The sequence below is a fragment of the Lissotriton helveticus genome, chromosome 6 (assembly GCF_964261635.1).
Source record: "Lissotriton helveticus chromosome 6, aLisHel1.1, whole genome shotgun sequence".
Classification (NCBI taxonomy): Eukaryota; Metazoa; Chordata; class Amphibia; order Caudata; family Salamandridae; genus Lissotriton; species Lissotriton helveticus.
In genome coordinates, this window is record NC_136067.1 from 367,448,792 (window position 1) to 367,737,149 (window position 288,358).

The window sequence follows — 288,358 nt, forward strand, 5'->3', positions numbered from 1 at the left end:
CCTACGGACCACGCACGTAACCTGGGCTTCATCCTAGACTACTCCCTCTCGATGAGCAGACAAGTCAACGCCATCTCGTCATCTAGCTTCAATATCCTACGAATGGTAAAAAAGATTCTTCCGTTGGATACCCACCAAAACAAGAAAGACTATCACCCAGGCACTGGTCACAAGCCGGTTGGATTACAGCAACACCCTCTATGCCGGAACCACAGCCAAACTACAGAAATAGCTCCAACACATCCAAAACGCCTCAGCCAGGCTCATTTTAGACATCCCTCGGCAAGCTCACATTTCCGACCACCTGAAAGACCTCCATTGGCTCCCTGTCAACAAGAGAATAACGTTCCCTCTCCTCACCCACGCACACAATGCCCTCTACAACCTAGGACCCAAATGCCTCAACACGCGTCTATCCTTCTACACCCCCTCCCGCCAACTACGATCGTCAATCAAGCCTTCGCCGCTAACCCGCGCATCCACAGATCCACCATGGGGGGGAAGATCCTTCTCCTACTTAGCTGCTGAAACCTGGAATTCTCTCCCCACCCACCTCCGCCTCACTCTGAACCACCTCTCTTTCAGAAAGCAACTAAATACCTGGATATTCGATTAGTAAATTCACCTCCATCCCTCAAGCGCCTTGAGACCCTCTGGGTGAGTAGTGCGCTATACAAATTTCTGAACTTGAACTAGGCGTTCCTGTGCAGGGGGGGCCTTCTGCGGCTGGGACACCTCCTAAAAGTGGCGGAGTGAAATCCAAAAGATTTCACTCAGTCACTTTTAGGCCCATGCTGCGTCACAACCCTGTGCCTGGCTGAAGCAGGTATAAGGATTGAGGCAGCATTAACTAGATGGGGCCCACAGAGCATTGCAGGAGCTGCGTGGTGCTTGTGACGCTATTCCAGCTATGCATCACTTTGACGGCACCGTTGCGTCACACATCTGTGCTGTTTTTGCACCACGGTGCACGGCTTTGTAAATGAGGCACATCCATGATGTTGGGGCTGTGGCGCACAGTAACTGACGCATCCCTGCAGATTAACAGGAATGCGCCAGTAATTGTAAATGTGCCCCCTTGTATGTGATATGGTGACATTGTAATTGGTACATTTCTGTAATGCATCTATGTGCTGTAGATGGACGTGGTATGTTGGATTACTACTTACCAACTAGGACTGCATTCCCATATTGTCCATCCTGGAAGCGCTGGTTGATGACTGACTGCTGGAAAATATACGAATCATGCACACTCCCTGGGAACTTGGCAATGACATTTGTGAACATTCCACGGTGGTCCACTATTGCATGCACATTCATTGAGTGAGTGTGCTTTCGGTTTCTATATATGTGTGCCCTGTCCGCAGGTGGCACTAATCGGATATGTGTGCAGTCTATTGCACCCAGTACTTGTGGGATTCCAGCTATGGCATAGAAACCCTGCTTGACCAGGAGCTGTTCACGCACAGTATTGGGGAAGTGTAGTTCCTGAGGTATCAGGCTGATTATGCCATCCAACACAATTGGGAGGAATCTTGAAAAGGCTGCCTGGGAGACTCCACCCACTCTGGATGTTGTGGGTTGAAATGTCCCTGAGGCCAGGAAATGCAGCACAGCGAGTAGCTTTGTTTGCGGTGGAATATTGGTTATCCGCTGGGTTGCTGGTGTGAGCCGGTGGCCAATGTGGTTAAGTATATAATCAATAGATGTCCGTTTGAGCCTGTAGTGGGCTATGATATCCTGGGGTTGTAGATCTCCAAGGACAAGTCGTGTGCGCATTGGCCGCCGTCGTCTTTGCCGCTGCCTTGGTGGTGGTCCAGGAGGAGGCGGTGGTGGTGGTGGTGGTGGTGGTGGTGGGGGCTGTGGCCTTTGTCGGACTCCAACCTGTGTGGTAAATAAATAATTAATTACCGGTACTATTTTTCTATACATTAACTAAAACAGATAGCTCAATAATTAAGAGACAGGATCCGTGATATCTGAGTCAGAATGGCTTTAATCGGATGGCTCGAGCCTAAAGACCATGAAGTGGCATGCAATGAAATGGAATGGCAGCTGCAACGTCTCATTAACATTACATAGTATATATAGGAAAACAGTACAATTGCATTGCATACAGTAGGCGTAACAAGTGACAAACGTAAGATAAGAACATATGGGCTTACAAAGAAGGCGTGCACAGGGCGTGCACGTAGACATGTGATGAAAACGTCACAGAAGTGTCATAAATGGGTGGATACATGGAGGGGGGTACCTAGGCAGCTGGAACCTTTAACCTACTGGTGCGCGCAAACGGGCCATGACGTGTAACTAGGGAGAGCTGGGGGCTCTGACTTCTGCACTAAAAGAGGAGACTAAAGTCTGGGATGTCAGGACGACATGTACCTATAGCATATCTGGTATCTCGTGTTTGGAGTACATGTTGATAGAATCTAAAAGTCATCAGAGCAAAGGCTACTTGACACTAAGACTGGTGCATGCATATATTCTACATGTATTGCGTGTGCTATGAATCTTCTATGGATATTAATTCAGTAATTCTCTTACATGGAGACAGGAAGACTAAACTATAGCTGAAGATGTTTATGCGGTTCGTTAGCTTAGGAATGTGAAGCCGGGGAGCTGAACTGATAACTAGAGGCATAACATATTCTTGGCAGACAGGCAGGCAGGCCAGGCCGGGCACCGCGCTGCTTGGCAGAAAGTAAGCGAAGGGTCAGGGATGCGGGAGGGGCTGCATCGCTCCTTGGAGTGGTTTCAGGAGACTGGAGCTTGAATCTGGTGTCCGTGCCCTTTGAGGCCTAGAAACGGGGACAACTCGATGAATTAACGTGCACAATGTAAAACGTGGACAACATAGGCCTAATACTCGTTGCTTTCACGAGGACTGGAAACTGGCATACTAACGTTGTACACAACCATAATTGCGTCTTTATTCGTCAAGGGGGAACATATGCATATCGATCATGCACATATAACATATAATGGGGAACACGTAGGGACACATAACAAGGCAAAATTCAATTTTCCTCACCTGTATGATTACTGCTTCCATGACGTCTGCAGGTCCTCAGCTTTTTGGTGGGTCTGGGCTGGCCTATGTCTCCTTTTATGGAAATTTTTATCTCCAGTTTTGATGTTTTAGAACTGCTTTTAGCAGTTCTTATTTATCTCCTGCTTAAGGGCATTAGCGGGAATTTTTTCCCCTCTAAGCAAGTCCATGCGTTAGTTGTTATTAGTGCGATATCGTTTTAGCGGGAATTTAGGTGTCATTTAGGTGTCATTTAGCGAGGGTACGCCTACCTTGCATATCATTAGCGATATTTTTCGCTTCCGTGTATCGCGATAATTTTTTTGGTTGCTAACGCATGGTAACAGTCGCTAACAGTAGTTAGCGGCCGCTTGGTCATAGCGCGATAGTTTTATCGCCGCAATAGCGGGAAAAATTCCCGCTAAAGCGGCGATAAGGCCCTTGGTAATATACCCCCAAGTTTTATATCTGCTACCAGACCGCTCCAGTCTGTGTGCTGATTCTCTTCCCGGTTACTCCAAGGGCAAATAATCCTCCCAGGCTGCTTCTGCCACTACACAATTCATTGTGGGTAACTGGTGATCCGCAGCCAAGTGAATTAGTCTCCAGAACTGCCGTAAGTTTCTTGCCTCAATTGCCTCATGTAATCTTGACCAACAAGCTTCTTTATATTCTCTTTTTGCCCTTCTAATTAACATAGTATATTCTCTTTTCAGACTTACAAGGTCATTGAATGGATCTTTTTAGTCTTTTGTTGATCAATTCTCAGCCCCTCACTAACGGTTTGAACCACATCCTCGATTTTTCCCACGTACGAATCTAACCCCTGCCCACTTGCTGTGTCTAGATCTAGATTCTGTTGTACCTTTACTAGTCTAGCCATATATTCTTCCGTGAGCCTTGTTGTACGTCGCCTGGGGTTGATAATAGGAGAAATGTCGCTTAGCGACATTTCTCCTATTATTTTGCACTGGAACGCCCTCTTTGCATCTCATTAGAGATGGAAAGGGAAGCGTAGTGAAAAAGGGTGCTAACATGCGATTTTTTTATCTCTGCTTTTTTGGCTTTTAAAGCCAAAAATGCGGAGATAAAGCCCTTGTTAATATGCCCCATAATCTCGTGAAACAACAGTTCAAAAGCTCCAACTGATGACGGCGACCATGGAAGAGAGGCTCGAAGACTATGAAGGGCGCGCAGGTACAAATACCGTGCGCATTTTAGGGGTGCTGGAGCGTGCCGAGGGACCCTCTACAGACCTATTTGTTGAAGAGCTTACTACAAAGCATCTACAGCCTCGTACCCTCGCTAACTATTTCTCTGTGGAGCGTGCCAAACGAGTGCCAGGAGGCCGGCCGCGGCTGGGTGCACCCATTCGTCCTATGCTGGCTAGGATCTTCAACTTTAGAGATGGGACGTCATATTGCAGAGTGCCCACACAGCCCCTCCACTGAAATATGATAATTCCACAATAACCTTCCTTTTTTGGACCTCACAGCCCAGGTCCAGAGGAAGCGCTTCTTTCTGGAGGTCAAAAGGTCAAAAATGTACTTCGTGGTAATGACCTGAAATATGCGATGCTGTTTCCGGCCAAACTCCGGGTAGTGGCAGAAGGAAAAACTTGTTTTTTAAATCCCCTCAAGATGCCTGGGAGTGGTGGAGGGGTGGAGGACAACAGGTAAGGCGGGATCCAACTCCCACTGACAGAAAAGCGACAAAGAGTGGCGGCAACTGAGACATCAGCAAGAAGAGGAATTGCCAGGGGATGCAAACAGATGCAAAGCCGCTAAACCATAGCTGAAACCAAAGCTGCACTGGAGAGATTATGCGATACTATAGGACTACATTTGACACAAGGCATGAATGGAAACTGGGAATGGGTGGATCTGTGCAGCTCAGAACTGCTCACTGTTTACTTAGGGACAAGTTTCAGGAAGGGTCGAAAATCCTGTTGGACTCCAGTGACATAGCTGTAACCTGGTAAAGTTATTGTATGATTGCGATATAGGGTTGTGGCGGGTGAGCAGCCGGCGGAGACATGTGTCCCAACAGTAAGTTATGAGGGATGGGATACACAGGCACTCTGCAGAGTTGGGGGTGGGCAGTTTTTTTTTCTCTTTTTCTTTTCTTTTGCATGCTGTTCCCTGGCCCACTCACGTGCCAGACTCCTATATCCATCTCGGAGGAGACTCGACCGATGCCTCTCCTCCGGGGTATTGCTTCCCATTTCCTCCCCCTCCAAGGTTGCCAACTCCGCCTCAACTCTATCGACTTCTGCGCGGCCTCTTCTTTTCTTCCCGGCGACTAGTGACAACACCTCCCCTCGAACCACGGTCTTATATGCCTCCCAAAGTGTACTACCTGACTCCACAGTTCCGACATTGTTCTGAAAATAATGTTCCGTGGTCCGCACTATCTCCCTTTTGGTGGCGGGGTCTCTCAGGTGCCATGCGCTTATGCGAGCTACCCGACCCACGTCTCTCTGACCCACCTCTATTCTAAGTTAAAGTGGTGAGTGATCGGATATTCCCCTGCCCAGGTGCCTCACTTCTCGAATCTCTGCCAGCTGCGACATCTGTACCAGGATATAATCTATTTGCGAAAGAGAATGATGTGCAGCCGAGGCGTGGGTATAGTATCTTTCCCCTGGATTCCTCAACCGCCACCCGTATGCTAGCCTCGTGGGGCCTCATTTATGAAAAGTGACGCATCGCTGCGTGAAAAAAGGGATGCGTCACTTTTCACTGCGCTCTCCCTGCGACATGATTGATGCGTCATATTTATAATATGACGCATCATGTCGCAAGGAGTTACAGATACGTCAGTATTTCTGACGTATCTGTAGGTGCAAAAGTGACGCATTGCTGGAGTGTGTCACAAAAGTGACGCAACTCCAGCAATGCTTCCTTTCACATGGGGAAAGCCCCATGTGAAAAGGCTTGCGTCAGTCTTACGCCTGCTGTGAGGCAGGCGCAAGATTTTGACGCAACAGCATCCTAAAAGTGACGCGGTGAAATCTCATAGATTTCACTGCATCACTATTACGAGGCGTTTTGCGGGTGAACGCCCCCTCTGCATACATTATACCTGACGCAGGTATAATGTAGCGCAGGGGTTTACAAAGTGACGCATCTGCTTAGATGCGTCACTTTGTAAACAGTGCGCATCGGGAGGCATGTTTTACGCCGCTGATGCGTCACAAAAAGTGACGCATCAGAAGCGCAAAACTCACGCAAGGCCTTATAAATGAGGCCCGTGGTTTCTAAGAAGTCTGACAACCACATCCGTGACGGCGGGAGAACCCGGGCTGGCATCTATCCATCTCGCCATTCACTACAGCATTAAAGTCCCCCACCCACAATCAGTAACCCCACGGGCATTGTCAAAAAGATTCTACACAGGTCACGAGAGGTGTCAGTCTGCAGGGCTGGAGGGACATATAAAGACAAAAAGGTTACAGTTCTCCCTTCCCACAGCCCCAAATCCCTACGTATCTGCCTCTGTTATCCACCCATGTGTCCTGAATAGTCAGCGGGAAGGAGTTCCTCACCAATATCCCCACCCCTCTGGATCCCGTGGTGAACCCGGCATGTGCAACCAATTTATAACCCCCCCTGTGCAGCGCCATACAGCGATTTCCCACCAGGTGAGTCTCCTGCAACAGCACCACCTCCAGAGAGTGTATCCTAATCAACTGGCTGACCATCCCCCTTTTTATCTTGTCCCCCAACCCATTCACATTCCAGCTGAGCGTGGCAATCCCGAACCCCTGCCTACCAGAAGACATAGAATTGGTACATCATTTCCACGTCACCCAATGCCAAAAAAAACCACAACAAAAACCAAACACAATATATTCTGCACATTTTAAATTCACCAATGTAAAAAATCCTCGAATTTTCAAACACCCCTTAACTCTTATCCCACCTAACCCCTCCCTGCACCCCTGCCTGAAGCTTCCGCTCATCCCCAGCTAGCAGTGTGCCTGTCACCCCAATCTACTCTACAACTAACTAAAAGTAGACATAGAGGAGGACCTGGGAATAACCCCCGCTCCTCCCCCCGACCATTCCACAATTCTCAAAAATAGTTAAACCGGATTAGCAGCATCAAAGAAACATTACCCACCCGTCCTACCCCCGCGTTCCGCTCTCAATAAATTAAATCCACACTGGCACAGTAGACAATAGCCGTTGTTCATCTGCCTCCTCTCGGGGTCGTTCCTTAGTCTCAGTGGCGTGTGTACTGTCTAACCAAACTGCTGCCACTTCAAGATTGTCAAAAAACCACGACTTCCCATTATGCTCCACTCAAAGACGGGCCGGAAACATCATGCCATACCTCATACCCTTGTCATGTATTCTCCTCTTCACCGACAGAAAACCTTGTCTCTGTTTTTGCACAGCTTGTGTAAAGTCTGGGAAAAAGGAGAGGGTCGCATTCTCGAAGCGCAAAGGAGGTCCCACTCGAGCCGGATATATGACGTTACAACGCATACTTTTACCACGCCTACCATTACCACGCATTTTTTACAACGCATGATCCATTACAACGCATACCATTACAACGCATGTATTTACAACGCAGGTACCTTTACAACGCATACCATTACAACGTAAGTATTGGTAAGTATATAATATTTTTTTAAATGTAATTTAATTAAAATTAATTTAATGTAATTTAATTTAATTTAATTAATTTAATTTAATTTGATTTATTTTAATTTAATTTAATTAATGTAATTTAATTTAATAAATTTAATTTAATGTAATTTAAATTTAATTATATTTAATTTTTACCCTATACCCCTTTACCCAAAACTGACCCTAAACCCTAAAAATACCCCTTTACCCAAAAACCCAAAACTGACCCTAAACCCTAAAAATACCCCTTTACCCAAAAACCCAAAACTGACCCTGAACCCTAAAAATATCTCTGTACCCCAAAAACCCAAAACTGACCCTGAACCCTAAAAATACCCCTTTACCCAAAAACTGAAAACTGACCCTGAACCCTAAAAATACCCCTTTACCCAAAAACTGAAAACTGACCCTGAATCCTAAAAATACCCCTTTACCCAAAAACTGAAAACTGACCCTAAACCCTAAAAATACCCCTTTACCCAAAAACTGAAAACTGACCCTGAACCCTAAAAATACCCCTTTACTCAAAAACTGAAAACTGACCCTGAACCCTAAAAATACCCCTTTACCCAAAAACTGAAAACTGACCCTGAACCCTAAAAATACCCCTTTACCCAAAAACTGAAAACTGACCCTGAACCCTAAAAATACCCCTTTACCCAAAAACTGAAAACTGACCCTGAACCCTAAAAATACCCCTTTACCCAAAAACCCAAACTTATATTATTTTTAATAAAATGATATACTTACCAATACTTACGTTGTAATGGTATGCGTTGTAAAGGTACCTGCGTTGTAAATACATGCGTTGTAATGGTATGCGTTGTAATGGATCCTGCGTTGTAAAAGTTGCGTGGTAATGGTAGGTCGTTGTAAAAGTTGCGTTGTCAAGGTTGTATACCACTCGAGCCACCTGGAGTATGACATCTCTGTCGCGGAGGTTGAGGACCCTGGCTATCACAGGGCGGGGGGGTGCCCCTGGTCTGGTCCGTCCCCTCAGGACCCTATGCACTCTTTCGACCGTGAAAAAGATGCTGAGTCCCTTCGGTTTGAGATGATTAAGTACCACATTTTTGACAAACAGGTCTGGCGTTTGTCTCTCCGACTTTTCAGGCACTCCCAATATGCGAACGTTATTCCGCTGTGCCCTACCTTCGAACTCATCCAGCTTACGGTCTGCGAGAGTTCTCGAAGCCTTAAGTTCCTGCACCTCTTGCTGCAGTTGGTTGACGTCGTCAATTAAACTGGTTGTTTTAACCTCCAAGGACTTTACTTTCTCACTCGTCTTCGTGAGATCCGCTCTTATCAGCCCCACCTCTATGGTGACAGTTTCCAGCTAAGTATCCAAGGTTTCCAATTTCTGGCCCAGGGATGTTTGAACTCCTGTAATCGCTGCCATGAGATCCGTCAGTGTTGGCTCTACCACTCCTGGAGTGTCTTCTTCACCTCCCACTTGCGACCTTTTGGCTTCCACTGGGGATCCCCTAGGCAAGGTGTATCGATCTAGTCTGTTGGACTGGACATTTCTGGACCCTTTAGTGTTTCAGGACAGAGCTCTGTCTTGGTCCGTTTTAGTCGCCCTTTTGCCACTTCTCTACCACTGATGCCTCCACCATGGCTGGTCCAACTCAGAGCATCCTCCTCACCACGTCTCCTTGTGGCAGATCCTTCAGTTTTCCCGTCGGGCCACCCAGAATCAATCTGCCCACCACTGGACGTTCCTGTAGCACAGCCGGTGGGGGCAGCGCCCAACCCTCTGGGGCCGCTGCTATCTGGTCAATTTCAACCCCTGGATCGTTGCTTTCTTTCAGGCCCAGCTTGACCAACAAATTGACTCCGACAGAATGATGGGGGGTCCGCGGACCTTGATGGTTCTTCTGGCGCCTCCCGGCTTGACTGGTGTCACTCCCACATCCCCTAGTGCGCCCCCACCACCAGTGGACTTGTCTTTGCTGGCTTTACCACATGAGAGGTGCCCAAAGTTGCTCCTGGCTTTGGGCAATCCCCCTGGGGTGACACACTAGCATCCCCGTCACCGAGTGGCTCCCTTCACGCCAGGACGAGACGGCCAACAGTACTTTCTAGCCTCCACCAGGCGATACAATCAATTGCGGGCCTTCCTGTCTCCGGGGATCGGCACCCCTCGTCTTTCTAGCCAATTTAGCCTCACCGATGCTCTATCTCCGCCTATACCACTCCTCGGCCTTTTGGGTTACACTTTGGCATGAGGCCACCTCCCCCACGCATTTGCTATTTGGCCAGTGCTGTCTGGGGCCTCAGCGCCCTCGGCGGGTGCTTCCTTACCGATCAGAACGGTCCGGGTCATCTGCTCCTCCCGGCCCCGTTGTTTACTCACTGCAGAGCGGATCACGGACTACGCGAGGCCCCGGTCTGAACGCCGGACCGGGCCTAGAACTGCCGGACGACGCAGCTCCATCCCAGAGCCTCGGAGGAGGCTCGTTCTTCCGCCTACTGGCACCGCTTCACTTCATGCGCAAGGAGGTGCGACCGTGGGATCAGGATCGTTGCCAGGATATTGCGGCGGGAGAGAGATTGGCGGAGCCGACCCCCTAAGCGGCCATCTTGGTCGCTGGCTTGGCTCCTCCTGGGGGTGGGCAGGTTTAAGTCCACAATGGGGGGTGGGAGAACTAGTTTTTCTGGTTGGGTTAGCAGAGTTACTAGATACACAAAATGGTTTGCAGTAGAGGCAATGCAAGGGACATGTCTCAAGAAATTACAGCTGCAGAACAGGATGTCAAGCGAAGGGCCCTGAAGGTAAAAGTAAAGTGACTTCCTGACAGGGTGTCCTTAGAAACACTCCCTCGAGAGGCTTGGGCAGATATCAATTAACGGCCACTTAGGCTATACCAGGGGCTCAAGAGGAGGTGGTATCCTGCTCTGCAAATGAGTTCCATTTACGATAAAAAACGTCACACGTGATTCACGGGGGTGCTCTGTAACACTGTCAGGACACTGGGAGGGTCGACTTTTACACATTATTTTCCTCTATATTTCTCCAAAATTTCATACCTCTACTCTCGCCGACCTAGGTTCACACATTATCAGTTTGCCAAAGGGGGAACTACTTATTGGTGGCGACTGTAACCCTGCCATTAATGGAAATATAGGTTGCTGGCCAGCCAGACAGTATGATGCCTCAGAGGAGACCTTAGCCCGTCAAAATACCTTCCACTCGGGGACCCATGGAAGTTTATCCCATATAGATCATGTTTGGTGTGGCAGGACAACTCCCGCTGTTTGGTGAAGTGGTCCACCTCCCCAGAGCATCTCCGATCATTCTCCACATAGTGCAATCTATGGGGGAGAAACAATACTAAAGAGCAGCCGATGACGATTAACCCCCTGGTACCAACAAGTGCCATCCATTAGAGCAGGCTTAATGAAAGCAACAAAAAACTACTTTGAAGAAAATAAGGAGTCGGTGGACTCAACCCAAACATTAGGATAGGACTACAAGGCAGTTATCAGGGGACAAGGAGTCTCCTTAATATCTGGCCACAAAAAGGAAAGGCAGAAACAGCTGATAGAGATAGAAGAAATCCAAAAGCTAGAATCGGTGATGCATCAGTCAGTCTCCCCAGACATACAACATAGATTACAAATCAATCAGAGAGTGTACAGAGATATTGCAGAAGAGGCAGCTAAAATTCAGAACCGCTCATCTCAACATCGAATTTATAAGGTGGGAAATAGAGCGGGTAAATTGCTGGCTTGGCTAGGAAAGAAGGTAACGGCCTGCAGATGGGTGTGCGAGAATACCCCAGATACTGGCACACCACTTAGAGATAGGCAAGAAATAGCAGACGCCTTTGAGGCATATTATGAACAATTGTATACACCATCACGATTGACCTCTCATGCCGATCCCCATGAATTATTGAATACCCTGGGTCTGCCGTCCCTTGGGACAGAGGACATGGAGAGCCTAGAGTTAGACCTGACTGAGAATGAAATAGTGCAAGCAATAGGGGCTTTGAAGACAGGTAAAGCAACGGGCCAAAACGGTCTACTGATTGAATGTTATGATGTAAATGCGTCTACAACTGCCCCATACCTATTGCGAATGTTCAAAGAAAGCGGTAAAAAGGGAAAACTGCCTGGTGATCAAGGGTTGGCTAATCCTAATAAACAAAAGCAAAAATCCGCCAGAAAGTGGTGCGTCCTACAGACCGATATCTCTGCTGAATGCAGAAGTTAGGATCTTAGCGAAAATCCTAGTGACACGCTTGGATCTATTACTGCACAAGTTGGTCCATCCTGATGAATCAGTATTTATGCCAGGAAGAAATACCACACTCAACCTCCGGCGCCATCATGGTGTGTTGGGAAGAGCTAACACTATCATGGAAGAAGCAATTGTAATGTCCCTAGTTGCTAAAATGGCGTTTGAAATGATAGAATGGCCCTTTTTATTTGCGGTTTTAGAGAAATTTGAGTTTGGATACGTTTTTTTGGCGTTGGTTAGACTACTATATTCGGACCCCCTAGCACAGGTCATAGTCAATGGAGGTAGATATAAAGTCTTTCACCTGCATAGAAGGACGAGGCAAGGTTGTCCCCTCTCCCCATTGATCTTTGCCCTAGTCTTGGAGCCATTGGCGGTGTGGATAAGAGGCGGCCCGCTGATCAGGGGATTAAAATGGTCGGAAGACTGGGAGGATAGAATCTCCCTCTATGCTGATGACATTCTCCTTTATCTGTCAAGCCCCTGGTACAGGTCGGTTCTATATGTTATCTGGGAACCATGCCCTCGGCTTTCCAGATCCGGTACGGTGCAAATTACTATGGAGGGATTTCGATACGTGGGGGTCTATGTTACCAAAGACCCAGCGGTCTTCTATGACTGCAATGTGGATGCTCCTTAGCAGCGGCTGCGGGAGGATGTAAGGCGCTAGAGGACTCTGCCCTTGTCGTTATTGGGTAGAGCTACCCCATATAAAATGATGGAACTTCCCGTTTTGTTTATATTCTACAAAATGCACCCTATTTGGTACCCCAAGATACTTCCACCCTGTTGAGGCGGAGATACAGATGTTCCTCTCGGGCGGGAGAACCTCGCAAATAGCACAAAATAAGCTGATCAAGGGCTGGTATGATGGCGGGATCACCCTCCCGGCACTCCAATACTACTGTTGGGCAGCACAGTTGATAGTGGTTAATAGATGGGTTCATCTGGAGCAGACTGAAATGTGTATAGAGTGGATAGGCACAACATGAGACCAGGAGTTTTCCTCAGGGCCCTCTATGGCGGGAGACAAAACTCACTGGTATACATCCCAACATCGACAACGGCTGTGGGATTCTCTACGAATGGGACTTTTGGTGCATCAACCAGGCTTTGAAAAATGGGATTGCATAAAACTTTCCAGGGTGGGAGACCTGTGGGCGGGACGGAAGATTACGCCCTTTGGTGATCCCCAGAGGGAAGATGAGTTATCCTCAATGGAAATTTTCTGTTGCCTTCAGATACTACATCTATCAAGAGCAATCCCAATTGGTACAGTTCTCCCGGGCTCCGCCCGTTAGAGGATAGACTCCTTGATGACTACCATAAAGATATGGCAATATCATTGACATACCGGAAAATGCTTTACAATTCACCCAATACCTTATAGAAAGTCCATGCAAAGTTGGAGGTGACTGTGGGAACCCTCACTGACAAAGAGTGGCAGGAGACGCTTGCATCTCCCTCAGAGTTGGCCATACGCTCCCGATTCAAATTAGTCCAATGAAAAAATTTGCACCCAACATGTTACACTAGCATCAATGTGGTTAAAATTGGTAAATTGAATCATCACAATGTCTGAGACACTGGTGACAGACAAGTACGTTCCTACACTTATGGTGGGACTGCCCGAGGATACTAGAATATTGGGAAAAGATTACTACATGTATGCTTATGGGTAAACAGACAAAATATCGACTAAAAAATATCGAATGGACATATCGAGTCCAAAATATAGGCTGGACAAAATATCGAATGGACAGAATATAGACATCAAAAATATTGTTTTGAAGGTAAGTAATGTAATATCGAATTTTAAAATATAGATACTTAAAATATCGAAGTACATAATATAGGTTAATAAAAATATCGAAAATTTAATATCGAATTTTTTATAGTGTATTTTATGTGTTAAAAGTGTTTATTTATGTTATGTAATTTAATTAATGAATTTAATGTTATTTAAATTTTGCGTAATTTAATTCTGTAGCGGGTTGTGGGTTTATAGGGGAATAGGGTGGGAAGTAATTTAATTAGAAATAACTAAATATGTAAATTTATTTATTGGTATTTGTTTACAATTAATTGTTAATTAATTTTTATTTTGTAATTAATTAAATGTTAATTGCCAATTAATTTTATTTAATTGATTAATTGATAATTATGTTAATTTAACTAATTTATTTTCTGTAGCGGGTTGTGGGTTTATAGGGGAATAGGGTGGTAAGTAATTAAATTATAACTAATTACATATGTTCATTTTTTAGGGTATTTATTAGATTTTAATTGTTAAGTAACTTTTTAATTACTAATTAATTAATTGTTAATTTGTAATTAATTAGTATTAATAGATAACTAATTGTAATCATTAATTTAAATTAGTATTTGTAATTAATTAATTATTATATTAAACTACATTTGTAATTACTTTTTATAGATATTAATATATACATTTTTGAAATAATATATGAAGTATCTACTTTCCCTACTGTTGCACTCTCCGGAGTGGGAATAGTAATTTTTACCCCTACGCTATCCAACCCTTTCCCTACTGTTGCACTCTCTGGAGTGGGAATAGTAATTTTTACCCCTACGCTATCTAACCCTTTCCCTACTGTTGCACTCTCTGGAGTGGGAATAGTAATTTTTATCCCTACGCTATCCAACGCTTTCCCTACTGTTGCACTCTCTGGAGTGGGAATATTAATTTTTATCCCTACGCTATCCATCGCTTTCCCTGTTGTTGCACTCTCTGGAGTGGGAATAGTAATTTTTACCCCTACGCTATCCAACCCTTTCCCTACTGTTGCACTCTCTGGAGTGGGAATAGTAATTTTTACCTCTACGCTATACTTCACCTTACCTACTGTTGCACTTTCTGGAGTGTGAATAGTAATTTTTACCCCTACGCTATCCAACGCTTTCCCTACTGTTGCACTCTTTGGAGTGGGAATAGTAATTTTTACCCCTACGCTATCCAACGCTTTCCCTACTGTTGCACTCTCTGGAGTGGGAATAGTAATTTTTACCCCTACGCTATCCAACGCTTTCCCTACTGTTGCACTCTCTGGAGTGGGAATAGTAATTTTAACTCTATGCTATCTAACGCCTTACCTACTGTTGCACTTTCTGGAGTGGGAATAGTAATTTTTACCCCTACGCTATCCAACGCTTTCTCTACTGTTGCACTCTTTGGAGTGGGAATAGTCATTTTTACCCCTACGCTATCCAACGCTTTCCCTATTGTTGCCCTCTCTGGAGTGGGAATAGTAATTTTTACCCCTACGCTATCCAACCCTTTCTCTACTGTTGCACTCTCTGGAGTGGGAATAGTAATTTTTACCCCTATGCTATCCAACGCTTTCCCTACTGTTGCACTCTCTGGAGTGGGAATAGTAATTTTTATCCCTACGCTATCCATCGCTTTCCCTACTGTTGCACTCTCTGGAGTGGGAATAGTAATTTTTACCCCTACGCTATCCAACGCTTTCCCTACTGTTGCACTCTCTGGAGTGGGAATAGTAATTTTTACACTTCCGCTATCATAAGGTAATAATATTGGATATTTTTTAATTATATTATGTTACTATATATATATGTTTTAACAAATATGATTGTAATTATTTGTTTTACTTTAATTAATTATTTAATTATTATAAGGTAATTTAAGTATTCTTAAGTATATTTTAGTAATTAATTTTTTTAAATATTAATTTAATTTAACATTGTTTTTAATAAAGTCGATATTTTTATAAACTATATTTTTGTAAACGATATTTTTTACTCAATATTTTTGTACTTACCTGTTTGTAGATACAAAGTCGATATTCTGTCTGTCGATATTTTTGGTAGTCGATATTATGTCCCTCGATATTATGTCAGTGATCCATGCTTATGGTGTGTGGAGGACAGATGGAGATGTCGCCACAGTGGTGTTTATTAAACATCTGGGAGAAATCGAACCTAGTAGCGGGAGAAAGAATCTGGGTCACACTAGGCTCAACAATGGCTAAGCGCAATATTGTGAGGAAATGGAGGGCAGATTCTGCACCTGCATTTAGAGATTGGAAAACCGACATGGATTGGTGTATGCATGCTGAGAGGGTGGTATATGAGGGTAGAGGCTGCCTGTAACAATGGACACAGAAATGGGGGAAATGGAATACATCTAGGGGGCTGCTCTGTCTGCCTGTCAATACCAATTCCCCATTTGAAGAGGATTAAGAGCACAACACTGTGAGAATAAGTGGTGTAATTCCATCAATGGGAAAGGAGGTGAGTTATACGATATACTGCCATTGCTGATAGTCCTGTTGTATAAATGTTGTGCTACCTAATAACATGTACCGATTGATTACTTGATTTAGTATTTTGTATATGGTCTGATTTGTAGTAAATGCAACAATAAAAATAATAATATAAAAAAAGGTCCAATCTACTAAGATTGGCATATTGAGCTTTGCCTCCTTGAAGCTGGCGCTAACTTAGAGAAGTGTTTTTATGTCTCTAAAAATTCACACTTTGCATGTGTGCTGCACTGTGCAGCAGACATTTAATTTGTGTCTATGCATAGGATTTTGAACTGAAAGTGTATGCTTCTAGTACAAATCCTAAGCTAGACATCAAATGCACACCTCTTTGCGCCATGCAAAGATTATGCATGACACTAGGCAGCTTGTTTGTGCACCAGTTCAAGGAATGACAGCAGCAGCGTGCAATTCTTAATAAATATGGCTCTGCACTGCAGTTTTCCTTTTGTATGATGCTGTAACTTTGGTTGCTGCTCTGCTTTGTGAAAAAAATAGTTTGCCCCTTAGTAAATAATTTTAGGGAAAACAGTTTGGAATGTATACATGTGACACATTCACAAGACAGGGCATAAGAAGAATTTTTAAAAAAACAAGGTACAAGAAAACAGAATCACGTGCAAGGGAGCGAATGTGGAAGGTGAAGGAGTACATGCCTTCAAACAGTTGTGCCCTTGGTGGCTCTGACAAGTAGCTCACATGTGAACCCAAAGTCATTCATCTGTTTTGCACTTGGATGTTTCAGAGGCTCCCTCTTGATGTACGGTATTGCCAAAGCTGTACCTTATTGTTGGACTAATCACAAAGCTGTACAAACTTTGGCTACAGGTTTTTGAGTTTTAAAAGGAGTCTTTAAAGATTAGTGACGACTTTAGATTTTTTTATCTCCAGGTACATTAAATTCTAGGGGACAATCAGCAATGCTACCTTGGTTTGAGGCAGAGTTAAAGCTGCATCCTTTCTCATGCTAGGCTCCTGAATCCCTACATGAAGATAGCATGTTACTCTCCGTAGATGGCCACCCATCTCATCCCAAAGGTCTAACATATGTTTTCAAAGGATTTTGACTCTGTCAGGAAAGCTGAGGCTAGAGGACCAGCTGCAATTTCAGAACACACTTTGCAGTTCCTCCTAGTCCCAGATGCCTGATTTAAGTTTGACTGTTTAGCATCGATGACTACAATGTAGGAGGCTAGGGTCTGAAGAAAAGTCAACATAAACCTCCAATCTTTCTCACAGAAGTGACAGAACTCTACCCTTGTTGACAACAAAGTGGTGTATAAATTACCCCAGGCTTTGGAGTGAATATTTGTCTTTTACTGCTCTTAACCTAAAGAGTTAAGCTTTCATTTTCTTTCCCTTTTTTAAAAACATACTTTATTGATTTTTCCGATTGTTTCTAGCATTTACATTCCAAACATTATTATAATACTTTTTTTCTCCAATTTTGATGTTCATGTTACATTGCATTTAATTACGTATATTATATTATCAGTTACTGGATTGTTGCATATGTTGTTTGTCTTTCAAGTATTCCATGCATTTTGTGGTTACATTATTGCCTAAAGCTTAAATGTAAACATTAACTGATAACCTACCCTTCCCCCCACCCACTTCCCACTAAAAATCTGGCAAGCATTTGTCCGTATGTGGGTATTTGCGTACCAAACTATCGAGTATAATGATTATTAAACAGTGTTGTTTGTATGCCCTTGTTGTCCTTCACCACAGATTGCGTCTCTGTATATTACAGCTATGCTACAGCCTTCTAGTCTTTTGGGGTGCTAGTTGTAGGGTCAGGTTCTATGCCTTTGAAAGCTTCTAACATCATATCCCACTCCATGGATATCTGGTTTTACTGCAGCCCCCAACGCTCTTCTCTACCAATTGCGGCACTTTCTGCCCCTCCCCAACGCAACATTTCGCTGTGCCAGGCATACATTGTTGGGGGTTTTGCTGACTTCCATCTCATGGTTATGGACCGCTTGGCCAGGATGAGGGCAAGGTCCAGGAATCAGAGCTGAACTTTCTGTGGAGCCGAGCGCCTTCGGATGCCTATTAGGCATTCCGCTATTGAATCTGAAATGTGTAGATGTGTAGCTGTTGCTATGCTGCTTCGAACCTCCCCCCAGAACCCTCTCAAGCACGGACAGTCCCATAACATGTGGGCGATGTCTGCTTCGATTAATTGACATCAGGGGCAATGGTGTTGCATATTCGGGAACATCCGCTGTAGGCGGCGTTGAGTCAAGTAAGCCCTGTGTACCACCATGCATTGTATAAATTAGAATTTTGCGTTTCGGGTTACTTTTTTAGGATATTCCAGGATGCCAGCCCATTCTTTGTCAGATATTACCTGCCCCGTGTCCTCAACCCATTTTGTCTGTAGGTCGTCAAGGGCCACCGCCGCATGCGTCCTGACACCCACATAAAGCCATTTAATGAGAGGGTGCCCCTGTCCCATGTAATATAGAGATTTAACTAGTTCATGTGTCGGGGTTACTCTTTTTTGGGGTGCCCATTGTTTTCTCACATATTTTAGTATTGATGCATGCAACAAATATAAGTGGTTGGGCTCCCCAGTGTCCAGTATAAAATTCTCATGGTCCATTAAAATGTTGTTATTAAATAGTGCTCCTATCATGTCCACCCCTTCATCGGTCCAGGCCCTAATCCTGCGTCTTGTTAGCAGACCGCTAGGTAAGGGAATCCCTAATAGCGGGATGTTGCCTGCATACTGAGCACAACTAGATGTATATTGCAGCGCCTTCTTCCAGCACGTCAGCAGATGCAGCGCTTCTGGGGGGAGTTTTCTCTTTGGCAGTAATAACGTGTGATGGGTTTCCTGACTAATATCTTGTAGGGTGTATCCTATCTCTTGTAGGTTTCGGCCTGCAGTCCAATAGGTCAGCCACTGTAGTTGGCGCGCGTAGCAATACACCCGGAAATCCGGCACTCAGAGCTCCCTTTTGTGTGTCTCTAGCTGCAATTTCTTGAGGCTTACCCATCTTCTTCTGCCCCCCATATTAGTTCTAGGAGTACGGTGTCCAAAGCCTGGAAGGAAAATAATATAAAAGCCGGGGGAGGACTACCATTTTTGATATGGCCACTCAACCCATTACTGAGAGGGGCAGTGTAGTCCAGAAGAGAACTTTAGATCGTATCGCCCTGTTTAGATTGCCCTTGAGCATGTCCACATGGGACCGATATATGTGTATTCCTAAATATTTTAATGTACAGTGCGCTGCAGACGAGTATTGCCCAAATCTAATCTCCTCAGGGCGGGCACGGTCTCTTAAGAAGAAGGAGGTCAATTTTGTATCGTTGATTGCAAGGCCCGATATGTGTTTGAACCTTGAAAAAATAATTGGGAGCGGGGCTAGCTCTCCTAGCAGGTCCTGTACGTAGATGATTTTGGCATCTGAGTAGGCAGATATTAAGTGTGTTGAGTTACCTAGTGTTATCCCCAGGTGCGTAGGCTCCTGGAGCAGACGGAGGGCCAGTGGTTCCAGCACTAATACAAAAAATATTGGGGACAGGGGGCATCCTTGATGCATGCCTCTATATACCGGGTACTCTGGCGCTATGTGTCCGCCTGACTATCGCTGTGGGGGCTTCATATAGCAAGCACACCCTTTACAGGTACTCAGGAGGTAGACCAAACTTTCCTATAGCTTTAAACATGTATTCCCACGTGAGTGTATCGAACACCTGCCACATGTGTATTGAGATGCAGACGGCCTTTTCTTAATGTTATGGGGTAGTTGCCATTATGTTATGCAGTCGCCTGATGTTTACATACATACTGCGTGCTGGGATGAAACCACATTGGTCTATATGTATGAGTTTGTTGAAATAGGGAAGAAGCCTGCTCACTAATATCTTGCTTAATATTTTGTACTCTGTCGCCAAAAGCGATAGTGGGCGGAACCCTGACATGTCTGTCGAAGCCCTTCCCGGTTTGGGAAGCCAAACTACTAATGCTTGTGTGGAAATAGCAGGGAGGTGACCCAATTCTAAGGAACTGTTGTACAGTTCATCAAGCAGCAGAATTAGGGTCTCAGAGTAAGTATCGAAGAATTTCACCGGGAGGCCGTCCAGTCCCAGCGCTTTGTTGCATGTGTGCCCCTTTATAGCTGCTTTTATTTCAGCACTCGTAATGGGGCCTGTCAAGGCTTTCTGTGCGTCTGTGGTGAACTGGGGACATGGCAGGTCCACTAAGAATGCATCAGTGAGCATAGTGTCTATTGGTGGTGGATTGCTGTAAAGTGTGGCGTAGTATGTACAAAAGGCGTCATTTATGTCCTGTTATGTGTGTGCCACGTCTTCCCCCTGCGTGATCATTTTGCTTATTAAGGTAGTCGGTGGGGCTTTCCTCAATATCTTAGCTAGGAGTATCCCCGGTTTGTCTACCTCTGTGTGCTTTAGCTGGGTGTATGCCCTATAATCAATTATCCTGAGGGTCTCGCAATTCTGCATGCTTTATATGCACCTCCTACAGGGGGTCCTGCTTCATGGGATCCCTCGCTGCCTCCTGCTCAATCCCATTCAGTTTGCTCTCTACGTCTTTCAGGCTTTCGAGTATCTCTTGCTTTGGCCCCACTGTGGCGCTAATCGCAGAGCCCCTTATAAGTGCTTTAAGCACATCCCATTCTACTAAGATCGAAGACGCAGTATTGCCATATTCTAAAACATAATTGGTGATGGTGGTGGCCAGGGCGGGGCGAAATGCAGTGTCCTCTAGTAGTTGGGGCCAGAGGTTCCATGTGGGAACCGGAGTGGGGATTCTGCCCCAGGTTATGGAAATCTCTAGTGGATTGTGATCTGAGAATGTTTTTGCTAAGTATGTGGTACTCGTCACTTGCGTGGCTATGGCTGGGGAGCATAGAAATCTGTCAATTCTCGTGTGCAATTGATGTGCCGGGGAAAAGAAGGAGTATTTCCTGTTCCCCTGGTTCCTCAATCTCCACACATCGCTTAGCGACCATCAATCCACCGCCGCTTGCTTCACACTCCCCTCTCCATGTAGAGGGGAATGTGATCGGTGAAGCATTATGTCCATGACCGTTTTGCAGTGCCCCCCATGATCCACGGGTATGCCTCCCAGTCCACTAACAGCGCATTTAATCCCATGAAGAATTTGTCTTGGTCAAAGTATGGGGCATATAGGCTCCCCAGTATGATATGTTAGCCATCGAGTATCCCATGGAGAAGTATGTATCTGCCCTGTGTGTGTCCACTCGCCTTTATAGCACCACGAACGGGACCCCATGTCTGATCCAGATCACTACCCCCCTAAGGAGGGCGGAATAATTGGTAGAGAATATCTGCCCTTTCCATTTCCTGTGCATCTTTACCTCTTCTGTCTCTGTGAGGTGTGATTCCTGCACAAACACTATTTGCGCCTTACGCCTTACCAATTGTGTGTGGACTCTGCTTCTGCACTGAACCTAGGCCCTTCACGTTCCAGGTGATTAAGTTATAGGAGCCGCGCATGTGCAATCAATAGCGTCGATGTTGGTGTGTGTGTCTGTAGTGAAAAACAAAGGCGTCAGTTTAGAACATGTCATCAGTCGAGTGCCATTGCCCCCCCCCCCCAATTCTTTTTGAAGTATAAATACAAGGTCCTGCCAGCAAACTAATAACACGACTTTGAGAACTCTGTAACAATTACATGGTGTATACACTTTTTGGGGGTCATTGCCTGCACCTACCATCGTGTGTTGTCTTCGTGTACGAGTTCTGCTCAGCAGAGCCTGGATTTTCTTGCCCTTGATATTCAGTTTCCTTAGCTGGATTTAACTTGACAGTTTAGCATCGGTGAGCACCATGTGGGAGGCTAGGGTCTGGAAAAAGTCAACACAAACCTCCAATCTTTCTCACTGAAGTGAAAGAACCCAACATGTGTTGTTGCTTACACAGTGGTGTATACATTACCCCAAACCGTGGAGAGAATAATTGTCTTTTATTGGTCTTAAACTACAGGGTTAAGCTTGGATTTTATTTGACCTTGATATGCAGTTTCATTAGCTGGATTTATAATCAATCAATCAATCAATCAATCAATCAATCAGGAGTTTGTAAAGCACAGCTACTCACCTGTGAGGGTTTCAAGGCCCTGACCTGAATGGCAGAAATGATTTCTCTGAACTCCACAGAATATCCGTGTTGAATCCTGCTAGATGGATTTGATGAGCCACCTGTACCACCTGGGGCATTCTTGAAATGGAGAGAACAAGAGGCTAAGTCAATTATTGAGGATCCCCTGTCTGGTTGCAGAAGCACCCTACTTTTGTCATACTAGACTTATGTCTCTTGGTTTTATGTGGGTACAGTGCCTGCTTTCAACTGGATTTTAGTGTTTGATGTTGGAAGACACTAGAATTATCATAGAATACTCCCCGCACACACTCCCAGCTCAGTGCCCAAATTGAGTGTTATCAAATGCTTTCACCATCTTGGTTTTGCCCTAACCCACTGCATTGTTGGCCTTTTTGTAGCATGGTAATCAGGAGCTACTGCAAAAGTAGGTAGATGAGCACATCAGAACTTTTACCCCATTGGTTAGGAATGGGCAAGGAATTACCCAGTTCACTAGTTTATGTTAGGCATAAATGTGAAATCTTTAGGCACCCATTTCAGAACCCTTTCTGGACCTGCAAAAGATATGGGGCCCGATTCACAGAATGAATTTAAGACTAAATCCTAAACTTACTACTATTTGGTATTCACAGAATGCACTTACTACTTTCGGGATTCACAGAGTGAACTTACTACTTTCGGGATTCACAGAATAAATGTACTACTTTCGGTATTCACAGAATTGATTTAAGACTACTAACTCTAAGTCCGAACTCGGGCCGGAAATTCCGGCCCGGAGGCGGAGCTTCCGGCTTGGGGGCGGAGCTTCTGGGCCAGAGGCGGAGCTTCAGGCCCGGAGTCGGAGCTTGCGGCCCAGAGGTGGAGATTTCAGCCATGGCTAAAATCCCCAGCTCCGAGCCGGAAGCTCCGCCTCTAAGCCGCAAGCTCTGCCTCCGGGCCAGAAGCTCCGCCCCCACGCCGGAAGCTCCGCCTCCGGGCCGGAATTTCCGGCCCGAGTTCGGACTTAGAGTTAGTAGTCTTAAATCAATTCTGTGAATACCGAAAGTAGTAAGTTTATTCTGTGAATCCCAAAAGTAGTACGTTTCCTCTGTGAATCCCGAAACTAGTAAGTGCATTCTGTGAATACCAAATAGTAGTAAGTTTAGGATTTAGTCTTAAGTTCATTCTGTGAATTGGGCCCATGAAGAGGATTGGACCTGCTGTCTGTGATCTTAGAGGACCTTGGATTGACTGGATTTACTCCCTCTTGTATCAAGGACAAAGAAGTGAACGCCAAGTGGACTCAGTTGGCCGATCTCCTGTGTGGCCAAAGGGAGACATCGAGCTGCAAGAGCCCTTTTCTTGGAAGTACCCAGCTGACCAGAACCAAATTTACCTGGCCCCGACCCTGATGTTGTCCTGTGGCTGACACCCTGTGAGTCTCTAAATGACTCCCCTGAAATTCTTGGGGGCTTTAGAAGAGTACTCCTGTGGTTGATAGGCATTTAAAAGACTAAGGGCCTCATTTAAAAAGGAATTGGTGCAGGACAGCACTGCAATTCTTCTTGCTATGCTATGCTGCCCTACCCCAACATGAAAGGGCAGCAATGCACCGCATTTATGAAATACAGTGCATTCCTGTCCTTTCCCCTTTTGGTGGCACACAATTTGCTGCCTAGTGCCAATCTATGCACACTTGCACCATGATGCAAAGGTGCTTTGTGGCAGGCAGGATTATTTTTGTGCAGGAAGGGGCACCTTCCTGCACAAAAACAGTCCAGAGAGGTGTTTTCCTTGTTCTATGTGTGCTGCAGAATGCAGCATCTGTGGAGAGAGGAAAATATAAGGAAAAATTAAAAATGTCTCCTTGTTACACCATGTCTAGGAAGGTGTTAGGTGTTGGCACTGCCCTAGGTTTATGTGATTTTATAAATCTGGGCCAATGTTAAAATCCATGGGTGGTGCGTGGGAACACACTGCAATGCCCATGGAATACCTCCTTTACCCAGAGTAAGGCAACGCAGCGACTTGCACTGCCTTACTTTATCCCATATTTGTGAGGCCATGCAAAGCCGCGCAGAGTGGCTTTGTGTTGCCTCAGATATGATAGAGTGGCCTGCCCCACCGGAGCATCAAGAAAGTGATGCTCCAGCGGCGCAGGCCTCTTGTAAATAATGTACATGCTTTAGGCCAAATATTGGTGTTAGGATCTAGGGAACTTAGGGCCATATTATCAAGCCTGGGCGATAAAATGATCGCCCCTTTATCGTCAGGAAACTGCCGCTAAAGTGGCGATAATGGGCTTGATAATAGGCTCTATGGAATTCCAATCGAAGCTCATGTTAGATGTGAAGGACATCTAACATGAGCTTCGATTGGAATTCCATAGAGCCTATTATCAAGCCCATTATCGCCACTTTAGCTGCAGTTTTCTGTCGATAAAGCGGCGATAATTTTATCGCCCAGGCTTGATAATATGGCCCTTAGGGGCATATTACCAACGATTAGCGATATTTATCGCTAACGAGGCTTAGCAACAAATTTTTTAACGCTAAGCATCGCCGGAAATTATCGCAGAGATAACTTGCTATTAGCAAGGTTTATCTCAGAAGTGATAAAAATCCTCGCGCTAACTGCCAAATGAGAGATTATCGCTGGAAAACCAACGATAATCTCTCGAAGTTTGGCGTTAGCTTGATAATAGGGGCTCACAAACTTAGCCATGATATCCACCTTCCATAGGATATCATGGCTAAGTCAGAAAAATACCAGGTGTAAAAAAAGCAGCGCTAACCGTGGTTAGCGCTGCTTTTTTTTATCACTAACAGGGTTAGCGAAATCCTTGATAATAGGAGAAATGTCGCTTAACAACATTTCCCCTATTATTTTTCTCTGGAACGCCCCCTTTGCATCGCATTAGAGATACAAGGGGAAGCGTAGAGAAAAAGGGTGCTAACATGCGAATTTGCGTGTTACCACCCCGTTGCTGATAGGGAGATAATTTTATCTCCGCTTTCTTGGCTTTTAAAGCCAAAAAAGCGGAGATAAATCCCTTGATAATATGCCCCTTAATTTTTACATTTAGTTAAGGGAGGCGAGGAACATAGGGGCATATTATCAAGAGGGTTTATCTCCGCTTTTATGGTTTTTAAAGCCAAGAAAGCGGAGATAAAATGATCTCTCTATTACCTAGCTGTCGCTAACACCAGTTAGTGACAGCTAGTAGGAGATAGCGACCATCTTGAGCCCCGCTTTGCATGTCAGAGAAATGTATCACTAATGACATGCAAAGTGGGCGTGCCAAGATGTTAGCGACTGGAAACAGTCGCTAACATCGCTATCTCCTATTACCAACTTTTGGAGATATTCGCGCTAACAACATTTCTCCTATTATTTTTCTCTGGAACACCCCCTTTGCATCTCATTAGAGATACAAGGGGAAGCGTAGAGAAAAAGGGTGCTAACATGCGAATTTGCGTGTTAGGACCCTGTTGCTGATAGGGAGATAATTTTATCTCCGCTTTCTTGGCTTTTAAAGCCAAAAAAGCGGAGATAAATCCCTTGATAATATGCCCCTTAATTTTTACATTTAGTAAAGGGAGGCGAGGAACATAGGGGCATATTATCAAGAGGGTTTATCTCCGCTTTTTTGGCTTTAAAAGCCAAGAAAGCGGAGATAAAATGATCTCCCTATTACCTAGCTGTCGCTAACACCAGTTAGCGACAGCTAGTAGGAGATAGCGACCATCTTGGGCCCCGCTTTGCATGTCAGAGAAATTTATCACTAATGACATGCAAAGTGGGCGTGCCAAGATGTTAGCGACTGGAAACAGTCGCTAACATCGCTATCTCCTATTACCAACTTTTGGAAATATTCGCGCTAAGCGCGAATATCTCCAAAAGCTAACACCTGCCCTGAGCAGTTCTTAGCCATGTTATCCAATGGGAGGTGAATAACATGGCTAAGAGCATTCGCTCGGTAATGCATGAATATGTCTGACTTTACAGCGATATTCATGCATTTCGGCCGATTATAAAAATCGCCGCAATACGCAATAAAAATAATGCCGCTAAGCCAACATGGCGATCATTATCGCTAGTTGTTGGTAATATGCCCCATAATGTGGATGAAAATAAGATGATAAAACTTTGATTAGCAATAAGTGCAGAGGCTTATTGTCTGCTTCACAAATAATAATATTTTTTATAAAAAAAGGCTAATAACATTTATTATGAATCACGGCTTGCACCTACAGTACAAGGACATTCAACTAAGAAGGGAGATCTTTATTTGTTCTATTTAATTGAACCTGCTTCAGTTCATCTGATGGCCAGTATTTAATGTTTGAGATTATATATATATTCAATCAATTTTTTTTTAAACAGGCAGGATTTTAATCAATGTATGATCATTCTTGCCAATGATGTATTATTGTATGACATCTTTAACAGTGTTAGTGCATCACTACTGATAGTATATGAATCGACCGGGCGAGCCCCACAGCGACATCTATTGGCAGCCTCCGGTACTGCATCACTTCGGTAGACATGTCCATCGGCATAAATGTCCGATGCTGGTGCTGGAAACCAGGGGCCTCATTTATGAAAAGTGACGCATCGCTGCGTGAAAACAGCGTTGCGTCACTTTTCATTGTGCCCTCCTTGCGACACCAATGATGCGTCATATTTACAGAATGACGCATCATTGCGCAAGGAGTTACAGATAGGTCAGTATTTCTGACGTATCTGTATGGCGCAAAAGTGACGCATTGCTGTAGTGTGTCACAAAAGTGACGGAACTCCAGCAATGCGTCCTTTCACATGGGGCAAGCCCCATGTGAAAGGGCCTGCGTCAGTCTTACGCCTGCTGTGAGGCAGGCGTAAGATATTGACGCATTTGCATCCTAGAAGTGGCGCAGTGAAATCTTATAGATTTTACTGCGTCACTTCTATGACCTTTTCTTGCATCAGAACGCCCCCTTTGCATACATTATACCTGGCGCAGGTATAATGTAGCGCAGGGGTTTACAAAGTGACGCATCTACCTAGATGCGTCACTTTGTAAATATGGTGCAACAAGGCACATTATTTACGCTGCTGGTGCATCACAAAAAGTGATGCATCGGCGGCGTAACAGCAGGCACTAACCTAGAGAAGTGTTTTTATTTCTCTACAAAATCACTCTTTGTATGAGTACTGTACTGTGCAGCACATATTTAATTAGTGTCTGCATAGAATTTTGAACTGGAAGTGTATGCTTCTAGTACAAATCCTAAGCTAGACATTACACGCTCACCCCTTTGCGCCATGGTGCAACGGTTATGCATGACATTAGGTAGCTTGTTTGGGCACCCATTCAAGGAATGACATCAGCAGCATTCAGGGGCTTATTTATGAGCCCTTGCATCACTTTTGCGCCGCCGGTGCGTCACTTTTTCTGACACACCAGCGGCGCAAAAAATGTGCCTTGTTGCACCATATTTTTAAAGTGACGCATCTAGGTAGATGCGTCACTTTGTAAACCCCTGCGCCACATTATACCTGCGCCAGGTATAATGTATGCAGGAGGAGAGTTCCGACGGAAGTACGGGTCATAGAAGTGTCGCAGTGAAATCTATAAGTGACTTCTTTCATACTGTAAATATGACGCAACATTGGTGTCGCAAGGAGGGCGCAATGAAAAGTGACGTATCGCTGTTTTGTCGCAACAATGCATCACTTTTCATAAATGAGCCCTCAATTGTTTTAACAAATATGGCTCTGCACTGCATTTTTCCCCATGATTGATGCTATAAAATTGGTTTCTGCTTTGCTTTGTGCCATAATTAATGTTTGTCCCTGAGTAAATAATTTTCACTGACAAAAGCAGTTTGGAATGTATACATGTGCCATATTCACAAAACAGGGCATAAGAGGAATAGGAAAAAAATCCAAGATACAAAAAAACAGAATCACCTGCATGGATGCGGAATGTGAACAATAGGTGCAAAAAGTTGGGTCCTTGGTGGCTCTGACAAGGAGCTTACATGTGAATCCAAAGTCATTCATCTGTTTTGCAATTAGATGTTTCAGGGGCTCCCTCTTGATGTCTATTATATCCATAGTTTTACCTTATTGTTGGACTCAATCGCAAAGCTGTACCAACTTTTGCTACCAGATTTTGAGTTTTAAAAGGAGTCCTTAAGAATAAGTGATGACTTCTTTTTGATGTTTTTTATCTCATAGTACATTAAATTCTCGGGGACAACCAAAAGCCTTGGTTTAAGGCAGAGTTAATGCTGCATGCTTTTCTCCTGCTCTGCATCCCAAAAGTCTAACATATGTGTTAGAAGGACCCTGGCTTGATGTCAGGAAAGCTGAAGCTAGAGGCGCAGGTGCCAATTCAGGAGTTACTTTGCAGCTCCTCCTTGGCCTAGATGTCTGATTTATTTTTGACAGTTTAGCATCAATGACTATACTGTGAGAGGCTAGGGTCTAAAACAAGTCAATACAAACCTCCAGTCTTTCTCACTGAAGGAAAATACTGATAGGTTTCAGTTTTCGATGCCCCGCCCACTGTATATATTATGTTTATGAGTTAGCATGATGTGTCTAACCAATATGCAGTCACAGTTTAAAATCCATGTGCTGAAACCCACCGAGCTATTTTTGTAATGTGCAAGCTTCAGTTGGATAGAATTGTTTCTGTAATGTGTAAGCTTTTGTCTTATTATTGCCTTCTAAGTTAGAAAACCTGATGTGGTACATTACCTTTTCCCTTGGTTAAGTTCCCATTATTGATATTTCTGTATACTTTCCTATAAGAGAGAGAAGCTTGTCTATGGCAGACAGACTTCTGATGCTGACATTTGCTCTGCAGTTCCAATGTCTCATGGTACAGTTTTCCCCCCCTCCCTTATGAGCAGAAAATCCTTATTTCAGCATTTCTTGCCTTGAGTTAGTTTTGCAGAAAATGTTTCCATGCCCTGGCAGAGCAAAGCTTCGGCTCTGTGTCCTTGAGGGGAGATAACAGGGTTGCCTTCGCAGGCGCAGATGCCTCATGTATGAGTTCATTGTTCACCATTTCGCTAGTTCTGTAATTTTCCAGGCTGGGCGTGTCTTTACCCTGCCATGTTATGTTATAATGTATTATCATGATAGGATGAGTCAGTCCTCTCGATGCATTCTCTGGAGTGCAGACCTGACAGGGCCCATCTATAGATGAACATTTGTATCCTAATAAATATATCTCTAATCCTTCTCCACTGCCTGGCTGGCTTATTATATGAGAATGATAGATGAGTGAGGTAAGTCGCTCAGGTGGATTTGAGCCACGCTTATCAGATGGCGCCCGAATAGGGACTCCGTGATAAGGATCTTTCTCACCCGTAAGTGGGTAGCAGAAGGCCGGGGACCCTCTGGTCAGCACGGTGGGCCCGGGTACCCATTTTGATGCCGAGCTTGGTTCTCGCAGCGCTGCCCCACCCTGCTGATCGGGAGAGGTCCCGGTTCATGATCCTGCACCGGAGTCCAGAAGGCGGAACCTTGGAGCTGACCGTGTTGGTCCCAGCAGCCGGCGGTGGAGAACGGTGGATGTCGGTTCTGCGAGCAGAAGGTGAGTGGTCCGACTGTTGATTGAGGGAGCTGGGATGCTCCATGAGACCGGTGTGTCTCTGAGACCGGTGTGCCTCTGGTGATTGGTGGAGCCGGTGTCCTCCTGGGGCTAGTGTGCTCCGGGGAACTCAGAGTGCAAGTGGCGCTCTGACAGACTATTGGTGATGAGGGTTTCGGGTGGATGTCTGTTTTAGAGCATCCGACCGGGTAGTACTGAGACTGGAGTGTGGCTCACCACGGTTAAATACTGGGAAAGGACCCAAACCCCTAGTGTGAGTGGTTTGATGGAAGAGTCCCAGATCTTCCGGGGTAAAGTGCGCAACGATCTGCAGTGCCGCCCGGGTGGCGGATGTGTCCTCCAACCTCAGAACAGTTAGTGTACTGTTCGGTCTGCGGTAGGGTCCAGGTTCCCCAGGACTTGGTCGACGGGCCTTGTCCCATTATGGTAACACGTGTTTGGCAGGGATTCAATGCATAGGGCGTGTGTGGTTGTGTGTGGAGATAGTTGTTTGGTTCTTTTGTGCCTGGGTATGTGTGGGTTCTTTGGCGGTATCTGATTGAGTGAGTTTGGTGGTGTTTGATTGAGTGTGCAAGATGCCGTGTTTCAGTAAGTTGCGATGTTTTAGGTGTTGCTGCAGTTCAACTGATGTCAGATTGGCCAAGAGCCAACCCGCTCCTGTAGAAGACTCTTGATTTTGTTTAATATTTCTGATGCAGTTAAGATAGATCACTTGCAAGAGAGATCGTTTGCTAGGCACTGCTGTCAGAGCATGTTTGATTCCCTAAGGTTGTGGCAGAAAGAGGAAATTTTAGTTTTAAAAGAAGACAAAATGTGTACACTTAAAGTTGCTTTTAGTGGCTCAGTGAGCCAATGTGAGCAGTGATTAAGAGGATGGGGTATGTATTTCATGTAACATGTTTTATTTTGTTATAATTGGTTTGGGTTGAGAGCAGTCTGTGGGCTGCCTTTTGTTTGTGTAAATGTTTGTTTGAATGAAGTGAGTGCATCTTGTTGCATAAGTTAGATTGTCTGGTCCTTGTGAGCTATCTGAGATGGTTGTGGCTGACTATCAGTGTGTTTTTCGTGTAGTTTAAAAGTGCATGCAGGGCTGTGCTCTATGGAAAAGAATTTGGTTTCTTCCATTCCCTCAATTTGTGAACAGTAGAAGATGGAGAAAAAGGGATTTGATTACCAGTAATCAGAATGTATATTAATAGAATGTAGGAAGAAGTGTAAAGTTAGAAAGAAGAGAAAAAAAAGAAAGAGAAATGTATTGCCAAAATAGTGTTAATTATTGAATGTTAGAAAGAGTTAGGAAGGCTTATTGGCTTTGTCAGCGCCAGACCGATGAGCGTGAGGCAGATTTGACCTTGGTGGTGAATGCAAGGGGAGGCGGAAGGCTGGCTAGCAGCCCAGAATTCTTAGCTCTTGGAAGGAGAGTGAAATGCAGTTGTTTAGTTAGTTTTAAAAATGACTTGTTGAATGAATGTGTTTCAGTCCACAATCAAATAAAAAAGGTTGTAGAACTCCGAGTTGGTAAGGTTTAGAATAACAGTGTGTGCATTTTTATTCAGTTTTGGAAGATTATGTAGGATGGAAACATAGATGCTTGCCGCCGTAGAGCAGGACAGGTGTGACCTTGGTGTTATCAGCACCATTCCAATGGGTTCGCAGAGCACCGAGAGCGAGAGAAGAGTACAGGCAGAAGATTAAGGGGGGGCTAGGAGACTCTGCTCCTGGCACAGACAGCAGAGATACACAGTTGGAGCCAGCATCAGCAAGTCTGCATAATTATGAGTTCTGCTCTTTCCAGCAGACTGTTGCTGGTTCACATTAAAGTATAATGCAGTTGTTCAGAACACATGTGATTTAGAATTAGGAACAAAATTATGAATAACTTTCAACAGGTTATTCCATTTGGACATAGAGAATTACACTTTAACATGGCCTAGTCTGAGAAAAGAAGGATTGTTTTGAGAAAAATTAATTTACTAAATATGTTAGTGAGTGTTACTCCTATTGTTTGGATGGTATTCAGTAAGTGAGTGATTTGTGTGCAGTTCAATGGCAAAAAGAAAAGAGAGATCTATTGGTTGTCTGTTGTGTCCATTTTTGTTGTTGATTTTTTTGTTTCATTGTTGGACCATGTCATAGTATAACATTTTTCTAGTTCAATAATACTTGAGTTGGGGGGTCCCTGATTGGCATACTGATTAGTGTCTTTGCTAGTGGATACCAGTGGAGAGTACTGATGATGCGAGGGCAGGTAAAAATATTGATCGTGTTGCTCATAGGAGCGGCCTGGTGGGAATGTATATATGTGTGTAATGTCTATATGTGTGTAACAGTATTTGTATGCAGTTTGTCCATGGGACATCATTACAGTGGGCCCAGTGCCCCACCCGCTGAGTGTGCAAATGTCTGCTAGTGTGCACTGGAGTATTTAGTATGTTCTGGAGGTGAGAATATGGCGCCCTTTTGTTTACAGTTAAGAAATGGCATTGGTTATAAGAGGGCTCATTTACACAGCGAAAGATAACTGTGCAGAAATATTTGGTATTTTAATAACAAGAATAAAAATTTTACGCAAATATGGAAATTCCTGGCTCATGACAAGTGAATGATGTGAACGTAAATGTATATCTTTTTCCCTTTTTGATGCTGCATTAAATGCCATTACCAGATTGTCATGTGATTTTCAATGCTGCTAAATGTGTTATATTCATGGCTGACGGTTAAAGAGGTTAGAACTGGTTCTTATCTAAGACAGCAGACAGGGTTTTCGGAACGGAAAGTGAACGGTGAATTGGTATGAATGAGCTCCAAGCATAGGTTTTACGGTAAGTATTTGTGGAAGGTATTTTTACTAAGTGGTTGCTTTTTTTGTTTGTCCAATATTTTCTGTGTTGTTTCTTTTGTGTGTGTTTTGATTTGTTTCATTTCAGTGCAATGGGAAATAGTTTTTATCTGTGTGTTACGGTGAGTATTGATGCAGCTTTGTGCTAGACAGATTAAGTGTGCACTGACACCGCATGATGCATGATATGCATGAGAAAAAATATAGTCCTTTGAGTAACTAATATTGTGTTTTCCTTTTGTGGCCTTTGTGCTGTTGTGTGTTTTATGTTTTCTTTGGCTTCTTGTGCATTGCTTGCTCTGTTCTGCGTGGATGGTATGCTGATTATTCTTAAGCCTGACAAATTACGTAGGCCAGCATGCTGGGTTTTGGGCCACAGGCTCACTGTGCATGAAATGCATGGCATCGTATTGTGTGTCACAGCTCATTTGCATGTGTTACTGCGATTTGTCTATGCTTTCTGTGCTTAGCACAGCAAGTATACCTACTGCCTTGGTATGCTTGTTTTTATTTTATGTATGTTTCTGTATTGTATTGTTTTGACAATTCTATTATTGATACTAGAACAAGCTCATCTATGGGGAATTTGTTCTGGTCCCTAAATTTCACAGACAACACTTCAGCAGTGTATGTCTATTTGGTTAAAAGGGGTATGGAGGGAAAAACACGAGAGTTCTACGGTGTACTCATGGTGTTGTGTCACAAGTCTGACCATTACCTAAGTAATTTTTGTTCATTTATAGATTTTCCTTTTGCTGCCATTTCCCTAATGAATGTCGCATAGTGCCTAGTTATGGGGGACTTCAGCTGTGTCCCAGTTCCATTTCCTTTTCCTTACTACTTTTCCTTAGATACGTTGTATTAGGTATTAATAGGAATGAAACGGAAAAACCTGTGGTTTCTGTGAAGGGCTCTATTCGATTTAAGAGTCCTATTCGGAAAATACCACTCTCTGCACGGGACCCAGTAGTGTGTGGGACCTCAAGAAAATAGCTGCTCCAAGCAATATGTGGGGAGACTATATCTCTAACACCATCCCAAGTGAAAATAGTTATACAATTTAAAAAAAAAAATATTTAAACATATACAGGTAAACACACCAGAAAAATTGGGAAATGTTAACAAAATTTATTAAAATACCTCCCACTAGGGGTTACATTCTAGATAAAAAGATAAAAATACGGAAAGTCAAAGTACAAAAGGTCGACGCAGCGTTTCGGTGTGGACTTCAAATGTTTACACCTTCTTCAGGACACTTTGACAGTTTCTTAAGTCATCTGTTAGTATACTCTTTTCAATATTGAGATATACTTCACACTCAATAGAAGACGTCTGTGCCTTGACTTTTGTTCAATGGCCTGTATTTGGTTCAAGTACACTTTGGAAAACTCTGGAGGGGCCACCGTATCTTTGCGGATAGTTATAGAAGATAACTTTACATTGTAATCATCATTCGGATCAAGCAGCTCTTTTCATTAGCGCTTTGTTCTTCGGTTTTTATAAATAAAACCGGTGTCTTAAGAATCGGCCTCCCTGCTCCTCCGAGTTCCGCGTCATCCGGATAGGTATTAATAGGCGCACATATCATTTTATGGCAATGACATTTCTACATGTGCTAAAAGATGTTCTAGCCCTCTCAAAAGTGCTATGTATCCCCTAGAATTTTGTTTATGCTCAGGGCTACACCCAGTGGTTGATGGTATTGACCGAAGTGAAATATGTTTCAGATTTCCTTCTGTCAAAATGGGGTAGGAGGCTAGCTCCCCGCTAGCTCTCATATAAATTAAAACTAGGTAACATGTGTATTGCTCCCTCCTGTCCTGCTTTGATCTAAAAGGGGAATTAGATGTGGGTAGTTTTGTTCTGCAAGTGTTGGGTAAACTGAGAGTTTTTATTAGAGAAATATTTTAATTGGATAGGGATGAAAGGAAGGGAACAGCCCAATCAATCAATCAATCATAACACTTGTATAGCGCGCTTCTCACCCGGGAGGGTCCCAAGGCGCTTGGGGGAAGGGGTCCGCTACTGCTCGAACAGCCAGGTCTTGAGTTGTCTCCTGATTAGTGTTTCCTTATTTGACCTTTGAAGGGAACAATAGGTCGGTACTTTTGTGTCACATTCTTAGGTAACAACATCATTATTGTGCAGCACTAAGTAAAGGTGCACAAGTTTCTTATCAATTAGCCGGTAAAGTTCAGCTGAAATTCCCTATTAGAGCTGGTGAACAGGTTTTCCCCTAAATAAAATGTTACATGGTCTAAATAGTGAGAAAGGTGAAAAGATGCTTGTGTGATCCTCAGCACAAATATTTTTAGAAATGAAAGATTTGTAGAAGTTAGTTTCCTGCTGCCTCTACAATATGTGAGCATGGTCATGAGCAAAAATATAGTTGTTTTGAGTAAAGAAAAAGAATATTAGAAGTGTTTGAAGTTTTGCACAACAGTGAAGGTTCATAAAGTAGACGCTGTGTGCTCGCTATAGGAAGAGCGGTTTGAACTTCCCTTTTTGCTGTTTCTCAAGTGTAAATGGGGGAATACAACATGTCTGTTTTGTTTTATTTTTTCTCTTCTCTTAGAATTCAATAAATGCATACGTCCATCTACAGGTAATACAGCGAAAAGTCAGATATGTAATGTATTACCTATTGTCAGTGCACAAATTTATTGATAGGTACGATGTGTTCACCTTCAAATTGACATGGGTAGAGAATATGAAAGCACAGAATAGACCTCATTTGGTTTCTTTGAATTTGAATTTTATTCATATGCCTTGTCTAAAGATCTTTGTTCTGTTCATCAATAGAAATGTGTCACACCGCCGGAGCCAGAGGGGACCCAAGCATCGGATCCAACTTCAAGTGCAAGTCAAGTCCCGTCGTCAGAAGATACCAATGGAAGTTTAGCTTGGAGCCAAGGTACCACTGAAGCTGCTGTAGGTGTGTGATTCCTGGGTAAGAAAATGGCAGGCCTGACCGAGATGGAGGACTCACTCTTCGCTTTTGCGCCAGTTCTCCAGTGGTTGGTTTCTCAGAAATACTTGAGAGGGGCAGTTCTGTCTGTGCAAAAGGCTGCCGCCAGTTCTCCAGTGGTTATGCTTCAGGTTTCCCTGTTCCCCATCTGTTTTGGAATCTACAGTTTTGTCTGCTAAGGTACCTGGTCACACTTCATACAATCTATGGCCTCGACAGAAGAGCGGTGCACCAGGAGAAGAAAAGTAGGAGGTAGGGAGAGACTTTAGTCTTAGGGTACAGATACAGTGCTCTTAGTATCTGTTAGATTCATATCTGGTGTACTGAGCGAGACACTGGACAGAATTTGTAGAGGGCACTACCTGGATTGGTGGTTGCTAAAATTCTGCAAGAAAGACTTTGCATCATTGGCCAAGATTGTTTTCCATTTGAGTTGCTAGCAAGTGCAGCTCCAACGCAGATGATTTTTGAATTTTTGATGGATAATACGAGCCTGCCTGTGAGGCTCAGACGGACACAGGGAGAAGACTCCCCTCTGGCTGGCCGTGTTACAGATTGTTTCCTTTAGTTTAATTTGGACATTTTAGCTAGAAAAATGAGTGTTTTTGAATGTTCCTATACCCAAGGAGGAGCAGCCTGTGCAGCTCCTTGTCCAGATGTCCCTGATCATTTGGTTCTCCTGGTCTACAAATTTAATATTGTGTTTGTTTGTATCCTAATTGTTGCTTTCATATTTCTCTTTAGAGAATTTGTTTCTTGTTGCTTGACGCATACCTTCATGAGTATTATTTCAACGCCACCTGAGAATGTCCTAGATCCTCACCAAGAGGAGCACTGGGAAGGTCATTAGGATGATGTAGTATTCAAATGTTGCACCTGACACATGTTATTTATAGAACAGCAAAATTATTTCTCCCTGATAGTGACAGTTTGATATTATTTGCATTAATTCCCGCTCATGACTTAAAATGTGATGTAAGTAGTCCGATCATGACATAGTGTTATAGAGAAATGGTACCCTGAGAACATATGTTTAGATTAGTCAAAAGCGAGGGTGCCCCACACCCAGAGAATAATTATTGTCTTAGTAGGTATTGCAGGGGTTGTTCTTTTACTTGTTGCCTCTGCATTTCCTGCCCTATAGTATGCTGCACTACGACACTGACAACGTGAGGGAAAGTTTTCTACAGTTGAACTCTTCCTTGGCCTATAGACATCCTCCTGCGACAAATAGTAGTGGTCATTCTCTGGTACCCCTGGCAGTTGTTGGCCCTTCACCTTTTTCCTGTATTATGGGGTGGGATTCGTTATTTGGATTATTTACTTCCCCCTGTTCATGTAGCACCCTCGGACTATCATAAGACTCCTCGACGGTTTGCTGTAATGCCTGGGCAGCGTAAAAGGAGGGCTCCCCAAGTTGAAGACGTAGATCAGACGGATACTGGTCGGAATATTTTGATGGGGGTTGTAGGAATTGTGGGTGTATTACTGACTTGAGGCCTATGTGTTTATTGCCTTCCACCACAATATACTGGTTGATGCTGATTGATGATGATATTTTTGACTAGTGTAGCGCTCTGTCCCTTAGCACGTTATGTAAAGACTCTCCTTTTGGTTACTACAAGCTGCACTCATGTTAGCCACATCGTGCTAAAAGGAGGTTCTGATAGGTTTCAGTTTTCGATGCCCCGCCCACTGTATATATTATGTTTATGAGTTAGCATGATGTGTCTAACCAATATGCAGTCACAGTTTAAAATCCATGTGCTGAAACCCACCGAGCTATTTTTGTAATGTGCAAGCTTCAGTTGGATAGAATTGTTTCTGTAATGTGTAAGCTTTTGTCTTATTATTGCCTTCTAAGTTAGAAGACCTGATGTGGTACATTACCTTTTCCCTTGGTTAGGTTCCCATTATTGATATTTCTGTATACTTTCCTATAAGAGAGAGAAGCTTGTCTATGGCAGACAGACTTCTGATGCTGACATTTGCTCTGCAGTTCCAATGTCTCATGGTACAGTTTTTCCTCCCTCCCTTATGAGCAGAAAATCCTTATTTCAGCATTTCTTGCCTTGAGTTAGTTTTGCAAAAAATGTTTCCATGCCCTGGCAGAGCAAAGCTTAGGCTCTGTGTCCTTGAGGGGAGATAACAGGGTTGCCTTCGCAGGCGCAGATGCCTCATGTATGAGTTCATTGTTCACCATTTCGCTAGTTCTGTAATTTTCCAGGCTGGGCGTGTCTTTACCCTGCCATGTTATGTTATAATGTATTATCATGATAGGATGAGTCAGTCCTCTCGATGCATTCTCTGGAGTGCAGACCTGACAGGGCCCATCTATAGATGAACATTTGTATCCTAATAAATATATCTCTAATCCTTCTCCACTGCCTGGCTGGCTTATTATATGAGAATGATAGATGAGTGAGGTAAGTCGCTCAGGTGGATTTGAGCCACGCTTATCAATACCTCTACCCTTGTAGTTGCCTACAAAATGGTGTAAAAATTACCACAAACCTTGCAGTGAATAATTTTATTTTATTTGTCTTAACCTACAGGGTTAAGCTTGGATAGTCTTGACCTTGATAGGCAGTTTCCTTAGCTGAATTTATAAGTAGCTGAACTGATAGGTAATTAGTACAACAATTGAACCTACAGCCGACTCTAAGCTGAGCACATCAATCATATAGTCCCATAGAGAGTTGAGTCCTGTGCCAGCCAACCACGGGACCTGCTGCAGCTCGGTCCTACTGGAAATCTAGAGACGAAGTTCAATACATAAGTGGAGGCAGCACCAGGGATGAAGTCACAAACTGGTCACTTTATTTCAAAAGTTCTTTATTGATCTTCATAAAAACACTGGGCAACAGCCAACGCTTTTCGTTCCTGTAAAAGGAACTTCCTCAGGGCAAAAAATGTGTAGTCTTGTAGGATGGACCCAGAGATATGGCCTTGGACGTGATAATCCTGATCTTATTTTGTATCACAAAGTCCAAGATCTCTATAGTATCTGTACATGGGTGCAGTTCAATAATCTCTTACGCAGGCAAATTCTTCAGGCTCACCAGAACCCAGCCTGTGTCAAAATACCATAAACTAGGAACTATATCTAAGTATGGTAGTCCCGCAGTGTTTGTGGCCACTTCAAGTCAAGACCAAAGTTAGATTGCGACAAATTTAAAAGTAGTAATCGACAGGAGGAACAGGTAAAGATACAGTAGTCCACACCATACAGGTAGTTTTTACTGTGGGTCCTTTATTTTGGTTTGTGGCGTCCGTGACTTTGCGCAGGAGGACATAAGGAGTCCTACGTCTGAGATGTATCATGATCTCTTTTGGATATAAAATGAAGAACCCACATTAAAAACTACCTGTATGGTGTGAATCTAACTTTGGCCGTGACTTGAAGTGGCCACATACACTGCGGGACTACCATACTTAGATATAGTTCCCTTACTACAATTCCATCTTCTGACTTCTGTTCTTCGAAATTTATGGTATTTTGACACTGGCTGGGTTCTGGTGAGCCTGAAGAATTTGCCTGCGTAAGAGATTATTGAACTGCGCCCATGTACAGATACTATAGAGATCTTGGACTTTGCGATAGAAAATAGGATCGGGATTATCACGTCCAAGGCCATAACTCTGGGTCCATCCTACAAGTCTACACATTTTTTGGTCTGAGGAAGTTCCTTTTACAGGAACAAAACGCGTTGGCTGTTGTCCAGTGTTTTTATGAAGATCAATAAAGAACTTTTGAAATAAATTGACCAGTTTGTGACTTCATCCCTGGTGCTGCCTCCACTTATGTATTGATAGGTAATTAGTATAAGCCTCCGCCAGCTTGCAGCCTGTGCTCAGCTTTGCTTAGGTTTTAAATGCCTTCATGAGTAAACATAGGCTGACCTGAGTGGGAGAGATGATTCCTCTGAACTCCACAGAATATCAATATCAAATCCTGCTTCATGGGTTTGATGAGCCACCTGTACCACCTGGGGCACTCTTGAAAGGGAGAGAACAGGATGTCAAGGCAATTTTTGTGGATCCCCTGTCTGCAGAAGCACCATGTTTTTGTCCTGCTAGATGTCTGTCTCTGGTTTTGGTGTGGGTACCGTGCCTGCTTCTAACTGTATTTTATTGTTAGATGTGTGAAGACACCAGAATTATCATAGTATACTCCCCACACACACACTCCCAGCTCTCACTGCCCAAGTTGAGTGTTATCAAAGACTTTCACCATCTAGGTTTTGTCCTGACACACTGCATTGTTGGCCTCTTTGCAGGATGGTAATCTGGAACGACTGCAAAAGTAGATGGATCAGCACATGGGAACTTTTACCCCATTGATTAGAAATATGGTGCATTCCTGTCCTTTTCCCATGCAATGGCACACAATTTGATGCCTTACGCCAACGTAGGCACCCTTGCACCATGGTGCAAAGGTCCTTTGTTGCAGGCAGGATTGTTTTTATGCAGGAAGGTGCACGTTCCTGCACAAAAATAATCCAGAGAGGCATTTTCCTTGTTCTATATGTGCTGTAGAATGCAGAGCTAATGGAAAGAGGAAAGAATGAGGAGAATTTAAAACATTCTTCTGTTCGAGGCATGTGGGCTGCTAAATTCATATCTATTGCATAGATCGCCGCCTAGTGTTGGGTCCGGATGATTGCACATTGTTGTCCTGGAAGAGTCTTCGAAGTATCACGAGATAGGTGGCTCCTCCCCTGGACTACAGTACGCATGGGCATCGACTCCATCCCCAGATTGTTTTTTTCCGCCATTGGGTTCGGATGTGATTTCGACGTCTCCTGGTCGGAATCGAAAAAACTACTTCTTTAAGGCCAAAAGGCCTTCGTTACCTCGTCGGTATTGTTCGCGTTCGGTCTCGTGTTTCATCCGACTCTACGAGTCGGTCTTCTAACGAGTCGCTTAACTCTTCGGACATCGAGGCCCTGTCGTCGCAGCAAGACCCCGACGATACTACGATGGAACGGAGCCCGTTCAAATTCTGCCCTGTGTGTGGTTCGAAGTACCCACACATCGACGTGCATCCAGTTTGTAACAAATGCCTCTCGCCGGACCACAACGAGGCCAACTGTATGGCCTGTTCGAAGTTCAGGTCGAAGAAGACGCTCAAGCTTCGGCGCGCGGCGCGCCTTGAGGCCCGGCAAGCGGCTCCGGCACCGGTCGACATCTTTGACGACCCCAAGGCAGACGGCCCAAGCCATCATCTGCAGATTTCACCACCATCGACGGAGGTCGAGGCCGAATCCGGAGATCCCGTTGAGGACCAGGACCTACAGAAAAACGTCGAGGAGGTAGGGGACGTCGAAGAAGTTTATGGGGCCGCGGAAGATAGCTCGGAGGAAGAGCTATGCCCCAAAAGTAACATGACTCAGGCTCAGGTCACGGGATCGCCACTCGGCCTTACCCACGACCCTGCACCGCAATCCCCGGCCCCGCCTTCTGGCCCGGCTACGGACACACCAGCGGAGCCGCCATTGCGCATATCGAAACCGAAACCGAAACCTTCGGATTCGACAACAACAAAGATGGCCGACGTACCATCGAAACTGAAGACGCCCGCTACGTCATCGATGCCGTCGACTTCAGTGGCTCAGAAGCCGAAGAAGGCTGTCCAGCCGGCTCCGCTACATACGGTAGCCAAGGAGCCGAGCTCGAAGAAGGTCGTTGAACACGTGTCGAGCACGGTGGCTCAATCGAAGTCCAGGAAGACTGTCGACCCGCCATCGGACGCGACTACGGCGCCAACAGGCAGACGCCCGGTTGAAGCGCAGTCGACAAAGGGCCCCGAGCCGAAGTCCGGAGGCCCTACGCAACAGCACAAGGCTGCCGGTCCAAAGCCAACGGCATCGGCGCCTAAGCCTTGGAAGGAGGCCCGGACCGTTGGGGTCGAAGATGCGTCTGAGTCTCCGACACGCACGGACACCTCGTCGACGCTGGGGTCCTCCCATGGTGACGGACACAGGTCATCGGACGGCCCGACTAAACCCTCCGCTTCATTCACTAAACAAGTCACCGACTCCCTCAAAAGAATTCGGGAGAAGAGTTTGCCGTCGACGACTCACACGCCGTCGGTTCCAAAATTAGTGGAAGCACCGAGGAAGACTTCAACGCCGATCCTTTTGTCACTCTGCCGCCGAAGGTGGCACCGAAGGCCTTTACACCCCGGTCGGTGCCAAAGGACACTGAAGCTTCGGAACAAACGATGTTAAGTGAACGTTTGGGTCGACAACTAGCGTCAGATGAGCAATCTGAGCAGTATATCGACGCCGACACGGGAAAATTGACGCTCTATAAGCGAAAAATTACTTCCCAACCATTGGAATCGTATGTGATACCTCTGAAAAAGAAAAAGCCAGCACAGGACTTTCCTGCCCTTGTTGAACCTCTTCATCCACAACCAAGGAGGAGCCCAACACCTTCACCCAATGCTTCAGGGGGAGATGAAGGTGACCAGGATGACCAGTACAACTTCCCAGATAACGATGACCCTGATGAGCAGCAGGACTCATGGGTGGACACTGGTGACCAGGGAGGCCAACAAGTGGTACAGGACCCACAGGTTTATGGTGTAAGGACATCCCCAACTGAAGACTCAGCGGCATTTAATGCCTTAATTGAACGGGCGGCTGCTAATCATAAGGTGGACATGCATGCATTCAGGCAACATAGACAGCTCGCTCTTATCAGCTTTGGCGTTCTATCTGCAGCACTACCTCATTTGCAGCTCTGGACTTTTTTAAATATCCCGTTTTGTCATTTACTTTGCTACCTGCTTTTGACTTTTTCCCCTGTTTTTAAATCGCCGGTTACGCACACTCCCACTGCTGCCCTCTCACCCGCACTCTAATTGAAGGTAACTCACCGCACTTTGCGGGTCCTGCGGCCCCGTCTTGTTGGCGGCCATCTTAGGTGTGTGGGGATAGTCTGCGCGTTATAGTCCTCTTTCTAGGAGGCGAGGCGAGCATAAATTCAGGCAACATAGACAGCTCGCTCTTATCAGCTTTGGCGTTCTACCTGCAGCACTACTTCATTTGCAGCTCTGGACTTTTTTAAATATCCCATTTTGTCATTTACTTTGCTACCTGCTTTTGACTTTTTCCCCTGTTTTTAAATCGCCGGTTACACACACTCCCACTGCTGCCCTCTCACCCGCACTCTAATTGAAGGTAACTCACCGCACTTTGCGGGTCCTGCGGCCCCGTCTCGTTGTCGGCCATCTTAGGTGTGTGGGGATAGTCTGCGCGTTATAGTCCTCTTTCTAGGAGGCGAGGCGAGCATAAATTTCAGCCATGCTTACGCGCAGCGGTGACGCGCTGCGTGGACGCCAGACTGACGCCGGAGTTACGCCAGAGTTCAGCCCGTCTGCGCCCGTCCGCGCTGAGGACGGGCTGCATGACGGGTTGGACCTGGCCCTTACTCCAGCTCCACTCGTTGAGGTAATTAGGCAATACTCCTCATTAGAACTTCTGTCTTTTAGACCTTCAGCGCGGAATTGTTTTCACCGCTTCACTCCTGAGGAGATATTGATATCCCATCGTTATAGGACGTGCACTGCTTCCTTTCAATTCCCCCTTGCTGGTCTTAATAGACCTCATCCCTCTTTTAGACAGTCTATCACCCCCCCTAGAACTGGCTTTCTTATTAATGCGCGTTCGCTCATTAAACACAATTTGGCCTTCCACGATTTTGTGGAGGAGAGACGGCCGGACTGGGTTTTTATTACGGAGACCTGGGCCTCTGACTCTTCCGGCCATGATCTACTGCTGGCCATCCCTGAGGGCTATTCTCTTCATAGGTAGGACAGACCAGTGCGTAGAGGAGGAGGAATTGCCATTCTTTTTAAATCTTCTCTTCCTTGCACTGTTAAACCGATAACTATGCCTCAAGATCGTTTTGAAGCGCTATACTTCTGTATTATGTGTGCTCCATCGGTTTCTTTCACGGGGATATTGATCTATAGGCCGCCTGGCTCTAGAGCCAGTTTCTCTGCCGATGTATTGAGAATTCTCGAACCCTATTTTGGAAAGCCTTGTCTTACCATATTGGGTGACCTAAATTTCCATCTTGACGAGGATAACTCAAAGGACACTCTGTCATTGGTTGAATCACTCGGAGCCTGTAATCTCGTCCAGCTTGTGAACAGTCCCACACACAAGGCGGGTCATATCCTCGATGGTGTATTTTCCAGTGATCCGATACTCTCCACTGGTCCCCCTGTGCCGTTGGTTTGGACTGACCATCTTGCAGTACCGCTGGAACTTGCTCTTCCTGTCTCTTGCCCTTCTAAACAGGCTACTACTCCATTTACTCTCAGAAGGAATTTCAGAAACATCACGGATGAGGCTCTTGCTCCTCTTGTCTTAGTTCCCGAGTCCTCCCCCCTAAAAGACGCGGATGAGGCAGCTCAGGATCTTATGGATTCCATCACTATTGCAGTGGAAAAGCTTGCCCCCGCATCTCTGCGTTATGTAGCCCGGCGGAAGCCTACGGCTCCGTGGTTCTCTGACCAGTTGAGATCCCTAAGGCAGGGCAGTAGGAGTAGTGAGAGAAGATGGAGGAAATCCTGGGACCCTAAGGATCGGGAGGCCCATAAGCTCGCTCTGCGGGAGTATAAACAGAAAGTGGTATCGGAAAAGCAGGAGTACTTTTCCAACCTTACTAGCTCTCTCACTTCATCTAGGGAGCTCTTTAAAATCGCTGACTCGCTATGCTCCCTTCAACTACCAGATCCTGTTGTTAGTTCTCAGGATCTCTGCAATGACATCTCAGACTTCTTTCACAACAAAATTCTCGACATTCATGTTTCTTTAGAAGTCCAACGCTATTCCCTGGATGTGAATATCCCTCCTGCAGTAATGAATTTGGATTATTGGGATGTAGCTCCTTCCAGATCACTTACGGAATTTCCATCATTGTCCCTGGAGGGACTGTACCTCCTACTTGATAGGACCATATCCTCTTCTCCAATGGACCCTCTACCTCTCAAAAAAACTTAAAGAGTGTAGAAGTAGTCTTCTTCCTCCTTTGTTGGAGGTTATGAATAAGGCTATCGTCCAGGGTTCTTTTCCATTGGTATGGAAGAAGGCTATTGTGAAGCCTCTTCTTAAAAAACCATCACTCAACCCTGGCCTTCTTAAAAATTTCAGGCCTATTTCCCTACTTCCTGCCCCAGCAAAAATATTGGAAGCACACCTTGATCTCCATCTGTCTTCCTTTTTGGATGCCTCTGGATACCTTGATGACACCCAGCACGGATTCAGGAAACACCACAGCACGGAGTCCGCTCTCACTCTTGTGGTCGATAACATCCGACGCAAAGTGGACTCTGGCCAAACTACAGTTCTGGTCCTGTTGGACCTCACGGCCGCGTTCGATACCCTGTCTCCCGCTATCTTAACATCTCGCCTTAGGGAGGCAGGTGTTACTGGGCCGGCCTTGAGTCTCCTTAATTCCTTTCTCCTTGATAGGGAACAGAGAGTGATGCTCGGAAACTACCTCTCCCCTGCCAAGTCATTGCAATGTGGGGTGCCACAGGGGTCGGCATTAAGTCCGACGCTGTTTAACATCTATGTGGCCCCCCTTGCTAGACTAGTGAGATCGCAGGGGATGGAGGTGGTATCCTACGCCGATGACACCCAGATCATGGTGTCACTGGCCCATTCCTCTGTCAAGACATCCGCCTTCAGCTTCAGGTCATGCATGCAGCATGTGGCAGATTGGATGATCATCAACTCCCTTAAGCTGAACGGCGATAAGACAGAGGTATTGGTCTTTGGGAAGGACCAAGATATTTGGTCGAGTGAGTGGTGGCCCTCTTCTCTTGGCACCTGCCCCACCCCCTCCCAATCAGCCAGAAATCTCGGAGTGGTATTTGACACCTCACTCTCGATGTCTCTACAAGTGAACCGAACTGTGGCCACTTGCTGGGGTGTGATTAGGATACTCAATAGAATCCGTAGCTATCTCTCCCTTCAGGCGCGCAAACAGATTGCAGTCGCTCTTGTTGGCTCCAGGTTAGATTATTGCAACTCTCTTTACATAGAGACCAACAAGGGCCTTATACATCGACTGCAAATCGTGCAGAATGCTGCAGCGCGCTTTGTTTTGGCTCTTCCTAAAACATCATCTGCAACGATGGCGAGGAGAGATCTCCACTGGCTCCCTGTTCAGCACAGAATCCTTTTTAAAATTTTGTGTCTGACATATAGAGCACTCGCGGATAGTTCAGAGGGTGCTATCAGCTCCTTACTCACCCGTTATTCTCCAACAAGATGTCTCCGTTCTGCGGGACTATTCCAACTTGTTGTTCCCCGATTCAGGCTGACCAGATGGGGAGCTAGAGCTTTTTCCGTTGTTGCCCCTCAGCTCTGGAATGCAACTCCAATTGAGATTAAAACCCTACCCTCAATTGATTTGTTCAAAAAGGCCTTAAAAACGTGGTGCTTTTTACTATCAAGCCGCACACCTCCTCATCCTAAACGACTGGTGGTATAGCAATGGCGAAGACCCAGCCTACGCCCTGGAACGTGCCTTGATGGGCGACAACTCGCTCCACGCCATCCTCTATTCACCCCGGTTGCGTCGATCTCTACCGAGGGTTACGCAACTTGTCTTTGCGGTGTGGCGGCAGGCCCTGCGACGCATGGGCTGGTGGGGCAGACTGACCGCGGAGACGCCCTTGTGGCGTAACGGCTTGTTACCGGAACTGTCTAAGCTATCAGGTTTTGATGGCTGGGACGCTATTGGTATTTCACAATTAGGCCAAGTGATGTCTGGCACAGCCCTCAAATCCTTTCAGGCCCTTAGCGCCGAGTTTGACATGCCCCAATCTCAATTTTTTCGATATTTGCAATTCCGGCATGCGCTGCTGCCCAGTCTCACCGGCATTGACTCCCTTCCTGACTTCAGCCCGATTGAAGCTAAGGTATTCATGGGCGATCTGGGAGACAAAAAAGTTTCACGCATTTACCAGACAATGGTCATCCATTGCTCCTCCACCCTCCTTCCACTGAAGGCGGCCTGGGAGGTGGACGTGGGTCAGCTGGATGAGGATGATTGGCGTGAGGCCTTGGAATCCCCGAGGGGTGCGGCCATTGCCGTCCGATTCCGTTTAATCCAATTCAAAATCCTGCACAGAGCCTACTATACCCGCGAGCGTTTGTGGAAGGCGAGGCTGATAGAGTCCCCGGACTGTCTGAGATGCGGGCTGGAGAGGGGTACGTTGATCCACACGTTGTGGTCGTGTCCTAGATTGGTTGGCTTCTGGAGAGGTGTATGGGACTGCTTGTCGGAAGTGTTGGGATGGACCCTCCCTCGTACCCACCGTCTGGGGCTGCTACATATTCTAGAGGGGGTTGGTGGCAATGTGTACAAGAGACACCTGCTCCTCCTGGGGCTGGTGGTGGCCAAGAGAGACCTAGCCCGAGTATGGAAGGATGTGAGACCCCCCCCCCTGTGTGCGTGGAAGGCTGGCATGGACTTCTGCATGGGTCTGGAACGACCGATCTTTGAGGCCCGAGGGTGCCCCCGTAAGCACTTTAAGATATGGAAGAGATGGGCGGACTACAGGGACCTGTTGCTAGACCCCCCAGTGGAACCAGAGGAGGATCTTTAACTCCCTGTGGCCGGACGGCCCCGTTCCCCCCCCCCACGCACACACTTACCACTTTGAGAATTTTCATCGACACCGTCCATGCACACATGCATAGGGTTAGGGTGGGATCCAGGGGAGGGATCCGGGAGTTGGGGATGAGTGGATAATTTAGTGTTAAAGACAGAGATGATCGTTTATTATGACCTTGTGCTGCAATGATTGTTGACTGAATACTCAATTCTATTTTCTTGATTGTATCGGAATGTCTGATGGTACCTTCCCGATTGTGGGGGTCCGTCTTATTACATATGCTCATCTTTGTCAATAAACTTGTTGTGAAAAAAAAAAAACGTGGTGCTTTTCCAGAGCATACTAATGATGGATTGCTTTGGTGTTGCTATCAGCTGGTATATATGAACTATATATGAAGTAGGCGCCTTGACGCGTATTGGGCTAAGTTTGCGCAGGATAAGACTCCTTTCAATTCATGCCGACCCGGTGGAAGAAGACTTTTTGTTTGACACTTTCTCTGCCGCAGAAAAGACTGTTAAAACACTTCCAATGCTAAAAGGGGTCCTAAAGCATGCCACTGACATCTTCAAGGAACCCACAAGGGCAAGGGTGGTCAACCCACGTATAGAAAAAAAATACAGACCGGCACCTGGGGACCCAGCATATATACGGGGCCAGTTGCCTCTGGACTCTTTGGTGGTCACCAATGCCCGCAAGAGGGCGAACTCGCAGACGACGGGTGAAGCTCCTCCCCCAGACAAAGAGTCGAAAGTGCTGGAGGCATCGGGGAAAAGGGTGGCTGCACAGGCAGCCAATATCTGGCGCATATCGAACACACAGGCCCGCTTGGCACGATATGATAGGGCGCATTACGACACCCTAGAGCAGCTCCTACAACACCTTCCAGATTAGTTTAAGGAGGCAGCTGAGATGCTAATACAGGAGGGCAAGCTTATTTCAAACGCTGCAATCAAGTGTGCGCTTGACGTTGCAGATACAGCGGCTAGAGCGATTAACACTAGCGTGATGTTAAGGCGTCAAGCATGGCTTCGCATCTCAGGGTTCAAGCCTGACATACAAACAACTATACTCAACCAGCCCGTTAATCCCGACAGACTGTTTGGCCCAGACGTTGACACCACCCTCGAGAAGATCAAAAAGGACAATGAGACAGCTAAATCCATGGGGGCGCTTCAGTCTCAGCAATTCAGAGGGAGCACTTTTCGTCGCTCAAGTACCCGTGGTGTTAACAGAGGACACTTGGCACAGCAGACGCAATTCACTAAAGGTGGCGCGCAGTCTTCGTACCCCAAGCAGGGTAGGGGGGGGTTACAGAGGAAACAGTGCCAAGGGCAGGGGCAGAGGCAACAACAACTCCCGTTCCTCTGCCGCCAACAAACAGTGACTCTCTGTCACTGCCCCCCGACCATCCAACACCTGTCGGGGGGAGACTCCAGCAGTTCCTGCCAGTCTGGACGTCCATCACCACAGACAGGTGGGTGAGGAAACTTATCCAGTACGGTTATTGTTTGGAGTTGATGTCCACTCCACCCAACATACCCCCAAGACAACGTCCTATGTCAGCAGAGCACTTGCACTTATTGCAGCAAGAAGTTCTTGTGATGCTGCAAAAAGGCGCAATAGAGCTCGTACCAGTGGAGGAGGAAGGAACAGGGGTTTATTCCCTGTACTTCCTCATCCCAAAAAAGGACGGATCCCTCAGACCCATTCTGGATCTACGCCCCCTCAACCTGTATATCCTCTCAGAACATTTTCATATGCTAACACTGCAGCAAATTCTCCCACTGTTGAACCAAGGGGACTTCCTAGCAACCTTGGACCTCAAGGATGCTTATTTTCACATACCACTCCACCCCTCCCACAGAAAGTACCTCAGGTTCACCATCCAAAACAGGCATTATCAGTTCAAAGTCCTACCCTTCGGAGTGACCACTGCCCCCAGAGTGTTCACCAAGTGTCAGGCGACATTAGCGGCGCACCTCAGGAGACAGAACATACATGTCTACCCTTACCTAGACGACTGGCTCGTTCAAGCAAAGTCGGAACGGCAGTGCGCCGCAGACATGTCCCACACCATTCACCTCCTTCGCAGTCTGGGGTTCTCGCTGAACTACCCCAAGTCGCACCTTCAGCCGGCCCATGTGCGGCAATACCTGGGCGCGACGATCAATACCCTGACTGCTATGGCGCAGCCAAACTCGGTGAGGATCGACAACATTCAGTCGCTCATCCAACGGTTCAGACCACAACACTCACTACCAGCGAGAGTGTTCATGCAGTTGATAGGCATGATGGCCTCCTGCATCTCCATAGTCCCGCACGCAAGGTTGCATATGCGTCCGCTCCAAGAATGCTTGGCGAATCAGTGGAAACAGGCTCAAGGACAACTGACAGACCTAGTGTTGGTGACCGGTCGGGCATACAACTCTCTGCATTGGTGGACTCCACACAACCTTTGCAAGGGCCGACCGTTCCAAGAGCCTGTGCCGCAAATCATCATGACGACGGACGCCTCTCTCCAGGGATGGGGAGCTCATGTGCTCCACTACACGGTGCAGGGACTGTGGTCGACGCAGCAACAGAGGATGCACATCAACTACCTAGAGTTGCTGGCAATCTTCATGGCGCTCAAATCCTTCAAAGTACATCTGTGCAACAAAGTCGTGTTGATCCGGACGGACAACATGACAGCCATGTACTACATCCAGAAACAGGGAGGTACGCACTCTCCACAGCTGTCTCATCTGGCTCAGAGCATGTGGAAGTGGGCCATTCAGAGGAACATCTTCCTCATGGCGGAACACCTCCCGGGCAAGGACAATCAGATGGCGGATCTGCTCAGCAGGTACAGCCATCAAATGCACGAGTGGGAGATACATCCATCAGTACTCCGCCCGTACTTCCAGCAGTGGGGTCATCCAGAGATTGACCTGTTTGCCACAAGGGAAAACGCAAAATGCCAAAACTTTGCCGCCAGGTTCCCTCACCCACAGTCGCAGGGCAATGCGATATGGATGAACTGGTCAGGCAGATTTGCGTACGCTTTTCCCCCAGCACCTCTCATACCGCTGGTGGCAAGAAAGCTAAAGCAACACTCGATGACGCTCATCCTGGTTGCTCCAACGTGGGCACGCCAACCATGGTACACCACGTTTCTAGAACTTTCCGTGATACCGCATCAAAGGCTGCATCTCACACCCAGGCTCTTGACGCAGAACCATGGCGACATTCAGCATCCAGATCCGCAACAGCTCAATCTGGCGATCTGGCTCCTGAGGTCTTAGAGTTTGGCTACCTCAACCTGCCTCCTGAATGCATGGACATTATCAGGGAGGCCAGGAAGCCCACTACAAGAGCTTGCTATGCTGCAAAGTGGAAGCGGTTTGTCATTTACTGTACAGAACATCACATTAACCCGCTAGATGCATCCATTCCTAACATCATCTGCTATTTGTTACATCTTTACAAATGCAATCTAGCTTACGCTTCCATTCGGATACACTTATCTGCCATAGCGGCTTATCTCCAGAACAGGCAGCATCTCTCTGTTTTCAGGGTGCCTGCCATTAAAGCCTTCCTGGAGGGACTGAAGCGAGTCATTCCTCCCAGAACACCACCAGCTCCTGTGTGGAACCTCAATGTGGTTCTCACTAGACTGATGGGCCCACCTTTTGAGCCTCTACATTCATGTGAGATTCAGTTCTTAACATGGAAAGTGGCTTTTCTCATTGCTATTACATCTCTCAGGCGTGTTAGTGAGCTGCAGGCGCTCACAATTCAAGAGCCATTTATACAGATTCATTCAAACAGGGTGGTGCTCCGCACTAACCCCAAGTTCCTTCAAAAGGTGGTGTCACAGTTTCATGTCAATCAAACTATTGAACTGCCCGCATTCTTTCAGAACCCACAGACTGTAGCAGAGAGAATGCTCCATACATTGGACGTAAAAAGGGCATTGATGTACTACATTGACAGAACACAACCATTTAGAAAGACACAGCAACTTTTTGTTGCCTTTTCAGCCCAGCACAAAGGCAACCCTATTTCCAAAGCAGGAATAGCCAGGTGGATCGTTAAATGTATTCAGATCTGTTATCAAAAAGCTAAACGTACTTTAACGGTCCCCCCAAGAGCACACTCCACACGCAAGTTGGGAGCCTCCATGGCTTTCCTAGGGAACATTCCTTTGGAAGACATTTGTAGAGCAGCCACATGGTCTACACCACACACGTTTACCAAGCATTACTGTGTAGATTTGCACTCCAAACAGCAGGCAGCTGTTGGACAGGCTGTTCTCAAAACTCTTTTTCAGACTTCTGCAGCTGGCATGGGCGGCCGCCGTTAATTGAGGGACTGCTATGTATTCTATGCAATAGATATGAATTTAGCAGCCCACATGCCTCGAACTGAATATGCTACTTACCAGTATGCATCTGTTCTTGGCATGTAGGGCTGCTAACTTTCATATCGCCCGCCCTCCTCCCCGGTGCCCGTAGCAGCTGCAGATATTTTCTTGCATTCACTCATTAGCATGGACATCATTTACACTATTTCACTCCATCTCTGCCACAATGGCTAAAAACAATCTGGGGATGGAGTCGATGCCCATGCGCACTGTAGTCCAGGGGAGGAGCCACCTATCTCGTGATACTTCGAAGACTCTTCCAGGACAACAATGTGCAATCATCCGGACCCAACACTAGGCGGCGATCTATGCAATAGATATGAATGTTAGCAGCCCTACATGCCAAGAACAGATGCATACTGGTAAGTAGCATATTCATTGTTATTTTTGCTCTGGGGAGGTGTTCGGTTTTGGTGCGGCCCCAGGTTTAAGTGATTTTGTAAATCTGGGGCAGAGTTAAAATCCATGGGTGTTGCATGACAACACCCACCACAGTGCCCATGGAGTGCCTCCTTGATGCAGACTAAGGCAACGCAGCGCTTCGCACTACCGTGCCTTATTTCACATCTGTGAGGCCATGCAAAAGAGCGCAGAGTGGCTTTGCGTTGCCTCGTAGATATGATTGGGAGGCCTGCGCCACCAAAGCATCAAAAAAATTGACAATCTGGCAGCATGGGCCTCTTGTAAATAAGTCCCTAAGTCAGGGGGTGAAATCCTTAAGCAGGATGAACCTGGTTGGTATACTTGTCGCATGCTCTATTGCGGTCAGCCTGAAATTGTGCCTGAATCCCTTTCTTCTGCAACTTTAGACTATCATTGATGCTTTGTGGTTTTTGGTGTTATTTTCCCTTTTAAGAAAATGCCTCATTTTTTATGGTCACCCCCACGTTTTTCGACTGATGCTGCATGTTTGTTGACTTTGAGGGGCATATTTACAAGCCTGTGTCCACCGCTGCGTCACTTTTTGTGATGCACCGCCGGTGCAGTGTGGTGCTCCATATTTACAAGGACTTTCAAAGGCACCCTGCGTGGCTTTTCGTGTCCTTGTATAAATACGGCCCCTTTTCACACAACACTTTGCGTGAAAAGGGCATCCCATGGGTGTTTGTGTTCTCACGCAACACCATGGATTCTGCCGCATTCCCAGATTTACAATGTTTCATATACCTTAGAATGCTTCAGAATCCTACACCTCCCTTGGAAATACTTTTATTTCTCCTCATTTATTCCCCTTTCTCTGCGTGTTGCATTTTGCAGCACACATATAAAGAGGAAAACACCTCTTTTGATTGGTTTTATGCAGGAAAGTGTCCCTTGCTGCACGCAAACAATCATCCTCACAACGCAGGAAGCTTTGTACCATGGTGCAAGGGTGCCTGCGTTGTCGCATGGCAGCCTATCGTGCGCAAGCGCAGGTGAGGGCTCGGGGATATGTCATATTGTTGTAAATATGATGTATCCCTTTGCTCGAAAGTAATGCAGCGTGGCACAGTCAAATGGCCAGCAGCACCGCGCTGCGTTACTTCGTTGTAAATATATCCTTGAGAGTCCACTGAGGCCTGCTATCCAGACCCTAGTGCCAGTGCTGTTAACCTAAAATGTATATGGAATTGGCTTTACCCAATTGGAAATGGCTAACTTACCTGTAAATCCCTCCTCCATTCCATAACTGTAGACTGGTAGAGCAGTTGTGCATGATTAGCCTGACTTTTACATTTGCAGAAATAGGAAAGCCACCACTTCCCCATGACATGTATGTAAGTCACCCATCTGACTGGCCTACCGAGCCCTAAAGGCAGGGTGTGACATATGACACAGGCAGAACATATAGTTTACATTTCCTGACAGTAAAACACGAAAACTACTGTTTTTTACTGTGGAAAGACTTGGTCGCCCAATTGGCGAGTACAGGGTTACCTGCTGACCCCTCAGCTGTACAAACTACTCCTGAATGGTGCGACCAAACAAAATGGGCACTCCAAAGGTATCAAAAACCTAAGTGCATTAAGCCTGACTTTTATCTCTAGTCAAAATCAATGTAACTTGTTGCAGCTTTAGCAAAGCCGGAACTTTGTTTCCTTTAAAAGTCCTGTCCCTTTCCAAGCACATATGGAGCATGCCCCACGAGACTTCTTTCTGCCATCTTGGAGAGGCGTGCCAACCTCTCTCAGGAAGGAGATCCATGAGAGAGAGCAGGCCAGGGAGGTGTTACCTCCCTCCTATAGGAAGCCACTTAGCTGTAGGCCCCTAAAGGCTGGCTTCAAAAGTGAAGCCGACTTTGAAGTGCAGATGTGGGATACCAGGGGAAGTGCTGCCCCATTGTTGAGGTAGGCAGGCTAGCGCAAGGAGCAGAGAGAAGAAACCATTTGCCAAACCGGTTTCCCTAGTGGTGTGTGTCCTTGGGGTAGTCACACCCCGTCAGTGCGTTAGGGAGGCCTGTACACCAGGAGAGGGGTCTCGCCATTTTGGTAGTGGGCAGAGTTGTGCATTGGGAGATAGCCAGATGTCATGCTCGGCAGGAGGTAGTCACCAGGTGGGGGGAGACCTGGTAGCCCATTGACTACCAACCACATCCTGCTCTGATGGCACTTTCTAAGCTTAAAGAGGGCAGCCCCGGCACCAAGAACTCAGATCTCGACTGAGTTGGAAGAAGGTCTGAAAGATGTGTGCCCTGCTGCCATGAGGGACCAACAGAGAGAGACTGCACTGCTGAAGACTGCACCTGGTGACTAACAAAGAGAGGGAATATTCCTGCCTTGTCCTGCTCAAAGAAATTTGTCTCTAGAGTCATGTCAAGCAAACAAACTCCAAGGGTCAGCCAACTTGCCTCCTTTTTGCAGCACAGGGACACAACAGCTAAAGAAGCCTGCTGGGGTAAGTTGGCAGCCCAAAGTCTTCAAACCGCTACCACAGCCGCCGTGCAGCACAAAGTACCAAGAGCCACAGCACAGAGCTGCACCCAAGTTTGCTGAACCTGAGAGTACTGTTGGAGAGTTGCTGGGTCCCTCAGAAGGAGAGTTATCGACTCAGGAAGGATTGACCTGTGACTGCAACAACAGGTGACTGGTAGTCCAGTTGTGAATGATCATTGCCTGGACTAAAGAGAACTTTATGAGACGTTTACCCTGCAAACAGGACCCCTTCTCCTTCTTTGTGGCTCCCCAACAGTAAGTTATGAGGGATAGGATACACATGCACTCTGCCGATTTGGGGTTGGGGTGCGGGCAGTTTTAAGTCCACAATGCAGGGAAGGGGGTGGGGGACAGCCGGACTGGCCATAGCGGGCACCGGGCAATCCCCCGGTGCGCCGCAAGGGTGGGGGCCGGTTTTTGGCCCCTGGGGGCCAGTTTTGTTATAGGGCCGGTTATGCAGCATAGCTGCAAAATCGCCCGAAAACCGGCACTGGCAAAGAGCTCGGTGCACCTCCAACCTCCCCCCGAGTGGGGAGGGGGGGCCAGCCGAGCACTTTGCCAGGGCCAGTTGTGGTTCTCAGTCCGGCCCTGGTGGGAGAACTAGTTTTCTGGTTGGGTTAGCAGAGCTTCTAGATACACAAAGTGGTTTGTAGTAGTGGCAATGCAAGGTACATGTCTCAAGAAATGAACAGCTGTAGAACAGGATATCGAGCGAAGGGCCCTGAAGGTAAAAGTAAAGTGACCTCCTGACAGGGTGGATTTAGAAGCACTCACTCGAGAGGCTTGGGCAGATACACAATACCATGACCAGAGATAAACCCGCTTGTAACTTCAAACTTCTATCATGGAATGCCAATGGCCTAGAAGATGAAATGAAAAGAGGGGAGGTATTGCAATATCTGAAACGTCAAGTACCTGACGTATTATTGCTACAAGAAACACTCATACAGGGAGACTCATACTGTGTGCTCAATAGATGGGACTATCAATAAGCGGCCCAATCAGGCTACACCAGGGGCTCAAGAGCAGGTGGTATCCTGCTCCGCAAGTCATTTCCATTTATGATACAGAAAGTCACACGTGATTCACGGGGGTGCTCTGTAACACTGTTGGGACACTGGGAGGATCGACTTTTACACATTATTTCCGTCTATATTTCTCCAAGATTACATACCTCTACTCTCGCCGACCTAGGTTCACACATTATCAGTTTACCAAAGGGAGACCTACTTATTGGTGGCGACTGTAACGCTCCCATTATTGGAGATATAGGTCGCTGGTCAGCCAGACAGTACGATGCCTCAGAAAAGGCCTTCGCTGAATTCTTCTCAACCATGGGCCTTGTTGATTTGTGGCGAATGCGCAACCCCTTTGCCCGTCAGTATACCGTCCACTCAGGGTCCCATGGAAGTTTATCCCTTATAGATTATATGTTTAGTGTGGCTGGACAATTCCCGGTGTTCGGTGAGGGGTTCCTCCTCCCCAGAGGCATCTCCAATCATTCTCCACTTAGTGCAATCTATGGGGGAGCAACAGTACTTAAGAGCAGCCAGTTGACAACAAACCCCTGGTACCTACAAGTGCCATCCATTAGAGCAGGCTTAACGAAAGCAACAAAAAACAACTTTGAGGAATATAAGGAGTTGGTGGACCTAGCTCAAACATTATGGTAGGCCTACAAGGCAGTTATCAGGGGCCCAGGAGTCTCCTTAATATCCGGCCACAAAAAGGAAAGGCAGAAACAGCTGATAGAGATAGAAGAAGAAATTCAGAAGCTAGAATCGGAGATGCAGCAGTCAGTCTCCCCAGACATACAACAGAGAGAAGAAATCAAGCAGAGAGTGTACAGAGATATTGCCGAAGAGGCAGCTAAAAAGCAGAACTGCGCGTCTCAAAATCGAATTTATGAGATGGGAGATAGAGCGGGGAAAGTGCTGGCATGGCTAGAAAAGAAGGAAACGGCCTCCAGATGGGTGTGCGAGATCACCCCAAATTCTGGCACACCACTTAGAGATGGGCATGAAATAGCAGACGCCTTTGCAGCATATTATGAACAATTGTATACAAGATCATGATTGACCTCTCTTGCCGATTCCCATGAACTATTGACTACCCTGGGTCTGCCGTCCCTCGGGAAGGAGGACAGAGAGAGCCTAGAATTAGACCTGATTGAGAGTGAAATAGTGCAAGAAATAGGGGCTTTGACAACCGGTAAAGCAATGGGCCCAATCGGCCTACTGATTGAATTATATAAACTAAATGCGTCTAAAACTGCCCCATACCTATTGCGAAAGTACCAAGAAAGTGATAACAAGAGAAAACTACCTGGTGATGAACGGTTGGTTAATATAGTCTTAATACACAAAACTGGAATACTGCCAGAAAGTTGTGCGTTCTACAGACCGATATCTCTGCTGAATGCAGAAGTTAAGATCTTAGCGAAAATCCTGGTGACGTGCTTGGCTCCATTACTGCACAAGTTGGTCCATCCTGATCAATCAGGATTTATACCAGCAAGAAGAACCACACTCAACCTCCGGTGCTTCATAGGGCCTCATTTATGAGGCCTTGCGTCAGTTTTGCGCTTCCGATGCGTCACTTTTTGTGACGCATCGGCAGCGTAAAACATGCCTCCTGTTGCGCACTATTTACTAAGTGACGCATCTAAGCAGATGCGTCACTTTGTAAACCCCTGCGCTACATTATACCTGCGTCAGGTATAATGTATGCAAAAAGCCTCGTAATAGTGACGCAGTGAAATCTATGAGATTTCACTGCGTCACTTTTAGGACGCTGTTGCGTCAAAATCTTGCGCCTGCCTCACAGCAGACGTAAGACTGACGCAAGCCCTTTCACATGGGGCTTTCCCCATGTGAAAGGACACCTTGCTGGAGTTACGTCACTTTTGTGACACACCCCAGCAATGCGTGACTTTTGCGCTTACAGATACGTCAGAAATACTGACGTATCTGTAGCTCCTTGCGACATGATGCGTCATACTGTAAATATGACGCATCAATCATGTTGCAAGGAGTGCGCACTGAGAAGTGATGCATCGCTGCTTTCACGCAGCGATGCGTCATTTCTCATAAATGAGGCCCAGGGTGTGTTGGGAAGAGCTAACACTATCAGGGACGAAGCAGCCATAATGTCCCTAGACGCTAAAATGGCATTTGATATGATAGAATGGGCCTTTTTCTTTGTGGGTTTAGAGAAATGTGGGTTTGGAGAAGTTTCTTTGGAGTTGGTTAGACTTCTATATTTGGAGCCTCGAGCACCCGTCATAGTCAACGGAGGTATATCTAAAGTCTTCCACTTGTATAGAGGGATGAAGCAAGGTTGTCCCCTCTCCCCATTGATCTTTGCCCTAGTCTTAGAGCCATTGGCGGTGTGGATAAGAGGCGACCCGCTAATCAGGGGATTAAAATGGCCGGAAGACTGGGAGGATAGAATCTCGCTCTATGCTGATGACATTCTCCTTTATCTGGAAATCCCCTATTCTTCTCTGCATAGGGTGCTCCATATTTTTACTCTATTTCAAAAGTACTCAGGATATACAATAAACTGGGACAAGTCGGTTCTGCATGTTATCTGGAAAAACCACGCAACATTGACAACAATTAAAATCTGACATATGGCGTTAGCATCTTTGGGATGGAAAGGCAGGATTACTCTAGCCACATGGCTGTGGTATACACTACGATTGGGACTTTTGGTGCATCAATCACGCTTTGATAAATGGGATAGCATAGGACTCTCCAGGGTGGGATTCCTGTGGGTGGGAGAGAAGATTAAACCCTTTGCAGACTTTTGGAGGGAATAGGAGTTATCCTCAATGGAAATTTTCTGTTACCTTCAGATACAACATGCACTGTCAAGAGCAATCCCAATTGGTACAGTTCTCCCCGACTCCTCCCCGTTGGAGGATAGACTCATTGACAACTACCTTAAAGATAAAGCAATATCATTGACATACTGGAAATTGCTTTACAATTCACCCGCTACCTTAGAGAAAGTCCGGACAAAGTGGAAGGAGAATGTGGGAACCGTCACTGATGAAGAGTGGCAGGAGGCGCTTGCATCCCCCCGAGAGGTAGCCATACACTCCAGATTCAAATTTGTCCAATTAACACATTTTCTCCAAAGATATAACACTAGCATCACACTGGTTAAAATGGGTAAAATGTAATCATCACAATGTCTGAGACACTGTGGACAGACAGGTACGTTCCTACACTTATGGTGGGAATGCCAGAGGGTACTAGAATATTGGGAAAAGATTGTATTTTATTGTGTTGTGGACTTATATAGCCCGCTATCACCCGAAGGGTATCCTAGCGCTCCGATTACCCTGCTGACGCAAACTTGGCTGCAACATTAGGAGCTGAAAGGACTGGAACAGTAACTGGGTTCAACTAGTCCCTAGGAAAGAGCCATTGTAGGAAGGTGGATACCTGACTATGGTTACCCCAGATTTCTTTGCCGTGTGTTTAGCTGGTTTTCGACTTAGTTGGCCTGAGATCCTGCTAATCAGGGCCCCAGGCTATCTGCTCTCTCTATAAAATGGACTGCATGTACCTTAGGTACATACCTAATTGGATATTGGGTCACTCTTATGAGTCCCTGTACAGTGTACCATAGGTACCCAGGGCATCTGTGCACCCAAGGCCTACCAGGGGCTGCAGCATATCTTTTGCCACCCCTGGCTGGCCATCCAAACTGACACAACTGGCTGATCACTCAGCTGGGGCAAGGTCGTGTAATCACCCCTTGCTTAGGTGTAGTATTCCTATACCTACCATTATATATAGACACATATAAGTCACTCCTATGGCAGGCCTTAATAATCCTGAAGGCAGCGTACTTGGTTTGATGTGAGATGGTGCTCTAGCATGAGCTGAGCCTGTCTGCAGCTTTCGGAACCATGTCCTTATAGCTGTTATATGATATAGCCATACCATATACTCTTAAGTGCATTATGAACCTCGCGGTTAAATGCTATCTTTGGTTTGGCTTTATCAAAACATGTCGTGTAAGGTGTCATACGCTTTGGAATACTACCCCCTCGCCAGTTGTGGCGACGGGGGTAGCATTCCACCCTTCTAGAGGTAGAAGACATGTTGTTCCTACTAATCCCGGGTAAAGTTAACCAGAGCCTCAGCATCACAAAATGGATGCTGCTGCCACAGACACATGTCTGAGCTCCTGCTGCTGGGAGTCCTTCCAGCGAGGGAGGCTTGGACAATAGGTTTCCTGTCTTAGGAGGTGCTAGCACCACCCCAGACAGGCTATAGTGTATTGGGGCAGGGAGGGCTGAATGAAATGAGACATGCCTGGGGCACACAAGGTGTCCAATGCATAGTCCAGTTCAAACCGGTGCTGGGGCACTCCAGCCCCAGCTCTGGTGCGAAACTGGACAAAGGGAAAGGGGTGTAACCACCCACTTACTGGGTCCCATCCATAGGAGGAACCTAGCAGGTAATCCAGCCCCTAAATTTGGTATATAGGTAGGAGCTGAGTCCCAAGACTTTAGATTTTATCCTGACTGAAACTCTGATACGAAACTCTGGACCTTCAACATCCTACTCGACGTAGAAGACTGAAGAATCTCACTTGTGGTCAAGGAGTGACCCCCCTGCACAAGCAGGCACCATCAAGCGATCAACAGTTTGCTTTGTCGACGCTCCCGCCGGAGCCGGAGCACAGAGCCTGACAAGACCCGGAATTCCAGACTTCCAACAGCACGATCCACAGTCACAGCAGAGCTGAGACCCGTGGAGGCGACGAGAGATGTGGGACCGGCCATCTTGGAAAGCAAGTGAATTGCTTTCCGTGCAACTTCTGAGGCACCCTCGAAGTTGTGCATTGGGCATTGAGAAGCCCTAACCCCGAGCACCAACTGCACCGAAGATCAGCCCTCCACACTCCACGAGTTCTGCGTGCGGCCCTTCTGCATTTTCCTGCTCGACTCGTCTGTCCGGTCACTTGCCCATTGGCTAGTGGCCTCTGTGACGATGAAACCTTTGATTTACAATGCTGGTGTGGTTGCTCCAGACTGGCCCCTGCTCCCCTGAAAAGGAGCAGCCCAGCAGACCTTGCTGGTCTGATTAAGAAGCCATCTTCCTTTTCTGCGTGGGTTGCCTTTGCCAAGGATTGTTGACTCTAATCCAGAAGCCGACACCGCCGACAGCGAGATCCTTCATGGGACAGTCCGTGCCGAGCTCCTGGTCATCGTCGACACCTCCTGGTCCACGTGGCTGCAGAGACAAGCTTCACGACATCACCTGATTTATTCGCGACATTGCCTGGTTCCTTCCTGGTTCCATCCTGGTCACTGGCTAGTGACCCAGACTCTGTCCCCTCTGCTTTCAGGTACTCTTCATCCTCGATCCGCCCTTGTATCCACCTGGACACTTCTCTCCTGGTCGCCTGCAGCATCTTTCTCCAAGGCTCCATAGGAATCAGCGACGAAACCCGACACACTTTGACACCTATGCACCCGCTTCCTGTGGGTGAGGTAACGCAAGTATTTCGGTACTCCTGTGGGTATTGATTATCCTAGTGTCCTAGTTTCAAGTAGCTTTTCCCTAGTCCATCCGGAAGTGTCCTAAAAGAACTAGTTTCCATTTCTTTCGTTTCCATTCTAACTCCATGGTAACTTGCGTGCGTGTAAAGACACTGCACGCGCATCCCGTGGGCCTCCTGCTCTCTATTCATTGGTAGTACAGTGTAGCCCCAGCGATTCTCCAGGCCTAGGCCTTTCCTTTGTTCGTGATGTGGTTCTTATACCACTATTTTAGTATATGGTTCGAAGTGCCCCTAGGGCATTACTGTATTTTGTGCAACTTATTGTATTTTAATTAAGTATCTTGTATTGTGCTGGTGCCTCTGACCTCATAAAGATTTCAGAGGATTGTGTTAGAAATAAATACATATATATTTTGATATACAACCTGTGTGGTGTCCTTTCACTTGGTATTAAAGGGGTTACATATGATAAAACAGCTGGCTTCACATGCCCTCTTGAGTTTAGCCTAAGACTGCTTTGTCCATGCTACCACTAGGATAGCTGGTCTATAAGGTTGACTTTACAACCATCACCATAAGGGTTGTTTGGACTGGTGCAAGGTGCTCACTAGAATAGTGAACATCATATACCAGGCCAACTTCTCACAGCCATGTTTTAACTTATTTCTAAAATTCTGTAAATTCTCTGTTTTTCTGAGGTCAAACGGTAATTTATTCCATAGACGTGAGGCTAGAGCGAAATGATTTGCCCCCCAAATCTGGCTGTACACACCAGTTTTGCAGTAGATGAGCGAAGATTTCTAGTTGGAGTATACCAAGTGAATTTGCTCTGCAGTGGTTTAGGTCCAACTTCATGTAGTGCCCAATGAACAATACAGAGTGCTTTGAATTGCACTCTGTGCAGAATTGGTAGCCAATGTAGATCCTTCAAAGCTAGAGATGCCGAGGACCTGCACTGTCTTTTTAATGCCAGCTTGGCTGCAATTGTCTGAATTCTCTGAAACCTTTTAATCAGATACATTGGTGCTCCAAGTAGCAAGGCATTGCGGTAATCCAGCCTTCTGAAGATGACACTCCTCACCACCTGTGACCTAGCAGAAGAAGGCAATAGCGGTAGTATTTTCCATAAAGGTCTGATCAAGGATACACAGGTACCAACTATTCTGTTTACTTGTGAGTCTAGCTGTAGACTACTATCAAATACTACCCCCAGATTACGCACAGACTTAGATAGAGTCAGTGGGTTGTCTGTCGGAGTAGGCCAGAAGTCAGCTGGGAGCGAGCTGGAAATTTTGCTCACTGTGCAGTGTACAATTTCAGTTTTATCTCTATTAAATTGTAGTGAATAGTCCCTGAGCCATTTTGTTGTTCTTAACATACACTCATTGAATATTTCTATTGATACTGCTTGAGATCCTTCTAATGAAAAGACAAGCTACGTATCATCCGCATAATTCACTACTTCAATTCCAAAGGATTTAATACTAGAGATAAGCGGGTACAGGTGTATATTGAATAAAATCGGGCTGATTGCTGATCCCTGGGGAACTCCATGCTGTATGGAGTGATTTCTTGATACAAAAGGTGGAATGGTTACTGTCTGCTGTCTATCTGACAGGTATGACTGAAACCAATTGACCACCATGCCATCAACTCCAAATTCTATGAGCCTTTTCTGTAAAATGTGATGATCAACTGTATCAAAAGCAGCCGACTTATTGAGTAACACCAATATGACCTCTTTGCCGGTATCAGCACGCATTCTTAGTTCATCTAGGACTTTGACCAGGGCTGTCTCAGTGCCATCTCTAGGCCCAACCCGAATTGAAACATATCTAATAGATATTTTTCTTCTAAAAATTGCGATAGGGCTTTGCTAACTAGTCGGTCCAGAATCTTTACTGGGTAAGGAAACAAAGAGATAGGTCTATAGTTTGATGTGCAAAGAGGATCAAGTGTATCTTTTTTCAATAAGGGGCTCACCATAGCCTTCTTCCAACAACCAGGGACCATACCGCTAATGAGTGACTGGCAGCAAATTTGATAGAGCAGAGGAATAAGCTCTATATTAAATTCTTTCCATATCCTATGCGAAAGTGGGTTAAATGGAGATCCTGAGGAGACACTTAATGCTATTTTATTGAACTCTTCCTCAGTGGTGATAGTAAACTGATCCAATATTGCCTGTTTGGCTTTATCTACTCCCTCTTCCTGCATCCATTTCGTCGCTACTATTGATGATCCATTTCTATTGTCCAACTTTGTTCCTTTATTAGGATCAAGGCCATCAATGATTTTGTTAATTTTCTCCTCGAAGAACACTGCAAGGTCATCACAAAGTCCTTTCGTAGCTACAATCTTGTTTTTCACACATGCGTGTTTGGATAAATCCTTCACTATGTTGAATATGGCTTTAATTCTGTTGGGTGCCTGTAAGATAGTTTTCTCATAGTATTCGGCTTTAGCCTTAGTAATTGCTCCTTTATATGAATTCAATGCTATTTTCAAGGCTATTCTGTCACTTTCCTTATTGCATTTCCTCCATTTCCTCTCTTCCTGCTTACATTTTTTCCTTTGTGCCTTTAATTCCACATTATACCATGGGGCTGATGGTTTATCCCTGTTTTTTAGTTTTTTCACTGGGACCAGTTGGTCAAGCGTGTAATTAATCTGGTCACAGAGATTAGGGTAATTTTCTTCCACAGATTTACTAGTATCGAAATGGCTGTTTTCAGAGCGTAACAAGAGTTGTTTAATTTTCAGCAATTTAGCCCAATCCCTTCCCTGTCGGGTATCACTCGAATGAGAGATTCTATTACTCGTTTTAGGAGGTATTAGCAGGAATTGAACTAAAAAATGATCAGTCCAACACAGCAGTAATATTTCTCCCATCTCTACCTCTGTGTGCTTTGCGAATATTAGATCTAATACATGTCCTCCCTGATATGTTGGTTGTTTCACCAGTTGATGCATATTAATATTCTCACATTCTTGCAGTAGTTCTTTCAAGGCCAAGCCAGAATTCCCATTTCCCAGAGATTACAATCACCCAAAATAATAATTCTGAAATGGGTAAGTGACATATTGTATATAAAGTCCATTAGAGCTTGGTATTGAGGGCTCAGTCCTCCAGCGGGTCTATAGCACACCATTCCAGAAAACAGTTGTCCCTTGGCATCTTTAAGGGTGAATCCTAACATTTCAATGCCCTCCACTTCGTCAATAGTTAAGGGGCAAAGTTCAACTTCTCTATATATTACTCCCACCCCTCCTCCTCTTCCACTAAGTCTAGGTTTATGGAACACTTTGTATCTCGGGGGGCAAGCTAGCCCCAGTTCGACTTCTGAGTCAGATCATTTCCATGTTTCTGTTAAGAATAGAACATCCAAATCATGGTCCTCCAGCAACATATATATTTCCTGAGGATGTTTTATTAGAGATCTAACATTGATTAGGCCACATTTGAGGCTGTCTGATGACATAGTGGTCCGGGGGCCTACTTTCTCTCAATTCCTCATCTCTGTGTCCCACGCCACCTTGCTTACCTATAGTAAGAAGTTGCTCCCTCGTGCGCGGTCGGTACGCAGACAATCGCAGACGGGCTTGCCTTTTGTGCGCCAGCTGCACCTGCTTGCATTCCCTCTCCTTAAATAGGGAGGAGCGTTTTGGGGGAAGTCAACTAGAACGCTGACCAAGATGGCGTCTGCTCGGTGACCTGCTCTAACAAGGGGAGTACACTAGCTCACCTTGGCTAGTTAAAGTGTGAGTGCAGGCTTAGAGTATGTGTGCAGCAGTGAAAAAATTCTACCACAGTTAAATTTCAGAACACTGTAATTTTTAGAAACACTTAAAAAGTTAACATTACACAATTACAGTTTCAATATGTGCATAAGCAGCGTTGCTGAATCGTGCTTTCGCTCTCCAGGCGGCAGTCAAGACGCCCAGCGGGTAGATTACTACATGTATACTTATGGTGTGTGGAGGACAGATGGAGATGTCGCCCCAGTGGTGTTTCTTAAATATCTAGGAGAAAACCGACCTAGCAGCAGGAGAAAGAACCTGACGGCATATTATCAACAACTAGCGATATTTATCGCTAAATAAGCTTAGCGACATTTTTTTTATCGCCACGCATCGCCGGATTGTATCGCAGATATAACGTGCTATTAGCAACGTTTATCTCCAAAGCGATAAAATATCCGGCGATTGCGGCGAAATGCATGAATATCGCTGGTAATTTAGCGATATTCAGGCAGTATCGCTAATAGGGACTTAACCTGAATATCCACCTCCCATTGGATATACAGGCTAAGAAGTAGTCTGAGCAGGCATTAGGATTTGGCAATATTCGCGCTTAGCGCAAATATTTTAATTGCTACGCCTGCGTTGATAATAGCGATAGCGATGTTAGCGACTGCTTTCAGTCGCTAACAGGTTGGGTACGTCCACTGTGCATGTCATTAGCGATAAATATCGCTGACATGCAAAGCGGGCCCCAAATCGCTCGCTATCACCTAAAAGCTGTCGCTAACTGATGTTAGCGACAGTTTGCTAATAGGGCGATGAAATTATCGCCGCTTTGTGGCCGAAAACTGAGGCAAAAGTGGCGATAATTTCATTTTGCCTGCTTTGGTAATATGCCCCCTGGTTCACAATAGGCTTTACAGCGGCTAAGCCTAATATTGAGAGGAAATGGAGGGCAGATTCTACACCTGCATTTGGAGATTAGAAAACATACATGGATTGTTTGTTGTATGCAGGCTAAGAGGGCGGTATATGAAGGTAGAGGCTGCCCACAACAATGGACAAATATGAGGGAAAAGGAATACAGCTAGCAGGCTGCTCTGTCCCCCTGTCAATACCAATTCCCCAATTGAAGAGGATTAAGAGCACAACACAGTGAGAATAAGTGGTGTAATTCGATTAATGGGAAGAGAGGTGAATTATACGATATACTGCCAATGCTGATAGTCCTGTTGTATAAATGTCTAATATGTACCGATAGATTACTTAATTTAGTATTTTGTATATGGCCTGATTTGTAGTAAATGCAACAAACAAAGACTAATAATAATAAAAAAGTCCATTCTAAGATTGGCATATTGATCTTTGCCTCCTTGAAGCAGACGCTAAATAAGAGAAGTGTTTTTATTTCTCTAAACATTCACACTTTGTATGTGTGCTGCACTGTATAGCAAACCACTAATGTGTGCCTATGCATCGCATTTTGAACTGGAAGCATATGCTTCTAGTACATATCCTAAGTTAGACATCGCACGTGCAACCCTTGGAGCCATGGTGCAACGGTTATGCATGACACTAGGCAGCTTGTTTGTGCACCAGTTCAAGGAATGACAGCAGCAGCATGCAACTTTTAATAAATATGGCTCTGGACTGCATTTTTCCCCTTGTGTGATGCCTGAACATTGGTTACTGCTCTGCTTTGTGCAAAAAAAATAGATTGCCCCATAGTAAAAAAAAATTACAGAGAAAAACTGTTTGGAATGTATACATGTGACACATTCACAAGGCAAGGCATAAGAAGAATTAAAAAAAGGCCAAGATACAAGAAAACAGAATCATGTGCAAGGGAGCTAATGTTCAATGTGAAGGAGTACAATAGCTTCAAAAAGCTGGGACCTTAGTGGGTCTGACAAGTAGCTTAAATATGAATCCAAAGTCATTCATCTGTTTTGCACTTAGATGTTTTAGAGGCTCCCTCTTGATGTACGGTATTGCCAAAGCTTTACCTTATTGTTGGACTAATCACAAAGCTGTACCAACTTTGGCTACAGGTTTTTGAGTTTTAAAAGGAGTCTTTAAAGATTAGTGATGACTTTTGATTTTTTATCTCCAGGTACATTAAATTCTAGGGGACAATCAGCAATGCTACCTTGGTTTGAGGCAGAGTTGAAGCTGCATCCTTTCTCATGCTAGGCTCCTGAATCCCTACCTGAAGATAGCATGTTACTCTCCTTAGATGGCCCCTCATCTCATCCCAAAGGGTTAACATATGTTTTCAAAACATTTTGACTCTGTCAGGAAAGTTTAAGCTAGAGGACCAGTAGCAGTTTTTCTGAACACACTTTGCAGCTCCTCCTGGGCCCAGATGTCTGATTTAGTGTTGACAGTTTAGTATCAGTGACCACCATGTGGGAGGCTAGGGTCTGAGAAAAAGTCAACACAATCCTCCAATCTTTCTCACTGAAGTGAAAGAACCCAACATTTGTTGTTGCTTGCAAAGTGATGTATAAATCACCCCAAACCTTGGAGTGAATAATTGTCTTTTATTGCTCTTAAACTACAGGGTTAAGGTTGGATTTTCTAGACCTTGATATGGAGATTACTTAGCTGGATTTAAAATCAATCAGTCAATCAGGAGTTTGTAAAGTATGACTACTCACCCGTGAAGAAGTAAAAAAAAACAACAACAAAAAAAAACAAATGGGGGAAGGGAGAGGGAGAAGTGGATTCTGTCTCCCCTTACAATATTCATAAACAAAAGGAATCCACTAAGTGGGGTTTGGTTGTCACTGCAACGGTGAGGAGCAACCAGTGTTGTTTAAATACCCCTCACACACCAACAGGCCCCTTGGTGTCATGCTTCATCATCGGGGTCTTCGCAAACCTCTACGGGATGCGGCGTGCTACGACTCACGACTACGTAGGAGCACTATCTGTGAACTATGTGCTGGTGTGTCTGAGGGTAAATGATGTGAGTAGTGGGGTGAAAGTGAAAAATTAAAATAAAAAGATACCTGGCACGTAAGTACTGGAAAAATTTTTTATTTGTCTTCGGCTGGTATCGTTAAAAGTGCTAGAGTGGTTGTTTTTTACTGATTAGGGTAAAACAACCATATTAGTGCGTCGACATGTTTCGGAGTAGAAAACTCCTTCTTCAGGACGAGGATGTGCACTAATTATCCCCACCTTACTCACATGTATGTAGATATAAAAGTGTGCTCTACAAAAATAATCTTAGGTGAAAATGTACCTATCTGTTTTAAAGGTCATAAAGTCTGTTGCGCCCAATTGGCGAAGAACTGAACCTGTGAATAAAGAAAGGTCAGATAAACCATGGTGTAATATACATATTCAGGAAACACTGTGTAAATACACAGGAGGGTAACAAGGAGCAAAAATGGAGGTCCAGGAACCCTAAAAAGAAAAAGAAAATAACGAACAACACATAGACTGGGACACACATTAATGGTCTCTGGAAATGCCATGAGATAGAAAAATAAGACATAGATGTATATAGCTTACTTATAGTCATGGGCCAGATTGCCTCATGAGCCAGATACGTGGTATGGGGGTCCGTTCCGCCCGGCGTGGCAACCTGTGAGGTATTCAAGGGACCGAGTTAAAGCATTATGAGCCCTCGATCCTAGCAAAGGTTTTCAGGCCAGTAAAAAACTCCCATACACACAAAACACTCACGGTTACTTCCAGGGCTGTTTGGCTCTCTTCCCCTCCACGCGGCTCCGACGAATGGTCGGCTAGGTCAGAGTTGAGCCCTTTTATAGTGTTCCCCTGTCCCTAATTGACCACTTATTGAAAACGGAAAAGGCCCACACAAGGGCCTAACCCTCCGATTCTAATCCGCTTCTGCGCTGAATGGGTAGGGCGTTCCCATGGTGGTGCGCATGTGCGAAGGGGTAATGATACTCGCCGGTGCCTGCGCATGGCGGTAGTGTCTCTGTTAACCTTTCGCAGACAGATTGTTGGTCATAAGCGCATGCGTGGGGAAAGCTGACTAGTCACTCGCGCATGCCTATGGATCATGTCTTACATCGCAGAGTGTCATATGGAAAACCTCTGTTTTTGGCATATTTCTAAGTAAAAAGTAGGTGCGGGCGGGGGGTAGGGCATGAATTGACAGCTTTTTTGGCAGGAATAGATAATGGCTATATCATAATAACCATAGTTAGAAATTACAGAATTGGACTACCATACAGCATTAGGGGCACCTTAACTACATGGTGTCTGGGGGCTCCCTTTTAACGTAATTGGCTCCATGGGATGGAGTCATTCAGCCCCGTGACATCAGAGCCCAAACGAAACACCCATCTCTGTTCTTTTTCAAACAGGCCTCTTTCTGAAGGCAGTTGTTCAATTACTGTCCAATGTATATCATTTACACAGTGTTGCGCCTCAAGGAAATGTGATGCCATTTTTGTTGTTTGTTTTTTACATCTCACATTGCTCTTGTGTTCATTGATTCTGGTTTTTACAGCCCGTGTCGTCATTCCCACGTACTCTTTTCCACAAGGGCATGTGATGAGATACACCACATTGCGGCTGTTACAATTCGTGACAGCACGTTGTTCCCACTTGGTGCCATTTTTGAATTCGAGACTCAGGCTTTTCTCAGTGAGGTGGCAAATGTTACAATTACCACACGGGTAATGCCCATGCAGACCTTGCAGCCTAGTCTGTTGTATTACATTGGTTTGGGGTCTTGTATGAACCAAGATATCTTTCAGGTTTCTTCCTCTCCTATGGGCGAAGATGGGTTTTTCTAAGACTAGATTCCCACTTGTCAGGATGCGCCAATGTTTATTAACCAGCTTGGAGATCTGGTTTGAGACAGGGCTGTATGTCGTGACACAGACTGTTCTGTTTTCTGTTTCTTCTTTTGGGGGATTATCTTCCAAGAGAGCTTCCCGGTTATTATTGCGGGCTCTTTTCATAGCCTGGTTTATGATTTTGTTTGGATATTTCCTTTGTTGTAATTTCTTACTCAGATCAAGTGCTTGGGTTTTGTACTTCCCCACATCGCTGCAATTGCGGCGCAGGCGTAGGAACTGCCCATATGGTAAGTTCTCTCTTAGGTGACGTGGGTGAAAACTGTCGAACCTAAGGAGGCAGTTCCTAGCTGTAGGTTTAAAGTGTGTCTCGGTTTTTAATTGGCCTGCTTCATGGTAAATATTTAGGTCTAGAAAAACCATTGATTCATTTCTTAGTGCCTCTTCATGTCTGCGGGTGCCAATTAGTTTACAAATCGGTTTCACCCACATCAATCTAGGGGCCACATAGAGGGGACAGAAAAAGAGAACATGACTTATAGTCTCTTGTTCATCCCTGCACCTAAGGCATTTATCATAGTCGTTGTCTCCTGCCCATTTAGCTGTAAATGACCTTGTTGGAAGGGAGCCTACTCTAAGTTGGAAATAGAGTTTACGGTCATACTGCTTTTCTATGGCATCGCAATATGGTTCCAGCTTAGGATGGGACTTGAATTCCAGAAAGCGACCAGTAAGATGTAGAGAAAGACCCTTCGTACATGTTTTTGAATTAACCATCTCCCAAAATTTCGCCTTCATAATTTTTTGGGAAGGAAATATAGCATTTGCAGGGTCATCCCAGAGTTCCCTCATTCCCAGGCTAAATAACAACGACTTTATGGCCTTTAGCCAGTGTATTTTGTGGGAGGAATCTTTGGCTATTATTTCCTTTAGACCCCCCGCATAATGCTGGAGTTCTTCTGTGGTCCATATCCCACGCCACTACAAAAGCGGGCGTAGGGAAGCAAGGTCTTGGATGGGTTTTTTCCCAAGATCCCACATTAAGGGTGTCAGCGGGGTACTTAGTGGAACGCTAGTAGCTTTTCTCAGGAATTTATTTTCTGCTAGCATCAAATTTCTTAGGTTTTCAAACCACCAAAGTTCAGCTCCGTAAAGAGCCGAACTTAGCACCTTCTTTCCGTATATTTCTAATAATGGGCTAGAAGGATAATTGCCTGTTGGTGATGTTTAAGCACTGCTAGATCTAATTGGCTAGTCCATCCCAGGTCTTTCTGGAGGGTAACCCCCAGATAAGTAAAGGCGTCAACCTGCTCTAGCGGGGATTTGTTCATATATATCCTCCCTCTAAAAGGTTTGGCAGACCCAAGGGGCTTACGTTCAGTAAGGACCATGAACTTCGTTTTTGCTATATTTATTTCCAGGCCCCGGCCCAAGCAAAAGTCTTCAAAGCGCTTTAAGGCACCCTGAAGCCCACTTGGAGTTTTTGAAATTATCAGGGTGTCGTCCGCGAACATAAGGATCGGGACTCGCTCACCAGACATCGCAGGGGCATCAGTCGGGACCATGGAGAGGAAACTCGCCACCCTGTTCACAAAGAGCGAGAACAAGGTAGGCGCCATAACGCAGCCTTGCCTCACTCCACGCTCAACAGGGAAAGGTTCCGTAACCTCTCCCTGGCGCCCCCACCGAACCCGAGCGAACGTATCCTCATGTAAGCGAACGACCAAACTCAACAACTCAGGGGCCATCCCTAGCTCTTCCAAAACTTGCCACAGTTTGCTACGGGGAACTAGGTCAAAAGCCGCCCTTAAATCTACAAAAACGGCATATAGAGTACCTTTATCCAAGACCATAGTACGCCAGTATAGGATAATGAAGCGGAAGACCTGATCTATGGTACTGGTCTTGGGCCGAAAGCCAGCCTGGAGGTGACTCAAGATGTTATCATCATCCATCCAGGTCTAGATTTTCCCTAATACTAGCCGGCCCATGATTTTTTGGATGGAGTCAATCAGGCTAATAGGCCTATAATTGCCCGCTAACGACTTGGCCCCTTTTTTATAAACCGGCACTATTTCGGCACCTTTCCACGAGTGGGGAACTTCCATCCCTTGGGCAATAGCGTTTGCGAAGTACATGATGTAAAACTGCCATCTATTTTTATTGTTTAGGAATAGGTCGGCGGGGACACAATCCATGCCCGGAGCACGGCCCTCAGCCACTAGATCTAGCGCTCTGTCAACAACTCCCACAGTGAAGACGGCTTCATTGTAGAAAATGTGGACATAAGTCCCCTCACTATTGCCAGCTTCATTACTAGCATATTGTGGCTTAAAGTAGTCAACCCATGAGCTTTGGGCAACGTTATTTTGAGGGTTCTCACGTTGCCCACCCCTGTCCCATTTAAAAAGATTCCAAAAAATGTTCGGGTTCTTGGACTCACATGCAGCTTTAAGGTCCTGCCACCTACTCTCTTCCCAGGCTTTTTTAGCAGTGAACTGTTTACACCTATAATTAGCTCTAGCCGCCTTTATTTTACTACAATCTTTTGTTCTAAGTGCTTGGGACAACTCCCCCTGGCTTGTCGTCAGGAGGCATCATACCAACTCTCCACTTTTTGATTTTGCGCTCTTTTACCTTGACAAGGTTTGCAAAAGTAAGTTTTTAATTTGGAAAAGAAGCTATCATGAGCATCCATAAAAGGTTTATACAAAGGCCCATGCGTTGTATCTACCTCCATAGTTGCTAACACACCTTCCAGACCTATCAATGTCAGTGATGATGTTCTGATGCTCTACAACCTGACACCACTTGAAGGTGGCCCTCATCATTTGTTAATACTAGGTCAGGTTGAGTGGGTCTTCTGGACATTTCGTCCACCTTATTTAAGCCCAGATTGAACACCGTGGCAATGGGATTATGGTCGCTCTCGACACGGGCCACTACCTCCATATCTAGAAGAGTGTACCACAGCTTGAGGGGAACAAGTAAGTAATCAATTGTGCTTGTCCTAACCCCATTATCGAATGTTTTCTTGCCCATCCTATCCGACAGTGTTCGGCCATTGGCAGCCCTCAACTGGTGCCCCATACAGAGGCCCTTCAGTTGAATTGCAGCCTCTGTCCATTTTCTTATAGGGTTAGTATCTAATTGGGGGATTCCCCATCTACAATCCTCTTCATCTGTTAGGTGCATATCATCGATGTCAAGTCACTTTTTGTGGATCCCGAGTGGTTGCAGAAGCACCCTGCTTTTGTCATCCTAGACTTCTGTCTCTTAGTTTTATGTGGGTACAGTGCCTGCTTCAACTGGATTTTAGCATTCGATGTGTGAATACACAAGAATTATCACAGTATACTCCCCACACTCACTCCCGGCTCTGAGTGCCCAAGTTGAGTGTTATCAAAGACTTTTACCATCTTGGTTTTGCCCTGACACACTGCATTGTTGGCCTCTTTGTAGTATGTTAATCAAGAACTACTGCAAAAGATGTGAAATCTCTAGGAACCCTTTCAGAACCTGCGGAAGATCAGAAGAGGATTGGACCTGCTGTCTATGACCTTAGATGACCTCGGACTCACTGGATTTACTACCTCTTGTATCAAGGACAAAGAAGTGAACTCCAAGTGGATTCAGTTGGCTGATCTCCTGTGCGGCCTAAGGGAGACATTGAGCTGCAAGAGCCCTTTTCTTGGAAGCACCCAGCTGACCAGAGCAAACTTTACCTGGCCTCAACCCCGATGTTGGCCTGTGGCTGACACCCGTGAGTCTCTAAAGGACTCCCCTGAAATTCTTGGGGGCTTTAAAAGAGTACTCCTGTGGTTGCTATGCATTTGAAAGACTGAGGGCCTAATTTATAAAGGAATTGGTGCAGGGCAGCACCGCAATTCTTCTTGCTGCGCTATGCTGCTCTACCCCAATGTGAAAGGGCATCAATGCATCGTATTTATGAAATGCGGTGCATTACTGTCCTTTCCCCCTTTGCTGGCACACAATTTGCTGCCTAGTGCTAACGTAGACACACTTGCACCATGATGCAAAGGTGCTTTGTGGGAGGCAGGATTGTTTTTGTTCAGGAATGGGCACCTTCTTGCACAAAAACAATCCAGACGGGTGTGTTCCTCGTTCTATGTGTGCTGCAGAATGCAGCATCTGTGGAGAGAGGAAAGAATAAGGAGAAATTAAACATTTCTCCTTGTTACATCTGCTCCAGGGAGACGTTAGGTTTTGGCACTACCGTAGGTTTATGTGATTTTACAAGTCTGGGCCAGTGTTAAAATCCGTGTGTGTTGCGTGGAACACACTGCAGTGCCCATAGAATACCTCCTTGATGCAGAGTAAGGCAACGCAGCGCTTTGCACTGCCTTGTTTACCCCATATCTGTGAGGGAATGCAAAGCCACGCAGGGTGGCTTTGGTTCGCCTCATAGATATGATAGAGTGGCCTGCCCCACCGGATCATCAAGAAAGTGATGCTCCGGCGGCGCAGGCTTCTTGTAAAAAATATACCTGGCAAAACTAGGAGTGCTTTGGGCTAAGTATTGGTATTAGGAACTAGAAAACGTAACTTTTACTTTGAGTAAAGGGAGTCAAAGAGCATAATGTGGATGAAAACAAGACTCTACCTAGTTCTATACCTGAGAAAACTTTAATTAGGAGTAGCTGCACAGGCGTATTGTCTGTTCCACAAGTAATAATATTTTTTGTAAAAAAGGCTAATAACATTTATTGTGAATCACGGCTGGCACCTACAGTACAAGGATATTAAACTAAGAAAGGAGCTCTTTATTTGTCGTATTTAATTGAGCCTGCTTCAGTTCATCTGTTGGCCAGTATCTAATTTTCTAGATTATATTTATTCACACAAAAAAATTTAAACAACAAGGATTTGAATCAGTGTGTATAGATTCCTGCCAATGAATAATGCATTACTGTATTACATTTTCAACAGTGTTAGTGCATCACTACTAGCAGTCTAATGATTGACCTGGCGAGCCCCACAGGGACATCTAGTAGCAGCCTGCGGTACTGCATCCCTCTGGCAGAACGGAACAGGGTAAACCCTGGGACAGGAAGTCCCCGAGCACAAATATGGTTCACACTTCCGCCGCTTCTGACTCGGAAGTTAAATCGACGATAGTTTTCGGAAACAAACCACCCGGAAGTGCACCATTGCTAAGGGGGGAGGGCACGCGTCTTATCGACAGAAAGGTATTGATCAGCTTCCTTGTTCGATACCTGCCCCCGAGAATGTGGGTGATTTTTATACATCTATGCAAGATCTAGTTACGGTTGATTAGAGTGCTAAGCTGAGGGCGCATTCAATTAGCAGGAAGCAGCAGATCCGGTTTCGTGGAAGCTTTACAGGCTTAGGTCATACGACATGAGACCCTCTGGAAGCTCTGCGAGCACGAACCCTGGGTCATTTCTGTTCCGTCCTACCACATGAGGCAAAGTAGAAACAAACAAATGTTTAGAATTGGACAGAAGCCTCGTACAAAACAAAATGCAACGTGGATGCAAAGGGGTGAAGTACCGCAGGCTGTCCCAAGGTGTCCCTGCGGAGCCCTACAGGGACGTCTAGTGACGGCCTGTGTACCTGCACCTTCACTGCTGACGTTGGAATACAATAGTGCACGATTCATTCCCGAGCTGTCAAAGCCTGATTGCAGTATTTTTTATTTTGTGGGTTATCTTTCATACATTATATAGTGAAGGGAGGGAAAGGCGCCAGTTCATTGTCTAGTTTCAGGTTTTTTTTGTTGCAGATTTATACAGCGGGAACTTGACCCGATGGTATTGGAGCACTTTTCATGAGCACCAGTTACGTTACACATTCATTTTTTGGTAATCAGGGCAGATTTACAAGCCCCTTGCGTCATTTTTGCACTGCGGCTGCGTAAAAATGCGGCCCATTTACAATATGACACATCTAGGGAGATGCGCCACGTTGTAAAGCCCTGCATCACATTATACCTGTGTCAGGTATAATGTATGTAGGGTGGGCGTTGCCACGCAAAAAAGCCTCGTAGAAGTGACGTATTGAAATCTACAAGATTTGACGGAGCCACTTCTGGGATGCCACTGCGTCAAAACCTTACGCCTGCTTTGCGTAAGGAGTGACGCAGCACAATAGGAATAAGCATTCCTGAGCATTGCTGGAGTTGCGTAATGCTTGCGACAAGACTCCAGCAATGCGTGACCTTTGTGCCAACAGATGTGTGGCGCATCTGTCACTCCATGCGCCATGGTGCAGCGCATTGTAGATGTGACACATCCATGGTGGCACAAAGGTTTTTTGCGCGACGCAAGTAACCTGACGCATTTCTGCTATAATGCAGAGATGCATCAGTTTCTTGTAAATCTTCCCTTAAGATTTGCCCAGAATCACAGGATGCTGAGCTGACGGTGAGGCTCGAACCCGGTTCCCCAGCTCCAAAGTCGGCAGCTCCAGCTGTAAGACTACATCCTCTCCCCCAGGTTTGTACTCTGTCAACGTATTCTGCGCTGGTCAATGCAGGCCTTTACTGTTCTGCAACTTTCCCTGTCTTTTCGTGCTTTTCTGCTAGCAGGATTCAAAACTGTAGCTCACCACTTAATTTTGAAAACCCCAAGATTTTTATAGTGCAATCACACACTCCCCAATGGTTGATGCTACCCAGCATGGAAGAGGAAGGGAGTTTCATTTTTTAAGCTATCGATGTTTCATTGTGTACAAATGTTATATTTCCGTCTCTTCCTGTTTTTATTTCATCTGTGGTTACTAGTCTTGTATTTGTCAAATACTTTCTGCGTTAATGTTTTATTTCTAATAATTCTACTGCAAGGTATAGCCTCATTTAAAATTAAAAGCGATTGTAAGGCAGGCTTTGACTGATATGGCCTTTGGTGCATCAGGCTAAATTACACTAGAAAAATAATCTGGGCACTAAAGTAAAACATGCAGGGGTAGATTTACCAAGATTGTGCAGAGTTACACAAGTGGTGCAAAATATCCACTTTGTAGAGCAAAAGTTATTTTGCACTTTTCTCATGCAAATGGTGCTGCTCGCTGCTTTGCTTCCAGGAGACTTTTTGTGGATGTAACTTGGGCAGACATTGAAAACACCCATTCTTTTTGAGAAAAAGTCCAGTCTACCTAGATTGGCATATTTAGCTTTGCCTCCTTAAAGTAGGCGCTAACTTAGAGAAGTGTTTTTACTTCTCTAAAAACTCACTCCTCATGTGTACTGCACTATACAGCAGACATGTAATTCGTGTCTGTGCATAGGATTTTGAACCGGAAGCGTATGCTTCTAGTACAAATCCTAAGCTAGACATTACGCGCACACCCCTTTGCAGCATGGCGCAAAGGCTATGCATGAAACTAGGCAGCTTGTTTGTGCATCAGTTCAAGGAATGACAGCAGCAGCATGCAATCTTTAATAAATAAGGCTCTGCACTGCATTTTACTCCTAGAGTGATGCTGTAACAATGGTTTCTGCGATGCTTTGTGCAAAAAATTAATGTTGGTTCCTTAGTAAATAATTTTGACAGACAAAAGCAGTTTGTAATGTAAACATGTGACACGTTCACAAAACATGACATACGGAGAGTTATTTTGCAGCTCCTCCTGGGCCTAGATGTCTGATTTAATTTTTACAGTTTAGCATCGGTGACCACCATGTCAGAGGCTAGGGTCTGAAAAAAGTCAACACAAACCTTGGCTGATCTCCTGTATGGCCAAAGGGATACATCGAACTGCAAGAGCCCTTTTCTTGGAAGTACCCAGCTGACCAGTGCCAACTTTACCAGGCCTCCACCCTGCTATTTCTGCCTGATACCCTGTGAGTATCTAAATGACTCCCCTGAAATTCTAGGGGGCGTTAGAAGAGTACTCCTGTGGTTAATAGGCATTTAAAAGACTAAGGGGCAGATTTATGAAGGCCTTGCGCCGCCGGTGCGTCACTTTATTTGACGCAACGGCGGCGCAAACAATGCGCCCTATTTACAACGTGACGCATCTAGGAGATGCGTCACGTTGTAAAGCCCTGCGCCATCAGGAGGCGTTCCGGCGCAGGGTGGGCGTTCCGGGGCAGGTGCGCCTCGCAAAAGTGGCTGAGTGAAATCTATAAGATTTCACTCAGTCACTTTCAGGACAATGCTGCGTCAAAAGCCTGCGCCTGCTTGAAGCAGGCGTAGGTCTTGACGCAGCATTGTGGAGATGGGGCACCCCCGAGCCTTGCTGGAGCTGTGTCGCGCTTGCGACGCAGCTCCTGCAATGCGCCACCTTTTCGGCACAGATGCGTCACGCATCTGTGCCGTTTTTGCCCCATGGTGCGCCGCATTGTAAATGCGGCGCACCATGGGTGGCGGAGCAGCGGCGCAGGATGACTGGCGCATCCCTGGGGATGCACCAGTCATCATAAATCTGCCCCCATCGGCCTCATTTACAAAGGAATTGATGCAGGGCTGGAATTCTTCTTGCTGCGCTATATTGCCATACCCCAATGTGAAAGGGCAGGAACGCACCGTATTTATGAAATACGGTGCATTCCTGTCCTTTCTTCTTTGCTGGCACACAAGTTGCCGCCTAGTGCAAACGTAGGCACTCTTGCACTATGATGCTGAGGTGCTTTGTTGCAGGCAGGATTGTTTTTGTGCAGGAAGGGGCACCTTCCTGAATAAAAACAATCCATAGAGGTGTTTTACTCATAGTGGGGATATTCATGCCATTCGTCCACCACCCCCCCACCCCCCACAAAGACACTTTACACGAACTTGGTGTTCACTGCGTAGCTTTTATTACTTGTCAATAACACCATCTTTATTTGTTATTAAACCTCCAACTTTTACCAATTTTTTAACCATCAAAATACCATTACTGAACCTCAGGAGGCGCAGTATCCATCTGCGCCACAGGTTACCATGTATTTACAATTCGTCAGCTCTAGATCCACTCGAGGCGTGTTGTACCAGCAGGACACAACCCAACCTCTTACCACTTAATACCATTACTGAACATAAGGAGGCGCAGTATCCATCGGCGCCAAAGGTTACCATGTATTTACAATTCGTCAACTCTAGATCCACTCGAGGTGTGTTGTACCAGCAGGACACAACCCAACCCCTTACCACTTCGTCCATTTGAGATACCATGTTGCTTCATCCAAGCAGCACCGGCTACTAGGGTAGGGCCGGAGAGTCCAGGACCACCAGCAGGACGGCCCCCTCTCTCGCAAGCCCAGAGCCCCAATGACTGCCTCCCTATTGCAAGGTCAGGCAGTTTCCGCATAAAGAAGTCCCCTGGCCTTTTCCTCTTGTCCGGGACCCCGCCACAGGGCAAGTAGCCCACTGGCGCTCTTGCCCTCCCCCCTGAGCTGCACCACCTTCCATTTGTGATGCTCTGGGCTATACTTTTGATGCAACTCCATAGCCCCCCCGTATAGTTTGGACAAACGGCTCCAATCCTGCCCTGGACAGCTGCAATCCCTCTGCCCAATACAAATTTGAGTTTAATGCCTGCAGCATACCATGCCTACTGGGATGAATTTGGAAACCCCGCTATAGTTTCCTACCTCTCGATTCAGTTCTCTGCGACGTGTTCGCCGCAGCTAAAGACACTCCATCACCCCCAGACTCTAGTAGCGAACACCTCTGACCGTAAGATAATGGTGTCTGGCAATACTATTTTGACCGATGAGAAAGTAGAGAACAGGGCCTTCTTCATCCTCTCCTGCCACCCGGGACCATATTTCCCCCCCGAGTGAATAACCAACACATCTGGAATGGGCATACCATCGTCCAGCGCACCCTGCAAATGGTCTGCAACATCCTCCATACGATGCCCATCAATACCTAACCAATTATGGTTGACTCTCGTGGCCCTTTGCATTCCCAATTCTCCGGGCTCTGTGTATACCGAATCTCCACACCAGCATACCTGCGTCTTCTTACTGGACACCACTGCATATAAGCCCCCAGACAAAAGACAGAAGAGGGCATAATTATCAAACCGCCGAAACCCCTGTTCCTAACTACACCAGCTGTAGTCTGAAATAGCGCTTTATCTTAGCTGGACCCAGGCGGCTTTCTCTAACGGGTCCATTTTTTACCTCCTTACTCTGGGATCTGTTACCTCTTGATCCAGCAAAGAAGGCAATTGCCGACCACTGCCTCCTAACTAGGGCCAACGACCGCCCATTCTCTTTCTGATGAACTATGAACCATAGCACCCCTTGTGTTGTGAATTCCACTGTGCCCCCATCTTTCCGCCCCACTTCTATGTATACCTGCCATGCCTTCTCATACATCCACCTAGTCTTGGGCGCAACAGACGCCGCTAAGAGTTCGGGAGCAATGGGGCACCAAACTCCCATAAGCATTCCGGGAAGACCGTCATCTGAACGCGGCCATCGCGCTCTGACTTCTGTCAACTTAACGAGACAAAACCTCAACATCTGCATTATCCACACCTAGTACATGTTTTCCCCGTCTGCCCCCAAACTCAAGCAACAGGGGCAACTAATTCATTTATATGGTCCGGCGGTTAACCCTCCCACGGGCACCCGCCCCTTCATAACGGAACCCTCACCAAACATGTACCATAAGATAATACTGCAAAACGCCAACCGAAGCAACGCTATAAAGTTTAGGTGTACAAGTACGAAACTTGTGGTCACAAGCCAATGGGCAATAGTGTGAGCAGCAGCCCTGGATGATTGCCCCGCTGATCGTCTGTATTCAGCGCTTGCACTGGCTAAAGTACAGTCGTCTTAACCGAATATTTCCCCGAGTTAAAGCACGATTTTCAGACCGGCACATCTCGGAAACAAACACCCAGCTTGTACTCATCATCGCGGTGGATGCCGAAAACAATCCACACGTTAACACTTCAAAGTGTTTCTCCCATTAGTAACGGCGAGCCGCGCTTCCCGCTAAGCAACAGCACTTCCAATAGACACGCCCGTCACTTCCCTGGTACTTCAAAAGGGCTTCTCAGAACACACGCCCACATGCTTCCAGCCGCAGACTTTTCCACCGCGCTAACCTGTATTGAAAAAAGCCCCTAAGTACACTGTCATTAATTGATGCCAATGACATCCTAATGATGTCCCGCAAGCTTCCCAACTACGCGTGAGGCCCCCTCACCTTTGCGAGTCGCCGACAACGCCGCCGGGCCCAGGTGGCCACCCCATGCCAACTGTTCCTGCTGCGCCTTTCCGGCTACTCCACGAGGCGAGAGGACAAAGAGGGCTACTCCCTTGATTCAGGCTATTTTATCACCTAAGAGGAGGGACCGCCAATGCCCCTCCTTCTTTAGTCGCATTTCAGGCGTGTCCCTCCCCTTGCCCACTTTCAAGGAAACAAAACTGTTCTCTCGGCACTGAAATCCCACTAAAGGCACCCCTCCCCTAGACGCGGGGGGTGCCTCTCATTCGATGGGCCCGATTCACAGAACTAACTTAAGACAAAATCCTAAACTTACTACCATTTTGGTATTCACCGAAGGCACTTACTCATTTTGGTATTCACAGAAAGCACTTACTCATTTCGGTATTCACAGAAGTTAGGAGTCCTAACTTTAGGACTCTTAAATGCCTTCTGTGAATACCGAAAGTCTTAAAGTTAGGATTTTTCTCAATTTAGTAGTAGTAAAGTTAGGACTTCTAACTTTAGGACTCCTAAATGCATTCTGTGAATACTGAAAGTCTTAAAATTAGGAATTTTCTCAATTTAGTAGTAGTAAAGTTAGGGCTCCTAACTTTTGGACTCCTAAATGCCTTCTGTGAATACCGAAAGTCTTAAAATAAGGGTTTTTCTCAGTTTACTAGTAGTAAAGTTAGAACTGCTTACTTTAGAACTCCTAAATGCCTGCTGTGAATACCGAAAGTCTTAAAATTAGGATTTTTCTCAATTTAGTAGTAGTAAAGTTAGGACTCCTAACTTTTGGACTCCTAAATGCCTTCTGTGAATACCGAAAGTCTTAAAATAAGGGTTTTTCTCAGCTTAGTAGTAGTAAAGTTAGGACTCCTTACTTTAGAACTCCTAAATGCCTGCTGTGAATACCGAAAGTCTTAAAATTAGGATTTTTCTCAATTTAGTAGTAGTAAAGTTAGGACTCCTAACTTTCGGACTGCTAAATGCTTTCTGTGGATACTGAAAGTCTTAAAATTAGGATTTTTCTCAACTTTACTAATACTAAACTGAGAAAAATCCTAATTTTAAGACTTTTGGTATTCACAGAAGGCATTTAGGAGTCCTAAAGTTAGGAGTCCTAACTTCTGTGAATACCGAAATGAGTAAGTGTCTTCTGTGAATACCAAAATGGTAGTAAGTTTAGGATTTTGTCTTAAGTTAGTTCTGTGAATCGGGCCCAAGGTGTTCTGCAGAATGAAGCATCTGTGGAAAGAGAAAATAATGAGGAGAAATTAAAACATTTCTTCTTGTTACACCTGCTCTAGTGAGGCGTTAGCTTTTGGTTCATGTGATTTTGTAAATCTGGGCCAGTGTTAAAATCCATGGGTGTTTCGTGGGACCACACTGCAATTCCCATGGCATGCCTCCTTGACGCAGAGTAAGGCAACGCAGCGCTTTGCCATGCCTGGCTTTACCCCATATGTGTGAGGCCATGCAAAGCCATGCAGGTTGGCATTGCGTCGCCTCATAGATATGATACAGTGGCCTGCGCCACCGGAGCATCAAGAAAGTGATGCCATAGGCACAGGCCTCTTGTAAATAATGTACTTGCTTTGGGCTAAATATTGGTATTGGGAACTAGAGAACTTAACTTCTACATTTGGTAAAGGGAGGCAAGGAGCATAAAGTGGATGAAAAGAAGACACTAGTTCTATAATTGAGACAACTTTGATTAGCAATAACTGCAGTGGTCTATTGTCTGTTCCACAAATAATAATAATTTTGTAAAAAAAAAATGCTCTACCATTTATTATGACTCGTGGCTGGCACCTACAGTACAACGACATTAAACCAAGAAGGGGGCTCTTTATTTGTTCTATTTAATTGAGCTGCTTCCGTTCATCTGTTGGCCAGTATCTGATGTTCTAGATTATATATATTCACGCAAAAATATGTACACAAGCAGGATTTGAATCAGTGTATGATCATTCTTGCCAATAATGCATTATTGTATGACATCTTCAACAGCGTTCGGGCATCACTACTGGCAGTATATTGTTTTACCTGGTGAGCCCCAGAGGACATCTATTGGCAGCCTGCGGTACTGTATCACTTCGGTAGATGGGTGACAGGTTCCCCTCCCCCCAAAGACAGGAAGTCCCCACGCACACACATGGTTTACACTTCCGCCACTTCTGACTCGGAAGTTAATTCAACGCTACTTTTAGGAAACCAACCACCCGGAAGTGCACCATTGCAACGTGTGGAGGGCACGCCTCATATCATATCTCCAAAAAGTTATTGAACTTGGGGGCATATTACCAACAACTAACGATAATTATCGCTATGTTGGCTTAGCGACAAAAATTTTATCGCCGTGTTGCGGCGATTGTTATCGCTTAGGAGCCTTGCTATTATCAAGGTTTATCTCCTAAGCGATAAAAATCGGCCGAAATGCATGAATATCGCTGTAAAGTCAGCGATATTCATGCATTACCGAGGTAATGCTCTTAGCCATGTTATCCACCTCCCATTGGATAACATGGCTAAGAACTGCTCAGGGCAGGTGTTAGCTTTTGGAGATATTCGCGCTCAGCGCGAATATCTCCAAAAGTTGGTAATAGGAGATAGCGATGTTAGCGACTGTTTCCAGTCGCTGACATCTTGGCACGCCCACTTTGCATGTCATTAGTGATAAATATCTCTGACATGCAAAGCGGGGCCCAAGATGGTCGCTATCTCCTACTAGCTGTCGCTAACTGGTGTTAGCGTCAGCTAGGTAATAGGGAGATAATTTTATCTCCGCTTTCTTGGCTTTTAAAGCCAAAAAAGCGGAGATAAATCCCTTGATAATATGCCCCAATATTTTTTAATTAAACTGAAGCCCCGGAGAAAACAAATGCAATGTGGATGCAAATTGGTGAAGTACCAGAGGCTGTCGCTCGGTGTCCCTGCGGAGCCCTATAGGGACATCTAGTGACGGCCTGTGGAACTGCACCTTCACTACTGACGATGGAATACCAGAGTGAACGATTCATTCGTGAGCTGTCAGAGCCTGATAGTTTGCAGTATTTTTCTTTTGTGGGTTATCTTTGAAACATTATATAGGGAGGGAAAGGCACCAGTTCTTTGTAAAGTTTTAGGGGGCATATTACCAACAAGTAGCGATATTTATCGCTAAATAGGCTTAGTGACGATTTTTTTATCGCTGAGCATCGCCGGAATTTATCGATGAGATAACGTGCTATTAGCAACGTTTATCTCCTAAGCGATACATTTTCCGGCGATAGCGGCGAAATGCGTGATAATCGCTGAGAATACAGCGATATTCACGCATTAGCGACGAAATGCTCTTAGCCATGTTATCCATCTCCCATTTGATAACATGGCTAAGAACTGGTCTGGGCAGGTGTTAGTATTTGGAGATATTCGCGCTTAGCACAAATATTTCCATCGCTACGCCTGCCTTCCTAACAGGCGATAGCGATGTTAGCGACTGTTTTCAGTCGCTAACAGTTTGGGTACGCCCACTTTGCATGTCATTAGCGATAAATATCGCTAACATGCAAAGCGGGCCCCAAACCGCTTGCTAGCACCTAAAAGCTTTCGCTAACTGCTTTTAGCAAAAGCTTGCTAATAGGGCGATAGAATTATCGCCGCTTAGCGGCCGAAAACGGCCGCTAAAGCGGCGAAAATTCCCTATCGCCACCCTTGATAATATGGCCCTAGGTTTGTAGTCTGTCAATATATTCTGTACTGGTCTGTGCAGACCCTTCTGTTCCGCAACTTTTCCTGTATTTTTCGTGTTTTTGTGCTAGCAGGATTCACACTCTCCCTGTTGTTGATGCTTCCCAGCCTGGAGAAGGAAGGGAGTTTCATTTATTTTAAAGTTCCAAAAGATACGTTTATTGAGCATACAAGGGAAAAGAAAACATCACAACATTACATATAGAAAAAAATCAGAAAACACAAAGGAGAAAAATAATAATGATAACACCATGCAAAGCATATTGGTCAAAGAAAAACTTGGAGATAACACGAATCAAAGCTAAAATACAGGGCTGGCAACAACAATTAATACAAGGCTAGAACATATTAGGCAAAAGGAGATATGGCAATATATGGAAAATTCGGAGTTTCATTTTTTAAAGCTATCGATATTTCATTGTGTATAGATGTTATCTTTCTGTTGTTTTTATTTCATCTGTGGCTGCTAGGCTTGTATTTGTCAGATACTGTCTGTGTTAATGTTTTATTTTTAATGATTAGCCTGCAAGGTATAGCCTCTTTTAAAATTAAAGGTGATTGTAAAGAAGGCTTTGACTGATATGGCCTTTGGTGCATCAGACAAAATTACACTTACGGGCACATGCATCAACGATAATTGCATTCACAAACGGTGCGAATTGCAATTTTCGTCCGTTTGCGAATGCAATTATCAAAAGTGGAATGCATCATGTATTTCGCAATTTTAGGAATGGCAATCATGTTGCGATTTCTAAAACTGCGATTACATTTCAGAAATCTCAATTTCAGATTTCTGAAATGCAATGCATGATCATTTTTAAATTGCGAATTAGTAATTTGGAAGGGGTAAATTAGCATGAGGTTGAACCTCGTGCTAATTTACAGAAAACCTTCAAACATGCACAAAAATGCATATTTGAAAGTTGCATGTTACATACACACATGTCCTTGGGACATGTGTGTGTGTGTAAATTGCACTTAAGTTTAATTTCAGGGGTGCAGGGAGGGATTCTTTGGACCCCCCCTGCACCCTTGAAATTGCATTTTCAATTTGCGATTCGCAAATTGAAAATCGCAAATTGTAAATGCCTCCCCATTGATTCCTATGGGCCTTTTGGCCCATAGAAATCAATGGGAAGGGTTTTCCTTAATTGCGATTCGCAAATTGTGAATCGCAACTAAGGAAAATTACCGAATCGCAAAAAAAAAAGCGAATTATTCATGCATTGCCGTTTGCGAATCCTTAATTGCGATTACTTAATTCTCGCAATTAAGGATTCGCAAACGGCAACATTGATGCATGTGGCCGTAAGACACATCTGTACACTGAAGTAAAATATGCGGGGGTAGATTTACCAAGACTGTGCAAAGTTACACAAGTGGTGCAAAGTATCTACTTTGCAGAGCAAAAGTTATTTTGAAATGTAAAGGTGCCCTTTTCTCATGCAAATGGTGCTGCTCGCTTCCTTTGCAGGGGGCTTTATAAGAATGTAACTTGGGCAGACATTGCAAACACCTATACTTTTTGACAAAAAGTCCAATCTACGAAGATTTCACATATTGGGCTTTGCCTCCTTGAAGCACGCACTAACATAGAAGAGTGTTTCTAAAAATTCAATCTTTGTATGTGTACTGCACTGTATAGCAGACATTTAATTTGTGTCTTTGCATAGAAGTTTGAACTGGAAGCATATTTATTTATTATTTTTAGAGTTTTATATAGTGCGAACCGGACCTGAGAGATCGGGTATCAGATCGATTTACATGAGCACCTGTTTCGTTACAGATTAACACATTCATGTTTTTTTTGTTAGGCCCGGGGAGATAAAGTGATTTGCCCAGAATCACAGGATGTTGAGCATCGTTGCTAAGACTCGAACCTGGTTACCCAGGACCAAGGTAGACCGCTCTAGCCATAAGGCTACATCCTCTCCCGTATGCTTCTAACACAAATCCTAAGCTAGATATCACATGAACACCCCTTTGCGCCATGGTGCAAAGGCTATTCATGACACTCGTCAGCTAGTTTTGGCACCGGTTCAAGTAATGACAGCAGAAGCAGCATGCAATTTTTAATAAATATGGCTCTGCACTGCATGTTTCCCCTTGAGTGATGCTGTAACATTGGTTTCTGCTTTGCTTTGTGCCAAAATTAATGTTTGTAGCTCAGTAAATAAGTTTCACAGAATCGATCCAGTTCCTTGTTGACCTATCGCGCATCTCGTGCAAAATAGTACAAGGATTCATTCAACCACACTTGATCCCTGCTGAATTCAACCCTTGGCCCAGCACTTTCTGATTCATTTGGCTGTGCCTCGCGGCTTCATAATATGCCTACTATTGGATCTACAGATCCTGCCACTTTCCGGGCACGACGCAATTCGTTCCTTCATGTCTGGATTCGTTTCCACAGACTTCTGCCCTTACTGGCCATTTCGCCGATTCTGATTCTACCTGCTCACACTTGTCCTGATGATGATCTCACACTCATGAGATCAAAACGATGTTGATCCTTACAACCAAAACTCCATTACTGTCACTAATTAATTTGGAGTTTTGCATATTATTTGTTGTCAATGCGATGTAAACACCCCTCACTTCACGCACTTTTTCACTCGTGTGAGCACCTGAACTATTACCAGATTTATACTATGATACTCCGTTTATGCTGTTAATAAATGTGAGTTCATACTAAAAACCCTGTGTCCCTCCATATATTGCATAACCAGTCCTACCGGACTACTTTACTTTGTTGAAACCTGACTAACGCTATTTAAAATACTGTGGGCCCGATTCACAGAACTAACTTAAGACAAAATCCTAAACTTACTACTTTTGGTATTCACAGAATTTAGGATTTTGTCTTAAAACAACCTTAAGACAGACTTAAGACAGACTTAAGACAAAATCCTAACTTAAGTCTGTCTTAAGTCTGTCTTAAGTTTGTCTTAAGACAAACTTAAGACAAAATCCTAACTTCTGTGAATACCAAAAGTAGTAAGTTTAGGATTTTGTCTTAAGTTAGTTCTGTGAATCGGGCCCTTAGTGGCCTAGGGCACACACGGACTCTAGTGGCCTCATCTTGATCTTTGTTTTGTAAAATACATTTACAAAACAGGGCATAAGTTGAATTTGGAAAACTCCAAGATACAAGAAAACAGAATCACGTGCAAGGATGCAAATGTGGAATGTGAAGGAGTACAATAGCTGCAGAAAGTTGGGTCCATGGTGGCTCCGACAAGAAGCTTACATGTGAATCCAAAGTAATTTGTCTGTTTTGCAATTAGATGTTTTAGGGGCTCCCTCTTGGTGTACGTTATTGCCATAGCTTTACCTTATTGTTGGACTCAATCGCAAAGCTGTACCAACTTTTGCTACAGGATTTGGAGTTTTAAAAGGATTCTTTATGGAGCATTGATAACTTGTTTTTGATTTTTTTTAAATCTCCTGGTACAGTAAATTCTAGGGGACAATTAGCAATGCCGCCTTGGTTTGAGACAGAGTTAAAGCTGCATGCTTTTCTCATGCTAGGTTCCTGAAGCCATGAATGAAGATAGCACGTTACTCTCATTAGATGACCACTTTCACATACCCAAAAGGCTAACAGATGTGTTTGAAGGACCCTGACTTGATAGGAAAGCTGAAGCTAGGCACACAGGTGCTAATTCAGGAGTTACTTTGCAGCTCCTACTGGGCCTAGATGTCTGATTTAATTTTGACAGTTTAACACGAGTGACTACACTGTGAGAGGCTAGGTTCTGAAACAAGTCAACACAAACCTCCAGTCTTTCTCACTGAAGGGAAATAACTCTACCCTTGTAGTTGCCTACAAAGTGGTGTACAAATTACCACAAACCTTGGAGTGAACAATTGTCTTTTATTGGTCTTAACCTACAGTGTTAAGGTTGGATTCTTTTGACCTTGATAGGCAGTTTACTTAGATGGATTTATAAGCAGCTGAACTGATAGTTAATTAGTAAAAGCCTCCGCCAGCTTGCAAGCTGTGCTCAGCTTTGAATATGTTTTAGGCTTCATGAGCAAACAGTAGGCTGACCTGAATGGCAGAGATAATTCCTCTGAACCCCACAGAATATCAATGTCAAATCCTGCTGGACGGGTTTGATGAGCCACCTGTACCACCTGGGGCACTCTTGAAAGGGAGCGAACAGGATGTCAAGACAACTCTTGTGGATACCCTATCTGATTGCAGAAACACCATGCTTTTGTCCTGCTAGATGTCTGTCTCTGGTTTTGGTGTGGGTACAGTGCCTGCTTCAAACTGGATTTTAATGTTAGATGTGGGAAGACACTAGAATTATCATAGTATACTCCACACACAAACACTCCCAGCTCTCACTGCCCAAGTTGAGTGTTCTCAAAGCCTTTCACCATCTTGGTTTTGCCCTGACACACTGAATTGTTAGCCTCTTTGCAGTATGGTAATCAGAAACTAATGCATAAGTAGGTAGATCAGCACATGGGAACTTTTACCCCATTGGTTACGAATGGGCAAGGAATTACCCCATCCACTAGCTCCTGTCAGGCATAAATGTGGCATCTCTAGGCTTCCATTTCAGAACCCTTTCTGGACCTGGGGAAGATCAATAGAGGACTGGACCTGCTGTCTGTGACCTGAGAAGACCTCGGAAGTACTGGATCTGCGCCCTCTTGTATCAAGGACAAAGTAGTGAACTTCAAGTGGAACAGTTGGCTGATCTCCTGTGTTGCCACAGGGAGACATTGAACTGCAAGAGGCCTTTTCTTGGAAGTACCCAGCTGACCTGTGCTAACATTACCTGGCATCGACCCTGCTCTTTACCTCTGCCTGATACCCTGTGAGTCTCTACGTGCCTCCCTGAGATTCTGGGGAGCTTTACAAGTTTACTCCTGTGGTTGATAGGCATTTAAAAGACTAACAGCCTCATTGATGAGCAATTGGTGCAGGGGAACACCGCAAGTCTTCTTGCTGCGCTACCCTAATGGCATAGGGCAGGAATGCACCGTATTTATGAAATATGGTGCATTCCTGTCCTTTCCCCATGCGCTGGTACACAATTTGCTGCCTTGCGCCTACGTAGGCACCTTTGCACCATAGTGCAAGGGTCCTTTGTTGCAGGCAGTGTAGAAAATAGAAACCTTCTCAGGGGTCCCACTGATACTTGGTCCTTTTAAACCAACAAAGAAGAAATTGGCACAGAAGCTGAAATATAAAAAGAACATCTTTATTAACCTCAAATGAGGGAGACTACATCACACAGAAGTCTTAGCAACTGAATGAGGCAGTCTGAGGAGTACAGAAAACTGGCCTTATATATGCTTAGGGTTACATAGTCCGCATAAGACCAAGGGGCAGTCCTGGCACATGTAAGCATGCAAAAATGACTAATATGGGCATGCAAGATCAGCTTGCTCAACAAAGTGGGAGGAGCTAACAGTTGCTAATTCTGGTGAACACATCCTGACATTTACACACTAGAAACAGTTGCAAGGACATCTGCAAGCTCAACTGAGCATGTGCGAAGGTGGAAGATGCTAAATATAGTTCGTTTCTAGGCAGATTACAAGAGCAGTCAACACTGAGGGAGGACAGAGCACATGGCGAGCACGTGGCAGCACATGGCAAACAAGATGGCTGCCAGAAATACAAAATGGCTTTCAGCTCATGCTAACAAATCCCTCCAATATTTGACAGATAGTCCTTTTAGCATGAGCTAAAGACATTCCTATGATTCAGTAGGAACATAGAAAATATTTGCACATTAATTTTCATAAATTTATCAATATCCTTATTCATTGCTAGGTGGGCATTTTTCATTCTAAACATTCCATTAAGCGGGTACATGTAAGGTATAAGCAGGAATACAAAGAGAACGAAGCATTGGGTCATAATTAACATACAGACAGTAGGAGAAAGTATTGACCACTATCACAAACAGAATTATCATTTTTCCTATTCCTAAGCAAAAGCAAATCCTAAAATCATCTAGTAAACATTTTCAGGGCTCCTATGCACTTCAGTGACTATTCATTTTAATTTCAGAATAGCTAACAACACATATCTAATAAGAACATTTTCCAATTGACTTTTACATTTTCCTTTTATGAGGGCTAGAACATCAATCATATCTGGGACCAGGAGGACCACACAGGGCCATAGGAATTAGGACGAAGAGCTGCAAAGGGCTGCTCCTCCTTAAAAATGGGACGACTAAAGGGTTACATTATTGACAAGAAAAAGAAGAAGTCCTTGAGGAAATTGAAGCCGCTGTACAACCAAGCCAGAGAGGGAAGTCTTCTCCCTGTGTCCGTTTGAGCCTCACAGGCAGGCTCTTGTTGTTTCCACGGTGGAGCTGCACAGCTCGCAAATCAAAAATCACAGCCCAGTTTCAAGGAAAAAGTCTCTTCTTTCAGGATAGGGCAGTCAACCACCAGACAAATGCTCTTAGCGATCCTGTGGAAAAAGGGCAAGCAGGTCAGATCGATAACCCCATTTCAAGGTTTGTCCGGCGATAGCCGCCTCTCACTCAACTCAAGGTTACCAAATGAAGAGGCAGGCGCTGGAGACTGGAAGGCAGGAAACAGGAGTTTATTCCGACGGAGCAGAACACGTCAAATCAGACAACAGGGTATCTTCTCGAGGTGCTCTAACCGCATCTCTGAGGCCTGGCCTCTTATACACAAGTTTATGGCTCTATTACATTTATGACATCCGTGGTATTGCTTTGAAGTACGAAAAAGGCATCTTTGGAATCCCCGGTTCAGGCCCGTTCTCACACATATCTACAGTAGGGGTCCCCACCCAAATCTCAGCATGATGGCTATCGCGCAGCTGGACATTCCGCTGGGAACAGGAATGCGGGCGATCGGTCGGATCTAGGGGTGTGAAGGCATTGATTAATCCCCGCTCCTATGATGTGAGGCGAGGTCCTATTGTAGGGGGCAATAAACTGCATCTAGGTGATGGCCTGGGTTCAGGCCGGACAATCGGGCAGGGAGGAAGAGGTTATCAAAAGGGCCTGTTCTATGAATGAGATGAAAGAGTGCGGGGGATTCAGCACGGGATGTGGCTCGGAGGAAGGGTCGCGCTGGAGGTGCGTTTATGGCCCAGCCAGGAGAGACCGGAGGCTGTCAAAAAAAAATGGCTGCTGCTGCAAGTGTGCGTGAGTCTAAAAGGGGACAAGATGGCGCCGATAATGTTGACATCGCAAACCAGATTTTAACAGTCCTCCCTTTTCAACATATCTAGCCATTTTGTCTAGTCGATATCGATCTTCATTAAATCCTTAACCTCGACATCGTACAATGCTCTCATGCGTTCCTTGTCAAAGTCCAGAGTCTTTGGGCAGATACAGTTTGCACATAGTGAGCACAAAGGCGGCAGGCATTGAATTCCTAGGCAGAACCCACATAACACAACAATGGGTATCAGTATAATTGTAAACAACCTCCACCCCCAGTTCTTTACAGTACTCCAGAACCATCCGCCAAGCGACCATTTTTCTTGATCCTGGTGGACTTCTGAGGAAAGTCTGTGGAGATGTTCAATGGCTCTGTACACTGAGGGTGAATTGTCCGGTATATAGGTGCAGCAGCTAGACCCTATGATGCGGCATGCCCCTCCACGATCTGCTAGAACCACATCTAGAACAAGGCGGTTCTGAAGGGCCACCAAGCGGACCGCTTGAAGCTCGGCCGTGTTATTTGTGAGGATGCCAGCTGTAATGTTCATGGTTGTTTCAACTGCCTGGGTCAAATGTCGGATGGCACGGCTGTTTGCCATTGGACCCCAGAGTGGAACAAGTCCCTTCATTGCGTCCAGGAACTGTGCTCCGGCAGAGTCGGCTTGTTCAATGTCTCTCTCTCTCGTTTTTGTCGGTGGTGGTTTTCAGATGCCACTTAGGTCGGAGGAAGGATGAAGGCAATGTAGCAGGTACCTCCCCAGCCTTTTGGGAGCCAGGTGTAGGCTTTCGTACCGCAGACAAAGTACATGTTTGGAGAAGTGACAAAAGAGGGTGGGTCAGTAGTGTCCAAGGTTCTGGTGATGTTGCAGGCACTGTGACCTACAAATTGTGTCCCGAGGCCTTCGATGCATACAAGGCCCGAGACATTGACAACAGATAGGGCCACAGTCAGGGTGGCTGCTGTTCGTTTCCGGAGGTAGGAGAAGGTAGGTCTGGCCGGATTGTTGAACACCTGCATTTCGACGCGTTCTTTGGCTGGGATGTCCAAGTGAACAGAGGTGTTGGACGTCCGTGGGCAAAAGGGTGCAGCCGCTTTTTTTGTTTTGTTCAGCCAGACCCCTTGATAAAAGTGTGACATGGTTTTGCTGGAGATTGTCTTATCTCTGTAGCTCTCTTGCAGGAGAATCAACCAGGCGAGGCAGGAGCCATGAACAGAGAATGGTGAGGGGATGAAAGGGATGGAATGTCCAGTGGCATGCGGAAGCAACCCGCAGATCCAGCAGTTGGTGGCATTGGCGGCAAGGTTGTGCTGGTGAAAAAGTTGTACAAAGGAGTTATTCCAGTACTCCTTACGTCTTTCTCGGAGTTGAGGTGAGAGAGAGATCAGGTGGTGTTCCTTCACGGTGACAGGTAGTACAGTGGCTAGAAGTGTCTCATGTGCTGGTGAGCTTTCTTCCAAGATCCAGAGGGTGGTCATGAGGAGGAGGCAGAAGAGAAGGGTAACAAAGAAGGCAATAGTCTTTGAACTGTGCATTTTGTCAGTCTTTGGGTTTCTGTAGTGGGTCTTTGGATATCCGGTCGCTTCCACCATCTTCAAGTCGGGTGCTTCCATCATCTTCGTATCGGGCGCTTCCATCATCTTCAAGGGGGCTCGGTAGTGGGCAGAACCACAAACTTCGTTTGGCTTCTCTCCTTGCGACCTTAGTAGCGTTAGGCCACCGCTCTGAGAATATAAACTTAGTCAGTAGTCTATTTAGCCGAAGCTCCCCCCTTTCGTCGCAGGTTGTACCCTTCTCTGGATGGCACAGTGGGGTCGGGATATGTTGCCAGTTCAAGCGCGTCTGTTTCCGGGTAGCAGCTCAGGGGTGGTCGATCTTTGTTCAGGAGCTCTTCTTGCGTGGTCACGCCTTCGGTTGTTGTCAGATTCGACGAGATCTTCTTGCAGTGGTGTGCGTGCAGCCAATTGCGCTTTCCCTCCACTCGAAGAGCTGTTCGGGTGGTGATCAAAACTTGCCAGGGGCCCGCCCAGCGGGGTTCCAGACTCTTCTCCCGCTGGAAGTTCCGAATTAGGACGAAATCTCCAGGCTGGATGGTATGTCCGGGGCCCCTGGAAGCATCGGGGATGGCCTGCAGCACCTGATGATGAATAACAGACAGCGTTTTAGTTAGGTTATACAGATAGTCAGACATTAGGACGTCCGGGACGTCGTGAATAGATGTCGGTTTGGGTGCAGACCAGATACTCATGGGTCGGCCAAAAACGACCTCGTAAGGGGTCAAGTGGTGTTTGGTGGGGGTGGAACGCATTGACAGCAATGCCAGGGGAAGAGCGTCTGGCCATTTTAGTCCTGTGGTAGCCACTATTTTTGCCAGTTTTAGTTTCAATGTGGCGTTGTGTCGCTCGACCAGTCCAGCAGATTGGGGGTGAAAAACTGCGTGGAATTTCTGTCGTACCCCCAGCCTCTTCAGGATAAGCTGGATAACCTTGGCTACGAAATGGGGGCCATTGTCACTCCATAAAATAGGACAAAGGCCGTAGCGAGGGAAGAAGTCTTTCAGTAGTACTTTTGCAGTGGCAATGGCAGTGTTGTCACGCGTCGGGTAGGCTTCCACCCATTTACTAAAAGCGCATACAACAACAAGTACATACTTCAGTCCTTGACATCTCTCTAACTGGATATAGTCCATCTGTAGGACTTCAAATGAATGGTTGGGGACCCCAAACACTCCCCGGGGTACGACAGTTCCTTTCCCAGGGTTGTGTTGCAGGCAGACTAGACATTGCTGGACTAATCGTTTGGCTGAGTCTGCAATTCTATCGTTATGCCAAACTCGGGAGACAAGTTCGGTCATAGGGGCAGATCCTATGTGTGCAGGGGAATGAGCCATAGTCAGTATGGGGATCAGATACGAGTTGGGTAGCAACCATTTGTTCGTGTCTTTTGTCCGCCAGCAGCCTTCATCGTCTTTTAATCCCACCCGTGCCCATTCAGTCAATTCGTGTGGTGAGCTGGCCATTTGGATGTCCCTAATAGTTTCCCTAGCGTCCGTCCATTTTTCTGCTTGTGACCTAGTCACGTACATGTGAGTCGTCGTCCTATTCTTAGCTGTGTTTCGGGCAGTGATGTCGGCCAGTGCATTTCCCTGTCCAATGATGTCTGTCACCTTTTTGTGTGCTTGGCATTTGATTACGGCAAGTCGTTTGGGGAGGAGAACCGCTTCAGTCAGAGCGGAGACTAGATCTCCGTGCAGGATGGGCGTGCCATGAGATGTCAGAAATCCCCTCTCCTTCCATAAGAGCCCAAAATGATGAACCACCCCGAAGGCATACTGGCTGTCCGTGTAAATGTTTGCTGTCGTCCCCTTTGCGAGGATACATGCTCGTGTGAGGGCAATCAGTTCTGCCGCCTGTGCGGATCGTTGCGTGATGCGGGCGGTTTCAACTACAGTTCGGGCTGTGGTAACTGCATAGGCAGCTGAGGTGGTGCCGTCGGGGAGTTTAATGCAAGAGCCGTCTACCCATAGCTCTCCGTCGGGGTTTGGGAAGGCAGTGTCTCGGAGGTCAACTCTACTCCTAGTCTGTTCGTCCGTGAGGGTCACACAGTCATGTATAGGGGGGACATTTGGGTCATTTTCGGGCAGAGGCAACAAGGTGGCTGGGTTCAGCGTGGTGCATCTTTTCAGCGTGATGTGGGGTGCAAGCAGAGTCAGTTCGTATCCAGTCAGTCGTGCGCTAGTCAGGTGTTGCGTCTTAATCTGGTTCAGGAAGGTGTCAACAGCATGGGGCACTAATACCGTGAGGGAATTCGAGAGTACGATCCCCTCACTTTGTCGGATAGAGACAGCAGCGGCAGCTACGGCTCAAAGGCAGGCAGGCAAGGCTCTCGCTACGGGATCAAGAGTGGCAGAGAAATAGGCACATGGTCGTTGCTTGGGGCCGATGGTTTGAGTCATGACAGACAAAGCGCATCCCTCCCTTTCGTGAGTGTAGAGAGAGAAGGGTTTGGTATATTCGGGGGTTCCTAGGACTGGTGCAGAACAAAGGGCGTCTCGAAGTTCTTTGAAGGAGGATTGGCATTCGGGGGGCCAAGGGAGGGGGAAGGGGACATCTTTAGCTAGTAGAGAAAGCAGTGGCTTTACAATGAGGCTGAAGTTTGGCAACCACTGCCGGCAGAAGGAGGTGAGGCCTACCAGGGAGCGGACTTGTTTCTGGGTCTTTGGGACAGGGGTTTCTAGAATGGCCTGAATTCGATCGGGTGTAAGCTTTCTCCCGTCTTTGGACAAGAGGTGGCCTAGGTAGGTGACCTGGGGTTGGCAGAATTGCAACTTCTTCTTGGAGACCTTGTGGCCATTTTCCGCAAGGAAGTGCAGGAGTTGGACAGTGGTAGTGACTGCAAGTGGAGTGGTGTCGGCCGCCAAAAGGATATCATCGACGTATTGTATCAACACCACTCCATCCGGCAGCTGAACGGCGTCCAGCTGTCTCTTGAGGGCCTGGCTATAGATGCTGGGACTTTCTGTGTAACCTTGGGGAGCTCTACAAAATCTATATGAGCGGGATTTTAACGTGAAGCCAAAAAGGTAGCGGCTGTCTGGGTGGATGGGGATGGAGAAGAATGCATTCTTGAGATCGATTACAGTGAAGGTGGTGGCTGTGGAAGGAATCAGGGTCAGAATGGTGGTGATATCCGAGACTACGGGGTACTGAGGTACAACCACTTTGTTGACCTCTCGAAGGTCGATGATGAAGCGGTACGCTTTCTCATCTCCCTCACCCTGCTTCTTTACAATGGGTAGGATAGGGCTGTTGCAAATATTGCTGACTACTTCCTCTACCACTCCTGCCTCTACCAAGGACTGAATTATCTTTACCAATGCCTTCTCACCTTCGGGCGGTATCCGATACTGTGGGAGTTTTGGGAGTATCGCATCTTGGCGAACAGTTATGTGCACAGGGTCAATCATCATGCGTCCTACGTCAGCGTCAGTTTTGGCCCACAGATACAGAGGTAGAGAGTCGAGTAAGGATGAGTCAGCGTCAGAGATGGAGAACATGTGTCGTAAGGGATAAGGTCTGAGCAGAGTCGGGTTATCATACAGAATGACTCGAACTCCGTCCTGTGAACACCTAATAGTAGCTCGGAAATGCTTCAGTAAGTCAAGTCCCATAATGGCATCGGGGGTGTTGGAGGAAAGCAGAAAAGTCGTGTCAGTGGGGTTACTGTCCAAGTCGAAGGAGATCGGCGTGGACAAGGGATTAGTGGAGGGCGTTCCATCAAAACCTATTGATGTTATGTGTGAGCCAGACAAGGGTGCCCTTGGAATCAGTCGTTTAGATAACGCACTACGTGTCGCGCCAGTGTCTACCAGGAATGGAGACTTCGTATCTAGGACCTTAGCGGTGACATAAGGACCTTGCTGATCAACATAGAGCTCGACTGGATCCCTCCCTTGCCCTTGGCAGTCCTATGCGAAGTCGCGGGCATCGTCACAGTCAGCCTGCTGGCATTGGTTCTGTCGGGGGCGGTCAAAAGTGTTCGGTCTGCCTGGTCTGTTATTGCTAGCGTCGTTTGTGTGCCCTCGTCCCTGTCCTCTATTTTTCGGCCCATCCGCTACGTCTTTTGTGTCTCTATTTTTGTACATTTCTAACAGGACCGGACACTGGGACTTCCAATGCCCAAATCCCTTGCAGAACGCACACTGGTTGTCGTCAATGTCTGTCCGTCCAGCATAGGGCGCGTGGGTACGGTCTTTAGGGGGTGGATTTCTAGGGGCAGTCGACTGGTAGTGTCCTTTGTACGGTTCCCTACCTATCGTCGCTCCTTGCAATTGGGCGATCATTACTCGTTCTTTCAAGTCCTTTTTCTTTCTCTCAGTCGCTTTGTCGTTCTCATTCTTTTGTCGTTCTTAGTATTGAGCCATCTGAAGGATAGCCGCGGGTTTGGAGACAGCCCAACTACTTTCACTAGTCTGCAGTTTCTGCGAGACTTCTGGAGTCAGGCCCTTTACGTAATTCTGGACGAATAAGTGATGTCCGGTTGCAGAGGTCATGTCCTGGCCGCTGTAATCGGAGAACACCGTTTCGAACCTGGAAAAGTATTCTGATACGTCTTCCTGGGGTTTCTGGCAGCAGGCCGTTACTATCGACCAGTCCACCTTCTTTTCTGGGACTATGGTTTTGAGTTTTTGTACGATTTTGTCTGGCAGGTCTAGAATTGATTTCAAAGGTTTCTGTCCGGGCTCTCGTTGCTTGTCTATGCCATCGAGTTGTAACCAGGTATGTCCGAACAGCTCAAGGTGGTCGACTTTCCAGATTAGCTTCCACACATCAGCTGGTAGACATAGCCCGAAAAACAAGTCGATGTCCGCTAGGGTCATAATCGTCGACCCCAAGGCGGTACCTAATTCTGTGTAGAAGGCAGTGGGGTTCTTTCGTAGATCAGGCAAGGACTTTCGAAAAGTCAGGATGTCTTGCCGATCCCAGGGTTGGTAGACCCAGTTGTACATTACCCTCCCCCTCGCATCTTGGTGGTTAATATCGTCGTGTGTTCCCTGTCCTCGTGAGGGGACCCAATAAGGAGCTGCTTCTCTTATCGGCATCATGGTGTTAGTTCCCTCGGTTTGAGGTACAGTCGCTACAGGGGTCGTGGTGCTAGCTTCTAATCTTTGTTCAGTGAGGTGGCGGGAGACTTCAAGCGTGCGCATGAAGAGATCCGTCAGATCACACTCACCTTCGTCTCCAATGTCGACTTTCCTATACAGAGTCGTTAGGCTTTCAGGACCTTTGGCTTGGTACCGATCTTCATAAGCATTAAGGGTGTGGTAACAGAAATGTGTAACAAAGTGTTGTTTGTGGTTATTGGCATACGAATTGCATATATCTGTTACGTAATCTTCGCTTTCTTTCCGTTCCACTAACGTCTTTACGATTTTATCAATCCCTGCTCGTTCATTCTTACTCAATCGATTTAATCTAGCGCAGTCTTTCTTCTCAGTGTCGGGGTCATCTACTGTTGCTGCTTGCGCTGCGCTGAGTACAAGGGGATCGGCCGGCGCGGAGGCCGTGAGGACCGAGGCTCTGGTACTGCTCTCATCTGTGCTTGGGGGTTGCGTGCGTTGCACTAGGGGTTGGGAAGGGGCGTATGGAGGGGGCATGTAGATGATCGGGGGACCTAGTAGTAGATCATCGTTCGCTCGCTGCTTCGAAGGTAGCTCAGGGTAAAGCGTGGCGGGCGTTCTAACGGGACATTGGCTTGATGTTTCAGATTCTTATTTTAGTTTCGCTTCCTCTCTTTCTTTTATTTCTTCTTTCAACTTGTTCGCGGCTAAATGAGCTGCTTTTCGTAATTCTTTTTCTAGTCTGACTTCATTTCTTTTCTTTCGCTGTTCTGTTTCTTTGCGCCACATGCCAAAACTATCAAGCATAGTGGGCGTTGTTTTATGGGTACGAAGGGCTGTTTCCAGCACGCTTATTTTAGTATCATCGAAGGATCCTATCAGTGGCCACTGACTTTCCTGATCCTTTTTAGTATATTTATGCCATAACTTACTATAAGCTACGGCGACTAGTCCATACTTTAAAAACATATCCTTATTAGGGGTGCCTTCCAGAGGAGCCGGATGATCCACCACTAATAAGCGGTCCGGGCTGAACCAACTACTGAACAATGGGGAGAAGATAGGCATGACGGGTTACAATGGGGACAAAAGTCTGCACTACCTATCCTTCACTACTTTGCGAAGACTAGGCAGAATATTTCTATTCTACAGTATTCGCAAATAGGGAATACCCAAAGAGAGAACTAATTCCAAACAGTCAATGTTCGGACAAACAATCAATCAATCAAATGAGGAATAAAATAGGCGCGACGGGTTACAACGGGGGCAAAAGCCTGCGCTACCTACCCTTCACTATCTGCAAAGAGAGAGGGAAATTCCTGTTCCTCCCTGTTTGTAGGCAGAGAAGATCCTTTCAGAGAACCAATTTCGAACAGTTAATGCTCGAACAAACAATCAATCAATGGAGAGGGAAGTAGGCGCGACGGGTTACAACGGGGGCAAAAGCCTGCGCTACCTACCCTTCACTATCTGCAAAGGGAGAATACTCCTATCCTTCCCCGTTTGTAGACAGAGAATCTCTCAGAACGAAACAATCAAATGCGTAATACTAGTATTTTCCAAGACAATCAAACAATCAATTCGCAATTCGTCGTGTTACACGACCTTACCCGGACCGCATGGACAGTTTCTCGTCTTCCGCTTCCAGCGCCTGATCGTCCTCTATTCTCCGTAATTGCTGTGGCACTCCTGATGGTTCCCAGCCAGGACCGTAGATCACTCGAGAGAGGTCTGTTCGGAACTGGTGAAGTTCGGATGATCGGCTGCCAGACGAGGGTCTATCGGGCAGGAGCTCTTTCCCGATCGTTGCAGTCGTTCACACTGTCGTTGGGACCTCTCCCATTGGATCCACGTGTCGCTGATGGGCCCCATGTTTGGGACGCCAATTGTGGAAAAAGGGCAAGCAGGTCAGATCGATTACCCCTTTTCAAGGTTGGCCCGGCGATAGCGGCCTCTCACTCAACTCAAGGTTACCAAATGAAGAGGCAGGCGCTGGAGACTGGAAGGCAGGAAACAGGAGTTTATTCCGACGGAGCAGAACACGTCAAATCAGACAACAGGGTATCTTCTCGAGGTGCTCTAACCGCATCTCTGAGGCCTGGCCTCTTATACACAAGTTTATGGCTCTATTACATTTATGACATCCGTGGTATTGCTTTGAAGTACGAAAAAGGCATCTTTGGAATCCCCGGTTCAGGCCCGTTCTCACACATATCTACAGTAGGGGTCCCCACCCAAATCTCAGCATGATGGCTATCGCGCAGCTGGACATTCCGCTGGGAACAGGAATGCGGGCGATCGGTCGGATCTAGGGGTGTGAAGGCATTGATTAATCCCCGCTCCTTTGATGTGAGGCGAGGTCCTATTGTAGGGGGCAATAAACTGCATCTGTTGGGCTAGGTGATGGCCTGGGATCAGGCCGGACAATCGGGCAGGGAGGAAGAGGTTATCAAAAGGGCCTGTTCTATGAATGAGATGAAAGAGTGCGGGGGATTCAGCACAGGATGTGGCTCGGAGGCAGGGTCGCGCTGGAGGTGCGTTTATGGCCCAGCCAGGAGAGACCGGAGGCTGTAAAAAAAATGGCTGCTGCTGCAAGTGTGCGTGAGTCTAAAAGGGGACAAGATGGCGCCGATAATGTTGACATCGCAAACCAGATTTTAACAATCCTGTCCAGTGTCTCAGGCAGTGCACCAGTTTTCTTCACTTCAATCTAACAGGCCCCAGAGACACAGCACCTGTACCCTAAACTCAAGTCCTTCCCTAACTCCTGTATTGCTCTGCTGGCGCACTGCTCATTCGTTGGGGCCACACATTGCATCCAGTGTGCTCAGTTATCTCTTGACCAACAAACAAAGGAGCAAACTTGCATTCCCTTTAGGACCAGGATTCAGAGGCCTTATGCTAGGATCTCTGAAGCAACCCTTGTTTCAAAAGGGGTCGCCTCAAGCAAAGCCTCCTCACCATTCTGGTCGGTCTGTGACTTTCAGCTGTGCATGATCCACGATTTCTCCTTTCTGATTTGTGACCCCGTCTTTCGCCCAAGACAGTGGCAGGGGTACACACTTGATCACAGGGCTGTGCTGGTTACCTTCACTTTGACTTCAAGCTGGACTGGTGCTGACGCTGACTCCCCAGGCTGAATCGGATGTCCGGGCCCCTCTTGCAATGGTTGTAAGGCAGCAAATATCTATGGGGGACAGAACAAAAAGTCTTTAGACAAGGCACAGAAACAGTCTATCAACAGAGAGGATAGTGTCAAAATACTTCCTAGTCTTGGGACTCCCCATATATTAGCAAGGCACCCAAGAACCACTTTCATCTATCTATGTGAGAGTAAAAAAAAACAACAGCCTGGACCTATTGGCAAGTATAAAAGGAACTCTTTGGTGAACTGATAAGAGTAATACATCACTAAAACCCAAGCAGCCAAAGAAGTCTGTATTCATTTACTAAATTGTGAGGAAAAGAGAAAAACAACACAGACATACACTAAATCCTTACATTGGTGTATTCCTGTGTACTAATCTGAAAACCCTAAAAAAAAGGAAATGTTCTACACTTTTGCTCATAAACTTTACATTACTTGTACAGGACTGCAGACACTTCTAAAATGATTCTTCTTAATGAAAGCACCTACATTGTACGCTTAGGACCATGCTCTCATGTTATAGGAGCAGCAGAAAAATCTAAAACTGCTAATTTAACAGAAGTTTCTTATCTATAATACAACATTTCCTTCAAAACATTTTTTTTGCTAAGAATCACATTGGCATCTTCCCTGCGTTCTACTTTTCATGATCCAAACTATGAAACATCAGCTCTAATAAGGACTGTCAGTTTATTTACAAAGACTAGCTAATAAACAACTAGCAATGCCCTTGCAAAACTATGTAGCATGGAATAACATACAATAATGGTGTTATCACCTAAGAATTTTAGAACAAAAACTACCCACATCTAGTTCCCCTTAAAGGTCAAATAAGGGAACAACAATCTAGACTACTGATCCTGTCATAATTTCATCAAACAGAATGGGCAGTAACATAACATATATATTTATTAATTTTATTAATGCTAACAATGTTTAACACAGTATTACTGAATAGCCAATTAAGTGTCTCATTGCTATTTCACAGACAATTTAGACAGGCTAAAAAAAATGAGAAAAGGAGAGAGCAAAATACATTTTACCTAGCCTTAATTTGTAGAGAAGCCAGCCTCCTTACCCCATTTTGACAGTAAGAAACCTGAAACAGGTTTCACTTCTGTCAACACTATCAACCCCTATTTGTAGCAACTGGCCATAAACAAAGTTATAGGAGGTACATAACACTTTTGAGGAGAACTAAAAAAACATGAATACCCAAACCCCAATCCTTTTAGCAAATGTACAAGTGAACCATGAGGGCGAATTAATTTAACCTAAATCCCATTGGCTCAGCCCTAGTAAGCACCAAACTAAAAGCATTAGTGCTGTATAGATGGTCAAGCTCACAGATACAATTGTATTGTGGTATATTCATATAAGTGCATAAAAACTTGCTTTTGCCAACAAAAACTAAGCACAACTCCTTTTTTCCCTGCGATGCCATATTGTCTTTCAAAAAGTTTCAAATGTCAAAATGTCAAAGCAGACCTTGCTCTGGTAGCCCTGCCAGGCTTCTAAATGTAGAACTGACTTTTAACTCTTTCTAGCTGTCCTATTCTGTGTGTAAATTTTCCATGCAGCTTTCCCTATTCAAAGTCACCCTGAAAACAGAAGGCTGACCCATTCACCTGTTTGTCTGTTTAATAACTTCTACTTTTTTTTAATACATATTTTCAATTATACGCAGTGTGCAGTAGACTTATCTAACAATATTGAAGTCAGCTATTTGTATTATACCTAAATGTATGCATTTACTGAAGCCTAACGCACTTTAAAAACAGCTTTGAATGGAAAAAATGCTGTTTAAATAGTTAATTTTGCCCAATTTTTTCATAATTAATATTTTTTTTATTTTTTATAAAACCAATCATTTTGATAATTCCACATAGGAAAAGCAAGCTGCATTCCTTGCCTATCATATTTAGACGCATTCATTCATAAGCCTAAGCACAGAAGCCTAACTTGAAACATGAAACATTTTGCGCCACTTTTTTTAAAAGGACAGTCATTATTTAAAATCAGAACCACGGATATGCTTATGTGAAAAGGCTTTAGAAAAGGAAATCCTTACTTTAAATTTTTTCCTGTTATCCAAAATAATGAACCTGATTTTTCTAACTTTTTAAAACAGCAGTCTGAAATGCAGGGTTTTACACCATGTTTCCACTTTGCTGCGTCAACAGCCTTGTCTCTCTGTGGCCTACAATCAAAACAACAGCTGCTGCTAAGCGGCAGTTAAAACACAGCTGTTGGAAAGCTTTTTTCAGTGTTGAAATGAAAGCATGGTACTGTCTATTTAAAACTGAGGCATTTCTAGTTCTAAAATGTGTGTGTAGTTCAGCAACATCCAATTTACTCAGATGATGTGTTTGCCTGATTATATCTAACACAATGTATCTAAGGAAATGTTGTAACATTTTATAATTATTTATTTATTGCAAAACACACAATTTCGTTATTTATTTTTTTTAGGCCTATTTTTTCCTATTCAATGTGAATTCTAATTTTATCTTTTAAGCATTGGCAGTTTGTACATGTGCATAGTAGCTTGCTCTTATCAATTTAATAGTAACATGCAGTTATTTAGCATATCATATGGTTCATTGCAGGATTTTTATTTAATTTTTATTTAATAATAATTAAATGACATTTTGCATAACAGACTGATGACAGCAAGAAAACACAAACACATACACTGAGCTCATTCCAGATATATACAGAAGGGGTCATACACTCAGAATCACATAATACAGTACGCTTACGGCTAGCAATCCTTTAACAAAGAGCGCAATCGCTATTTACTTACAGAAGTATTACTAATGTGAAAACCACAAACCACATAGACATTTAAACACACATTTAACCCACTGATCAACACTTAAGACAGAAACAAAGGACAGCCCGCAGACTGTTCTTAAACTAAACCATTTGTAAATACTAGTTGTAAGTCATATTTACAGGAAGTGCTTCTCAATAGTATTCCAAAAGACTGCAAAAAAAAAAGCCCAACAAACTGTTTTATTTCCAAGAAGCCAAAATACACTCAATTCACTAGCTTTGTCTGGCAGAACACCAAAAAATCGCTCTGCAGATCTCCATTTATAAACGTGCGCAGAAAAAGGATCCTTGTTTGTATTATGTCCATATTTGAATTCCATGGGGCTACAGAATCACCAAGGAAGAAATATGTTTTTATACCTAAGCCTATCTAGCTATTCCCTCAGGGGAGCCGGCTAATTTAATTCACATCTCACTATGGTACCTCCAAAAAGCAACACATTCTTCGATGTGTGCTTGAAACAGGCATGCCAAAAATATTGCAGAATATGCGATTATTAAAATCAAAGTAGCTCTTAAGATACTCTTCGTACGTTGCGCCGTTCAAACAAATTCAAATAGAGAAAAATCTCCTCATTACCTGCCTACATAAATTGCAATTTAGATATTACATACATACTAATCAAAAGTTGGCCAACTCAAATCTAAGCCACAGTAAGTGTTACTAAACTACCTTACCAATCCAAGGCATCAAAACCAACAGCAAGTGCGCAGAACGACTCTTACCAAACAAATGGTTGTCCAAATTCTAACTGCCAAGTTCTGAATGACCTAACCGTCTTTTTAGAATACTCACGCCAAAAAGGTTCTCAGTCAGGAGTGACATCATGTGGAGGATCAAAATCAGGAAGATCAGAAATATACTGGGCTGCAGAGACAGAGAGGGCCAGATTCATCAAGCGAAATGCGCTCGCAAAAGGGCCAGATTCTGAGAATCTGGCCCTTTGCGAGTGCAATTTTTGCATTTGGGATTCATCATCCCAAAAGCAAAAATTGCTAATAAAGAATTCGCAAATTTGCGAGGATTAGCATTTAAGGAATCTCTATTAGAGAATCCTTAAATGCTATTCATGAAACATTTAAAAATTGCGAATCCTCAATTTAGGACCGCTATTTACCACGAAGTCAAACCTCGTGGTAAATAGCGAAAACTTAGAATAATGCATTTAAATGCATTTTTCTAAGTTGCATGTTACACACACACACACACATGTCCTTTGGACATGTGTGTGCACAACATCAGTGTAAATTCACATTTCAGGGGTGCTACAGGGTGTCCTTTGGACACCCCTGCACCCTTGAAATCGCATCCTTATTTGCGATTAGCAAATTGCTAATCGCAAATAAGGAATAACTCCCCATGCATTCCTATGGGCCTGTAGGCCCATAGGAATGCATGGGGAGTTATTCCTTATTTGCGATTAGCAATTTGCTAATCGCAAATAAGGAACATGTAGGAATCGCAATATTTTTTGCAATTCCTACATGAATCCCGTTTTGCAAGTCCTTAATAGCGATTCCTTATGAATCGCTATTAAAGACTCGCAAAACGGGACTTTGATGAATCTAGCAGAGAATCCCCAGAATCTCCGTGCACAGAGTACTTCCTTAGTAGAGTCCTGTCCTGTCCTCAGTAGATTTCTGTCTCCTGACAAGATCACTCCGTAGATAGCCACTTCTCTGATGAGGTCCACGTTGGACCGCCATTTGTAGAAAATAGAAACCTTCTCAGGGGTCCCACTGATACTTGGTCCTTTTAAACCAACAAAGAAGACATTGGCACAGAAGCTGAAATATAAAAAGAACATCTTTATTAACCTCAAATGAGGGAGACTACGTCACAGAGAAGTCTTAGCAACTGAATGAGGCAGTCTGAGAAGTACAGAAAACAGAGGCCTTATATATGCTTAGCGTTACATAGTCAGCATAAGACCAAGAGGCAGTCCTGGCACATGTAAGCATGCAAAAATGACTAATATGGGCATGCAAGATCTGCTTGCTCAACAAAGTGGGAGGAGCTAACAGTTGCTAATTCTGGTGAACACATCCTGACATTTACAGACTACAAACAGTTGCAAGGACATCTGCAAGCTCAACTGAGCATGTGCGAAGGTGGAAGATGCTAAATATAGTTTGTTTCTAGGCAGATTACAAGAGCAGTCAACACTGAGGGAGGACAGAGCACATGGCGAGCACGTGGCAGCACATGGCAAACAAGTTGGCTGCCAGAAATACAAAATGGCTTTCAGCTCATGCTAACAAATCCCTCCAATATTTAACAGCTGGATTGTTTTTATGCAGGAAGGTGCACCTTCCTGCACAAATATTTTCCTTGTTCTATGTGTGCTGCAGAATGCAGACGTCATGGAAAGAGGAAAAAATTAGGAGAAAGTAAAACATTTCTCCTTGTTATGCCTGCTCGGGGGAGGAGTTTGGTTTTGGTGCCGCTCGCAGCAGTTTCTGCCGGGACTTTGTGGTTGTTGCCTGATTGACGGGACTGCGAGGACCAGCAGCCCGTGCCTGGTTCCACCTGTGTCCTATTCCCGCCCTTTGCTGCCACTTTAAAAACTGCTCGCGGCCCCCGCTCCGTGGGCGCCGCTCGCAGCAGTTTCTGCCAGGACTTTGTGGTTGTTGCCTGATTGACGGGACTGTGAGGACCAGCAGCCGTGCCTGGTTCCACCTGTGTCCTCTTCCCGCCCTTTGCTGCCACTTTAGAAACTGCTCGCGGCAGTTTCTGCCGGGACTTTGTGGTTGTTGCCTGATTGACGGGACTGCGAGGGCCAGCAGCCTGTGCCTGGTTCCACCTGTATCCTCTTCCCGCCGTTTGCTGCCACTTTAAAAACTGCTCGCGGCCCCCACTCCACGGGCGCCGCTCGCAGCAGTTTCTGCCGGGACTTTGTGGTTGTTGCCTGATTGACGGGACTGCGAGGGCCAGCAGCCCGTGCCTGGTTCCACCTGTGTCCTCTTCCCGCCCTTTGCTGCCACTAACTGCTCGCGGCCCCCGCTCCGTGGGCACCGCTCGCAGCAGTTTCTGCCGGGACGTTGTGGTTGTTGCCTGATTGACGGGACTGCGTGGACCAGTAGCCCGTGCCTGGTTTTCACCGGTGTCCTCTTCTCGCCCTTTAACGAAGGGTATTTATTTGTGCACACCTGCCGCTTCACCAGGATGCGCGCGGGCATGCGCCGGCCGAAGCCCGTGCCAAGGGCGGGCCCGTTTAAGCCCGTTGTAGCCCGGAGGAGGCCGGACCTGGCCATCTCTCTTTCATCCCGCCTGGCCCACCCCGAGGTGGAGCAGGCTCTCTGTAAGTCCTCACTTCTTATTGTATCTGCTGCAAGGGAAATGCCTGGGCGGGAAAGTAGGAACAAGGCACTGACTTCGGGTGGCTTTGTAGCGGAGACTCTTGACAATTTTATCATCAGAGCCAACTCATTGCTGGAAAACGAAATAACCTTGATGGAGCGCCGCCTCTCCCAAGACATTGCTACACCAAAGAGATCTTCGCTGGATCACATAGCGAACGCACGTACACCGGACTAAAGAGCGAACTTGATGGCAACCGAAGCCCCTGAAGCATGTGAGAATTTACAAAGCACTGAGTCTACACAGGCTTTGGGTACCTTGGCTTTATCTGGTGAAACACTGCTATCACCTATAGCAGAGACAAATCCTGTTTCTGTGACCTGGTGTTGGTGATTTTAGGCCTCTGCGCACTTTTTCACTGTGGTACAGTGTAAAGTGCGTGAGCTCTCTGTGTGTGTGGTGAGTGACCTGCCCTCCCATAGGAATGAATGGGGAATATGTATGCCCATGGTAGTTCCTGATGTGTGGGGAGTGCAGGGTCGAGTTTGGTATGTGCGAACTCGTGAGATTGAATGCTGCGTAATGATGTATGCGGCATGATTGTGCCTAGTGTAGAAGTGCCACTTTTAGAAGTTGGCATATTTGTGTAATTTGTGTCTGGCGTGTGATTGGATGAGGCTGGCTGGTGAGCCTGGCTCCAAGAGTCTGGGAGGGTCTGCCCAGGTGGTGAATGGGGTGTTTAGCATGCTGATGTGAGGGGAGGAGTGAGCCTGGGACTGCTTGTGGATTGACCGTCTGGTTTGAGGGTCCTGAGTGAGGCTGGGTTTTCCCCACACAATGCTTGCTCCACCCCCTGGGGTGCGTCTGATGTCCCTAGCCTGGCCAGTGAAAGGAATTCCCTATAACCAGTTCTAGCTGGTTCTCACACTGCCTGCACCCAGCTAGACAAAGGATTTCTCAGTATTAAAAGGGGCTGTGTCCCCTTCCAAAATGTTCTTGTTTCCTACTTGAATCTGCCAGGGGCGTGCTGCTGCTTGGGCCCAGGGGAAAGCTTGCCTCCCTGGGCCCTGCCCAGCCCCTGGATGGACTTGGACACCTGAAGGACTTTCCTTTTTCCTGGGGCGCTGCTTGCTCCATATTTTTGCTGTCCAGGACTTTTGGGGACCCCTTTGCCTGGCTCTCCTGCCCCCTTCACTCATGGGTGCTGCTTTATTGCTTATAGCGCTGGGAGAGCGCTTTATCTGGTCCCATAGCACTTGAGAGCGCTTTTTGCTGTAGTGCGAGCGTGTCGCCGCCACTAATTTTGCGTGAGGATTGGCAGGTGCCTACCCTGCGACTTTGCCCGTATTTATTTAGTTATTTACGAGTGCCCACCTCGCTTCTATGTTTATTTTGATTATCGAGGGTGCTCACCCCTCTTTGTGTGCCCTCGAGTGGAATCACCGCCGCAGCCCTCGCGCCGCGACCAGGAAGTCAGGCACCGTAGTGCCTGATGTGGGGCGGGACTTCCGGTTCTCGGAGGAAGTCCCGCCTGCTGCCGCGCTCTAATTGGCCAGTGCGGTCAGGAAAGGAGAGGAAGCGTGGAGCGCCGGTGCGGGGCTCGCGTGAGTGAGGGAGCCCCGAGAGAAGAAGAGAAGCCGAGAGATAGCGTGGCCGGGGCTCGAGTGAAGAGCCCTGTGTGCGGGCAGAGCCCCGGCCTGCGGCCCGTTTGCAGAGGAGTCCGCCCGCAGCTGCTGGTAAAGAGGAGCAGAGGCCGTGACTAGAGGAGAAGCGTAGCTCCCCAGCGCGAGGGAGAGCCCCGCTACCAGCCTCCTGCAATGCCCCAGTGAGTCCCGTGTCTGCTAAGGTCCCGGTGAGTGCGGGGACAGGGTCTTTTTATTTAGAGCGGCCCCGGTTGACAGCGGGCCGCTCCGACAACCTGGGGCATTGGTATGTAAGAGCCCGTGAGAGGCTCTGAGGGCATAGTTGCTCCTGAGAGCCCTGAGAGGCTCCATGCCCGCAATATTGTTAAGAGCCAGAGAGGCTCCGGGGCATTGTTTGTTTTGAGCCCTGCAAGGCTCCAACGGCGGGCCATTTTGTGTTTAGAGCCACGGAGGCTCTAGGGGGCACGTTGTCGTTTTAGAGCCTGAGAGGCTCACAGTTGTTTCCGAGTCCCCCGTGAGGGACTCCAACGTTCCGGGCATTGTGTTTAAGCCCCGAGAGGCTCCCGCCCATATTTGATTTACGAGCGCAGCGAGGCTCGAGGTGCCATTGTTTTTAGAGCCCTGAGAGGCTCCCTGCCCACATGGATGTTTAGATCCCCGTGAGGCTCTTGGGGGACACAAGTGGTTTCAGAGCCTGTGTGGCTCCCACAGTTGGCACAGTTCTGTTCTAGGGTCAGTGAGGACCCTGTCGCAGTTTTGATTCCCAGCTGCCCAGCAATTAGTGGGCAGCTGCACCGTTTAGGCGCTTGGGATTGTCCTCAGCTGTCCAGCAATTTGTGGGCAGCTGCCATGTTTAGGCCCCTGACTTTTGGACACAGGGCGTCCTAGCGCCAACAAGGCCAGTTGGCCTAGGGACTGCCACAGGTGGTGGCTTATGTAAGTTTTTGCGCAATTGTGTGGGTTTATTGCACCTCTGAATGTTTTAGGCATTGTGTTTTTGCACTATTGAGTTGTGTCCTGGCACCTCTGAATGTTTTATGCATCATGTGTCTTCCTTGTCTTTGCACCTCTGAATGTGTTTTTGATGCATCATGTGCCTTGTTCTCACACAGTTGAATGTATTTTTATGCATCATGTGTTTTCTTTCCTTACACCTCTGAATGTTTTAGGCATCATGTGTTTTTCCTTCCCTGCACCTCTGAATGTGTTTTGATGCATCATGTGTAATGTGTTCTTGCTGATACCCCTAAATGTATTTTATTCTTAGGTGGTTGTTCTTTCCAGTACAGGTGGTCCTAGTGAGGTCCTGGTCCCCTGCGTGACATTCTCCTAAGGTGGTTAGGGTTGCGTAGGTGGTACTTACCTGTTACCAGTAGTTACTGGTTGTGTGCTATACTTGCTAATTTGTGTTACAGTGATTTTATATCCTATTTTCTATGATCTACAAAGTGCTATTTCTAAAAGTGTTGATTCTGACAGTGGCCCATGTGGCCCTGTCCTGTACATAATCCCTTGTGAATATTGCCCGTGCCAGTTGGCACAATGTACATGTGTGATTTCTATATGATGTGTTTTGACAATACAAAAGTTATTTTTATATAACCTTGTGTGGAGTTCCTTTTGTGGTGTGCCTAGGGTGTTGTTGCTGTTGTGTGCTGGCGCAAATGCTTTACACATTGCCTCCGAGTTTAGCCTTACTGCTCGTGCCAAGCTACCAAGGGGGTGAGCAGGGGTTATCTTGGCGTGTGACTCCCTTTCTTTGACTAGAATGGTGGTTTCTGCTTGGCTTTGGCGTCAGCCTTAGCCTACCAGAAATCCCAGTTCTAACAATCTTGGTAGTTGATAGTCCAGAAAGGCCCAATACCCGGCAGTTACGGGGGAATCGCGAGGGGGCGGTACCCAAGAGGAAGCGTGGTGCCCAAACATTTGGTGGGAGGAAGTCAAAGCATGCCAAACACTCCAACAACTCTGAAGCAAGGTCATGGAGGTTCCTATAGTATACAATGCACCAGTTACCACTTCAATACCAACCTCACCCACACCAATCTTACGCGAGGAAAACACTAGGACGACAACACCTATAAGGGAGGATCTATCCACCAAAAAAGGGTTGCTCTCCTGAGGTCTCTACTTAACCCACTGGAAACTAGACTCTCTCAGATAGAGCTAAGGCTAACAAAAATCGAAAAAGCAACCACAGCTACCGCAGATTGCTTAAAAACCAACAAAGTTATGCTGGGTGATGGGCAGACTAAAAAGGCCCTGGGGGGGAGTCTTGCTACAAAATCCTATTCCACCATCATCTCAGGCCCATGTATCGGTGATCACCCCTAAATGGAACCCACCTCCCGTTCTTCTTGATAATGCCCCAAAAATGGCCAAAAAGGTCAAGCCCAATGAGCCACTCGAACCCCAAGTGGGGAGCGTCCCAACCAAGAAAATCAGAATCGAACTACCCCCAGACTCAAGTCCCTATGTAGTGGTCCTATCTGGGGTTCCTGAGTTAAATGATCCGGCTAGGGAATCCTTTATGTCATTAAAAAATAAAGTTGCTGACTGGCTGAACAAACACAGACCGCTCCCAGGCCACATTAGTTGCGAGATTCTGATGGTTCGTAGGGTGTCCTGGGTGGGTCACAGGCCAAAAAACATCAACGGCGACAGCATTTTGGTCAATTTTAGGGACCCAAGGACTGTAGCCCACTTATGCGACTGGTTGTATTGTGATTCCGGGACAGCCATACAGTCACTCCCACTATCTTACTTTTACCCGCTTGGTCATTCGTGCTATAACCCAGGGACGGAAACAGATTGGGTGAGAGTGGAAGCTAGAGGGGTGGGTAGGACAAACAGGGACAGGTCAGGTCAGCCCCATATATCTACCCAATTTCCGACTCATAATCGGTATAGCTGCTTGGATATTTGGGACCCCGGCAAGTAGCTGGAGCCAGCAACTTAGTGATTGTATCCAGTGGGAGTTCTATAAGCAACCAAGGAGACAGGACTGTGGGTAGTAGTTTGGAAATTATTAAGTCCACAGTCCCGCAGGTCCGCCTATTTTCCCCCACTACAGGCCTGACCAATCCGGGTCTAGACCCAAACTCGTCAGCTAACCTACAAGGTTCTTCAACTGGTGTAAGACTAAATGAAACAGGCCCCAGGGCTGTGGTAGGCTGTACTTCCGGTAGTGGTAACCTAGGCACACTATCGATATTGTCTTGGAATGTAGCAGGTCTGCCCAACAAAATGGATTGCCCGGAGTGGGGATCCTTCATAGATAAAAATGATGTATGTCTCTTTCAAGAGACTTGGGCCAGAGAGGAACAACTAAGTGGGGGTTTTGCATCATTTAACGTGCTGGCACGCTGGGGGGGGGAAGGGACGTCCGTCGGGGGGTCTTACTATCTGGGTGGGTTCCCACCTGGGATGTAGGGCTAAGACTTTGAACACTCACTCCGATGATGTCCAAAGTGTAGTTCTAGGATGGCCTAACGCCTTTAAGCTTGCTCTGGTCAATGTATATTCTCGACCAGTTAGCATAACTAGTGATTCGAGAACCATTGAGGAGCTGTCCCTTTTTTTAAACACCGTCACTAGTGACACTCATCTTCTGGTAGGGGGGATCTGAATTGTCACTTTGAGCCACTAGCAGGCTTGAGGGATGGCGCCTCCATGGAAGAAGATGACTACTGGTCTATACCATCGACCCAGGCGCCCTCGCCAAGGTCATGGTCTCCCCTAGCCATTCAGATTACGGCACTAACTCTTAATCATTCAATTAGGGCCTGCAATGGTCGCATGCCTTCGGACATGCCATCCAAGTGCACATTTAACAAGCCTGGACAAGAGTCACGGCTGGATTATATACTAGTTGAAACAAGACTTTGGCCTAGGGTCATTGACCTAAGGGTTACCGCACGAGCCGAGAGCGATCACAACGCTCTAATTCTGGAACTGACCCCCCCCCCGGTCCTACCAAAGATAACACGATCGGCTCTGCGGACCCTGATACTAGGATCATTCTATCTAATGATAGACACAGAGTCAGGTGGGATAAACTAGTAGCACACCCAGAAGATGTTTGCAAATTATACTCACGGATAGTGCCCGTATTTGAAGAGGTCTGTGTTTTAATCACACAACCTTCTCCCCCAGACCTCCATACTAAATTCCAGGTACTTTATACTGATTTAGCCAGCACCTTAGCTGAGGTATTTAACCCCCGTGTGACCAAACGGAACAGAAGGGCTCACACAAGTTCATGGTATAACGCCGCCTGTAGAAAGGCTAAAGCAGAGCTAGTACAGGCTTTGAAGCAGAATAATAACAAATTACAAATTCAAGCCAGGAGAACAGAATACAAATGGCTGATTAAGTGTGCAAAGGCAGAGTGGAATCATGATAAGTGGACCAACTTAACTGCTGCCCTCGCTGCTAGAGACTCCCGGAAATTTTGGTCTATTGTCAATACAGGTTCTGGAGAGCCAGTATCGGCCATTGAACCAAACATAGCAGCCGAAGTGTGGGAAGATCACTTCCGCGCTTTGTACTCAGCGGAGGATGGTATGGTAGCCGGGGGAATAGAATTGATGCTGTTACCATCTACCCCGCAGCTTGAGGTGGTTGATTTTAAAACGGAGGAGGTTTGCAATGCAATAGCCAAACTTACGGTTGGAAAAAGCCCCGGGCTTGGACAAACTCCCGGGAGACCTCTTCAAACACGAACCAAAGATATGGGGCCCATATTTTCAGACCATGTTTAATGCAGTCCTGAGAGGAATGGCGGTACCCTGTACTTGGCTGGGCGCAGAGATAGTCCCTATCTTCAAGAAGGGTTCTACTCTGCTCCCAGCCAACTACAGTCCCCTCAGCCTCATTGATGTGCATCAGAAGATCTTTGCGAGGTTAATTTTAGATCACCTACAGGACTGGATAGAGGTCCATTCAATTCTTAGTCCATATCAGGCAGGGTTCAGGAAAAATACATCTACCATGGACCAAATTTTTCGTCTGACCGTATTATTTTGGAAAACGGTCAGGATAGAGGGTGGCAGCCTCTACATGGTGTTCGTGGACCTACGCGCTGCCGTTGATTTGGTCCCATGGGCGAAACTATGGTCTGTGCTCCTTGAGCTAGGTATACCACCTCAACTTTTGAACATGCTGATGAGGCTTCACGAGGCGAATTTCGCTCGGGTTAGGTGTGGGAAGAATGGAGCACTCTCATCCAGATTCCCTGTTGACAGGGGGGTAAGGCTGGGTGCGTTTTGGCACCTACCCTGTTCTGCCTCTATGTCAACGGGGTAATCGCCCATTTAAACGGTGTGCTGAACACTGATGCCCCAAAGCTGGCAGGTAGCAGGGTGCCTGCGATTATGTTCGCAGACGACACCCTCTTGCTGTCTAAGTCTCCAATGGGGATACAGCGCGTATTGGACGGATTCGAGGCATTTTGTGGTGGACGGGGCTTGGAGATTAATGCCCTCCAAACCAAATTCATGATCTTCAACCCCCCCGCCACCACTCGCTCGAACCCCAGCATAGGTACAACTAGCTTTTCAAATATCTGGGGGTAACCATAAACGAGAGCATGACGTGGGCCCCCAGCAAATTAAGTCCCAACTGAAACTGGCCCAACTTGCAGGGGGTATCCTCAAGCTCGCCAATACGTCGACTATTAAACCTATCGGCCCACCCTTGGAGATTTATAAAACGCAAGCAAGGGGGGGCGGTCATGTACGGCGGCGAACTCTGGGGCTACTCATGTAGGACTGATATCAGCAAAACAGAAAATACATTCCTAAGACAATTGCTGGCCCTACCACTTAGTACTCCTCTCCTACCCCTGAGGTTTGACTTGGGTCTGAGACCGATAGATGAGGAATTAGGTCTCAAACCCTTAAGGTTCTGGCGCAGGCTCTGGACAACACCCGAGCTGCCAAATTATAGGCTGGAACTCATAGAAATACTGGAGCATATTACCAACGATTAGCGATATTTATCGCTAACGATGCTTAGCAACAAATTGTTTAACACTAAGCATCGCCGGAAATTATCGCAGAGATAACTTGCTATTAGCAAGGTTTATCTCAGAAGTGATAAAAATCCTCGCGCTAATTGCGAAATGAGAGATTATTGCTCGAAAACCAACGATAATCTCTCGAAGTTTGGCGTTAGCTTGATGATAGGGGCTCACAAACTTAGCCATGATATCCACCTTCCATAGGATATCATGGCTAAGTCAGGAAAATACCAGGTGTAAAAAAAGCAGTGCTAACCGCGGTTAGCGCAGCTTATTTTATCACTAACAGGGTTAGCGAAATCCTTGATAATAGGAGAAATGTCGCTTAACAACATTTCTCCTATTATTTTTCTCTGGAACGCCCCCTTTGCATCTCATTAGAGATGCAAGGGGAAGCGTAGAGAAAAAGGGTGCTATCATGCGAATTTGCGTGTTAGCACCCTGTTGCTGATAGGTAGATCATTTTATCTCCTCTTTCTTGGATTTAAAGCCAAAAAAGAGGAGATAAATCCCTTGATAATATGCCCCTCTAAGTTTACCCAATGCAGGGAAAATTCCATGGCTCATGTATATTAGGAATTAATGTGGGAGGTTGGGAGTACCTGCGCTGTGGTCTGATCCCGAGTCTGGCTGTAACGGGGTCTCACGCAAGCACCTATCGAGACTGTTTTATGACAGCAAACTCACTGCCGTCCTTCATAATTCTCAAGCTGGCACCCATACCGACTCTTTCCTAAGGGTCAAAGATTTTTATCACTTTGAGTGTATTTTGGATGACATTTACCCTATTTTAGCTAGGAAACTGTGGGGTATATTACCAACAACTAGCGATAACTTTTGTCTCTAACTTGTTTAGAGACAAAAATTATCGACGCACATCGGCGATTTTTATCGCAGATAAACCTTGCTATTAGCAAGGTTTATCGCAAATGCGATAAAAAACTCCCGCAATGCATGAATATCGCTGAAAAGTCAGCGATATTCATGCATTATCGAGCAAATGCTCTTAGCCATGTTATCCACCTCCCATTGGATAACATGGCTAAGAACTGCTCAGGGCAGGTGTTAGCTTTTGGAGATATTCGCGCTTAGCGCAAATATCTCCAAAAGTTGGTAATAGGAGATAGCGATGTTAGCGACTGTTTCCAGTCGCTAACATCTTGGCACGCCCACTTTGCATGTCATTAGTGATAAATATCACTGACATGCAAAGCGGGGCCCAAGATGGTCGCTATCTCCTATTAGCTGTCGCTAACTGGTGTTAGCGACAGCTTGGTAATAGGGAGATTATTTTATCTCCGCTTTCTTGGCTTTTAAAGCCAAAAAGCGGAGATAAACCCCCTTGATAATATGCCCCTGTATCTACAATGGAGATATGGTACTCTACCGATAAGAGCCTTTACTAGTAGATGGTCCTCATCCTCTCCAAAAAACTGCCCTGGTTGTAACTGTGACTTAGAAAATGATCTACACTCTACACGTTCTCTTCTTTTGTCCGGCATACTGTAAGACCAGGAGGTATTGGCTCAAAACTCTGTGCAAAAACTTGGGTTTTGCACATTGTATGCAAGCTTATAGAATACTTAAAACAGAGCTAACCAGACCCATTGTATTTGCCGTATCACAATTTTTGGCAGTTAGGTGGCATAAGCGTAGGCTTTTAATTACCACCGCACAAATTGTGTATAGTAGCTAACTGTAATTAATAGTTTTAAATGAATTAAGGAACATATTGCAAGTTTTATGTTTTTATGGTACAATCTTTATGGTCTATTTTTAAAAAAAAATCTTGTCCCAGCACTGCTATTAATTTATTATGTATGTAAAATACATTTATGTGTCATCCATGTACATTGTATTTCAAACATGTCTTGATCTTCTTTTATGGCTAAAATGCCGAAATAAAGATTTATAAATGAAATGGTTTTTGTGCGGCCCCAAGAATAAGTGATTTTGTAAATCTGGGGCAGCGTCAAAATCCATGGGTGTTGCGTGAGAACACCCACCACAGTGCCCATGGAGTGCCTCCTTGATGCAAACTAAGGCAACGCAGCACTTAGCACTGCTTTGCCTTATTTCATATCTGTGAGGCCATGCAAAAGAGCGCAGAGTGGCTTTGCGTTGCCTCGTAGATATGATTGTGAGGCCTGCGCCACCAGAGCATAAAACAAAGGGGCATATTATCAAGGGATTTATCTCCGCTTTTTTGGCTTTAAAAGCTAAGAAAGCGGAGATAAAATTATCTCCCTATTACCTAGCTGTCCCTAACACCAGTTAGCGACAGCTAGTAGGAGATAGCGACCATCTTGGGCCCCGCTTTGCATGTCAGAGAAATTTATCACTAATGACATGCAAAGTGGGCGTGCCAAGATTTTAGCGACTGGAAACAGTCGCTAACATCGCTATCTCCTATTACCAACTTTTGGAGATATTCGCACTAAGTGCGATTATCTCCAAAAGCTAACACCTGCCCAGAGCAGTTCTTAGCCATGTTATCCAATGGGAGGTGGATAACATGGCTAAGAGCATTTGCTCGGTAATGCATGAATATCGCTGACTTTTCAGCGATTTTCATGCATTTCGGCCGATTTTTATCGCTTAGGAGATAAACCTTGATAATATCAAGGCTCCTAAGCGATAAAAATCGTCGCTACACGGCGATAAAATTATAGCCGCTAAGCCAACCTAGCGATAATTATCGCTAGTTGTTGGTAATATGCCCCAAAGTGACACTTCTGGCAGCACAGGCCTCTTGTAAATAAGCCCCGAAGTCATGAGGTAAAATTCTTAACCAAGATGAATCTGGTTCGTGTACCTGACTCGTGCTCCTTTGCGGTCAGCCTGAAATTGTGCCAGGATCCCTGTTTACTGCCAATTCAGACTATCATTGGTGCTTTGTGCTTTTTGGTGTTAATTTCCCTTCTAAGGAAATGCCTCCTCTTATATGGTCACCCCTAAGTTTTTCTATTGATACTGCAGGTTTTTTTACTTTGAGGGGCATATTTACAAGCGCTTTGTTCCACCGCTGCATCACTGTTTGGGAGCACAGAGCTGCACCCAACTTTGCTGAACCTGAGAGTGCTTTTGGAGAGCTGCTGGGACCCTCAGAAGGAGAGAGGTCGACTCAGGAAGGATTGACCTGTGAGTGCGACAATGGGCGACTGGTAGTCTAGTTGTGAATGGTCATTGCCCAGACTCGAGAGGACTGTGTGAGACTTTTACCCTGCAAACATGACCCCTTGTCCTTCTTCGTGGCTCCCCAACAATAATTTATGAGGGATGGGATACACAGGCACTCTGCAGAGTTGGGGGTTGGCCAGTTTTAAGTCCACAATGCAGAGAGAGGGGGTGGGGGAACTAGTTTTTCTGGTTGGATTTGCAGAGTTTCTAGATGCACAAAATGGTTTGTAGTAGTGGCAATGCAAGGTACATGTCTCAATAAATTAACAGCTGCAGAACAGGATGTCGAGCGAAGGGCCCTGAAGGTAAAAGTAAAGCGACCTCCGAAAGGGTGTCCTTAGAAACACTCACTCGAGAGGCTTGGACAGATACACAATACCATAATCCGAGATAAACCCTCTTGTAACTTCAAAATTCTATCATGGAATGCCAGCGGCCTAGGAGATGAAATTAAAAGAGTGGTGGTATTGCAATATCTGAAACGTCAAGTACCTGATGTAGTAATGCTTCAAGAAAACACATACAGGGGGACTCTTACTGTGCGCTCAATAGATGGAGCTTTCAATTAGCAGCCCATTCAGGCTACACCAGGGGCTCAAGAGGAGTTGGTATCCTGCAGCCGCGGCCTGTGGAGGGAGTTGCGGTGGAGCAGGCAGGCGGGGCGGGGGAGGGGCAGGGTGGGTGGTGATAAATAACGGAATCTGGAGGATTGCAGGTAAGTAAACAATTAAATTAATAAAACGAATTTCGTAGCGCACCCTGCATCGCATTTTGCGATGCAGTGCACGATATGGAGGAAATTGTGTCCATAGTCATCAGTGGGGAGACGGTGGCAGGAGTTGGGGGACCGGACACTGCTCAACATGACCTAACACAACAGCATCAGGGTAGCGACCAGGGACGGGGGGATGGGAGAGATGGGCACATTGGCACATATGCACAACTAAGTAGAGCATATCTGCAGACAAACCATGCCCCAGACCCCCAACTCCCACCACGAAACCAATGTATCCAAGTATGTAACATCTCAGCACTGTATAAGCACAGAAGTCAAAGGCACACTGCATGAAAGGTAGAAGGGGCAGCAAAATCAGAGCTGCAGGGGCGACTCCCCCAAAATGCAGCACACACACATAACATGCAGAGCACATCAACATTGATAACGATGTGGTACAAACTGCAACACGTCCACAATAGAACAGAGGACACCACTGTTGCTGCTTGTGTGTAGAAACTGACCAGTCACATTTGGCATTGCAGGGAAAGGTGAGTTGTTAATGTACAAGTACAAACACATATCCGTGATGTTGTCAAAATGTCGACTGTCCCCATCAAATAGGCAGCTCCTCCCAAACAGCCACAATGTACACTGTCATGCAGTCTGTATGTAAACATGTACACAGCGACAACAAACATGTGAACACAATGTTAAACTTCATCTCCCCTTCACATTGCAGATTGAAAACCAACACCTCCTGCAGAGCAGGCCGAACCTCTCTTCTCTGATGACGAAGAGGACCACCACACCTACGACACCAACGCCCTCCAAGAGTTCATTGACAGCCTCCACACCCCACCTCCAGGAGCAGGGCAGCCCCGCTACATCGATGAGACCCCACCCCCTGCACAGACCACACAGCAGTCAGCACCCACCACCATGGCTGCCTCCAAGGACCCCCACAAAGAACACATGGCCTTCCAATGCCGTGTGTTGGGGTGCCAGGAGAAGCTGGCTGAAAAGGTGCAGTGGGGTTTGACCGCATGGCAGCCAAACTAGATGCTATAGGTGGGTGTCTAAGTCCCATCAGGGACCACTCACAGTCCCTAACGGACACCCATAGTCCGCTCCATGCTCTCCAACGGACCATGGCTGACATCGCTGAAGTCTTGACTCTGGACAGTTGTTCCTGTCTCAGTCAGAGTGGCCCTAACGATGGGAGTTGGGAAACATGTGAAGGATAATGGAGACCATGGAGCGGACATAGGCGGAAAGAGCGGCTGCCACGGCTGCACGCCAGAGAGAGGTAGCTGGGTTCCTCAGTGACCCCAATACCATCCTCATGGCATTGCTGCCACAAGGCCTGGCGCTGATGCATGCTGTTGCTACCACTACATCCACATCTCCGCCACCTGAAGTGTCAGGGCTACACAGTGCAGCAGAAATTCCTCCTCCGGACCCTGAGGTGTCACTGCCACACAGTGCTGGAGACAGAACACCAACACCCACACGTGAGGCACATGAAACAGCAGTGGACGAAGATGCAGATAAGCCTGCCTTCGTGGTAAGAAGGACGAAGTAGCACTTATCTCCGCCATATGGCCGGTTTCTGCTTGGTTCTGCCCTCTGCATCATCACCTTCCACTGTCCCCCGATACACTCTGCGACACTCACCTTGGACCTCGAAATGGTCTGCCATATTCTGTTTGATCGCCAAAGACACAACATTCAGATTGCGGACTGAACTCTTCCTCTTCCTTTGCACTTGTCATTACCTGAAGGACTCTGGCAGGCCCTCCACGGGCCAACATTGTAAAGTGGGGTTTGCATGGCCCTGTACTGCTCCAGCTGCAACACTCCACTGAATGTGCGCTAAACATTCATATTCACACAGATGTGTTATGTCTATGATCTTTCAAGTGTGGATGAATGTAGGGTCAATGATGCTCCCTTATGTCCATGTTGCTCATGTCGTTGGACTTGGGTCACAGGATGACACTTTGCCGAATGTGGTCAGGGTGGCGCCAACACAACAACAGAGACACACGCATTATTTACTTCCTTGTCCAGCCTAGGATGGAACCATGCCCAGAGCCCTGGGGTCATTGTCCACAGCCTTACGCTGGACTGGCATACGCCAGGCCAGCCCACTCCACTTACAGGGGGGACAACAAAGCTACATGTCCCAGGTCTTCCCTGTAGTGATCTGCTGATCATAGGTTTAGTTGTAAGCATGCCACAGCCACCCCCTCATGGCTGGTTTACACCCACAAATGAAGAGGGTTGGAAGCGCACTCCCTATTCTAATTAATCACAACAGGTCAAACAGATTTGAAAATAATTTTGGCAATGGTGCCACAGCGTAGCACTTGCTGTCTATCAAGTGCTGAATAACATGAAATAAAGAGAACTACCAAGGAAGGGAGGATACGCTGCGCACTGTGCATGTATAGTCTGTGAGGACTCTCTACTCAAATCATAAAAATAATACAATACGCATTACATATGCAACAAACGTTTCATCAGTTATTCCTTTGAATATTTAATGTCAGATAACTCTTCAATTATTTTAACAATTGCTTAATACATGCTGATATGTCATTTTGCTGAAGCAAAACATAAATCTCTGGTCCATTGAAATCATGAAACCCATTGATTGCTGCTAAACAGTAAAATACATTCTTCCATCAATGAAAATAATAGCGTAACATTTTATGCAATGCCTGATGCATTTTGGGACAGTGACGTTCCTTCCTCAGGTGCAATCTGTAAAAACAAAAAAACGACTGTTCAAGGTTAACAGTAAAAATACTGACAACGTACAACTAAATGCTTAATGCTGTAAATGGTGACCAATCCTTCGGCGGCTCATAACATGCTATTGTGTCCAAATCACCAGTTGTATTATTGCGTGTACTATATAATCCACAGTGTGCTGAGTGATGTTCGCTCTCCCTCTCTTTCTGTCTTCCTCTCTCTCTCTCTCATTCCCTCTCTTTCTCTCTCTGTATCTCTCGCTCTCTCTTTCGCTCCCTCTCTGCCTTTGATGAGCGCATGTCACACCTTCATATCTGGATTTTTGTCTTGCAGGCTGTGACCTACAGATTGTCCCAAGGAGACCCGCCATGAGTCTTCAAAATTGCAGTTTATTTGAATTAAATGTTTTGTTTGGTAATTCAAAGGTGAATGTGTGATTCTTCTTTTTGTGACAACACATGCATGTTACTTGTATTTGTGCGACATCAGGAGAATTGTTTTGTTTATGGTTTTGTGAAGTTGATGAAACATATCTTTGTCCGGGGGGGTGGGTCCTGGTGGTGGTGGTGGAGGGTTTTGTGGCCCTCTTGGGTGTCCGAGCTGCATGATTGTTGGCTCCGTGGCATCAGTTGTTCTATAGGTGTGGCTCTGGGCTGGGCTCCCTTTTCTGGTGCAGGTTGTCGTCCGACTTTACACCAGGTCAGAGCAGGTGTTACATTTCTGCTGCTAAAGCGCCTTATCACCCTTTTTTGGGTTCTTATCCCCGATCTGGCTGGTCATTGTGAATTTTGCAGAGTGGTGTTGTCGTGGCTGTTTGCATGGGAATGCCTACTCTGCATCTCATTAGCGATAGTTGCCGGGGTAATCTGTGACGATGTTTTTTGTGGATGCTATCACAGGTAAACTGGTGATATGGGCTGTTAGCACCAGCTTGTGAATGGAGCGATAAATTTATCGCCACTGTGGCTGCGATAAAGTGCTGATAACTCGGCGATAAGTCCTTGAGAATATGCCCCATTATTTCCCTCTATATTTCTCCAAGATTACATACCTCCAATCTCGCTGACCTAGGTTCATACATCATTAGTTTGCCACAGGGGGAACTACTTATTGGTGGCAACTTTTACGCTGCCATTAATGGAGATAAAGGTCGCTGGCCAGCCAGACAGTATGATGCCTCAGGAAAGGCCTTATCTGAGTTCTTGTCGGCCATGGGCCTTTTTGATGTGTGGCGAATGTGCCACCCCCTATCCTGTCAGTATACCTTCCACCCAAGGGGCCATGGAATTTTATCCCATATAGATTATATGTTTGGTGTGGCGGGACTACTCTCGCTGTTCGGTGATGTAGTCCACCTCCCCAGAGGCATTTCCGTTCATTCGCCACTTAGTGAAATCTATGGGGGAGCAACAGTACTTGAGAGCAGCCGGATGACGATTAACCCCTGGTACCTACAAGTGCCACTGATTAGAGCAGGCTTAACGAAAGCAACAACAAACTACTTTGCAGAAAATAAGGAGTCGGTGGACTCAGCCCAAACATTATGGTAGGTCTACTAGGTCGTTATCAGGGGCCCAGGAATCTCCTTACTATCTGGCCACAAAACGGAAAGGCAGAAACAGCTGATGGAGATTGAAGAAGAAATCTAGAAGCTAGAATCAGAGATGCAGCAGTGGGTCTCCCCAGACATACAACATGGGTTACAAATGAGGCAGGGAGTGTACAGAGATATTGCCAAAGAGGCAGCTAAAATGCAGAACCGCAAATCTCAACATTGAATTCATGAGGTGGGAAATAGAGCGGGTACATTGCTGGCATGGCTAGAAAAGAAGGAAACTGCCTCCATATGGGTTTGGGAGATCACTGTCATACCACTTAGATGTGGGCAAGAAATAGCAGACGCCTTTGCAGCATATCATGAACAATTGTATACCCCATCGCTATTGACCTCTCATGCCGATGCCCATGAACTATTGTCTACCCTGGATCTGCCGTCCCTCGGGACAGAGTACAGGGAGATCCTAGAATTAGACCTGACTAAGAGTGAAATAGTGCAAGCAATAGGGGCTTTGAGAACCGGTAAAGCATTGGGCCCAAACGGCCTACTGATTGAATTATATGAACTAAATGTGTCTAAAACTGCCCTCTACCTATTGCGAATGTACCAAGAAAGCGTTAAAAAGGGAAAACTGCCTGGTGAACGGTCGGCTGATATAGTCGTAATACACAAAACTGGAAAACTGCCAGAAATGTGTGCATCCTACAGACCGATATCTCTGCTGAATGCAGAAGTTAAGATCTTTTTTAAAAAAAAATTTTTTTTATTGTGTAAGACATTTATTATACACAAAGAAAAGTTACACTGCGTCATGCCAACAACCCGGAGGCAGGCCGCGATGCTTACAGATGGTATTCAATGGCGGGTATATTTCAAGGAATCTTGCAGCATAACGGGCAATGCATCATCAGGAGATGCCTGTAAACAGTCTAAGGTATGCAGACATACAGTGCAACAACAACAAGGCAAATAGTCTTACATTTTTTAGGGTGCCGCAGACAGGCAATATCACCCAAACACATGACGTCGCCCCATCAGATTGACGAGCGCGACAGCCGTGGCTCAGTTAAACATCAGCTCAGCATAGACTCGTCCGCGGACACCTTTTCTCCCAAACCCCCACAACAACCCGAGGGAAACAACAAACCTGGTGCATAGCGGAAGCAGAAACACATATCACATCAGGCAGATGCAGGGCTGTGAGTACTAGGGTCAGGCAGCTTAATAAGGATGTCAACATGTAACAGGGGCAGTGGCGGGAGTATCCCATGTATCCCCCGCAGGGCGGGCGGGGGGGGACAGGCAGGACGGTGGGTCGCGCGATCAATGAAGGGGACATATTGCTAGGTCGGGTGAGCACTTGGTAGATACCAGCAAGGGCAGGAGTAGGGCGTTCCACAGCCCCGAGGCACATCCGCCCAGGCAGTAAGTAATCCACTGGAGAAAGGGTGTACACGGTGGAAGGCCCTCAACCCATGTCATCAGAAACGCCCACGTCAGGGGAGTCCTCGGAGGTAGCAGATCCCGCCCGCTCCCTGGCCCACTGAAGGAACGGCTCCCAAATGTCTTTAGGTCTGGAAGCGGTGGGCATTGACTCCCAGTAATGCGTGAGCTGCGTCTGGCCATAAGTCACGTCCTTAATCCACGCCATAAACGCAGGCAAGGTCCTGCGGCCCCAGTTTATCGCCACCTGGCGTTTTGCGTAAAGGAGCAGTAACGCGTGCAGTTTCCGGTCACCAGGCTCGGTGTCTCTTACATAACCCAACAGGCCCTTGAGCGGAGTAGGCTCGTCAGTCCTGTGTAGAATTTGGTTAATGGCCGTGAAGATGGCCGACCAGTACTCATTTAATTTAGGGCAGTCCCATGCCACATGCAGGAAGGACGCATCCGCCCCACCACATTTCCAGCACGATGCATCCGTCCGGATGCCCATGCGATGTAGCAGTATCGGCGTGCGGTAGTACCGGTGCAGGAACTTAAAATGGACCAGTCTTAACCTATAATTTGGAGACAGTGCCGTGAGTTGTGCACAGCAGTAGTCCCACATGTCATCAGTGAGGGGGTCGTCCAGGTCTGCAGACCAAGCTTGTCTGGCCGCAGGCACAGTGATCGGGGCTTGCTCTTGCATACAATTGTACAGTCTAGAGACCAGTTTCGTGTGGGACGGTCTTGACAGTAGATTTTGGAGTGCATCGAGTTGTGGCGGCTCCTCTGGGAACTGGGGCCACAGCTTCTTACATGACTCCCGGAGGGAGTGGTGTAACAGTGCGTCCGAGAAGGAGTCAGATTGGCCGTCTTCGCGCGCTCCCAACTCAGCGAACGTCCCATCGGGATAGAGATCAGCAAAGGTTGTTACGCGTTTCCCGCGGATCATGATGGTGTCACCCCTAGTACATAGGCAAGGCAGCATCGGGTTGCTTCGTAATGGGATTGCCGGCGCATAGAGCAGGGTAAGCTTCGCCCGGTTCCGCAACTCGCGCCAAGACCAGCGGATCATTTCCGCTGTGTCTATGTCCCTCGACGGGCGTGTAACCTTGCCATATAGCGCCACCTGAAGAGGCGACGGGGCGACAGCGGCCAGCTCCACCGCCACGTGTGGCTGGTAAGGGGTGGGGAAGGCCCAGAAATGTAGAAATTGCGCCTGCGCGCATAGCGAGTATAGCTTCAGATCAGGCGCCCCAAGGCCCCCCTGCCGTAGCGGGAGCGTGAGCAGGGCCCAAGAGGATCTCGCCTGACCCCCGGCCCACACCAGATTCAAAAGTAGTGATCTCACGCGCGCATGGAAATGAGCAGTCATGGGTAGCGGAACATTGACAAACAGATATAAAAATTTGGGGAGTACCACCATTTTCGCCAAGGCTATCCGCGCAACCAGGGAGAGAGGGAGCCTGTTCCAGATCTCTACCTTTCTCTCGAGCCAGTCAACAGCTCTCCCGAAGTTCAGGGACCATAGTTCCTGCGTGTCTCGACTCACCCAGATTCCCAGGTATTTCACCGCATCAGTTTCCCACCTCAGGGGATAGTCCGATGGAGGTTGTTTAGTGGCGTCAGTTAGGGGGAATGCAACGGACTTGGACCAATTGATAGATACTCCAGCCAGACCTTCAAAGCGCACGAATTCTCGGAGCAATGGGTTCATGTTGTCAGCAGGGTCTATAACGTAAAGAGTAACATCGTCTGCGTATAAGGAGATCAGCAGACTGCGGGAGCTGAATCCGATCCCTCTCGCCGTGTGGTGCTGACGAACTCTGGCCGCCAGCGGCTCCATGGCAATAGCGAAAAGGAGAGGAGATAGTGGGCACCCCTGCCTGGTCCCCCTTGAGATGTTAAAGGGCTCGGACACAAGACCGTTCACACTCACTCGAGCCCTGGGTGCATCATACAGTAGTTTTATAAGCGTGATGAAGTTATGGCTAAACCCCATCCTACCCAGGATTTTAAACAAGTAGGGCCACTCCAAGGAGTCAAAGGCTTTGGTGGCGTCGAGGAACACCACCGCAGCTTGAACGGAAGGGTGGAGATAGTGCAAGATGGAAAAAAGAGTTCTGAGGTTGTGGGAAGTTGCGCGGCCAGGAATAAACCCGGACTGGTCAGGGAGAGCTATAATGGGCAATAACGGTTGGAGCTTGTCTGCGATGATCTTAGCAAAGATCTTAGCGTCCACATTTATGAGGGAGAGGGGACGATAGGAGTCAAGTACCATGCCGTCTTTGTCGGGCTTCAGGAGGGTGATAATCAGGGCTTCTCGCATCGAGTCCGGGAGGGAGTTCAGTTCGAGGGCTTCAACAAACAGCGAATGCAGCCTCGGGGCCAACTCCTCCGCATATGTCTTGTAAAATGAAGTTGTCAGGCCGTCTGGGCCGGGCGCTTTGTTTGCCGGCATGCTCTTGATGACCTGAGCTATGTCCTGAACAGTAACGGGGAGGTCCATGTATTGTCTGTGGTGATCATTGAACCAAACAAGGGCAATAGAATCAAGAAAACCGTCCAGGGAATCAGGGGCGACTGTCTGTCTAGTCGTGTAGAGGGATGCATAAAAATCAGGGAAGGCTTTTAGAACTGCCTCCAGGCCCACAACCAGGGTACCCGCGCTATCGTGTATAGTGTGAATGTGGTGTGTTTGTGACCGAGGGACGATCAGCCTGGCCAAAGTTCTGCTCGGCCTGTCCCCCTCCCCGTATCTGCGGGCTTCAGCTTGTTTCCCCAGAAATTTTATTTCTCGTTGTGCCTCCTCATTAAATATGAGCAGTTTGGCTTTAAGACGGCTAGCCAGCTCCAACGTCGGGCCCTGACAGAAGGCCAGGTCCAACTCCCTCAGCTCTCGCTCCAACTGGGACAGTGAACGGCGTATGGTGTGTAGCACCCCTGCCTGTCTAGCTATACATTGGCCCCGTATCACCGCCATGAAGGCGCCCCACACAATAGCCTCTGAGGAGGCCGACCCTTCGTTATCCTCAAAGTACTTCACAATGTCCGTTCTTATTTCCTCTGTAAACACCAGGTCTGTAAGGGCATGAGGGGGTAAGCGCCAGGAAAACGCCCTAGTCGTGATGCCAGGAATCCTCAGCTCCAGTGCGCAGGGGGCGTGGTCCGATAGTGACCTAGCTTGGATATCAACACTCTCCACCCACGTCGCCACCTCAGGTGATACCAGCCAAAAGTCCAGTCTTGACCAAGCAGCATGATGGCATGTGATACAAGTCCCCGTTCTATCTCCAGGATGTCTAACCCTCCACACATCAGACAGCAACCCCTCATCCATCACATCAATTATTGCCTGTCTTGCTCTAGCATGTGTGGGCCTGGCTACACCTTTTCTGTCTAGCTCATCATTCAACACAACATTAAAGTCCCCTCCGATCACAATCGAGTGACAATCTAACAGTGTAATTTGTGCCCAGACATCGCGAAAGAAGTCCGGGTCATCCACGTTCGGACCATATATAGCAGCCAGAACCAGCGGCTTACCCTGTAATGTTCCATGCAAAATGACATAGCGGCCCTCCTTATCAAGCACACACTTGTGTTCCTTCCAATCCAGCCCCCTACGCACAAGGACAGCCACTCCCCTAGCATAATTAGAATAAATGGCAGAGTACACCTGTGACCATCTAGAGTGCCTCAGTCTGGGCGACGGAGTCGCGTTTATGTGAGTTTCCTGCAAGAAACATATGTCCACATTGTGTCTGGCCAGTGTACCGTGCATCAACCTAGCTTTTTTGTAGTCCCCAAGGCCTCGAATGTTCCAGGTCCACAGCTTAACCCCCCCCATGCCAGCAACTCAGCCGAAGTATCTGGACTCCCACCACCCGCACCCCCAACGTCGTATGAAAGCCCGCACACCACACACACAACAGCTCTCTGCGTAATATATGAGCAAAATTGTATTCCATTTCGCACCAGTTCAAAACAAGAAACCAAACACCCAACCATCCCCTCCACCCCCCACCCATGCCAACCCCCCAATCAGGTTGCGATAAAACCCTTTTCGTGCTAAGACCAGCACTACAGTTAAATAGAAACAAGAACAACGGGAGGTACCCCATGGGGGCGAGGTGCTCCCGGCTTACACCCCCGAATACTCGGGGTGGCTGCACAGTCAAGGATCTTCGCAGCACTCGAGAGGTAGCCTGTCTCATGAAGGTGCTATAAACAGAGCACTATATGAAATAGCAGCGACACAGACCTGGGTCTCCACTCAATGTCCAGATCGTTCCCCAGGTAGGGCAAACAGGCCAGGCCACTGGCAGCGAATTCCTCCGGCACCCAACTCACGTGAAACAGCCAGGGCCGCCCATATAGGCAACAAAGAGGGGGCCGCCCGGCCAGCTAGTTTCGATGCAGTCAATCATTGTCGCTCATCTGGCCTGCGCCCTCCTCCAGTCTAGGCGACTTGCGGCGAGCACCAGGGCCACAAACGTGCTTGGCGAACTTCAGAGCAGATTTTGCGTCCGTGAAGAAGTGCGCGGCCTGCTCGTGTAGTACTTTCAATTTGGCCGGGTATAATAAGGAGTGCGGAACTCCGGCTTGCATCAGTAGTTTCTTGGCCGGCATAAACTCCTTCCTGGCCGCCTGGACAAGAGGAGTGAAATCAGGGTAGAATGAGAGATGGTTGCCTTTGTGGGTGATCTTGCCTTTCTCCCGGGCCAGCCTCAGAATGCGGTCCCGATCCTGATAATTTAGCAGTTTGGCCAGAATGGACCGAGGAGGGGCGCCCGTCGGTGGCTTCTTGCCCAGGGTCCTATGTGCCCTCTCAACCGTGAACACCTGGGAGAGGTCGGGGTCAAATAGCTCGTGTAGGAGATCAGTTACAAATACCTCCATCCTCCCAGTGTTGTCCGTCTCCGGAATGCCAGTGATCCGAATGTTGGATCTACGGGACCGAGCCTCCAAATCATCTGTCTTGGCACGCATGTATTCCAGTTCGCGCTCAATGTTAGTGATATGTTGCTTAGTTTGTTGTTGGAACTCGCTGCATTCCGATTGCCTGTTCTCCAGGCAGTCTAAACGCTTCTCATGCGTATCCACCTTGGACTTTACCGCCTCCAGCTGCGCGGACATGGCATCCAATTTTGAGTCAATACTCTTGAGGCTAGATCGGACCTCCATTATTAAGGCGCCAAAATCAATGTCAGGTGTAGGACTGTTGGAAGGGGGCGACGCGGCCCCCTGGTCCGCCGGAGACTGTTTGGCCTTCTGTTTTTGCTCGAAAGTGAGCTTGGGTTGCTTCGCATCTCTATTGCCTCCCATCATGGACTCGCAGATTTACCCCCTTGTTTGGCGCGCTTTTCACCCCCTCCTGCGCTCCGCGAAGCCCGCCACCAAGGACAGCCCGGCCCAAAGCAAGTTGTGTCAAAGGGAATCTGGGGGGGTACGCTAGTGTTCAGTTCCAGCGATCTCAAGCAGCATGTCCCAGTGAATGTTTCAGCTCGAGCCAGTGACGCTCAGGACTGGGGCAGATGGCAAATCCCACACCGAGAGTCACAAACAAAGCGCCCCGTCCAATCCAGGCTCGCTTCCCCCCAGTCTTCCCTGCAGCTTGTCGCAGGTTGTACTCACCAGGGGCGCGGCGCCTCCCCGCGTGGCCAGCAAGTCTCAGCGGTACAGGGATTCCTCAAGCAGGATCTAGTCCCTTACCGACCCTGTCGAGTGTCCGGGCGGCGGCGCCCCGCACCGCGCCGCTACACCAAGATGGCGGACGCACCACCAGGTCAGCGCCGACCCGTCGCAGGAGGCGCCACTCAGGTCTGAATTTGCTCCACACTCACTCTGCAGGGCTCGGCCTCCGCCTCCTCAGTCCAGCAATCCTCAGCGGAGTTCTAGCAAGTGGCGCGGGGGTTCGTTCAGTGCGCTCGCAATCCAGCCATACAGGCCCGATAATCCTCGGGGTCCGGTGAGCAGCAGCCGCCGCCCTGGGCTCCACGGCAGTGGGCGGGTGCGGGCAGTCGGGTCCTCGGCGCCAGATCTCTTGCGCCAGGCGCCCGTTTTCTCCAGAAGTGCGATCGAGTGTGCCTCAGGTCATTTAACGCTCAGTCATCCGTGAGTCAGGGTCTCTCGGTAGCGTTAGACAGGATTATGGTAGGATTTTCAGTGTGCAGCCGGCAGAGCTCGCTCACAGAGCGGCCATTTCGCTGCTCGGTCAGCCACGCCCCCCAGAAGTTAAGATCTTAGCAAAAATCCTAGTGGCACACTTGGTTCCATTACTGCAGACGTTGGTCCGTCCTGATCAATCAGGATTTATGCCAGGAGGAAATACCACCCTAATTCTTTGGCACCTTCATGGTGTGTTTGGAAGAGCTAACACTATCAGGGAAGAAGCAAGCGTAATGTCCCCAGATGTTAAAATGGCATTTGATATGATAGAATGTCGCTTTTTATTTGCGGGTTTAGAGAAATTTGTGCGTGAGGACGTTTTTTGGGCATTGGTTAGACTTCTATAGTCGGAGCCCCTAGCAAAGGTCATAGACAATGGAGGTAGATCTAAAGCCTTCCACTTACATAGAGGGACGAGTTAAGATTGTCCCCTCTCCCCATTGATCTTTGCCCTAGTCTTGGAGGCATTGGCGGTGTGGATAAGAGGCGACCAGCTGACCAGGGGATTAAAATGGATGGAAGACTGGGAGGATAGAATATCCCTCTATGCTGATGACATTCTCCTTTATCTGGCAAGCCCCTATTCTTCTCCACATAGGGTGCTGCATATTTTTACTTTATTTAAAAAATACTCCGGATATACAATAAATTGGGACAAGTCGGTTCAGTATGTTATCTGGGGACCACACCCTCGGCTTCTCAGATCCTGTACGATGCAAATTACTACGGAGGGATTTCGAAACTTGGGGGTCTATGTTACCAAAGACCTGGTGGTCTTCTATGACCGCAATCTGGACCCACCTTTGCGGCAGTTGCGGGAAGAAGTAAGGTACTGGAGGACCATGCCCTTGTCATTATTGGGTAAAGCTTCTCTATATAAAATTATGCCACTCCCCCGCTTTGTTTATATTCCACAAAATACACCGTATTTGGTACCTCCAAGATACTTTTGCGCTGTTGAGGCAGAGATACAGATGTTTCTCTGGGACGGGAGAACCCCGCAAATAGCACAAAATAAGCTGATCAACGGCTGGTATGACGGTGTGACCGCCCTCCCGGCACTCCAATACTACTATTAGGCAGTACAGTTAATAGTGGTTAATCAATGGGTTCCTCTGGAGCAGACTGAACCTGCGTATAGACTGGATAGGCACAACATGAGACCAGGAGGTTTCCTCAGGGCCCTCTATGGCGGGAGACAAAACTCACCGGCATACAACTCAACATTGACAACGATTAAAATCTGGCATATACTGTTAGCATCTTTGGGATTGAAAGGCAGCATTACTGTACCCACACGGCAGTGGGATTCACTACGATTGGGACTCTTGGTGCATCAACTAGGCTTTGGTAAATTGGATTGTGTAGGACTCCTCAGGGTGGGAGACCTGTGGGTGGGAAGGAAGATTAAGCTCTTTGCAGACCTCCTGAGGGAATATGAGTTATCCTCAATGGACATTTTCCATTACCTTTAGATAAGACATGCATTATCAAGAGCAATCTCAATTGGTACAGTTCTCCCGGACTCCTCCCCATTGGAGGACTACTTGATGACTACCTTAAAGTAAGCCAGTATCATTGACATACCGGAAATTGCTTTACAATTCACCCGCTACCTTAGAGAAAGTCCGGGCAAAGTGAGAGGAGAATGTGGGAACCCTAACCGATGAAGAGTGGCAGGAGGCGCTTGCATCCCCCCGGGAAGTAGCCATACACTCTTGATTCAAATTTGAACAAATTTGCACCGAACATATTACACTAGCATCACACTGGTTAAAATGGCTAAAACTGAATCAACACAATGTCTGAGACATTGTGGACAGACAGGTACGTTCCTACACTTATGGTGAGACTGCCCGAGAATACTATAATGTTGGGAAAAGATTACTACATGTATGCTTATTGTGTGAGGAGGACAGATGGAGATGTTGCCCCAGTGGTGTTTATTAAACATCTGGGAGAAAACAGACCTAGCAGCGGAAGAAAGAACCTGGGTCACACAAGGCTTTACAGTGGTTAAGCACAATATTGCGAGGACATAGAGGGCAGATTCTGCACCTGCACTTGGAGATTGAAAACCCTACATGGATTGGTGTATGAAGACTGAGAGGGTGGTATATGAAGGCAGTGGTTGCCCACAACAATGGACAAAAATATGGGGGAAAGGAATACAGTTGGGGGCTGCTCTGTCGCCAGTCAATACCAATTCCTCACTTGAAGAGGATTAAGAGCACAAAACAGTGAGAATAAGTAACAGATCAATAGGAAGGGAGGTGAATTATACGATATGCGGCCAATGCTAACAGATCTGTTGAATAAATGTTGTGCTACCTATTAACATGTACTAATTGATTACTTGATTTTGTATTTTGTATATGGCCTGATTTGTCGTAAATGACACAACAAAAAGATTAATAAAAAATAAAAAGTCCAATCTATTAAGATTGGCATATTGAGCTTTTCATCCTTGAAGCAGGCGCTAAATTAGAGAAGTGTTTTTATTTCTCTAAACATTCACACTTTGTATGTGTGCTGCACTGTACAGCAGACATCTAATTTGTGTCTATGCATAGGATTTTGAACTGAAAGCGCATGCTTCTAGTACAAATCCTAAGCTAGACATTGCACGCTCACCCCTTTGCGCCATGGTGCAGCGGTTATGCATGACACTAGGCAGCTTGTTTGTGCACCAGTTCAAGGAATGACAGCAGCAGCATGCAATTTTTAATAAATATGGCTCTGCACTGCATTTTTCCCCTTGTGTGGTGCCTGAACATTGGCTACTGCTCTGCTTTGTGCAAATAAATTGTTTGCCCCATAGTAAAAAAACAATTAGAGGGAAAAACTGTTTGGAATGTATACATGTGACACATTCACAAGGCAGGGCATGAGAAGGATTAAAAAAGGCCAAGGTACAAGAAAAAAGAATCACGTGCAAGGGAGCTAATGTGGAATGTGAAGGACTACAATAGCTTCAGAAAGTTGGGTCCTTGGTGGGTCTGATAAGTAGCTTAAATGTGAATCCAAAGTCATTCATCTGTTTTGCACTTGGATGTTTCAGAGGCTCCCTCTTGATGTACGGTATTGCCAAAGCTTTACCTTATTGTTGGACTAATCTCAAAGCTGTACAAACTTAGGCTACAGGTTTTTGAGTTTTAAAAGGAGTCTTTAAGGATTAGTGATGACTTCTTTTGATTTGTTTATCTCCAGGTACACTGCATTCTAGGGGACAATCAGCAATGCTACCTTGGTTTGAGGCAGCTTTAAAGCTGCATTATTTTCTCATGCTAGGCTCCTGAAGCCCTGCATGAAGATAGCACAGTACTCTTTTTAGATGGCCACTCATCTCATTCCATTCCAACTCATCTCATTCTAACATATGTTTTCAAATGATTTTGACTCTGTCAGGAAAGCTGAAGCTAGAGGACCAGCAGCAATTTCAGAACACACTTTGCAGTTCCTCCTAGTCCCAGATGTCTGATTTAATGTTGACAGTTTAGCATCAGTGACCACCATGTGTGAGGCTAGGGTCTGAAAAAAGTCAATACAATCCTCCAATCTTTCTCACTGAAGTGAAAGAACCCAACATTTGCTGTTGCTTTCAAAGTGATGTATAAATCACCCAAAACCTTGGAGTGAATAATTGTCTTTTATTGCTCTTAAACTACAGGGTTAAGGTTGGATTTTCTTGACCTTGATATGGGGTTTCCTTAGCTGGATTCATAATCAATCAGTCAATCAGGAGTTAGTAAAGCATGGCTACTCACCTATGAGGGTCTCAAGGAGTTGAACTGAAAGTTAATTAACTTGAGCCTCTGCCAGCTTTCAGCCTGTGCTCAGTTTGACTAGGTGTTAAATGGCTTCCATGAGCAAACAGTAGGCTGTCTGAATGGCAGAGTTGATTCCTCTGAACTCCACAGAATATCCATGTCAAATCCTGCTCGACGGGTTTGATGAGCCACCTGTACCACCTGGGGCATTCTTGAAAGGGAGAGAACAGGATGTCAAGTCAATTCTTGTGGATCCCGTCTGGTTGAAGAAGCACCCTGCTTTTGTCATCCTTGACTTCTGTCTCTTGGATTTATGTGGGTACAGTGCCTGCTTCAAACTGGATTTTAGTGTTCGATGTGTGAAGACACTAGAATTATCATAGTATACTCCACACGCTCACTTCCAGCACCCAAGTTGAGCGTTATTTAAGACTTTTACCATCTTGGTTTTGCCCTGACCCACTGCATTTTTGGCCTCTTTGTAGTACGGTAGTCAGGAGCTGCTGCAAAAGTAGGGAGATCAGCACATGGGAAATTTTACCCCATTGGTTAGGAATGGGCAAGGAATTACCCCATCCAGTAGCTTGTGTCAGGCATAACTCTGAAATCTCTAGGCACCCATTTCAGAACCCTTTCTGGACCTGCGAAAGATCAGCAGAGGATTGGACCTGCTGTCTGTGACGTGAGAGGACCTCGGACTGACTGGATTTACTCCCTCTTGTATCAAGGACAAAGAAGTGAACTCCGAGTGGACTCAGTTGGCTGATCTCCCGTGTGGCCAAAGGCATCGAGCTGCAAGAGGCCTTTTCTTGGAAGTACCCAGCTGACCAGAGCAAACTTTACCTGGCCTGGACCCTGAAGTTGGCCTGTGGCTGAAACCCTGTGAGTCTTTAAATGACTCCCCTGAAATTCTTGGGGGCTTTAGAAGAGTACTCCTGTGGTTGCTAGGCATTTAAAAGACTAAGGGCCTCATTTATAAAGGGATTGGTGCAGGGCAGTACCGCAATTCTTCTTGCTGCGCTATTCTGCCCTACCCCAATGTGAAAGGGCATCAATGCACCGTATTTATGAAATACGGTGCATTCCTGTCCTTTCCCCCTTTGCTGCCTAGTGCCAACGTAGGCACACTTGCACCATGATGCAAAGGTGCTTCGTGGCAGGCAGGATTGATTTGTGCAGGAAGGGGTACCTTCCTGCACAAAAACAATCCAGAGAGGTGTTTTCCTCGGATCTATGACATAATATCGACAGACAGAATATAGACATACAAAAATATCGAAGCAAAAATATCGACATCAAAAATATCGAAGTTCTATCTACATAAAGGTAAGTAAAAAATATCGGAAAAAAATATCGTAGTACAAAAATATCGAAGTAAATATCGTTTTTTTAAATGTATTAATAATAATGTAAAAATAATATAAAAATACATATAATTTAACAAATTATAGATATAAACATTAAAACATATATAAAAAATAATAACTAATACATATACATTCAAAATAAATTCAAAACTCCACATATAAATTAATATATATACCTATTCTACATATTGCATCAGAAGTGAAAACGTTGGATAGCGTAGCGAAAAAAATGACTATTCCCACTCCAGAGGGTGCAACAGTAGGGAAAGCGCTGGATAGTGTAGGGGTAAAAATTACTATTCCCACACCAGAGGGTGCAATAGTAGGGAAAGCGTTGGATAGCGTAGGGGAAAAAATTACTATACCCACTCCAAAGGGTGCAACAGTAGGGAAAGCATTGGATAGCGTAGGGGTAAAAATGACTATTCCCACTCCAGAGGGTGCAACAGTAGGGAAAGCGCTGGATAGCGTAGGGGTAAAAATTACTATTCCCACTCCATAGGGTGCAACAGTAGTGAAAGCGTTGGATAGCGTAGCGGAAAAAATTACTATTCGCACTCCAAAGGGTGCAACAGTCGGGAAAGCGTTGGATAGCGTAGGGGTAAAAATTACTATTCCCACTCCAGAGGGTGCAACAGTAGGGAAAGCGTTGGATAGCGTAGGGGAAAAAAATACTATTCCCACTCCAAAGGGTGCAAAGGTAGGGAAAGCGTTGGATAGCGTAGGGGTAAAAAGTACTATTCCCACTCCAGAGGGTGCAACGGTAGGGAAAGCGTTGGATAGCGTAGGGGTAAAAATTACTATTCCCACTCCAAAGGGTGCAACAGTAGGGAAAGCGTTGGATTGCGTAGGGGTAATAATTACTATTCCCACTCCAGAGGGTGCAACAGTAGGGAAAGCGTTGGATATCATAGGGGTAAAAATTACTATTCCCACTCCAGAGGGTGCAATAGTAGCAAAAGCGCAGGATAGCATAAGTGTTATATTAACAAACTTATCAATTAGATATTTTTTTTAACAAAATAAAAGATATAATATTTTATTTACAAAAATATATTACTTAATACCAAATATGTATAATTAATATTTACTTAAATAACAAAAAATTACTTCCCACGCTACTCCCCCTTTAACACACAAAACACTAAACATAAAAAAACCACAATTAATATAAATATCAATTAATCAATTATTAACACTTAATATTATTAAATTGATGTAATTATAAATTAACTAATTGACAAATTTTAATGACCAATTAATAATTAACAATTAATAATTAATAAACCAGATATTTACAAGAATAAACAAAACTTATTAATACATTATTTATAATTAATATTATACAATATTTAAAAAAACTAATTACCAATTAATTAATTAACAATTAATTAATAATAAATATCAATAAATAAATACAATTTCTTTAATTAATTTAATTTAATTATTTCACACCCAATTCCCCTATAAACACACAACCCACTACACCTAAATAAATTGCATAAAAAATGTAATTATCATTTAATCACTTAATAATAATTAGTTACCAATTAATTATTAATTAACAATAGCAAAAAAAAATATTACTACATTAACTCTAATTAAATTAATTAACTAATTAATAATAGTTAATTACCAATTAATTATTAATTAACAATTCATTATTAATCAAAAATATTTTTTTTAAACATAATAATTAATTAGTTATAATTAAATTACTTCCCACCCTATTCCCCTATAAACCCACAACCCGCTCGGATACTAAAATGCAAAATGTAAACAAAATTACTAATTTCTAAACATACATTAAAAACATGTTTAACAAACATATAAAATACATAATAAAATACATAACACTAAACAAAATTTCGATATTAGTAACATAAATACCTTAATATCGATATACTGTCCATCGATATTATTGCGCATCGATATTCTATACCATCGAAATTAAAACATCGATATTATTGTATATCAATATTTTAATTTCGATATTTTGTCTCCCTACCGTTTTCCTCATTCTATGTGTTCTGCAGAATGAAGCATCTGTGGAGAGAGGAAAGAATGAGGAGAAATTTAATATTTCTCCTTGTTACACCTGCCTTAGGGAGGCATTAGGTTTTGGCACTGCCCTAGGTTTATGTGATTTTATTAATCTGGGCCAGTGTTAAAATCCATGCATGTTGGGTTGGAACACATTGCAATGCCCATGGAATACCTACTTGATGAAGAGTAAGGCAACGCAGCGCTTTGCAGTGCCTTGTTTTACACCATATCTGTGAGGGAATGCAAAGCCGCGCAGGGTGGCTTTGCGTCGCCTCATAGATATGATAGAGTGGCCTGCCCCACCGGAGCATCAAGAAAGTGATGCTCCAGCTGCGCAGGCCTCATGTAAATAATGTACCTGCTTTGGGCCAAATATTGGTATTAGGGACTAGAGAACTCAACTTTTACATTTAGTAAAGGGAGGCGAGGAGTATAATGTGGATGAAAATAAGACGATACCTAGTTCTATACCTGAGAAAACTTTAATTAGCAGTAACTGCAGAGGCTTATTGTCTATTCCACAAGTAATAATATTTTTTGTGAAAAAGGCTAATAACATTTATTGTGAATCACGGTTGGCACCTACAGTACAAGGACATTAAACTAAGAAGAGATCTCTTCATGTGTTCTATTTAATTTAACCTGCTTCAGTTCATCTGTTGGCCAGTATCTAATGTTCTAGATTAAATATATATATATATATATATATATATATATATATATATATATATATATATATATATATATATATATATATATATATATATATATATGCACACAATTTTTTTTTAACAACAAGGATTTGAGTCAGTGTGTATTAATTCTTTCCAATGATTAATGCATTACTGCATAATATTTTCAACAGTGTTAGTGCATCACTACTGGAAGTATATTGATTGACCTAGCAGGCTCAACAGGGACATCTATTAGCAGCCTGCGGTATTGCATCCCTCTGGCAGAACTGAACAGGTTAAACCCCGGGACAGGAAGTCCCCGCGCAGAACCATGGTTCACACTTCCGCCACTCCTGACTCGGAAGTTAAATCGACGCTACTTTTCGGAAACAAACCACCCGGAATCGCACCATTGCTATGGGGGGAGGGCACGCTTCAAATCACCAGAAAGTTATCGGCCAGCTTGTTGGCCCAATATCTGCCCTTGAGAATTTGGGCATTTAATTAACAGAACAGTTTGTACGGTCGCAAGAAGCAGCAGAACTGGAGACCCCTCTCAAAGCTCTGCGAGCACGGACACTGGGTCATTTCTGTTCTGTCCTACGACATGAGGCAAAGTAGAAACAAACAAATGTTTCGAATTGAAAAGAAGCCTCGTAGAAAACAAAATGCTATGTGGAGGCAAATGGGTGAAGTACCGCAGGCTGTCCCAAGGTGTCCCTGCGGAGCCCTACGGGGACATCTAGTGACGGCCTGTGGAACTGCACCTTCACTGCTGGCATGGAATATAATAGTGGACACATTCATTTGCGAGCTGTCAAAGCAGTATTTTTCTTTTGTGTTATCTTTCATACATTGTAAAGGTAAGGAAAGGAAAGGAAAGGCCCAGCTCTTTGTAGAGTTTCAGGTCTGTACTCTGTCAATATATTCTGCGCTGTTCTGTTCAGACTCTTACTGTTCCGCATTTTCCCCTGTCTTTTTGTGTTTTACTGCGTGCAGGATTCAAAACTAGCTCACCACTTAATTTTGAAAATCCCGAGAAATTACCCTCTCCCCATTAGTGATGCTTCCCAGCGTGGAGAAGGAAGGGAGGGGCATATTACCAACAAGTAGCGAAAATGATCGCTAAATAGGCTTAGCGACGATTTTTTTATCGCTGCCTATCGCTGGATATGTTAACGGAGAAAACATGCTATTAGCAACGTTTTTCTCCATTGTGCTAAAATATCTAGTGATAGCGGCAAAATGCGTGAGTATCGCTGAGAATACAGCGATAGCTGAGAATACAGCGATATCCACGCATTAGCGACAAAATGCTCCTAGCCATGTTATCCACCTCCCATTGGATAACATGGCTAAGAACTGGTCTGAGCAGGCGTTCATTTTTGGCAATAGCGGGAATATTTCCATCGCTACGCCTGCCTTGCTAATAGGCGATAGCGACGTTAGCGACTGCTTTCAGTCGCTAACAGGTTGGGTATGCCCACTTTGCATGTCATTAGCAATAAATATCGCTAACATGCAAAGCGGGCCCCAAACTGCTCGCTATCGCCTAAAAGCTGTCGCTAACATCAGTTAGCGACAGCTTGCTAATAGAGCGATAGAATTATCGCCGCTTAGCAGCCGAAAATGGCCGCTAAACCGGCGATAATTGCCTATCGCCACCCTTGGTAATATGCCCCACAGTTAGGGGGCTGCTCTGTCACCTGCGAATACCAATTCCTCACTTGAAGAGGATTAAGAGCACAACACAGTGAGAATAAGTAGTCTAATTCGATCAATGGGAAGGGAGGTGAATTATACGATATACGGCCAATGCTAACAGATCTGTTGAATAAAGGTTGTGCTACCTATTAACATGTACTAATTGATTACTTGATTTTGTATTTTGTATATGGCCTGATTTGTTGTAAATGGCACAACAAAAAGATTAATTAAAAAAGTCCAATCTATTAAGATTGGCATATTGAGCTTTTCCTCCTTGAAGCAGGTGCTAAATTAGAGAAGTGTTTTTGTTTCTCTAACCATTCACATTTTGTCTGTGTGCTGCACTGTACAGCAGACATCTAATTTGTGTCTATGCATAGGATTTTGAACTGAAAGCGCATGCTTCTAGTACAAATCCTAAGCTAGACATTGCACGCTCACCCCTTTGCGCCATGGTGCAACGGTTATGCATGCCACTAGGCAGCTTGTTTGTGCACCAGTTCAAGGAATGACAGCAGCAGCATGCACTTTTTAATAAATATGGCTCTGCACTGCATTTTCCCCTTGTGTGATGCCTGAACATTGGTTACAGCTCTGCTTTGTGCAAATATATAGTTTGCCCCATAGTAAAAAACAAATTACAGGGAAAAACTGTTTGGAATGTATACATGTGACACATTCACAAGGCAGGGCATGAGAAGGATTAAAAAGGCCAAGGTACAAGAAAACAAAATCATGTGCAAAGGATCTAATGTGGAATGTGAAGGACTACAATAGCTTAAAAAAGTTGGGACCTTGGTGGGTCTGATAAGTAGCTTAAATGTGAATCCAAAGTCATTCATTTGTTTTGCACTTGGATGTTTCAGAGGCTCCGTCTTGATGTACGGTATTGCCAAAGCTTTACCTTATTGTTGGACTAATCTCAAAGCTGTACAAACTTAGGCTACAGGTTTTTGAATTTTAAAAGGAGTCTTTAAGGATTAGTGATGACTTCTTTTGATTTGTTTATCTCCAGGAACACTACGGGGCATATTACCAACCAATAGAGAGAATTTTTGTCTCTAACTTGTTTAGAGACAAAACTTATCGCCGCAAATCGTCGATTTTTATCGCAGATAAACCTTGCTATTAGCAAGGTTTATCGCAAATGCGATAAAAAACGGCCGCAATGCATGAATATCGCTGAAAAGTCAGCGATATTCATGCATTATCGAGCAAATGCTCTTAGCCATGTTATCCACCTCCCATTGGATAACATGGCTAAGAACTGCTCCTGGGCAGGTGTTAGCTTTTGGAGATATTCGCGCTTAGCGCGAATATCTCCAAAAATTGGTAATAGGAGATAGCGATGTTAGCAACTGTTTCCAGTCGCTAACATCTTGGCACGCCCACTTTGCATGTCATTAGTGATAAATATCACTGACATGCAAAGCGGGGCCCAAGATGGTCACTATCTCCTATTAGCTGTCGCTAACTGGTGTTAGCGACAGCTTGGTAATAGGGAGATAATTTTATCTCCGCTTTCTTGGCTTTTAAAGCCAAAATGCGGAGATAAAGCCCCTTGATAATATGCCCCTACATTCTAGGGGACAATCAGCAATGCTACCTTGGTTTGAGGCAGATTTAAAGCTGCATTATTTTCCTAGCTAGACTCCTGAAGCCCTGAATGAAGATAGCACAGTACTCTCTTTAGATGGCCACTCATCTAAATCCTTTCCAACTCATCTGATTCTAACGTATGTTTTCAAATGATTTTGACTCTGTCAGGAAAGCTGAAGCTAGAGGACTAGCAGCAATTTCAGAACACACTTTGCAGCTCCTCCTGGGACCAGATGTCTGATTTAATGTTGACAGTTTAGCATCAGTGACCACCATGTCTGAGGCTAGGGTCTGAAAAAAGTCAGCACAATCCTCCAATCTTTTTCACTGAAGTGAAAGAACCCAACATTTGTTGTTGCTTTCAAAGTGATGTATAAATCACCCAAAACCTTGGAGTGAATAATTGCCTTTTATTGCTCTTAAACTACAGGGTTAAGGTTGGATTTTCTTGACCTTGATATGGAGTTTGCTTAGCTGGATTTATAATCAATCAGTCAATTAGGAGTTAGTAAAGCATGACTACTCACTCATGAGGGTCTCAAGGCGTTGAACTGAAAGTTAATTAACTTGAGCCTCTGCCAGCTTTCAGCCTGTGCTCAGTTTGACTAGGTGTTAAATGGCTTCCATGAGCAAACAGTAGGCTGACCTGAATGGCAGAGTTGATTCCTCTGAACTCCACAGAATATCCATGTCAAATCCTGCTCGACAGGTTTGATGAGCTACCTGTACCACCTGGGGCTTTCTTGAAAGGGAGAGAACAGGATGCCAAGTCAATTCTTGTGGATCCCGTCTGGTTGAAGAAGAACCCTGCTTTTGTCATCCATGACTCTTGTTTCTTGGTTTTATGTGGGTACAGTGCCTTTTCAAACTGGATTTTAGTGTTCGATGTGTGAAGACACTAGAATTATCATAGTATACTCCACACACTCACTTCTAGCACCCGAGTTGAGCGTTATTTAAGACTTTTACCATCTTGGTTTTGCCCTGACACACTGCATTGTTGGCCTCTTTGTAGTACGGTAGTCAGGAGCTACTGCAAAAGTAGGTAGATCAGCACATGGGAAATTTTACCCCATTGGTTAGGAATGGGCAAGGAATTACCCCATCCACTATCTCTTAGGTCTTAAAACTGTGGGGCGCGCCCCCCTGGGGGGCGCCGCATCCCTTCAGGGGGGCGCGCACTTCACACCACACTGTTGCTTCCAGGAACAAGACGTGCATCTCAGCCCGGGCTGCTACAGCTGCTGGGGGCTCGGCTGAGAGTGTCAAGAGTCACAGGTCTTTAAAGGCCAGAGGCAGGCACGACGATTTCGGAGAGGGGGGGGCTAAGTTTTATGGTCATGGAGATGCGGGGGCACTAAAGGCTGGAAAACAACAAAGCCTTATTAACAAGTAAATGGTCTTTTAAAGACCTGTGAAGTACTGAGGTTGGCAGCTCCAAAATTGTCTGTGTGTGTGCCCGGGAAGCTGCCTCAGCCCGGGCTGACACACACACACACACACACACACACACTCACACACAACAGGTGGGGGGGAAGAGGCATGCTGAAGCCTTTTGAGCCCATGGGCGTTGTGCGCCTGGTAAAGACCATGTGGCTTAATTACAAGCCCCTTGCCCCACTTTTGCGTCACTTTCAACATGGAAAAAGTGACTCAAAAATGGCACAAGGGGCTTGTAAATCTGCCCCCATGTGCATATTTACATGCCCTTGTAAACTGATTAAAGAGGTGGTTTGTTTTCTGCTTCCAGTACTCCCTGTGCCCCCACTCTGCCTATTCCTTACATTTTACTTTTTACTGCCTTAATGTGATTATGCATTTCATGAAAGGGAATATAAAGTAGGGTTACCAAAATAAAAATGCCAGCCATGTGCTGTTTAAAGAGCCTGCAAAGGCCTTGTCTTGACACTAAATAGGGTTATAAATAAAATAGTATGTATTCCTTTGTAATGTGACTTTCAATCTTTGTTCCCTTTAATTATGTCATAGATCATTCAGGTAGCCTTAGAACACAATTAAAAATGTTTTCTATGTATTTTTGCTGTTCCAAGTGTGCACCGATCAGTGCTGAAAATAGGCTTTAGGGGACTGCTTACTTTTGTACCTTCTGGGACATCCATATAATGAGCTAGCCACCCTAATCATAAGACTGGAAGTTTATTGCAGGATGAACACAATATTTATTTCCCCCACCCTCGATCCCTGGACCTTGCCATAAAAGCAATAGTTTCTTATATCTGAAACCCTATGCCAAGCCTCAATAACATGCTGAGTAACTTCAACTGTGTCTGCGGTTGCACCCTGCATTCAGACAACTCACTCCTCATTCTCGTCCTTCACTTTCACACTCGCCCTGCACTCACTGGGATCACAATGTACTCACACTGATCTCTATGCACTCAACCCACCCTCTCACCCTGTACTCAGAGTGACCACACTGCACTTCTGCCACTCACCATGAACTTACACCGTTCTCCCTCCACTTACCCTGCGGTCACATGAGCACACCGCACACTCTGCACTCACAGTGGTCACTCTGCACTCACAAAAGTCTTGCGCTGTTAACCATGTACCTCACCCTGCAGTCACACGAGCACACTACTCACCCTGCTCATGCGACACTTCACTCACCTGTCCCTCTCATGGGTGCGATCAGTGTTAGGGCCAGCCCTAGCTGGGAGTCTTAGCCCCCCCCTGAAGTTCTGTCTAGTTGCGCCCCATGTTGCTTCCCACGTCGGAAGTACGTTTCACTGCAAGGAGTTTACAACGGTTACATCCTTCCTGAAGATTCCATTCTCTGGCAGGAAAGAGTGAAGAGCTTTTTGTATTATTTTTTTAAAGCCTTGCTCCTTTCCCCTTCGTCCCAATACTAGTGGGAACGTTGGATATTTCAAAGAGGAGTGGATTTGGCATTAATGCCATAGGTGCTGCCTTGGGTTCTGGGGACCCAGGTTCAAGTCCTGGGTTCGGCTCAACATCGTGTCGGTAAAATCACTTAATTTACCAGTGACTTACGAAAAATTAATTTGACCTTGATTAAAGTTGCTGGTGCTTGTTTGACATGTTCCAATCCCTAGAGCTGAGCCCACAAGTCAAATATAACAAATATTGTGAAGTGTGCCTCCATCTGTCCTCGCTTCTTTCGTACACCAAATTAAAAAAAATTCTTGTGCAACTATTTCTGAAGCTTTGGAAGGCGATCTTTTTTATAAACCAACTATGCTAACAAATTGACTCTTGATGCTACTAGAAAATAAAGATGTATATATCCTCTTGAATCACTTATATCACATGTGTACGATGTAAATGTCCCCTAGGCTTCTTGGAAAACTGTGGCTGGCCTCCTACTGATATGGCAACACCTGGCCATTCTCCACATAATCATGTATTTATCAATTGTGTCAGAAAGCATATTTTTGGGAATTTCTTTTTCTGATATCTTGTTTAGGGGCAAGGATGTGGCACAACAGCGGGAGCTGATGACTGTAGAGCTGGGAAACCAGGTACAATTCTTGATGTCTGCTCAACATTCTGTGATTCTGGGCAAATCACGTAATCTCCCTGTACTTACAAAAAATGAATGTGTGCTTCTGTAATGTAAAAGATGCTCCTGTAAAGCGCTCCAATACCTTTATGTCATGTTCACCCTATATGAAACTACAAAAAATATATTGCAAAATGTTGTGAGCACTCCCGTTTCCAGGCACTACTCAAGACTGGAAGTGGAGCACAACCTAAGGATGGCAGAAGCAAGAATACGTCCACCCATTGTCTCTGTGGAGAAAAACAAGCACTCCAACACCTGTGTTTTGGGAGTTTTTTTGCAGATCTATCTTAAATGTGGTATTTTATGTAAAAAATAAAGCACCAATGTAATTTATTGTGCTAATTTGTTTCTTGGAGACTTTTCATTTTAACTTTAGGATAAGCACATGCACTTCAAAAGCTTCAGTTTACTAAACACTCTTACTTTATTTAATATTATTTGCCCTATACAACCTGGGCTCTGCAGGAGGGATTGGCCATCAATGATGCAGAGTACCAGCTTCCAGAACTTTTAAGTCAGGTGGTAGTGGCGGTGGGGGGGCTTGACGCGTAAAAAGGTTTAGATGGGGGTGCTCGGCCGACTAAAGTTTGAAGACCTCTGCATTAGCTTGTGTCAGGCATAAATCTGAAATCTCTAGGCACCCATTGCAGAACCCTTTCTGGACCTGCGAAAGATCAGCAGAGGATTGGACCTGCTGTCTGTGACATGAGAGGACCTCGGACAGACTGGATTTACTCCCTCTTGTATCAAGGACAAAGAAGTGAACTCCGAGTGGACTCAGTTGGCTGATCTCCTGTGTGGCCAAAGGCATCGAGCTGCAAGAGGCCTTTCTTGGAAGTACCCAGCTGACCAGAGCAAACTTTACCTGGCCTCGACCCTGAAGTTGGCCTGTGGCTGAAACCCTGTGAGTCTCTAAATGACTCCCCTGAAATTCTTGGGGGCTTTAGAAGAGTACTCCTGTGGTTGCTAGGCATTTAAAAGACTAAGGGCCTCATTTATAAAGGAATTGGTGCAGGGCAGTACCGCAATTCTTCTTGCTGCGCTATTCTGCCCTACCCCAATGTGAAAGGGCATCAATGCACCGTATTTATGAAATACGGTGCATTCCTGTCCTTTCCCTCCTTGCTGCCTAGTGCCAACGTAGGCACACTTGCACCATGATGCAAAGGTGCTTCGTGGCAGGCAGGATTGATTTGTGCAGGAAGGAGTACCTTCCCGCACAAAAACAATCCAGAGAGGTGTTTTCTTCGGATCTATGACATAATATCGACAGACAGAATATAGACATACAAAAATATCGAAGCAAAAATATCGATATCAAAAATATCGAAGTTCTGTCTACATAGAGGTATGTACAAAAATAGTGGGAAAAAAATATCGTAGTACAAAAATATCCAAGTAAAAAATATCGTTTTTTTAAATGTATTAATAATAATGTAAAAATAATTTTAAAATACATATAATTTAACAAATTATAGATATAAACATTAAAACATATTTAAAAAATAATAACTAATACATATACATTTAAAATAAATTAAAAACTCTACATATAAATTAATATATATACTTACTCTACATATTGCATCAGTAGTGAAAGCGTTGGATAGCGTAGGGGAAAAAATTACTATTCCCACTCCAGAGGGTGCAACAGTAGGGAAAGCGCTGGATAGCATAGGGGTACAAATTACTATTCCCACTCCAGAGGGTGCAACAGTAGGGAAAGCGCTGGATAGCGTAGGGGAAAAAATTACTATTCCCACTCCAAAGGGTGCAAGAGTAGGGAAAGCGTTGGATAGCATGGGGGTAAATATTACTATTCCCACTCCTGAGGGTGCAACAGTAGGGAAAGCGCTGGATAGCGTAGGAGTAAAAATTACTATTCCCACTCCCTAGGGTTCAACAGTAGTGAAAGCGTTGGATAGCGTAGGGGAAAAAATTACTATTCCCACTCCAGAGGGTGCATCAGTAGGGAAAGCGTTGGATAGCGTAGGGGAAACAAAATACTATTACCACTCCACAGGGTGCAAGAGTAGGGAAAGCGTTGGATAGCGTAGGGGTAAAAATTACTATTCCCACTCCAGAGAGTGCAACAGTAGAGAAAGCTTTGGATAGCGTAGGGGAAAAAAATACTGGGGCATATTGCCAAGAATAAGCGATAATTATCGCTAAGCTTGGTTAGAGGCAATCATTTTATCGCCGGGCTTCGCCTATTTTTATCGCTTAGAAACCTTGCAATTATCAAGGTTTATCTCCTAAGCGATAAAAATCACCCAAAATGCATAATTATCGCTGTAAAGTCCGCGATATTCATGCATTACCGAGCAAATGCTCTTAGCCATGTTATCCACCTACCATGGGATAACATGGCTAAGAACTGCTCTGGGCAGGCGTTAGCTTTTGGAGATAATCGCGCTTAGCGCGATTATTTCCAAAAGTAGGTAATAGGCGATAGCGATGTTAGCGACTGTTTCCAGTCACTAACATCTTGGCACGCCCACTTTGCATGTCATTAGCGATAAATATCGCTGGCATGCAAAGTGGGCCCCAAGATGATCGCTATCTCCTACTAGCTGTCGCTAACTGGTGTTAGCGACAGCTAGGTAATAGGGCGATAAAATTATCGCAGCTTTAGCAGGAAAAATTCCCGCTAAAGCGACGATAAGACCCTTGGTAATATGCCCCACTATTCCCGCTCCAAAGGGTGCAAGAGTAGGGAAAGCGTTGGATAGCGTAAGGGTAAAAATTACTATTCCCACTCCAGAGGGTGCAATGGTAGGGAGAGCGTTGGATAGCGTATGGTTAAAAATTACTATTCCCACTCCAAAGGGTGCAACAGTAGGGAAAGCGTTGGATAGCGTAGGGGAAAAAATACTATTCCCACTCCAAAGGGTGCAAGAGTAGGGAAAGCGTTGGATAGCGTAGGGGTAAAAATTACTATTCCCACTCCAGAGGGTGCAACGGTAGGGAAAGCGTTGGATAGCGTAGGGGTAAAAATTACTATTGCCACTCCAGAGGGTGCAACAGTAGGGAAATCGTTGGATATCGTAGGGGTAAAAATTACTATTCCCACTCCAGAGGGTGCAATAGTAGCAAAAGCGCAGGATAGCATAAGCGTTATATTAACAAACTTATCAATTAGATATCTGTTTTTTAACAAAATAAAAGATGTCATATTTTATTTACAAAAATATATTACTTAATACCAAATATTTATAATTAATATTTACTTAAATAACAAAAAATTACTTCCCACGCTACTCCCCCTTTAACACACAACACACTAAACATAAAAAAAACACAATATAAATATCAATTAATCAATTAATAACACTTAATATTATTAAATTGATGTAATTATAAATTAACTAATTGACAAATATTAATTACCAATTAATAATTAATTACCAATTAATAATTAATTAACCAGATATTTACAAGAATAAACAAAACTTATTAATACATTATTTATAATTAATATTATACAATATTTTAACAAACGAATTACCAAGTAATTAATTAACAATTAATTAATAATAAATATCAATTAATAAATGCAATTTCTTTAATTAATTTAATTTAATTATTTCACACCCTATTCCCCTATAAACACACAACCCACTACACCTAAATAAATCACATAAAAAATGTAATTATCATTTAATCACTTAATAATAATTAATTACCAATTAATTATTAATTAACAATAGCAAAAAATAAAAAAATATCACTACATTAACTCTAATTAATTTAATTAACTAATTAATAATAGTTAATTACCAATTAGTTATTAATTAACAATTCATTATTAATCAAAAATATTTTAAAAAACATAATAATTAATTAATTATAATTAAATTACTTCCCACCCTATTCCCCTATAAACCCAAAACCCGCTCTGATACTAAAACGCAAAATGTAAACAAAATTACAAATTTCTAAACATACATTAAAAACATGTTTAACAAATATATAAAATACATAATAAAATACATAACACTAAACAAAATTTCGATATTAGTAACATAAATACCTTAAAATCGATATACTGTCCATCGATATTATTGCACATCGATATTCTGTACCATCGAAATTAAAACATCGATATTATTGTATATCGATATTTTAATTTCGATATTTTGTCTCCCTACCGTTTTCCTCATTCTATGTGTTCTGCAGAATGAAGCATCTGTGGAAAGAGGAAAGAATGAGGAGAAATTTAATATTTCTCCTTGTTACACCTGCCTTAGGGAGGCATTAGGTTTTGGCACTGCCCTAGGTTTATGTTATTTTATTAATCTGGGCCAGTGTAAACATCCATGCATGTTGCGTGGGAACACATTGCAATGCCCATGGAATACCTACTTGATGAAGAGTAAGGCAACGCAGCGCTTTGCAGTGCCTTGTTTTACACCACATCTGTGAGGGAATGCAAAGCCGCGCAGGGTGGCTTTGCGTCGCCTCATAGATATGATAGAGTGGCCTGCCCCACCGGAGCATCAAGAAAGTGATGCTCCAGCTGCCCAGGCCTCATGTAAATAATGTACCTGCTTTGGGCCAAATATTGGTATTAGGGACTAGAGAACTCAACTTTTACATTTAGTAAAGGGAGGCGAGGAGTATAATGTGGATGAAAATAAGACGATACCTAGTTCTATACCTGAGAAAACTTTAATTAGCAGTAACTGCAGAGGCTTTTTGTCTATTCCACAAGTAATAATATTTTTTGTAAAAAAGGCTAATAACATTTATTGTGAATCACGGTTGGCACCTACAGTACAAGGACATTAAACTAAGAAGAGATCTCTTTATTTAATTTAACCTGCTTCAGTTCATCTGTTGGCCAGTATCTAATGTTCTAGATTAAATATATATATATATATATATATGCACACGATTTTTTTTTTAAGAACAAGGATTTGAGTCAGTGTGTATTAATTCTTACCAATGATTAAACAGTGTTAGTGCATCACTACTGGAAGTATATTGATTGACCTAGCAGGCTCAACAGGGACATCTATTAGCAGCCTGCGGTACTGCATCCCTCTGGCAGAACTGAACTGGTTAAACCCCGGGACAGGAAGTCCCCGCGCAGAACCATGGTTCACACTTCCGCCACTCCTGACTCGGAAGTTAAATCGACGCCACTTTTCGGAAACAAACCACCCGGAACTGCACCATTGCTATGGGGGGAGGGCACGCTTCAAATCACCAGAAAGGTATCGGCCAGCTTGTTGGCCCAATATCTGCCCTTGAGAATTTGGACATTTAATTAACAGAACAGTTTGTACGGTCGCAAGAAGCAGCAGAACTGGAGACCCCTCTCAAAGCTCTGCGAGCACGGACACTGGGTCATTTCTGTTCTGTCCTACGACATGAGGCAAAGTAGAAAGCAAAAATGACAATTGTGAGCCAACAAAATACAAGAGGTAGCAAACAGTGCATTACAAAAGTGACAATCGTGAATAAATAAATAAATGTTTAGAATTGAAAAGAAGCCTCGTAGAAAACAAAATGCTACGTGGAGGCAAATGGGTGCAGTACCGCAGGCTGTCCCAAGGTGTCCCTGCGGAGCCCACGGGGACATCTAGTGACGGCCTGTGTACCTGCACCTTCACTGCTGGCATGGAATATAATAGTGGACACATTCATTTGCGAGCTGTCAAAGCAGTTTTTTTCTTTTGTGTTATCTTTCATACATTATAAAGGAAAGGAAAGGCCCAGCTCTTTGTAGAGTTTCAGGTCTGTACTCTGTCAATATATTCTGCGCTGTTCTGTTCAGACTCTTACTGTTCCGCATTTTTCCCTGTCTTTTTGTGTTTTACTGCGTGCAGGATTCAAAACTAGCTCACCACTTAATTTTGAAAATCCCGAGAAATTACCCTCTCCCCATTAGTGATGCTTCCCAGCGTGGAGAAGGAAGGGAGGGGCATATTACCAACAAGTAGCGATAATTATCGCTAAATAGGCTTAGCGACGATTTTTTTATCGCTGCCTATCGCTGGATATGTTAACGGAGAAAACATGCTATTAGCAACGTTTTTCTCCATTGTGCTAAAATATCTAGCGATAGCGGCGAAATGCGTGAGTATCGCTGAGAATACAGCGATATTCACGTATTAGCGACAAAATGCTCCTAGCCATGCTATCCACCTCCCATTGGATAAAATGGCTAAGAACTGGTCTGAGCAGGAGTTGTTTTTTGGCGATAGCGGGAATATTTCCATCGCTACGCCTGCCTTGCTAATAGGTGATAGCGACGTTAGCGACTGCTTTCAGTCGCTAACAGGTTGGGTATGCCCACTTTGCATGTCATTAGCAATAAATATCGCTAACATGCAAAGCGGGCCCCAAACTCCTCGCTATCGCCTAAAAGCTGTCGCTAACATCAGTTAGCGACAGCTTGCTAATAGAGCGATAGCATTATCGCCGCTTAGCAGCCGAAAACGGCCGCTAAACCGGCGATAATTGCCTATCGCCACCCTTGGTAATATGCCCCACAGTTAGGGGGCTGCTCTGTCGCCTGCCAATACCAATTCCTCACTTGAAGAGGATTAAGAGCACAACACAATGAGAATAAGTAGTGTAATTCGATCAATGGGAAGGGAGGTGAATTATACGATATACGGCCAATGCTAACAGATCTGTTGAATAAATGTTGTGCTACCTATTAACACGTACTAATTGATTACTTGATTTTGTATTTTGTATATGGCCTGATTTGTTGTAAATGGCACAACAAAAAGATTAATGCTGTCGCTAACATCAGTTAGTGACAGCTTGCTAATAGAGCGATAGAATTATTGCCGCTTAGCAGCCGAAAACGGCCGCTAAACAGGCGATAATTGCCTATCGCCACCCTTGGTAATATACCCCACAGTTAGGGGGCTGCTCTGTCGCCTGCCAATACCAATTCCTCACTTGAAGAGGATTAAGAGCACAACACAGTGAGAATAAGTAGTGTAATTCGATCAATGGGAAGGGAGGTGAATGAGAAATTTCCTAGTTCACACAAAGGAAAGTTTCAATTCTATTAAGGACGCGGAGGCGGGGATTTTGCTTGTCCTTTCTCCATTTTATTGGACAGCACGTTATAAGAGTAAAGAAAAAACATATACATCATCCATGAAACTACCCTAACCAACATGGCCGTGGTAGTCATGGAAACACAGTAACCAATCATAGTCCATACGACAGCATAAAGGTATCCCACGTCGGTAGTCCTTCCTCATTCGTTGCTGCCGCTGGAAAGAAGTCCTCTACCCTCTATTCCGTTTTCTGATCGGAACCTAGGGAAGAGAAATAAGAATAATATCTCGTCCAGAACAATGTTTTTTTTTAAATATTTTTTTTTATTTTAACAGTAAGACAAGAGTAGGCATTACAGATATCAGGTGTCAAACGGTAAAATGCAGAACAGGGACAGGCGGGGGAAATATTCATACAAAAACCATCGTAAGGAACACTTGGCCCATCACGATTACGCACATTAGAAAGGAGAAATAAACAGTCTATTATACGATCCAAAACAATCCCACCCGCGCGACCCCGTCCTCAATGATACAGGATAATTAAAACCAGTGTAGACACCCGGACAATAAAGGATCCGTGGAGAGTAAACAGCCCACCTCTCATAGAAAGGAAAAAGGAAGACAAAAGGGCCATAGAACAAAACAAAGGCAAAATAAAAAAAACCCTCCCCTAACCCCCCACCCTGCAATGGCTACAGCCTAACCCCACTGACAGCGTGCCTGTCGCCCAAGAACTACCCTAAAAGAAGGGGAAAAGAGAGAAAGTGGAGGAGGAGAAAGCAAACACACTCCCGGTCTCCGGTACCCCCCTGCCAACAGCGACCTCCCCGAGATGTGGTAAAACCAATAGTCAGCAAAATATACGAACCAATTGGGGGGAGTATAGTCAATAACCACCCAACTCCCGTCACAGTATAGGCACCACCCCGGCATTGCATAAAACTATTATATGAGATCTAAACGATCAAGTTCAGCCCTGGCCAGTACGATCTTTCTTGAGTCTTCTTCACTCGAGCCGCCATCTTGATGGAAAAGGCAAAGCGTTCATAAAAGTTCATGTCAGTGCAGTAGGATCGAATACCGGATAAAAGTTCACGAATCGAACGAGGAAAGGTGTCCAAGAACAGCGAGTATCTCGAACAGTCACTGAGGAACTTGTTACCACACAGAAGACCGTCCATACATGTGTTAAGTGGCAGCAGAATCGAGCAGGAGACGCTGGCGATAAGCACTGGCTGGCTCGTTGTTGACTGGGGACCGCCAAGGCTCATTAAATCCGGGATCTGCACGGGGACCTCGATTTCAAACGTTCGGTGCACCGCTGGTACCACAGCTAGCTGGAAACTTAACGCAGAGTCGTCCTCCGGTTCCAGGATACCGTTCACTCTCACAATCAGTGTCCGGAACACAGCGATGGTATGCGAATGGAGCGCCCCAATGGCGGCCATAACGGCCTGCAGCGATGGCGTGCCTTCCGTCCGCTCCATCCCCTCTCAGTAGGCGACAGAGCAGGACTTGAACCCCAGAGGCCGGTTACTCCGGGGTAACAGGCCACACAAATCTGATGTTGAACAGTGGGCGCTCCTCGTCTAGCAGAACACACCTTTGCCGATAGCGAGGGCCCCAGCCCGTCGACCCCGGGAGGGCAGCAAGGTCTTCGGGCACCGGACCCCCACCCCGGCAGCCGGCGTGACACGCTGGTGTGTCCTCGGTGTAGGTCATGCACAGGATCGTCACCAAAAATCAACAATGCACGGCACACTTCGGGAGACCGGGCTCAGTCCAGGTCTCACGGCCGATGTTGATCAATTCCAACCCGGATAGGCTAGAAATCGAGGCCCTGGCTTCCACACGGTGTTAGGCCGAGAATGGAAACACGGCGTATCTTCGTCAGCCGATGAGGTAGAAAACTCGGGATTGCGCCATGAGAAGCAGAAAAACTTCATGAACAAGTAAATCTGGTGTAAGTTCAGGATGAAAGGCAGGATATTCGAGCTGCTGGCGGAGGTCAGCGGAGCCGGGAGCTTACGCGGCCATCTTGATTGCTAGCGTAGCTCCTCCTCCGTCCAGAACAATGTTGAAAAGAATCTAACACATTGTAATGGGAATGATCAAAGACAATTGCAGTAAAACAAGATATTTCAAGTAGAAACACATCAACCAATGTACATCAATACATATGAAAAAGAATTACTTCCTTTGTATGAAGAAACAACACAGGAATCCAGAAGTCAGGGAGGGAAGGCTAGATAAAGCCGGGTGGGAAAATCCTCGCCTCCGCGTCCTTAATAGAATTGAAACTTTCCTTTGTGTGAACTAGGAAATTTCTCATTCTATGTCAGGAAGCGGAGGCGAGGATTTTGCTTGTTTAAAGCTTACTCACCACCAAAGAAGTCGCCTCATGGATTGGCTTAAAATAAAACTTTTTAAAAGTTGAATCTGAAGACCAATCCGCTGCATTCATAATATCTTCCAATCTGCCCCCAACTTGGACAGCTTTGGAAGCCATAGCACCTCTAGTGGAATGAGCACCGAAATTTGTAATGTTAATACCAGCCTCAGACATAATCCACCTGACCCATCTAGCAATGGTGGGAGAAGAAACTGCTTTGAAAGGTTTCTTTATTGCAATTAGCAACTGTCGTTCGCCCGGAGGGCGGAATTCCAAAGTGACATTCTCATAAGTTTTGAGGCAACGAACAACACTTAGGGGCAGATTTATGAGGCACTTGCGCCACGTTTACGCCGCTGTTGCGTCACGCAAGGCGGCGTAAACGTGGCGCATCCCTACGAACGATTTACAACGTGACGCATCTAGGCATATGCGTCACGTTGTAAAGCCCTGCGCCGCTTGTGGGCGTTCCGGCGCAGGGTGGGCGTTCCGGGGCAGGTGCGCCTCGCAAAAGTGGCTGAGTGAAATCTATAAGATTTCACTCAGTCACTTTCAGGCCAATGCTGCGTCAAAAGCCTGCGCCTGCTTGAAGCAGGCGTAGGTCTTGACGCAGCATTGTGGAGATGGGGCACCCCCGAGCCTTGCTGGAGCTGCGCCGCGCTTGCGACGCAACTCCAGCAATGCGTCACCTTTACGGCACAGATGCGTCACGCATCTGTGCCGTTTTTGCCCCATGGTGCGCCGCATCATAAATGCGGCGCACCATGGGTGGCGGAGCTGTGGCGCACTGTGGCGCATGTTAACTGGCGCATCCCTGGGGATGCGCCAGTTAACATAAATCTGCCCCATAGTTTAGGTGAATCCAGAAAAGCTGGATAAGATACTGACCTCGTATTGCACTTAGTTCTTCTGGAGACGGTAAAAGTAACTCCTTCAGGAGTAAAGACTCATCGGAAGCTCTTTTGCAAGAGATAAGACAGAGCAGAATAGCTAATTTAGCCGAAAGTTCCTTTCGCGAAAGATACTCGTTATCCTGCCAGGATAGAAGGAATCGTAAAACCACATTCACATCCCAAAGACCGGAATAACGAGGTTCCGGGGGACTAGACAGACGGATACCCTTGAGGAGCTTGCAAACCCAAGGATGCTCTCCCCCCGGAGAGCCATCCACCAGGGCATGACCCGCAGAAATTGCTGATCTGAAAGAATTGATAGTACAGTAAGCAAGTTTATCGTGAAAAAGTTTAGCAAGGAAGTTTATTACCTCTGTTACAGAAGAGCCCACGGGATCCAGGTGTTTTGCCACACACCAACAAACCCATCTGTTCCAGGCAGATCGATATCGTTTAGTGGTACTAGGGGCCCAGGCTCGCTGAATGAGGAGTTCAGCGTCTGTCGAAAGTGAGTCGTTAGACCAACGTCCCCTGAAATCCTCCAGGCCATGAGACGTAGATGGCCTTGGAGAACCAGAGGATGTGGATGACCCAATGGATCCGTCAGAATGAGGTCGAATATCGGCAGACGAAGAGGTCTGTCCCAAGACAATTCTAGAAGAGACGGGAACCAACATTGAGCTTTCCAAATCGGGGTGATCAATATTAGAGAGGCCCTTTGTCTGCGGACCTGGGCTGCTACCCTCTGAATGAACAGGAACGGTGGAAAAGCATAAGCTGGAAACCGGGACCAATCCTGCAGGAAGGCATCCACTGCTTCCGCTCCCGGGTCCGGTTTCCAGCTGTAAAAACTTGGAAGTTGGGTGTTTCATCTGGATGCAAACAAGTCCATCTGTGGAAGACCCCAAAAATCCGAGATCATTTGAAACACAGAATGATCCAGTTTCCAATCGCTGGCATCCTGAAAATTCCTGGACTGCCAGTCCGCCACCGCATTCATCTCACCAGGAAGATACTCCGCCATGACAGAAATCTGGCGTAACAGGCAATAGTTCCAGAAATCCTTCACGAGATCCACTAGGACTTTGGAGTGGGTGCCGCCTAGGTGATTGATGTACCTGACTGCAGTCGTGTTGTCCATCCGAAGAAGGACACAACAAGAGACTCTGGTCGTTGTGAATGAGCGTATGGCGAACGAACCCGCAAGGAGTTCCAAACAAGTGATGTGGAGGTGAAGCTCTTCCTCCGTCCACCTGCCACCCACCGATAGGGATCCGCAACGGGCTCCCCATCCCTGGCGGCTGGCATCCGATTCGATCACCAGATTATTATTTAAAAATGTTATATAGCGCACAGTTACCCTAGGGCATCCCAGCGCTTATCCAGACACCATCAGATAGTAAAAAAACGGCAAGGTAGATGCACTCAAGCAGGGAACAGGTAGGTCTTGAGGAATTTGCGGAACCGCAGAGTACAAGACTCGGCGCGAAGTTTAAAAGGGAGCGAGTTCCACAGCTTCGCCGTGTTAACTGAGAATCTTCTCCCGCCGGTATGAGACCTTTTAATTCTAGGGACTAAAAGAAGGTGTTTTTGGTCAGAGCGCAATGATCTGCTCGCTTTGTATGGGACCGCTAAATTCTTTAGTATAGGGGGGCCTTTCCCCAAAAGAATTTTGTGGGCTGTACAGAGTGCCTTGAATGTAACTCTCTCCCGCACTGGGAGCCAGTGCAGCGCCTTTAGAGCAGGTCTCGCTGATTGCGTCCTGGGAACGTCCATGAGCAATCTTGCCGCTGCATTTTGGACCTGCTGGAGTTTCTTAAAAGTGGATTCAGGAGCGCCCAGAAAGATGGCGGTACTATAGTCCAATCTGGATGTTATAAGGCCCTGAATCAGCAGCTTCCTAGATGTTACAGGTAGAAGGGGAAACATTTTACGGGCCGACCGTAACAGTGCGAAGCACACTCCTGCAATTTTCTTTGCTTGGGTCCGGAGTGACAAGTCTTGCTCTAGCCAGACTCCCAAGCTCTTGATCACCTCTTTGGGGTCCGGAAGGTCTCCCATACAGCTCGGCCAGCTGGTCAAAGGGAGAGAAGGAGTTTTACTCCCTAACAGCATTATTTCCGTCTTCGAGCCGTTCAGTTTGAGGGCTGATTCTTCCATCCAGGTGTGAATGTCCGACAGGCAAGAGTGCAGTATGTCCGGATTCTCTGCCAATTGGGATAGAGAAACCACCAACTGCGTGTCATCCGCGTAACTGACGATCTTGATGTCATACGGTGACACTATATCCTCCAAGGGGGCCATATATACATTAAACAATGTCGGGCTGAGAGAAGAGCCCTGTGGCACTCCACATTGGAGGGGGATCGAATTAGATCGCTCCCCGCCTACCCAGACCTGGTATGTTCGTCCGGTGAGAAATGATCTCACCCACTGCAGGGCAACCCCAGACACCCCTACCTCAGCCAGCCGCTGAATCAACACCTGATGGTTCACGGTGTCAAACGCCGCACTGAGGTCCAGGAGGATCACTGCCACTGACCCTCCTGAGTCCAGAATGCGTCTGGATTCATCAACGACCGCCAAGAGGGCAGTGTCGGTGCCCTGACCTGGACGAAAACCGGTCTGCGAGACTCGAAGCAATCCGTTGGACTCCAAGAAGCCTGACAGTTGTTGGTTAACCAGCCTTTCAGCAATTTTGCTTATACCCGGCAACAGAGAAATGGGCCTAAAGTTCGACAGGTCTAAAGGATCCAAATTGGGCTTTTTTAAAAGCGCCTTAACAACAGCTGTTTTCCAAGTCGGTGGTACCAAGCCCTGGGCAAAGGAGGCGTTCAATAGATCTGTCACGGGAGCAACAATGGAAGCAGCTGCTAGTTTAAGGAACTTCATAGGAACCGGGTCCATAGGGGAACCACTTTTCAGGGATGCCAAAGCTTTGGAAACTTCGGTCACTGACACTGGGCCGAACAATTCGAGGTGAGGGACTGTCTCACTAGCCTGTGTTCCTCTGTTCAGATTCCCCTTATCCTGAATCAGCATGGGCTGGGGTAAGGTATTTAAAAACCTCACAATTTTTGAGTGGAAGAACTCAGCTAGCTCCGTACATTTCTGTTTGTTATAAATAACTGCCTGCACGGGAACTTTGAGAAGCTCTTTAACCACTTTAAAACTCTCTCTAGAGGAGCTAGCGGCGGATTTTATACGCTCTTCAAAAAATTGGGCTTTTGCCTGTCGAAGAGCGGACTTATAGCCCCTCATGGCGGCGCGATATTCCTCTCTGCTGGATATCTCCCATTTCTTCCTCCACAACCTCTCAAGCTTTTTGCATCCCTTCCTGAGGGCACGAAGCTCGACAGAGTACCATGGAGCAGATCCTACTCTTTTCTCCCTCTTTTGTACTCTCTTTTTCGGTATGAGGGCATCTAAAGAGGCGGACAGCCAATGATTGATGCTGGCATCGCTCTTAATTGGATCCGACTCACAGGGAAGAGGCATGTCCTTCAACTTGGAGGACCAGTCATTGATCGATAGTCTGGACCAGGGTCTGTCCACCAGGAAAGCCTGCTTAGCACCTGTGGGCCGTGAATCAACTTGCCAGAGTGCCAATACCAAGAAGTGGTCAGACCACGGGAGGGGAAGAGCAGGCCTAGCCGTAAAACGGGGGATGTTAGCGAACAATGGGTCAAGAAGATGACCCTTTTCGTGCGTGGCCCCGGAATTAATTAAGACCAACTCGCAAGCTTTCAAGTCACCTTGAAGATCCTGGGCTACTAGATCAGTGGGATCGTTAAAATGAAGGTTGAGATCTCCCAACACCGTAAAGTTGGCCGTAGATGAGGCCAAGATCGTCACTGACTCCATGAGGGAGCTCACAAAGTTACCCAAACCGCCCGGGGGCCGGTAAATCAGTAAACCCGATATCGAGGCTGTGGGGGATATTCGTAAGGCAAAATGACAGCTCTCACAGTCCAAGATTGATCCATTCTGAGCCCTACATCCAAAAGAGTCCCTATATAAAATAGCGAGGCCACCCCCTCGCCCCTCAGGTCTATCCAGATGGTAGACAAGATAACCCGGCGGAAGGGCTTGCACAATGTCAGCGTCGGAACTGGGACTTATCCACGTTTCCGTCAGAAACAAGATATCTAAATCTGAATCTTGTAAAAGTAGGTTAACTTCAGCTGAGTGTCGTGGGAGAGATCTACAGTTCAATAAGCCTACCGCCAAGGAGTTCTTACCTTTGTCAGAAGGTGAGGTCGCGCTCAGCTTAGCGACTGATGGAATGGGCCCTATATAGGCAGGTTCAGGGCCGCTGATCTTCATATGGCGCAGAGCTATAAGTTCGCCTCGGTCGTATGTCCGCCTCTCAGCAAGGATTTTAGGCAGAGTGCCAGACCCCAGGCCCGTCTGGGCCCGGACGGGCACAGACGGGCACAGACGGGCTGGACTCTGGCGTGACTCCGGCGCTGAGACGGCGCTTCCGCTGCGCGTCACCGCTGCGCGTCTCCATCGAAGCTTTAAGTAGGGACTGCGCCTCGTGTGGATAAACACTAAAGCGCTCCCGAGAATGGCGCCTGTAGAGCATCCCGAATCTACCCCCAAGATGGCGGCGGTGGTGTCAAACTGCCTAAGGACCCGCGAAAAGCGCGGTGAGGGACACAGTTTAATATGCAGGTAAGTGCTATTCTAAGGAGAGCCTCTTAAAAACAGGGCATAAGAAAGTAAATGCAAAAAATAAATAGTGACAAAAACGGGAGATTGTTTTTAAAATAAGCGCGATAAATCAGCACGAAATGCCAGCTAAAACAGACTGTACTCTACGCCACAGTGCATAGAGTAGTAGCGCGAACCGCAACACAGTGCACAAACCTTTGTCCAGGGGCGGCCAGCAAGCACCACTCTCCTTAAGTAGGGACCGCGCCTCGTGTGGATAAACACTAAAGCGCTCCCGAGAATGGCGCCTGTAGAGCGTCCCGAATCTACCCCCAAGATGGCGGCGGTGGTGTCAAACTGCCTAAGGACCCGCGAAAAGCGCGGTGAGGGACACAGTTTAATATGCAGGTAAGTGCTATTCTAAGGAGAGCCTCTTAAAAACAGGGCATAAGAAAGTAAATGCAAAAAATAAATAGTGACAAAAACGGGAGATTGTTTTTAAAATAAGCGCGATAAATCAGCACGAAATGCCAGCTAAACAGACTGTACTCTACGCGACAGTGCATAGAGTAGTAGCGCGAACCGCAACACAGTGCACAAACCTTTGTCCAGATCCGGACGGGAACCGAAAATCGTTTTCCCGTTCCAAGCATCCATGTGATCCAACCACCATAGGAGTTCCGAACGGGCTTCCATGGGCAAAGAAATTAGTTCCGAATACGTGAGACCTTTGCGGAGATGAAACGCCTTTAGTCTCTGGAGAGCCCTGTAGTGAAGCGGGCCTGGAAAAATGGCCTGGATCGATGAGGACAGTAAACCTACAATCCTGGCCAAAAGACGGAGAGAAATCCGGTCTCGACGAAGGACCTTGCGAATCTCCTTCTTGATCTTGGTGATTTTCTGAGAAGGAAGATGTAACGTCGCATCCGTCGTTCGTATCAGGAAACCCAGAAAAGTCATTTCCTGCTGAGGGACCAAATCTGATTTCTGGGCGTTGATGACAAATCCCAGAGATTGAAGCATAGATATGGTCACCTGAAGGTGTTGGAGGAGAAGATCCTTGGACTGATTCATAAGAAGAATGTCGTCCAAGTAAATTATTAGACGAAATCCCATGGTGCGAAGATGTTCCACCACGGGTCGTAGGAGTTTGGTAAAGCACCATGGTGCTGAGGAAAGACCAAAGGGGAGAGTACGAAATTCGTAGATCTGATCCCTCCAGAGAAACTGGAGGAATCGACAATGGGGAGGGTAAATTGGAACTGAAAGATAGGCATCCTTCAGGTCCAAACGTACCAACCAATCGTTCTGTAGAAGGAGATCCCTCAAAAGATGGATGCCTTCAATCTTGAAATGTCTGTAAATTAGCCACTCGTTGAATGAGCGAAGATTGATGACTGGTCGGAAGCCCTTGTCCTTTTTCTCGACCAGAAAGATATTGCTGAGGAACCCATTTGGATGAAGAGACGAAGGTATAATGGCGCCTTTTTGCAGCATAGCTTGTACCTCTAAGTCTATGAGGTCCTGTTCTGCGATTGAAAAAACCAGAGGACGAGGACGTGTTAGTTGAACGGGTGAACCGTAAAACTCTATGTGGAATCCCCAAACAGTTTGTAGAACCCAAGGATCTGATGTGAGGACCGACCAGGCTTGAAGAAACATAGCAATCCTTCCCCCCAGATGAGTAGGAGCCATGATGGAAACACTTACCGTTGAACCCTTTGGAGTTGAACTGGTTGCCACCACATCCTCGGCCTTGTCCTCTGCCTCCACGGGACGGATAGAAGGAACCTTGGCGTCCGTCATTCCATCCATTGTTCCTTCTTTGCTGAGCCCTATTGGGACCTTGTTGGAACTGGCTGCCGGAAGAGCGACCCCTGCCTCTGCCGGCCCCGCCAAAAACCTTCTTCGGGAACATCTTTTTCATTGAAGCTTGAGCCTTATCTAAGGCGGAAAAAGTTGCCACAAACTTTCCAAGTTCCTTGACGAAAGGATCACCAAATAAGGTACCTTGTGCTACTGAACCCGCCTCAGAAGAGGATAATTCACCAAGTTTGGGATCGATTTTTAACAAGAGTGACCGCCGACGCTCAGCAGAAAGAGCACAGTTGGCATTGCCAAGGAGGCAGACAGCCCTCTGCGCCCAACCCGCTACGTCCTCAACAGGGAGTGGCATACCAGACTCCTTGGAGCGTTGGGCAAGTTCAATGATCTTTGGGGACCAACAACATCCAATAACTTGTCCTGACAAGCTTTCCAGGACCTATCTATCCCTTTCTTAGGGTCTTTGACATACTTAGCGAAAAAAGTGCACAATTTTGGGTCAATCTCAGGAGTGGCCGCCACCCTATTAGGAAGGGACGGTCGGGGACACTCCGAGCGTAGGCGCAAACGCACATCCTGAGAGAGTGGCTGTCTAAGTTTAGCAGCTACATAGTCAGCTGTAGATTTTTCTGGAATCCACTCCGAAGAGCGGGGTCTGTAAATGGTGGTAGGATCAAACATGTCATGGGGAACCTGGTCACCCTCACCACAATCCGAGACATTAGATTTAGGGCGCCAAGACCTACTAATATCTGACATATCCTCAGAGGATCCATCCTCATCATCATTAAAATAGTCATCCTCGTCTTCTACTCCCTCTAGGGGAAACCCTTCCTCCGGGTCAAGGTCCTGGGTGGAAGAACCACCAATATCTCCGGGTGAGTCATCCCCCCGGAAGGGTGCGCTTCTAAGCGTGCGCACACTCTTATGGAAAGCGTCTGAAAGCTTGCTGAAGCCTTCCAGGTGCCCCGCGTCACGCTTTTTGGCCGTGCGTGGAGGAATAGAAATTACCCCACTGTCCCCCAAAACCCCTGTACCAGATTTAAAAACATGGGCGGACAGTTTATTGACACTGTCCTGCAGAGGGGCCAGAGCCTGGGCAATCGCTGTAGACAGGAGTCTGTCCACCTCAGCAGGAGGTGGCAATAAGGGCTGAAGAGGCTGTTCAGCATTGACAGCTGCAAGGTTTTGTTCCTGACGAGACTGCATTTGCGCAGAAGACTGGGTACCCATACACAAAAAACACCCCAACTAAATATAAGGGGATGTTTACCCACGCAGGTACCCAAAAGGTTATAGAAATGAAAGAGAAACTGAAGAGATTCCCAATAAAAAATGATTGACTGACTGTGTAAATAATTTAATAAATAATTGAATAAATAACAGTCACAACCTAGGTCTTGCCGCTTAATAGGCAGCGTCCGTGTGGGGAAACGAGGCTAGGATACTTAAATTGAAGCGCAAAGCCTCTTCGCGTGCTTCGCCACAAGCGCGGTGAAAGCGCTGTGGAGAAAGCCGGTCTGTGTCTGAGGAGACGACACACGACCGCGCACGCGCGAAAACAAGACGCTCGGGCCTGAAGCCTACCGCGTCACAAGAGCAGCTCGAAGAGCAAATATATAAGAAATACAGCGAAAACAAGCTGTCACAATAAATTTGTTAAACTGCCACTCCACAAGAATAAGTGAAGGGAAAAAAACGGAGACTTATCTTGACGAGGCAGCAATGGAGAAAGAGGAAGGACTACCGACGTGGGTTACCTTTATGCTGTCGTATGGACTATGATTGGTTACTGTGTTTCCATGACTACCGCGGCCATGTTGGTTAGGGTAGTTTCATGGATGATGTATATGTTTTTTCTTTACTCTTATAACGTGCTGTCCAATAAAATGGAGAAAGGACAAGCAAAATCCTCGCCTCCGCTTCCTGACATAGAATTATACGATATACGGCCAATGCTAACAGATCTGTTGAATAAATGTTGTGCTACCTATTAACATGTACTAATTGATTACTTGATTTTGTATTTTGTATATGGCCTGATTTGTTGTAAATGGCACAACAAAAAGATTAATAAAAAAAAAAGTCCAATCTATTAAGATTGGCATATTGAGCTTTTCCTCCTTGAAGCAGGTGCTAAATTAGAGAAGTGTTTTTATTTCTCTAACCATTCACATTTTGTCTGTGTGCTGCACTGTACAGCAGACATCTAATTTGTGTCTATGCATAGGATTTTGAACTGAAAGCGCATGCTTCTAGTACAAATCCTAAGCTAGACATTGCACGCTCACCCCTTTGCGCCATGGTGCAGCGGTTATGCATGCCACTAGGCAGCTTGTTTGTGCACCAGTTCAAGGAATGACAGCGGCAGCATGCACTTTTTAATAAATATGGCTCTGCACTGCATTTTTCCCCTTGTGTGATGCCTGAACATTGGTTACTGCTCTGCTTTGTGCAAATATATAGTTTGCCCCATAGTAAAAAACAAATTACAGGGAAAAACTGTTTGGAATGTATACATGTGACACATTCACAAGGCAGGGCATGAGAAGGATTAAAAAAGGCCAAGGTTCAAGAAAACAGAATCATGTGCAAGGGAGCTAATGTGGAATGTGAAGGACTACAATAGCTTCAAAAAGTTGGGTCCTTGGTGGGTCTGATAAGTAGCTTAAATGTGAATCCAAAGTCATTCATCTGTTTTGCACTTGGATGTTTCAGAGGCTCCCTCTTGATGTACGGTATTGCCAAAGCTTTACCTTATTGTTGGACTAATCTCAAAGCTGTACAAACTTAGGCTATAGGTTTTTGAGTTTTAAAAGGAGTCTTTAAGGATTAGTGATGACTTCTTTTGATTTGTTTATCTCCAGGTACACTACATTCTAGGGGACAATCAGCAATGCTAGCTTGGTTTGAGGCAGATTTAAAGCTGCATTATTTTCTCATGCTAGGCTCCTGAAGCCGTGAATGAAGATAGCACAGTACTCTCTTTAGATGGCCACTCATCTAATTCCTTTCCAACTCATCTCATTCTAACGTATGTTTTCAAATGATTTTGACTCTGTCAGGAAAGCTGAAGCTAGAGGACCAGCAGCAATTTCAGAACACACTTTGCAGCTCCTCCTAGTCCCAGATGTCTGATTTAATGTTGACAGTTTAGCATCAGTGACCACCATGTGTGAGGCTAGGGTCTGAAAAAAGTCAATACAATCCTCCAATCTTTCTCACTGAAGTGAAAGAACCCAACATTTGTTAATGCTTGCAAAGTGATGTATAAATCACCCCAAACCTTGGAGTGAATAATTGTCTTTTATTGCTCTTAAACTACAGGGTTAAGGTTGGATTTTCTTGACCTTGATATGGAGTTTCCTTAGCTGGATTTATAATCAATCGGTCAATCAGGAGTTAGTAAAGCATGGCTACTCACCCATGAGGGTCTCAAGGCATTGAACTGAAAGTTAATTAACTTGAGGTTCTGCCAGCTTTCAGCCTGTGCTCAGTTAACTAGGTGTTAAATGGCTTCCATGAGCAAAGAGTAGGCTGACCTGAATGGCAGAGTTGATTCCTCTGAACTCCACAGAATATCCATGTCAAATCCTGCTCGACAGGTTTGATGAGCCACCTGTACCACCTGGGGCATTCTTGAAAGGGAGAGAACAGGATGCCAAGTCAATTCTTGTGGATCCCGTCTGGTTGAAGAAGCACTCTGCTTTTGTCATCCTTGACTTCTGTCTCTTGGTTTTATATGGGTACAGTGCCTGCTTCAAACTGGATTTTAGTGTTCGATGTGTGAAGACACTAGAATTATCATAGTATACTCCACACACTCACTTCCAGCACCCAAGTTGAGCGTTATTTAAGACTTTTACCATCTTGGTTTTTCCCTGACCCACTGCATTGTTGGCCTCTTTGTAGTACGGTAGTCAGGTGCTACTGCAAAAGTAGGTAGATCAGCACATGGGAAATTTTACCCCATTGGTTAGGAATGGGTACGGAATTACCCCATCCACTAGCTTGTGTCAAGCATAAATCTGAAATCTCTAGGTACCCATTTCAGAACCCTTTCTGGACCTGCGGAAGATCAGCAGAGGATTGGACCTGCTGTCTGTGACGTGAGAGGACCTTGGACTGACTGGATTTACTCCCTCTTGTATCAAGGACAAAGAAGTGAACTCCGAGTGGACTCAGTTGGCTGATCTCCTGTGTGGCCAAAGGCATCGAGCTGCAAGAGGCCTTTCTTGGAAGTACCCAGCTGACCAGAGCAAACTTTACCTGGCCTCGACCCTGAAGTTGGCCTGTGGCTGAAACCCTGTGAGTCTCTAAATGACTCCCCTGAAATTCTTGGGGGCTTTAGAAGAGTACTCCTGTGGTTGCTAGGCATTTAAAAGACTAAGGGCCTCATTTATAAAGGAATTGGTGCAGGGCAGTACCGCAATTCTTCTTGCTGCGCTATTCTGCCCTACCCCAATGTGAAAGGGCATCAATGCACCGTATTTATGAAATATGGTGCATTCCTGTCCTTTCCCCCTTTGCTGCCTAGTGCCAACGTAGGCACACTTGCACCATGATGCAAAGGTGCTTCGTGGCAGGCAGGATTGATTTGTGCAGGAAGGGGTACCTTCCTGCACATAAACAATCCAGAGAGGTGTTTTCGTCGGATCTATGACATAATATCGACAGACAGAATATAGACATACAAAAATATCGAAGCAAAAATATCGACATCAAAAATATCGAAGTTCTATCTACATAAAGGTAAGTAAAAAAATATCGGAAAAAAAATATCGAAGTGAAAAATATCGTTTTTTTAAATGTATTAATAATAATGTAAAAATAATTAAAAAATACATATAATTTAACAAATTATAGATATAAACATTAAAACATATTTAAAAAATAATAACTAATACATATACATTTAAAATAAATTAAAAACTCTACATATAAATTCCAGTAACAGCTGCTGTGCATTACAGTCCGTGACTGCACGGAGGAGTTTCAGGACACTGTTTCTGTTATTTCCAGGCTCGAAAGGAAAAGGGACTTTTACGGTTGAGGCGTATTGGGGGCCAGAGGTGAGAGACTTTTCTTCAGGGATTGCGCTTTCCAGAGCACAAGAACCCCGTTCCCAATTGAATCCAGGACCCAATGAAGGACACTTGCACCAGGTCTATGTCATGTTCCCAGTTTGCTGTGAGAGGAGCATTCTGGGTACTGTAGTTTGCCGACGCAGCTACAGGGGATTGTACGGACTTAACCCGGTGCACCTGGATTGTCCACTGATGACAGAACGAGGGGAGGTATTTAAAGTGCTCTGGCGAAAAAAGCAATATCGAAGCAGGCATCTGAGGAAGACATTATGTTGAAACGCGTCATGCCAAATGCTTTTTTGCTTTTTTGAATTAAAGCCCTCACCTGGAAACCCCGCTGTGTCTCTCCAGTTCTATTTATTCTTGGAACCTTCGTGGCATAAAGTGCGTGCTGTGTCCTGGGTGCGCTAGGAGGAGACCCGCCTCGCAAAGTGGAAGGAGTTACAGGGACAGCTTCGGCATCTGTTTTCCGTCCAAGGTATTGGAACCTTCAACCCACCGTATCCCTTTCCAGTAACAGCTGCTGTGCATTACAGTCCGTGACTGCACGGAGGAGTTTCAGGACACTGTTTCTGTTATTTCCAGGCTCGAAAGGAAAAGGGACTTTTACGGTTGAGGCGTATTGGGGGCCAGAGGTGAGAGACTTTTCTTCAGGGATTGCGCTTTCCAGAGCACAAGAACCCCGTTCCCAATTGAATCCAGGACCCAATGAAGGACACTTGAACCAGGTCTATGTCATGTTCCCAGTTTGCTGTGAGAGGAGCCTTCTGGGTACTGTAGTTTGCCGACGCAGCTACAGGGGATTGTACGGACTTAACCCGGTGCACCTGGATTGTCCACTGATGACAGAACGAGGGGAGGTATTTAAAGTGCTCTGGCGAAAAAAGCAATATCGAAGCAGGCATCTGAGGAAGACATTATGTTGAAACGCGTCATGCCAAATGCTTTTTTGCTTTTTTGAATTAAAGCCCTCACCTGGAAACCCCGCTGTGTCTCTCCAGTTCTATTTATTCTTGGAACCTTCGTGGCATAAAGTGCGTGCTGTGTCCTGGGTGCGCTAGGAGGAGACCCGCCTCGCAAAGTGGAAGGAGTTACAGGGACAGCTTCGGCATCTGTTTTCCGTCCAAGGTATTGGAACCTTCAACCCACCGTATCCCTTTCCAGTAACAGCTGCTGTGCATTACAGTCCGTGACTGCACGGAGGAGTTTCAGGACACTGTTTCTGTTATTTCCAGGCTCGAAAGGAAAAGGGACTTTTACGGTTGAGGCGTATTGGGGGCCAGAGGTGAGAGACTTTTCTTCAGGGATTGCGCTTTCCAGAGCACAAGAACCCCGTTCCCAATTGAATCCAGGACCCAATGAAGGACACTTGCACCAGGTCTATGTCATGTTCCCAGTTTGCTGTGAGAGGAGCATTCTGGGTACTGTAGTTTGCCGACGCAGCTACAGGGGATTGTACGGACTTAACCCGGTGCACCTGGATTGTCCACTGATGACAGAACCAGGGGAGGTATTTAAAGTGCTCTGGCGAAAAAAGCAATATCGAAGCAGGCATCTGAGGAAGACATTATGTTGAAACGCGTCATGCCAAATGCTTTTTTGAATTAAAGCCCTCACCTGGAAACCCCGCTGTGTCTCTCCAGTTCTATTTATTCTTGGAACCTTCGTGGCATATAAATTAATATATATACTTACTCAACATATTGCATCAGTAGCGAAAGCGTTGGATAGCGTAGGGGAAAAAATTACTATTCCCACTCCAGAGGGTGCAACAGTAGGGAAAGCGCTGGATAGCGTAGGGGTAAAAATTACTATTCCCACTCCAGAGGGTGCAACAGTAGGAAAAGCGTTGGATAGCGTAGGGTAAAAAATTACTATTCCCACTCCAAAGGGTGCAACAGTAGGGAAAGCGTTGGATAGCATAGGGGTAAAAATTACTATTCCCACTCCAGAGGGTGCAACAGTAGGGAAAGCGCTGGATAGCGTAGGGGTAAAAATTACTATTCCGACTCCAAAGGGTGCAAGAGTAGGGAAAGTGTAGGGGTAAAAATTACTATTCCCACTCCAGAGGGTGCAACGCTAGGGAAAGCGTTGGATAGCGTAGGGGTTAAAATTACTATTCCCTCTCCAAAGGGTGCAACAGTAGGGAAAGCGTTGGATAGCGTAGGGGTAAAAATTACTATTCCAACTCCAGAGGGTGCAACAGTAGGGAAAGCGTTGGATATCGTAGGGGTAAAAATTACTATTCCCACTCCAAAGGGTGCAACAGTAGGGAAAGCGTTTGATAGCGTAGGGGTAAAAATTACTATTCCCACTCCAGAGGATGCAATAGTAGCAAAAGCGCAGGATAGCATAAGTGTTATATTAACAAACTTATCAATTGGATATTTTTTTTAACAAAATAAAAGATTAAATATTTTATTTACAAAAATATATGACTTAATACCAAATATTTATAATTAATATTTACTTAAATAACAAAAAATTACTTCCCACGCCACTCCCCCTTTAACACACAACACGCTACACATACAAAAACACAATTAATATAAATATCAATTAATCAATTAATAACACTTAATATTATGAAATTGATGTAATTATAAATTAACTATTTGACAAATATTATTTACCAATTAATAATTAATTAACAATTAATAATTAATATACAAGATATTTACAAGAATAAACAAAATGTATTAATAAATTATTTATCATTAATATGATACAATAATTAAAAAAAACGAATTACCAATTAATGAATTAACAATAAATTAATAATAAATACCAATAAATAAATATAATCTCTTTAATTTAATTTATTTATTTCACACCCTATTCCCCTATAAACACACAACCCACTACACATAAATAAATCACATAAAAAAATGTAATTATCATTTAATCACTTAATAATAATTAATGTCCAATTAATTATTAATTAACAATAACAGAAAATAAAAAAATATTACTACATTAACTCTAATTTAATTAACTAATTATTAATAGTTAATTACCAACTAATTATTAATTAACAATTAATTATTAATCAAAAATATTTAAAAAACATAATAATTAATTATTTATAATTAAATTACTTCCCACCCTATTCGCCTATAAACCCACAACCCGCTCCGATACTAAAACGCAAAATGTAAACAAAATTACTAATTTCTAAACATACATTAAAAACATGTTTAACAAACATATAAAATACATAATAAAATACATAACACTAAACAAAATTTCGATATTAGTAACATAAATACCTTAAAATCGATATACTGTCCATCGATATTATTGCACATCGATATTCTATACCATCGAAATTAAAACATCGATATTATTGTATATCGATATTTTAATTTCGATATTTTGTCTCCCTACCGTTTCCCTCATTCTATGTGTTCTGCAGAATAAAGCATCTGTGGAGAGAGGAAAGAATGAGGAGAAATGTAATATTTCTCCTTGTAACACCTGCCTTAGGGAGGCATTAGGTTTTGGCACTGCCCTAGGTTTATGTGATTTTATTAATCTGGGCCAGTGTTAAAATCCATGCATGTTGCATGGGAACACATTGCAATGCCCATGGAATACCTACTTGACGAAGAGTAAAGCAACGCAGCGCTTTGCACTGCCTTGCTTTACACCATATCTGTGAGGGAATGCAGGGTGGCTTTGTGTCGCCTCATAGATATGATAGAGTGGCCTGAGCATTAAGAAAGTGATGCTCCAGCTGCGCAGGCCTCATGTTAATAATGTACCTGCTTTGGGCCAAATATTGGTATTAGGGACTAGAGAACTCAACTTTTACATTTAGTAAAGGGAGGCGAGGAGCATAATGTGGATGAAAATAAGACGATACCCAGTTCTATACCTGAGAAAACTTTAATTAGCAGTAACTGCAGAGACTTATTGTCTATTCCACAAGTAATAATATTTTTTGTAAAAAAGGCTAATAACATTTATTGTGAATCACGGTTGGCACCTACAGTACAAGGACATTAAACTAAGAAGAGAGCTCTTTATTTGTTCTATTTAATTTAACCTGCTTCAGTTCATCTGTTGGCCAGTATCTAATGTTCTAGATTATATATATATTTATATGCACACAATTTTTTGTTAACAACAAGGATTTGAGTCAGTGTGTATTAATTCTTTCCAATGATTAATGCATTACTGTATAACATTTTCAACAGTGTTAGTGCATCACTACTGGAATTATATTGATTGACCTAGCAGGCTCAACAGGGACATCTATTAGCAGCCTGCGGTACTGCATCTCTCTGGCAGAACTGAACAGGTTAAACCCCGGGACAGGAAGTCCCCGCGCAGAACCATGGTTCACACTTCCGCCACTCCTGACTCTGAAGTTAAATTGACGCTACTTTTCGGAAACAAACCACCCGGAAGTGCACCATTGCTATGGGGGGAGGGCACGCTTCAAATCACCAGAAAGTTATCGGCCAGCTTGTTGGCCCAATATCTGCCCTTGAGAATTTGGGCATTTAATTAACAGAACAGTTTGTACGGTCGCAAGAAGCAGCAGAACTTTGGGGCATATTACCAAGCAATAGCGATAATTATCGCTATTGCTTGGTTAGAGACAAAATTTTACCGCTGAGCTGCGGCGATTTTTATCGCAGATAAACCTTGGTATTACCAAGGTTTATCGCAAATGCGATAAAAAACGGCCGCAATGCATGAATATCGCTGAAAAGTCAGCGATATTCATGCATTACCGAGCTTAATGCTCTTAGCCATGTTATCCACCTACCATTGGATAACATGGCTAAGATCTGCTCAGGGCAGGTGTTAGCTTTTGGAGATATTCGCGCTTAGCGCGAATATCTCCAGAAGTTGGTAATAGGAGATAGCGATGTTAGCGACTGTTTCCAGTCGCTAACATCTTGGCACGCCCAATATGCATGTCATTAGTGATAAATATCACTGACATGCAAAGTGGGGCCCAAGATGGTCGCTATCTCCTACTAGCTGCCGCTAACTGGTGTTAGCGACAGCTAAGTAATAGGGAGATAATTTTATCTCCGCTTTCTTGGCTTTTAAAGCCAAAGAAGCGGAGATAAACCCCCTTGATAATATGCCCCTGGTTTCGTGGAAACATTACAGGTTTGAGACCCCTCTCAAAGCTCTGCTAGCACGGACACTGGGTCATTTCTGTTCTGTCCTACGACATGAGGCAAAGTAGAAACAAACAAATGTTTAGAATTGAAAAGAAGCCTCGTAGAAAACAAAATGCTACGTGGAGGCAAATGGGTGAAGTACCGCAGGCTGTCCCAAGGTGTCCCTGCGGAGCCCTACGGGGACATCTAGTGACGGCCTGTGGAACTGCACCTTCACTGCTGGCATGGAATATAATAGTGGACACATTCATTTGCGAGCTGTAAAAGCAGTATTTTTCTTTTGTGTTATCTTTCATACATTATAAAGGTAAGGAAAGGAAAGGAAAGGCCCAGCTCTTTGTAGAGTTTCAGGTCTGTACTATGTCAATATATTCTGCGCTGTTCTGTTCAGACTCTTACTGTTCCACATTTTCCCCTGTCTTTTCGTGTTTTACTGCGTGCAGGATTCAAAACTAGCTCACCACTTAATTTTGAAAATCCAGAGAAATGACCCTCTCCCCATTAGTGATGCTTCCCAGCGTGGAGAAGGAAGGGAGGGGCATATTACCAACAAGTAGCGATAATTATAGCTAAATAGGCTTAGCAACGTTTTTTTTATTGCTGCCTATCGCTGGATATGTTAACGGAGAAAACATGCTATTAGCAACGTTTTTCTCCATCGTGCTAAAATATCTAGCGATAGCGGCGAAATGCTTCGTGGCAGGCAGGATTGATACCTTCCTGCACAAAAACAATCCAGAGAGGTGTTTTCCTCGGATTTATGACATAATATCGACAGACAGAATATAGACATACAAAAATATCGAAGCAAAAATATCGATATCAAAAATATCGAAGTTCTATCTACATATAGGTATGTACAAACATAGCGGAAAAAAAAATATCGTAGTACAAAAATATCCAAGTAAAAAATATTGGGGCATATTATCAAGGATAGGCGATTAATTATCGCCGCTTTTATCGGCAGGAAACTGCCGATAAAGCGGCGAAAAAGGCCTTGATAATATGCTCTATGAATTCCAATCGAAGCCCATGTTAGATGTGTTCACATCTAACATGGGCTTCGATTGGAATTCATAGAGCATATTATCAAGGCCATTATCGCCGCTTTATCGGCAGTTTTCAGCCGATAAAAGCGGCGATAATGTATCGCCTGTCCTTGATAATATGCCCCATTGTTTTTTTAAATGTATTAATAATAATGTAATTTTTTTTAAAAAATACATATAATTTAACAAATTATAGATATAAACATTAAAACATATTTAAAAAATAATAACTAATACATATACATTTAAAATAAATTAAAAACTCTACATATACATTAATATATATCCTTACTCTGCATATTGCATCAGTAGTGAAAGCGTTGGATCGCGTAGTGGAAAAGATTACTATTCCCACTCCAGAGGGTGCAACAGTAGGGAAAGCACTGGATAGCGTAGGGGTAAATATAGGGGAAAAAATTACTATTCCCACTCCAAAGGGTGCAAGAGTAGGGAAAGCGTTGGATAGCGTATGGGTAAAAATTACTATTCCCACTCCAGAGGGTGCAACAGTAGGGAAAGCGCTGGATAGCGTAGGGGTGAAAATTACTATTCCCACTCCCTAGGGTTCAACAGAAGTGAAAGCGTTGGATAGCGTAGGGGAAAAAATTTCTATTTCCACTCCAGAGGGTGCAACAGTAGGGAAAGCGTTGGATAGCGTAGGGGAAACCAAATACTATTACCACTCCAAAGGGTGCAAGAGTAGGGAAAGCGTTGGATAGCGTAGGGGTAAAAATTACTATTCCCACTCCACAGGGTGCAACAGTAGGGAAAGCGTTGGATAGCGTAGCTTGATTAGAGGCAATAATTTTATCGCCGTGCTTCGCCTATTTTTATCGCTTAGAAACCTTGCAATTATCAAGGTTTATCTCCTAAGCCATAAAAATTAACCGAAATGCATGAATATCGCTGTAAAGTCAGCGATATTCATGCATTACCGAGCAAATGCTCTTAGCCATGTTATCCATGTTATCCACCTACCATGGGATAACATGGCTAAGAACTGCTCTGGGCAGACGTTAGCTTTTGGAGATAATCGCGCTCAGCGCGATTATTTCCAAAACTATGTAATAGGAGATAGCGATGTTAGCGACTGTTTCCATTCGCTAACACCTTGGCACGCCCACTTTGCATGTCATTAGCGATAAATATCGTTGACATGCAAAGTGTGCCCCAAGATGATTGCTGTCTCCTACTAGCTGCCGCTAACTGGTGTTAGCGACAGCTAGGTAACAGGGCGATAAAATTATCGCCGCTGTAGAGGGAAAAATTCCCGCTAAAGCGGCGATAAGACCCTTGGTAATATGCCCCGCTATTCCCACTCCAAAGGGTGTAAGAGTAGGGAAAGCGTTTGGATAGCGTAGGGGTAAAAATTACTATTCCCACTCCAGAGGGTGCAACAGTAGGGAAAACATTGGATAGCGTAGGGGTAAAAATTACTATACCCACTCCAAAGGGTGCAACAGTAGGGAAAGCGTTGGATAGCGTAGGGGAAAAAAATACTATTCCCACTCCAAAGGGTGCAAGAGTAGGGAAAGCGTTGGATAGTGTAGGGGTAAAAATTACTATTCAAACTCCAGAGGGTGCAACGGTGGGGAAAGCATTGGATAGCGTAGGGGTAAAAATTACTATTCCCATTTCAAAGGGTGCAACAGTAGGGAAAGCGTTGGATATCGTAGGGGTAAAAATTACTATTCCCACTCCAGAGGGTGCAATAGTAGCAAAAGCGCAGGATAGCATAAGCGTTATATTAACAAACTTATCAATTAGATATTTTTTTTAACAAAATAAAAGATGTAATATTTTATTTACAAAAATATATTACTTAATACCAAATATTTATAATTAATATTTACTTAAATAACAAAAAATTACTTCCCACGCTACTCCCCCTAACACACAACACACTAAACATAAAAAACCACAATTAATATAAATATCAATTAATCAATTAATAACACTTAATATTATTAAATTGATGTAATTATAAATTAACTAATTGACAAATATTAATTACCAAATAATTAATTAACAATTAATAATTAATTAACAAGATATTTACAAGAATAAACAAAACTTATTAATACATTATTTATAATTAATATTATACAATATTTTAAAAAACTAATTACCAATTAATTAATTAACAATTAATTAATAATAAATACCAATAAATAAATACAATTTCTTTAATTAATTTAATTTAATTATTTCACACCCTATTCCCCTATAAACACACAACCGACTACACCTAAATAAATCACATAAAAAATGTAATTATCATTTAATCACTTAATAATAATTAATTACCAATTAATTATTAATTAACAATAGCAAAAAATAAAAAAATATTACTACATTAACTCTAATTAATTTAATTAACTAATTAATAATAGCTAATGACCAATTAATTATCAATTAACAATTCATTATTAATCAAAAATATTTAAAAAAATAATAATAATTAATTAATTATAATTAAATTACTTCCCACCCTATTCCCCTATAAACCCACAACCCGCTCTGATACTAAAACGCAAAATGTAAACAAAATTACTAATTTCTAAACATACATTAAAAACATGTTTAACAAACATATAAAATACATAATAAAATACATAACACTAAACAAAATTTCGATATTAGTAACATAAATACCTTAAAATCGATATACTGTCCATCGATATTATTGCACATCGATATTCTATACCATCGAATTTAAAACATCGATATTATTGTATATCGATATTTTAAATTTCGATATTTCGTCTCCCTACCGTTTTCCTCATTCTATGTGTTCTGCAGAATGAAGCATCTGTGGAGAGAGGAAAGAATGAGGAGAAATTTAATATTTCTCCTTGTTACACCTGCCTTAGGGAGGCATTAGGTTTTGGCACTGCCCTAGGTTTATGTGATTTTATTAATCTGGGCCAGTGTTAAAATCCATGCATGTTGCGTGGGAACACATTGCAATCTCCATGGAATACCTACTTGATGAAGAGTAAGGCAACGCAGCGCTTTGCAGTGCCTTGTTTTACACCATATCTGTGAGGGAATGCAAAGCCGCGCAGGGTGGCTTTGCGTCGCCTCATAGATATGATAGAGTGGCCTGCCCCACCGGAGCATCAAGAAAGTGATGCTCCAGCTGCGCAGGCCTCATGTAAATAATGTACCTGCTTTGGGCCAAATATTGGTATTAGGGACTAGAGAAGTCAACTTTTACATTTAGTAAAGAGAGGCGAGGAGTATAATGTGGATGAAAATAAGACGATACCTAGTTCTATACCTGAGAAAACTTTAATTAGCAGTAACTGCAGAGGCTTATTGTCTATTCCACAAGTAATAATATTTTTTGTGAAAAAGGCTAATAACATTTATTGTGAATCACGGTTGGCACCTACAGTACAAGGACATTAAACTAAGAAGAGATCTCTTCATGTGTTCTATTTAATTTAACCTGCTTCAGTTCATCTGTTGGCCAGTATCTAATGTTCTAGATTAAATATATATATATATATATATATATATATATATATATATATATATGCACACAATTTTTTTTTAACAACAAGGATTTGAGTCAGTGTGTATTAATTCTTACCAATGATTAATGCATTACTGTATAACATTTTCAACAGTGTTAGTGCATCACTCCTGGAAGTATATTGATTGACCTAGCAGGCTCAACAGGGACATCTATTAGCAGCCTGTGGTACTGCATCTCTCTGGCAGAACTGAACAGGTTAAACCCCGGGACAGGAAGTCCCCGCGCAGAACCATGGTTCACACTTCCGCCACTCCTGACTCGGAAGTTAAATCGACGCTACTTTTCAGAAACAAACCACCCGGAACTGCACCATTGCTATGGGGGGAGGGCACGCTTCAAATCACCAGAAAGTTATCGGTCAGCTTGTTGGCCCAATATCTGCCCTTGAGAATGAGAAATTTCCTAGTTCACACAAAGGAAAGTTTCAATTCTATTAAGGACGCGGAGGCGAGGATTTTGCTAGTCATTTCTCCATTTTATTGGACAGCAAGTTAAAAGATAAAGAAAAAACATAAACCATGAACTACCCTAACCAACATGGCAGCCGTAGTCATGGTGATACAGTAACTAATCAGAGTCCATAACAACAGCATAAAGGAATCCCACGTCGGTAGTCCTTCCTCTTTTGCTGCTGCCGGTGGAAAGAAGTCCTCTACCCTCTAGTCCGTTTTCTGATCGGAGCCTAGGGAAGAGAAAAAATAATAATATCTCGTCCAGAACAATGCTGAAAAATCTAACACATTGCAATGGAAAAAGAGCAAAGATAATTGCAATAAAAGCAGGATATATGCAGAAAAACATATCACTCAAATGTACACATCAATACATATGAAAAATAATACTTCCCTCATATGAAGAACAATAGCTTGGAATGCATAGGTACGGGAGGGAAGGCTGAATAAGCCAGTGTGGGAAAATCCTCACCTCCGCGTCCTTAATAGAATTGAAACTTTCCTTTGTGTGAACTAGGAAATTTCTCATTCTATGTCAGGAAGCGGAGGCGAGGATTTTGCTTGTTTAAAGCTTACTCACCACCAAAGATGTCGCCTCATGGATTGGCTTAAAATAAAACTTTTTAAAAGTTGAATCTGAAGACCAATCCGTTGCATTCATAATATCTTCCAATCTGCACCCCAACCTGGACGGCCTTGGAAGCCATAGCGCCTCTTGTGGAGTGAGCGCCAAAGTTTGAAATGTTAATACCAGCCTCTGACATAATCCACCGAACCCATCTGGCAATGGTGGGAGAAGAAACCACTTTGAAAGGGTTCTTAATCGCAATTAGTAATTGTCTTTCGCCCGGGGGGCGGAATTCCAAAGTTACATCCTCATAAGTTTTGAGGCAACGATCAACACAAAGTTTAGGTGAATCCGGAAAGGCTGGATAAGATACTGACCTGGTATTACACTTGGTTCGTCTAGAGACGGTAAAAGTAACACCTTCAGGGGTAAAAACTCTGGCAGAAACATCAAGAGCGCGAACATCGGAAGCCCTTTTGCAAGAGATGAGACAGAGGAAAATAGCCAATTTAGCCGAAAGCTCCTTGCGTGAAAGGTATTCGTTTTATCCTGCCAGGAAAGAAGAAATCGTAAAATCACATTCACATCCCAAAGACCAGAATAACGCGGTTCAGGAGGACGTGACAGGCGAAAACCCTTGAGAAGTTTGCAAACCCAAGGATGCTCTCCCACAGGAGAACCATCCACAAGGGCATGACCCGCAGAAATTGCTGATCTGAAAGAATTGATGGTACAGTAAGCAAGTTTGTCCTGAAAAAGCTTTGCAAGGAAGTTAATTACTTCTGTCACAGGTGAGCCCACGGGATCCAAGTGTTTTGCCACACACCAACGAACCCATCTGTTCCAGGCAGATCGGTATCGTTTGGTGGTACTAGGGGCCCAGGCTCGCTGAATGAGGAGTTCAGCGTCTTTCGAAAGTGAGTCGTTAGACCATCGTCTCCTGAAATCCTCCAGGCCATGAGACGTAGATGGCCTTGGAGAACCAGAGGGTGTGGATGACCCAATGGATCTGTCAGAATGAGGTCGGATCTGGGGAGCCGAATAGGTCTTTCCCAAGATAATTCCAGAAGAGATGGGAACCAGCATTGAGCCTTCCATATAGGAGTGATCAAGATTAGAGAGGCTTGTTGTCTGCGGACCTGGGCTGCTACCCTTTGAATGAATAGGAACGGGGGAAATGCGTAAGCTGGAAACCGGGACCAATCCTGTAGGAAGGCATCTACTGCTTCCGCATCCGGGTCCGGTTTCCAGCTGTAGAACCGGGGAAGTTGGGCGTTCCACCTGGACGCAAACAAGTCCATCTGAGGAAGGCCCCAAAAATCTGAGATCATCTGAAAGACAGCAGGATCCAGTTCCCAATCGCTGGCATCCCGAAAATTCCTGGATTGCCAATCCGCCACAGAGTTCATTTAGCCTGGAAGATACTCTGCCATGACCGAAATCTGGCGAAGAAGACAATAGTTCCAGAAGTCTTTCGCTAGGTCCGCCAGGACTTTGGAGTGGGTGCCGCCCAGGCGATTGATATACCTGACCGCAGTGGTGTTGTCCATCCGAAGGAGGACACAACAAGAGACTTTGATACCAACACCCCCAGGCCCTAGTCCTCCTTGATCTATCCGCCGCCTTTGACACGGTTGACCACTCCATTCTTCTGTCCCGTGTCAAGGCGGCGGGTATAGGGGGACAGGCCCATGCCTGGATAGGATCCTTCCTGGAGGGGCGCACACAGGCAGTTCATCTGGCCGAATTTTCTGCCTCGCCTAGCAGGGTGACATGTGGGGTTCCCCAGGGCTCCTCTCTCTCCCCCCTTTTATTTAATCTTTATATTTTCCCCCTCATTTTTGCACTCCAACAGATGGAGGTCACAGTTTACAACTATGCTGATGACCTCCAGCTTATTTTAAATTTTTCTCCTTCCTCACTCGGTGTCTCCAGCTTCCAGTCGGTCTTACTGTTTATCCGGGCCTGGATGAATGCAAACCATCTTAAACTCAACCCGGATAAAACAGAGTTGATCCTGACTGGAGGCAGCAGCAACCCTTGGTCACCTACCTTTTGGCCCAACTCCCTTGGACCCCCCCTTCCCCTTCTAATGCAGTTAAGACCCTTGGTATCACACTCAACCATCATCTGACACTTCACACCCACATAAGTTCCGTTGTCTCTTCTTGTTTTTTTTCTTTACGTATCATTAGAAAAGTATCCCGGTTTTTTTCCACTTCCGCACTTAAACTGATTGTCATGGCCATGATCTTATCTAAGATCGATTACGGGAACATCATCTACAACGGTGCTCCCGCCTACGCACTCCAACGTCTCCAGATGGTGCAGAACCAGGCAGCCCGACTGGTGTATGGCCTTCCAAAATTCCATCACTCTACCCCTCTTCTGATGGCTCTCCATTGGCTCCCAATCAAACAAATAGCTCTCTTTAAACTCGGTTGTCTTACTTTCCAAGCTCGGGCAGGCACTGCCCCAGCGTTAATCAATTCTGCTATTACTAACTACTCCCCCGCCAGAGACTTACGCTCCTCTTCTAAGTCTCTGCTACTCATCCCCCGGTTCAGAAAAAAACAATCTGGTGGCCAGAAATTCTCGGTACTGGCACCAACTTTCTGGAACTCCCTTCCCCCCCCTCTCAGATCCTCTCCCTCATATATGGAGTTTCGTAAAGCTCTTAAGACTTTTTTGTTTGAGCAAGCTCTCAATTCTTAGACCTTTCTTTCCCTCAGTTTGAAATCCTATAGCGCCAAGAAACTGCTCAGTGTATGTGCGCTCTATAAATAACTCAAAATTCAAATTCAAAATTCAAATTTGTTCGTTGTGAACAAGCGAATGGCGAACGAACCCGCAAGGAGTTCCAAGCAATTGATGTGGAGATGAAGTTCCTTCTCCGTCCATCTGCCTCCCACCGAAAGGGAGCCGCACCGGGCTCCCCATCCTTGGCAGCTGGCATCTGACTCGATCACAAGATCCGGACGGGAGCCGAAAATCGCCTTCCCGTTCCACGCATCCATGTGATCCAACCACCAAAGGAGCTCCGATCTGGCTTCCGTGGACAAAGAAATGAGTTCCGAGTAAGTGAGGCCTTTGCGGAGATGAAACGCTTTGAGTCTTTGGAGAGCTCTGTAATGAAGCGGGCCTGGAAAAATGGCCTGGATCGACGAGGACAGTAAGCCTACTATCCTGGCCAGGAGACGGAGAGAAATCCGGTCTCGACGGAGGACCTTGCGAATCTCCTTCTTGATCTTGGTGATCTTTTGAGAAGGGAGATGTAACGTTGCATCCGTTGTCCTTATCAGAAAACCCAGAAAAGTAATCTCTTGTTGAGGGATTAACTCTGACTTCTGGGCGTGGATGATGAACCCCAGAGATTGAAGAGTAGTTATGGTCACTTGAAGTTGACGGAGGAGAAGATCCTTGGATTGATTCATCAAAAGAATGTCGTCCAAGTAAATTATCAGACGAAATCCCATGGTACGAAGATGTTCCACCACGGGACGTAGGAGTTTGGTAAAGCACCAAGGTGCTGAGGAAAGACCGAAGGGGAGAGTACGAAATTCGTAGATCTGATCTCTCCAAAGGAACTGGAGGAAGCGGCAATGAGGAGGGTAAATCGGAACTGAAAGATATGCATACTTCAGATCCAAACGTACCAACCAATCGTTCTGCAGAAGGAGGTCTCTCAAAAGATGGATGCCCTCCATCTTGAAGTGTCTGTAGATCAGCCATTCGTTGAACGAACGAAGATTGATGACTGGCCTGAACCCTTTGTCTTTTTTCTCGACCAGAAAGATGTTGCTGAGAAAGCCGTTTGGATGAAGAGAAGAAAGGGAGATAGTGCCTTTTTGCAGCATAGCTCGAACTTCTAGGTCTATAAGTTCCTGGTCTGCGAGAGAAAAAAACAATGGTCGAGGACGTGAGAGTTGAACGGGGGAGCCGTAAAACTCTATGTGAAAGCCTTGAACAGTTTGTAGAACCCAAGGGTCTGACGTGAGATGCAACCAGGCCTGAAGAAATAAGGCAATCCTTCCCCCCAGGCGTACTGGAGAAATGATGGAGAAACTCACCGTTGAATCCTTTGGTGTTGAACTGATTGCCTCCACGTCCTCTGCCCTGGCCTCTGCCTCCGCGGGAAGGATTGAAGGAACCTTGACGTCCGTCGTGCCATCCATTGTTCCTTTTGGACTGACCTCTATTGGGGCCTTGTTGGAACTGACGGCCGGAAGAGCGACCCCTGCCTCTGCCGACCCCGCCAAAAACCTTTTTAGGGAACATTTTCTTCATTGAAGCTTGGGCCTTGTCTAAGGCAGAAAAGGTAGCCACAAATTTGCCAAGTTCTTTCACGAAAGGGTCACCAAACAAGGTACCCTGCGCTACTGAACCTGCTTCCGAAGAGGATAACTCACCCAGTTTAGGATCAATTTTTAGTAAAAGAGACCTGCGACGCTCCGCAGAGAGAGCACAGTTGGCATTGCCAAGGAGACAAATTGCCCTCTGTGCCCAACCTGCCACGTCATCAACTGGTAGTGGCATACCCGACTCTTTGGAGCGTTGGGCAAGTTCAATGATTTTAGTCAGAGGACCGACAACATCTAACAGCTTGTCTTGACAAGCCTTCCAGGACCTGTCAATTCCTTTCTTAGGGTCCTTAACATATTTCGCGAAAAAAGTGCACAACTTTGGATCTATTTCCGGAGTGGCTGCCACTCTATTGGGAAGAGAAGGGCGAGGACACTCAGAGCGTAAGCGAAGCCTGACATCCTGAGAGAGAGGCTGTCTAAGTTTAGCGGCCACATAGTCAGCCGTAGATTTCTCGGGGACCCACTCTGAGGAACGGGGTCTATAAATAGAGTTAGGGTCAAACATATCCGGGGCAACAAGGTCCCCCTCACCATACTCAGAGACATTAGATTTAGGGCGCCAAGACCTACTAATGTCAGACATATCCTCAGAAGATGCATCGTCATCTTCATCATCATAGTCCTCCTCGTCATCTACTCCCTCTTGGGGAACCCCTTCCTCCGGGTCAAGGTCTTGGGTGGAAGTACCACCAATATTCCCGGGTGAGTCGTCCCTCCGGAAGGGTGCGCTTCTTAGCGTGCGCGCACTCTTATGAAAGACTTCAGCAAGTCTACTGAAGCCTTCCAGGTGCCCCGCGTCACGCTTTTTGGCCGTGCGTGAAGGTACAGAAAGTACTCCACTGGGCCCAGCCCCACTGTCTCCACAAACACCTGAGCCAGTTTTAAAAACATGGGCAGACAGTTTATTGACACTATCCTGTAGAGGTGCCAGAGCCTGGGCGATAGCCGAAGATAAGAGTCTGTCCACCTCTACAGGAGGGCGCAATAAGGGCTGATGAGGCTGCTTAGAATCTACAGGCATACCATCTTGTTCTTGACGAGTCTGCATTAGTGCAGATGACTGGGCACCCATACAATGAAATACGCCCCAGGCTATATAAAAGGGGTGGTTCCCCACACAGGTACCCACAGCCAACACCAGAATAAAAGGCAAGAACTAAATGCCAATAAAGTGACGGACAAGAAAAAACCAGAATTTTAATAAATATTATAGAAAAGTCAGTCACTCGATAATCCTGCCACAACAAGCAGCGTCAGTGTGGGGAACGAGGCAAACTTAATAAATAATGAAGCGCTTTGCCTCAGCGCGTGATCTCCACAAGCGCAGGGAAGCGCTGAAGAGAAAAGCCGGTCAGCGTCTTAAGAGACGACGCCACAGACCGCGCACGCGCGCAACAGAGACGCTCGAGCGGAATGCCTACCGCGTCTGACAGACAATGAAACACAGCCTACAAAGCAGGACAATATCGCCAATATAAATAAGGCAAAAATACGCTGTCAACAATATTAAATAACACTGCCGACGCCACAAGAATAAGTTGAGGTGGAAAAAACGGGACTTATCTTGACGCGGCAGCAATGGAGAAAGAGGAAGGACTACCGACGTGGGATTCCTTTATGCTGTTGTTATGGACTCTGATTGGTTACTGTATCACCATGACTACCGCTGACATGTTGGTTAGGGTAGTTCATGGTTTATGTTTTTTCTTTATCTTTTAACTTGCTGTCCAATAAAATGGAGAAGCAAAATCCTCGCCTCCGCTTCCTGACATAGAATTTGGGCATTTAATTAACAGAACAGTTTGTACAGTCGCAAGAAGCAGCAGAACTGGAGACCCCTCTCAAAGCTCTGCGAGCACGGACACTGGGTCATTTCTGTTCTGTCCTACGACATGAGGCAAAGTAGAAAGCAAAAATGACAATTGTGAGCCAACAAAATACAAGAGGTAGCAAACAGTGCATTACAAAAGTGACAATCGTGAATAAATAAATAAATGTTTAGAATTGAAAAGAAGCCTCGTTGAAAACAAAATGCTACGTGGAGGCATATGGGTGAAGTACCGCAGGCTGTCCCAAGGTGTCCCTGCGGAGCCCTACGGGGACATCTAGTGACGGCCTGTGGAACTGCACCTTCACTGCTGGCATGGAATATAATAGTGGAAACATTCATTTGCGAGCTGTCAAAGCAGTTTTTTTCTTTTGTGTTATCTTTCATACATTATAAAGTAAAGAAAAAGGCCCAGCTCTTTGTAGAGTTTCAGGTCTGTACTCTGTCAATATATTCTGCGCTGTTCTGTTCAGACTCTTACTGTTCTGCATTTTCCCCTGTCTTTTCGTGTTTTACTGCGTGCAGGATTCAAAACTAGCTCACCACTTAATTTTGAAAATCCCGAGAAATTACCCTTTCCCCATTAGTGATGCTTCCCAGCGTGGAGAAGGAAGGGATGGGCATATTACCAACAAGTAGCGATAATTATCGCTAAATAGGCTTAGCGATGATTTTTTTATCGCTGCCTATCGCTGGATATGTTAATGGAGAAAACATGCTATTAGCAACGTTTTTCTCCATTGTGCTAAAATATCTAGCGATAGCGGCGAAATGCGTGAGTATCGCTGAGAATACAGCGATATTCATGTATTAGCGACAAAATGCTCCTAGCCATGTTATCCACCTCCCATTGGATAACATGGCTAAGAACTGGTCTGAGAAGGCGTTGTTTTTTGGCATTAGCGGGAATATTTCCATCGCTATGCCTGCCTTGCTAATAGGCGATAGCGACGTTAGCGACTGCTTTCAGTCGCTAACAGGTTGGGTATGCCCACTTTACATGTCATTAGCAATAAATATCGCTAACATGCAAAGCGGGCCCCAAACTGCTCGCTATCGCCTAAAAGCTGTCGCTAACATCAGTTAGCGACAGCTTGCTAATAGAGCGATAGAATTATCGCCGCTTAGCAGCCGAAAACGGCCACTAAACCGGCAATAATTGCCTATCGCCACCCTTGGTAATATGCCCCACAGTTAGGGGGCTGCTCTGTCGCCTGCCAATACCAATTCATTACTTGAAGAGGATTAAGAGCACAACACAGTGAGAATAAGTAGTGTAATTCGATCAATGGGAAGGAAGGTGAATTATACGATATACGGCCAATGCTAACAGATCTGTTGAATAAATGTTGTGCTACCTATTAACATGTACTAATTGATTACTTGATTTTGTATTTTGTATATGGCCTGATTTGTTGTAAATGGCACAACAAAAAGATTAATAAAAAAAAAAGTCCAATCTATTAAGATTGGCATATTGAGCTTTTCCTCCTTGAAGCAGGTGCTAAATTAGAGAAGTGTTTTTATTTCTCTAACCATTCACATTTTGTATGTGTGCTGCACTGTACAGCAGACATCTAATTTGTGTCTATGCATAGGATTTTGAAATGAAAGCGCATGCTTCTAGTACAAATCCTAAGCTAGACATTACACGCTCACCCCTTTGCGCCATGGTGCAACGGTTATGCATGCCACTAGGCAGCTTGTTTGTGCACCAGTTCAAGGAATGACAGCAGCAGCATGCACTTTTTAATAAATATGGCTCTGCACTGCATTTTTCCCCTTGTGTGATGCCTGAACATTGGTTACTGCTCTGCTTTGTGCAAATAAATAGTTTTCCCCATAGTAAAAAACAAATTACAGGGAAAACTGTTTGGAATGTATACATGTGACACATTCACAAGGCAGGGCATGAGAAGGATTAAAAAGGCCAAGGTACAAGAAAACAGAATCATGTGCAAGGGAGCTAATGTGGAATGTGAAGGACTACAATAGCTTCAAAAAGTTGGGTCCTTGGTGGGTCTGATAAGTAGCTTAAATGTGAATCCAAAGTCATTCATCTGTTTTGCATTTAGATGTTTCAGAGGCTCCCTCTTGATGTACGGTATTGCCAAAGCTTTACCTTATTGTTGGACTAATCTCAAAGCTGTACAAACTTAGGCTACAGGTTTTTGAGTTTTAAAAGGAGTCTTTAAGGATTAGTGATGACTTCTTTTGATTTGTTTATCTCCAGGAACACTACATTCTAGGGGACAATCAGCAATGCTACCTTGGTTTGAGGCAGATTTAAAGCTGCATTATTTTCTCATGCTAGACTCCTGAAGCCCTGAATGAAGATAGCACAGTACTCTCTTTAGATGGCCACTCATCTCATTCCTTTCCAACTCATCTCATTCTAAAGTATGTTTTCAAATGATTTTGACTCTGTCAGGAAAGCTGAAGCTAGAGGACTAGCAGCAATTTCAGAACACACTTTGCAGCTCCTCCTAGTCCCAGATGTCTGATTTAATGTTGACAGTTTAGCATCAGTGACCACCATGTGTGAGGCTAGGGTCTGAAAAAAGTCAATACAATCCTCCAATCTTTCTCACTGAAGTGAAAGAACCCAACATTTGTTGTTGCTTGCAAAGTGATGTATAAATCACCCAAAACCTTGGAGTGAATAATTGCCTTTTATTGCTCTTAAACTACAGGGTTAAGGTTGGATTTTCTTGACCTTGATATGGAGTTTCCTTAGCTGGATTTATAATCAATCAGTCAATTAGGAGTTAGTAAAGCATGGCTACTCACCCATGAGGGTCTCAAGGCGTTGAACTGAAAGTTAATTAACTTGAGCCTCTGCCAGCTTTCAGCCTGTGCTCAGTTTGACTAGGTGTTAAATGGCTTCCATGAGCAAACAGTAGGCTGACCTGAATGGCAGAGTTGATTCCTCTGAACTCCACAGAATATCCATGTCAAATCCTGCTCGACAGGTTTGATGAGCTACCTGTACCACCTGGGGCATTCTTGAAAGGGAGAGAACAGGATGCCAAGTCAATTCTTGTGGATCCCGTCTGGTTGAAGAAGCACCCTGCTTTTGTCATCCTTGACTCTTGTCTCTTGGGGGCATATTACCAACCAGTAGAGATAATTTTTGTCTCTAACTTGTTTAGAGACAAAAATTATCGCCGCAAATCGGCGATTTTTATCGCAGATAAACCTTGCTATTAGCAAGGTTTATCGCAAATGCGATAAAAAACGGCCGCAATGCATGAATATCGCTGAAAAGTCAGCGATATTCATGCATTATCGAGCAAATGCTCTTAGCCATGTTATCCACCTCCCATTGGATAACATGGCTAAGAACTGCTCAGGGCAAGTGTTAGCTTTTGGAGATATTCGCGCTTAGCGCGAATATCTCCAAAAGTTGGTAATAGGAGATAGCGATGTTAGCGACTGTTTTCAGTCGCTAACATCTTGGCACGCCCACTTTGCATGTCATTAGTGATAAATATCACTGACATGCAAAGCGGGGCCCAAGATGGTCACTATCTCCTATTAGCTGTCGCTAACTGGTGTTAGCGACAGCTTGGTAATAGGGAGATAATTTTATCTCTGCTTTCTTGGCTTTTAAAGCCAAAAAAGCGGAGATAAAGCCCCTTGATAATATGCCCCTTGGTTTTATGTGGGTAAAGTGCCTTTTCAAACTGGATTTTAATTTTCGATGTGTGAAGACACTAGGGGGCATATTATCAAGGGGTTTTATCTCCGCTTTTTTGGCTTTAAAAGCCAAGAAAGCGGAGATAAAATTATCTCCCTATTACCAAGCTGTCACTAACACCAGTTAGCGACAGCTAATAGGAGATAGCGATAGGAGATAGGAGATTCATGCATTGCGGCCGTTTTTTATCGCATTTGCGATAAACCTTGCTAATAGCAAGGTTTATCTGCGATAAAAATCGCCGATTTGCGGCGATAATTTTTGTCTCTAAACAAGTTAGAGACAAAAATTATCGCTAGTTGTTGGTAATATGCCCCTAGAATTATCATAGTATACTCCACACACTCACTTCTAGGGTAAACAACCTTTACAACTAAACTTTTACAACGCACTACCATTACAACGCGGTCATTACAACGCAAACCATTACAACGCATTGCGCTGGGGGGTGCTCTAGGATAGGGAATAAGTTTAATTTACTATCCAACACCTTCCCTAGTGTCCACGGGGACTGGAGTTGGAATAGTAAATTAAACTATTCACTATCCAACACCCAAAAGCACTATGCTTTGTAATGGATTGCGATGTAAAAACCGCGTTGTAAAGGCAGGCGTTGTAATAGCCTGCGTTGTAACGTCATACATCCCTCTTTGTAGTACGGTAGTCAGGAGCTACTGCAAAAGTAGGTAGATCAGCACATGGGAAATGTTACCCCATTGGTTAGGAATGGGCAAGGAATTACCCCATCCACTAGCTCTTAGGTCTTAAAACTGTAGGGCACTGGGGGGGGCGCCGCATCCCTTCGGGGGGCGCGCACTTCACACCACACTGTTGCTTCCAGGAACAAGACGTGCCTCTCAGCCCGGGCTGCTGCAGCTGCTGGGGGCTCGGCTGAGAGTGTCAAGAGTCACAGGTCTTTAAAGGCCAGAGGCAGGCACGACGATTTCGGAGAGGGGGGGGGCTAAGTTTTATGGTCATGGAGATGCGGCGGCTCTAAAGGCTGGAAAACAACAAAGCCTTATTAACGCGTAAATGGTCTTTTAAAGACCTGTGAAGTACTGAGGTTGGCAGCTCCAAAAGTGGAGAAGCGTGGCTCAATGGTTAGAGCGGCAGACCCTGATGCAGAGGTCTGGCCCGGGACCAGGGTTCAATTCCCGCTTCGGCGGCTCTTGGACTCAATTTCCCCGGACCTGATAATTCTCGCCTCGGTGCCTAGTCTAATCATGGGTCCCACTCTGTGACTCTGGGCAATAGCTTGCTTAATCTCCACAACGGCCCCCGCAGCGCTGTGGATGCCTGGCTTCACCTTGGGGGTGCCCAGGAGTGGACATTTCACAGGAAAACCAGGATGGGTTCCACAGCAGTATGAATACAGCGCTACGAGGCCTCCGGGTAGAAGTGCGCTATATAAATACAATACATTTACATTTACATTTACATTTACAAAACTGTCTGTGTGTGTGCCCGGGAAGCTGCCTCAGCCCGGGCTGACACACACACACACACACATACGACAGGTGGGGGGGGGGAAGAGGCATGCTGAAGCCTTTTGAGCCCATGGGCGTTGTGCGCCTGGTAAAGACCATGTGGCTTATTTACAAGCCCCTTGCCCCACTTTTGCGTCACTTTCAACATGGAAAAAGTGACGCAAAAATGGCACAAGGGGCTTGTAAATCTGCCCCCATGTGCATATTTACATGCCCTTGTAAACTGATTAAAGAGGTGGTTTGTTTTCTGCTTCCAGTACTCCCTGTGCCCCCACTCTGCCTATTCCTTACATTTTACTTTTTACTGCCTTAATGTGAGAATGCATTTCATGAAAGGGAATATAAAGTAGGGTTACCAAAATAAAAATGCCAGCCATGTGCTGTTTAAAGAGCCTGCAAAGGCCTTGTCTTGACACTAAATAGTGTTATAAATAAAATAGTATGTATTCCTTTGTAATGTGACTTTCAATCTTTGTTCCCTTTAATTATGTCATAGATCAATCAATGTTTTCTATGTATTTTTGCTGTTCCAAGTGTGCACCGATCAGTGCTGAAAATAGGCTTTAGGGGACTGCTTACTTTTGTACCTTCTGGGACATCCATATAATGAGCTAGCCACCCTAATCATAAGACTGGAAGTTTATTGCAGGATGAACACAATATTTATTTCCCCCACCCTCGATCCCTGGACCTTGCCATAAAAGCAATAGTTTCTTATATCTGAAACCCTATGCCAAGCCTCAATAACATGCTGATTAACTTCAACTGTGTCTGCGGTTGCACCCTGCATTCAGACAACTCACTCCTCATTCTCGTCCTTCACTTTCACACTCGCCCTGCACTCACTGGGATCACAATGTACTCACACTGATCTCTATGCACTCAACCCACCCTCTCACCCTGTACTCACAGTGACCACACTGCACTTCTGCCACTCACCATGAACTTACACCGTTCTCCCTCCACTTACCCTGCGGTCACATGAGCACACCGCACACTCTGCACTCACATTGATCACTCTGCACTCACAAAACTCTTGCGCTGTTAACCATGTACCTCACCCTGCAGTCACACGAGCACACTACTCACCCTGCTCATACGACACTTCACTCACCTGTCCCTCTCATGGGTGCGATCAGTGTTAGGGCCAGCCCTAGCTGGGAGTCTTAGCCCCCCCTGAAGTTCTGTCTAGTTGCGCCCCATGTTGCTTCCCACGTCGGAAGTACGTTTCACTGCAAGGAGTTTACAACGGTTACATCCTTCCTGAAGATTCCATTCTCTGGCAGGAAAGAGTGAAGAGCTTTTTGTATTATTTTGTTTAAGCCTTGCTCCTTTCCCCTTCGTCCCAATACTAGTGAGAACGTTGGATATTTCAAAGAGGAGTGGATTTGGCATTAATGCCATAGGTGCTGCCTTGGGTTCTGGGGACCCAGGTTCAAGTCCTGGGTTCGGCTCAACATCGTGTGGGTAAAATCACTTAATTTACCAGTGACTTACGAAAAATGAATTTGACCTTGATTAAAGTCGCTGGTGCTTGTTTGACATGTTCCAATCCCTAGAGCTGAGTCCATAAGTCAAATATAACAAATATTGTGAAGTGTGCCTACCATCTGTCCTCGCTTCTTTCGTACACCAAATTAAAAAAAATTCTTGTGCAACTATTTCTGAAGCTTTGGAAGGCGATCTTTTTTATAAGCCAACTATGCTAACAAATTGACTCTTGATGCTACTAGAAAATAAAGATGTATATATCCTCTTGAATCACTTATATCACATGTGTATGATGTCCCCTAGGCTTCCTGGAAAACTGTGGCTGGCCTCCTACTGACATGGCAACACCTGGCCATTCTCCACATAATCATGTATTTATCAATTGTGTCAGAAAGCATATTTTGTGGAATTTCTTTTTCTGATATCTTGTTTAGGGGCAAGGATGTGGCACAACAGCTGGAGCTGATGACTGTAGAGCTGGGAAACCAGGTTCAATTCTTGATGTCTGCTCAACATTCTGTGATTCTAGGCAAATCACGTAATCTCCCTGTACTTACAAAAAATGAATGTGTGCTTCTGTAATGTAAAAGATGCTCTTGTAAAGCGCTCCAATACCTTTAGGTCATGTTCACCCTATATGAAACTACAAAAAATATATTGCAAAATGTTGTGAGCACTCCCGTTTCCAGGCACTGCTCAAGACTGGAAGTGGAGCACAACCTAAGGATGGCAGAAGCAAGAATACGTCCACACATTGTCTCTGTGGAGAAAAACAAGCACTCCAACGCCTGTGTTTTGGGAGTTTTTTTGCAGATCTATCTTAAATTTGGTGTTTTATGTAAAAAATAAAGCACCAATGTAATTTTTTGTTCTAATTTGTTTCTTGGAGACTTTTCATTTTAACTTTAGGATAAGCACATGCACTTCAAAAGCTTCAGTTTACTAAATACTCTTACTTTATTTAATATTATTTGCCCTATACAACCTGGGCTCTGCAGGAGGGAATGGCCATCAATGATGCAGAGTACCAGCTCCCAGAACTTTTAAGTCAGGTTGTAGTGGCGGTGGGGGGGCTCGACGCGTACAAAGGTTTAGATGGGGGTGCTCGGCCGACTAAAGTTTGAAGACCTCTGCATTAGCTTGTGTCAGGCATAAATCTGAAATCTCTAGGCACCCATTTCAGAACCCTTTCTGGACCTGCGAAAGATCAGCAGAGGATTGGATCTGCTGTCTGTGACGTGAGAGGACCTCGGACTGACTGGATTTACTCCCTCTTGTATCAAGGACAAAGAAGTGAACTCCGGGTGGACTCAGTTGGCTGATCTCCTGTGTGGCCAAAGGCATCGAGCTGCAAGAGGCCTTTTCTTGGAAGTACCCAGCTGACCAGAGCAAACTTTACCTGGCCTCGACCCTGAAGTTGGCCTGTGGCTGAAACCCTGTGAGTCTCTAAATGACTCCCCTGAAATTCTTGGGGGCTTTAGAAGAGTACTCCTGTGGTTGCTAGGCATTTAAAAGACTAAGGGCCTCATTTATAAAGGAATTGGTGCAGGGCAGTACCGCAATTCTTCTTGCTGCGCTATTCTGCCCTACCCCAATGTGAAAGGGCATCAATGCACCGTATTTATGAAATACGGTGCATTCCTGTCCTTTCCCTCCTTGCTGCCTAGTGCCAACGTAGGCACACTTGCACCATGATGCAAAGGTGCTTCGTGGCAGGCAGGATTGATTTGTGCAGGAAGGAGTACCTTCCTGCACAAAAACAATCCAGAGAGGTGTTTTCCTCGGATCTATGACATAATATCGACAGACAGAATATAGACATACAAAAATATCGAAGCAAAAATATCGATATCAAAAATATCGAAGTTCTATCTACATAAATGTATGTACAAAAATAGCGGAAAAAAAATATCGTAGTACAAAAATATCCAAGCAAAAAATATCGGGGCAAATTTATGAATGCCTTGCGCCGCCGGTGCGTCACTTTTTCCCATGTTAAAAATGACGCACCGGCGGCGCAAGGCCTTCATAAATCTGCCCCATCGTTTTTTTAAATGTATTAATAATAATGTAAAAATAATTTTAAAATACATATAATTTAACAAATTATAGATATAAACATTAAAACATATTTAAAAAATAATAACTAATACATATACATTTAAAAAAAATTTTAAACTCTACATATAAATTAATATGTATACTTACTCTACATAGTGCATCAGTAGTGAAAGCGTTGGATAGCGTAGGGGAAAAAAATTACTATTCCCACTCCAGAGGGTGCAACAGTAGGGAAAGCGCTGGATAGCCTAGGGGTAAAAATTACTATTCCCACTCCCTAGGGTTCAACAGTAGTGAAAGCGTTGGATAGCGTAGGGGAAAAAATTACTATTCCCACTCCAGAGGGTGCAACAGTAGGGAAAGCGTTGAATAGCGTAGGGGAAACAAAATACTATTACCACTCCAAAGGGTGCAAGATCAGGGAAAGCGTTGGATAGCGTAGGGGTAAAAATTACTATTCCCACTCCAGAGGGTGCAACAGTAGGGAAAGCGTAGGGGAAAAAATACTGGGGCATATTACCAAGAATAAGCGATAATTATCGCTAAGCTTGGTTAGAGGCAATAATTTTATCGCCGTGCTTCACCTATTTTTATCGCTTAGAAACCTTGCAATTATCAAGGTTTATCTCCTAAGCAATAAAAATCTGCCGAAATGCATGAATATCGCTGTAAAGTCAGCGAAATTCATGCATTACCGAGCAAATGCTCTTAGCCATGTTATCCACCTACCATGGGATAACATGGCTAAGAACTGCTCTGGGCAGGCGTTAGCTTTTGGAGATAATCGCGATTATTTCCAAAAGTAGGTAATAGGAGATAGCGATGTTAGCGATTGTTTCCAGTCGCTAACATCTTGGCACGCCCACTTTGCATGTCATTAGCGATAAATATCGCTGACATGCAAAGTGGGCCCCAAGATGATCGCTATCTCCTCCTAACTGTCGCTAACTGGTGTTAGCGACAGCTAGGTAATAGGGCGATTAAATTATCGCCGCTTTAGCGGGAAAAGTCCCCGCTAAAGCGGCGATAAGAAACTTGGTAATATGCCCCACTATTGCCACTCCAAAGGGTGCAAGAGTAGGGAAAGCGTTGGATAGCATAGGGGTAAAAATTACTATTCCCACTCCAGAGGGTGTAACGGTAGGGAAAGCGTTGGATAGCGTAGGGGTAAAAATTACTATTCCCACTCCAAAGGGTGCAACAGTAGGGAAAGCGTTGGATAGCGTACGGGAAAAAAATACTATTCCCACTCCAAAGGGTGCAAGAGTAGGGAAAGCGTTGGAGAGCGTAGGGGTAAAAATTACTATTCCCACTCCAGAGGGTGCAACGGTAGGGAAAGCGTTGGATAGCGTAGGGGTAAACATTACTATTCCCACTCCAAAGGGTGCAACAGTAGGGAAAGCGTTGGATATCGTAGGGGTAAAAATTACTATTCCCACTCCAGAGGGTGCATTAGTAGCAAAAGCGCAGGATAGCATAAGCGTTATATTAACAAACTTATCAATTAGATATTTTTTTTAACAAAATAAAAGATGTAATATTTTATTTACAAAAATATATTACTTAATACCAAATATTTATAATTAATATTTACTTAAATAACAAAAAATTACTGCCCACGCTACTCCCCCTTTAACACACAACACACTAAACATAAAAAAACTATTAATATAAATATCAATTAATCAATTAATAACACTTAGGAGCTCCTGCTCGCCGACTCCAGCGGCCGCTCCCCCCGGCCACGCCCACTGCAACTGGCCACGCCCATCTGAGCCTCATTAGGAGCTGAGTGCTAGCTCAAGCACAACTGGACTGGATAAACTCCCCTGCCTTCCGCGGGAGTAATAGACATGAGTAAACCCTCATTTTTAAAAACCATATCTTTTCTCTTACAGCGCTCGCTCGCGCTTCCCTGGCCCCGCCCATCGCAATAGGCCACGCCCACCTGAGCTTTTTTAAGGAGCTGACTGCTAGCTCAAGTCCAATTGGACTGGACAAACTCCCCTGCCTTCCGCGGGAGTAATAGACTTGGTAAACCCTCTTTTTTAAATAAATAATATCTTTTTCTCTCACAGCGCCGTTCGCGCTTCTCTGGCCACGCCCACCGCAATAGGCCACGCCCACCCGAGCTTTTTTAAGGAGCTGACTGCTAGCTCAAGTCCAATTGGACTGGACAAACTCCCCTGCCTTCCGCGGGAGTAATAGACTTGGTAAACCCTCTTTTTTAAATAAATAATATCTTTTTCTCTCACAGCGCCGTTCGCGCTTCTCTGGCCACGCCCACCGCAATAGGCCACGCCCACCTGAGCTTTTTAAGGAGCTGACTGCTAGCTCACTGGAATTGGATCGGATAACTCCCCTGCCTTCCGCGGGAGCTATAGACCTGAGCTATCCCTCATTTTAAAAATTAATCTTCACCTTTACAGCGCTCGCTCGCGCTTATTTTAATTTTAGCCTACCTGCCCTCAGGGACTCTCCCTGCGTCTGTCAGCGCCGCGCAGCCCAAGGTGACGCTGCAGCGGCCATAGGAGCTCCTGCTCGCCGACTCCAGCGGCCGCTCCACCCGGCCACGCCCACTGCAACTGGCCACGCCTCCTACCATCGCCATAAAGCATGTGCTTCTTTCGTACGCGCAGCGGACGGGCGCAGCGGGCGCGCCGTTTGCGCGCCGAAGGCAAGCCCGTCTGCGCCCGTCCGCGCCCAGACGGGCCCAGGGCCCCGAAACGCTACCCATTCTTTGGCATACTCCCCCGCTGCACTTAGAAATCTCCAGCTGCCCCCCTGCGCTCTTCTATCCACTACCTGGGACCGCTTGGCATCTCTTGGCATTGCGGCCGACCTGGTTTCCCCTAGACTCACCCGTGCACCTGAGTTGCTCCCTGTGCCGCCGGAAACTTGCATCCGCATATTGTATCTTAACACCCGCTCTCTCCCCCAACATCACGCTGATATTTTTCTTCTGCTGACCGCGGAAAACCCTGACATCTTACTGCTCACCGAGACCTGGCTATCCGACCTATCCCTTCCTGATATCCTGGCTGCACTACCCCCTAACTATTATCTGCTGAACGCCAACCGGCCTCACGGCCGCCGGGGCGGAGGGGTCGCAGCAATCATCCGCAAAGATCTTCCTCTCATTACGTCTTCATCTCTATGCCTCCCCGATGTTGAAAATTTAGTAATTAGCCTGCCAACTGAAGTGGGGGCTTTGACCCTTATCGTCTTATACCGCCCTCCTATCCCGATGCCATTATTCCCCGTCACTCTCTGCGAGCAGCTCGCTGCCCTCATGACTTCCTCAGCCCGCGTTGCCATATACGGCGACTTCAACTACTGGTTCAACCATGCTGCCGCCGGTCCCCATGCTACCGAATTGTTTGAGGCACTTTCTAGCCTCAACCTGACGCAGCATGTTACCTCCCCCACCCACACTGGGGGCAACATCCTGGACCACATATGGACTCAAGGTATCTCATTTCTCGGTCCGACTGTCTCCCCCTGTGTCTGGTCAGACCACTCTCTGATCGAGTCATCCATCCTCATAAAGGGCCTGATCAGGCCCCCCTCCCGGCCTGGAGGGTCCGCCCGGAACTGGAAAACTCTGGACTCGCCCGCCTTTCTCTCCTTACTTGCCAAGACCCAGCCTCCATTCCCCGAGTCCTTGGATATCAACACCATTGATGCTAACATCTCACACTGGTTAACAACGGCCAGTGACACTTTTGCTCCCCTCACCTGCTTCTCCCGCACCCATCTTAACAAATCCCACAAATGGTACAATTCCACCTTAAAGCAGCAACATCTGGAGCTGCGCCAATTGGAGCGCAGATGGCGGCGCCACTACCTCGGCCCCGACAGGGAAGCCTATGTGTCTGCGCGCAAAGCCTACAAAGCTGCAATTATCACCACTAAAACCTCTTTCATCTCCAATAGGATCTTAACAGCTCCCAACAGATCCAAGGAGATATTCAAAGTCCTTGGCGAATTGACATCGGACGCCAGGACACTTTCGATTCCACCTCCCTCCTTGGAATCTTGCACTGCCTTAAACTCCTTCTTTACTGATAAAATCATTGCCATCAAGAATTCCATTCCCCACTCACTTCCGCCCGCCACATCAGTTCCTCTCCCTGTTAATACATCTACCTTTTCTCAGTTTCCTGCGCTCGACCCGGAATCACTCACTAGACTGTCCACCCGCGTGAAATCTGGATCTCCCAAGGACTGCTGTCCCCCTTTCGTGCTCCGCGACATCTGTCATGCCCTCCCACACTGTATCCTTCCCCTGCTCAACTCTTCTCTCATCTCAGGCTCAGTCCCCAGCTCATTTAAAGAGGCTACACTGGTGCCCCTCTTAAAAAAGCCTGGCGCCGATTCAGCAGTCCTGGCCAATTATCGCCCCATCTCCCTCCTACCTTTCTTTTCCAAAATCCTTGAGGCTCATGTCACGACCTGCCTCTCACACTTTATCGAGGAATCCAACTACCTTGCACCCAACCAGGCCGGGTTCAGACCAGCCCACTCCACCGAGGCCGTGATCCTCGCTGTGCTGGATAATCTCAGGCGCAGCGAGGACAAAGGACATCCCCAGGCTCTGGTCTTACTCGATCTATCGGCGGCTTTCGACACGGTGGACCATAACATCTTAATCCACTGTGTCGAATCCGCCGGAATCTGTGGGGCGGCTCTGTCTTGGATCAAATCCTTCCTCGAGGAGAGGTCCCAGGCAGTAAGCATGGGTCCCTTCTGTGCCTCTAGTGTCCCCTCGTCCTGCGGAGTCCCTCAAGGATCATCTTTGTCTCCCCTCCTTTTTAATTTGTACCTTCAACCCCTCCTTCACTCCCTGGGTAAATGGGATATCACCGTGTTTAATTACGCGGATGATTTACAACTTATTTTTCCCCTCACTTCCCCTGACGCTGTCACCAATTTTCAGACTGCCATGACACACATCCAGCTTTGGATGAACCAAAATCAGCTCAAGCTCAATCCAGGCAAGACTGAGCTCCTCCTCCCGGGGAGAAGTGCACAGTTTTGGGGCCCTCAGTACTGGCCGATTGAGCTTGGAACACCACCTTCTCCTGCTGGATGTGTTAAGAGTCTCGGAATTCTGATCGACTCTGGACTCACCCTCAAGGCACAGGTGAGCGCAGTAACATCTTCCTGTATGTTTCAACTTTACAGGATCCGGAAAGTCGCTCACCTCCTTTCACCTGAAGCCTTGCTGCAAGTCCTAATAGCCCTGGTGATGTCCCGGCTGGACTTTTCGAACTCAATCTACCACGGTCTCCCTCAATCTCTGCTATCGAGGTTGCAGATCGTCCAAAACCAGGCCGCCCGGTTGGTCTTCAAAATCCCCAAATGGCAGTCGGCCCAACCTTTATTACGCCATCTTCATTGGTTACCAGTGAACGAAAGAATTACGTTCAAGGTCCACTGTCTGATCTTTAAAGCTCTCACTGGCCCTGCCCCTGCTTTCCTTAAATCTCTTATCACTCCCTATTGCCCTCCCCGCACCCTGAGGTCTACCCATCTCTCGCTTCTTGTTGTTCCCCGTTTCAAACTCGCAAGATCTGGTGGCCGCAGCTTTTCCTGCTTAGCCCCCAAGCTGTGGAACTCCCTCCCTCTCGCACTCAAGTCATCTTGTTCCCTCCTTTCTTTCAGGAAATCCTTAAAAACAATACTCTTCCCTCATTAAAATCTCCTCTCCCCTCCTTCTTCCCTTCTTTTCCAATCCAATCAGCGCCAGGAAACCTCCGGTGACAGTGCGCTTAAGAAATCCATAATAACATAACATAACATAACATAACATAACTTAATATTATTAAATTGATGTAATTATAAATTAACGAATTGACAAATATTAATTACAAATTAATAATTAATTAACAATAATAATTAATTAACAAGATATTTACAAGAATAAACAAAACTTATTAATACATTATTTATAATTAATATTATACAATATTTTAAAAAACTAATTACCAATTAATTAATTAACAATTAATTAGTAATAAATACCAATAAATAAATACAATTTCTTTAATTAATTTAATTTAATTATTTCACACCCTATTCCCCTATAAACACACAACCCACTACACCTAAATAAATCACATAAAAAATGTAATTATCATTTAATCACTTAATAATAATTAATTACCAATTAATTATTAATTAACAATAGCAAAAAATAAAAAATTATTACTACATTAACTCTAATTAATTTAATTAACTAATTAATAATAGTTAATTACCAATTAATTATTAATTAACAATTCATTATTAATCACAAATATTTAAAAAAAAACATAATAATTAATTAATTATAATTAAATTACTTCCCACCCTATTCCCTTATAAACCCACAACCCGCTCTGATACTAAAACGCAAAATGTAAACAAAATTACTAATTTCTAAACATACATTAAAAACATGTATATCAAACATATAAAATACATTATAAAATACATAACACTAAACAAAATTTCGATATTAGTAACATAAATACCTTAAAATCGATATACTGTCCATCGATATTATTGCACATCGATATTCTATACCATCGAAATTAAAACAGCGATATTATTGTATATCGATATTTTAATTTCGATATTTGGTCTCCCTACCGTTTTCCTCATTCTATGTGTTCTGCAGAATGAAGCATCTGTGGAGAGAGGAAAGAATGAGGAGAAATTTAATATTTCTCCTTGTTACACCTGCCTTAGGGAGGCATTAGGTTTTGGCACTGCCCTAGGTTTATGTGATTTTATTAATCTGGGCCAGTGTTAAAATCCATGCATGTTGCGTGGGAACACATTGCAATGCCCATGGAATACCTCCTTGATGAAGAGTAAGGCAATGCAGCGCTTTGCAGTGCCTTGTTTTACACCATATCTGTGAGGGAATGCAAAGCCGCGCAGGGTGGCTTTGCGTCGCCTCATAGATATGATAGAGTGGCCTGCCCCACCGGAGCATCAAGAAAGTGATGCTCCAGCTGCGCAGGCCTCATGTAAATAATGTACCTGCTTTGGGCCAAATATTGGTATTAGGGACTAGAGAACTCAACTTTTACATTTAGTAAAGGGAGGCGAGGAGTATAATGTGAATGAAAATAAGACGATACCTAGTTCTATACCTGAGAAAACTTTAATTAGCAGTAACTGCAGAGGCTTATTGTCTATTCCACAAGTAATAATATTTTTTGTAAAAAAGGCTAATAACATTTATTGTGAATCACGGTTGGCACCTACAGTACAAGGACATTAAACTAAGAAGAGATCTCTTTAGTTGTTCTATTTAATTTACCTGCTTCAGTATCTAATGTTCTAGATTAAATATATATATATATGCACACGATTTTTTTTTTTAACAACAAGGATTTGAGTCAGTGTGTATTAATTCTTACCAATGATTAATGCATTACTGCATAATATTTTCAACAGTGTTAGTGCATCACTACTGGAAGTATATTGATTGACCTAGCAGGCTCAACAGGGACATCTATTAGCAGGCTGCGGTACTGCATCCCTCTGGCAGAACTGAACAGGTTAAACCCCGGGACAGGAAGTCCCCGCGCAGAACCATGGTTCACACTTCCGCCACTCCTGACTCGGAAGTTAAATCGATGCTACTTTTCGGAATCAAACCACCCGGAACTGCACCATTGCTATGGGGGGAGGGCACGCTTCAAATCACCAGAAAGTTATCGGCCAGCTTGTTGGCCCAATATCTGCCCTTGAGAATTTACCCGAAGGTTTCAGAGCGCTTCACAATAGGAACAGAACTGATACATGAGAACATTACAAGTGAACAAAATACAAAAGCAAACGTTACATTAAATGAAGCAAAAATGACAATTGTGAGCCAACAAAATACAAGAGGTAGCAAACAGTGCATTACAAAAGTGACAATCGTGAATAAATAAATAAATGTTTCGAATTGAAAAGAAGCCTCGTTGAAAACAAAATGCTATGTGGAGGCAAATGGGTGAAGTACCTCAGGCTGTCCCAAGGTGTCCCTGCGGAGCCCTACGGGGACATCTAGTGACGGCCTGTGGAACTGCACCTTCACTGCTGGCATGGAATATAATAGTGGACACATTCATTTGAGAGCTGTCAAAGCAGTCTTTTTCTTTTGTATTATCTTTCATACATTATTAAGGTAAGGAAAGGAAAGGCCCAGCTCTTTGTAGAGTTTCAGGTCTGTACTCTGTCAATAAATTCTGCGCTGGTCTGTTCAGACTCTTACTGTTCCGCATTTTTCCCTGTCTTTTCGTGTTTTACTGCGTGCAGGATTCAAAATTTGCAAACATTCGTGACAAGAATTTTCAATTCTATTAAGGACTAGGAGGCGAGGATTATGCTTTCTCATTTCTTTAATGAAATGCTCAGCAGCCAATAAAAAACAATGAAAAACTACATTTCCCATGAACACTAGGGAATGACCATAGAGACTATCCTATAAAAGGTCCAAACATTAGTCCTTCTTCCTCTTTCTTTGTGGAAACAGTTCCATATCGAAAAACAATCCCAAGTAAATCAACAAAAACAGTTCCAAACACGCTGCAGAAATCCAAAGGGTCTGGAAGCAGAAGAGCGAGGAACACTGGGTCCGTGAACCAGGAAACACAGGAGACTCTTGAAGAAGAGGAGCAACCTCATTTCGGGTCCGAACCTGAAAAGACACATAGCCGTAATATCCAAATAGTTTGAGGAAAAAGTCAAAGCAATCCAGGGGGGGGAAAGAACAAGGATAAACAGACCTGCCTCAGTAGGCAAGCAGTATACAGTACATAACAATGCCAATAAATCAGAACAAAAGGGTGGGATAATCCTCGCCTCCTAGTCCTTAATAGAATTGAAAATTCTTGTCACGAATGTTTGTAAATTTTGAATTCTATGTCAGGACAGGAGGCTCCGATTATGCTTTTTCAAAGCTGATCCACCACAACAGAGGCAACATTAATAATAGGTTTATAATAAAACGTCTTGAAAACAGAATCTGAAGACCAATCTGCAGCTTTCATAATATCAAATAGAGTGACACCCATGGAAAAAGCCTTAGAGGCCATCGCCCCTCTTGCAGAATGTGCACCAAAAACAGATACATCGATGCCCGCCTCGGACATCAGCCAACGCACCCAGCGAGCCAGAGTAGCTGGGGTAACAGGGCGAAATGGCTTCTGTAGGGCTATCAACAACTGACCTTGCATGTCTGTACGGAAAGCAGCAGTACTCACCTCATAATCTTTCAGACACTGGACAACACAAAGATTGGGATGATCAGGAAAAGAAGGATACGTAATGGAGGAAGTATTAGACTTAGTCCTCCTAGAGAGAATGAACGTAACACCCTCAGGGGTGAAACTACGGCCCGCAAGATCCAAAGCGCGGATATCAGAAACGCGGTTGCACGAAACAAGACACAATAACATGGTCAATTTCGCAGACAACTGCTTACGAGATAACATGAGATTAGAGGGCCAAGCCTCCAAAAAACGCAGAACAATAGAAACATCCCATAAAGAGACATATTTAGGAGTGGGAGGTTTCGCAAGACGAATCCCTTTAAGCAATTTGGAAATGAAGGGATGCTCACCAGCGGGCTTGCCATCAATTCGAACGTGGCCAGCTGAAATAGCGGAACGAAAACTATTGACCGTCCGATAGGCCAGACCTGAGGTGGCCAGGGATGTCAAGAAGTTAATGATCAGACTGACATCCGCTGAAACGGGATCAACTTCCTGTTGAACACACCAATCACACCAGCGCTTCCACGCTCCTTTATATCGTTTGTGAGTATTGGGAGACCAGGCGTCACTAATGAATTTGGCAGCGTCGCTAGAAATGCCCGGGATCGTCCAACGATCCCCGAGATGCGCCATGCCAGTAACTGGAGAGAGCCGGACAGAATGAGGGGATGTGGATCTCCGAGAGGATCCAGCAACAGATTCCACTTCAGGGGAAGAAGGAGCGGAGGTTCGCAACACATCTCTAGGAGAACCGGGAACCACGCCTGAGCCCTCCACAGAGGAGCAATCAGAATCAGCTCCGCACGAAACCGCTTGGTGTAAGCCAGCACCCTGGGAAGCATCATGAATGGGGGAAACGCATAACAGAGAGTCGATGGCCACTGTTGAAGAAAAGCATCCGTGGCCAGAGCCAAGGGATCCGGTCTCCAACTGTAAAACCGGGGAAGTTGCGCGTTGAGGCGAGAGGCAAACAGATCCAGGTGACACTGGCCCCACTGCCGGAGAATGGCACGGAAGACTCGAGGATGAAGCCTCCAGTCGCTGAAATCCCGAAGATGTCTGGAGTGCCAATCCGCAACCTGATTGTTGCGACCCGGAAGATACTCTGCAATAACCGTGATCTTCCGTTACAGACAAAAATGCCAAAAATCCTTGGCTATCTCCGCCAACACCTTGGACCGAGTCCCGCCCAGCTTGTTGACATAGCGGACTGCGGACACGTTGTCCATCCGGAGAAGAATGCAACAACTCGCCTGAAGGGGAGAGAAACACCTGATCGCAAAGGAACCCGCTAGGAGTTCCAGACAATTTATGTGGAGAGACAACTCCTGGGGGGACCAACGGCCCCCCGTCGAGATAGACCCGCAACGGGCTCCCCAACCCCACTGACTGGCATCGGATTCGACCACCAGCTCCGGAGACGAACCGAACAGGGCTCGACCGTTCCAGGCCTCCATGTGGTCCAGCCACCACTGCATCTCCCACCGCACTTCCTCCGAAAGAGGAATCTGATCCGAATAGCGGAGGCCTTTCCGGAGATGTTGAATCTTCAGGCGTTGCATCGCCCTGTAATGTAGAGGACCCGGAAAGATCGCCTGAATGGAGGACGCTAGCAGACCTACCACACGTGCTAACGACCTCAATGACACAGTCTGTCTGGAAATAACAGACGTCAACTCCCTCTTGATGTAGCGCAGCTTCTGGCTGGGCAAGAGAAGTTGGCAAGACACCGAGTCGATCAGAAAGCCCAGAAAATCTATAGATTGAGTGGGGACCAAAACTGATTTCGGAATGTTGACCAGAAAACCTAGAGACTGCAAGAGTTCGATGGATCACTCCAGATGTTGCAGAAGTCTGAGAGGACAATCTGCCATAAGGAGAATGTCGTCCAGATATATGATCAATCTGACTCCCCGCGACCGTAGATGTTCTACAACTGGTCTCAGTAGTTTCGTAAAGCACCATGGTGCTGACGAAAGGCCGAACGGGAGGACCTGATACTCGAACCAACGGCCCTGCCACCGGAATTGGAGAAATCGACGATGGGGTTTGTAAATCGGGATTGACAGATAGGCGTCCTTCAGGTCCAGTCGGGCCATCCAATCTCCCTCCCGAAGGAGATCCCGCAAAAGATGGATGCCCTCCATCTTGAAGTGTCTGTACACTACCCCGCTGTTGAAGTCTTTCAGGTTGAGAACCAGGCGAGACCCGCCTCCTTTCTTCTCGACCAGAAAGACTGAGCTGACAAAACCGTTCGGATGGCGGTCGGTAGGAACGATCGCTCCTTTTTGTAGGAGAACGTTGATTTCCTCTGAAAGGCAAGTTTGTGCGTGATGGGAAAAAAGCAAAGGAGGGGTAAGACGGGTCTGACGCAATGGGTGATAGAACTCTATTTTGAAACCCTGAACGGTTTCTAGCACCCATGCATCGTTGGAGATCATACGCCAATTGTTCAGGAAAAATTGCACTCTGCCCCCCAACATCACATCGCAAGCTGGAATTAGGCTCACCTGCAGCGCCGGAATCTTGGTAATGGCCTTGTTGTCCACCTGATCGACCTTTGCCGTATTGTCCCTTTCCTTTGCGGGATGGGTAGAAATTTGCACGAGTGGAGTATCCCGTGTTATATTGTCCACCACGCTGCTGTGAGGTTCCTCTCTGGGACTGCTGCTGCGACCCACGGCCGAACGAGCGTCCCTGTTGACGTCCGGCCTTGGCAAAAACCGGACGCATGGCCCGGCGCAAGGATGCCTGCGCCTTGTCAATTCCACTGAAAGCGGATACGAATTTAGTCAGTTCTTTTAAAAACGGTTGACCAAATAAGAGGCCCTGCGCCTCTGGACCTGATTCCGAAGTCGCCAATTCCGCCAATTTGGGATCTAACTTGAGCAAAATGGATCGACGCCGTTCCGCAGAAACGGCGCAATTTACATTCCCCAGTTGGCAGATAGCCCTCTGCGCCCACTCAATGAGCTCATCTGGGTTCACGAGAGCCGAAGCGGCCTTAGCGTTAAAGCCTAAATCCAGAATTTTGGAAAGGGGACCAAGCATGTCCAGTAACTTATCCTGGCAAGACCTCCAGGAACGGTCCAGGCCCTTCTTAGGGTCCTTTGAATATTTCTTGAGGTAGGTGACCATCATCGGGTCCACCTCCGGAGTTTCGGCTAGGTGATTAGCAAGGTCAGGTCTCGGGCATTCTGAACGGAGCCTGGCCCGAGCCGACGCCTCAAAAGGCTGGCGAATATGTGCCTCAATATAAGCGGCCACAGCCGGAGCGGGCAACCACGATGACGAGTGTGGATGGACAATGTCCTCCGGCTCAAAATTGAGCAGGGAAGGACGGTCAGGGGCGTCAACAAAATGCTCCTTGCGGAGACGTTTCTTGGGAGGCGGAGAGTCCTGATCAGAAGAGGCCTGAGCCTGATCGGACTCCTCCGCACAACGTGACGCTGAAGATTTGGACGTGTCAGTAGCCAAAGTCTTCGCTAGCCTCTGAAAGTCAGACTTATGAGGATTATGAGGCGATTTGTTGGACTTCTGGGAAGGAGGCAACCAACCTTGCTGCATCGCATACTGGTTTAAATGGCGCTTTAGGGGATTGATAGCACGAACAAGCGCCTTATTAACAGAAAACTGCACACCTTTATCCAATTCCTCCACCAGATTATATTCAAGAGTGTCATCCTCTTCATCATTATAGAAACAGTCATCATCTGCGTCATAATAGTCTGCCATTGCACTAGAGTGCAGATATTCAGTGCCCACAAGATGACTTGCACAGATATGGAGTATCAAGGATACAATTAAGGGGGAGTGACCACCCCAAAGCAGGCCAATTTGAGGTAAACCTCAAGAATAAACAAATTAAATGTGGAGGGAGACAAGCCTGCCGTCAAAAAATCACTCTAGGCAGAGCCTATGCACATACATTCACTACCAAAGCACTTTCCTGTGCTCCGGCGTCGAAACGGGGTCGAGAGGTCAGGGCTGTGTGCGTGAGCGCTGACAAAGCGGTCCTTCACTCGACCGGCGTGAGGAGAAACAGAGCCTGAAGCCGGAAATAATGCAGCGCGCATGCGCGACGCTGCTGCCACTGAACAAACACCGGCTCGAGAGCGCTCGTGCTCTCCTTGTGAGCCGACGACCCCTGCTCCCGCTCCACTACAGCAACCGGGCACAAGCGGCCAGGCGCAGGGAGGCGAACACACGCTCCCAAGAAGACACGCCGCAAACGGACGAAAGAAAACACCGGCACACACAACAAGGCGGAGCCGGAGTGCCCAAACATACACAAGCACCGCGCACGACCAAACAAAGCAGCGCAATACCAGGCAAGTGCATGTATAACTCAGTACAAACAGTAATATCAGCAAATGTAACAGAAGAAAAGTTAAAGAGACTTAACTGGCTGCGGAGCAGCAAAGAAAGAGGAAGAAGGACTAATGTTTGGACCTTTTATAGGATAGTCTCTATGGTCATTCCCTAGTGTTCATGGGAAATGTAGTTTTTCATTGTTTTTTATTGGCTGCTGAGCATTTCATTAAAGAAATGAGAAAGCATAATCGGAGCCTCCTGTCCTGACATAGAATTCAAAACTAGCTCAAAACTTAATTTTGAAAACCCCGAGAAATTACCCTCTCTCCATTAGTGATGCTTCTACCGTGTAGAGCAACAGTTATTTTGCACTCTAAAGGTGCCCTTTTCTCATGCAAATGGTGATACTCACTGCTTTGCTTCCAGGGGGCTCAACGTGGCAGCCCTGTCAAGTGTCACACATCCGGTGTGACACTAACGCATTTTAAGTTACATTACCGCATTACCGCATGTGAAAGGATTGTCACGCAAATCAGCGTATTTAAAAGCGGAGTATATTACCAGTATTCGAGGCTGTCACTGTCAAGTCTGAGTGACTATCAAGCCTGACTAAAACTGAGAGTCTGAGGCAGCGAGCAGCTTTAGTACAATGTATCCTGGGTGAATCTAACTGTCACGGCTCGGCTCTTACTGACAGGCTGATGTCATTGCGGGGGGACGTCACTGCGGAAGCGCGCGCAGTTTATTTTGGGCGCTCGATGTGGCTGGGATAGTTTGCGGGCTGCGCAGCATGTTCACCGTTAAAGGGAGCACTGCTTATAATTACGGCACCGTCCGCAAGTTTGCACCGGCTCGGGCACCAGTGCAATTGTTATTACCGCTCCCCCCCCCATCGAATTATGCAATATCTTACTGTAGCCGACGGAAAGAAGTCAGTGACACCGGGGCCGCCTGGACAGACTGGAGGTGGAGGGCCCTTCTGTGACTGAGGTTAGTGAAACTTTGCTATCACCTCATGTTCGAAGTCAGTGGGAGAGAGAGCCTGTGTGCGCTAAATTAAGATGCTGGCTGAGCCCCCACCCCCACGTGCAGCTCTTCCGCCGTACCTCTCGGTTATCTCTCCTCGGAGCCTTGGGAGAGGCCGTGGGTCTCTGAAGAGAATGGAAATATTTTTGTATTGCTTGGTAAAGGAGCCCCCCACCCACCCCCTCATTGGGCCTCCTTGTTTGTTACGAGCGTCACGCTCTGCCGCACAAGTAGAGGAAAAGAGATTAGAGGCAGCACATGAAGGCCACGGCGGATCTTTCACTTATTCAGAAGCACTCAGATTGCCCGGGTCAGGGCAGCTAGCACAGCAAACCCCACTCCCTTAGTGAACCAATATTTATTAGAGCTTCTTGTTAAATTGAATAAACTGTGCCGTGTTTATTCACAACGTCAAATTAAATGCCACGGATTACTTTCGAAATATTAGGGCATCTTAAACTGCAGAGAACTTCAACAATTTTAAACTCATGAAAACATACCTGAGAGCCTACCCAGTTCTGTGTGTTAAGTGTGGATCATCTCAATCAGGTGCCTACCACTCTATTCTAGACTTATTCCGAGTTTGCCTGTGCCCCTGTCACTCACACAGTATGTCTCTGCTTTGGTTTTCAGTTGCGTTATAGCTCAGGTCACTGGCAGCAGTTGAGTGAGACTGTGAGTCATTCAGCTGATTATAAAGACATTTTGAACCACTTCCAAACTGCTTTATCTAATTTCTGTAATTTTAGCTAGAGTATGATCAATGGAAGTCATTTACATTTCTTACGTTTTGCAGCAGTTAACTTCGTTTCTCGTTCCTCAAATGTGTGCAATTTCTGATATTATTGTTTCCCTCCTCTTCATTGCTTAATTTTGCTCACGAGACAGTGTCACTCATAGTCATTGAAATGTCACTCATAATTACTCTAAAATTATTAAAATGTCACACATAGCAATCTGAAACCTTGGCAGCTATGACGTGGTCGTAACTTGGGCAGACATTTAAACCCTATACCTTTTGACAAAAAACCCAGGGCCATATTATCAAGGAAGCTGCGGTAGTTTATCGCCGCTTTACCGGCAGGAAACTGCCGGTAAAGCGGCGATAATGGGCTTGGTAATATGCGATTCGAATTCTATGTCAGGACGGAGGCGAGGATTATGCAGTCCTTTCTTCTCTTTATTATAATAGCAGATTCAAAGAAAATAACACAAAACTTTCTGGAACAACAACTCCCATGAGCACATGGGGCACAGTGTCCATAGTAACCGCCAGCCAATGGTGATGGTGTCCTTGGTATAGCTGGCCGTGACGTCCCTTCCGCTTCCTCTTTCTTCTCTGCTCGTCAGATAAGTCACTTTCATATCTTTCTGACTTCTGTGGTGTTTTTATTGTTAGAGATTCGTTAGGCGATTTGTGCCTAGGCATTACTACTATGTTTCTTGAAGTGCGCTTACTAGCTAGGCATTACTGCTATGTTTCTTGAAGTGCGCTTACTAGCGCTGTTGAGTCGGCAGAGTGACGCGCGCCAGGCACTGCTTGCGCCGTTACTGCCGCTTCCATCGCGGACCGTGTGAGGCGCGCCCTCGCGTTTTTCCCGGCTCTGTGGGGCACCGTGGTGTGAGGAGATGCTGCGCTCGCGGTCTTCTTCTCACCTTGCGGCGCGCTGAGGCGTTATACCTTTCGCCTCACCAACCCTCGCCTGACACCCTCTGCGGTGATCCTTAACCGCGTGTTGCGGCGCGACGCCATCTGGTGGCGGAAACAGGTACTGCACCTGCCTTTTTTAGCAGATAGGCTGCGAGAGCATCGGCGAGGGGGCTGCCCTATTGTATTTTAGGATAGGGGCGTTTGGTGCTCACACCCTCACAGTATACAACCTCAGTGCAGGCAAAACCCCCCTTTTAGGAGGCGGTAAATGTATGCATCTTCCAACCCTTGCCGCCGGCGGTGGGTCGCGCGTTTCACGGGGTCTGCCACGGTGCTGGCGCCCGGGCGGGAAGGAGTGGACGCTCTTTCCCATTGTTTCCCGGGGTGTCTGGTACCACAGTGCCCGTCGATCGCGGACCTAGAGGCGCGCAGGGTGAGGGCCAGAAATCTGCTAAACGTCACGCGGGGCACCTGGGGGAGTTGACCGCTTGAGGGACTCCTTCAGCATGAGTGCGCGGACGTTAACATGTACCCTGCCGGGAGGGGTTCTTCCCCGGAGAAGATGGCGACGAGGTCGCCCCGGGAACGGACCAGGAGTATGGTTTCCCCTTGGAGGGAGAGAGTGTTATGGATGAGGACTCCTCGGAGGATGAGGAGAAGTTTTTTCCGATCCGCCTTTGGGGGCCCAAGAGGGTGACGAGTTTTACCACCCTCGATTGTCGGAATGGATCCCGGATCCTAATCTGGTGACGTATGTCGCGGGTAAAGTTCGACAACCCATGCACCAGGAGGTTGGGACGCGCAGGCGGGGTGCATGCCCTCGCCCGAAATTGGAGGACAGGTTGGCTGTCACCCCAGATATTGACGGAAAGTTTGACGAAATGTTCTGCGCGTTCTTTGCGGAGTTCATGACGGATCCTAAGAAGGGCATAGATTGTTCATGGCGCAACTGTCAGGACAGCTCCAGGACGCGGTGGGCCCCGTGACTCAGATCATCCAGTTGGCCGGGAGGGCTAGGGAGTCGGGGACGGCGATGTCCACGGAGGTCGTGACAGGTTGGGCACAGCGAGCCCTGTGCTTCTTGGGTACTGCGAACTGTGCATTGGCGGCGGAGCGGAGGGGGTCTCTCCTCATTAAAAAATATCCCAGGCTTGGGGACCTGGCCTCTTCAGACGCAGGGCCTATTGCGCAAGGCAAGTTGTTTGGTGAATCCTTTATAATGGAGTTAAACAAATTCGTCACTACTTTCTCCGCTCTGGACAGAGCACAGACGTCAATCATAAAGATATTCCCGGACGGGTTTCTGCTGGGGCCGGTAGAGGCCCTAATACTAACAAATACCAGTAGAGGCCCTAATACTAACTAATACCGGCAACGGCTGGAACAACGGCAGACAGGCACATTTCTACCCCAGTAGAGGCGCCGGCAGAGGGGCGTGGAAGGGGCTTCCGTGGCGGAGCCAACGCACCAGGAGGTACCCCTTTTTTCCCCGTCCGTCCTGGGGGGGGGAGGCTACGGGACCGTCTCCACAACTGGTGCAAAATCACTTCAGACCCGTGGGTTCTCCAAACAGTCCGGGGTTTCCGGACAGAGTTCTACGGTTCACCCCGTCAGAGTGCAAGCACTCGCCCTCTAGTTTTCCTCCGAGGACAGGGTTCTGCTCGACAACGAAGGGGCAGAACTCCTCAGGAAGGGTGCGATTCGCAGGGCGCATCCTCACCCATCGAGGTTCTTAAAGTACACCTTTGGTCCGGAAGGAGGACAAAGGGTTTCGTCCAGTCATAAACCTGCTGCACTTCGACAAATGGCTGGTCTACCGCCATTTCAAATGGAGGGGATTCATCTCCTGAGCGGTATCTTCCCCAAGGGGGGGATTGGATGATACGTCTGGACCTGAAAGATGCCTACCTATTTATTTATCGAGTTTATCGAGTTTCTCGCACTCCCCTTTGGCCCCATAGTGCTTTACGAAGCTCCTGCGACCAGTGGTGTGGACACTACGCGAGAGGGGCGTACAATGGATCATATATTTCGCCGATATACTACTTCTCGTTCAATCGCAGGACCGGTTGCGCTGCAACTTGACTATTTCTCTGCCCCAGGAGCTGGGGTTGGTAGTGACTTCCCAGAAGTCTGTCCTACTTTCGATGAGACAGACCTCTTTCTGGGGTCCCTCATAGACTCGGAGTCGGCCTCCCTCAGCCTCCCTCAACATAGGTACACAAGATTCGCAGGAGCTCTCCCAAGTCCTGCTGAAAGACAGAACCTCCCTTCGACAGCTAGCTAGAATCGTGGGCCTCCTTCCATGCTCATTTCAGTAGCGAGATAGATGGCTCACTGGCAGTTCACAGTGACTGTGAGTGCTTTTCGCTGCGGCGATATAACGATAGGGGGCCGCTGGTCGGAGGAGGAACGCCAGCTCCACAGCAATTGCCTGGAACTCCTCCAGCTTCACATCACTTGCTTGGAACCCCTAGCGAGTTCCTTCGCAAGGAAGTCTCTGACTTAGAAACAGGTGTCGTGCTGCTTCTTGCTGCGCATAGACAATGTGTCAGCGGGTCAGTGTATCAATCGCCTGGGCGAGCCTCGGTCTCGGGCCTTGGCAGACCTGGCGAAGGACTTCTGGCACTATTGTCTGAAGAGGTGGATTTTGGTGTCGGCGGAGTATCTTCCGGGCACACAGCATTCATTTGCGGATTGGCATTCCAAGAACTTCCGCGACTTCAGCAACTGGCGACTGCACCAGGCGGTCTTCCAGGTCTTGATGGACTGGCGGGGGCCGTGCTCGGTGGACTTTTCGCGTCCCGCCTCAATCGTCAACTCCCGAGGTTCGCGAATTGGAGGCCGGACCCGGAACCAACAGCGGTTCATGCGTTCTTGCAGGGCTGGACACTGGAACAGGCTTATGCGTTTCCATTTTTTCTCATGATTTCACGAGTGGAGGCTCAAGTTCGCCGATAACAAGCGTCCCTGATCCTAGTGACCTTTTTCTGGCGGGCCCAGGCTTGGTTTCCTCTATTGGAACTGTCTCGAGACTGCCCGATTTGAATGCACTGTTCCCTTTATTGCTATCGGGCCCTTCTGGAAGAGCCTCACCCACTGGTGCTTCAGGTGATCTGGCACCTCCTGGCTTGGTGGATTTTCAGGGGCCGTTGGCAAGACGGACGCCTTTTGGCGTAGGCTGAGGACCTCATCTATAGAGCCTGGGCTCCGGGAACTGTCAAGAGGTAACGCTAGGCTTGGCAACGGCGGCGAAATTGGTGTCTGGAAGACACGCCGATACTGTGGGGGCAGGCGTTAGCCACTTCCTGATTTTCTGGCCGTATTGGCCTAATCTGGACTAGCCTACCAGACTATTAATTCTTTCAGGTCCGCCATGTCGGCGGGACATGCCCACATTGATGGGAAACCGGCGGGGGAACACCCTTGGGTATGCAAACTGAGGAGGGGTCCAGACCCTCTAAGCCCCCGGAACCCAGGTACGAGTCCCTCTGGGACGTCAATTTCGTACTACGGTTCCTTGGCTCCTGGCGGGATAATCAATACCTTATCAGGAAAGAGTTGTCGATCAAACTAGCGATCCTGCTGTGTCTAGTTTCGTGCACACGCATCTCGGACGTGAGGGCACTGGTTATTACGGCACGTATGCTCACCCCAGATGGAGTCACTTTAACGGTCGCTAGGAGGACCAAGACCGGTATCAGGTCGGTATCATACCCTTCTTTTCCAGACCAACCCATGCTGTGTGTGCTGCGATGCCTCAAGGCGTCTGTGGATATGACGGCGGAATATCGCCCTCCTGGAGAGCGTCAGATCCTTCTTGCTTTGCAGAAACCTTTAGAGCCGTCCCGGCTCCATCCATCGCCCGGTGGATCTGTTGGATCATGACGGAGGCGGGGGTGGATGTCACCAGGTTCGGTGCTCACTCCGCGAGAGGAGCAATGGCCTCTAAGGCCGTGCAGGTGGGCGGTCGACTGGAGGATTTATGGCTGCGGCGGACTAGTCCTCCGAGTCCACATTCAAGTAGTTTACTTTAAGCCCATCTATGGCGCGGCATAACTGGTGGTGGATAGTCTTTAAACGTGCATAATCCTCGCCTCCGTCCTGACATAGAATGAAAAATTTCCTAGCTCACGTAACGGAAAGTTTCAATTCTATTAAGGACTAGGAGGCGAGGATTATCCCTCCTGAACCTTGCTGGTCTCGACCCACCCGTAATCCTCGTATTTCGGTAAGTAATGACTTAACGTTTACTTTAATGTGTTATGATGCTGTCTGGACTACGTTGGAATACAGTTATTGTATGTTCAAATGGGTTGTGTTCTCCTTGACATGGTTTCAATGGGGGGTGAATTCTTGGAGGTGCGGTAGACTGCCTTTATATGCTTTCTTCCACGGAAGAGGAACAAGATAACGGTTGACTTGTGTTGATTTAGGACAAGACCAGACGGATTGATGAACGTTCCCGGGATTTTTCCTCACAGAGAAGAAGAGGAAGCGGAAGGGACGTCACGGCCAGTTATACCAAGGACACCATCACCATTGGCTGGCGATTACTATGGACACTGTGCCCCATGTGCTCATGGGAGTTGTTGTTCCAGAAAGTTTTGTGTTATTTTCTTTGAATCTGCTATTATAATAAAGAGAAGAAAGGACTGCATAATCCTCGCCTCCTAGTCCTTAATAGAATTGAAACTTTCCGTTACGTGAGCTAGGAAATTTTTCATTTCAATCGAAGCCCAGGTTAGATGTTCACACACATCTAACCTGGGCTTCGATTGAAATTCGAATCGCATATTACCAAGCCCATTATCGCCGCTTTACTGGCAGTTTCCTGCCGGTAAAGCGGCGATAAACTACCGCAGCTTCCTTGATAATATGGCCCCCAATTTACTAAGTTTGGCATATTGAGCTTTGCCTCTTTGAAGTAGGCGGTAACTTAGAGAAGTGTTTTTATTTCTCAAAAAAAATCACTCTTTGCTTGTGTACTGCGCTATACAGCAGACATTTAATTTGTGTCTATACATAGGATTTTGAACTGGAAGCGTGTGCTTCTAGTACAAATCCTAAGCTAGACATCACATGCACAGCCCTTTGCAACATGGTGCAAAGGCTATGTATGACACTTGGCAGCTTGTTTGGGCACCAGTTCAAGGAATGACCGCAGCAGCATGCAATATTTATTAATTATGGCTATGGCTGCATTTTTCCCCTCGAGTGATGCTGTAACAATGGTTTCTGCTTTGCTTTGTACAAAAAAGGTAATGTTTGTCCATTAGTAAATAATTTTGATAGACAAAAGCAGTTTGGAATGTATACGCGTGACATATTCACAAAATAGGAAATAAGAAGAATTGAAAAAAAGGCACGATACAAGAAAAGAGAATCATGTGCAAGGATTTGAATGTGGAATTTGAAGAAGGAGTACAATAGCTGCAGTTGTGGCTCTGACAAGTAGCTTACATGTGAATCCAAAGTCATTCATATGTTCTGCAATTAGATGTTTCAGAGGCTCCCTCTTGATGTACGGTATTGCCATAGCTTTACCTTATTGTTGGACTAATCACAAAGCTGTACCAACGTTTGCTACAGGATTTTGAGTTTTAAAAGGAGTCTTCAAGGCAAAGTAATTACTTCTTTTTTATTTATTTTTATTTATCTCCTTGTACATTAGATTCTAGGGGATAATCAGCAATGCTAACTTGGTTTGAGACAAGCTGCATGCTTCTCTAATGCTAGGCTCCTGAAGCCCTGCATGAAGATAGCACATTACTCTCTTTAGCTGGCCACTTATCACATCTCAAAAGGCTAACAGATGTTTTCAGAGGACCCTGACTTGATATCGGGTAAGCTGAAGCTAGAGGAGTAGGCGTAAATTCAGGAGTTACTTTGCAGCTCCTCCTGTGTCTAAATGTCTGATTTAATTTTGACAGTTTAGCATCAGCGACTACCATATGGGAGGCGAGGGTCTGAAAAAAACAGAAATCTTCAATCTTTCTCACTGAAGGGAAAGAACCCTAACCTTGTAGTTACCTACAAAGTGGTGTAAAATTACCCCACACCTTGGAGTGAATACTTGTTTTTTATTGGTCTTAACGTACAGGGTAAAGCTTGGATTATCTTGACCTTTACATGCAGTTTCCTTAGCTGGATTTACAGGCAGCTGAACAGATAGTTATTTAGTATAAGCCTCCACCAGCTTGCAGTCTGTGCTCACCTTTGAATATGTTTTAAATAGCTTCTATGACCAAACAGTAGGCTGACCTGAATGGCAGAGAGAATTTTTCTGAACTCCACAGAATATATATGTCAAATCCTGCTTGACGGGTTTAATGATCCATCGGAACCACTAGGGAGAAAGCAGGATGGCAAGACAATTCTTGTGGATCTCCTGTCTGATTGCAGAAACCCCCTGCTTTTGTCCTGCTAGACTTCTGTCTCTGGTTTTTGAGTGGATACAGTGCCTGCTTCAAACTGGATTTTAGTGTTTGATGTGTGAAGACACCAGAATTATCATAGTATACTCCACCCTCACACTGCCAGCTCTCACTGCCCAAGTTGAGTGTTATCAAAGACTTTCACCCTCTTGGTTTTGCCCTGACACACTGCATTGTTGGCCTCTTTGCAGTATGATAATCAGAAACTACTGCAAAAGTAGATCAGCTCGTCAGAACTTTTACCCCATTGGTTAGGAATGGGCAAGGAATTACCCCATCCACTAGCTTGTATCAGGTATAAATGTGGCATCCCTAGGCACCCATTTCTGAACCCTTTCTGGACCTGCTGAAGATCAGTAGAGGATGACGTTCTGTCTGTGGCCTGAGAGGACCTCGGAAGGATTGGATCTTCTCCCTCTTGTATCAAGGACAAACAAGAGAACTCCAATTGGACTCAGTCAGCTGATCTTGTGTGTGAACACAGAGAGACATCGAGCTGCAAGAGGCCTTTTCTTGGAAGTACCCTGTTGACCAGTGCCAACTTTACCTTGCCTTGACCCTGCTGTGGACCTCTGCCTGACACCATGTTAGTCAGTCAGTCAGTCAATAAAGCTTTATTTCGATAAAATTTATCATAAAAGCTGCACATGAAACAAGTACATCAAATTTAAGAACAAAAAACAAGAACAAACAAACAAAAAAAGTTTAACCCAGTGAAGGAGAATTAGTTTAAAATTTTACAAATTTCAAAGAAGTTCATTTGGTAGTTTTTTAAAAAAAACATTAAACAATTAATTTTAGCCTTTTGATTCGAATTGACCATGCCCATGATAAAAATTTAGCTAGGGCACAAACATAGGTAGCACGACTATCAGACATTAATATCCGAATTGCCGCCATGTGGCTCCTAGTGCCCAGCTGCCGGCATAGGTTTTTGAGCCAAACCCTCCTGGGAAGGGCATACTCTCTGCACTCAAACAAAAAATGTGCCACTGTCTCTGGTTTACATAGGCATACTGGGCAAAGTTCTGTAGACTGTGCGGGGGATTTCCAACGTGAAGTAAAATAGTACAAAGGAAGGGTTCCTACTCTAAACTTAAAGTACAGAGCCCTATCGAAGGGTTTTTCTATAATATCAAGGTACACTTCCCGTTTGGGTTGATCCTTAAACTTCAAGAAGTCCTCCGTAAGTCTGCCCATAGTAGTACTGGTGTTCCTTTGTAGAAAGATCCAGTCCCAATAAAGTTTCTTAAGGATTGACTTCGGAGGTGAGGATCTATTAGCCCACGCATCATTTAAGCCCAGGTTTGATAGCATTGTCTTAATATCTTTCAACCATTGAATTTTATGCCACCCTGATGATGACATAATTTCTGCTAGACCTTGCGCGTATGTTCCAAGTTCCTCCACACGCCACAGTCGTGCCCATAGCAAAAGTGGACGGAGTCTTGCAAGATCATCAATTGGGCGACATCCTAGGTCCAACATTAGCGGGACCGTGGGGGTGCCCTGGGGGAGTGACATAATTGCTCTACAAAATTTCTTCTCTGATCTTGGTAAATCGTCAGTAATGGATGAGCCCCAAAGTTCAGCCCCATAAAGAGCAGAGCTGACCCCTTTAGCCGAATAGATCTCAAGAACTACAGCTATTGGTCTTATTTTGCAGGAGCGTTGTTCTTTTAAAAGAGCTCCTGTTATCCTCTTATGGGTTAACAACATTTTGTCCAAATGTGGGGACCATTCCATTTTATGTGAAAGGCGAATACCAAGATAGTCGAAAACTTCTACCCTCTCCAGGGGTTCAGCATTCAGGGTAGGAGAGCGGACTGTTTTTTTTGGAGGATTCAACACAAGATATTTTGTCTTGCTTGTGTTGATTACCAGGCCTCGTTTGGAGCAAAAAGATTGAAAGTTATTTAAGAGCCTTTGGAGGCCTACTGGGGTTTTTGATATTAAAAGTGTATCGTCCGCGAAGAGGAGGGTAGGTATACGTTCCCAGCCAGGGATGGTTCATCTGAAGGATGTTCCCGGAGATGCTCAACCACCCCATTGATATAAAGAGAAAAAAGGGTGGGAGCTAACACACATCCCTGGCGGACACCTCTCTCAACCGGGATACTGCTTGTTTTTTCCCCCCCTGGGCCCCACCTGATCTGGGCAAAGCTATTTTCATGTAGCCCAATGAGTAGTGATAGCAAATAGTGGGGCAGCCCCATTTCAGCCAATACACTCCATAGGGTCTCCCTAGGTACAAGGTCAAAGGCAGTCTTTAAATCGATAAACGCGAGATAAAGACTGCCCTTGCCTATAACCACGACTTTCCAGTACACCATCATTAATCTAAAAGCGTGTTCGATTGTCCCGGTGCCCACCCTAAAACCCGCCTGGTAGTCAGAGAGGATTTTATTTTCGGCTACCCAGTCTAGTATTCTGACCAGTAGAACCTTTCCAACGACTTTTTGGCTAATGTCTAGCAGGCTGATGGGCCTATAATTTGATGGGTCACCTCTGGGGCCTTTTTTATAAATAGGGACCACCTCCGCCCCTTTCCACGAAGAGGGGATAGGAGCACCCCTACAGATGGAAACAAGCAGGGAGTGAATCAATTTCCCCCACTTCGGGATGTCAAATCTCAAAAGGTCACCAGGGATGCCATCCGGGCCAGCAGCTTTCTGAGGGATGATAGTGCCTATTGCAGATTCCACTTCCTTAATTGTGAAATCAAAATCTTTAGGATAAATATCCAAGATTGGAGGGAAAGATACTGGAACCATAACCCCCCCATCATAATCACTGGAAGCGATGGGAGTAGAGTGTACATCTTGTCGAGTGTAAAGCTTTGAAAAATGGTTGACCCACGCCTGGCTAGGGATATTACAAGTGATCAAGTCACTATCTGGCCTGTTTCTAGCTCTAATGGTGTCCCAAAAGCATTTTGAATCTTTCTTGGAGCTAGCTTCTTTAAGGGTAGACCAATAGGCATCATCCCACTCCTGTTTCGCCTGTACCAGAGTTCTCTTGTGCTCCTTCCTTGCTGTCTGTATCAGGGATTGAGATTTGCTTTTAACAGCCTCAATTAAACGAGACTTAGCTTTCCTACATGCTGTGGTATACCAGTCATGCATCCCCTTGATTTTATATTGGGACATATTCCTCCCTGCAGAGCCTTTAGCCCAGAAAACTTCGCCTATATCCTTGACAGCTGCTTCAAAGATAGGTGTTGCCTTTTCAGCTTGTGAGGCTAAGTTAATATTATCAAGCTCTACTTGTGAGGCCATAAGAACTTCATCTATGCTGGAAAGTTTGACAGCATTATTAGCAACTTTATCCCACTTTATGCGTCTTCCACAGGAGGAGACAATGATCTTATGAATGGAAGGTGTTAACAGTGCGCCGTTGGGCCAGAGGTTTGTGATAGATAGGGAAAGCGGATTATGATCGCTTTCCACAGTTGGTGTAACTACCATATCTTCCACCATGCTCCATAATTTTAGGTCCAACAAAATGTAGTCAATCCTCGAGGTATGACCAACTCTGTTGAACGTAGGAGCGCCCATCCGGTCAGAAGACGTGCGGCCATTGGTGGCTCTTAGGCCAAATTCTAAAGTCAGTGCATTTAACTGCACTGCACTACGAGTCCAACGCTTGATCGGAGGGATGGAGAGTAAGGGGACACCCCATCTACTATCTTCTTCACCCAGGTCAGGGATACCATCTAAAGGAAGTGGTTCGTAGGTACAGTTAAAGTCGCCCGCTACTAATATATGATTAGATTCCTTTTGGTCCCTAAGCTGCACCTCAAGGTCAGATATTACAGATGAGATACACCCATTTTTTGTGCCTCTGGCATAGACGTTGTAAAGAGCCAGAGACAGACCTCTACAAGGGCTGGACAATAGAATGCCTAAGATATCTGGGCTATTTATCTGCTTTGATGTTATTTGGCAGTTAAGAGAAATGCTTACCCAGATAATAAGGCCCCCCAAGGGACGTCCCTTCCCATATCTGGGTTTCTCAGCTGGGACGAAATAGGTTACGAACCCAACCCGGTGGAGTGGTTCAGTGCTCCAGGTCTCCTGGAATATGCAGATCTTATGAGCTTCAACCAAGTCACTCCACTCGGGCAGACCCAATTTCCTATGAATGCCCGCGAGATTCCAGCTAAGGATTTTTATTTTCTCCTTGATGTTTTCTCCTCCAATGCCAATAATGTCGATGTCAATTGGAGGATCTAAACATTCCTTCTCTAGGACAAATGGTGTTCGCTGAGTCTGGCTAGTAGCCATCATAGTTGGAGGGTCGGGGCATATCGAATATGATGTAATTAGAAAGCTCTCCTCCTCACCCCTATTGAGGTCCAGACTTAGGAAGGAAGTTTTATCAACGGTATGACAGGACGAGTACCCCACCTTATGGAAGGGCTCCCTGCACCAGATTTCCTGGGACAGACATATTGAATGTTCCACCCCCAGAGCGTTCAAGTCAGGCAGGGCCAATTTCCTGTCCAGACCGACCACATTCCCACTGAGAACCCTGGCAAGTGGGTCCGTCACAGTCGGAAAGCTACCGGGCTCGACAGTATCTACCAAATCTTTAACTCCCACAGAAGAACAAGCGTTTGTAGGCTCAATTAAAGTCGGTGCTACCCCTAATTCCCTTATGTCACCTGAACCCGTATACTCCCGTAAGATGGGCAATGAGTTTAATTCTACCGCAGAGTTTAAATGTCTGGAGTAAAATGTTCCAACCACTCTATTGATAATTAGACTCATATTTTTTCCCTGGTGATCGAGGGATTGTCACCATCCCCTCCCTAAGTCTTGCCACCCACCCAAATTGGTAGTAAACGGGACAGTAGTATAGTTATAGTACTGTGTGGATGGGACTACTGTATCAATCCCTGGCCACAGACAACTTCTGGGGTCATTTTGCTCGTTAATCAAAGAGGTTAAGACACTTGTGGGACGTGGGTAAAAGAAAGTGAGGTCGACAATACCAATTCCTCCCTTACCCGTACACCAGCCCTGTCTAGTTAGCCATCCTACAACCCTTGGGTCTTGAAAATTAACCACGATACAGTCCCCCCCCAGACTTTTAGTGGTGGAACCTATCCAATCTATTCGCCTCACTCCCAATATAAGACCATCAACTTCCCCAGGTAGAGGCCGGTTCACCCTTAACCAGTGCATAGCCTTGTTTTTGAGCATCTGGAAGGTTTCTCTCTGTCCCGGTGGAAGTGGTGGGACATTTATCAGGACTGCTACAAAGGGGAAGGAATCTGGGGTGAGGTTCATGGGGGGTTTCTTGTGAGGTGGCTTTTTCAAGGGTGGTAAGGACGGTCTGGAAACAGTAAGGGCAGGGCGGAATATCGATTTATTCGTTAGTGGTTGATTTCCAGTCAGTGGGACAGATGATATAACAGAACCCCTTTTAGTACCCTCCACACCTCCTGCCACTGCAGTGACCAAAGAATTTGTACTAAGCAGCGGTTGATGCACAGCAGACTGAGCAGGTGCTTCCTGCACAGCAGGCAGGGCAGGCACTACAGTGATGGGAGCATTTACAACAATACCCTGTAGTGCTGAATTAAGCGACTTCGGAGGTCTCTTTACTGCCAGGCTGTCAGTCTTTACAGGTAGTGGAGAGTTAGATTGTTCCCTTTGTCCTTTATCTTGTAATGATACTTGTGCAGTTTTCTGGCAATTACTGTTACCATCCAACCTAGCCTGTACTTTTATCAGTGCCTTGGTGGAGAAAAAATTGTCCAATGTTGCCTGCTCAAAATGGTCTAGGCGATCTGAGAGCTTGATAATGCGTTCCTCTAATGGAAGCAATAAGGACCTTAACATTTGTTCTAAAACAGGGAGCAAACTGCTCAGGGATGGCTGTATATCCACTGTTGCCATCCCTGTATCTATAGGGATGGTAGAACTAGGGTCTGGACTATCAGATGTTACAACAGCCCCCTCTTGCATAATTTCCCTCCCACGGCACACTTCTAAAGCTACCTTACTAGAATACAAGCTTTTGTTGGTTTTCCTAAGTTTATAAGGTGGCTTAGATGGAAGACATTTCCTAGATAATGTATTGCCTTTTCTTTTAAGACCTGGTTTAGAATTGGTCAATGGAGCACACACCTTAGTTGAACAGACTGTAGTCTCTGTGTGGCTCACACAGAGAGGAATCAAATCGCCCACAATACCCTGATTGACCCCATTACTAGTTACATCATGACCCAAGTCGGAAACAACGGGTAAGTGTAGTGAAGACAAAGGTGTCACTAAAGCAGGATAAATTTGACCAGAGCGTTTATCCCCAGGATTTTTTAAAAGTTCAATTGATAGTCTTCGCTCTGCACGCCTCTCGGCAAGCGATATTTCTTTGTCAATCAGCTGGGGGGGGGCGATTGAAAAACTTGTCCAAGGGACCAACAACTGATTGGCCGGCATCGCCCGGTGGAGTCCTCAAGGCTGAAGTGCTAGGGAGATCCGGCATTCCTTAGGATTGAGAACCCAGTAGCACGACTTACTAGCAAATGTCAGCGGGGTGGCCCAGCCCGGCCTCCTTCGGCCCCGGACGGCCACAGACGGTCCCGCCCTTGTCCCGGGCTTCTCCCGGCACGCTCCCGCTCACTCCCGCGAAGCGGTGGGACTGGTCTCCTTAAAACAACAAGTGCAACAATCTCATTGAATGATAGGCGGGTGGGTGGGCGTGGCCAGCGGGGAGAGCAGCCCAGGTGGAGCTGGTTGGGCGCGCAGGGACTCCTGGGCACTGGAGTCCCTGTCTTGTGCTCGCAGCCCCGCTGACACAGTCACCAGCCCCGCACTCCTCCCAAGCTTCAACACAGAGCAAGCAGCGTCACTAAGCAAGCAGCGCTGCGGGACCCGCGGAGCGGGTCCGGCTAGGCGCTGAGGTGACTCCTCCAAGCAAGGACACGCAAACAGTCAGCAGGAACCAAAATACCAAGAAGGTGAGGGCACAGTTCTCTCAGGGGCATATTACCAAGCAATAGCGATAATTATCGCTATTGCTTGGTTAGAGACAACATTTTACCGCTGAGCTGCGGCGATTTTTATCGCAGATAAACCTTGGTATTACCAAGGTTTATCGCAAATGCGATAAAAAACGGCCGCAATGCATGAATATCGCTGAAAAGTCAGCGATATTCATGCATTACCGAGCTAATGCTCTTAGCCATGTTACCCACCTCCCATTGGATAACATGGCTAAGAACTGCTCAGGGCAGGTGTTAGCTTTTGGAGATATTCGCGCTTAGCGCGAATATCTCCAAAAGTTGGTAATAGGGATAGCGATGTTAGCGACTGTTTCCAGTCGCTAACATCTTGGCACGCCCACTTTGCATGTCATTAGTGATAAATATCACTGACATGCAAAGTGGGGCCCAAGATGGTCGCTATCTCCTACTAGCTGTCGCTAACTGGAGAGAACCATGAGAGAGTGCACGCCAGGGAGGTGCCACCTCCCTCCTATAGGAGGTCGCTAAGGTGTTAGCCCCAAAAGGCTGGCTTCAAAGTGAAGCCACCTTTGAAGTGCAGATGTGGGACACCAGGGGGAGGGCTGCCCCATTGTTGAGGTAGGCAGGCTGGCACAGGGATCAGAGAGTGGAAAGCAGTTGCCAAACTGATTTCCCCAGGGGTGTGTAGCCCTGAGGTAGTCACATCCCGGCGGTGGGTTAGGGAGGTCTGTACACCAGGAGAGGGGTCTCGCCATCTTGGTAGTGGGCAGAGTGGTGCATCATGGGATAGACAGATGTCACGCTCTGCAGGAAGTGGTCACAGTGACGGGGGGACCTGGTAGCCCATTGGCTACCAACCAGATCCTGCTCTGTGGGCACTTTCTAAGCTTAAAGAGCGCATCCCTGGCACCAAAACCTCAGACCTCGATCGAGTTGGAAGAGGGGATGAAGGAAGACTGCCCTGCTGCACCGAGGGACCAGCAAAGAGAGACTGCACTGCTGAAGGCTGCACCTGGTGGCTAACGAAGAGAGGGAATGTTTCTTCCGTGTCCTGCTCAAAGAAGGAGTTTGTCTCCAGGGCAATGTCAAGCCAAGAGACTCCAAAGGTCAGCCAACCAACCTCCTTTTTGTAGCACAGGGACACAACAGCTGAAGAAGCCTGCTGGGGCAAGCTGGTAGCCCAAAGTCTTCAAACAGCTTCCACTGCAGCCGTGCAGCACCAAGTACCAAGAGCCGCAGCACAGAGTTGCACTCAAGTTTCCTGAATCTGAGAGTGCTGTTGGAGAGTTGCTGGGACCCTCGGAAGGAGAGTTATCTACTCATGAAGGATTGACCTGTGACTGCGACAACGGGCAACTGGTAGTTCAGTTGTGAATGCCCATTGCCCTGACTAGAGAGGACTTTGTGAGATGTTTACCAGGCAAACAGGGCCCCTTCACCTTCTTCGTGGACCGAAGGATCCCTGCATGAAGACCCCCATCAACTGTGTCGCATCCACAGCATCCTTAGAGCATCTACAGCATCCATCATCACTTGCATTAGGGCCTTTCCATATGAACCCCTCGTAACATGCCTGGAACTGTTTTAGGACTGCCTCACCTGTGAAGGTAACTGTTCTTGAGGAGCTTGCTGGTCACTCAGACTAACTCCCTTTTGGAGTTGGTTGCTCCAAGTTCTTCTAACTGATCACATTGATCCTTCCCTAAGTTTTCTCTAAAAACATTTCTAATTGTCCAATTTGTTGACTTTGCCAAGGCCTGTTTGCGCTTGAGTGAAAACGCACTGATTTATTATTGCTTGGAAAATCTATATCTCCAGAACCCTCTGCTAGGTACACTTAGGTACATCTAGTTAAGGAGGCATTGTAGGAGTACGCATCTTTTTTATTATAATGTATTTTATATACTTGTATGTATTCATGATTACTGCAAGATGGTAGAGCTTTACCATCTGTTTACTTTCATAGTACTGCTAATCATTTATATATTTTACTGTCTCATGTTTTTTGCAGCTCATCTATTTTACACCAGAATAACAACTGTTCAATAAATACTTATTGAAAACGCCCAGCCCTTTTATTCTGTGTATCTCTCTAAGACATACTAAGTAAGCATCGGTGACTGAGCGAAAATTAGTATATTGTTTCCATGGTCTTGAGGGATCAGGGTTGTCATGTTCGATGGTTGCCAAGCACTATTCTCTCCTTGGTAAGAGGAGAGGAGAGTCTAGTGGCACTGTGAACTAGCTGGTACAAAAGGCCTACATATCCGGTGGGGGTGTTCAGAATCAGTCTGACACCAATCCTACAGTGTATGCTGTCCGAACACGCAGATCCTGTATAGGCTTTATAGGAACTACGGGGCATATTACCAACGTTAAGCGATATTTATCGCTAACGATGCTTAGCAACAAATTTTTTAACGCTAAGCATCGTCAGAAATTATCGCAGATAAACCTTGCTATTATGAAGGTTTATCGCAAATGCGATAAAAAACGGCCGCAATGCATGAATATCGCTGAAAAGTCAGCGATATTCATGCATTACCGAGCTAATGCTCTTAGCCATGTTATCCAACTCCCATTGGATAACATGGCTAAGAACTGCTCAGGGCAGGTGTTAGCTTTTGGAGATATTCGCGCTTAGCGGGAATATCTCCAAAAGTTGGTAATAGGAGATAGCGATGTTAGCGACTGTTTCCAGTCGCTAACATCTTGGCACGCCCACTTTGCATGTCATTAGTGATAAATATCACTGACATGCAAAGTGGGGCCCAAGATGGTCGCTATCTCCTACTAGCTGTCACTAACTGGTGTTAGCGACAGCTAGGTAATAGGGAGATAATTTTATCTCCGCTTTCTTGGCTTTTAAACCCCCTTGATAATATGCCCCTACGTGACAAAACCAGGATAAAAACGGATTTTGACACAGTTTTAGTCCTCTCCCAAATCTCAAAACCACTCTATGAGGCTGAAAAAACATAGGGGCGTATTACTATTATTTATCGCTAAGTAAGCTTAGAGGCAATATTTTTATCGTCGCGCACCACCGTTTTTTATCGCTGAGATAACTTGCTATTAGCAAGGTTTATCTCAATAGCGATAAAAATCCAGGCGATAGCAGCGAAATGCGTGAATATTGCTGAGAATACAGCGATATTCACGCATTAGCGACAAAATGCTCTTAGCCATGTTATCCAGCTCCCATTGGATAACATGGCTAAGAAATGGTCCGAGCAGGCGTTAGTTTTTGGAGATATTCGCGCTTAGCGCGAATATTTCCAACACTACACCTGTGTTGATAATAGGCGATAGCGAGGTCAGTGGCTGCTTTCAGTCGCTAACGGGTTGGGTACGCCCACTTTGCATGTCATTAGCGATAAATATCGTTGACATGCAAAGCGGGCCCCAAACCGCTCGCTATCGCCTACAAGCTGTCGCTAACTGCTGTTAGCGACAGCTTGTGACTAGGGCGATAGAATTATCGCCGCTTGGCGGCCGAAAACGCCGCTAACGCGGCGATATTTGCCTATTGCCCTCCTTGGTAATATACCCCATAGGGGCTTATTTACAAGCCCCTTGCCCTGCCGGTGCATCACTTTTTGAGATGCGCCAGTGGCGCAGGAGCCTGCTCCATATTTACCAGGCAGCACTAAGCCACTTTTTTTAGCGTAATGCTGCCTTGTAGATATTGTTCCCTTTAACGCAGTTTTCTGCGTTAAAGGGGCATGCAATGGGTGTTGCTGGGGGCGTTCCCAGCAGCATCTATGGCTTTTTGACTCTGCCACAGATTTACAAGAAATCGTAACTCTGTGGCAGCGCCAAAAGCGTACATCTCCCTAATGGAGGTGTTAGGGAGGCACAACGAGGAGAAATATCTTTATTTCTCCTAGTTTTTCCTTTTTCTATGTGTGCTGCATTCTGCAGCACACATAGAAAGAGGAAAATGCCTCTTGTGATTGGTTTTCTGCAGGAAGGGTTCCTTTCCCGCACAAAAACAATCATCCCTGCAACACATGCACCCTTACACCATGGTGCAAGAGTGCCTGCGTCGGCACATGGTAGCCTATGATCTGATAGATACTGCGCATTTCTGCCCTTTTCTTTTGTCACAGGACAGAGCTGCAGGAAGGCCTGCGGCGCTGCCCTACAGGAAAAACTGATAAATAATGCCCCTATTGCTTAACTCCCAAACTCTCACATCTGATACTCATCTGATACTCTTCTAAAAGAAAACCAACGTAATAAAGTTGCTAGCTTCCAAGTTAATTCTATAGTACCCAAAAACGTATTTGGTTACTCCTCAATTAATTAAAAAATATACTCAACATCCCACAGACATTCATACCTAGGTCTAGGTGGTCTTTTAAGCCTTTTTCCTTTCATGGCTTTACCAATCAAAGGGCTCCCACCCATTGACATACCATCAAAAAGTGAATTTCTAGTCGCTGTTGCAGATCTGCAGCAATTATCTGTTCTACAACTGAGCCATTTACCAAACATTTAATTTACAACATGTGCAGTCATAACCCCATCAGCCTCCACAGGATCCAAGGGGCATATTATCAAGGGATTAATCTCCGCTTTTTTGGCTTTAAAAGCCAAGAAAGCGGAGATAAAATTATGTCCCTATCAGCAACAGGGTGCTAACACGCAAATTCGCATGTTAGCACCCTTTTTCTCTACGCTTCCCCTTGCATCTCTAATGAGATGCAAAGGGGGCGTTCCAGAGAAAAATAATAGGAGAAATGTTTTTAAGCAACATTTCTCCTATTATCAAGGATTTCGCTAACACTGTTAGTGATAAAAAACCAGCGCTAACCGCATTTAGCACTGCTTTTTTTACACCTGGGGGCATATTACCAAGCAATAGCGATAATTATCGCTATTGCTTGGTTAGAGACAAAAATTTAACGCTGAGATGCGGCGATTTTTATCGCAAATAAACCTTGGTATTACCAAGGTTTATCGCAAATGCGATCAAAATCGGCCGCAATGCATGAATATTGCTGAAAAGTCAGTGATATTCATGCATTATCGAGCTAATGCTCTTAGCCATGTTATCCACTTCCCATTGGATAACATGGCTAAGAACTGCTCAGGGCAGGTGTTAGCTTTTGGAGATATTCGCGCTTAGCGCCAATATCTCCATAAGTTGGTAATAGGAGATAGCGATGTTAGCGACTGTTTCCAGTCGCTAGCATCTTGGCACGCCCACTTTGCATGTCATTAGTGATAAATATCACTGACATGCAAAGTGGGGCCCAAGATGGTCGCTATCTCATACTAGCTGTCGCTAACTGGTGTTAGCGACAGCTAGGTAATAGGGAGATAATTTTATCTCCGCTTTCTTGGCTTTTAAAGCCAAAAAAGCGGAGATAAACCCCCTTGATAATATGCCCCCTGGTATTTTCCTGACTTAGCCATGATATCCTATGGAAAGTGGATATCATGGCTAAGTTTGTGAGCCCCTATCATCAAGCTAACGCTAAACTTCAAGAGATTATCGTTGGTTTTCCAGCGAAAATCTCTCATTTGGCAGTTAGTGCGAGGATTTTTATCACTTCTGAGATAAACCTTGCTAATAGCAAGTTATCTCTGCGATAATTTCCGGCGATGCTTAGCGTTAAAAAATTTGTTGCTAAGCATCGTTAGCGATAAATATCGCTAATCGTTGGTAATATGCCCCCAAATCCCTTGCAAAGCACCAACTAAGCCACTTTCCATTTACACCTATATCTTTTTCCTGGAGCCCATGATTCATTTAGTAGATTTAAAACCTCTTCAGAAAGTTCAGTGAATCTTCCTAAATTCCTGAAATCTCCCAAACTAAAGGGCTCAGCACTTCTGACTCTACCAGAGAATGTTCCTCTCCCTCTATGCCAACTAGTTATCCTTTGCAAGGCTGCAGCAGAAAAGAGAGTTCCATCATCAACGGAAACTGCACCTGAGTTGTCCACAACAGTATCACCAACTGACATCTCTGTCTCCTTACCTGCAGCAAAACCCTCTGTATCACCAGGAAAGGAGGAAAGGCACCAGCCTTCATATTCCTCTGATTCAGACTGAAACCATTGACTGCTATTGCCCCTGGATCAGGACTTCAACTCACATATTCTGTTATCTGAAATTTCAAATAAGACGCAAATAAATCAATTTCTAATGTGCAAAAACTCTACTAAATTTCCTGAAACGCCTCTAACTTCAGCTTCCTATCAGAATTTCACTACATTGCGAGGACTCCAATCTGCCACTACATTCTCCTTCCCTGGTAGATACTGAGCACTCAAATCATCTGGTGCCCCAAACAATACTCCAGTACATATTTAGAGTATTTCCTTAATTTAACGAGGAGTATGGAGCAGAAATAAATATGCAAGGCTCCTCAATTTCCGAGTTAAAATTGTTTCTTCTGGTAAATTAATACTCATTAATAAAGAAGTCAAGTAATATTCATGAGATATAGGCAAAAAAGGGAGGTTGCTCCAAAGGGGAACCTGCTGGTGGGGAAGGGGTGCTCAGTGTTCCCCTTTAGAGCAACATCCCTTTTTGCCTATATCTGAGGAATATTACTTGACTTCTTTATTAATGAGTATTAAATTACCGGAAGAATTGAATCTATGGTCTGTGTTTATCCTTCTGTTTAGTTTTAAAAATTTTGACTCGGAAATTGAGGAGCCTTGTATATTTATTTCTGCTTCAGACTCCTCTTTAAATTAAGGAAATACTCTAAATATGGACTTGATTTAATCTACATTGTGATCAAGGTTTTAGGACCATTTTTTTTGTATCTTCTAAAGTACCCAGGTCCAGGACCATTATTGGGTCAACCCCATTTTCTGAAATGGCCAAACAATACTCCCACATCTCCTTTTCTAATTTTGATAATCTCTTTGACCTGCTTCCTCCCAACCTGTTTATGTATTTTACAGCAGAATATTGTCCAGCTTCAGTAAAACTGAACAACTCTGAATCCGTTTATTGAAATTGCGAATTGCAAAAATACCTGCCCTCATCTCCAAACACCTGATGTGATCCTATCTTTCTGCTAAACTCCATTTTTATTTTCCTCCCGTAACTTGGTCCTCTAAACTCACTCCCCAGCCTAAAGTGCTCACATCTGATTCCAAACGTCTGGGGTTTAACCAAAAATAGTGCGACCATACAAAACTTGTAAATTCTCCATCCAACAAATCACCTCTGCCTGTGCTACTTGAGACAACACCACCTTGTCCCCATACCAAAGACATTTTGACAAATCTGATCTTTTAAGACGCTACAAAGCTCTGTAATGCAAGAAAAACTTCCTGAATTGACGAAGACGTAAGCCCAATTACTTCAGCCAACTCCCTCAAACCTACTTACTCTTTTTTTAACAAACATCCAACTTCCATTTTCATGACCTAAATCATCTTCTCTGGTCATTGAAACTGTACCTTCCCCGTTTCTGTTGTAAAACTCAAAACGCCATTCTCTGTGAAGGAGTCAGAAAAGACTTCTCCTTATTTATTAAAAAAGCCAGGGCAACGCTGCAAGACTTCCTGCTGCGCTACCCTAGGGCTAAAGAAAAGGTCAGAAATGCGCTGTATCTATCAGATATGGTGCATTCCTGTCCTCTTTCCCTGCGCTGATGCTCAATTGGCTGCCAGGACATGGAATTATTGTTTTAGTGAAGGAAGGTAAATCTACCTTCAAATAAATTAAAACAATGGAGATGATTTCCTCTTTCTATGTGTGCTGAATGCACAGAGAAAAAGCAAAAAACGCTGCCTTATTAATAAGGCAAAGGACTTAACGCCTCCAGAACGTCTGAAAAAGTAACGTTAACTCCTTGTACATATGCTCCAGAGTTTTCAAAATCTCCACATCCTGATTCATTATCAAAATATCGTCCAAATAAATTATCAACCGTACATCTCTTTCTCTCCAAGACCCACACAACAGGTCTCATTATGTTTGACATACAACAAGGGGCTGACGAAAGACCAAAAGGAAGGCACCTGAACTGGTAAATATACATCTTTAAGAACCATTTTACCATTCATTCCAAATCCTACAAAACATCACTCAAATTATGAGAGGTACCCTCTCCTTCCAGCTCTACCATTTAAATTTCCTCCACCAAATGCTTTTTACATACAACTGTGCTCCTTATCCTAAGCATATAAAGTCCGGACAAAGGCCTTTCAATCCTGAAGGCAGGGTTCTAGGTTATAAGTGTGTGGGTGTCCCTGCTTGAGCAGGACACCCCTACAAACCCTGGAGTCGATTCTCCAGGCTTTACATGTGCGTTTAGCCATTTTGATACCTATAGTGGCATCCATCATTACGTGATGGCTAACTATATTGTGTCTGTGCCGAACCTGGGCATGTTTGGTATCAAACATGTTGGAATCATACTTCAGCACTGTTACCAGTTTTTGAGGTATGAGTCCATGCACGGGGCCCCCCCCGGGAAGCCCACAGTACTCCCAGGAGCAGCCTTTCAGGGTCTGCCAGCAAGCTAGTGCTGCTGTCGAACACAGACACAATTCTGCCCTCCTGCTGCTGAGATGAACTTGAGCAGGGGTGGGTAGAACAATAGGTTTCCTGGTACAGGGAGGGGTGACCACCTCCCAGACAGGAATTTGTGTATTGGGCTGGGGTGGGGCGCTTGCCAGCGCCACCAGACTGCTTTGAAGCGCACATTTGGTGCCCTTCTGCTGATTGGTTTGCTGCTCGTTACGTCCCACAGACTTTGCAAGGCTCACTAACACAAGTGGTGGTTCTGCAACTCCCTCGAGGCCTGACCTGTCATCTCTGAAATTTGAGGCCAGTATTCCTTGTCAGAACTGCTGGGACAAACCCCTGTGCACTGTGTCGACTTGCCGTTGCCAAGGCTTGTTGGCTCTGCACTCCAGAATTCTCCTGGCTACAACATCTATTGCTGCCAATATCAGCATCCTCGCTACATCTTCTTCACCTTGGGCCTTCATCTTTGGTGAGCTGCTCGAGGTCCTCTTGTAACCCCTGTGCCTTTGGCCGGTGGGTCCTCTTGGGGGTCTTCTCTCTGCTTCAGAGGGCTTCCATGCTTGCACTGGGCCTGCAATGACTCTCCTGCTTGTGGCGAGTCCCTTGAACCTTACTAGTGCCAATGTTGCTCCTCCTTTGCTTTCCACGCCTGTTGCAGCTGCCAAGGCTTGTTGGTGCTTTAGCTGGACACCGACCCCCTGGTTCTTGACTTCCGATGTGGAACAGTTTGTGCACGTCTTCCTCAGCATCACCTTTCAGCTGCAGCAACAGGTCACTGTTATAACTCCTGCACCCTCCGACATTGGTGCCTCCTGTTCACCTCCAAGTGGCATAGACTCTGTCCCCTCTACTTACCGGTTCTTCTCTTCAACAATACCCCCCTGGATTCCACCTGACCCTTGAACAGTCTTCGCCAGCAGCATCTTTTCTGTAGTCCCGTATTGTGGTCTACGGCGGTTTCCGATGCCATTTTGCACCTATGCTCCCGGCTTTCCTGGTGTAAGTATCCTTGTTCATGGGGTATCCACGGGTGGGTGACTCTCCAACCTTCTGTCTTCCAGTGGGTTTCTTCAGGGTCCACTGGGAAGGTCCCTCTTTTTCAAAACTGCAACCGCGACTTTCTTGTGGACTTCTATTGAGTACGCAGCTGTATTTCCACTCTGCACACAGCCTCCATGGGGTTCCTGGTTACTTACCTTGGGTGGTACCTTAAGTCCCCATCTCTTCTGAATCTCCTGGTCAAAGTTCCTACTTTGGTCGCAGTTCGCATTCCACTTTTTTAGTAGATGGATTGGTCTCCCCCTGGTCTACCCCTGGAGACAACAGTGTATTGTGCTTACTTACCTATTCACAATTGATATATTTTTGTGTATTTGTGTTGATATCTCCGGGTAGGAGATATACCAATGTGTTAGTGAGTATTGTGTAATAAATAGAATTACTTTTATGGTTCTTTGTGGTTCTTTGTAGTGCTTTTTCATTTAACCTACACTACATGATTAGATCTGGTAAAAAGCTGCTTAACACTCCTGGATAAGCCTGAGGCTGTTCTCCGCAGCTACCACTTAGAGAGCTTTCTATGGTTGTCTAAGACCACTAAAATCACCATAAGGGTTGTCTGGATTAGTGCACAGTTTTTCACTTAAATAAGTGTGCATCATATACTAAGCCTTCCTCCAACATTTACCATGCTATTGTTTCTTCAAACACTTTCCACTTGGACCTCCATTTGTCCTTTCTTCCTCTTCTGATAACGACCAAAACTCTGCATAATCAACAGCATTGCCTTCCCTTTTATCTTCTTTTAACAATGGCCTAATTATCTCACGAACAGTTTCCTATAAATCTTTACTGATTATGCTTCTAATTGTCTCCTCTTTCTCCTCCTGTTTAAATACATGACTTTTCTCAGTCATCACTCAGCCTTTGTAAAAACATGTATACTTGAACAATTATTCTGCCTTGTATTAAAGTATGATAAACCACCTCTATGATCCAATCTGATATAAATTCTCCTCAGAAAACACCACTCAGCAAACCTCTGAGGAGAAATGAACCACCTTTAACAGTTAAAACCGCGTTGCTTAGCAATGCACAAATTGTGCCCTTTTTCCTTTAAAACATCGTGCCTGCATCTACATGACCAAAACATGCTCAACTTCCTTAAAAAATCCTTACCATCCCGCTTTATCTGAATGAAGTTGAAGCTGCTCAGACTTACTGGTCGCCTGCCAGATTGAGCCTTCTGCGCAATGTAACTCGGTGTAATATTCTTATTTGCTTCCCCACAGAGGACACATTGCCAGGAGGTATGGATAATGCTATTTATTTAGTTACAACAAGGTGCGCTATACACAGAGCGCCGAGCGTCTCTCTCCTCCAAGCTCCGGTCGCTTCTGCCCTCTCGGCTCTCGCGCGCTTTCTCCCTCGCCTTGCGCGCATGCGCTAGTGTTCCGCTCCTGCTCTGGCGCGCCGCGTCATCACGCCGGGCGTCGGAGACTAGAGCGCAACACTACATATCTCCTTTTCCAAATAACAAAATACGTTTCCTTTTAAACTCGAACATTAATAGTCACTCATGTCATAGTCTTTAAATCGGGGGGGCATGGCAATCGCCCTCCCGGCACGGGTTCTTCTTACCGGTGTGAAGTCTTCCCTGTTATCTTCACCGGGAAGACATCTTACTCCCTGGTGTGTGTCCACTTCCTTCTCTTCAGCCGGGGTCGCGCTTACTGTTGTTTTCTCTGCCGGCTTCTGCTCATTCTCTTCCTTGGTGCCTTGAGTAGGTCTTTCCTTCAGTCTCTCACTCCCTATCACAGTCTCATCATCATAGTAGGCTTGCTCCTGGCCTTCATCCTCCCGGTCCTTGGCAACAGGCCACCGCAGGATCCTGTTGACTTTTGCCATGCGGTCTTGGGACCACACTCTCCCATCACTGAGCAAGGCTGCTCTACCATGTACTTCTTGCACCTGTAGGGGTTTGCTGTACTTGCTTTCACCTTTTCTTTGGAGAGTAGTTAGCTTAACTCTAACCCACTCCCCTTTTTCCAGAGCTGTGTCCTTTGTGTTGTGCCGTCTGTTGTAATGCGCCGCATACACCTTTTGAGCCTTCTCCAGGTTGTGCTGAACCACCGCCGGTGAACATTTGCTCGTCACCGTTTTTTCTCTCCATACCACATTGTCTCTCGTGAAGGGGAGCCTGCCTCTCAGGATTTGGAAGGGGCTGTATCCTAGCGCTGTAGGGGTGATCTTGTAAGCCCACAGCATGCTCTGAACTTCCATTTCCCAGTCTTTCCCTTGCATTATGGCTGCCTGTATGGATCCCATCAGTACACGATTAAACCGTTCTACCTGACCATTGCAAGCGGGATGGTACACCGCTGTATGCTTCGACTTTATCCCGTTCCTCTCCATGTATTTGTTCCATTTGTCCGAAGTGAACTGCGGTCCATTGTCGCTTAAAATCGTTCTCGGTATTCCTTCCCTCAAGAACAACGAGGTGAGGAATCTCAGCACCGTGTCTGTTTCCATGGTTTCTTGTACATCGATCTCAGGCCACTTAGAGTATTTGTCTATGACCACACATATGTATTTGGCCACCCCCTTGTTGTCAAGCACAGGCCCTAAAATGTCCACTGCTATGTCTTCCCAGGGATTCTGGGGCTGTTCGAATTTTCCCAACGCTGGCCTCAGGGGTCTTAGTATTTTGTTGGCTCCTTGGCACTGGCCACATTCCCTCACTTGCCTTTCAATCTGGCTGTCCATTCTCGGCCACCAATACATTTGTTTCGCTCTTAACTTTGTTTTGACAATGCCCAGGTGACCCTCGTGGAGTTGATTTAGAAGAAGGGGGACCAGCGTCATAGGAGGGATTACCTTGTCTCCCTGGTACATGAAAATGCCCGAGTCACTCATCAACAGTTCCTCTCGTATCTCATAGTACTTCCTCAGGTCCTCTTTGATGTGTCTTTTCTCTGGCCATCCCGAGATCAAGTATTGTTTTACTTCCTCCATTTCTCTATCCTTCTCATAGGCCAGGGCCCACTCCTGCCTGCTGATGGCCTTCTCCGCATCCTCCATAACTGCCACCATCTCGTCAGAGTCAGGTGAGACAGCAGGTGCCTCCTCCATGGCCGATGCTCGGCTCAGATAATCCGCTACCTTATTACGAGTCCCTGGTAGGTACTCCACATCATAGGTGTAGTCAAGGAGCTTGAGCGTCATCTTAGCGATGCGTGGGGTGGCTGTGTCGTGGCCGCTTGAGGTTAGCACCTTGACCAGAGGCTTATGGTCAGTTTGCAGTTTGAAGCGGGTACCCCAGACAAATTGTCTAATTTTTCCCATGGCCCAAGAGACCGCCAGCATTTCCTTCTTAATGACGCTGTATTTCTGCTCCGTGGGCGACAGCGCTCTGGAAGCAAAACTGAGTGTTTCCACCGTGCCATCCGCTCTTTCCTGAGCCAGCACAGCTCCCAATCCTCTTTCGCTAGCGTCCGTTGTCAGAATGGTGTTGCTCTTGGGGTCATATCCATGTAGCGGCACCGCACTGCTGATGTCCAGCTTCAACCTTTCGAATTCACTATGTGCCTCCTCATCCCATGTGAACTGTGACTTGTCTCGGATAAGCTGGCGGAGTCTGTGAGTCTTGGTGGCGAAGTGTCTTACGAATTTACTATAGTACTCCGCCATTCTGAGGAATTACCTCACTTCTTCCTTGTTGACCGGAGCTCTCGCATCACAAATCGCTTTCACATTTTGCCTTTTTGGCGATATTCCATGGTTCCCTATTTCATGCCCCAAATATGTGACTGATGACATGCCCAGCCTGCACTTACTCCACTCAGCCGTGAGACCTCGTTCTTGAAGCACGGTAAGCACCTTTGTCAGCTTCTCATCATGATCTTCTCGACTGGTTCCCATGATCAGGATGTCATCCTGAAAGTACTGGACACCTGGTAAGTCCTTGAATAGGCGGTGCATCAACTTCTGGAATACCGCAGCCGCTGAGGCCAGCCCGAACGGCATGCGGCGGAATTGATAACACCCAAAGGGTGTGATGAAGGAGGTTAGTTTTCTGCTTGACGGGTGTAAGTCGATCTGATGATACGCCGACGTAAGGTCTATTGTGGAGAACCAGTACACTCCCTTTGTTCTAGCCAACATTTCCTCTATCCTTGGTAGAGGGAACTTTTCCACTATTAAGCTTTCGTTGAGCTCTCGGAGGTCCACGCATAAGCGTACCTTGCCATTGGGCTTCCTAGCCACGACCAAGGGGGCCAACCATTCTGAGCTGTCTATGGGTTCTATTATCCCTTGTTCTTCCAATCTTTGGAGTTCCAGCTGGACTGCCTCCTTCACAGCAATGGGGATGTTTCTGACTTTGTGGGACACTGGTCAGGCACCTTCCTTGAGCTGTATTTTGTGCACAAACTTGTCCGGCTTACCCACCGTGCCTCCAAACACTTTGGGGAAGGCCTGCATTAATTTGTCTTGCTGAGGCCATGGGTCGTCTTCCGTCAGCAGGATTTGCTCTTTACCACCCGGATCTAGCTTGATGCCCAAATCGCCTTGGTCTCTCCAGCCCAACACTGAGGGACCCCTCTCTGCTACATACAACTTGCAGTTCGCTGATCTGCCCCTGAATTCAAACTTCAGGGTGCGGAAGCCAACCATGGGGATTGCGTTCTCAGTGTACGAAATGGGACGTATGTCCGGTGGATCCAGTCGGGGACCCAGGATGGGCACAAAGTCTTCCTCCCATACCGACCGTTGGACAATGGAGTACGGGGACCCCGAGTCAATTGCAATGTGGACTTTCACTCCTCCTATCCACATGTCCGTGCGTGGTTTGTCTGAGCGTCCGCCTGCTACTTCCAACACCTGGTCCTCGATGCATAAAACCATGTCGTCATCCTCCAGGTCTTCTTCCGCCGGGGCCTCCAATGAGGACTGCCCTATGTACTTCACCACAGCCCTTTTTCCTTTCTTGCCGCACACTTTTTCAAAATGGCCGACTATGCCGCAGAAGGAGCATCTGGCGCGAAACGCGGGGCATCGTTTGTCTTGCGCCGAATGATCCGCACTCCTGCACCTGTAGCACGAGAATTTGCTGTCCGAGTACTGTCTTCCAGGAGTAGCTTGCTTTCCTGTCCACCTCGAATCGTGCCTCCTTTCCCCTGTGGCACCTTTGTACTTCGCGGATGAGGGCACCTCGTCGATCTTGTTTACCATCTGTCTCTGCGCGCCTTCCTTCTTTGCTGAGTCAGCACACTGCTTCGAAAGTTCCGCCTTCTTTACCATGGCGATAACGTCTTTGAGCGACGTCTCTCCCTGTGCCCACAACTTGTCCTGGACCGACCTGTTCGTGGTGTGCATGACTATTTGGTCTTTGATATATTCATCCTCTAGTTGCCCATATTTGCATGTGATGGCTAGTCGTCTCAGAGCTGCCACATAATCATCTATCGACTCTCCTTGCCCCTGTTTCCGTTGTTGGAAGTTGTACCTGTCGACAGATACGCATACCGCTGGGCAAAAATGGTTGTCTAGGTCTTCCAAGGCATTCTTGAAGACGTCATCGGCTGTAGCTGGCCTCTCTGCTGGCACTATGTTAGTATACACACGTACACCCTCTGGACCCAGGTTATGCAGCAGTAACCTTTTCTTTCTAGCGCTGGGAAATGGCTCACCATTTTCATCTTCTAAGGCCTCCACATAGTTCTTGAAATACTCCCTCCAGTCCTCCCACTTCATCAGGGGTTCCCCTGGTCTGGGTAGGAAGGGGACGGGCGCTGTGAGAGATGTCATCTGGTTGCTCATTCTGGGCGCTGTTTCTGGCCCTCCGTCCCGGTTCCCTGGGCTGCCTGGAGCGCTGGGGTTCTCTTCTCTACTTGAGTCGTCCCCTTGGCTATTGGGACTGCCAGGTGCGCTGATTGATTTGTCTCGAGTGGTGTCTGGGAGGTGTGCTTCTCTTTCCTCACTATCACTGTCTCTTAGTTCTGCCAGGTTTTCAGCTGTGTACACCGCTGCTTTATACTGCCTTGTCCTGCCCTGGGGGAGCTGGGCATCTACTCAACCCACATGCTGGTGTGTCACGCTGCTGCCACGCTCTGTTGTAAATAGCGCTACTTCTGTGGGCGTGCTCACTGGCATACAGCCCTTTTATTTCCAGTCTCTGACCTGTTTTGTTCCTCGTGCCTCTGGTGCAGCCACTCCAGTGTTGCTGTGTGGGGGTGGTGGGGTGATCCCAGTCCTCGTCGCCACTGTAATGTTCTTATTTGCTTCCCCACAGAGGACACATTGCCAGGAGGTATGGATAATGCTATTTATTTAGTTACAACAAGGTGCGCTATACACAGAGCGCCGAGCGTCTCTCTCCTCCAAGCTCCGGTCGCTTCTGCCCTCTCGGCTCTCGCGCGCTTTCTCCCTCGCCTTGCGCGCATGCGCTAGTGTTCCGCTCCTGCTCCGGCGCGCCGCGTCATCACGCCGGGCGTCGGACACTAGAGCGCAACACTACACTCGGCTCATTTGTTAACTGTCAACCTTTCCTACTATGCAATAACTTACAGGTACTTTATCCCTTTTACAAAAAAATCACAGGTGAAAAATGTCAACGAATTTCCACTATTAAACAGGAAATCCTCTAAAGACGAAAAAACATACTTGGCTTAATACTAAAAAAATTATCTTTAAGAAGTTTCCTAACAACTGACACTTGCAACCCATAAATTGGGTTTTCGCTCACATTAATTAAAATATCAACTAACAAACAAACCATAAGATCACAATATTAAAATACTGATAAAGCCAAAAACAATCTGCTCAGAGCAGCAAACAAAAGAGAAAGGAGATCGTGGTCTTGAAGCTCATATACATTGTCAGTGTTCTATTGCAAATGGCTTCATTTTGCATTCTAATCTTGGAATTATGAAGTGTTTGCTGCTCAGAAGTAGTGAATAAAAGTTTTATGCATACTGCTAGCCTCCTCTCTAGCTATACGATTCCCTTCAGCTCCTGTGTTTCCCTCAGCTCTGACAAATTAAGAAATGCAGCTATGTAGGTTTAATCTTTGTAATTAGTCCTGTGTCCTTGCTCACAGCAGCAACTAACAGGCACACACTGTAGGAGCTGTGGAAAGCACTGAAGTTTCGGACCGCAAGGGGTTTTAAACCCTGTATCTCCCGATAGGCTTGTTTTTCATTAGGTCATTCTCCCTTCATGGGGTGGAATTTTCAAATAGCCTTATAGACCACAGCAGCAGGCTATACTGGTCAGTGGTTGCGTAGTTCCTGTTAAACACGCTGTAGCTGGACTTTAATGGCCAGTGTCGCCCGCTACAGTGGGCTGTAAGGCAATATTGTTGCAGATCAAACCAGAAATGTTGATATTTGTCCTGACACAGTCGAGATGAGTTCAGGCTTTATGTATAGCTGATAAGTATTTCTCTCCATTCCATTGGGCTAATAAGCTTTTTTTAAGGCTGCATGTTCATTCCATGCTATTGATGCAAATAAAACAGGCAAAGTGCATATTACAATAAAAAAACTGAAATAATTCAAGACATACAAAAAATATATACTGCTAACTTCAATATAAAACATCTTCGATGTACAGTTACACATTGCTTATAGTGTGATTACTAGTGGCAAAATCACATTTGGAAAATCCAACTTGACATGTGAAATATGCAGACTGTCTAAAGGGATATTATCAAATGTGCCCAGGTCTGTCATATGGTAAGAGAGACCTTGGCATGCTGTATGTGGGGACAGTCTGTGAGAGTCACTGTGGGCCTCATTTATGAAGGCCTTGCAACACTTTTGTGTCACCGCTGCGTCACTTTTCGTGACACAGTGGCAGCGTAAACAATTTGCCATGTAGCTGCAGGGTAAACAATGTGCCACGTTGCACCATATTTACAAAGTGATGCATCTAGGCAGATGTGACACCTTGTAAAGCCCTGTGCCACAATATACCTGCGTCAGGTATAATGTATGCAGGGGGGGGGCGTTCCCACACAAGAAAGCCTTGTAGAAGTGTTGCAGTGAAATCTATGAGATTTCACTGCAACACTTCTAGGATGCTAACGTGTCAATTTCTTACGCCTGACTCACAGCAGGCGTAAGACTGACGCAGGCCCTACGCGTGCCTCATGGTAGGTGTAAGGTGAGGCAGTGCCATAGGCACATGCATACCCCATGCATTGCTGGAGTTGTCATGCTTGCGACACAACTCCAGCAATGCATGACTTTTGTGCCGACAGATACGTCAGGATTCCCAATGTATCTGTCTTTCCTTGCAACACGGAGCACTGTACATTAAATACAGTGCATCCATTTCATCGCAGATGGGCGCAATGAAAACTTGCATCGCTGTTTTGTCACAGCGATGCTACAGTTTCATAAATGAGGCCCTTAGTATTTTATTGGAGATTTCCTGACTGTATGGAATTCTTTCTGTGGTAGCACCTGCCATACCCCAATTGATGATTGCGTTATGACATACAATGACATGTTAATTTAATATGGAACATTAGGAGAAAAGTAAAGCCAAACTCAAAGCCGATAAGTTTAACATATCTTTAGAACAGTAAGTATTAGCTATCTAAAAAAAATGCACTTGTTTAAATAGAACTGAGGTCAATGGTAAAAGGGTTACAAAGCATGAATATTCTTCCATTTCAGTAATAAATGCTGATTGCATTATGTTAGCCAACAGCTCTTATTCTATTTGAATACTGGTAGGGAAACAACATTGCTTTCCTGTGCTACAGATCACTTACCAATTAAAAAGATCCCTGTGGCAATTTGTAAGTGCTTGTGTATTGTCCTAGTTTATGTTTGTTATTCCCTTGTGACAGAAAGTGACTTAGCTAACATTAGACATTATTAGGCAGATTTACAAGACCCTTGCGCCTCTTTTACGCCGCTATTGCCTCACTTTTGTGACGCAGTGGTGGCGCAAAAGATGCACCATGGTGCGGGGTATTTACAACATGGCGCATCTGGGTTCCTGCGCGGGGGGCGTTCTGGCACAGGAACGCCTCCTAAAAGTGGCTGAGTGAAATCTACAAGATTTCACTTAGTCACTTTTGTGCCCATGCTGCGTCAAAACCCTGTGCCTGCTTGAAGCAGGCATAAGGATTGACGCAGCATTGGACAGTTAGGGCCCCCCCCCAGAGCATTGCTAGAGCTGTGTCGCGCTTGTGACGCAACTCCAGCAATGCGCCGCCTTTACGGCACAGATGCGTCACCAATGGTGGCTGAGCCACGGCGCACAATAAGAGGTGCATCCCTGCTGATATGCAAGGATGCGCCACTTATTGTAAATCTGCCCCTATGTACTGAACTTTGTAAAAATCCAGGAGGAGTACAGCCACTATATGTAGGTGTCAAAAGAGAGGCACACCTATTAACCACTCTAATCAATAATAAGGATGAAGTCAGGCTATGAAAGTAAATGAGGAATTAACACTTTTCTAGAGGGTGATATAGGTCTGAAAGGCGGTCGACCCATTAAGGCTAATGGAGGCATTTTGTTTGCTAGGCAAATGAAGAGCAGTAACAAGAAAGTGACTCCTAACAAATGCTGGTAATTGTAGTGAAGATGGTAGAAAGACCAAAGAGCTCCATAGCATAAGAGAGTTTGGAGAAGGCATGAAGTTTGAAAGCTAATCTGATTTTTAAAACAACTCTATTTTGGCTCCATTTCTCTTAAATAAAATATATGTTAGCTCTCTTGAATCAGATGGGAGACTCCCGGGCGCAGATTCACCATGTTTTGACATAATACAAGTCAGCAAGCAAAGTTGATGCGTACTGTTATGCGTCAACTGGAGAGATGAGAACTGTGCCAAATCTACATAGAAGCGGTGTGTTTTTCCTCTTGCCCTGCTTTAGTCACTTTTGCAGTCAAGGGCCAGCACAGGCATCCTTATGCATAGCGCAAGGGTGTCTGCATTGTGGTCAGCATAGTGGTTGTGCAGGTAGGTTTGCCTGCCTGCACAACAACTATGCTGAAATGCAAAAGTAAGAATGCAGAACAATTGAAGAGTTAAAAATGAGGAAAATATGTTTCCTCTATATGCCAGCTACAGAGAGGCACAGATGTTTGTCTCAAATTCATGCCTACGCCTTTGTAAATATAGATTTGAGTCAAAGTCAATGGGTGGATGCTTTGAACGCCCGTGCGCTACCCATGACATGCATCCTTGACGTCACGTAAGGAAGGCAGTGAATTGTGTTACTTTTGGTTACAAACCAAAGCACATTGCCATTTTCGATTTAGTTTGTAAATACCAACCTGGGGGCACATTTACAAGCCCCTTTTCGATTTAGTTTGTAAATAACAACCTGGGGGCAGATTTACAAGCCTTTTGCGCTGCCAGTGCGTCACTTTTTTGTGACGCACTGGCAGAGGATTACACTGCAACATATTTACAAGGACAGGAAATGCCACCCTATGTGGCTTTTCCTGTCCTTGTAAATACGGCCCCTTTATACGCAGCACTTTGAGTGAAAAGAGGCGTTCCATGGGTGTTGCTGTGGGTGTTTCCATGCAACACCCATGGAACCAGACACATTTCCAGATTTACGAGGATTCATAAACCTGGAAATGCGTCAGTATGCTACGTCTCCCTAGGGGTGGTGTAGCGAGGCACAATGAGGAGAAATGCTTTCATTTCTCCTAGGTTTTTTTTCCTCTTTCCTCTTTTTTTTTTTTTTTAAAAACAATTTTTATTATTTTCATTGTAGTAAACCATACACGTTGACAATCAGTACGACAATAATTCTGCAATGATTTAAATATACCGTTACATATAATTGAGGTTAACAAAGACAGTACCACGAGAGGCAGCCCATCATGTAATCTGTTATGGTTAGCAGTTCAGATGTCACAGTCCCATTCCCCCTCCTCTTCTTCGTCTGAGCTGGCGTCATCTTCTTCTGGCAGCGGGTCACACAGTTCCCCCCTATATGTATTCCAATTAGTCCAGACTTTGTTCCACTTACGAGGGCAAGCCCTAGATACATACACCGCCCTTTCAGTAAACATCAATAAGTCCATGTTCCTGCTCCATTGCGCCAGTGTGGGTAGTTCAGCTGCGCCCCATTTTTTTGCAATATCTCGCTTGGCCACCATAAGGGCCAACGTGCCCCATATTAACCCATACCTGGATAAGTAATTTGGATCCCAAATATTCAAAATAAATTTACGTGGTTCTGGAGTTAATGACACCTTTTGTGTTTGTGAAATCGTGCGTATCACTTGACGCCAGTAGGCTGCTATGAATGGACAGTCCCAGAGGGTATGGAACAAGGTACCCTCTGCACCACAGTTCCGAAGACAATAGGGATGCGGTGCCCTCTGGAGTTTATGTAGTGTGGTTCTAGTATAATATATGCGATGCAGGATGTTTAATTGTACGAGCCTGAATCTAGCCGAGATGCCCACCTCTCTTGGGGACGCCAGCGCTTCGTTCCACTCCGTATCGTCCATATCGCCCAGTTCCTCCACCCATCTCTCGCGCAGTTTCAGTTTGGGGTCTGTGAGGTTATTCAACAGTTTTTTATAAGTAAGGGAAGTTGCACTATGTTGCATGTAGTCAGTGAGTAGTCTATCCTCCATTGGGGGAGGACTCTGGGATGTCAGTTTCCGCTGGTATTGCTTGCAGCAGTGCGTGTCTGATCTGTACGTATCTGTATGTTTCAGTTGGACCCAGATCATACTGTTGCTGGAGTTGGGTGAATGGGATTACTGTCCCCCTGTCCCATAAGTCTCCCACCGTGGATTTCCCTATGTTGTCCCATTGTGTAAACCCTTTACTCCTTCTTATTTGCCCCAATGCTTTGGTGTCCCAGAGTGGGGTGAGTTTAGTAATTGTGTCCTTCCAGCCCAACTTAGCCTGTGCTTTGTGCCATATCGTGGTCGTGTGTTTCGTTGGATTTAACAACTTCACCACCTGACTTTTATTATAGAGCGTCGAATGCATGCTGTCCACGCCCAACTGAACCCAGTCAGCCCTGTAGGCTGGATCGTCCCGGGGTGCATGAATCCATTGGTTAATTATTTTGAGTTGGGCTGCCCAGTAGTATAATTGCAGGTTTGGCAATGCAATCCCTCCCTCATACCAACTTCTATTCAGTTTGCTATGGGCAATTTGTGCAGGTCGGCTATTCCAAAGTAGGTTGGAAACCAACGTTGTCACTTGTTGAAAGTAACGTGGTGTGACTGGGTAGGGTGAGTTTTCTAGGGCGTAAAGGAATCTGGGGAGGGCCATCATTTTCTAGAGTGCTGCTCTACCAAGAAGCGTAAGTGGCAGCAGTGCCCAGTGCTTCACATCGTTTCGTAGTCAGTCCAGTGGTGGTTTCAGGTTCCTGTCATAGAATTCCGTCTGACTACTAGTGATATATATACCAAGGTACTTGAAGGAGGTTGTGGCTCTCGAGAGCGGGCACTCCCTGTCAAGCGCGGGCGCCGGCCCCTTCAGAACATACAGGATTGACTTTGACCAGCTCAGCGTGTATCCCGACATCGCCCCATATGCATCGCACAGCGCCAGTAATGCCGGCACACTTCTTTCTGGGTCAGTCAGATATACCAACATATCGTCGGCATACAATGACACGCGATCTTCCCACCCCTCTTTCCAGCTAATGCCTTTCAATAACGTTGTACTTCTAATCAGTGCCGCCAGTGGTTCTAATACCAGGGTGAATAGCAGGGGCGAAAGGGGGCATCCCTGCCGGGTCCCCCGCGCCAGTTGGATTGTGCACGAAATGTGACCGTTGGCCACTATATGAGCAGGTGGATTGGCGTATAGAAGGCATATCCAGGCTACGAATTTGGGGCCAAATCCCATGCGGGTCAGAACTGCGAATAAGTGTCCCCATTCCACCATGTCAAACGCCATTCTTGCGTCTAATTAAAGGATGACGGCTCGTTCCAGTAATAACGGAGCCCGTGCCAGCACCCCGTGTAATCGTCTGAGATTGTGTGTGGTGCTCCTGTGTGGCATAAAACCTGATTGGTCAGGGTGGATCAACAGTGGGAGATGGGTCATTAATCTAGTGGCCAACAGCTTCGCGAGAATCTTCGCCTCTGCATTGATAAGAGAGATAGGGCGGTAGGACGTGCAGTTCGTCGGTGGCTTACCAGGCTTTGGTATTGCCACTATCGAGGCCGTTCGTTGATCCCCTGGGAGCTCTGCCCTCGTGAGACTTTCCCTGTACATAGCCAGCAGCGGTGGGCTGAGTGTATCTAACATGAGTTTATACCATTCTATGGGGATCCCACTGGGGCCCATGGCTTTTCCGGATTGTATCGCCCGTATAGCTAGTTGTATTTCATCTATAGTGAGGTCAGCTTCCAAATCCTGGACTGCTTCTTGTGGAAGCGTCCTGGTCTCAATGTGGTTAAGGGAGTCCAGGGCTGCGCTTTCCGTGACCTCACAGTCAGGGGTATACACCCTTTCATGGTATTTCTGGGCCCTCTGCCTGACATGATAGTCGGTATGGTGAATCTTCAAATTGCGGGTGGCCCCTTACCAGTATATGTACTTATATTGTCTCTCCGTGTCACAGCTGCTATGATTTGAAATATTCAGGTATGGCCTTGAATGTGGCGTTAAGACTTGCGTATATAGTATAGTGTCACTGTAGTCTTTGCGCTGGGAAGACGAGGTAGGTCTGCCTTCGCTAGAGGTTGTAGGTATGGCTTTACTGTCGGGAGTCACTCACCTCGCATCCTCCCCGTCACTGGAACTGTGAAGCCCACCGCACTGGAGGCTGCTGGTGCGTCACTATGAATCCAGGGCCTCGTGTAGTGATTCCTCGTCACCGCCTATGGGCCTTTGCACAGTCCCTCTTTATGTTCTTCTCCATATGTCCTCAAGCAGAGCCTGCCCCTCTGCCTCCCCTCCGACTTCTGCTGCCTGCTGCCTGAATCGGTGTTCCACTCGCGTGTCTTGCGTGTTCCCCACAGCTGGGCCGTGTAGTGTGGGTATGGGCTGTGCAGGACAGTCTAGTGAGTGGGTATTTCCTCAACGGGACACCCACTCCTTCCAGGTCTTGTGCGAGCTCGCAGGAAATGGCCTTGTCGCATCTGTCTCCCGGTTATGCTCAGCGGGGGGGAGGGGGAAGGGGGAGGCGAATGCCGTGCAAGGAGAGGACCCGCGTCGGATCGTTCTCAGCAACCAAGGTCGCGCGCCCTGCCGGAATGGCGGGTCTCGATCTGTGCCTCTGTTGCGTTTTTGTAAGTAAGCGAGCGGCCGGCGGGCGTGTTAGACTCCCCTGGTTGGGCACGAGTGCATATCCTACATTTACTGCTCTTTCGTTCCGGATTGTGTCTGTCAGACGCTTCTCTTCTCCACCGGAGTCAGACTAAGTTACGGTCGCCGTCGCCGCTGTGCCTTCACTTCCGCCCGGGCATACGATTACTCGAGACCGGTGCTGCTGGAATGTGGTCAGGCCTCACCGGACTCTGCACAGCCTCCGATGTTCTGGGCGTCGGAAAATCACCGGGATTGCACCGGACGGTGCCGCTCAGGTTCCGATCCTGGGATCAGCCTTCAGAGGCTGTTTTATGGCGGATTTGAGGTACGGATTTATGGATGGGGCCGCTTCGATCAAAGAGCTCCTCTGTCACACAGCCACCATGCTTGGCTGCTAGCCACGCCCCATTTTTTTCCCTCTTTTAATGGGTGCTGCATTCTTCAGCACACATTGAAAGAGGAAAATGCCTGTAGTGATTGTTTATGTGCAGAAAGGTGCCCCTTCCTGCACAAAAACAATCTCCACATCACGCAGGCATCCTTGCACCATGGTGCAAGGGTGCCTGCGCATGGCAGCCCATTGTGCGCCAGCGCAGGGTAGAGCACAAGAATGCAACATATCCTTGTAAATATGTCACATTCCTGTGCTCTGAAAGTGGCGCAGCCCAGCGGCTTGCGGTGCCACGCTGCAGCACCTTCTTGTAAATCTGCCCCCTGGATTTTAAATCCTAACACAAACCCAATGTAAAATCTTTGTAAATCTAGGGCCAATTTTTAAAGCCAGAAATTATTCTATTTTAGGTTTCGTCCACTCAGAACACCCCACATTTCAATAAATTTTAACATATATATATTTTTTAATCTCCCTCTTATTTCGAAACCTTTGCATATTTGACCCCGCTGCTCATAATCCAATGCCCAGGCTCCTACAATCTTCTGTGTAAGAATATGCAAACACGTTCACATTCATGGTAACAGACCTAATCCAGGCCTTCTCCCACTTGAAATTTCATCTTCTACAATATAATTCAATGAGCTAAAAACAATCCTCTGGGGGGCGTGGCTTGGCGCCTATGGGGCATGGCGGCAATCGGGTAAGCGCTCCGCCGGCGGTTCTGAGAACCCGCGGTTCGCGCCGACACCCGACTTCAATACAGGCGAATTCCTGCGTCGGAAGGTGGTGGGCACACCTTGCGGATGTCTCCGACGCCTATGGAGGTCGTTTTCTTACCTTTTGGGACGCAGTGAGTTCCTTCAGCCTAATGCCGGTTTGCGGCCGCCATTTTGTTTTCCGGCACGCAACATGCGCAAAACAGCGTCTGGAGGGCTAATCTCCTGCATTTTTCTCAACTGCTCCTCATTTATTCTATTTACAGCAGATTTTAAGCGGATTAATGCCTAGAAAGCTGCATCTCATGCCACATGTACACTTCTTTGTCCACATGCCGCCTTCATTGTTGTTGTGGGATGTACAGCTTCTTCTATCCGCCATTTTGTGACTCTCTACAGGCCTACTTTGTTCTTTATATTGCTGCTTGTCATTGCTGACGCTGAAGACTCAACTGCGGGGCCTTTTCTACATTTTGAAATAAATCTTTGGCCCTCCTACATGTTATTCACTCCCTGACTTCATGCCTAGTGTTTGGCCCCCTGCTGCAAAGAGCGGAGCACGACGCTCCTACTATTTGCGCTGTAGCTTCTTTTCTTCGCTAACCCCTGCATCTCCTCCTTGCTTCCTATATCAATCGGAGCTAGCACTTGTGGTACAGTATTTTCTACCTGGTTGACGCAGAAAGACCTTCCTTGTTGCTTGCATCTTATGGGCAGAAATAAAGGTTTTTCTGCCTTTAACACCTTGAGGTGCAACTTCGTCAAGAATTCCAAGCTCTTCTCCGCTCTGGCCAGATTGGAGGCATCACATTTGTCCCCTTCTCAAGATTCAGAGATGGAATCGTCGATATGAGTTTCGGGCAAAGCAACTTCCAAGAGGTTGAAAAAGGATCCTCCTTCTCAGCCCAAGTCCTCGTCGCCAGTCTCTTTGGAACTTTTGTTAGAAGAAATAAGGGCTCTTCGCCCCTTCATGGAGGAAACGAATACTAAGCTGCAAATTTTATTGGATAACTGGTCGAACATGGATGCTAGATTAACATCAGTGGAGCAAAGTGTCACGTCTTTCCAAGAGACAACGTCCAAAGTCTCCCACCTGCATTCGCAGGTTTCTTCCCTTCAGCGACAGGTGGAGGAGCTTGAAAACCGAAATAGGTGTAATAATTTACGTATTTACGGCCTGGTGGGGGGTTGTGAAGGGACTGACCCAATTGCCTTCTTCAAGTCTTTCTTGCCTAAGTTGCTGCATTTACCAGAGGATACTGTGCTTAATATCCAGCGATCTCACAGGCTTGGGCGATTACCTTCTTCAGTCTCTTCTTCGGCGAGGCCGAGGGGAGTTATCATGTACTTTCTCGAATACACAGATCTCCTAAAAGTCCTGTCAGCGGCTAGAGCTTCTACCCGGCTTACCTGGTCGGGGTCTTCTCTGTTTTTTGCTCAAGATTATGCTAAGGCTACGGCAAGTCGACGCAAAGCTTTTTTAGATATGAGAGCAGATCTCCGTTCTATTGGTGCCCGTGATGGATTATTCCATCCTTGTCTCTTCAAGGTTACCCACATCAACAAAACAACAACGTATGAAGATCCTGTATGCCTTCAAAGTTTCCTGAATTCCTGCAAAGCAGCCGATATGGATTCGTCTGGTCCTTCTTCTTCTTTTCCTCCTTAAGTCTGCATATTTCGCTGAAGATTTTCCTCACTGTTGTTTCTTTCCTGCATGCTTCTTCGTTTTTTATAGCTATTCTTTTTTTTTAACTTTGTTGATGATTATTATGGAAAGACTCCGATACAGTTGTATTCTCCTCTGTATATATTCTATCCTTTTTACTGCATTTTCAATTGTTGTTTCTCATGTTTTGCTTTCCTTCTTTTCATAAGATTCTTCCTTATTGGTATTCGCCTGTTTTTTGTAGATTTTGTATCCTGTTCCGTGGTGTCCCTCAGGCTGCGTGTCTCGCTGATCCCGTAGATTAAGCCTGCTCCATGTGGTTCCACCCTCCCTCCCCATTCCTGTTCCCGCTCCTGATCCTGGATCCGTTCCTGGTTCCTCGTACTTGTTCTCCCCTTCTGTGTAGGTATGTCTCCTTTTTTTTGTGTCTTACAGTTTTGACTTTTCAGGTGTCAATCCTTTTTTCTTCTCTTTATCTCTCTCCATCCTTTTCCCGTCTTGCTGGGTGCTATTTATTCCTTTCATATTTTTTCTCCCTCGCTATTTCTTTTGTTCTGTTTTTATGTTTCATTCACTTCGCTATCTGTTTTGTTAAATCTCTTATATTTCTTCTCTTGTTATTCATTGTTCAGGGTTTTGAGCTCTTTTTCCTTTATGGGCTCTTATCAGGCTTTACCCTATTTTGTTCATCATTTTTATCACTGTTCTGAATGTCTTTAAGAATTGTTTCTTGGAACGTTAAAGGTCTTCACTCTCCCATTAAGAGGCAAAGAATTTGATCCCATTTGGCCACATAAATGTTGATTTCGCTCTTTTACGAGAAACTCATCTCTCCAATGATGAATCTGCTAAACTCAAGAGAGGCTGGGTGGGCGAAGTGTTTTATTCATCCTGGAGATGGTAAGCGTAATGGGGTAGCGATTCTATGTCGTAAGTCACTTTCATGTTCATTAATATCTCAAGATTCTGACTGCAATGGCAGATGGCTTTATGTTAAGCTATCCTTATGGGGTGTTCCAATTTCTTTCCTTAATGTTTATGCTCCCACGGGAGGAGATCCTGCCTTTTGGCACACGATGGCAGCCCACATTACCAAATTCATTGACGACAATTTTATATTGGCGGGACACTGCAATCAACCCCTAGATCCCTTCCTAGACAGGCATTCTAAAGTCTCCTTTATTCCCAACAAGCCCCATAAATTATTTGCTCAGGCCATCTCACAGCATAGACTTATTGATGCTTGGCGCCTGTGTCACCCAACCACTAAATAGTTTACTTTTTACTCACCTTCTCATCACTCCCAATCTAGAATTGACTATATCTTCTTATCCCACAATATTGCACAGACTCTTACCAACGCAGACATTGGTCCCATCTTGCTGTCTGATCATGCCCCTGTTTCAATTAATGTTGATATAATTTCTAAAATTGAAGGCCCCAGGAGATGGCGTTTTAATAACACTCTCCTATTGGACCCTAAATTTACCGCTTCTTTTAATCAGTTTTTTCTTGAATTTTTCGAACTTAATGACACTCATACCCTACCCAAATATACTATATGGGATACTTTTAAAGCTACAGCTAGGGATTTTATAATTACTTTCACTGCTCGGAAGCGGAAAGCGGCCCGAAAATGCACTGGAGATCTCCTCCAAAAGATCAAGAGATTGGAACACTCCTACTATACCTCTCATTCACAGGATAGCTTGACGAATCTTATAGAGGCTAAGATACAGTTTAACAAGAAATCTACGGAAGATGCTTCTTTATTCCTGTTAAGATCTAGTGCAAAATTTTATGGGGGAAAGAATAAGGCTGGGAAGATTTTGGCCAACTATTTGAAAGTCAAGCATAACAAATTACACATTGAATCTATTTATGATGATGATTTAGAACTCAAGCATAAGGATGTTGATATTTTGTCTGAATTCTCTCACTTTTACGACACTCTCTACTCCTCAGACACTCAACCCACCAACCAATCACTTTCACACTTTTTCTCTAGTATACAGTCATTTTCCCATAGACTTGTCTTCTTTGGAATCAGATGTATCCCAGCAGGAACTACTCATTACACTTCAACACCTTAAGAAAGACAAGGCCCCTGGACCGGATGGTTTCACGGTTGAATTTTACCTTCATTTCTCCAACCTTTTGATACCGAAACTTCATTCTCTAATAGATTCCTTTGTCACTCTGGGTACTTCCTCAGGGTCTTTCTCTGATGCTCACATCTGCCTCATACCCAAAGAAGGAAAAGATCACAAACATTGTGAAAACTACAGACCCATCTCCTTAGTAAATGTTGATTACAAACTTTTTGCTAAATCTCTTGCCACACGGTTAGACCCTTTCCTACCTGACCTTCTGGGGGCAGAACAATCCGGTTTTGTTAAAGGACGTTATATTACTGATAACACCAGACTTTTGTTCAATGTCCTTTCAAAAACTTCCCGGTTACAGTATTCCCTTGCAGCGATAGCCTTGGACACCGAGAAGGCATTTGATAGGGTTGAATGGACATATTTATCCCACGCCCTCAAATGGTTTGGATTTGGCCCCAAGTTCACTTCTCTAATCTCCCTCCTCTATTCCAATCCGCGCGCAGCAGTTTGCGCTAACGGTTTAGTCTCTTCCTTTTTTACTTTAGGTAGGGGAGTACGTCAGTGTTGCCCCCTTTCTCCGTTTCTTTTTAATTTGGCTCTAGAGCCTTTTCTTTCCAGGCTTCGTCAGAATCCTCACATTCATGGATTTCGCACAACGCAATCTCATATCAAACTGGCCGCATACCCTGACGATGTTTTACTTTTTATATCCAACCCACTTGTGTCTATTCCTGCCTTCATAGATGAAGTGCGCGAATACTCTGCAATCTCTGGCTATAAATTAAATATTGACAAGTGTGAGATTCTACCCTTAACGAAATTTAATTTTAAGCCTGATTTTAGCGCCTCCAATTTTACCTGGAGTTCATCCCACATTAAATATTTAGGCCTTCATGTCACCCCCTCCATTTCGGACACGGTCACGCTTTGCTTAAACTAGTGTATTCAGAAAATATACGACCTCACAAGCAGGTGGCATCCTCTTTACTTATCATGGTGGGGTCGCCTTGATACTAATTAAATGATGTTATCTCCTATAGTTCTTTACACAATTTCCAATATCCCAGTTCCCATTCCAGCTAATTTTTTTTAGCAAAGTCAATGCAACTCTTTCTGCCTTCCTTTGGAAAGGCAAAAAAGCCCGGATGTCTATTACTAGGTTAATTCGACCCAAGTCGGAGGGTGTTGTTAACTTTCCAGATTTTCCGGCATATCAAAAGGCATTCCTTTAGCGGCAAGCGTCCCTGTGGCTACAAGACCCCGATGCCCCCAGTCCCTTATGGGTAACGGTTGAACGCCTTGCGTTATACCCTTTTTCCTTTGCCGAATACCTTTCTTTCTCCTGCAAACCACAGGAACTATCCACTCCAATACACAAATTCACTACTAAATTACTTTTATCTCATAACCCTGCCCCTCCTACTACAATTGCTGATTTTCTCACCTCCACCATTTGGCATAATAAAAACGTATTAATCAAAAATAAACCCTTGTACTGGAAATCTTGGAGGCAAAAGGGACTGTCATGGGTATCTCAATTATTCTCAGGCTCTACCCTCATACCTTTCTCAACTCTTAGCCAATCCTTTAACTTGCCTGCATCCTTTGCTCATGTATGTATGTATGTATGTATAGGCATTTATATAGCGCACTACTTACCCGTAGGGTCCCAAGGCGCTTCGACCGCTGCGAAACCCTTCCTGGCTTCCCTGAGAGATGGTCCCTTAATGGGTATCTCCAGGGTGAGACCAGGCATCCCCGGCGGTCTGGTGGGGCCGTTAGTGAAGATGAGGCAAGCTAATGCCCAGAGTTGCCGAGTGTGATCGCTGATCAGAGTGGGCACCGAGGCGAGAGAATTATCGAGTCCGCTGACCCTGGTCCAGAAACCTGCCGCGCCGGGAATCGAACCCTGGTCCCGGGCCGTACTCTGCTCTCAGGTCTGCCGCCTCTAACCAGTGAGCCACACTACTTCACTTCGCACATAAATATCTCTTACTCACAGAGGCGGTGCTGGCGACTTACACTCTTTTTTCTCAATCCCACACACTTCCTCTTTCTCCCAATCCTACCTCGCATCTTCATTCTCTCTTACGCACTGTATCTAAAGCCTCTTCTATCTACAGATTCCTCCACAACACAGACTCTATGAGATTGAAGTCGAAAGTAGAAGAGCAATGGGAACATGATTTTACAACAACCTGGCCAATACATTTGTGGGATACGCTGTGGATCAAAATACGCAAAACCTCCAGGACAGCCACTTTAACACAAACCCTATTCTTTACTTACAATAGCCTTCTTTTCACACCGCACAACTTACATAGGAAATTTCCTGCAACTCCAGATCTCTGTTGGTCTTGCTCTTCCCCATGTGCCACTTTATTTCACATGCTATTTACATGTACTGCTGTTCATGATTTTTGGAAACAAGTTTGGTCCCAAATCAATGCTATTTTTCACTCTCAGGTTCCTTTTTCTTTCACTCACATCTTCCTGGGTAGCCTTTCCTCATGCTGGGCGGATACCACACTTAATGTCCACATTGTTGATTTATTATTGGCCGTTGCGTTCCAACAGATTACAGTTAACTGGAAACAAACTACAAACATCTCTTTTAGAGCATGGTGGTATAATGTTTGTCATAACCATAGGCTAGATACTGTTTTTGTTTACCCTCTTCATATGGCAACTATACGTATGGCTTTATGGCTTCCCATTACGTCCTACCTTGATGCGTCTGCTAAACGTTCATTTCACTTACGTCCTGATCAACAGGAGGTTCCGAAGCCCCCTTAGGTATTTGCCTTACTGTTCCATGTTTCTTTGTTTTCTCATTCTTTTCCATTACAATTTGATTGGTCCCATGTATATGATATATCATTTTGTTTGCTCTGCCTTGTAATTCCTCTTAATTATTGTTATTGCTGCACTACTATATTTGATTGTATGATTTCTTCTCTGTTTTACCCATGTATTGCCTATTGACACCCTTTTTTTTCTGCACAATAAATTTTTCTTAAAACTTAAAAACAATCCTCTGATTTTTCCCCAAAATATTACTTCCCAGTTTTGAAACCTTGTCATGTATGGCATACATGCCAACAGACTCTCGATTTTTGTTGCCCAAAAAATCCTTTACTGTCTCCTGCCTAAAATTGTGTCTGTTTCGATGTATGTTAATGGAGAAAATGTACTCCCCGGTTTCTTTCGCAATCTCACACGTTCCAGGTGTCACATGTTGGCAAGTATACCAAACGAGATACTGTAAACTACCAGGTAAAACAACTGTATGATCATTTCAGTAAAGCAGGAAGAAGATACAGTTCTATCGTCTGTTACTAGGTGTCCCTGCGGAAGTCAACTGGGACATCCAGTAACAGCCACTGGTATTGCATCCCTTTGTTTCCAGGGCATTTGGGGGCATATTATCAAGCAGGGCGATAGGCAATTATCGCCGCTTAGCGGCCGTTTTCGGCCGCTAAGCGGCGATAATTCTATCGCCCTATTAGCAAGCTGTCGCTAACTGATGTTAGCGACAGCTTTTAGGCGATAGCGAGCGGTTTGGGGCCCGCTTTGCATGTCAGCGATGTTTATCGCTAGTGACATGAAAAGTGGGCGTACCAAACCAGTTAGCGACTGAAAGCAGTCGCTAACGTCGCTATCGCCTATTAGCAAGGCAGGCGTAGCGATGGAAATATTTGTGCTAAGCGCGAATATCTCCAAATACTAGCACCGGCCCGGACCAGTTCTTAGCCATGTTATCCAATGGGAGGTGGATAACATGGCTAAGAGCATTTCATCGCTAATGCGTGAATATCGCTGTATTCTCAGCGATATTCACGCATTTCGCCGCTATCGCTGGATATTTTAGCACAATGGAGAAAAACGTTGCTAATAGCATGTTTTCTTTACAAACATATCCAGCGATAGGCAGCGATAAAAAAATCGTCGCTAAGCCTATTTAGCGATAATTATCGCTACTTGTTCAATCAATCAATCAATCAAAGCATTTATATAGCGCGCTACTCACCCGGAGGGTCTCAAGGCGCTGGGGTGGGGGGGGGCTACTGCTCGAACAGCCAGGTCTTGAACTGCTTCCTGAAGGCGAGGTGGTCCTGGGTCAGGCGGAGGCGGCTCGGAAGGGAGTTCCAAGTCTTGGCGGCCAGGTAGGAAAAGGACCTTCCTCCTGTGGTGGCTCTTCGGATGCGGGGGACGGCGGCGAGGGCGTGGCTGGTCGATCGAAGCTGGCGTTTGGGAGCGTAGAAGTTGAGGCGGCTGTTGAGGTATCCTGGGCCTTGGTTGTGTAGGGCTTTGTGTGCGTGGGTGAGGAGCCGGAAGGTGATTCTCTTGTTGACCGGGAGCCAGTGCAGGTCTCTCAGGTGTCCGGAGATGTGGCTGCGGCGGGGGATGTCCAGGATGAGTCGTGCTGAGGTGTTCTGGATCCGCTGGAGTCTCTTCTGGAGTTTGGCGGTGGTTCCGGCGTAGAGGGAGTTGCCGTAGTCCAGACGGCTGGTGACAAGGGCCTGGGTGACCGTCTTCCTGGTCTCGGAGGGGATCCATCGGAAGTAATATGCCCCATGTTTTCCACAATCCTGTAAGTGTTTGAAGCCGTTTGTAGGTCTTCATTCCAGATACGTGCTTTACACGTTTACAGGCTGTGGTAACACAAAAATACATTTTTCATACTGCGTCTCGACAACAGTAAGAAAAGCTACAGGCGAGTCAAAATGTCGCAGACAGGACAGAAGTCATGAATCCGAGCACTTTGTGCAATTTTAAGGTGCATCAAAGAGGGATCCAACGGCAGCATTAACGTCTACAATCTGTGAGGGCTGCGACTGCGCCAGGGCAGTGTCCGACGGGGAGAAAGGAGACCTAACAACAGAAACGTAAAAAAAAGTAACCTCGAAAGAACCCACCCGCCTCACCGAGGAAATCTTAATGCTTCGTTGGGACAAATAGATGCAGTACCACAAGCGGTCACTAGATGTCCCTGTGGAGCTTTATAGGGACATCTAGGGACGTCCTGTGGTATTGCACCCATAAACAGATTTGAAGGTGGTTGGTATACTGTGAGAAGTTGGCCTGATATGCAGTGCTCACTATTCTAGTGATCACTATGTATCAGTCCAAACAACCCTTATTGATGATTGGTTGTAAGTCAACCTTATAGACCAGCTATCCTAGTAGCATGGATACGAGCAGTCTAAGGCTAAGACTCTAGAGGGCGTGTTAAGCCAGCTGTTTTACCATCACATTACCCCTTGAACACCAAGTGAAAGGACACCACACAAGTTGTTATGAAAATAAACAGATATTTATTTATAACAAGACTACCCTGAACTCTTTATGAGTCAGGGAGCTAAGCACACAACAAAACTCTTACGAAAATACTTCAAGTTGCACAATTTACACAAATGCCCGAGGGGCACGAAAAACCATATACTATGAAAGTGGAATGCGAATTACTAGCAGGTCAGTAACTATTCTCAGAGGCTTTGGGATCGCTAGGACTGGACTACTGAACCTTTAGATTACCAGCAGGAGGCCTAGGGAACTCGGGTGCAGAGTGTGCACTCTCACGCGGGATGCGGGACAAAGTCTATGGAAGCTAGAATTTACAAAGTCACTGTTCTCGGGCGAACCCGACTAGCTGGGACGAAAACGGGAGTGGATCCGAACACTTAGAGTGTTGGCCTATGCTGGAGCACCGGAGTACTCAGTTTACCTAGCCCAGGGGCTGCGGCTGCATAGGGTTCAAGTTGCGTCGGAAACCCTCGTTGACGGACCAGGAGCCTGAAGAAGAAGTTGCTGGCAGGCGGCCAGTGAAGAAAAGTTCGAAGAGATCCAAGCCTGGATCAGGGAAGAGGAAGACCTGAAAGCAGAGGGGACCAAGTTCTGAATCACTAGCCAGTGATTAAGTGGGCACCAGGATGGCACCGGGCGAAGTCACCGCAGTTAGGTGAGTGGGCGCTGCTGGGCTCTGCAGTCTCTCGGACCAGGAGGCGTTGTCGGCGACCAGGATGGAGGTGCGAGCTGTCCCACGAAGGTTCTTGCTGTCGACGTCGCTGGACCCAGGATTGGGGCAACAAGTCTTGGCAAATGCAAGGCCCACGCGGTGGACCTAAAATGGCGTCTTGAGTGGACCAGGAGGGTCCAGGGTGCTTCTCTGATGGAGGGAAGCAAGGGCCAGTCTGGAGCAACCAGACCAGCAGTGTTTGTCGTCGTGGAGCGTCGTGAAGGGGCCACTAGCCAACGGGCAAGCGACCTGGACAACGCGGTGAGCAGCAAAGAGCAGAAGGGCCCCACGCAGATCTCGTGGATGCAGGGGGGCTGAACTTCGGTGCTGGAGCTGCTCAGGGTGGGGGCTTCTCTTACCCCAAAGCACTCAGTCGAGGGTCACTCGGGAGTCGTGCTGGACAAGCGTCGTGCAGTTCTGAAGATGGCCGGTCCCTCGAGGTCTCGTCACACCCACGGATCACAGCTGGGCTGATGATTTAGGTTGAGGTCAGAGGTGCCAGGGAAGCCGGTTCTCGTCATGCTGGAGCAGTCTTGATCCGAAGAAGAGACTGGCAACAAACCGCGATGCTTGGTTGGTGCCTGCTGCTGCAGGGTGACTACTCCTTAGTCACAAGGGAGAAATCTTGAGAAGAGTCTTGAGTTCCTTCTTGCAGAAAGTAGTTTCAGGATTCAAAGATGATCTGATTTGGAAGGGGGCCAGTTCCTACCTTTATCCTGTAAAAAGGGGCTGGCACGCGACTAAGTCCTGCCCTATGGGTGGGACTAGGAGGGGGGTGGTTACACCCCTCTCCTTTGGCGGGCTTTCCCCAGATCAGGGGCTGGAGTGCCCCTGGAACTGGTTCCAGCCGGCCTATGCACAGTGAGCACCGGGGTGCCACTTGCAGTCACCTTCCTCTAAAGCCCTGCCTACCTAGGATACACAAAATCCTGTCTGGGACGGTGCTGGCACCGCCCCTGGCAGGAAACCCTTTGTCCTTGCCTCCTGGGCTGGGAGGACTCCCAGCAGCAGGAGGGCAGACTTGTGTCTCGGTGGCAGCATCCATTTTGTGGAGCTAAGGCTCTGTCTAACTTTAACCGGGGTTACAGGTTACATACATGTCGTGTCCCTCTAGAAGGGTGGAATGCTAACCCCGTCGCCAGAATTGGCGAGGGGTTAGTATTCCAATTCGTATGACACCTTACTCGACATGTTTTGATAAAGCGATACCAGAGTTGGCATATAACCGCGAGGATTATAATGCACTTAAGAGTATATGGTATGCGATATCATGGAAACGGCTAAGGGATGGATCCCGAAAGCCGCAGACAGGCCCAGCTCATGCCAGAGCACCATCTCACACGATTCCAAGCACTCTACCTTCAGGATTGTTAAGGCCTGCCATAGGAGTGACTGATAGGAGATCTGTGTGTCCATTTAGGTTTAGATATAGGGATACTATATCTAAAGCAAAGGGTGAGTACACCACCTTGCCCCCAGCTGTCAAGCAGCCAGTTGTGTCTGTTTGGTTAGTCAGTCCAGGGGTGGCATAATACCTGCTGCAGCCCCTGGGAGACTTCTGGGTACACCTCAGCCCTGGGTACAGGGACTTGGAAAGGGCCCAGTGCAAATTTATTACCTGGGTACAATTTGGAATAGAGAGAACAGCTAGGCTGTGGGTCTGATTAGCAGGCCCACAGCCAGGGAAAGTCGTAAACCAGTGAAGCAAAAAGCAAAAATCTGGGTGATCATGGGATTGCAGACCCTACTCTCCTACATGACCCCCCCCCCAAACTTTGGGACAATAAACTAACCTTGAGCAGGTGAGTCTTCTTGCTCTAAGTGGAAATACCTGGAGAGCCCATCGGCATTGCCATGATCAGTACCAGGTCTGTGCTCCACTGTAAAATCCATCCCCTGTAGGGAAATGGACCACCTAAGTAGTTTGGGGTTTTCACCCTTCATCTGACTTAGCCATAAGAGGGGCTTATGGTTGGTCTGAACTGTGAAGTGAGTTCCAAACAAGTAGGACCTCAACTTCTTCAGGGCCCATACCACAGCAAAGGCCTCCCTCTCAATAGCTGACCAATTTTTCTCTCTGGGGGTCAGCCTTCTGCTAATGAAAGCAATTGGCTGGTCGTTGCCATCAAAATTCAGCTGAGATAGAACAGCTCCCACACCCAACTCAGAAGCATCTGTTTGGACAATGAATGGTTTGGAGAAGTCTGGACTCTTTAGGATAGGTGCTGTGCACATGGCCTGCTTTAGGTCATCGAATGCTTTCTGACAGCTTGCTGTCCACTGAACTTTCTTTGGCATCTTCTTGCTTGTCAGGTCATTAAGGGGGGTCACTATGGACCCATAATTTCTGACGAACTTCCTATAGTACCCAGTCAGGCCCAAGAAAGCTCGAACCTGAGTCTGGGTGATTGGAGGAGCCCAGTCCTTGATGGCCTGTATCTTACTCTCCAGTGGCTGAACCTGGCCTCCACCTACAAGGTGGCCCAGGTATACAACCTGTGTCTGCCCTATCTGGCACTTAGTGGCCTTGATAGTGAGGCCTGCCTTTTGCAGGGCCTCTAACACTTTCCTCAGGTGGACCAGGTGATCCTCCCAGGTGGAGCTAAAGACAGCAATATCGTCCAGATATGCTGCACAGAAGTCATCCATCCCAGTGAGAACTTGATTCACCAACCTTTGGAAGGTGGCAGGGGCATTCTTCAACCCAAAGGGCATTACCACAAACTGATAATGACCACCAGGGGTAGAAAATGCTGTCTTGGGCCTGGCTTCCTCAGCTAACCTGATTTGCCAATACCCAGCTGTCAGGTCAAATGTGCTTAAGTAGTTGGCAGAAGCCAATCTATCTATAAGTTCATCTGCCCTTGGTATTGGGTGGGCATCAGTCTTAGTGACTGCATTGAGGCCTCTGTAGTCTACGCAAAACCTCATCTCTCTCTTACCACCCTGGGTGTGAGGCTTTGGCACTAGAACTACTGGGCTAGCCCAAGGGCAATCTGAGGGCTCAATGACTCCCAACTCCAACATCTTCTGCACTTCTGTTTTGATGCAGTCTCTGACATGATCAGGCTGCCTGTAGATTTTACTCTTGACAGGCAGACTGTCTCCAGTGTCAACCTCATGGGTACACCAATCAGTTTGGCTGGGTGTCAGAGAGAACATATGTCTGAAGGATTGCAGAACTTGCCTGCAATCCTGCTGCTGATGTTCAGAGAGGCTGCCACAAAAGACAACACCATCTACTGATCCATCATCAGGATTCTGAGTGAGCATGTCTGGGAGAGGGTCACTCTCTTCCTCCTGTCCCTCATCTGTGGCCATGAGCAAGCTCATGTCCTTCCTGTCGACATATGCCTTGAGCCTGTTCACATGGAGCACCCTGAGGGGGCTCCTGGGGGTTCCAAGGTCCACCAGGTAGGTGACCTCTCCCTTTTGCTCAATGATGGTGTGGGGCCCAGACCATTTGTCTTTGAGGGCTGCTGGGGCCACTGGCTCCAGTACCCACACCTTCTGTCCAGGCTGGTATACAGTCAGGACAGCCTTTTGGTCATGCCAAGCTTTTTGGAGTTCTTGGCTGGCCTCTAGGTTTTTGGATGCCTTCTCCATGTATTCAGCCATCCTGGAGCGGAGACCAAGTACATAGTCCACTATGTTGGTTGCAGGCTTTTTGAGAGGTCTCTCCCATCCTTCCTTCACCAAACACAGGGGTCCTCTTACAGGATGCCCATACAGAAGTTCAAAAGGGCTGTAGCCAACCCCCTTCTGTGGGACCTCTCTGTAAGCAAACAGGAGGCAGGGTATCAGGACATCCCATCTACGCCTGAGCTTTTCAGGTAGTCCATGAATCATCCCTTTGAGGGTCCTGTTGAATCTCTCAACAAGCCCATTGCACTGTGGATGATAGGGTGTGGTGAACTTGTAGTTAACACCACATTCCTTCCACATTGCAGTCAGATATCCTGACATGAAGTTTGCACCTCTGTCAGAAACAACCTCCTTAGGGAAGCCCACTCTGGAGAACACTCCAACTAGGGCTCTTGCCACTACAGGTGCTGTAGTGGTCCTAAGTGGAATAGCTTCAGGATACCTGGTGGCATGGTCCACCACCACCAGTATAAACTTGTGCCCTGATGCTGTCTGGGGTTCCATTGGACCAACAATGTCAATTCCCACTCTTTCAAAGGGCACCCCCACCACAGGTAGTGGTATGAGGGGGGCCTTTGTTGTGCCACCTGACTTACCACTGGCTTGGCAAGTGACACAGGAGCGACAAAACTCCTTGGTATTCTCATTCATGTGGGGCCAGTGAAAGTGTGAGACAAGTCTGTCCCAAGTCTTTGTCTGACCTAAGTGACCTGCAAGGGGAATCTCATGGGCCAAGGTGAGAAGGAAACCTCTCAGAGACAAGGGGATGACCAGCCTCCTGGTTGCACCAGGCTTGGGGTCTCTTGACTCAGAGTACAGGAGTCCATCTTCCCAGTATACCCTATGGGCACCTGTGGCATTCCCTGCAGCCTCAGCAGCAGCCTGCTGTCTGAGGGGTTCAAGGGAAGGGCAGTCTAACTGTGCCTTCCCCAGGTCTTCTCTGGAGGGTCCCCCTGAGCCCAGAAACTCAACTTGATCAAGTTCAAGCTCTTTAGGCTCAGTTTCCCTCAGCTCTCTCAGATCAGCCTCCTTAGAGACTTGATCCTCAACCTGGGGCAAGGGGGAAGGCAAAGCCTTAACCCTACTGCTCTTCTTCTTGGAAGGTGTCTGGTCCATTCTTCCAGGATCCAGCACCTGTTCAGTGGGGCATTTTCTGGCCTGTGACCTAGTCACAGCAAGCACATGTGCTGGCAAGCCTAACATTTCCATGTGAGTCCTCTGCTCCACTTCTGACCATAGGGATGACTCCAAATCATTGCCCAACAAACAATCCACTGGGAGGTCTGAACTAACCACAACTTTCTTTTGGCCACTTACCCCTCCCCAGGAGAAAGCAACAATCGCCATACTATGACTGGTAGTGACGTTGCTGGCATTGGTCACCAGGAAATCTGTACCTGGCATGATCTGTCCAGGGTCCACAAAGTTAGGTGTCACCATGGTGACACTGGCACAAGTGTCCCTATAGGCCTGAGCCATTTAGCCATTTATTAAAGGTGTCTGCCTGTATTTGCCCAAAGTATTGGGACTTACATCAGGGGACATATCCATATCCCCTGTACAGACAAGGACAGCCTGAGTGAGTGTGCCAACTAAGTTGTCAGACTCCTCAGTTCCCAAGGTTAACCCAACTAATCCCTTGGGAGGTGCACTACCACTACTGACTGTACTAGGGGGTGCAGTTGCCTTAGGGGCTGCAGTGGTAGAGGTTTGCCCTCCTCTTTTGGTGCACTCACTAAACCAGTGAGACTTACTTTTACAGTACTGGCACCACCTTTTTGACTGGCCTTCTTGAGTCTTCTTTTTCTGCTGTGAAGCCTGACCACCACCCTCTTTGGTTTGTTGGGGACCTGTTGAAGACTTCTGGTCGTTTTGTTCACTCTTAGTATTACCCTTCTGGTCTGCTTTCTTCTGACCACCCTGGTTCTGGTTCTGGTTCTGCTTGATCCTTGTTCTGACCCATTTGTCTGCCTTCTTTCCCAATTCTTGGGGAGAGGTCAGATCTGAATCAACAAGGTGCTGGTGCAACAACTGGTTCTGATAATTATTTAACATTTGTTCTCTCATCATCAGATTATACAATCCTGTGTAATCAGTAACTTTGCTACCCAGCAACCAGCCCTCCAAAGCCTTAGTGGCACTATCCACAAAGTCAGACCAGTCCTGAGACTGAGTTTTCTGGGTTTCTCTGAACAGCAACCTGTACTGCTCAGTGGTTAAACCAAACCCATCAACCAGTGTATTCTTCAGGACCTGGTAATTGTTAGCATCCTCTACTCTTGTAGTGAGGAGCTTATCTCTACCTTTGCCATCAAAGGAGAGCCACAGTATAGCTGCCCACTGACTCTGGGGAATGCCCTGCACAGTGCAGGCCCTCTCCAAAGCAGCCATCCATTTCTGGATGTCATCCCCTTGCTTAAAGGGGGGCACTATTTTTGTCAGGTGTTTAGTATCTAAACCCTTCTCTCTATCTCTTGGGAGATTGCTGCCACCAGTGGGAGCTAACCCACTCATCTGCTGCTCTCTAGCAAATGCAAGCTTTTCTTTGGCCAGGGCAAGTTCTTCCCTTTCAATCCTCAGAGCAGCCTGTCTCATTCTGGCTTCATGCTCTATTCTCTGAGGGGAAGTCAATCTCCTCTGGGGAGAGTTCCTTCTCCTCTGAGAAGAGGCATTAGAGTGCAGAGATCTATTGGAGTCCCTAGAAAGAGATCTATCTCTCCTAACTCCAAGGTTAGGCCTACTCAGGGTCAGTACTGGGGGTCCCCCAGATCCTAGCCCAAGCAAGTCTATGTTGGCCCTAGTTAGCCTTCTGACTACCTCAAGACCTTTGTCTGCCTCATCCCCAGAGAGTTCATCAGGATCCTCCTCCTCAACTGCATTTACAGTGTTGTGGAGGTCTGGATCCCCAGTGGTACCCTCTAAGGCTGGCATATTCCCATCTAGCTGAGAAATCTTTCTCGCATCATATGTCTCTAAGAGACCTATCAGAAAGGGAATGGTGGGGTTAGACCCCTGTTTCAGTTTCCTGGAGGTACACACTTGTCTCATCTCCTGGAAACTGAGAGCTGCATATCTTGAAGTGACCTGTGGAGGGTCAATAACCACAAGGGGAGTCTCTGAAGACTCTCCCTGGGTAGACATGCTTTTCTAGTGAGGTGTAAGTGGTGCACTTACCTACACTATTTGTTTGCCTACTGATCCCTTGCTAGAGTTGTAGTTTAGGGTGTGCTAGGCCCTAGGAGCTACAACAGCTGGTTCAGTAGAACTCAGAGTATTCTAAGCTAAGTTATATGTACCTTTAGTACTTATGTGATCTTTCACAAGATATTCTTAGGATATGTGTGGTAAAACAACAGCAAGCTCAAATCCCAACCGCTGCTCACCAATGTGAGAAGTTGGCCTGATATGCAGTGCTCACTATTCTAGTGATCACTATGTATCAGTCCAAACAACCCTTATTGATGATTGGTTGTAAGTCAACCTTATAGACCAGCTATCCTAGTAGCATGGATACGAGCAGTCTAAGGCTAAGACTCTAGAGGGCGTGTTAAGCCAGCTGTTTTACCATCACATTACCCCTTGAACACCAAGTGAAAGGACACCACACAAGTTGTTATGAAAATAAACAGATATTTATTTATAACAAGACTACCCTGAACTCTTTATGAGTCAGGGAGCTAAGCACACAACAAAACTCTTACGAAAATACTTCAAGTTGCACAATTTACACAAATGCCCGAGGGGCACGAAAAACCATATACTATGAAAGTGGAATGCGAATTACTAGCAGGTCAGTAACTATTCTCAGAGGCTTTGGGATCGCTAGGACTGGACTACTGAACCTTTAGATTACCAGCAGGAGGCCTAGGGAACTCGGGTGCAGAGTGTGCACTCTCACGCGGGATGCGGGACAAAGTCTATGGAAGCTAGAATTTACAAAGTCACTGTTCTCGGGCGAACCCGACTAGCTGGGACGAAAACGGGAGTGGATCCGAACACTTAGAGTGTTGGACTATGCTGGAGCACCGGAGTACTCAGTTTACCTAGCCCAGGGGCTGCGGCTGCATAGGGTTCAAGTTGCGTCGGAAACCCTCGTTGACGGACCAGGAGCCTGAAGAAGAAGTTGCTGGCAGGCGGCCAGTGAAGAAAAGTTCGAAGAGATCCAAGCCTGGATCAGGGAAGAGGAAGACCTGAAAGCAGAGGGGACCAAGTTCTGAATCACTAGCCAGTGATTAAGTGGGCACCAGGATGGCACCGGGCGAAGTCACCGCAGTCAGGTGAGTGGGCGCTGCTGGGCTCTGCAGTCTCTCGGACCAGGAGGCGTTGTCGGCGACCAGGATGGAGGTGCGAGCTGTCCCACGAAGGTTCTTGCTGTCGACGTCGCTGGACCCAGGATTGGGGCAACAAGTCTTGGCAAATGCAAGGCCCACGCGGTGGACCTAAAATGGCGTCTTGAGTGGACCAGGAGGGTCCAGGGTGCTTCTCTGATGGAGGGAAGCAAGGGCCAGTCTGGAGCAACCAGACCAGCAGTGTTTGTCGTCGTGGAGCGTCGTGAAGGGGCCACTAGCCAACGGGCAAGCGACCTGGACAACGCGGTGAGCAGCAAAGAGCAGAAGGGCCCCACGCAGATCTCGTGGATGCAGGGGGGCTGAACTTCGGTGCTGGAGCTGCTCAGGGTCGGGGCTTCTCTTACCCCAAAGCACTCAGTCGAGGGTCACTCGGGAGTCGTGCTGGACAAGCGTCGTGCAGTTCTGAAGATGGCCGGTCCCTCGAGGTCTCGTCACACCCACGGATCACAGCTGGGCTGATGATTTAGGTTGAGGTCAGAGGTGCCAGGGAAGCCGGTTCTCGTCATGCTGGAGCAGTCTTGATCCGAAGAAGAGACTGGCAACAAACCGCGATGCTTGGTTGGTGCCTGCTGCTGCAGGGTGACTACTCCTTAGTCACAAGGGAGAAATCTTGAGAAGAGTCTTGAGTTCCTTCTTGCAGAAAGTAGTTTCAGGATTCAAAGATGATCTGATTTGGAAGGGGGCCAGTTCCTACCTTTATCCTGTAAAAAGGGGCTGGCACGCGACTAAGTCCTGCCCTATGGGTGGGACTAGGAGGGGGGTGGTTACACCCCTCTCCTTTGGCGGGCTTTCCCCAGATCAGGGGCTGGAGTGCCCCTGGAACTGGTTCCAGCCGGCCTATGCACAGTGAGCACCGGGGTGCCACTTGCAGTCACCTTCCTCTAAAGCCCTGCCTACCTAGGATACACAAAATCCTGTCTGGGACGGTGCTGGCACCGCCCCTGGCAGGAAACCCTTTGTCCTTGCCTCCTGGGCTGGGAGGACTCCCAGCAGCAGGAGGGCAGACTTGTGTCTCGGTGGCAGCATCCATTTTGTGGAGCTAAGGCTCTGTCTAACTTTAACCGGGGTTACAGGTTACATACATGTCGTGTCCCTCTAGAAGGGTGGAATGCTAACCCCGTCACCAGAATTGGCGAGGGGTTAGTATTCCAATTCGTATGACACCTTACTCGACATGTTTTGATAAAGCGATACCAGAGTTGGCATATAACCGCGAGGATTATAATGCACTTAAGAGTATATGGTATGCGATATCATGGAAACGGCTAAGGGATGGATCCCGAAAGCCGCAGACAGGCCCAGCTCATGCCAGAGCACCATCTCACACGATTCCAAGCACTCTACCTTCAGGATTGTTAAGGCCTGCCATAGGAGTGACTGATAGGAGATCTGTGTGTCCATTTAGGTTTAGATATAGGGATACTATATCTAAAGCAAGCCGCCTTGCCCCCAGCTGTCAAGCAGCCAGTTGTGTCTGTTTGGTTAGTCAGTCCAGGGGTGGCATAATACCTGCTGCAGCCCCTGGGAGACTTCTGGGTACACCTCAGCCCTGGGTACAGGGACTTGGAAAGGGCCCAGTGCCAATTCAGTACCTGGGTACAATTTGGAATAGAGAGAACAGCTAGGCTGTGGGTCTGATTAGCAGGCCCACAGCCAGGGAAAGTCGTAAACCAGTGAAGCAAAAAGCAAAAATCTGGGTGATCATGGGATTGCAGACCCTACTCTCCTACATGACCCCCCCCCAAACTTTGGGACAATAAACTAACCTTGAGCAGGTGAGTCTTCTTGCTCTAAGTGGAAATACCTGGAGAGCCCATCGGCATTGCCATGATCAGTACCAGGTCTGTGCTCCACTGTAAAATCCATCCCCTGTAGGGAAATGGACCACCTAAGTAGTTTGGGGTTTTCACCCTTCATCTGACTTAGCCATAAGAGGGGCTTATGGTCGGTCTGAACTGTGAAGTGAGTTCCAAACAAGTAGGACCTCAACTTCTTCAGGGCCCATACCACAGCAAAGGCCTCCCTCTCAATAGCTGACCAATTTTTCTCTCTGGGGGTCAGCCTTCTGCTAATGAAAGCAATTGGCTGGTCGTTGCCATCAAAATTCAGCTGAGATAGAACAGCTCCCACACCCAACTCAGAAGCATCTGTTTGGACAATGAATGGTTTGGAGAAGTCTGGACTCTTTAGGATAGGTGCTGTGCACATGGCCTGCTTTAGGTCATCGAATGCTTTCTGACAGCTTGCTGTCCACTGAACTTTCTTTGGCATCTTCTTGCTTGTCAGGTCATTAAGGGGGGTCACTATGGACCCATAATTTCTGACGAACTTCCTATAGTACCCAGTCAGGCCCAAGAAAGCTCGAACCTGAGTCTGGGTGATTGGAGGAGCCCAGTCCTTGATGGCCTGTATCTTACTCTCCAGTGGCTGAACCTGGCCTCCACCTACAAGGTGGCCCAGGTATACAACCTGTGTCTGCCCTATCTGGCACTTAGTGGCCTTGATAGTGAGGCCTGCCTTTTGCAGGGCCTCTAACACTTTCCTCAGGTGGACCAGGTGATCCTCCCAGGTGGAGCTAAAGACAGCAATATCGTCCAGATATGCTGCACAGAAGTCATCCATCCCAGTGAGAACTTGATTCACCAACCTTTGGAAGGTGGCAGGGGCATTCTTCAACCCAAAGGGCATTACCACAAACTGATAATGACCACCAGGGGTAGAAAATGCTGTCTTGGGCCTGGCTTCCTCAGCTAACCTGATTTGCCAATACCCAGCTGTCAAGTCAAATGTGCTTAAGTAGTTGGCAGAAGCCAATCTATCTATAAGTTCATCTGCCCTTGGTATTGGGTGGGAATCAGTCTTAGTGACTGCATTGAGGCCTCTGTAGTCTACGCAAAACCTCATCTCTCTCTTACCACCCTGGGTGTGAGGCTTTGGCACTAGAACTACTGGGCTAGCCCAAGGGCTATCTGAGGGCTCAATGACTCCCAACTCCAACATCTTCTGCACTTCTGTTTTGATGCAGTCTCTGACATGATCAGGCTGCCTGTAGATTTTACTCTTGACAGGCAGACTGTCTCCAGTGTCAACCTCATGGGTACACCAATCAGTTTGGCTGGGTGTCAGAGAGAACATATGTCTGAAGGATTGCAGAACTTGCCTGCAATCCTGCTGCTGATGTTCAGAGAGGCTGCCACAAAAGACAACACCATCTACTGATCCATCATCAGGATTCTGAGTGAGCATGTCTGGGAGAGGGTCACTCTCTTCCTCCTGTCCCTCATCTGTGGCCATGAGCAAGCTCATGTCCTTCCTGTCGACATATGCCTTGAGCCTGTTCACATGGAGCACCCTGAGGGGGCTCCTGGGGGTTCCAAGGTCCACCAGGTAGGTGACCTCTCCCTTTTGCTCAATGATGGTGTGGGGCCCAGACCATTTGTCTTTGAGGGCTGCTGGGGCCACTGGCTCCAGTACCCACACCTTCTGTCCAGGCTGGTATACAGTCAGGACAGCCTTTTGGTCATGCCAAGCTTTTTGGAGTTCTTGGCTGGCCTCTAGGTTTTTGGATGCCTTCTCCATGTATTCAGCCATCCTGGAGCGGAGACCAAGTACATAGTCCACTATGTTGGTTGCAGGCTTTTTGAGAGGTCTCTCCCATCCTTCCTTCACCAAACACAGGGGTCCTCTTACAGGATGCCCATACAGAAGTTCAAAAGGGCTGTAGCCAACCCCCTTCTGTGGGACCTCTCTGTAAGCAAACAGGAGGCAGGGTATCAGGACATCCCATCTACGCCTGAGCTTTTCAGGTAGTCCATGAATCATCCCTTTGAGGGTCCTGTTGAATCTCTCAACAAGCCCATTGCACTGTGGATGATAGGGTGTGGTGAACTTGTAGTTAACACCACATTCCTTCCACATTGCAGTCAGATATCCTGACATGAAGTTTGCACCTCTGTCAGAAACAACCTCCTTAGGGAAGCCCACTCTGGAGAACACTCCAACTAGGGCTCTTGCCACTACAGGTGCTGTAGTGGTCCTAAGTGGAATAGCTTCAGGATACCTGGTGGCATGGTCCACCACCACCAGTATAAACTTGTGCCCTGATGCTGTCTGGGGTTCCATTGGACCAACAATGTCAATCCCCACTCTTTCAAAGGGCACCCCCACCACAGGTAGTGGTATGAGGGGGGCCTTTGTTGTGCCACCTGACTTACCACTGGCTTGGCAAGTGACACAGGAGCGACAAAACTCCTTGGTATTCTCATTCATGTGGGGCCAGTGAAAGTGTGAGACAAGTCTGTCCCAAGTCTTTGTCTGACCTAAGTGACCTGCAAGGGGAATCTCATGGGCCAAGGTGAGAAGGAAACCTCTCAAAGACAAGGGGATGACCAGCCTCCTGGTTGCACCAGGCTTGGGGTCTCTTGACTCAGAGTACAGGAGTCCATCTTCCCAGTATACCCTATGGGCACCTGTGGCATTCCCTGCAGCCTCAGCAGCAGCCTGCTGTCTGAGGGGTTCAAGGGAAGGGCAGTCTAACTGTGCCTTCCCCAGGTCTTCTCTGGAGGGTCCCCCTGAGCCCAGAAACTCAACTTGATCAAGTTCAAGCTCTTTAGGCTCAGTTTCCCTCAGCTCTCTCAGATCAGCCTCCTTAGAGACTTGATCCTCAACCTGGGGCAAGGGGGAAGGCAAAGCCTTAACCCTACTGCTCTTCTTCTTGGAAGGTGTCTGGTCCATTCTTCCAGGATCCAGCACCTGTTCAGTGGGGCATTTTCTGGCCTGTGACCTAGTCACAGCAAGCACATGTGCTGGCAAGCCTAACATTTCCATGTGAGTCCTCTGCTCCACTTCTGACCATAGGGATGACTCCAAATCATTGCCCAACAAACAATCCACTGGGAGGTCTGAACTAACCACAACTTTCTTTTGGCCACTTACCCCTCCCCAGGAGAAAGCAACAATCGCCATACTATGACTGGTAGTGACGTTGCTGGCATTGGTCACCAGGAAATCTGTACCTGGCATGATCTGTCCAGGGTCCACAAAGTTAGGTGTCACCATGGTGACACTGGCACAAGTGTCCCTATAGGCCTGAGCCATTTTGCCATTTATTAAAGGTGTCTGCCTGTATTTGCCCAAAGTATTGGGACTTACATCAGGGGACATATCCATATCCCCTGTACAGACAAGGACAGCCTGAGTGAGTGTGCCAACTAAGTTGTCAGACTCCTCAGTTCCCAAGGTTAACCCAACTAATCCCTTGGGAGGTGCACTACCACTACTGACTGTACTAGGGGGTGCAGTTGCCTTAGGGGCTGCAGTGGTAGAGGTTTGCCCTCCTCTTTTGGTGCACTCACTAAACCAGTGAGACTTACTTTTACAGTACTGGCACCACCTTTTTGACTGGCCTTCTTGAGTCTTCTTTTTCTGCTGTGAAGCCTGACCCCCACCCTCTTTGGTTTGTTGGGGACCTGTTGAAGACTTCTGGTTGTTTTGTTCACTCTTAGTATTACCCTTCTGGTCTGCTTTCTTCTGACCACCCTGGTTCTGGTTCTGGTTCTGCTTGATCCTTGTTCTGACCCATTTGTCTGCCTTCTTTCCCAATTCTTGGGGAGAGGTCAGATCTGAATCAACAAGGTGCTGGTGCAACAACTGGTTCTGACAATTATTTAAAATTTGTTCTCTCATCATCAGATTATACAATCCTGTGTAATCAGTAACCTTGCTACCCAGCAACCAGCCCTCCAAAGCCTTAGTGGCACTATCCACAAAGTCAGACCAGTCCTGAGACTGAGTTTTCTGGGTGTCTCTGAACAGCAACCTGTACTGCTCAGTGGTTAAACCAAACCCATCAACCAGTGTATTCTTCAGGACCTGGTAATTGTTAGCATCCTCTACTCTTGTAGTGAGGAGCTTATCTCTACCTTTGCCATCAAAGGAGAGCCACAGTATAGCTGCCCACTGACTCTGGGGAATGCCCTGCACAGTGCAGGCCCTCTCCAAAGCAGCCATCCATTTCTGGATGTCATCCCCTTGCTTAAAGGGGGGCACTATTTTTGTCAGGTGTTTAGTATCTAAACCCTTCTCTCTATCTCTTGGGAGATTGCTGCCACCAGTGGGAGCTAACCCACTCATCTGCTGCTCTCTAGCAAATGCAAGCTTTTCTTTGGCCAGGGCAAGTTCTTCCCTTTCAATCCTCAGAGCAGCCTGTCTCATTCTGGCTTCATGCTCTATTCTCTGAGGGGAAGTCAATCTCCTCTGGGGAGAGTTCCTTCTCCTCTGAGAAGAGGCATTAGAGTGCAGAGATCTATTGGAGTCCCTAGAAAGAGATCTATCTCTCCTAACTCCAAGGTTAGGCCTACTCAGGGTCAGTACTGGGGGTCCCCCAGATCCTAGCCCAAGAAAGTCTATGTTGGCCCTAGTTAGCCTTCTGACTACCTCAAGACCTTTGTCTGCCTCATCCCCAGAGAGTTCCTCAGGATCCTCCTCCTCAACTGCATTTACAGTGTTGTGGAGGTCTGGATCCCCAGTGGTACCCTCTAAGGCTGGCATATTCCCATCTAGCTGAGAAATCTTTCTCGCATCATATGTCTCTAAGAGACCTATCAGAAAGGGAATGGTGGGGTTAGACCCCTGTTTCAGTTTCCTGGAGGTACACACTTGTCTCATCTCCTGGAAACTGAGAGCTGCATATCTTGAAGTGACCTGTGGAGGGTCAATAACCACAAGGGGAGTCTCTGAAGACTCTCCCTGGGTAGACATGCTTTTCTAGTGAGGTGTAAGTGGTGCACTTACCTACACTATTTGTTTGCCTACTGATCCCTTGCTAGAGTTGTAGTTTAGGGTGTGCTAGGCCCTAGGAGCTACAACAGCTGGTTCAGTAGAACTCAGAGTATTCTAAGCTAAGTTATATGTACCTTTAGTACTTATGTGATCTTTCACAAGATATTCTTAGGATATGTGTGGTAAAACAACAGCAAGCTCAAATCCCAACCGCTGCTCACCAATGTGAGAAGTTGGCCTGATATGCAGTGCTCACTATTCTAGTGATCACTATGTATCAGTCCAAACAACCCTTATTGATGATTGGTTGTAAGTCAACCTTATAGACCAGCTATCCTAGTAGCATGGATACGAGCAGTCTAAGGCTAAGACTCTAGAGGGCGTGTTAAGCCAGCTGTTTTACCATCACATTACCCCTTGAACACCAAGTGAAAGGACACCACACAAGTTGTTATGAAAATAAACAGATATTTATTTATATCAAGACTACCCTGAACTCTTTATGAGTCAGGGAGCTAAGCACACAACAAAACTCTTACGAAAATACTTCAAGTTGCACAATTTACACAAATGCCCGAGGGGCACGAAAAACCATATACTATGAAAGTGGAATGCAAATTACTAGCAGGTCAGTAACTATTCTCAGAGGCTTTGGGATCGCTAGGACTGGACTACTGAACCTTTAGATTACCAGCAGGAGGCCTAGGGAACTCGGGTGCAGAGTGTGCACTCTCACGCGGGATGCGGGACAAAGTCTATGGAAGCTAGAATTTACAAAGTCACTGTTCTCGGGCGAACCTGACTAGCTGGGACAAAAACGGGAGTGGATCCGAACACTTAGAGTGTTGGACTATGCTGGAGCACCGGAGTACTCAGTTTACCTAGCCCAGGGGCTGCGGCTGCATAGGGTTCAAGTTGCGTCGGAAACCCTCGTTGACGGACCAGGAGCCTGAAGAAGAAGTTGCTGGCAGGCGGCCAGTGAAGAAAAGTTCGAAGAGATCCAAGCCTGGATCAGGGAAGAGGAAGACCTGAAAGCAGAGGGGACCAAGTTCTGAATCACTAGCCAGTGATTAAGTGGGCACCAGGATGGCACCGGGCGAAGTCACCGCAGTCAGGTGAGTGGGCGCTGCTGGGCTCTGCAGTCTCTCGGACCAGGAGGCGTTGTCGGTGACCAGGATGGAGGTGCGAGCTGTCCCACGAAGGTTCTTGCTGTCGACGTCGCTGGACCCAGGATTGGGGCAACAAGTCTTGGCAAATGCAAGGCCCACGCGGTGGACCTAAAATGGCGTCTTGAGTGGACCAGGAGGGTCCAGGGTGCTTCTCTGATGGAGGGAAGCAAGGGCCAGTCTGGAGCAACCAGACCAGCAGTGTTTGTCGGCGTGGAGCGTCGTGAAGGGGCCACTAGCCAACGGGCAAGCAACCTGGACAACGCGGTGAGCAGCAAAGAGCAGAAGGGCCCCACGCAGATCTCGTGGATGCAGGGGGGCTGAACTTCGGTGCTGGAGCTGCTCAGGGTCGGGGCTTCTCTTGCCCCAAAGCACTCAGTCGAGGGTCACTCGGGAGTCGTGCTGGACAAGCGTCGTGCAGTTCTGAAGATGGCCGGTCCCTCAAGGTCTCGTCACACCCACGGATCACAGCTGGGCTGATGATGTAGGTTGAGGTCAGAGGTGCCAGGGAAGCCGGTTCTCGTCGTGCTGGAGCAGTCTTGATCCGAAGGAGAGACTGGCAACAAACCGCGATGCTTGGTTGGTGCCTGCTGCTGCAGGGTGACTACTCCTTAGTCACAAGGGAGAAATCTTGAGAAGAGTCTTGAGTTCCTTCTTGCAGAAAGTAGTTTCAGGATTCAAAGATGATCTGATTTGGAAGGGGGCCAGTTCCTACCTTTATCCTGTAAAAAGGGGCTGGCACGCGACTAAGTCCTGCCCTATGGGTGGGACTAGGAGGGGGGTGGTTACACCCCTCTCCTTTGGCGGGCTTTCCCCAGATCAGGGGCTGGAGTGCCCCTGGAACTGGTTCCAGCCGGCCTATGCACAGTGAGCACCGGGGTGCCACTTGCAGTCACCTTCCTCTAAAGCCCTGCCTACCTAGGATACACAAAATCCTGTCTGGGACGGTGCTGGCACCGCCCCTGGCAGGAAACCCTTTGTCCTTGCCTCCTGGGCTGGGAGGACTCCCAGCAGCAGGAGGGCAGACTTGTGTCTCGGTGGCAGCATCCATTTTGTGGAGCTAAGGCTCTGTCTAACTTTAACCGGGGTTACAGGTTACATACATATCGTGTCCCTCTAGAAGGGTGGAATGCTAACCCCGTCGCCAGAATTGGCGAGGGGTTAGTATTCCAATTCGTATGACACCTTACTCGACATGTTTTGATAAAGCGATACCAGAGTTGGCATATAACCGCGAGGATTATAATGCACTTAAGAGTATATGGTATGCGATATCATGGAAACGGCTAAGGGATGGATCCCGAAAGCCGCAGACAGGCCCAGCTCATGCCAGAGCACCATCTCACACGATTCCAAGCACTCTGCCTTCAGGATTGTTAAGGCCTGCCATAGGAGTGACTGATAGGAGATCTGTGTGTCCATTTAGGTTTAGATATAGGGATACTATATCTAAAGCAAAGGGTGAGTACACCACCTTGCCCCCAGCTGTCAAGCAGCCAGTTGTGTCTGTTTGGTTAGTCAGTCCAGGGGTGGCATAATACCTGCTGCAGCCCCTGGGAGACTTCTGGGTACACCTCAGCCCTGGGTACAGGGACTTGGAAAGGGCCCAGTGCCAATTCAGTACCTGGGTACAATTTGGAATAGAGAGAACAGCTAGGCTGTGGGTCTGATTAGCAGGCCCACAGCCAGGGAAAGTCGTAAACCAGTGAAGCAAAAAGCAAAAATCTGGGTGATCATAGGATTGCAGACCCTACTCTCCTACATATACTTGTTGTTAACAAACTGTTTTTAGAATTTAAAAAAAAGCAAAACATATTCAAGCATTGATGCAGCAATTCTTTTCTCTGAAGGCTAGTAAAATACAATATGTAGTATAACTGCATAATTATTCTAAGAAATAAACATGCACATAGTGCTCAACAAAACATTATTATTGATGCTTAGGGATAGATGTTTTATAAACTCAGGTGTTCTAGGTTTATTGCTCTCAAGAGCTGGTTGGCGCTGCGGAAATTCAGTCTTAATTCTATACATTTTAAATGACCCCTAACAGTGGCGGCATAAGCCAGTGAGCTGTTTTAACGTGATAGGATCTTGTGACAGGTTAGACGTGGATTGCTGAAATAAGTCAATAGACACAAGTGAGCAAACTGGCAGAATTCAAACATGTGATCTGCAGATTGTAGAGTGCTGTGCAGAATACACATAAGTCAACTCAGAAGAATGATTGCTTGTTGGCCCTGCAGAAATTCAATCTTACCCTCTTCACATCTTATGCAGTGGCAATTTGTAGGTGCTTGTGCATAGTCCAAATGATGTTCTTTTCCTTATGACAGAAATTGTCATTGCTAACATTTGCTGTTGTGTACTGAAGTTGGGAAAAAAACCTAAGAAGACCACTGCCACTATATGTAGGAGTCAAAATAAAGTCATGCCTATCAGTGCCCCAAAGGACAAGGGAGTTTGGAGGAGGAATGATTCGCCGGTTTAGCGGCCGCTAAGCTGCGATAATTCTATCGCTCTATTAGCAAGCTGTCGCTAACTGATGTCAGCGACAGCTTTTAGGCGATAGCGAGCGGTTTGGGGCCCGCTTTGCATGTCAGCGATATTTATCGCTAATGACATGCAAAGTGGGCGTACCCAACCAGTTAGCGTCAGTAAGCAGTCGCTAATGTCGCTATCGCCTATTAGCAAGGCAGGCATAGCAATGGAAATATTCCCGCTATCGCCAAAAACCAACGCCTGCTCAGATCAGTTCTTAATTTACACCAAGGGGTGGTGATGGACAGAGTCTCTGAATTAAGCAGAGTACTCTCACCCAGTCAAGAGATCAGGACTAGATCCAACACTGTTTTTTAGCTCATTGCACCATCCCAGTTTCAGAACCTGGCTGTATGCAAATTAGTCTGTCTCTGGCCCAGTGCATCATGGGAACAGGGCAGACCAGACTACAAAAGCCAATTCTTACACTGGGAAGGAAACAAGCTTCCGGGGACCGGTTTCTGCCATTTCAGGCATCTTCGGCCCGGCTTGCTTGAATCCTGATGGTGCAATGAGCAAGGGACTCACATCTGAGTATACCCTTCCACGCTTAGGGTGGACAAAATAATTTACAACAAGGGGTGGTGATGGACAGAGTCTCTGAATTAAGCAGAGTACTCTCACCCAGTCAAGAGATCAGGGCTAGATCCAACACCGTTTTTTAGCTCATTGCACCATCCCAGTTTCAGAACCTGGCTGTATGCAAATTAGTCTGTCCCTGGCCCAGTGCATCATGGGAACAGGGCAGACCAAACTACCAAGCCAATTCTTCACTGGAAAGGAAACAAGCTTGTTTTCAATATAGAGCTTGGAGCCTGCTCACTGCTTACCATTAGTAGGCTTCGGTGTCACTATTCTTTGCTGCCTCCTAATTGGCCAGCACAGGCGAAGCGTCAGTACCGTTCCTTTCATTGGAGTATATACCAAGAACAGATTGATTCAACTTAATTAGTGCCTGTCCAGCGCTCGAGCTGTGATTGAGGTACTATTTCTTTCAGCCTCCTACTTCCTCTGCCAATGTCAGGTATTCACTCCCTCCTCCTACACAACTGCCTCGCTTTGCTTTCCCTATCCTCTTCTCTCTCTATGCGTTATTGCTGCTTCCTCCCCCTCAATCATGCCTCCCTCATGTTGCTTTACCTGTCACCGTTTTTTTTTAACATATTGCAGGCAGGGCAGGCTGCTGTGCATCATGGGTTAAAAAAACTGCTGGCCTAGTTATAGCACATTGGGGCATATTACCAAGCAATAGCGATAATTATCGCTATTGCTTGGTTAGAGACAAAAGGGCATATTACCAACCAATAGAGATAATTTTTGTCTCTAACTTATTTAGAGACAAAAATTATCGCCGCAAATCGGCGATTTTTATCGCAGATAAACCTTGCTATTAGCAAGGTTTATCGCAAATGCGATAAAAAACGGCCGCAATGCATGAATATCGCTGAAAAGTCAGCGATATTCATGCATTATCGAGCAAATGCTCTTAGCCATGTTATCCAACTCCCATTGGAAAACATGGCTAAGAACTGCTCGGGGCAGGTGTTAGCTTTTGGAGATATTCGCGCTTAGCGCGAATATCTCCAAAAGTTGGTAATTTTATCTCCGCTTTCTTGGCTTTTAAAGCCAAAAAAGCGGAGATAAACCCCCTTGATAATATGCCCCAAAATTTTACCGCTGAGCTGCGGCGATTTTTATCGCAGATAAACCTTGGTGTTACCAAGGTTTATCGCAAATGCGATAAAAAAACGGCCGCAATGCATGAATATCGCTGAAAAGTCAGCGATATTCATGCATTACCGAGCTAATGCTCTTAGCCATGTTATCCACCTCCCATTGGATAACATGGCTAAGAACTGCTCAGGGCAGGTGTTAGCTTTTGGAGATATTCGCGCTTAGCGCGAATATCTCCAGAAGTTGGTAATAGGAGATAGCGATGTTAGCGACTGTTTCCAGTCGCTAACATCTTGGCACGCCCACTTTGCATGTCATTAGTGATAAATATCACTGACATGCAAAGTGGGGCCCAAGATGGTCGCTATCTCCTACTAGCTGTCGCTAACTGGTTTTAGCGACAGCTAGGTAATAGAGAGATAATTTTATCTCCGCTTTCTTGGCTTTTAAAGCCAAAAAAGCAGAGATAAACCCCCTTGATAATATGCCCCATTATTTCCTTGACTATATGCCATGTTGCATAGCAACTCTCGCTGATGTGCACCGTGTCTAAAAACACATTGACAAAGACAATAGATCTCACATAGACAAGACTTATTGGCTCTACTAGTGCTTTTTTCTTAAATGACTGCAGGTCGTGCAGATTGAAGACCTGTGCTGCAAATTATGTTGATTTTGTATTTTGTGTATCATAATCCATGAGCTCTGTGTCTTTCACATAATGTTAACTTGTGATAGTGCTCTTTAAATATTGTTTCCATGCGTGTTACAAATATGCTTCATTAAGACAAATGTTTGCATTGCCTGCATATAAGACAGAGGAGATTTTCGTTAAAAGCCCTGCCTCCTCACATATGAAAATAATGCTCAGGGAAACCACTGTTTCCAGACCAGTGCTGATTTTTGGTTTCTGCCATTGAGTAATGATGTCTCCAAAAATGTTCAAGTCTATCTGCGGTTGCCCGGATATGCTGGTTAGTGATGTGCTGGTCTTAAGAAAGCCAGTGATAGATCGTCATTGTCAACTGCTGGTTGTAAGTAAAGCTCTCTTAAAAGTGTGCAACGCTTAAGGGAGATAGAAATTACGACAAAGTGTGAATTTGTTAATTTCAGACAAACCTTTAGATCAAATTGTCAGCAACAATACCAAATTGGCTGCAGGAAAAGTAGATGGAGCTAGCCAGGTAATGCTGCCTCTTGTGCCAGGGGCATCATGGGGCCCCTTGCGGCCTCAGTTGTACCCTGCAGGGGGCCCTCAATAAGCCTTAGGACAATCAATATCGGTGGCATATGGGAGCCTCAGGGTCTCCTAAAATAATCTTGGCCTTGACAAATTTACAGCATATGCTTTTCTGTTGTTTTTGCGGATCACCAGCCTCAGCTTGAGTTTAGGGTGCCAGCCTGTCAGCTGCATACACCCCACTCCTCCTCATGGCCAGTAGGTGGCAAGTCTGCTCACAGAATTTAATGTAAGTACTTGCATGCCAGTTCTTCTAGAAGGCTAGTAGGACTTTGTCAGAGTTGTCACGTTTAAAGCTTGTGCTTGATTTGTAACTCACTCCTCCCCAGCCCTAATTGTCAAAACCCTTTGGGTCAGATTTACAAGGATTTTTCATTAGGGTTGTTTCACTTTTGTGGTGCAGCCCCGACGCAAAGTGATTTGAGAAATGTACCAGCCCATGCAAAGCCACTTTGCGTGACTTGGCGTGATTTAGTAACTAGAAATTACCATAATGCTTTGCATAGCATTGCCTTGCATTACTTTGCATCAGGGTGAAGCATGGACATTCCCATACATCAACCCATGAATTTTGATGCAATTCCACATTTACTAATGTGAGTAAATATGACATTGCGCCAAAATGCTGTGCCTCCACAAACTGGGCAAATATCTTTATATATCTTTATTTCTCCTCATTACTTCCTCTCTCTACGTGTGTTGATTTCTGCAGCATCCTTAGAAACAGGAAAATGCCTTTAAGGATTGTTATTGTAATCTGTAATTGTTTGATTTCCATCCCATGCCCCTTAGGCAAAAAGATGTGTATGTGTTTATTGATATTACTAATTATTTTAAGTTTTTTTTTTTGATACTGTATTGTGATTGATTACTTGTGTATATTAGGATCATAACCCAGAAGCTGCACGTTTGGACGCAGGGAGGCCGTGATTTTATTGACAGGCCCTCGACTATACATTTCTGGCCATACCATATCAACTGAGTGAATCAGTGTGTGTATACCCCACCTCTGGTGACATTAGGCGGTTTGCAACTCCAGTCATGACACATCAATTGGCGTCCTCTAAGCTGCTCTATTATTAAAATTGTTGTTCGGTATATATGAACAATTACTAAAACTTGGCTTCCAACGTGCAGAACAAACCGTTTCTCTGTTTTTATCTAAAGATAGGTCATTGAACAAAGGATAACATCAAGATCCTTATCATCTAAAGACCCAGTATATTTGCCGTTTTTAAAAAAAAGAATAGAACGTTAGACCTAGCTCTGAGGTCATAGAAAACTGTCCTGAAGAAGGTGATTGATTGACCATTCACCGAAACGCCGCGTCGACCTTTGTTTTCTAAATATGTATTGTATATTGTTTTTAACCTGTGGATGATAAATCCTCTTTTAATTCTTGTCATAGAATACATTTTTTTAATGGAAATATTGAATTGAATATTCTTTTGAATTTTTTTACTGTGCTCTACTGACGTACTGTGATTTTGCAATGTTGTTCTGTTGGTTGTTTCTTTAACATCAAGGTGTTAATGTCCATAATTTGGATCGGGCATAGTTTCTGTGCAAATGTTGCCTTGTTTTAGGGACTTACTGTGTTTTGGTACTGCAATCACCCTGTCCCTATTGTCATTTAGGGTACCTCACTTTGTGTTATTACTTATTCCACATGTATGTAGCCACATGGTACATGTTGACATTCAGACAGCATGGCATTGTACATTGTGACAGTCTGTAGATCTGGGCAAGGACCCAGAGTCATTGTGAGTGTACACTGTGCTCTGCTTGATTGTGCATGTGTGCTATTGTGCCCATCTCCACCCTTCCCCCCCAGTATCTGGTGGTCACTCACCCTTTTGCGGTTGTGTTGTGTCCTGTCGAGCAGTGACCGATCCCTCTACTCCAGCCACAGTGTCCACACTGATGTCGATCGACACCAGCTCCTCCATGTCATCCAGCTCGAGCTGTGGTGCTGGGCCCCCACCTCCAGTCTGCGTTGCTGCCTTCTGGTTGGCGGAGAGTTTCTCTTTGGTCCTCCACTTGATGTCATTCCATCGCCTCTTGACCTCGTCCATTGTCCTGTTGTGCTCCCCGATGGCATTCACCTTGTCCACGATGTTCCACCATATTCCATTTTTGGTGCCCAATGATACGTTGGAGGTGACAAACAGTTGTTGATGGTGTTCCATCACCTCCGTGACTATGATCCTGCTCGCCTGCGGACTGAACTTCATCTTCCTCTTCTTCTTCTTCTTGTCCTTGTCCTTCCCTGCCCCCGAGGTCCCAGGCTGGTTGTCCGGGGTGCTTGTGGGGTTGCGCTCGTCCACTGCGCCTGCTCTGGCTGTCTCCATGGTGCTTGGGTGTTGGTCAGTTTGTGTTTGGGTGTTTTTTCTACTTTTATGGTGATTTTTCCCACCTGGCAGGTGTGTATTGCAGGCCTGGTGCTGCTTATCGCTGATTTCCTCATCGCGATTTGGCCCATCGCAGGTTTTTTGGTGTTGTGGTTTGTGTTTTTGTCTCCATCGAGGTGGTTGTATCGCGGACATTATCCGTGGTTTCGGCAGACTATTGCATGCTACCGCCGGGTTGTGAATACCACGTTGACACAGGGTTATATTCCCGCGATAAGCTGCGATGTTGAAAGTTGCATTACGCTACTCATGCGGTAGTTATCACACGTTCTTGTGAATATACCCCTCAGAGTTGGCTCGTGCCCTACAGATAATGCACTTTTTGTGATTGGGCGTTCAACTAAAGCAGTGAAATCTCCTTTTTTCATCAGTGCACACCCTCACCGTGTATAGGTGCAAAATTGAGATTTTTACCCCTCATGATATGGCTGAGGAGCATGCTGACCCGAACTCAAGAACTGTTTGAACGTTTTGGTGCAGGTACAGCCTGGCAGTAGCTAAGGGAAAGACAGGATAAAACTCAGGGTAAGCCAATGTAACTGAAGCTAGAGACTCCATGATAATGATGAAGGCCTGAGAAAGACACAGGCAATAGTTCTGTGAGGCATTTATATAGGAACCTCCAATGGAGGGAAATTGATGTCCTTAGCTTTTTTCCCTTTTTGAAGTGGAATTGCTGTTCTTACCACAAAGGATACAAAACCCTAAAACAAATGCACAGAAATGCTCATGCTTGTTACTTTAGCCTCGTGGTAATGGAATTCCTATATTAGGTTCTAAGGAAGGGGTGTTATGTTAATATAACTTTTAAAGCACATGAATACTCGGAGGTATCTTGGCACTGATCCTGACAGTAAGCCCTGTGGGAAAGCGATAAATAAATGAATTTAAAAATAACCAGGGTTTCTTGTCTTTTCTAAAAGAGGCAAGAGAGTTGGCAGCTCTCATGTCCACAGGGAGCATATTCCATAGTTTGGCTGTGCCATGACCTATGCTTCGACCTCCCCAGCTTGAGGTTCGAATCCTTGGTACCAACATCAACCTGACATTGATGGACCGTAGCTCGCTGCCAGGGTGGTACCAGGAGAAAAAACCTTTCAGAGATACCGGTCCTATATTATTCAAGGCTTTATAGGCTAGGCAAAGTGCCTTGAACTTAATACGTTGTGGCACTGGCAGCCAACGAAGTTTCCGAATGTCTTCAGCAACTCATTGATACTTTGGTAAGTTCAATAAAAGTCTGGCAGCTGCGTTTTGCACCACCCTAAGTTTTTTCAGATGTTTCTATATCTCAAGATAGAGTCCGTTGCAATAGTCTAATTTATATATTGCTAATGTAGTTGCAACTGTCCTCCTGGAATCAGGGGGGATATAGGGTAGGACCTTCTTCAGTTTCCTTATCAGGTAAAAGATAGCTGAAACTGTGGCATTGGTTTGTTCGGAGAAGGTGAGTTTACTATCAATCAGGACCCCAAGGTTATTTGCCTTTTCTACCGATTTTGGTAACACTCCGATTTCAGCCGGCCACCATATTACGTCCCATCTTGGTTGGAGGTTACCAAAGATCACCACTTCGGTTTTGTCCGAATTCAATTGAAGGTAATGCCTTCCCATCCAGCTACTGATCCCTCATGTAGTTTTGAAACTGCATTTGAGGGGATGCGTGATTTTTATGAGTCGCAATTACAATCTGAGTGTTGTCGGCGTATGATGTTAAGTTGAAACCAAATTGTTGGATTAAAGGAGCCAGTTCTGACACATAAATGTTAAATAAGGATGGGCTCAGCAACGAACCCTGAGGGACCCCACACGGGAGCACGTAAGAAGTCGATTTAAACTGGTCCAGGGTCACAGTCTGTCTTCTATTCTTCAAGAAAGACAAAATTAAAGACAGAGCCTGATCTTTAACCCCTAATTTTTCCAGATGCTGAGCAGCGTTTTTATGATGGACGGTATCGAAAGTTGCTGACAGATCGAGGAGGATCAGTGCAGCCGCACCTCCTTTATCCATCACTGCTCTAATCTCCTCAGTGGCCTTGATCAGTGCAGTCTCCATACTATGCCCTGGGCGGAAACCAAACTGGGAGGGATCAAGTAGTTCATTTTCTTGAATGAATTGTGTTAACTGGTTATTCATGATTTTCTCCACTGTTTTTGCTGGATAAGGCAGCCTAGCAATCGGACGGTAATTACTAGTTATTGATGTGTCCAGATTTGCTTTCTTTATTAATGGAAGAATGGCTGCATATTTCCAAAAGGCAGGGAAAATGCCTGAGGAGAACATATTGTTAAATATTTTAGTCAATATGGGGCTCACCTCCCTTGCAACATTTCTAAAAACTGCAGGAGGGCCGGGGTCTAACGGAGATCCCGATTTGATTTCCTGGATTAGTTATTCCACATGCTCACTAGGGGCCATATTAGCAAGGACTTGCGATGATTATAGCAAAGGGCGCTTAGCGCTGTATTTTTTTTCGCCGGCTATCGCTGGTTTACATCACAGGGATAATGCGTTATTATCAACGTTTATCTCCAAGGCGATTATAAACAAGCGATAGCGCCGATTTTCCAGCAATAACGCGGGAATTCCAGCGATGAATTCCCATCGCTAAGGAAAAGGTCGCTAATAGGCAGGTGAGGATTCAGCCGTAGAATCCACCTCCTATAGAAAACTATGGCTAAGTCAGGATTGTAGCAGGTGATAAACGCGGTTAGCGTGTGTTTTTTTATCACTTCGCGGCCTTGGTAATAGGCGGAAGGTGTGTTTGCGACTGCTTTCAGTCGCTTTCAAGTTGGGAACGCCTCCTTTGCATGTCATTAGCAATATATATACCTGACATGCGAAGCGGCACCCAAAACAGTCGCTTTCGACATAAAGTTGTCGCTAACAGTTGTTAGTGACAGCTTGCTGATAGGGCGATAAAAATATCCCCACTTTAGCAGCAACAAGTGCCGCTAAAGTAGTGATACTGCCCTTTCTAATATACCCCTAGATACCTCTGAGAAATTCTGAAAAACATTCACTCAGTCTCAGTGCATGGAGACTCCTTGGCTGGCTTGTTGGAAGTGCAGTTTTAAAGATGTTAGAGATGTCATTAATTTTGTTCCTAAACGCAATAGCAATATTGTCACAGCGAAGTTGACTGCTCCCTGTGGTTTTTTTGCTGGGTGTGGCTGTGAGCTTCTCTACCACCCTAAAGAGTTCTTTGGCTGAGTTTTTAGCTTTCTCGATCTGTCGGGTGAAGAAAGTTCCCTTTTCAGTAATCAGTAGGGATTTGTAGTTAGCTAATGCATGTTTGTAATTATTTGTACCTACTGTCTCATATTTCATTCTGAATTGCCTATCCAGTCTGTGGCATTTTTGTTTCTCTTGTCGCAGAGCTTCAGTAATCCGGGCTATATAGGTGACTTGCTGTGTTTTGGCAGCCCTGGCTTCTAATGTTTTTGGAGCTGTATAATCAAATAGAATTAACCAATGATCTGACCAGACCAGACCAGAGGATGAATGTCATTAACTGCCAAACCTGATACAGAGGAAAATACACCATCAAGGTGCAGTACCACAAGCTGTTACTAGGTCTCCCTGTAACAGCCTGTGGTTCTGCACTCTTTCCTTAAGGCATAATATAAGAATGCCATTACTATGAGGCTTAAGAAAGAGCGCAACCAGTTTAAGCTTTTGTAGCCTTTGTGATGAAAATAAATTAATTCCACTAAAAAAGGAAAACGTGCCTGCACTGGTTCACATAGTAATGAACTTCCTATATTATGGGGCAGATTTATGATAACTGGCGCATCCCCAGGGATGCGCCAGTTATTTTGCGCCACTGCTCCGCCACCCATGGTGCGCCGCATTTACAATGCGGCGCACCATGGGGCAAAAACGGCACAGATGCGTGACGCATCTGTGCCGTAAAGGTGGCGCATTGCTGGAGTTGCGTCACAAGCGCGACGCAGCTCCAGCAAGGCTCGGGGGTGCCCCATCTTTACAATGCTGCGTCAAGACCTACGCCTGCTTCAAGCAGGCGCAGGGTTTTGACGCAGCATTGGCCTGAAAGTGACTGAGTGAAATCTTATAGATTTCACTCAGCCACTTTTGCGAGGCGCACCTGCCCCGGAACGCCCACCCTGCGCCGGAACGCCCACAAGTGGCGCAGGGCTTTACAACGTGACGCATCTGCCTAGATGAGTCACGTTGTAAATGGGTCATAGGGATGCGCCACGTTTACGCCGCAGTTGTGTGACGCAAACGTGGCGCATTCCCGACATAAATCTGCCCCTATATGTCTTAAGGGCAGGGTGCATTACCACAGGCTGTTACTAGGGACACCTAGTAACAGCCTGTGGCACTGCATCCTTTCCTTAAGATATATTTACATTCTATTACCATGAGGCTTAAGGAACTAGCACAAGCATTTTTTACTTAATAAGTGGAATTGCTGTTCTTATCACAAAGGCTACAAAAGCCTAAATTGCACAGAAATGCTTGCGCTCGATCCTTGAGCCACATAGTAATGGAATTCCTATATTATGTCTTAAGGAAAGGGTGCAGTACTAGGGACACCTGGTAACAGCCTGTGGTACTGCACCCTTTCCTTCATGTGGAATTTCTTTCTTTTTTATGTATGCTGCTGCTGGAATAATTTTAAACAAGAAAAAAATTAACATTTGCAACACCAATACTTCAATCACTAAAGCGTGTCCTATTGCATTGCAAATGCTTGTTTTCTGTTTGTCACTTGGAGTCTGCCAGTGGCTCTGCGAAATCTGTGGCACTTTATAGACCTCATACAGTATGTGCATTCCAAATCACAACACACACATGCAGCATATATAATTCACAAAACCAACCAAATGATTGATTGATTGATTGAACCATGCATTAAATACACAGTGTTCGATTCCAAAGGGTCCGCTTTGGAAGGGGGTGAGGGGGCTAGTGTGATAGGTGAGAATGCATCAAAACATGGAGAAGTGGGTGTGCCTTCACTCTCTTATCTTGATGTGCTGTCTCCACCACATGCACAAACTCAGGGACATATTACCAACAAGTAGTGATATTTATCGCTAAATAGGCTTAGCGCCAATTTTTTTATCGCTGCCTATCGCTGGATATGTTAGCGGAAAAAACATGCTATTAGCAACGTTTTTCTCCAGTGTGCTAAAATATCCAGCGATAGCGGCGAAATGCGTGAATATCGCTGAGAATACAGCGATATTCACGCATTAGCAATGAAATGCTCTTAGCCATGTTATCCACCTCCCATTGGATAATATGGCTAAGAACTGGTCAGAGCAGGTGTTGATTTTTGGCGATAGCGGGAATATTTCCATCGCTACGCCTGCCTTGCTAATAGGCGATAGCAACTTTAGCGACTGCTTTCAGTCGCTAACAGGTTGGGTACGCCCACTTTGCATGTCATTAGCGATAAATATCGCTGAAATGCAAAGCGGGGCCCAACCTGCTCGCTATCGTCTACAAGCTGTCGCTAACTGCTGTTAGCGACAGCTTGCTAATAGGGCGATACAATTATCGCCGCTTAGCGGCCGAAAACCGCCGCTAAAGCGGCGATAATCACATATCGCCCGCCTTGGTAATATGCCCCGAAATTCCTATATTATGTCTTAAGGGAAGGGTGCAGTACCACAGGCTGTTACTAGGGACACCTAGTAACAGCCTGTGGTACTGCACCCTTTCCTTAAAACAGATTAATATTCTATTTCCATGAAGCTTGAAGAACTAGCACGAGCATTTTTTCCTTAATAAGTGGAATTGCTGTTCTTATCACAAAGGCCACAAAAGCCTACATTGCACAGAAATGCTAGCACTTGTTCCTTGAGCCTCATGGTAATGGAATTCCTATATTAGGTTTAAAGGAAAGGATGCAGCACCACAGGCTGTTACTAGGTGTCAGTGAGACACCTAGTAACAGCCTTTGGTACTGCATCCTTTCCTTGAGAAATAATATAGGAATGCCATTACCATGAGGCTTAAGAAGCATTTTAATTCTTTTGTAGCCTTTGTGATAAAATAAATAAATTCCACTAATAAAGCAAATGATGCCCACGCTGGTTACTTGGGCCACATAGTAATGGAATTCTTATGTCTTAAGGAAAGGGTGCAGTACCACTGGCTGTTACTAGGGAAACAGGCAGATTTACACGAACTGACGCATCTCTGCATTTCCAACTCAAAGGGGCATATTTACAAAGGAATGGCGGAGCATGGCGTTAAGCACATCAAGGCAGATTTACGTTTCCTGGCGCATCCCTGCAAATCAGCTGGGATGCGCCAGGAAAGATGCGTCACGCAGGTTTACCCTTGCGCCACCACAGACGCGCCGCATTTACAATGCGGCGCATCATGGCGCAAGGATAAACAGATTTGTGTCGCATCTGCCGGCGTAAGGTTGGCACAGTGCTGGAGTTGCGTCGCTTGTGGAAAGCACAAGGGGGCAGATTTATGTTAACTGGCGCATCCCCAGGGATGCGCCAGTTAACATGCGCCACAGTGCGCCACTGCTCCGCCACCCATGGTGCGCCGCATTTATGATGTGGCGCACCATGGGGCAAAAACGGCACAGATGCGTGACGCATCTGTGCCGTAAAGGTGGCGCATTGCTGGAGTTGCGTCGCAAGCGCGACGCAGCTCCAGCAAGGCTCGGGGGTGCCCATCTTAACAATGCTGCGTCAAGACCTACGCCTGCTTCAAGCAGGCGCAGGCTTTTGACGCAGCATTGGCCTGAAAGTGACT